The sequence below is a fragment of the Talpa occidentalis genome, unplaced genomic scaffold (genome assembly GCF_014898055.3).
Source record: "Talpa occidentalis isolate TD23 unplaced genomic scaffold, MPIMG_talOcc4v2.1 talOcc4.7, whole genome shotgun sequence".
NCBI lineage: Eukaryota > Metazoa > Chordata > Mammalia > Eulipotyphla > Talpidae > Talpa > Talpa occidentalis.
In genome coordinates, this window is record NW_023605083.1 from 118,769,940 (window position 1) to 119,048,452 (window position 278,513).

The 278,513-nt window shown below is 50.0% G+C and overlaps 10 protein-coding genes and 1 pseudogene across 25 annotated transcripts; 8 read left to right on the forward strand and 3 right to left on the reverse strand.

Annotated features, from left to right (window-relative positions):
- Positions 1-6,657: 6,657 nt before the first annotated feature.
- Positions 6,658-19,512, forward strand: MSL1 (MSL complex subunit 1). 2 transcript variants are annotated; one of them, XM_037492820.1, is made up of 9 exons: positions 6,658-8,059; positions 10,490-10,710; positions 11,741-12,123; positions 14,030-14,077; positions 14,506-14,570; positions 15,753-15,820; positions 16,235-16,359; positions 16,527-16,599; positions 17,001-19,512. In XM_037492820.1, exons 1-9 carry the CDS (start codon positions 7,292-7,294, stop codon positions 17,089-17,091), a joined length of 1,842 nt encoding a protein of 613 aa, XP_037348717.1. In that variant the 5' UTR covers positions 6,658-7,291; the 3' UTR covers positions 17,092-19,512. The 2 variants fall into 2 exon arrangements, with proteins under 2 accessions (XP_037348717.1, XP_037348719.1); XM_037492822.1 differs by lacking the exon at positions 14,030-14,077.
- A 2,432-nt stretch (positions 19,513-21,944) lies between these two features.
- CASC3 (CASC3 exon junction complex subunit) lies at positions 21,945-40,598 on the forward strand. Of its 3 annotated transcripts, none has more exons than XM_037492624.2 (14): positions 21,945-22,240; positions 22,607-22,634; positions 22,973-23,010; positions 32,109-32,267; positions 32,355-32,506; positions 33,345-33,521; positions 33,691-34,376; positions 36,226-36,290; positions 36,598-36,712; positions 36,947-37,045; positions 37,302-37,516; positions 38,114-38,236; positions 38,393-38,453; positions 38,919-40,598. In XM_037492624.2, exons 1-13 carry the CDS (start codon positions 22,010-22,012, stop codon positions 38,414-38,416), a joined length of 2,112 nt encoding a protein of 703 aa, XP_037348521.1. In that variant the 5' UTR covers positions 21,945-22,009; the 3' UTR covers positions 38,417-38,453; positions 38,919-40,598. The 3 variants fall into 3 exon arrangements, with proteins under 3 accessions (XP_037348521.1, XP_054544954.1, XP_037348522.1); XM_054688979.1 differs by having other exon boundaries at positions 38,924-40,598; XM_037492625.2 differs by lacking the exon at positions 36,947-37,045.
- A 2,617-nt stretch (positions 40,599-43,215) lies between these two features.
- RAPGEFL1 (Rap guanine nucleotide exchange factor like 1) lies at positions 43,216-56,696 on the forward strand. 2 transcript variants are annotated; one of them, XM_037494201.2, is made up of 15 exons: positions 43,216-43,294; positions 47,456-47,534; positions 48,359-48,494; positions 48,717-48,814; positions 50,418-50,530; positions 50,743-50,910; positions 51,636-51,733; positions 51,839-51,961; positions 52,432-52,610; positions 52,685-52,775; positions 53,319-53,369; positions 53,703-53,790; positions 53,958-54,022; positions 54,362-54,416; positions 54,639-56,696. In XM_037494201.2, exons 1-15 carry the CDS (start codon positions 43,231-43,233, stop codon positions 54,761-54,763), a joined length of 1,533 nt encoding a protein of 510 aa, XP_037350098.1. In that variant the 5' UTR covers positions 43,216-43,230; the 3' UTR covers positions 54,764-56,696. The 2 variants fall into 2 exon arrangements, with proteins under 2 accessions (XP_037350098.1, XP_037350097.1); XM_037494200.2 differs by lacking the exon at positions 43,216-43,294 and adding an exon at positions 44,052-44,571.
- Positions 56,697-65,291: 8,595 nt separating this feature from the next.
- On the forward strand, positions 65,292-107,485 carry WIPF2 (WAS/WASL interacting protein family member 2). Of its 7 annotated transcripts, none has more exons than XM_054688721.1 (9): positions 65,292-65,313; positions 76,337-76,437; positions 86,341-86,466; positions 91,362-91,494; positions 92,260-92,376; positions 92,683-93,339; positions 100,561-100,770; positions 102,361-102,462; positions 102,699-107,485. In XM_054688721.1, the coding sequence occupies exons 3-9, from the start codon at positions 86,410-86,412 to the stop codon at positions 102,737-102,739; spliced, it is 1,317 nt and encodes a 438-aa protein (XP_054544696.1). In that variant the 5' UTR covers positions 65,292-65,313; positions 76,337-76,437; positions 86,341-86,409; the 3' UTR covers positions 102,740-107,485. The 7 variants fall into 7 exon arrangements, with proteins under 7 accessions (XP_054544696.1, XP_054544699.1, XP_037347503.1 ...); XM_037491606.2 differs by lacking the exon at positions 65,292-65,313 and adding an exon at positions 65,737-65,918; XM_054688722.1 differs by lacking the exons at positions 65,292-65,313; positions 76,337-76,437 and adding exons at positions 65,737-65,918; positions 80,743-80,836.
- Positions 107,486-110,406: 2,921 nt separating this feature from the next.
- CDC6 (cell division cycle 6) lies at positions 110,407-122,738 on the forward strand. The gene is made up of 12 exons (XM_037494010.2): positions 110,407-110,558; positions 111,325-111,515; positions 112,753-113,034; positions 113,158-113,357; positions 113,649-113,824; positions 114,231-114,337; positions 115,001-115,140; positions 116,261-116,361; positions 117,534-117,598; positions 120,286-120,488; positions 120,927-121,067; positions 121,782-122,738. Exons 2-12 carry the CDS (start codon positions 111,338-111,340, stop codon positions 121,869-121,871), a joined length of 1,683 nt encoding a protein of 560 aa, XP_037349907.1. The 5' UTR covers positions 110,407-110,558; positions 111,325-111,337; the 3' UTR covers positions 121,872-122,738.
- Positions 122,739-127,987: 5,249 nt separating this feature from the next.
- On the forward strand, positions 127,988-171,132 carry RARA (retinoic acid receptor alpha). 5 transcript variants are annotated; one of them, XM_054688651.1, is made up of 9 exons: positions 127,988-128,085; positions 148,955-149,496; positions 163,198-163,346; positions 164,564-164,705; positions 166,702-166,862; positions 167,122-167,298; positions 168,536-168,740; positions 169,449-169,607; positions 170,371-171,132. In XM_054688651.1, the coding sequence occupies exons 2-9, from the start codon at positions 149,319-149,321 to the stop codon at positions 170,775-170,777; spliced, it is 1,578 nt and encodes a 525-aa protein (XP_054544626.1). In that variant the 5' UTR covers positions 127,988-128,085; positions 148,955-149,318; the 3' UTR covers positions 170,778-171,132. The 5 variants fall into 5 exon arrangements, with proteins under 5 accessions (XP_054544626.1, XP_037351275.2, XP_054544629.1 ...); XM_037495378.2 differs by lacking the exon at positions 127,988-128,085 and adding an exon at positions 137,635-137,657; XM_054688654.1 differs by lacking the exons at positions 127,988-128,085; positions 148,955-149,496 and adding an exon at positions 157,026-157,050.
- A 5,485-nt stretch (positions 171,133-176,617) lies between these two features.
- On the reverse strand, positions 176,618-178,271 carry GJD3 (gap junction protein delta 3). Its single transcript, XM_037494737.1, has 2 exons — positions 178,207-178,271; positions 176,618-177,488 (listed from the first exon to the last, which is right to left on the reverse strand). Exon 2 carries the CDS (start codon positions 177,482-177,484, stop codon positions 176,618-176,620), a length of 867 nt encoding a protein of 288 aa, XP_037350634.1. The 5' UTR covers positions 177,485-177,488; positions 178,207-178,271.
- A 7,390-nt stretch (positions 178,272-185,661) lies between these two features.
- On the reverse strand, positions 185,662-211,903 carry TOP2A (DNA topoisomerase II alpha). 2 transcript variants are annotated; one of them, XM_037491455.2, is made up of 35 exons: positions 211,735-211,903; positions 210,692-210,847; positions 210,373-210,463; positions 209,540-209,603; positions 208,622-208,767; positions 208,346-208,443; positions 207,959-208,171; positions 206,967-207,140; positions 206,716-206,817; positions 206,470-206,607; positions 205,089-205,227; positions 202,983-203,140; positions 202,551-202,676; positions 201,813-201,923; positions 201,578-201,683; positions 201,378-201,487; positions 200,776-200,868; positions 200,280-200,394; positions 200,055-200,176; positions 198,780-198,928; positions 195,947-196,178; positions 195,631-195,765; positions 195,305-195,505; positions 194,973-195,168; positions 193,390-193,481; positions 193,123-193,287; positions 192,903-192,986; positions 191,893-192,075; positions 191,451-191,541; positions 189,149-189,301; positions 188,771-188,894; positions 188,608-188,651; positions 188,080-188,220; positions 187,084-187,289; positions 185,662-186,780 (listed from the first exon to the last, which is right to left on the reverse strand). In XM_037491455.2, exons 1-35 carry the CDS (start codon positions 211,753-211,755, stop codon positions 186,652-186,654), a joined length of 4,608 nt encoding a protein of 1,535 aa, XP_037347352.1. In that variant the 5' UTR covers positions 211,756-211,903; the 3' UTR covers positions 185,662-186,651. The 2 variants fall into 2 exon arrangements, with proteins under 2 accessions (XP_037347352.1, XP_054544709.1); XM_054688734.1 differs by lacking the exon at positions 211,735-211,903 and adding an exon at positions 211,671-211,725.
- On the forward strand, positions 187,657-188,152 carry LOC119230392 (40S ribosomal protein S27-like; annotated as a pseudogene).
- An 18,262-nt stretch (positions 211,904-230,165) lies between the features above and the next one.
- Positions 230,166-241,663, forward strand: IGFBP4 (insulin like growth factor binding protein 4). The gene is made up of 4 exons (XM_037492493.2): positions 230,166-230,539; positions 236,895-237,052; positions 237,796-237,930; positions 240,438-241,663. The coding sequence occupies exons 1-4, from the start codon at positions 230,191-230,193 to the stop codon at positions 240,570-240,572; spliced, it is 777 nt and encodes a 258-aa protein (XP_037348390.1). The 5' UTR covers positions 230,166-230,190; the 3' UTR covers positions 240,573-241,663.
- Positions 241,664-253,631: 11,968 nt separating this feature from the next.
- Positions 253,632-269,211, reverse strand: TNS4 (tensin 4). Its single transcript, XM_037492605.2, has 12 exons — positions 268,773-269,211; positions 263,029-263,452; positions 261,654-262,075; positions 259,465-259,551; positions 259,025-259,144; positions 257,734-257,832; positions 257,553-257,630; positions 256,513-256,584; positions 255,586-255,754; positions 254,872-254,940; positions 254,655-254,681; positions 253,632-254,161 (listed from the first exon to the last, which is right to left on the reverse strand). The coding sequence occupies exons 1-12, from the start codon at positions 269,209-269,211 to the stop codon at positions 254,020-254,022; spliced, it is 2,148 nt and encodes a 715-aa protein (XP_037348502.1). The 3' UTR covers positions 253,632-254,019.
- Between the last annotated feature and the right edge of the window lie 9,302 nt (positions 269,212-278,513).

Here is a 278,513-nt window from a genome sequence, read left to right on the forward strand (position 1 = left end):
TGCTTCCAATGTTGTTGGGGAAGAGGAGGTGGAAGAGGAGGCAAGAAGCTGAATCTTGCCTAGGAGAGGCCCTGTTCCCATTATCCAGCCCATAATTAAAGGATTCTTGGCTCTTGTCTGGTATCGAAGGATCTCAGAAACCTCTGCCAACACCATGAAAAACTCTAGGGGAAATGAGGTTGAGGTAGCCAACTTCGCAGCCAGGGAATTAAAACTTTGCCCGACTCCACCCTCAAAGTAGTTCTCCTTGATGCCATCCTTTCTCTTGAATCTGCCTCATCTTCTGCATGACCCTTCGACTCACTCTCCGGGGAGTTCTAAGGAGCTGAAATCATTTTTCAGCAGAGGCAGCGACCTTCCCCGGGGCCCGCCAGACCTCAATCAACGTTTACCTCTCCCCAGGCTGCTGCCCCACATTCGCCCTGAAGGGGGCAGTTTCGCTCAGTCGTCAGTGGGTGCCAGCGAAAGGGGAGCCCCGGGAAGGAAACACAACAATTGGTCACGTGGAGCGGGTGGGGGCGCCGCGGGGGCTGCTGGGACGGAGAGGGGAGGTCCACGTGGAGGGGGCGGGGCTCGCTGAAAGTTTTGGCGGGGCTGGCAAAGGCTGCAAAATACCCAAATTTGAGTTGTGATTTTATTTAAAAAAAAAAAAAAAAAAAAGGGCAGCAGGGAGGGTGTGTCCTGCCCTGGGAGAGGCCCCCGCGGAGGAGAAAGGGGAGCGGCGCTGGCGCAGCCGGCTCGCCGGGGCCCGGGGCGCGGGGCATTATTTCTGCCAGAGTTTGCTGGGAACCTGGCCGGCCGCGGGGCCGGAAACCTCTGTGGCTCCATGCTGTTTCCCCATCCCCCCAGAAGGGAGAGGTGGCCTCTCCAGCCGTGGTCTCTTTTCAGTGCCATGTGGGGCCGGGCTCTCGCCAGCCAAGCAACCCCAGTCTTTATTTACCTTTCCAGGAGCTTCAGGAAGCCGCCCAGAGGAATCCTGTCTGTGGGGAGAAGCCCAAACTAGTCTTTTTACTACCTAGTTCGGCCCCACTCTTTGCAGGAAAACACAGCTTGTAACAGTTTTTCAAGCCGGAAGGGGCCTTAGAGATGATCTATTTCGATTTTCTTTTTGGCCTGGCGGAGCCCAGACCCAGACCGGTAAAAGGGCTTCCTACATGCCCTGTCTGTACAGCAGCATTCCTTTCAAAGGAGATTATGGAAGTGAACTCAGTCAGCTATTCTTAAAAAGCTTTGGAGGGACCGGTGAGTGAAAGTGTTGGCTTTAACTCCCCCGGTGCTCTTAGCCAGAGGGCAGAAGAGATGGTCATTATCCCATTAGGGGGTAAAATAGGCAAGGAATAAGGACTTGATTTATGTTATGGGTCCTAAGTTTTCCTCGTGGCTAGCAGCTCCACTTTCTCCCTCTTGACGCTTTACTTGATCGCTCCCTTCCTTATAAGTCTTAGTTTAGGGATTACTAGTTTAAAATCTAATGGTTTGGAAGCAAGAATTATCTTCCCTTCTTAGAAGGTCTTCTCTTCCTGGATTTCCCAGATGATTTATCCTCATCCTGTGAATTGAGAGCAAGACCATACCTCTAATCCAAAAATTCCAGCCCCTGGCTTTAGGGGAGAAAAGTATGTTTACTTGGTCTGGAGTAATGAAATGCTACACATTGGATTTCAGAGTTGTAAAGTTTCCAGAAAAAAAAAAATGTGGGGGACTGATATAGGATTGCCAGCTTTTTATTTTGCCAAGTAAGGACATGAAAAAATTGCCACCACCAATTGCTATATCATTTCACAAAAGCACATTTTAACACAAAATAGGAAGCATGTAATCTCAGAATAAATAACAGTTCTAAGCCACACTGCGTTGATTTACAAGGGTACTAAAGAGTGCTCCCCTTCGTGCCCCCCCCCCAGTCTTTTTTTGGGAAGATTAGCTCCAGATCACTGGTAGGCAAACCACAGCCATGGGCCACATAAGCCCAATGCCTATTTTTCTTAAAGAATTGTTAAATGGTTGAAAAACCTAAAATAGAATTTCATGACACATGAAATTCAAATTTGTGTCTCCCTAAATATTTATAAAATAGTGGAACTGTGATTGCTGCTTGCAGTCACAGAAACTTTGCCATCTATCCAGCATTCTATCTATGCGAGCCTCTGCTTTTAACCATTGGGTCTCTCACCTATCATTCCCTCTTTATGCCCATTCTCTTTTTGGATTCCCCAAGTGATTTATCCAGTGCCAGTACTTTAGATCAAGGCTCATCACCAGCCGCACTCATTCCTTTACCCACTACCTCCCTTTTGCACTACAATGGCAGAGTTGAATAGGGTAAGAAATACTATGGCTGTCAAAGCCTAACATATTTACTGTCTGGCCCTTTAAGAACAGCTAGGCCAACCCTAACATATAGTATGGACTGCAAACCAGTGATTTCCAAACTTGAGGTGCATCAGAATCACCTGCAGGGCTTGTTAGAACACAGACTGTTAAGTCCCTCCTCCCCAGGAGTTTGTGATCCATTAGGTCTGGAGTGGGGTCCCAAGAATACACACTTCTAACAAGTTCCCATGGGATGCCAGTGGTGCTGGTTGAAGACCACATGGTTTAGGGAAGAAAACATGCAATTTGTTAATGGAATTGTCATCTGTCCAGCCTTAAAAATCTTGACCATAAAGTTCTCCCTCACCTCCATCTACGCTTTCTGTGGAGCAACAAATTCTGCCATTCATAACCACACTCTCAAGCATTACAAGGTGCTATATGTATATGTGCTGCCGAAGCGAGCACTACAAGGTGCTATATGTGATGATAAACATTCACATGGATTATGTCATTTAACTTCACAATCACCCTGAGTTTAAGATACCATTATTCTCAATTGAGAGATGTGGAAACTGAGATATGTAGAGAGGTTAATCCCACAGCCAGTAAATGGAACTGTGATTGCTGCCTGCAGTCCTTTACCAGAGCCTGTGCTCTTTGAAGGAAAAAAAAAAAAAAAAGGGCCTCCCTGGTGGCACCAGGGGTTAAGCACCACACTATGAAGCACTACGAAGCAACCACAGCCTCTGCAGCACGAGTTTGATCCCCGGCCAGCCAGGGAGCAACCCACATGGCAAAGTAGACCTTCCCCGTCTCTTCCGCTGCTCCCCTCAGCAGTATACTTCGGTTGGTCTGCCTGTTCTGTTCCCTGCTCTGTCTCTGGTGAATCCTGTCACCCCGCCCCATCTCTGGCCTGTACCCCAGCACTTGTATACATGGATAAAAAAATCTTTAAAAAAAATTATGAATACAAGAGCTGGGGTACAGGCCAGAGGTGTGGGTGGGGTAAAAGGATTCACCAGAGACAGAGCAGGGAACAGAGGAGGCAGTGACTGAAATACACTGCTGAGGGGAGCAGCAAGCAAGACAGGAGAGGTCAGCTGCGCCAGTGGGTAGCTCCCTGTCCAGCAGATCAAGCTCTTGCTGCAGAGGAATGGATAGCTTCACAATCAATGTTGTGCTTAACCCCTTGTGCCACCAGGGAGGCCCCAGAGCCTGTGCTCTTAACCATCCAGTTTTCCAACCTGTTGTTCCCTCTACACCCCCATACCACTGGGACCTTAAAGTTACCACTCTTCATTTCACACTGAACCACCTTCAGGTTGATGTCCTGCCTTCAGTGCAAAGATACACATATTGAATTAGTGTTCAGAAACACAAATCTAGGGCCTCCCTGGTGGTGCAGGGGTTAAAGTCTCAGTGCTATCTAGCTATTACCAGCCACTGCAGCATGAGTTTGATCCCCAGTCAGGGAGCTACCCACATGGCCCAGCAAACCTCTCATGCCTCACCCATTGCTCCCCTCAGCAGTGTTATTTCACTCAGTTGGCCTGTTCTGCTTCCCACTGTCTCTGGTAAATCCTCTCACCCCCCACACCTCTGGCCTATATCCCAGTTCTTGTATGCATAAATTTTAAAAATGACGTTAACCACCCCCACCCCCCCACAAATCTAATCATTCCATACATTGCTGGAAATCTATGGTTCACTATACCTGACAAATTATACATTCCTTAATTGGGCCTTCAGCCCTTTATAATCTGGTCACAATCTAGTTTTCCTGCTTTATTCGCTATACTCCCCATTATTCAAGCCAACTTCTTCTATTCACTCTTTTTATCCCATACCCCTATAGTGCTCTCTCGCCTGAGTGAAATATCCTCTCCTGGTCTTAACCTTTAAGACCCACCTCAGTTGTCACTTTCTCCATTCTGTCTGGTCACTGTTTTATTTTCTCTTTGCTCCTACACTTTATTATTCCCTAGATTTCACTATTTTTCACATATTAATGTCATATGATTGTTACTCAACCAAGTTAAGGATTAAGGGTAGATGCTTTCTTTCAATATTTCTAAACAGATCATCTACACATTTGATGACTATTTACTAAGTTCCTACTTTGTGCCAGATATGGCTGTAGGTGTGAGGAGACGGCAATGAACATGAAGCTTACATTATATGGAGCAGGACAATAAACAAGGTAGATAAATGTCAGGTGGTCAGAAGTACTATGATTTAAAATAAGGTTTCTAATAGGGGGAAGAGCAAGTTTGGAAGGAATTGTGAGTTTACAATAAGGGAAGATCTTATGAAAAGATAATTAGTAAGCAGCTGAAGGAAGTGAGAGAGGAAACCACGTGCAGGGAACAGTAAGTGAAAAGATCTGAGCAGACAAATAGCAGGTGTGTTTGAAGGAGAGAGCACAAGGTAGGAAGGGAGTGAATAAGTAGATAGCAGTAGGAGCCCAAGTCAGAGTACTAGGAGTCAGATCCTACAAGCAATAATGATGAATTTGTTTTTACTCCAAGTAAGATGGAAAACCATCTTTGATCAAAACATAACCTCACTCATATCTTATCAGGGTCACTATGGCTGCTGTGTTGACACAGATTTAAGTGGGAAAAGGCAAAGGTTGAAACAGAGACATTAGTACAAGGTTACTGCAATTAAGTGATATGATTATAGGGCCTCCCTGGTGGTGCAAGGGGTTAAGTCTCAGCACTATGAAGCAAATCAGCAGCCATTGCTGCACAAGTTCTGTCCTGGCCAGGGAGCTACCCACATGGCGCAGTAGATCTCTCCTGTCTCCCCTGCTGCTCCCCTCAGCAGTGTATTTCAGTTAATCTGCTGTTCTGCTCCCCACTTTGTCTCTGGTGAATCCTCTCCCCCCCCCACCTCTAGCCTACAGCCCAGCTCTTGTATGCATAAATAAATATTTTTAAAAAGTGATCTATGACTTTAAAGAGTAAGTGGCGAGATGCTGCAAAGTTTTGTGGTATATTCAGAATTGTGATGTTAGACATGCAAGTAAATGTGTCTCCTAGGCAGTTGGATCTAGGATTTTTGGAGTTAGCCAAGAAGATGTAAATCTTGGAATTATCAGTGCAGCGATAATACGGAATGCCCTGATACCTGAAAGAGAGCAGCATATTTTATGTGCGTCCCACCACAATCCTCTACAGGGGGTTCCCTGACCCCAATCTTTCCCTTGCAGATCTGAGGCCAGAGACTCTGATGGAAGAGGGCTGGGGCTTTCTTGGCTTCTTAACACATTCACACCCACTTGTTTAAAATTTCCAGCGCTTCATGCTCTGGTTCCACAAGGCAAAGACAATTTTAATTAGAGGTTCTCACATTAGGCCAAAGAATGTTAGTCACTCATCTCCTTATGGATTGAAGAAAATACACCTCGACAGGAAAAAAAAATCAATTAAAACAAAGTTCGTCCACGAGGAATTGTGAGGACCTGGCTAAAGTTGCCTGGAAGGGAAGACACACACATGGAGAGATAGTTAGACGCGCTCAAGGCAGGATACCCTAAAATATTGCTATTCCTAGTAAAGGTGTAAATGCCTTTGCTTCAACCCTTCATGAAGCTCTAGGAGATGCTAGAAGACTGGGGAAACGGCCGTTGGGAAAGAGCTGTTGGTAGTTGGCAATACTTCCCAGTGAGGCTGTGGCAACAACTCCCTGGGCAGCAGACATCATGGATTTTCCTCCTCTGGGAACCAGAGGTCCCTCCGTTTCTGATCCGGAGCCCTTAGAAACAAAGAACTTCATTCTCTCCCGTAGCAGTGTGGAGCTGCCGGGGAGTGGCCCAGGGGTTACGCTTCTCCCCCCAGGAACCCCCCACAGGCCCTAACCCGAGCCCGCTCCAGCCTCGGGCCCAGGAGGCGCGCGGGGCCGCGGGGCCCAGGCCGGTTGCCAAGCTGCGGGGGAAGGGCCGCCCGGCGCAGGCAGGTCGTGGGGCGCTGGGGGCACCTCCACCCAGGGCGCCGCAGCCCGCGGAGCCCCTTCCTTCCCCTCAACCCCATTCTCTCGCGCTCCTTTCTCCCGCGGAGCCCCCGCCTTCCCGCACACCCGTCGCCGCCCTCGCCCTTTCTTCCCTCCTCCTGACCCTCCCCCGGCTCGCTCCTCCCCCGGCAGCCCACCTTCACCCCGCGCCTCCGCCGGCTCCCAGGTCTCGGCCCCTTCTCCCCGGCCTCTCCTCGCCGGCCCCCGCGCCCCGGGCCCCCGCAGCCCCCTCCGCGCCCCCTCCAGGCGGCGGCGGCCCCTTTCACAATAGCGCGGCCCTCCCTCCGCGGCGCTCGGCGCTCGCTCCCGCCCGCTCCCGCCCGGCGCATGCGCCCTGCGGGCGGCGGCGGCGGCGGCGGCTCCGTGCGGCTCCGTTTTTTTAAAGGGAAACGCCGAGGCGCCGGGGGTGACGGTGGGGGAGGGGGACCCCGAGCCGCGGAGACCCCCCGGGGGCGGCGACAGACCCCCCTCCCGGAGGAGGGCTTTGGGCGGACCCTTCCCTCCCACCCCCTCCTGAGGAGGAGGGGGGGGAAAATGGAGGCTCGGGGCGGCTGAGGCGAGCTCCGGGGCGGGGGGCCGGGGCGGGGAAGGGGGGTGTGGGGTGGGGAGACGAGGCGGGCCCGGCCGGGCCAGGGGGGGCCGAAGCGAGCTCCGGGGATGAGCTCGGGGGCGGCTGGGTGCGAGCTCCTGCCTCTGAGGCGAAGGCGGCGGCGGCGGCAGCAGAGGCGGCGGCGAGGCCCCCATGGGCCGGCGGCGGGCCTCAGCCGCGGCCTCCACTTCTCCGCACGCCGGCGGGATGGCGCCCGGGCCCCGGCGGAGCCGCGCTAGCCGAGGCCGGCGGCCGCGCTGCTGAGGCGAGCCCGCCAAACTCCCCTCCCCCTCCTCCGTCCTCGACCCCCCGCACCTCGCCCCTTCCCCACCCCCTCCTCCGTCTCGGTCCCCGGCGCCGCTCCGGACCACTATGACCATGAGATCCGCAGTGTTCAAGGCGGCCGCGGCCCCTGCCGGCGGCAACCCTGAGCAGCGACTGGACTACGAGCGGGCTGCGGCGCTGGGCGGGCCGGAGGACGAGCCCGGGGCGGCCGAAGCCCACTTCCTCCCCCGGCACCGTAAGCTCAAGGAGCCGGGGCCCCCGCTGGCCTCCTCCCAGGGCGGGAGCCCGGCGCCCTCCCCGGCCGGCTGCGGCGGCAAGGGCCGGGGCTTGTTGCTCCCGGCCGGGGCGGCCCCCGGGCAGCAGGAAGAGAGCTGGGGCGGCTCGGTGCCCTTGCCCTGCCCGCCCCCGGCCACCAAGCAAGCCGGCATCGGGGGGGAGCCAGCGGCCGCCGGCGCCGGCTGCAGCCCCCGGCCCAAGTATCAGGCGGTGCTGCCCATTCAGACGGGCTCTCTCGTGGCGGCGGCCAAAGAGCCGACGCCCTGGGTTGGGGACAAGGGTGGGGCGGCTCCCCCTGCTGCCACCGCCTCGGACCCGGCGGGACCCCCACCACTACCTCTGCCCGGGCCGCCACCCCTCGCGCCCACCGCCGCCGCCGGGACCCTGGCGGCCAGCGAGGGCAGATGGAAGAGCATGAGGAAGAGCCCTCTCGGGGGTGGCGGCGGCGCGGGAGCCTCCAGCCAGGCCGCCTGCCTCAAACAGATCCTTCTGCTGCAATTGGACCTCATCGAACAGCAGCAGCAGCAGCTGCAGGCCAAGGAAAAGGAGATCGAGGAGCTGAAGTCTGAGAGAGACACGGTACGCCAGGGGTTAATCCGCGTTCGGGCTGAGGAGCGACTTGTGCGCATGCTCGGGGGAAGGGGCTGGAGGAGGTTAAGGTGGCCCTCGCTGGGGGGTCAGGAGGTGGGCCCCCAGCAAGGCGGGGTGTTAGGCGCTGGGTCCAGGGAAGCCCGGCTCCCTGACACGCGGGGTGGGAAGGAGGGGTTAAAGGGCGACCTCCCGGGGGGCGGGGGGAGGGGAGGGCTCAGGTGCCAAAGGGTTAATTTAAAATGACAGCCCGGGAGTGTGGGAAAGACGGGCAGAGTGGGACAAGACTTGATTGTGAGGGCCTGAGAGAATGGAAAGGTGGATGCAGATGTCTGTGGTGGCTTTACGGAAGGGGTTAAAGAGTGTCGCGTTAGAAATGTCTTCTGGACTTAGCAGCTGTTGCTCTCCCCATCCGTGGTGGGAGCATCTTTAGACAGGAGGGTAATGGACCTTTTAATTGTCAGGTAGAGGTAGAGGCGAGTCACAGTGCAATCCTGTTTCAGTTTTCTTAACGGATGTTGAGAGAATCACTGCCTTTGATTTCAAGACAGTTGTAAATTGGAATCTGAGTTTTGAAACAAGACCCACTGACCAGCTCCCTTGTATAAGCATGGAAGATTTAAAGGCATCAAGGGAAAGTAAGCTTGTTAAATGTATAAGGGAGACACCCCCTCCCCCCAAAAAACAACGCTTTAGTTTAGGATTTTAAGGTAGTAGGGGAGTCATTTATTTTTTTCTTTGTACTTGGCTACACAGACTTATTTGTATTGCATCAGTAGTGATGGGCACCTTGTGTGTTAAACCGTAGTCTTTCAAATATCAGGAAAGCACTGTGTGTGTGTATGTGGGGGGGGGTATTACTGTGCTAGAATACCTTACAGCTGCCTAAAAATAAACATGGTTTCTACAATTGTGTTCAGGCTGCAGCAGGCTCTCCCCCTCTCTCTCTCCCCCTCTTCCTCTCTCTCTGGCGTTGTGTGCACCAAGGGCTGAGCAAGGGAGCAGAGGGCTATTCATTTTGTTTGCTTTCCAAATGAATCGCATCAGGCAATGACTGTTTTATTGGAGGAGGCATTCTATAAGGTAGAATGGGAGCTGGGGCAAGTCTCATTAAAATAGCTCATGGTGTTGATTTGTGGAAGTTACTCAACATGGAGGTGGCACTGCTCAGCTACTGTACTGCAGTCTAGGGTTGTGATGGTACTGTGATGATAACATCCTAACCTGGGAGGCAGGAAGAGAAGGACCAGTGAAGGAGAAGTAATCAAGGAAATGTCATCCACAAACCATGGTTAAGTAATGTTAAGGCGATGAACCAAAACAGAGGAGATGAAATAAGAGTATGGCTGACAGAGGGCTGGGGAGTGGGGGGCTCTCTGCTGATTGTGGAGGTTTCTGCTCAGTTCCTGTGGTAATGGCCCTTCTGCAGACTTTCCTAGGCAGGAAAAGTGGGGTGAGTTAAGGATAGAGTGTCAGTCTGAACCTGGCATCTACTGCTTCTGTTGTGTATTGCAGTCTTGCTGTTGCTTAAGCTTGTTTCTTAGTCCACTTGTTATTTGGCTTATACTGAAATCTGTGTAGCTAAGTGGATATGAAGAAGGCAACATTAATGATCACTGTATAACCCAAATAAAAGTCTTGTAGCACAGTTAGCACCTTTTCTCAGGACATTTTAATGTGATGCTTTCAGTGATAGAGACTTTGATTTTCTGTTTGATTATGTAGTCCTCTCTTTGATTAGAATTAAAAGACTTGGATTTTAATATTTAGATAATTAGATGTGATTTTTTTATTATCTCAATGCAAAGTAATATACCTATTTCGTGATCTTTGGGGTTTATGGGTACTGGTTCCTTTTGTAATTCTTCTAAATTAAGTATTCATTGTTTAGCTGGCAAATACACACACCCCTTTTCAATAACACTGCATTCCCTAGTGGGGAACCGTGTTTTCAGTTCCTTCTTGCACCGTTTGGACTTTGCTTTTGTGTGTAGAGTTTTGGTGTGTGGACGTGGAGAGGATAGAATTTGGAGAAACTTGGGGCCTCCTGTAAAAAACATAAGGTTAATTCTGGAAACTCCCAAACTGACTTGGAACCACATGGTTAGCAGTAGCAGAGACCATGCCATTTAAAAGGTATGATGTGGCCTTCCCAGTGAAGAGGATCTTCTTTCAGAAGTATCAGCTATAAATTCCCCCACACCCCTCCCCATCTAGGTTAGCCCCTAAAATTAAGCAGTGTATCTTCTTTATTCTATTTAAGGGAAACGATTTGGATTAAAGTCTGCCTTTTAAAAATAAGTTGAATTTTGATATTGTCCACGGAAAGAGGCAGAAGACAATAATGACTCCTCAGTGGGGCTAAGTACCTGAGCTAATTTTATGTGTTTTAAGCCTGCATTTTGCCACTCTTTCTTTTAGCTTCTTGCTCGGATTGAACGTATGGAAAGGCGGATGCAGCTGGTAAAGAAGGATAACGAGAAAGAAAGGCATAAGCTGTTTCAGGGCTATGAAACTGAAGAGAGAGAGGAAACGGAGCTATCTGAGAAAATTAAACTGGAGTGCCAGCCGGAGCTTGAAACATCCCAGACTCTGCCTACCAAGCCTTTCTCATGTGGGCGGAGTGGAAAGGGACACAAAAGGTGTGCTGATCACTTGGTTACACTGTCTGGACATGATGAGGACGCTTGTTTCTAGTGCCTGAGAGTAGGGGATTGGGACTTATGAATTAGTTTTAATGCAACCATATCCTGAATTATCAGGGCTTCTGTGCTGAGTAACTGTCTCAGAACATTCTTGTGTAAGCTATGAAAGTCTGCTAGGAACATTTTGAACACAGTAGTAATTACAGAATGTCGAGTACATCACTAAGTAAATGGGCAGCAATTGTGACAACTGAGTTTCTTAAAAAAAACTATAGCAGTTCACTTCAAATTAGGAAGTGTTAAATTCCTTTTATGTCCTGGTAGACATCAAAAAGTAAGCTCTAACTGTCCCTGGACTGAGAGAAATTATTCTAGGTGTAGGGATGGCATGCATTTTGAAACTCAGAATTCAGCTCTCTAAAATATGCAAATAGACAACAGTGATGCAAACTAAGTTTTGCAAGATTCAGTGCTATTAAAGATTATTCTGAGATAGAATAGTGCAACTTTAAGGAGGAGATGGATCTTGAAAAAGAAGTATAGAATTTAGGTTGGTAAAGAGGAAAGGACATGGCATTCTAGGAATGTTAGGAAGGGGAGGAGGGAGAGAAGAGAGAAGAGTCAGCAGTTAGCAAGAAAAAAGAAATAGAGATTCTAACTAACATGGAACGGCAGAGTGGAGAAAAATGAGACTGATCTCTGGCTGACAGGAATGAAATAGGTCACAGAGTAGTACACCTGATATTAGCTAAAGGATCTTGAATAAAATAGGAATTTTCTTTCATGGAAGTTCACTTTACATGGATGCTCACTTCTTCAACACACATTCACTGAGGGCCTCTTATGTATAACTTAAGTATGAGACTGTTCCTGCTCATGACTGCTGGGTGAGCTCAGATGTTGCAGTACCTGCATACTGGTCATTTTGGGGCATGGGAGTTAGCTTGTCCTCTTGCTTGCAAATGTAATCAAATTGTTTCATTCAAGAGTCAATAAATTGTGTCATGTTTTCTCCCCTGTCTAATAGGAAATCCCCATTTGGAAGTACAGAAAGAAAGATTCCTGTTAAAAAGCTGGCTCCTGAATTTTCAAAAGTCAAAACAAAAACTCCTAAGCACTCTCCCATTAAAGAGGAACCCTGTGGTTCCTTATCCGAAACTGTTTGTAAACGTGAATTGAGGAGCCAAGAAACTCCAGAAAAGCCCCGGTCTTCAGTGGACACCCCACCAAGACTCTCCACTCCCCAGAAGGGACCCAGCACCCATCCCAAGGAGAAAGTCTTCTCAAGTGAGATAGAAGATTTGCCGTACCTTTCCACCACAGAAATGTATTTGTGTCGTTGGCACCAGCCTCCCCCATCACCGTTACCATTACGGGAATCCTCTCCAAAGAAGGAGGAGACTGTAGCAAGTAAGGCATAGAGAACACTTGCTCTTATACCCTAGTGGTGGCGGTCAAGCTAACAAGTGTGAAAATGCCTTTGGCATTTTTAAAAAAGTGCAATCAATAAAGCAGAGTTCTGTCAAGATGAGTAAGTTAACAGCCAGAGACAGACACTGTGCAGGCATTGCAAATAGATGGAATTACAGCAAAATGTGCTCAATGTATTTGCCTGCTTACAACACTGGGAGATGTGTTTGCCAGTAAGTTGCTCATCACCAGAGCACCAGACTTGGGGGTGTAATCTCCGGCAACTTGCGTGCCCTCTGAAAGAAGGGTTTTCTGTGCTGTGAAATGCATAGAACTTATACTTTGCCATACACGACTGTTCCTGCAATTGAAATTGTGTGAAACCTGGGAGGGTGGTCTTTGGGTGTTCTCAGGGGCCAATGGTAATTTTTGGGTTGGGGAGCCAGCTTGGGGTGTGGAATTTCACCTGGGCCTCCGCTCTTTAACTATATAAACATTTATTTGTATCTCTATGTCCCGGTCTGGGGGGCAGGAGGAATCTGCCAAAGACCAACAGTCTTACTTTTATCTTACTATACTTCACAAAGGTTCTAAATGTGAAGAGTTCACTTGGATTGCAGTAGCCCATTGGTTGTTCATATATTTAAATAAAATGGTCTACAAACTATTTTTCAAACAATAAGGACTATCTTGGGATATCTGAGCTGCTTGGGGAGGGTGTGGTGTGTGGGACCTTGTTCTTCATTCCCTTTTTTTCTTTATGGCTTCCATACAGAGATGCTCCCCTATGTCCTACATCAACCAGTAACTGGCGTGCACCTTCAATCCTGTAATGTTAGTCCGTGACAGTCACTGCGGGTGCTCTGGGGTGATGGTGGGGGAAGCCTTCTTGGATAGAACTGCAGTCCTGAGTTTCTACCGCTGTCTTGCCCCAGCAGGGATGGGGATGGGAATCCATTCCAGTAAGACAAGAACATTCTCCAGGCTTTGTTTGGCTGTTCTGGTGACAAAATTAAGTGGGGGAAGATAGATTACTCTTCTTAATGATCTAAAACTCAGTAGGCCTCACACTTGACTACATGAGATAGAGCAGGATCCTGATCTAGGTTCAGGTTTTTTTGTTGGTTCAGTCAGTTGAACAGGTTCATCCTCAAAGGTTAACGTTCTTACTTCATGGCACTGCCATGTAACAACCTAAGAGAAACCGTGAAGCAACTTCCCATCCGGGGTTGGGAAATGGCTTGGTCCAGAGCTCTTCTGTGTGACTGGCTGTTTTTGAACACTGTCTGCCCTAGTACAGAAAATAACAAACACCTCTGAGGTTGTGGGCATAGCAATACAGAAAGAGTCGGATTGGGGGGACCCAGCCCTTTGAGGAGCCTGAGTTGTGAATAAATGTGTGAGTCCTTATTCTTGAAGCCCCTATCTCAAGCGGAAGTCTCGCTGGCTTGTTCTAAGGAAGCCAAAGTCTTTGTGCATGTTGTTCAGGCTGGACCAGCAAGTTAGTTTGTTTGGAGGGAGGAGGGAGCTGTTTAAGAAGACTACATATGTAAGTTTTGAGAACACTGATCTTTTATTTGAAAAATAGGGTCAACTTTTACTCACCTGCCATGTTCTGAGTTTAAGGTTTGATATCCTTGGCCATCAACTGTTGCAGGGAAACCACCCTAAATAATGAAGAAAAGAAGTCGTCTCAGTGTAAAAAAAAAAGTGGTGGGCTTATTTTCTTTTCTTTTGTCTGTTGTTCCCTCTTCCCCTCCCCCAGAGAGAAATTCTCAAAAGAACAACTCAAAAAAACCAAAATGGCTTCCTAGTGAGAACTTCAGTGATGATCCTTTCCTCCATTTTGGGTATGGGCTTTTTTTCTTTTTACACTGAGATGATTCTTCTTTCCTGCATTATTTAGGGTGTCTGATGCCATCAAGTGTTGCAGGAGAAACTTCAGTCTTGGCTGGTGAGTAGAATAGGAATTGTGCTGGCTGGGCCTGGGGTGGGGGTTGGTGGGATGGTGGATGGTTGGGAGCTACATTTCCCATCAGTTGGATGTGGGAGAGTGAGATTCCTTGGTGTATGATTACAAATTTCAGTTGTTTTTCAGGAACTGCAATAGCATCTGTTATATGAATTGTCAGGTATTGGCTTAGGGTTTCTTTGTGATCCTGTGTTTGGTAGACTGCAATGGCTTTTAGGATCTTTTATACCATAGGGAGGACAAAGAACATGGCTTCAGGCGAGGCCATAGAATGGATTCCTATCACTTGGTAATTTATCTTACGGGGGAGAGACTTCTTATCCTAGTGAATAGAAGAAGGGCTGTGATCTTGGATTTAAGGATGGTTCCACCCCTCCTCCCTTTCTTTTTCTTTCTTTTATTTTTTCCAGTTCCTTCTTGGAGGGACCACTCAGTAGAGCCTCTAAGGGACCCAAATCCTTCAGATCTTTTGGAGGTAGGTACTGAAGAGCTGTCAGTGGAAGGGAGTGAGAACAGAAATGCACCTCTAACTTGAAAATATCATAGTGACTGTATAGACTTTTTGTATAGATTTTTAAACTGTGTAGTAACTGTATAGAATTTTATTTTTTTTTTATTTGTTTATTTATTTTTTTTTATAGAGGCATGTTATTTATTTATTTGTTTGTTTGTTTGTTTTGTTTATACATGCACTGGGTACAGTCAGAAGCGCGGGAGGGTGAGAGAATTCACCAGAGCCAGAGCGGGGTGCAGAGCAGGCAGAAGGACCGAAGTACACTGCTGAGGGGAGCAGCGGGCGGCAGGAGAGGTCTGCGCGCCATGTGGGACCCTCCTCCGGTGGCCGGGGAGCAGCCGGGGATCGAACCGGCACCGCAGAGGCCGCGGGCAGCTTCGCAACCCAGCGCTCAACTGCTGCGCCACCGGGGAGGCCCACTGTATAGAATTTTAAAGCCAGAAGGGAACTTGGGGGAGATTATGTAGTCCAGTTACTTTGTTGTATAGATGGGAAAACTGGAGTTTGGGGCCTCCCCTGGTGGCGCAGCGGTTGATCGCTGGGCTGCGAGGCTGCCCGCAGTCTCTGCAGCGCTGGTTGGTTCCCAGGCCGCCGGTGAGGATCCCACAAAAAAAAATAAAATAAAATAAAAATAATGGTCCATTCTCTCTTTATTAAAAAAAAGAAAACGAGTTTGGGTTGGTTAAGTGATTTATGTAAAAGTAAACAGGTATGGGGTGTTCAAAACAAAGCTAAATTTCATGCTAAGTACAACAGCATACTAGCCAGCAATAAAACTGTATATTCTAAACCATTTGACTCTTAAAAAGTTTGATACTTTAGACTCTTACAAAGTATGAAGTATGAAGGTAGGAAGGATTTAGTTATATAGGTCTCAGCGGTTATTTAGTTTGATGTGACTTTTACCTTAGAAAGGTGTGGAAATGATTTTGAAATTTGGAGATGCTACAAGGGGTGGGGAGGGGAAAGGAATATGTGTTTTGTTGATTTTGTCATTAGGAGATTCCAATGATATGCATAGGCACTGACAGACTCAGGTGGGACCTGAAGGTGAAAGATTTTATATTCCTGGAAGCTGGAAATGAGGTATATAGGCATGTTACATGGTGTTAAATAGCTTATCAGCTGTTATTCTTTACACAGAATCTTGATGACAGTGTGTTTTCAAAGCGGCATGCAAAACTGGAGCTGGATGAGAAAAGAAGGAAAAGGTGAGCCTAGAAATATTGGTCCTGGGGACAGCTGTACCCTAGGACCTTGACTTCTCTCATCCATTATGTGGAGAGTCCTCCTGACTATCTTTGAAGTGGTAGTTATAGGTCAAATGTTTGGTCTCTTCCCTCCCCCGCCCCCAACACATGATCTTAACTGGTAGTCATAAACAGCTCTTCCTTAACCAAGCAGGCAGTTCTCTGTAATGCCCATTCCCCTACGCACACACCCCACCATGCCACATCACACACCCAGACCTCTACACACTCACACTCACATCCACCCACCCAACCCCCTTGATCAAGAAGAGTCAGCAGAGATCTCCCGAGCTTCTGGATTGTGTGATTTGCTTTTAGAGAGCAAGTTTTCAGTAATGTTGGGTTTATCTGTTTTGTTTGGCTTGTTTTTCCCAGATGGGATATTCAGAGGATCAGGGAACAAAGAATTTTACAGCGACTGCAGCTCAGAATGTATAAAAAGAAAGGAATTCAGGAATCTGAGCCTGAGGTTACCTCATTTTTCCCTGAGCCAGATGATGGTAAGTTTTGTTGTTTATTTAAAAGATGTTTTTCAAAGAAGATAAAGGGTGTAAGACTCCAGGATACAACTTACTCTGAATGAATGAACAGTATTTGGAGTTGGTATAAGTTGTTAGACATTTCCCACCTATGTCACTAACGAATCCCATTTTTTTTTTTTCCATAGTTGAAAGTTTGATGATTACCCCCTTCTTGCCTGTTGTAGCATTTGGACGACCATTACCAAAATTAACTCCACAGTAAGTATAAAAGTTTTTTCCTCTCCCCTCTCAGATAGCCTGTACTTCACACTCCCTTTTAAATTTAAGGTGCACTTGGGTAGAAAGAAGGTGCCACAGGTGACTTAGGGATAGCTAATTTTTGTTCTCTAACAAAAATTAGGCCACAGCTCTCACAGTCATAAGATTCACAAGCCAGTAATTAGGAGGATTTTTGAGTTAGAAAAAGAGTATTCAGTCAATCACTTTAAGCTATTAAAGTATTGCTCTGGCTTTAAGGCAGTAAAGACACTTCCAACTTGGAACTTGGGAGGCAGGGCTAAGTGTGGTGAGGGACATAGTGTCTTTTTTTAGAGTTACTGAGATAGCCACGCTGAATCCCTTCCAGTTGACAAGTTGATTTCCTTATCCTTTTTTTCCAGGAATTTTGAACTGCCCTGGTTGGATGAGCGTAGCCGATGCAGGTTGGAGATCCAAAAGAAACAAACACCTCACCGGACGTGTAGGAAATAAGCTGTGTTGGCAAGAACCTCCTGTCTTCAGATAGTTGTAGCATGCCATTCCCAGAGAGTGGCAGAGACCTGTATATGTGACCTATGTCCTCATGTATGTTATCATTTGTTGTTAATGCCCTTCCATACTCTCTTGATCTTGGTTTTGTTTTCATCACTCTGATTTCACAAAATTATTTCATTGGGCTAATTGTGAATTATGGAGGGTGATTGGGATTTCTTTTCCCTTTGGGGGAAATGAACTCTCAAACTAAATCTACAGAATGGCAGATTTGGAAGCTTTAGGGGTCTGCTTCTATACATTTGCCTATGTTAAAGGGGTAAAAGGGCTCTCTTCATTAGTCTTGTGGAAGATGAAGCAACCCCTGCCTTTAGAGCTGTGCCTGCATGGCACTCTTCTCTCCCTGATGTACCCTTCCTTATAGTTTGAGTATAGTGGTTTTTATCCTAAAGCAAAACAAAAACCTCACCAGGAGCTTAAGGACCAGATGAGGAATCAAAAGTGAAGTGATGAAGCAAGTCATCTTCACAGGGTAGAAAAGAGATTGGAAAGTTGGCAGTAAATGTCTGAAAAAAGTTAATCTCTTAAAACTATGCTGTGATATAGCCATGTGGGAAGGGATGTTTGGCTGTGCTTATTTTAGTTAATGAGTAACAATTCCCCCCTCCCCCCAAAAAAATCTTTAGGAGAAAAGCATTGGGGATGGTTAGTTTTGAACAAGTTTTGGCTCTAAACAAAAGCAGTTGGCATTTGGGAATAGCATGCCAGAACCTGTATAGATGTCCTTGTGTCACATCACTTCTCAAGAATTCCTTAGTTGGGCTTTATCCTTTTAGCTGAGCTCCTGGTAGTGGGATAGAGATTTAGGGAGGGTGGGGGGTGTATGTGGAAATATGTGCTTCCTTTGGCTGGCAAATGTCTACATCTTAAAACAAACAGATGTACCTAATGAGCTTCTCCATTCACTTTGTAAAAATAGATTTGTATGTGTACCATCATGCCCCACCCCTTCTCCCTCCCTCCCCATTTTGTTAAAAAAAAATTTCAGGACAGCACTTCAGGCCACTTTGGTCTCAGTGTAAGATCCCTGTAACTATCTGGAAGGAAAATAGAGCCAAGACCTCTGGTCTTAAATATATAGGAATTGCCTTTCTTTAGTCATTATGACTATTGTGTGAAAACAAGTAGGGGTCGAATCTCCTAGAAGGTAGGGGCTTTTATCCTTGAAGAGAATATGTCCCCAGATTATTAGCACTTTTAGAGGAGAAGCCAAGGTATTTAGGGTGTGTGGCCGGCCCATCCGTGGAGCACGAGAGACTGGGATACCATTGTGGGAAGAAAAGAAAAGTTCCTCAGGGGTCTCCCACTGCTGAAGCTTTTTGTGAGATGTTGATCTGTGCTCCCTGGGTTTGACTTTTAAAGGAATTATTCCGGCAGCACATGTAGTATTCTTGGATGATCTTGCTGCTCTTATTTCTCCTTTTGTGTGTGTGTGGCTGTGGGTTTTCATTTGTAACTCCATCTGCTTAGGAGAGTGGGCTCTCCACAAGGGAACCTGCTGTGAACTTCACTGCAGCAAGAATGTAGAGAGAAGTAGGACTTATTCCACTAGGGGCTCTCATCTCACACCTTAAGAAGAAGGAGATTTCTAGAAAAACTGTGCTAGATTTTCTTTGTTCTTCATCATTTTAATTTGGCAAGCTGTTTGGCTTTCCTACTCAGACCTGTTATATTCCTTTATAATGTACCCAAGAAAAAAAAAGACCAATCAGTGTCTCTTTACTTTGTTCCTTGATTCCTCTGTTTCTTGATTTTCAGCATTTGTTGGATTCCTAATTTGGATATGGGTTAGCAAATTTATCTTTATGTTTGTGCCCTACCCAGGGGACTCCTCAGATTCTGAACTTGAGCTAGACTAAGAGGAATCTATGAGGTGCTATCTGGCCAGACTTAAGTGGATTCTATTTCTTTGGTTCTCCCTCTATCTAGGACCTCTTTTATAGTCCTTCTAGATCAATTCTCCTTTGATTTGGATATGTTGAGGTTTGTTGAGAAGGAGGTTGGAGAGTAGATAAGCAAAGTTTCAAGAGTGAAATTACAGTGTGTTAGAGTGTGGGGGGAAAATTAGTCTTATTTTTTCCCTACATGGGATACAACACTGTGAAATTCAATCTTCAACTGAAGGCCCTGCAAGTCTCCTAAACCATAGTTCTTTGTTCGTTTCTTTAACAAAGTTTCAGCTAGTGTTAATAAATTAAAAAGAGAAATTGCTTGTCTGTCCACTCAGCTTTGTTTTATGCCCATTTCATATTGTCTGTGTTGTAATTCATACTTTTGATACCATTTCTGATGTGTAAAAATTGGTTGTCTGTAAATATCTTATAAAGAGTTCAATTGTAAATAAACTATTGTGGCTGTTAATTTTTGAACTTCTGCTTCAGTTTATTAGATTGGGAAGCATTAAAAAGCTCTGCCTACAGATTTTTAAAAGTGGGAAAAAGGAATTCATTTTCCCATTTATATAAGGTATTCTCTTCCATTTGTGTTTGAACACAATGTATGCTTCATCCCTTTGTCCTGTATTCTTCCTTAGACATAACTGGCAGATTTAAGAACAGAGATTATAGGATGGATACTTGGTCCCTGGTGTCTAAACTAATAAAACCTCATAGCTGGAAAGATCTTAGAGGTCATCATCTAGTCTGGTCCCTAATACGTGATTTCCCCCTGACCACATTCCAGACAAATGAAGTGCAGCTTCTGTTTCAACACTTTTGACTTTTTCTATGTATTTTTTCTAATGTTAGAAAATTCTTTGTTGACAAAATCTAACTTCTTGTAACTTCAACCCATTGGTTCTTGATTTGCAGTCCAGGGAAATAGAAAAAAGATTCAATTCCTCTTTTTAGTTATAGTCTCTTGAATATTTAAATATTGATGTGGCTACAAGTCTTCTCTTCATGGCAACCAGTCAGAGCGATTACAAGTGTTCCTCAAAAGAAAAGATTTTGAGTTTTTCATTTCCCTCTGGAGGAGTGAACAATTTGCCCATTTAAAAAGTTAAACCCGGGCCTCCCCGGTGGCACAGCGGTTGAGCGCTGGGCTGCGAAGCTGCCCGCAGCCTCTGTATCGCCAGTTCGATTCCCGGCTGCTCCCCGACCACCGGAGGAGGGTCCCACATGGCGCACAGACCTCTCCTGCCGCCCGCTGCTCCCCTCAGCAGTGTACTTCGTTCCTTCTGCCTGCTCCGCTCCCCGCTCTGGCTCTGGTGAATTCTCTCACCTTCCCGAGCTTCTGACTGTACCCAGTGCTTGTATAAATAAATAAATAAATAAATAAATCTTTAAAAAATAAATAAATAAAAATAAAAAGTTAAACCCGGATGAAATAACTGAAAGGCAATGTGGCAGACTCACTTTACTTAGACACTAAACTTGGCAGTTTTATTCTCATCAATTTACCTTGTGATCAGTAAGATTATCCAGGTTGTTTTCTTAACACTTATTAATTAAATAATACATCCTCCATTTTGAACTCAGGCAGGTGGTTTTGGAGCTGAACTTACAGGTTGTCAAAAATTAGACACTTAACCAGTTGAGAGATCTTTTTGAAACCTGATATCTGAAGGGATCCAGAAAGACTTCTAGTATTATTCTGTCTATACATGTGATAAGCATCTGAATCCTTGACTACAATTTGTAAAAAATGTTAACCCAGGACAGAATGCAAGGAAAGGAAATGACCTTTCCCTGTTGCGTATTATTAAGGTGCACTCCTGTAGGTGCGCTAATAATTTAGCTCCCATACCCTGCAGGTCTTTATTATGGACCAAAGATTTTTTACAGCTGAAAATCAAAGCATTCCCTCATCTACCTGCCTGGTAACCCTAAACCAAAAGGAAATCACCCCAGAATATTGAATCAAAGTGGTTCCAATGACTTAAAATCTTGATAAGACTTAACATTATTCCAGCCTGCACTTTGGAAGAGGTGATGACTGGGATGGGAAGTCACCTGAAGAGAGAAGAGGAAATTAGGACACAGGGAAAACGTTTTCAACGTTGAATCCTCGGACTTCTCAGAGGATAACTGGTTTCTCCTTCGCCCTTTAGCCTAAAATGGACCGGTGTGACAAATCTGATGCAGCACAGTCTTTATTTATTTATTTTTTAGGCATGTTTTATTTATTTGTTTGGGTTTTTTTTGTTTATACATGCACTGGGTACAGTCAGAAGCGCAGGAGGGTGAGAGAATTCACCAGAGCCAGAGAGGGGAGCAGAGCAGGCAGAAGGACCGAAGTACACTGCTGAGGGGAGCAGCGGGCGGCAGGAGAGGTCTGCGCGCCATGCGGGACCCTCCTCCGGTGGTCGGGGAGCAGCCAGGGATCGAACCAGCGCCACAGAGGCCGCGGGCAGCTTCGCAACCCAGCGCTCTACCGCTGCACCACCGGGGAGGCCCTGCAGCACAGTCTTTAGAGGTTAACCTTGACTCTTGAACTTGCCAAGCAAACCAATGCAGTAAAAATGATCTGCTCCAATCGTAGGCAGAAACTAGAAAGGGGGACAGAAAACCATTAAACAACTCCAGTGCCGCAGAGAAGCTGTGACAGGTCAACAACGCTTTCCCCTCGGAAAGCCCAAGATGGCCGGGCAAAGCCCGGGTGCTGGCTGCTTGGGCGCTGCTCCTCACGCCTGGGGCCTACCCAGGGGAAATCAGGGGCCGCGTCGCGCCCCTCCTGCACGTCACCGTTTTACGTAATTCCGCTCGCCCACAAACGTGCCGCAGGGCGGTGGCCCCGCCCCCGAAAAGCGGGGCGGCCAGCGCCAGGCGCAAAGCCTGCTGGGACAGGTTCGTCCCGGCAGCCCCTGCGGCGGGCGCGGTGTGTAAGGAGCTGGCCGGCGACGGCCGTTCTCCGTAAAATGGCGGACCGGCGGCGGCAGCGCGCTTCGCAGGACACGGAGGACGAAGAATCTGGTGCTTCAGGCTCAGACAGCGGCGGTTCCCCGGCACGGGGCGGCGGGAGCTGCAGCGGGAGCGCTGGAGGCGGTGGCAGCGGTTCTCTGCCTTCTCAGCGTGGAGGCCGGGCCGGGGCCCTTCATCTGCGACGGGTGGAGAGCGGGGGGGCCAAGAGCGCCGAGGAGTCCGAGTGTGTGAGTTCGCGCAGCGGGCTGGGCTGGGGCCGGGGGTCGGGTGTCGGTGAGGATGGGTGGTTGTTGAGTTGCTGGCTGGTGCTGGGCCGTATCGTGTGTGAGCGGAGAGGTGCGGCTTGCATCCGGAGCCCCAAGGGAAGAGAGGAGGCTGGGGTTTTCGGGGAGGGGGGAGGGCAGAGGCTACAGACGGAAAGAGGATGTTTGCTGGGAAATTAGGGCTGGGGGTGAAAAGACCGATCCTCCCACGGATGCCGCGGGTGAAGAATATACTTTTCCTCGTTTCCCTTTCAACTGTTTTCTGTTGAGTCTTCCGCTCTCCACCCTGTGGAATCACAGAACTAACCCATGTTTCCTCCTTTCCCTCAGGAGAGTGAAGATGGTATCGAGGGCGATGGTGAGTAGCATCATGACAAGAGGTTTTTGCCCATAAACAGGTCACCTATTTCTAGCAGTTGACATCCTTTCAGGCTGTGGTAGGGATTTGGGGGAGAGTGCCACGGAGAGGCTCTCTGTAGCACAGTGTTTAAGAACATCCGTTTTAGCTGAAGATTCTTGGGCGAGTGGTTTCCCATCTGTAAATGGGGAGTGTCAAAATTTTATGTACCTCCTAGGTTGATATTAGAATTAAAGGAGAATCTCAGCCTGGCGCAAAATAAGAGTCAGGTGATGTAACTATAATAATTCCTGTTGCATTTTTTTCTTTACTTAGTTCTGTTTTTTTTTTTCCCCCAGCTGTTCTCTCGGATTATGAAAGTGCAGAAGACTCCGAAGTGAGTGTGATAGGTTCTTTTCCCTGTGGTTTGGAAAGTATTTCAGATAGCTGTACATACTTGTGGTTCACAAGTAATGCGACCTACTTGTTACTTTGTTGTGTGTTCTTCATGCTTCTGAAAAACTGTTATGAATGGTCTTCTTTTGTTAGAGTGAGGGAAACCTGGGCTAGCCTCTTAAAGCCACATGTATTACACTGGTAGTTGTTGACTTTTCACCCTATCTGAGGAAAATAAAGTTCTAAGTAAGAGAATGAGACTGTTGGAAGCCCTCCACAGGATGTTTGACAGTTCATTTTATTCTTCCTAAGTAGTGAAGCCAGCCAGTTGGATATTTGATTCCGAATGTATCTGAAGACCTGGAAAGTGCAGGATTCTGAGTGATGTGTGAGAACCCTTCCTCACTTTATAGATGGGGTTTTCTCTCAGTTTAGCAGAAAGTTTCCATAACTCACGCTTTTGTGAGCTTGTTTGATTTGATTGGGTAAATTATTAGAGACGTTATCAGAATGACTACTTGCTGGGATTGTTAAATAAAATTTTGATTGGGTTATGTACAGAAAAATTGTATGTAGATCAAAGATTCTATGGATTTTATATGACTTGTTACATTTAAAATTTTTCATTAAGCTGTGGAGATGTGACAGTGAACAGTAACAAAATTCCCAAACTCTAGGGATCTTAAGACATAGGAAGTCAGACAGGCATTCACACAATCATCAGGTTTGGCAAAAACAGCTGTTTTAGGCAGAAGGAACGGGCACACAAAGCCCGGAGATAGGAGAGAAGATTGAATATTTGGAAACTTGAAAGTGGTTTGGTGTGGTTGGAATATTGTTCCAAATACCGAAAGTAAAGGCAAATTAGTGAACAGGAGCCAGATCATGAAGTACTTTGCTTGTTGCTTCTTTTTAAGTACCTGCTCTGTGCCAAGAGCTGTACTAGGTGGGCCTCCCCTGGTGGCGCAGCAGTTGAGCGCTGGGCTGCGAAGCTGCCGGCAGCCTCTGCAGCGCCTATTCGATCCTCAGCCGCTGGCGAGGGTCCCACATGGTGCGACAGACCTCTCCTGCCACACCCGCTGCTCCCCTCAGCAGTGTATTTCGTCAGTCTGCCTGTTCTGTTCCCCGTTCTGGCTCTGGTGAATTCTCTCACCCTCCCGAGCTTCTGACTGTACCCAGTGCTTGTATAAATAAATCTTTATTTAAAAAAAAAAAGAGAGAGAGCTGTACTAGGCACTGTCTCAAATCAGGCATGTTCTGCCATTGGGGAATTTACATACTGGGTCAGAGGGGGGAAACAGTTAATAAGGTATGCTAACTGCCATGATATTGGAAGCATCAGATGCTTTGGGAGCACAAGCAGGGGCAACAAACTAGGTTTAAGGTATATGGAAACTCCTAGAGGATGGGATATTAAACGAGGCCTGAAAAAGCTGAGTAGGTATTAACTAGGCAGAGTTTTCAAAGAAGAAAAATATGAAATATTAGCATCACTGACTGTAAAGAATCTGAGTGCATAACTTAAAATCCTTTGTATACCAGGTTAAAAAGCATTTGTATTTAACCAAAGGAAGTGAAAGGACCTCCCTGGTGGTACAGGGGTTAAGTCTCAGCACTATTAAGCTATTGATAGCCACTATAGCATGAGTTGCCTCCCTGGCCAGGGAGGCACAGCAGACCTCTCCTGTCTCGCCTGCTGCTCCCCACAGCAGTGTATTTCAGTCCATCTGCCTGTTCTGCTCCCCGCTCTGTCTCTGGTGAATCCTTTCACCCGGCACCTCTGGCGTACACCCCAGTTTTTGTATGCATAAATAAATCTTTTTTAAAAAGCCAACTAAACTTCAGTTTCTTTTTTTTTTTTTTTTTTAAATTTTATTTATTTATTATTCATGCAAGCACTGGGTACAGTCAGAAGCGCAGGAGGGTGAGAGAATTCACCAGAGCCAGAGCGGGGAGCAGAGCAGACAGAAGGACCGAAGTACACTGCTGAGGGGAGCAGTGGGTGGCAGGAGAGGTCTGCGCACCATGTGGGACCCTCCTCCTGTGGCCGGGGAGCAGCCGGGGATTGAACTGGCGCTGCAGAGACCGCGGGCAGCTTCGCAACCCAGCACTCAACCGCTGCGCCACCGGGGAGGCCCTAAACTTCAGTTTCTTAGTTGCAGTAGCCACATTTCATGTACTCGGTAGCTTCATGTGGCTAGTGGCTATTGTATTGGACAGCACAAATGAAAACATTGCTAACATCCCAGAAAGTCCTATCAGACAGCAGCAGTCTAGATAAGAGGAAAAGATTGGATATTCTGACCTTTGTCTAATCCTGTACTTTGCATTTCTTTTTGATTACCTGTATATATCTAGACAGTAAAGTTTAGTTTTACTTCTTTTTTTTAAAAAAATATTTATTTATGCATACAAGAGCTGGGGTACAGGCCAAAGATGTTGGGGGTGAGAGGACTCACCAGAGACAGAGTGGGGAACAGAACAGGAGGAATGACCGAAACACACTGCTGAGGGGAGCAGCGGGGGAGACAGGAGAGGTCTGCTACACCATGTGGGTTGCTCCCTGGCTGGCTGGGGATCGAAGTCGTGCTGCAGAGGCTTTGGATTTCTTCGTAGTGCGGTGCTTAACCCCTTGCACCACCAGGGAGGCCCCCAGTTTTACTTATTTCTTAAAATTTGATCTCTTAGTATACAGGTTAGTTTTTCATTCCCTTTTTCCCCTCACAGTTTATCTGTTGAAAAGAGTTTGAAGATTGCTCACTCATGGAACATGGCCCCTCTGTCCTTTGTATTTCCAGCAAGTCACTATTTCCAGATCCATGGAGAGACTGTGGGAGCAAAAAATTTTAATCTTTAATAAAACTGATTGATGATCACTTAAAAGTGATGATCACTTCCCCTTATAAGTCACTAGCTGTTTTTGTCTAGATATTTTCTTTATGGTCCAATACTTCTGTTAAAATCTACCTTGCTGTTGGTTGTTCTGGTCATTGTTCACAGGTGTGAGGTATGCTCTCTAATATGTCATAGAAGCCTTACTGTCCAAATATTCCTTGCTTCAGTGTTTTACTCACCTCTAAATCTTTGTCTTCATTCCTTTTTATTTTTTATTTTAAAAAAATAAAATTTTATTTTATTTTTTATTTTTCATTCCTTTTATTTTAAAGATTTATTTATTTATGCATACAAGAGCTGGGGTACAGGCCAGACATGCGGGGGGTGAGAGGATTCACCAGAGACAGAGTGGGGAACAGAACAGGCAGATTGACTGAAGTAGGCTGCTGAGGGGAGCAGCAGGCGAGATAGGAGAGGTCTGCTGCACCATGTGGGTTGCTCCCCATAGTGCGGTGCTTAACCCCTTGTGCCACCAGGGAGTCCCCTCTTTCTTCATTCCTTTTTGATACATTTTTTAAAGATTTATTTATACATACAAGAGTTGGGGTATAGGCTGGGGTGGGGGGTAGGCGGGAGTGACAGGATTTGCCAGAGGCAGAGTGGGCAGCAGAACAAGTGGACTGCCTGAAATACACTGCTGTGACAGGCAAGGCAGGAGAGGTCTGCTGCGCTATGTGGGTCAACTCCTGGCAGGGGATTGAACTCATGCTGTAGAGGCTGCAGATAGCTCATAGTGCTGCGACTTAACCAATGTGCCAGCAGGGAGGCCCAATACTTTAATTTTCTTTGTCTTTTTTCCTTGCCAGTATATATGCCTCACAAAGAAATGCTGAAATTTCTTTGCCTCTGTAATCTGCTTTTAAGACTATTAGCACCTGCCTCAGTTTCCCCTGTCTTCTTGGAAGTGTTCCCCAGAGATTCCAACTGTTTGGCCATTTCTCCTCACCTCCCTGGGAGCTACAGAATCGGGAGCTATAGAATCAGACTGTCCAGTTTTGCTTTTTGTTGTGTCTTGATGTCTTTTGTGCTTATTTTGAAATAGAAGTTTTAGTTTGATGTGATATATACATGTCTTCCTGACATGCTGTTTTGCTCTAAAGAAATGTCATACTTCATTCCCTACAAAATAAGTTTATGTGAGATTTTACCTATGTATTTTTGTGTTGATTTTTCTGTAAAATTAATTTTCCTGATCTTTTAGAAGATAGTAGGGCTCACTAGTATCTTTATCTAAATTCACAAGAGTACCTTTTCTTTGGCTTTCTTTTATGTTGGAAAAAATATGGTAATTTGCTTTCTGACTTGTCAAGAGAGGGTTGGTAGTGGGGTTTGTTTTTTTGTTTTTTGTTTGTTTGTTTGTTTTTTTTTTTTTGTGAATAGAATATGATCAAAATGGAAGGATTGTGTAGAAAAAGAAATAAAAGGGATTGATGGTTAATAAGTATGCTATTGGTATCCTTGACTGAGTATGTGAGAAGTAGGAACCAGACAAAGGAGTTATTTTCTGTTGTAATTAAAATTGGAAAGGAAAGATACGTTGGGAGGAAGCTGATATTTCCATCTTTGTGAAATACAAGGAAAGACCTTGGGTGTAGGGGAGTTTGCAGAGGGATGGGGTAGGAATTGTGAATCTAAAAGATATTTAGGGGCCTCCCCGGTGGCGCAGCGGTTGAGCGCTGGGTTGTGAAGCTGCCCGCAGCCTCTGCAGTGCTGGTTCCATCCCCAGCTGCTACCCGACCACCGGAGGAGGGTCCCACATGGCGCGCAGACCTTTCCTGCCGCCTGCTGCTCCCCTCAGCAGTGTGCTTCGGTCCTTCTGCCTGCTCTGCTCCCCACGCTGGCTGTAGTGAATTCTCTCACCCTCCTGAGCTTCTGACTGTACCCAGTGCTTGCATAAATAAATAAATAAATAAATATTTATTTATTTTTATGGAGGCATGTAATTTATTTATTTATTTGTTTGTTTTGTTTATACAAGCACTGGGTACAGTCAGAAGCGCGGGAGGGTGAGAGAATTCACCAGAGCCAGAGCGGGGAGCAGAGCAGGCAGAAGGACTGAAGTACACTGCTGAGGGGAGCAGCGGGTGGCAGGAGGGGTCTGCGCGCCATGTGGGACCCGCCTCCGGTGGCCGGGGAGCAGCCGGGGATCAAACCGGCGCTGCAGAGGCTGCGGGCAGCTTCACAACCCAGCGCTCAACTGCTGTGCCACCGGGGAGGCCCTGTATAAATAAATCTTTAAAAAAGAATGATAGAATTGCCTTTTCTTTTTAAATAAATAAATAAAGGATATTTAAATAGTTGAGGTTACAGGTGGCACTGATGTTGTGAGGTGGTATGGTTTTGTATGATTTTGTTTGTGTGTGTGTAGAAGAACTGGGGCATAGGCCAGAGGTACGGGGAATGAGAGGATTAACCAGAGACAGAGTGGGGAACTGAACAGGCGGATAGACTGAAATACACTGCTGAGGGGAGCAGCAGGAGAGACAGAAGAGATCTGTGTCATGTGGGTCAGCTCACTGGCCAGGGATTGAACTATCTAACTAGTTCTGCAGTGGCTGCGGAGAGTTCATAGTGCTGCGACTTAGCTCTTTGCACCACCACGGATGTCCCCCCAAGAGTTTTATCATTTTAGCCCTTATATTCAAGTCTTTGATCATTTTGAGTTAGTTTTTCTATATGGAGGGAGATAAAGGTGACTTCCTGGCAGTTTTGATCAGTCTCGAGTATTTATATTTAAGGTGGTTTTTTGTTTTGTTTTTTTTTTTTTAAAGATTTATTTTTATTTATTTATTTATACATGCACTGGGTACAGTCAGAAGCGCGGGAGGGCGAGAGAACTCACCAGAGCCACAGCGGGGAGCAGAGCAGGCAGAAGGACCGAAGCACACTGCTGAGGGGAGCAGCGGGCGGCAGGAGAGGTCTGTGCGCCATGTGGGACCCTCCTCCGGTGGCCAGGGAGCAGCCGGGGATCAAACCTGCGCAGCGGGGCAGCCTCGCAACCTGGTGCTCAACCGCTGCACCACCGGGGAGGCCCTATTTAAGGTGTTTTAAGTGGAGTAAGTTTACTTTAAAAAAAAAAAAAAAAGCATAGGGCCGCCCTGGTGGTGCAAGGGGTTAAATCTCAGCACTATGAAGCGATCTGCAGCCGCTGTAGCACGAGTTCGATCCCTGGCCAGGGTGTTAACCCACATGGTGCGGAGACCTCTTGTGTCTGGCCCACCGCTCCCCTCAGCAGTGTATTTCAGTTGATCCGCCTGTTCTGTTCCCCTCTGTCTCTGGTAAATCCTCCCACCCCCCACCTCTGGTCTCCACCCCAGGTCTTGTTATGCATAAATAAATAAAATAATTTTTTTTTTAAAGGACAGCTATTCCAGGTAAGACTGATGTGAAGTGTGGCCCTGGAAATAGTGTCTGGAGGTGGTGAACACTGAGCTCATTGCTAACAGTGATAGAGAGGGCCCAGGCAGAGGCATATAGCTGGGAGATAGGGACCTCAGAGAAGAAGTTTAAATGAGACTTGGAGGAATTAAATCTGGAAGAGACATAGAGTACAAGGAAAACACCAGCCCCACCTTGTACTCTGAAATATGTGGGGAGTTGAATGATGAGCTAAAAGTTCTGCATGAAAATTCTGCCAGAGAAGCAACTGCTTCAGGAGAGAACTAGGGTTTAGAGTTGGAAGAATGTTCGCTAAAGTAGTGGAATCAGTAGTAGGGGACTTTGTCTCAGATTTTTTTTTTTAAAGATTTATTTACTTATGCATACAAGAGCTGGGGTACAGGCCAGAGGTGTGGGGGGTGAGAGGATTCACCAGAGACAGAGTGGGGAACAGAATAGGCAGATTGACCAAAGTACACTGCTGAGGGGAGCAGCCGGGAAGACAGTAGAGGTCTGCTGTGCCATGTGAGTTGCTCCCTGGCTGGCCGGGAATCGAACTCCTGCTGCAGTGGCTGCAGATTGCTTCTTAGGTTGCCTCTTAACCCTTGCACCACCAGGGAGGCCCCCTTGGCTCCAATTTGGAATCTCCTCAGCTCTGTGCTGTTTGTCTCTCTCTGTCCTGCCCTGGAAACAAAATTAGTTTCTCCTTTGGAATAGAAGAATTGCCTCATTTCACATTCTACCACAGCCTAGAGGGAGTGGAGCATAAAAACAAAGTTCCCTGGTTAATCATGCCAGTACTATTTTAAGATGTTTGAATGCAGTGTTGTGTATGTGTGGGAAGGGGTGAGGGGAGGTGTCATGAATTAAGGTCACATGTACACACCAAGCAAGATTCTTGCAGTTTCTGCTTCAGAACCTGCTGGGTTCTGAAGAAAAGAACTAGGTGACTACCACCCACCCATCTCCATCTCACGAGGAGGGAAAACTTGTGATTGAGGGTAAATGGGAAAGAATCAAGCACAAAGCGTAGTTGTTTATTTAAAAGCTATTGGTTAAGGGGCCTCCCTGGTGGCACAAGGGGTTAAGCACCACACTGGGAAGCAATCCGCAGCCTCTGCAGCATGAGTTTGATCCCCTGCTGGCCAGGGAGCAACCCACATGGTGCAGCAGACCTCTCCTGTCTCGCCCACTGCTCCTCTCAGAAGTGTATTTCAGTCAGTCTGCCTGTTCCCCACTCTATCTTTGGTGAATCCTCTCACCCCCCTCATCTCTGGCCTGTACCCCAGCTCTTGTATGCATAAATAAATAAATCTTTTAAAAATAAATAAAATAAAAACTATTGGCTAAGACTTGATTCTCAGAGTATGGGTGTGGTCAGCCGTTGCCCTCAGTTCTGTGGGTTTTGCCCTAGCATCGCCTTTTGGGAGTTCTTTTTTTTTTTTTTTTTTAAGATTTATTTATTTATTTATACAAGCACTGGGTACAGTCAGAAGCGTGGGAGGGTGAGAGAATTCACCAGAGCCAGAGCGGGAAGAGAACAGGCAGACTGACAAAGTACACCGCTGAGGGGAGCAGCGGGCGCCAGGAGAGGTCTGCGCGCCATGTGGGACCCTCGCCAGTGGCCGGGGATCGAACCGGCGCTGCAGAGGCCGCGGGCAGCTTCGCAGCCCAGCGCTCAACCAGTGCGCCACCAGGGGAGGCCCACCTTTTGGGAGTTCTAACCCAAAATACTTCGAGGCCAGAATACCCAGATGCTGAGCAGGGAAGAGTGTGGAAGAGGTAAGAATTGGCTTGTCTGGACCAATGAAACCAACTCAGCTTTATTTGAAGAAAGAGCAGAAACTTAAAGCTTCAGAGTTTCCTAGACCCAGCACTTCTGTCACTGACAGGGTTATCCACATGTTGATGTGGCAGGGGAGGGAAGTGGGGAGCGAGGGGAGATAGCACTTGGGCTTTAAGGTTTTTTTTTTTTAATTTCTAGGTTGCAGTGATTGTACAAATTGTGAGGTTTTCCAGGTCAAAATTTTATGGTCATATAATTCTGCAGAGTTATCGGCTAAGGGAACCTCATGCTGCAGATAATTTAGTTTTTCTGTCATAGATATCAAAAATGACAAGCCACTGTTCCTCACTGAGGATAATAGTGACTTGGGAAATCATGGAGTTAGTACAGGGAGTTTGCAAATTTACTGGTTCAGTTCATTATCTGTAGGCTAATTATACATCTCCTGCTTTTATGTACATATTACTATTTTTAAAGTATACTTAATAAAATGTAAATAAAGTACTACTGAATGTATAGGAGTTGTTTGTCATTACGTTCTCTCAGTCAGCGGATACTATTCTGAGCTACTTCTTGGAGATCCATGAAAATTTAGATCCTTAAAAAGGGGAGTCTCTGTGTGGATCCATTTTCATGGGAGAACTCATAACTTGAGCTAGGGGTAGTAGTTGTTAGACATTGCCTCTTTCTCTCGCATAGCTAGCGAGAAAGTGTCAACAAAGATTAAACTCCTAATAAAGATGATGTCAGACACTTTAAAGTCTTCTCTCTCTATCCTGGGGCTCATTCCCCAGCGGCCACCACTGCTAACAGTTCTTGGTATTTTCCTAGAAAACTTAGTGGATCTATATAAGCATATGAATGCATTTTTTTTAACACACTTAGAAAATACTGCCATTATCCCCCAGAAATTTTAATCAGTGTTTGCTTTTAATTTTAAGTTATAATAAGCTTGTTAGAAAATGTCTTCCTGGAGAATGGAAAATAAAAATGTACCATTCAGATCTTGTCTCCACAGCTGACAGGGAAACCTTTTTCAGGGTGAAGAAGGGGAATACAGTGAAGAGGAAAACTCCAAAGTGGAGCTAAAATCAGAAGCCAATGATGCTGCTAATTCTTCAGCAAAAGAAGAGAAGGGAGAAGAAAAGCCTGACACCAAAGGCACTGTGACTGGAGAGAGACAGAGTGGGGATGGACAGGTCGGTACACTGAAGCCCTCCATTTTGGAACTGGAATGGGGACTTACAATTTTGGAGAGAGTAAGGATCCTTTTATCTGCCCTCCAGGAGAGCACTGAGCCTGTGGAGAACAAAGTGGGTAAAAAAGGCCCTAAGCATTTGGATGATGATGAAGATCGGAAGAACCCCGCATACATACCCCGGAAAGGGCTCTTTTTTGAACATGATCTTCGAGGTCAAACTCAGGAGGAGGAAGTCAGGTAACAGTCATTTGGGGCAACTGCTGCTAGTTAGTATGTATTTAGTGTCTGCTGTGTGTCAGGCACTTTGCTAAATGATTTTATTAATTATTTCATTTTACTACTCACAGACTTTAAGATAGATATTTTGATTATCTCTCTTGTACAAATGAGAAAAAGTAAAGCTGAGAATATTTGGTAATTCTTAGAGCTGGGATCCAGACCCATAGTTCCGCTGCTTTCCTTAATCTGAAACACAAGGCCTCTAGGTATGAAGTGCTTGCATAAGCTGTCTGTAGGAGAGGGATGCTTCAAAGGTGTGGAGTAGTTTGAAGTCTTTCCTTCTTTCTTTTTTTTTTTTTTTAATATCAGTAGTTACACCTTTAATCTTTTTTTTTTTTTTAAGATTTATTTATGCATACAAGAACTGGGGTATAGGCCAGAGGTGTGGGGGATGAGAGGATTCACCAGAGACAGAGTGGGAAACAGAACAGGCAGATTGACTGAAATACACTGCTGAGGGGAGCAATGGGTGAGTCAGGAGAGGTCTGCTGCGCCATGTGGGTAGTTCTTTGGCCAGGGATCAAACTCGTGCTGTAGTGGCGGCGGATAGCTTCACAGGTTGTCTTAAATCCTTAGGCCACCAGGGAGGCCTCTTTCCTTATTTCTATTGCTGTTGCATTTGAGCCCTGAGATACTTTGACTCATTGTTGCTTTGGGACACCCATTTTGTAATCTCTTGGGAGATGCAGACTACATGAGGTTCCTTCTGTTTCCCTGCCTGGCCCTGTTTGTTTCATGATCGTCTTTATTTGGCAGATTCTGCCAGTTGAAAACACTTTTGCTTGGTTTTATCCAGACCCAAGGGGCGTCAGCGAAAGCTATGGAAAGATGAAGGCCGCTGGGAGCATGACAAGTTCAGGGAAGATGAACAGGCTCCAAAGTCCCGACAGGAACTGATTGCTCTGTATGGCTACGACATCCGCTCAGCTCACAATCCTGATGACATCAAACCCCGAAGAATCCGGAAACCCAGGTGAGGAAATTTTGGAGCTTAGACTATTTATATGTTTAGAAAGAATTCTGCCTTTCTAAATGCCATTCCAGCTTGTAATGGATGGATGAGCAATATGAGAAGTTTCCCTGACCCTCTAGTAGTCTCTTTTGATTTTTTTTTTCCTTAAGACTTTCTCCAATCCATCCAGGTTTGGAAGTCCTCCACAGAGAGATCCGAACTGGACTGGTGAGCGGCCAAACAAGTCTCATCGCCATCAGGGCCCTGGGGGCACCCTATCACCTCGGACATTTATCAACAGGAATGCTGCAGGAACTGGCCGCATGTCTGCTCCCAGGAATTACTCTCGTTCTGGGGGCTTCAAGGAAGGTCGTGCTGGTTTTAGGCCTGTAGAGGCTGGTGGGCAGCATGGTGGCCGGTCTGGTGAGACTGTTAAACATGAGATTAATTACCGGTCACGGCGCCTGGAGCAGACTCCTGCGAGGGATCCATCTCCAGAAGCAGATGTTCAAGCGCTTGGCAGTCCTGAGAAGGAAGAAGCTGTCTCAGAGATACCAGCTCCTGCTCCTGACATTGTACCACCAGCCCCTGACCGGCCTATTGAGAAGAAATCCTATTCCCGGGCAAGGAGAACCAGAGTCAAAGCTGGAGATGCAGTCAAGGTTGCAGAGGAGGTGCCGCCTCCACCTGAAGGGCTAACTCCAGCACCTTCAGTGCCAGAAACTACTCCTGCTCCACCTGCTAAGACAGGAAACTGGGAGGCTCCGGTAGATTCTACTACAGGTGGACTTGAACAAGATGTGGCACAACTAAATATAACAGAACAGAATTGGAGTCCTGGGCAGCCTTCATATCTGCAGCCACGTGAACTGCGGGGTAGGTAACCTTTTTTTCCCTTGCTGTGTTGGGTTTAGGGGCATAGGACTTAACATCTCTTGGGGATATAGTATCTGACAAATATCTGTGTTCTCAGTAACTGTGAGAAAGAGATGAATTCATGGATTTATTCATCCAAAGACTTCAGAGCAGTTTTATCTGTCACCCACACTACCCCATTACATTGCCTATTATTAACTGACCAGTCTTCGCGTTAAGTTCACCTGAGTGGGATATCCTTTACCTGTCTCAGTAGAAAAAGTGGGAAAAGGCAATGTTCTTATATGAGCTAATGGTTAAATGTGGAAGCAGACATTTTATTCATTTGAATTTGAATCTGTTTGAAAGGAAGTCCTTCTAATTTCCTTAATCTGCTAGAACCAGATTGCCAGTAAAACTTTCTGTAGTGGTGGTATTTTGGGGTACCTGTCACAGGATGAGTGACTGAGGAATTGAACTTTTAATAAGTTGATATTTAAGTGGCTGTATGTGGCCAGTGAATATCCTACTAGACAGCATAGTTCTAGAAACTAGGACCTACCTACCAGCCCCTTTGCCCACTTTGTTTTCCTCTAACCAAACAGATCAGGGGTCTTTTCCTTAGATTTTGAAATCTTATTTGAATATAAAGATTGGAAATTCTCATTTGGACAGGGTGTGATTATTTGTTTTTTTCCCCCTAAACATCAAAAATCAGGGTGGCCTAAACTGGACCTGGATAGAGGAATGCACCCACTTACTGCTGTCTTATTGCCATTGGAAGATAGTCTCTAGTGCATTCTTTTTTTGTCCTCAGTCATTTTTAGCCAGAGGAGAATCTCTTCCCAAACTTTTGGCCTAGATCTCTGTGGCCAGGAATGAGCAGTACATTTACAGACTCTCTCCCCTTGGCCAGTTGTTGCTTAGAAAATTTTGGGCTGAGGTTTTTCAGTATTTTTGATAAGATGATGTGCTAATTATAACCACCCAGGGAGTCTTTACAACGAAATATTTGGTGGGAAAAATTTGAACTTGAATTTTCTCACTGAAATAATTTTTTTCATATCCAGAGGCATTACTGCTATATTAGGTGGTAGCAGTAGGGACAAATGTCAGAAAGAAGGCCAGTGTTGATAGTAAGCACAGATAGGTTGTTTGTTTGTTTGTTTGTTTTTAAGATTGATTTATTTATTTATACAAGCACTGGGTACAGTCAGAAGCGCGGGAGGGTGAGAGAATTCACCAGAGCCAGAGCGGGGAGCAAAGCAGGCGGAAGGACCGAAGTCCACTGCTGAGGGGAGCAGTGGGCAGCAGGAGAGGTCTGCGCACTATGTGGAACCCTCCTCTGGTGGCCAGGGAGCAGCTGGGGATCGAACCGGCGCTGCAGAGGCTGCAGGCAGCTTCGCAACCCAGCGATCAACCGCTGCGCCACCGGGGAGGCCCTAGGTTTTTTTTTTTTTTTTAATAATTTATTTTTATTTACTTCTGCATACAAGAATTGGGGTGTAGGTCAGTGGTGCAGGGGGTGAGAGGATTCACCAGAGACAGAGTGGGGAGCAGAACAGGCGGATTACACTGCTGAGGGGAGCAGTGGGTGAGACAGGAGAGGCCTGCTGCACCATGTGGGTTAGTTCCCTGGCTGGGATCGAACTCATGTTGCAGCGGCTGGTGATAGCTTGATAGCACTGAGACTTTAACCCCTGCGCCACCAGGGAGGTCCAAAAGCAGAGAAAGTTTGAAAGAAATTTTGTTAGGTTGAAACTACAAAGCCGTTGGCCATGCTGGAGTCTTCAGCCTGTCATTTTCTTAATGATGTCTGTGAGTCTCACATCAGTTTGCTCTGCAGCCTGGGTTTTTTGATGTGTTACAGGTATGCCCAACCACATACACATGGGAGCAGGCCCTCCACCGCAGTTTAACCGAATGGAAGAAATGGTAAAAAAGGCGGGGATGGGGGGTGGGAGAGGGCAACAATTTACTCACTTTTTAAGATAAGATTTGAAGTCAGTTTTCCCATTTATTCCCCATATTTCTTCTTACTTGCATCTCCAAAAACGTAGAGTAGAACTTTTAGCTTCACATCTTGATGTTTTTCATTGTTTTAGATTCATTTTGTAAATACTTATTAAATGTCCGCCCATGTACCAAGTAAGTGTTTTTGCAGCACCTAGAGGAGGGTGAGACCTGGTGTGAGAGTCACTCTCTGGAAGTGGTCTTGCTCAGGCCTCTTTCTTTATTTCAGGGTGTCCAGGGTGGTCGAGCCAAACGCTATTCATCCCAGCGGCAAAGACCTGTGCCAGAGCCCCCTGCCCCTCCCGTGCACATCAGTATCATGGAGGGACATTACTATGACCCATGTGAGTTTCTCTTATTGTTGGGATACCTTTTTTGGCAGGCTGAAGTGAACCTAGAGGCCAGCCTCCTGCTCAAATTTTCCTTTTGAGCCCTCACAGTATTATGTATTGTCTGGTTGCTGTTTTCTTCACATGAAAAATTGAGAACATCTCTGGAAGGGTCTGGGGGACAAGGAGACTTAGCCACATGCTATGAGAAGTGAGAGTTTATGAGAGTCCCAATGTGATATCTTACAGTGCAGTTCCAGGGACCAATCTATACCCATGGTGACAGCCCTGCCCCACTGCCTCCTCAGGGCATGATTGTGCAGCCTGAAATGCACCTTCCCCACCCAGGTAAGCGTTGCACCACTGCTTGTATGCTTCCAGTACGTGAGGATGTGTGTCTGGGGCTTCACAAACCCCGTCCTCCTGAGCTCTGTGCTGCATGCCTATGAGCTGGCCACTCTGGCTGCTTGGACAACAAACTCCTCTTGGGTCCATCCTGCGGACTTCCATCCTGAGCCTGTTTGTGCTGAGCAGTCCAGCCAGGCCATCCCATGGAAATAATAGTGTTTTCTATTCCAATTTTTCTTTTCCTCTCCTTGTCCAGGTTTACATCCTCACCAGACACCGGCACCTCTGCCCAATCCAGGCCTTTATCCCCCGCCAGTGTCCATGTCTCCGGGACAGCCACCACCTCAGCAGTTGCTCGCCCCTACTTACTTTTCTGCTCCAGGCGTCATGAACTTTGGTAATCCTAGTTACCCTTATGCTCCAGGGGCACTGCCTCCCCCACCACCACCTCATCTATATCCTAATACACAGGTGAGTTGGCCACTGAACATACTTTCTTAGGTGTACGTGCTTTAAAACAGATAGGAATGTGGTGTTGAAAATTGCTCAAGGAATTGAACAGACTATTTCACTGCAACTCATGTTGCATATAGCACCAGGATGCCTCTTGGTGGTCAAGAGCTGTAAGTGCAGCTTATGTAATGCCCATCATTTGTTTATTCTCTTCACTTTAAATTAATGTTTTGTTTGAGTGTTTTGATACTACTTTGGTGGCTATGTTGCTATTTATTCACCTGCCTGAGTCTGTATTCTATCTGTCAGCCCTGTCCTCCCCACCCCCTTGTACTGCTGACTGCCGACAGGCTGATACCACCTGATAGCTGGAGTGTCACCACTAAGCTCAGCCTCTTCATTTGTGAGCTCATAGTGGGAATTAGAGGATGCTTTGGAAAGTAGAAATTAGAACATAAGTAGGCTATCTTATGACAGACATGAATAATTACCTAAGCGCTTTAGAGATTTAAAACATTATAAATTCCCCAGTACTCTTTATTTTTGTAACCGAATAATGTTTCAGGTTTTTCATTGTTTGGATGAATTGATTCCTAATGTTTTTCTTTTCCTCAGGCCCCATCACAGGTGTATGGAGGCGTGACCTACTATAACCCCGCCCAGCAGCAGGTGCAGCCAAAGCCCTCCCCACCACGGAGGACTCCCCAGCCGGTCAGCATCAAGCCCCCGCCACCTGAGGTATGAGGACTTGCCCCGCTGAGGGCACATCCTATGGTAGTAGACTTTGCTCTTCCCCAAAGAATATCCCTCCTTTCCTGGGCAGGTTTCTGTGTAAAACAGTCCTTTTTAATTTTTTTTAATGACCTGGTTACTAATTCAACCTTACTATTTCAGGTTGTAAGCAGGGGTTCCAGTTAATATGAGCTTCTGAATATTTTAAACCTAACATAAGAAAGTAAGTGCACAATTCCTGTGACTCTTCATAACATTCTTGAAACTTGTAAACAAAATTGTCTAATAAGCGCTTTAAGTTGTCATTATGGGATATCTTGGAGGGGAGCGTCAAGGTATCCTGAAATTTGCCAGTTTCTTTGTTTTGCAAATATATTGAGCATAATTGGAAGTAGAAACCGTTGTTAACTTGGCAGAATTTCATTTGGAAAAAATTAATTTCATTTGGGGAATGTCAAGGAAAAAATACAGAAGTACGTTCTTTATCAAGGAAAGGGAAAATCTTGAGTTTGAAGTGTTAAGCAGAGCCAATTCTGAATGGCATGGCGAAAGACCCATGGGTGTTTCGTTTTTTAGGTATTTCCTATGAAACATGTTAATAAGAAATGTGACTTTGGAAACAGCTTATAAATGCTCAGGCGGACTACTAACGTTTGGGTGGCTCTTCCCTTTGCCCCACCACTGGCAGAACAGCAGATGTGAGAACCCAGGAGAGAAGAGACGTACAACTGGCTGTCTACTCCTAGGAGGCCTTCCAAGAGACAGGGTGACTCCTGCTGAATAAGGACACCTCTGCTTCCTCTGAGGACAGGCTTTTTTGGAGAAAGGGAGAACAAGTGGACTTTCTCCCGTCTCCACTCTTCACTTGAGTTGGCTATGCTCAGAGAAGCGGAGATCCAGACAGCCCAGGCTTCTGAGTCCACCTCTGGAAGGCCATGATTTGCTCTTCTTCACTTTTTCCTGGGAAATTTAAATATCTACTGCTCCCAGGAAACTCCTTCCTGTATGTTTTGTTTTCTAAAATGTTCATTTTTAAAGCCTGGCTTGCTATTCTTAAATTAATAGTCTTTCAGTTTCTATTTCTCTGTCTCATTAAATGAGATATGTTCATTTTTCTGGTTTACTCACTCCTCTGGGTTCCCTGTTGGCTCTTCCCTGCATCCCAGATGATTGGCAGTGTACCAGCCAGTGTTCCCCTTCGTGCCGACAAAGAGCCAACCTTTTGTGTTTGGTTGGCCTTTGTTACTGTATATTTGGATTCTCTTAATTCCTCTAACCCTATGGAAACATAGCTGTGTGCAGAGTCCTGTTGTGGAGAAAAGCCTAAAGTGTGTGGTAAAAGCCCTTCTTGACTTGAGTTTTTAGGAGTCTGAGCCACCATCAGTCCCTGTACCTTGGCATACTTCAGCCCTCTGCTGAGGGAAAACAGTGGAGAAAGATGGCAGACCAGATACTTCTGTGAGAAAGGGAGGGTGGAATCAGAACTTTTGCACCTTAGGGGTATTTATTCACACAGTCCTTGGGGCTTGGTCTTTGAGGTAAGTGGGATTAGAGGGCCCTGCTGCTCTTTCCACCCCTCCTGCCACACCCTCTTTCCAGTTGCTGTGGACCAATGCATCTCTGTAGAGACACATATCACCCAGCAAGCAGTTTGCTTTGTCCTTGGCAATTATTCTTCTCCATGTCTTTCCTGCAACAGTGTTTTAGATGTAACTACCTTCTTCCCCCCAAATTCCTGTCCTTGCAAAGAGAAGGTACCACACCTGGGCTTGAGGCCTAAGGAAGTCAGCCACTTTCAGGTCAAGGACTTCTCCTTCTCTTCCCCATCCATGGCACCGAACCACTCCCCTGCTGCCTCTATAGAAGAGATTTCTATTACTGCAGTACTTGTATCTGCCAGGGGTAACTGGCCACCATCCCTGTCCCTCTAGAGAACCTGAGGGAGAAGGTGGTGGCTGTATCTCTCCCCACGGTAATGTCACTTTTTCTGTTTTCTCTGGCAGCTGGCCTACGCACTCAGTCACAGGTGGGGTGGGGAGGGGGGAAGGCACTCACACTATAACCCCCAAGGAGGAAATAAGAGATTCTTCCAGGGGTAGTGGTGGTTGTGCCTTTTGTAGGCTGCTCCCTTTGCCTTAAACCTGAAGATGTCTCCTCAAGCCTGTGGGCAGCATGCCCAGATTCCCAGACCTTAAGACACTGTGACCGTAGTCTGTGTTGGTCCGCTGCGTTCGTTGCAAGAACTTTTCCATGTGTGTTGTCTTTGTTACTGTTTTTAAGAGGTGCACATTTGTGATCAGCATTGTGACTTGGAGATAATAAAATTTAGACTGTAAACTTGACTCTTTTGCCAGTGTTTTGTGTGAGTCTTGACTTGGGAGGGAGGGGAGAGGATGCCTTGGTTTTTCCAGTTATACAGTCACGACTCAGGCAGCTAAGATTTGTGAAGTGGAAGCGCAGAGAGGTGAGAAGCCCCGTGAGGCTGTAAATGTGTCTGCACTCACCATCAGTTGTCTTTCCTGTCTACATTGCCAAAGACACTGGACTCTTAGATGGCAAGTCTCAGGGACAGAAAAACTAGTGAGATGCTGCACGCGTGGACATTTTGTACCCCTTGTGCAGGGGTACCCCTTATGTGTTTGACAGGTAAGTGTCCAGGGTAATGCAGCAGACATCAATACAACTATAACACGTCCTGGATGAGGATGTGGCCCAGGTAGCTAAGCTTGAAAAGTAGACACTTACTGAAGTGTCAAGGATCACAGAGAGGCTCCTAGCGATCTTGGCACAAGTAAGTGGGAGAAGCAATTAAAAGACGACAGGTTATGCTGCTAGTTACCTGGGCCACTTGGCCTCCAATGAGCATAGGGCAGTCCTAGCTTTGAGCTGACTTGCCTCCTCCAGGTTCTGGGTGGGATGGGCGTTCGCTTCTGAGCCTATAGTGAGTGTGGGGAAACAGTTGGGTTTAGTAGTGTGAGCTGGGAGCATCTGCCCTTGGGTCACATAAATCCTTGACCAGTGGGGGCATGAGCAGTAAGGTGCATCTTAAAATGACACTTGGGGCTTTACCCCCCAACCCCACCCCTGCCACAACATTTTGGTGCAGCTGCTACAGCTAGAGGACCATGGCTCCATGTGCATCACTAATTCCTCTTCGTATCCTGCCTGTTGGCTTCCCTTCTCCCTCACAGGGTGATGGGTAACTATGGACCTGATCTAAGGTCATGCAAAGAATGTCAGCCAACCTTGGGGGTGGGTTATTGACTGGAGGAATGAGCAGGTTAAGATGATTGCTCCTCACCCCTGCTTCTTGCTTCCCAAGGCCTGCAGTTGGATCTCATTGCTCTCTCTGTTGCCCTGGTAACCGGCTCAGGGAGGAGAGACTCAAGCTCAGCAAAGCCCCTAGGTTCTCTTTGCCCTCCCAGCCTGCTTCTCAGTGGGCAGAAAGGAGGGAAACAGAGACAGGCAGTTTAGCTTTAGGTAACCCTGCCTAATCCCCTTCTAGAAGTTCTTGAGGTGGATGCTCAGTTAAAGCTTTCTGCCTGCATCTCAGTCATTCATACTACCCTCTTTCCATTTCTTCCATGATACATTGAGATGCCCTGCAAATCCTTCCTCTAAGGATTGGCATACACCTGCTACCTTTGTGTGGGCGAGTGAAAAGGACTTAGAATCCCAAAATCATGTCTCAGTATCTGCAACCCACTTGGTTTGGGTTGTCATTCTGAGGTAGTGATTCTCAACCCTGGCTATTTGAATCACACATGGGTCTTTTAAAAAGTCAAACTTTGATCCCAATCTCAGATCTGATTTCATTGATATGGGGTATGGCTGGACATCAGTATTTTTCAAAAGTTCCCCTGGTGTTACAAAGTGTAGTAGGATTGGGAACCACTGCTAGTCTAGGAGGACCATGATTCCATATTGTCCTTCCTCTGATTTTGAACATCTTGAAATAAGTCTCTGTCCGCTATCTTTAAGAAGTTGGAGGGATGCTGGGGTTCTGCTCCTCGAGCTTCCAGTTTCCAGAAGTCTCTGCCCTTTTTATTTCCAGCCCCCACACCCTTCACACTCCCCAATTCTTTCCCCTTCCTAACCGACAATCCCAAATCCTGCCCAGAAAGGAGGTTACCAAGGCAACCAGCTTAATCTGGTAACGGTGGCATGTGCTGGGAGTGGAGCCCTCCCTTCCCATTTGGTTCAGAAACTGCCTGGGAAGCTCCAAGTCACTCCAACCGGTTTCCCTTCTTAACCCCTGGGGTATTGGGGTATCCAGAAAAGGGAGCCCTGGAACCTGATATTTGAATCTTTAGACAAGCTTCTTAGCCGAAATTGTCATCTCTCCTTTTTAATGTTCGGTCTCCACATTCACAGATGGATGTGCAAAGCTTTATTTCTCAGAACACATGCTTTAGCACACTTAGAACTAGATACACAGCAACACATGTGTAGTACAAGTCCTGTTCTGTTCTACCACCACTTCCAGCCTGCTGCTTTCCTGTCCCTGGTACATACACAGTAAACGGGTGGGACATAGTCCAAGGAGCCTCGACCCATCTAGAATCTAGTGACACTCCTTAACCTTGAGTGTGCTTATACTGAGCGTGTCTGTACCCTCCTCCTCCAAGGGCGGTGTACTCTTAGGGACAGAATACTCCTGGCATAGGAATCAACAATAAGGCTTATTTTATTGGCTGTGTAAACTTTGGGGTGGGGGTGGGCATGCTCTGTGCCTGATTATTTGGGCTGGCAATTCTGGAGCTTGTCACCCATCTCCACCGAGCCATGCTTCCTCCTGCTTCCAGCTGGGCTCAGGTGCCCTTGTATTTTGGCCTCCCCACTGCCTACTGTCTCTTCTCTCTCCCCAAGTAGACCTGCTACAACCTGCTGCTCCCTGCCTGGCTTCTACCTGCCTGCCAGTACCTGCCTCTCACAGGCCAGGCCCTCACCACCGATTGTGCTCTACCAGAGAGGGCAGATCGGTACCGCCCCCAGCACCGATGCCAATCCACCCAAGAGGCCTTCCCAGTCGTCACAGAAAGAAGCTAAAGGCCACATGTTCTTGCGAACATGGCAACAGAGCACACTCTCGGGGTTAAGAGTGATGGACACCCAGCCAGCAACCTCTGCAGGTCTCACCTGGATACAGGTAGGTGGGTCAAGGCAGGCCACGGACCAGCGCAGGTTCTTAGAAATGATACCAAGAGTCCCCGTAAACGCCGGCTTTACCCACGGGTAAATTACACCCCACCCCTGCCCTGAGCCCCCGCGTCTCCTCCGAACCCAATCCCGCTCAGCCCGTCTTCCTCGCGGTCGGTCGGGCGCCGGGTTCAAGCCTCGCGCGGTCCAGGGGGCGGGCCCCGAAAGGGCAGGGGCGGGGACTGGGCGGGGACCAGAGAGGGGGCGCGGTCTCGCTCTGCCACCTTCCCCCCCACCCCCTGCCAGGAGCGCAGCCGCCGCTGCTGCCGCCGCGTCTCCCCGCCGCGCGCTCCGCCCGCCGCCTGTGCCGCCGCAGCCCGGCCCGGAGCGCAGAGCCGGGGCGCCGGCCCGCAGCCGACCCACCCTCGGGCCGCGTGCGGCTGCGGCCGGCATGGGGGGCTGCTGAGAGCGGGCGCTCCCTCCCGCTGGCACCGCCCCCGGCCACCGGCCCCTGGACTCCCGCCAGCGAGCCCCGGGCACCTCTGGCCCCCAGTCCGGCGCCGGGCACGGCCCTCCGCTCTGCCCCCCGGCTCTGAGCATCGTGTCTCCGCCCCCCCCGCCCGCGCCCGGGACACCTGGGTTCCCCGGCGTCCCCGAGGAGAGGGGCGGGGGGGAGGGGGGCATGAAGCCGCTGGAGAAATTTTTGAAGAAGCAGACGTCGCAGCTGGCGGGGCGAGCGGTGGCGGCGGGTCCCGGCGGGGGTCCGGGCGGCTGCGGCGGCCCTGGCGGGGGCGGGGGGCCCGGCGGGGGCGGCGGTCCGGCGGGGGGACCGCGGCCGCTGCAGCGGCGTCAGAGCGTGTCTCGCTTGCTGCTCCCAGCTTTCCTCCGGGAGCCCCCCGCCGAGCCGGGGCTGGAGCCACCCCCAGAAGAGGAAGGGGGAGAGTCGGCGGGGGTCGCCGAGGAGCTCGGCAGCGGGGGCCCCTGCTGGCTGCAGCTAGAGGAGGTGTCGGGGCCCGGGCCGCTCGGGGGAGGGGGGCCCCTGCGCTCTCCCTCCTCGTACTCCTCTGACGAGCTGTCCCCGGGCGAGCCCCTGACTTCGCCGCCCTGGGCCCCCCTGGGCGTCCCCGAGCGGCCGGAGCATCTTCTGAACCGGGTTCTGGAGCGGCTGGCCGGAGGGGCCACCAGGGACAGCGCCGACTCAGGTAAGGAGTGGGCTGGCTCGTCCTTTCGGGAGCGGTGAGGTGTGTGTGTGTGTGTGGGGGGGGTCGCCACCTGGTTCCTCTTCCTCGCCCTTGGAAAGTGGGGGCGGCGCAATCGGGGCCTCAATCGGGGCCTCGGGTTGGGGTCGGCTGGTCAACTGAAGCCCGGCAGGGGTCTAGCCAAGGAACTGACCCTCTGCAGGAGAGAAGCGACAGGCTCGCCTGCCTTCCTCCCCGTGGCAACCTCACCCACAGGGCTGGACCAGAAGAGGAACCTCTTTCTCTCCTCAAGCCACCTGGCCTGTCCCCTGGCCCTGTTATCCACAGACTCCCCTGGTTCCTGATGTTGCTACCTTCTTCAGTGGCCTACAATTAGGGTCTGACACACTAAGATGGAAGCTGCCCAGAGCAGCCTGTGCCATCCCCCAGAGGTGTCCAAGCCCTGAAAGAGCTACCAGTCCCCGATTCCATTTAGAAGCTGCGGAGCACAGGGCTGGCCCACTCAGCAGGGCAGTGCCAGGCAGGCACAAGGCCCTAGCTGCCTTTTGGGCCTGGGCAAAGGGTTGCATTGTCCTTAGCAGCTGGGGTGGAGGGAGGCGTTCTAGTTAGGGGCTGACTCCAAAGGTGTTTGCTGGGGGAGAGGTGGCTGGGCAGACAGTGTGTGTGTGGTGGGGGGGACTGCAGCATCCAGGGGTCTGAGTCTCTTCAACTCCCGCCCTTCCGGTTGGCGGGCCTCAGTGCACAGCCTCCTTACAAAATAATAACCACACCCTGAGAGGCTTACTCCCTAAACGATGATGCTATTTCACCACTCCCACCAGCACCCCTACTAAGGGGATTTTGAGGAAACTGAGGCCCCAAATTGCCGGTTAGTGGCTGAGGTAGAGGACCTTCAGGCCTTTTGGGGTAGTAGCCCTTGGCATTTCACTAAGCGCAGCAGGCTTTGCGGATTGGGAGCTCTGACTGAGGGCCCAAAATGGGGGTTTCACAGTTGTTTTTCAGACCTCTGCAGGAAGCCCTAACTTAGGTGTAACGAAAGGGTCTCTACTCCCCTAGATTTTTCTCAAGACCTGGGTCTTCTCCTTGGCTCAGGCTGTAGTTGCCCTGGGGAGCTGACACCTTTTGGATTTAATTAGAAAAATATCAGACACACACAGCTCTCCTAACCATAATTTCCCGCCCACACCACACACCCTGTGTGTCTATGACACATTCCCTGGGGAGGCTGTGCGTTGGACTAGTGCCCACCTTGGAAGATTCAGACACCAAACTGTAGCCCCCATGGCAGCGTCTCCCCCACTCAGCCCCGTGTGCTTCCTTTGCTCCAACTTAGCTCTTCTGTGAGGGGAAGAGTGTAACAAACCTGTTGGGCTTCCCCATTCCTAATTCCCATCCCTGAAGCTGGAGGTATGGGGGGAAGAGGGGAGCCTCAGACTCACTGTAAGAATATGGCAGGGTGAGAGCAGAGAGGGAGAGGGAGAAGAAGCTGTCTGTTCCCTCCCACAAAGAGACCTGGTGCCACAGACTCTGCTCAGTCCCTTCTGGGGAAGGACTTGGAATTGATTGTCACTCCTATTCCCTGTCTAGCAGGCTGGGTCCCCAGACTAACTGGTTTGGGGAACCCTGCCTCAAACCAGTCCCAGAGTGAATGGGAATCAGCTTAACGTGCCACTCTGACATTCTCCAATATAACCAGTGTTGTCAAACCATCTTGGTTTCCTCCCATGGTGTGTGGCAGGAGGGAACTTACACAAGTTACTCCAAGTCTCTCAAATCTCTGAACAGCCCGGTCTGACCACTGGGCTCTACCCTGACACTCTGTTTGCCTTGGCACGTTTGGAAAAGAACAAAGACTCAGGAGGCTGGGTTCCTTTTCTAACTTCAGGGAAGTCCCTCTCAGCTCTGGGCCTCAGTTTCTCTTTTTGTGAAGTGAAATAGTTGAGGCAAGTCGAGGATCTAGGGTTGGTTCTCCCCCTCCTCCTCCTTGGTGGAGGGGGGGGGGGGGGGGGGGGGGCGGGGGATGGTGCGCCAAGGACTGTCAGAAGCCGTGGTTTTGTCCTGGGGCAGTGCCGGGGGACCTGGCCCTAACCTGTCCTGGTGAGGACACCTGGCTCCCTCCTTGCGCCCTGCCTGTCTGTGTGTGCCAGGCTGCCCTGCCCCACCCCAGGGCTGGCTGCAAGTCAGGGCGACCTTGTACCTGGCTGACTGGCTGAGCCAGGCCCAGATGGGGGTGTGGAGGGGCAGGGGTGATGAGAGGAGCCACTCCCCTCCATCCTTCCATCATTAACCCTTCCTTCTCTGGGCATCCAGAGGACACAGCGCTTCTATTTAAAGGCTTTGGGATCAAAGAGACTGTGGTTGCTCCCTCTCCCTTTTAATGAGGCTGGTTCTCACCTGCCTAGTCAGAACTCAAAGCTGTTAGGGAAGGAGGGGGAGGGTTGGACACACACTCTTACATACACACATACACACACACACACACACACACACACACGCACACCCCACTGACCCCAACTTCTGGGTTTGGAAGTTCACTTGATCTGGAGACACTTCTGGGGTCTACCTCCTTTTTTCGGGTAGATTTCAAACTTGATGTATTATCTGACCAGCTTCCCACACACATTGAAGAGAAAGTGGGCGTGGCGATGGAAGGGTGCCCCCTCCTTCCCTCCAGCTGCCTTGGCAGCTGCCAACCCCACCCCCGCAGCGGCTGCCCAGAACCTTCACACACATATGTGTGTGAGCGTGCAGAGCATGATGGGGCAGGTGGCTGGGGCTCCCGCCTGGCTAATGAGACCTCACCCTCAGAGGCAAGAGAGGGGTGGTGAGTGTCCAGTTGGGTCTGGAAGAGCCGCCCATCATCAGTGGCACCAATTGATCTCTACAGATATCCTGCTGGATGACATCGTCCTCACCCATTCTCTCTTCCTCCCCACGGAGAAATTCCTGCAGGAGCTACACCAGTAATATCCTTTTGAGGAACTTGCAAAAGGGGAGGCCGGGAGGGAGCCACTTCCCCACCCACCATGATATCAGGGCCTCAGCTCTCCCCTCAAAAACACACTCACCAGCTGGGTAACCATGGGCAGATCACCTAGCCTCCTGGGACCTCAGTTTCCTCTTCTCTAAAACGGGGGTGTAGAGCACCTGCCCTGGCTATCTACAGGGCTGTGGAGTGCAATCTGATAGCAGATGTGGGAGTGCCTTGGAGATTACAGAGCCCTGTACAAATGCAAGGCGTTATTATTCTATTAAGATTGCCTCTGCCCGCTGAGTTATTGCTCTAAACATCTGGTTGCCCAGTGAGTTATTACAGGGTTTGATGTAAACATCAGGTCGTGTCTGTGGGTTGGCCTTGGCTAGAGATAAGCCACTGGCTGGACTCTTCACTGGTTCGCCTGTAAGCATAGAGCCTCTCACTGAGTTATTTTAGGATTTAGTTGTAAACGTGAGGTCACTGTGTGGACCATCACAGGCTCTCTTAGAAACACCAGGTCTTACACTGAAGTAGGGTCAGATTTGTGATAATGCCACTGGCCTTTGTCAGCTCCCCACGAGCTCCAGGTTGGGTTAGTCTACAGGCAGGAGCTGGAAAGTGGTTCAGTGGGTGCCATCCCTACCTGCTCTGAGCAAAAACTGGACAGAAGCATGAGGAGATCTTGGCTCCCTTAGCTCTTTTCTCCCTGGCTCCAAACCTACAGAATATTTGAGGGTGGTTTAGTCTCCCCCATTTCCCTTCCCAGTCTCCCCAGGTCTGCCTGCCCAGGGCTTTTTCTTAACTTGGGGTCAGCTTTGTTTGGGCAGGAGGCATGGAGGGCCCCGAGGGGCTGGGCCGGAAGCAGGCCTGTCTAGCCATGTTGCTTCATTTCTTGGATACCTACCAGGGGCTGCTGCAGGAGGAAGAGGGGGCTGGCCGCATCATCAAGGTGGGCCTGGAAGAGGAGGTGGATGAGCTGTTCTGGAAGGGGGCATCTTTGAAGGAGCCATTCTTCTCACGCTGGCTACCTGGAAGAAGCTGTGCTGGGGCTTTAGCTTGAATGGCTCTTCTGTGCTCAGTGGCAAGGAGACCTTGCCCTAGACCTGTGAGAGTGATGGAATGAGCTGGAATGAGACTCCTGCCCTCACCTCCTTTCTCCTCTGCTCCCCAGGATCTGTACCTGCTGATTATGAAGGATGAGTCCCTTTACCAGGACCTCCGAGAGGAAACCCTGAGGCTGCACCAGCTTGTGGAAACTGTGGAGCTAAAGTGAGGGGACTGGGTTGGGGGACAGGACAGGAAAGACGTCCCCTCTCCTACGTTTCTCCATTACAGGGGCTGCTCCTGGTCTTTTGGCTCCAGTAGGGTTTCATGTCAGTCCCTTCCTGCACTAGAGAGTAGCACAAAGCACAGTTTCCAGTCATTTGGGGTCCATTCTCCCATCCATTTATTCCTCCACCCAACCATCACTTCAGGAAAAAGAGCCCTGATTTGTCACTTTTGCTGACTCCCATGCTATAAATTCTCTCACCATGGCTGATTTCAAGTTACCAACGTGACATCTCTGAATGTGGAGTTGGGAAGAGATGTGTCGTAGTAGCAGGCATAGTGTTTTCCCCAGACAAATACAGTAGACGCAAATGACCTGAGGAGCAGGGATAATAGTAAAAACAATTAGAAAATGATTGTTTTGATAATAATTTGGCTGTAAGTCTATTTTACATATTATATGTTTATTTTACATATATGTATATGCATGTACATACATACATACATATATTTAATGGCTGTGTTTAAAAATCAGTTGGCAGAATTCCCCCAAATTTAACAATCTCATGAGTAATGTGAGCTGGTTTCAGAACATCACTAGCTCCCTCCCTCCACCTCTTTGGTCCTTCAGTTTCTTTCTCCGTCCCCACCATGAGTCTGCTCCATCCCACCATGAGTCTCCTTCAGTTCTCATTATCTCTAGCTTGGATTAATGCCACAGCCCCTGTGCAGGGCTTCAGCTTAAGGTCTCGTGTTTTCTCGCCCTTCTTATGCAGACAACAGAGGGAGCTCTCAAACTCGACAACATCAGGCTTCTTTTCCCAAACATCCACAGCTCCCATTGCCTACCATCTTTGCACAAGATGTAACACCCTTCCCTTCCTGCCTGCTCTGATCCTTCCCACCTCATCACCCACATCCCTCTCCACCCACAACACTCCCCGTACACCCTCCCATTCCCTGCACTCGGTTTCTGCAGCCACCTTTCTGCAGCGGATTATGTGGTCCACAATGCCCTCCACCCGCCCCTTCTCCTCCTGTTGACCCTCAAGGCCCAGGTCAAAGGCCATCTTCCCAATCGTCCTTTCAGGAGTTGCTGTCTCTCCCCCACACCAACAACATCCCTCTACTTCTACTGCTTTACCACCTGACACCTCCTGCTTGGTGTTAGCAGCAGCTGCATGCACGTCTCTCTCCCTCCTGGCTGTGAAGTCTTTGTCAGCACATTTTAGCAAACAGCTGATGACCTACACCTACCATGTGCCAAGCAGCGTGCTAGGCCTAGAAAAGAATTCAGCAAAAACTAACCCCAGTCTTCAAAAGCTCTCGATCTTGTGCCATCCCACAGCAGTTGAGGCAGGAAAAAAAAAAAGTGACCTTTTCTGGTGGGGGGTGCGGTGGTCAGAGAAGAATTCCTAGAAGAGGGGACATTTGGTTTGGACATTTGTCCCAGGCTTGTCCTTGTCCTCTCTCCTCACCCCCTTCGCCACTCTCTAAACCTGGTGCCAGAGCATCCTGACCCAGTTCTGATATCCCCACTTGACACTGCCTGGCGCTCCAGTGCCTGGCAGAGCTTCCTGATGCCCGGCTGTGTCCCTGCCAGGATCCCAGAGGAGAGCCAGCCTCCCAGCAAGCAGGTGAAACCGCTTTTCCGCCACTTCCGCCGGATAGACTCCTGCTTGCAGACCCGAGTGGCCTTCCGGGGCTCCGATGAGAGTGAGTGTGGGCATTAAGAGGAGGGGCTCAGGGATCCTGTGGGGTCTCTGGCCTTGTGTGGTAGAACTGGTCCTTTTCACAGTATCTTTTTCAGAAACCAACCAATTTAGGGTTGGGCTGGGTGAGGTGGGAAAGTGAGGTACCCTGGTGGGGACTGTGCCAGAGTTGCCATCTGCCCTTTGATGAGACACCACTTCCCTGTCTCTGTCTAGTCTTCTGCCGGGTCTACATGCCTGACCACTCTTACGTGACCATACGCAGCCGCCTCTCAGCATCTGTCCAGGATATTCTGGGCTCTGTGACAGAGAAACTGCAGTACTCCGAGGAGCCTGCGGGGCGTGAGGATTCCCTCATCCTGGTAGCTGTGGCCTCCTCAGGAGGTGAGGGTCAGAAAGAGCTGGGGGCCAGGACAGCTGAAACTCACAAGCTTAGGGTCCTAGGGCAGCAGGGATCGAGACAGGGTGCTAGGTCCTGTCTGCACTGGGGCCCTGGTTGCTTGAAGTGCGGTTCTGGGACCAGCTGCTTGAGCATCACCTGGGGCTTGTTAAAATTGCAGCCTCTCTCCCCCCACCCCAGACCTACTGAATCGGAGTGTGCATTTGAACAAGACTCCCAGGGGATTCCTTTGCACATAAAGTTTGGGAAGCACTGGTCCTCGGCACCTGGCCATGGATGTGGGTGCTAGATTCTTACTCACCTTGGGATCTCGTGCTGGTTCTTTAACCCCTTCGAAGACCTAAGGATGTTGTGTTTTTGAGGCTAAAGACACAGTCTTGACCTCCAGTCCTGTGAACAGGCAGCCTGCAAAGTAGCCATTTAGTTTCTTCTAAGATGGGGAGAACATTCCTGCTTTTCCAGTGTTGCAGGGATGATAGAATGAGAGAGGAGAGTTGCGAAAGAATGTTGGGGGTAAAAAGGAATAAAATGTGGGGCCCAAAAGAAATCACTATTTGAAAAATTTCAGAGACATGTGGCATAAATGTGTTCATCTGAGTCCCATCGGTCTAAACTGTGTGTGCAGGGGGAGGGCTCCTGAGTGGGTGGGGTCGCGGCTGGGTGGGTGCAGGTATCTGGGGCTGGAGCAGAGCACCTCCTTCTTCTGCAGAGAAGGTCCTTCTCCAGCCCACTGAAGACTGTGTCTTCACCACGCTGGGCATCAACAGCCACCTGTTTGCCTGCACCCGGGACAGCTATGAGGCCCTGGTAAGAACCCCTTCGTGAGACCTTGGCAGGGGGTGGAGAAGATCTGGGAGCAGTAGCTTACAGGCCCAGAGTGGAGCCTAGCCCCGTGTCCCTGTCTGCCACCAGGTGCCTCTCCCTGAGGAGATTCAGGTCTCCCCCGGAGACACAGAGATCCACCGTGTGGAGCCTGAGGACGTGGCCAACCACCTCACTGCCTTCCACTGGGAGCTGTTCCGATGTGTGCACGAGGTGGGGACTGAGGGGGGCAGACTGGGTGGGTGGGTCGGGTTTCTGGAGCCAGAAATGTGCCATTGGGGGTACCTGGAGGGAGGTAGTGTCTGCAGCTGCACTGCCTGGTTAGTGCTGGCTGCTAGGGAGTCCTTAGGTAATGCCGGCCTCCCTGAGCAAAGAGAGCACCCCCTTGCAGAGTGGGTCAGGGCCCAAGTGCTGCTGACGCAGAACCTGGCCAAAACCATGGCCAGAGTCACTCTTAAAACGACCATGTCTATCAGATGGCTGTCTTGAGGATTAGTCAGCCTTTAGCAAGTGCCTGGCACCTAGTAAGTTCTCACTAGATGGTAGAATATTATTCATGTTGTTCCCCTATCTCTGCTGCATCCTGTCCCGTTTTTTCCTACTTTCCATCGCTCCCGCCCCCACCCTCCTGCCTTCCCTCCGTGCGCCCACGCCCCGCGGGCCCTCCGCCACCCTGGGCGCAGCTGGAGTTCGTGGACTACGTGTTCCACGGGGAGCGCGGCCGCCGGGAGACCGCCAACCTGGAGCTGCTGCTGCAGCGCTGCAGCGAGGTCACGCACTGGGTGGCCACCGAGGTGCTGCTGTGCGAGGCCCCGGGCAAGCGCGCGCAGCTGCTCAAGAAATTCATCAAGATCGCGGCCATGTGAGTGCGGCCCGCGGGGTGGGGGCTCCGGCCCGCGGCCCCGAGCCCGGCTGACCCCGCTCCCACCCCCGCAGCTGCAAGCAGAACCAGGACCTGCTGTCCTTCTACGCGGTGGTCATGGGGCTGGACAACGCCGCGGTCAGCCGCCTGCGGCTCACCTGGGAGGTGATGAGACCCGGTTCCTCCCCTCCCCTCCCGTCTGCGCCGGCCCGGCCCGCCTGCGGGATCCCGGCCTCGGGCCTCAGTCCCGGCATCCTGGGCTCACCCCAGTGCCCTGCGACTGCCTCTGGGGAGCCTTTGTGGCCACTGAGAGGCGCCCTCTTCCGGCAGATGCTGGCTCGGGGCACCCCGCTGGGCTGACGGACCCTGTCCTGGGGCAGGAGTGCACCCCGCGGGAGTGGGGGCCGGCAGCCCAGCCCAGGCTGCAGACTGGCGCTTGGACTTGAGCCCGCACTCTGGGAGGCTCCTTGGCGCACCCACCGCGTGTATAAGCAGATGCCTGGACTGCCCCGGAATAATTCCTTCCCCGGGGCTGCTTCAGGTTCCCCAGACCTCGCCAAGGGCTCACTCTACTGCCCCACCCAGCAGCTTCCCAACTCCCTGCAAAACACAGGCCCTCTCCCCACTAACACCTGGGGATTAGTCAGAGGCTCTCCTGAAACCCTGAGAATTCCACTCTCACCTGCCTGCTTTCTTCAAACTCTACAGAAGCTGCCAGGGAAATTCAAGAACTTGTTCCGCAAATTTGAGAACCTGACGGTAAGTAGGTTTGGCTTCTTTTTTTTACCTGCCCCTGGACTTACTCTCCAGAGCTCGCTCTTCCTATAAACCTTCTTTCTCAAGCTTCAGGGTTTTTAGTGTCTGACATCCCCCTCCCCTCCCCACTGTGCTGGCAGGGAAGGGCGAAGGCTTGCTTCCCTGTGTTCCCTGGAGCAGAGGGCGGAGCTGTCTCTCCCCCACCCTAGCTAAACACCCATCACACTCCACCTGATCAGAGATGTATCTGCGGGAGAGGAGGGGAAAAAGGATGTGGGCATTTGGGGGCACAATGGGCCTGTCCTTATCCCTTTATCCCTCTTCTGTTGAATGCAGGACCCCTGCAGAAACCACAAAAGCTACCGAGAAGTGATCTCCAAGATGAAACCCCCTGTGATTCCTTTCGTGCCTCTGATCCTCAAAGGTGAGATGTGCTCTTCCCCCAGTCTCCATGCCCACTTCCGACTCAGCTCTGGATGCCCACCTAGAGAGGAGCCCCCCAGACTGGGTTCTGCGGGAGGGAAGGGTCTGGGGTGCAGTGGCCTTCTGGACGTACCCCGTCCTAACAATTGATTCTCTCCCCACCCATAGACCTGACTTTCCTGCATGAGGGGAGTAAGACCCTGGTAGACGGTTTGGTGAACATCGAGAAGCTGGTGAGTGGCACTGCCAACCCCCAGTCCTGTGAGTGCCAACCCCCACTCCTGGCACCTCCATATAGAGAACAGCCCTCCTCCACGGTGCCCAGCTTGTCTAACAGACTCCTGACTGTCTCCTTGGCGGCATCACTGTGGCAACCCACCCACGGTGGCAAAGCTGACAGGCAGCTCTGGGGCAACTCCCCCTCCCACCATGGGGCACCCTGCTATACCCCCTCCTTCGGTCCTTCAGAGACCCTCCAGCACTGGGGACTGGGGGAGTGAAACCAGCGGAGATGGAGGCGGGCGAGCAACTTCCTCTGCCCTTTCCAAGGCTCATTCCTTCTTCTCTCCCAGCATTCAGTGGCTGAGAAAGTGAGGACAATCCGCAAGTACCGGAGCCGGCCCCTATGTGAGTACCTGGGGTGCTGAGAGCATTGCAGGTAGGGCTTGACCGGGCGGAGGATCTGGGGAGAAGGCCCTGCCCTCAAAGTTGTCGGTTCTCCATTCTCTCCTCGACCCTCTGTCCGACACCTGTCCCAGTCCGCGCCCTTCTTCTCCGGCTTGTATGTGTGTGGAGGAGAGGGGAGACTGGGAGCCTGACAGCCACTCCGCTCCGTCCTTAACCCCCCAGGCCTGGAGATGGAGGCGTCCCCCCACCACCTGCAGACCAAGGCCTATGTGCGCCAGTTCCAGGTCATCGACAACCAGAACCTCCTGTTCGAGCTCTCCTACAAACTGGAGGCTAACAGTCAGTGAGAGCAGGGGGCCCCCACAGGGTCCTTGGGCACCTGGCACTCAAGCACTTTGCACTATGTCCCAATTCACAGCTGGCCTCTGGCCCTGGAGCAGTTTCCCGCCCCACGGGGAAGAGTTGGGAGGACTTACCCTGAACTCTGTCCATTCTGCTGAAGTCTTCTCCCCTTATTCCTTCAAGCCCAAACCACCGCTGCTTCCTGCCCTGGCGGGGAGCAGGAGGAGGGGGCAGAGACCTCCTTCCTTGGTCCTCTCCCTTGGAGGTCTGTTCCAGGGCTGGAGTTTCCAGCCGTCACTTCCCAAGCAGGAAGGGGAGCTGCCCCTCTCTCCTCTGGAGGATGGAAACTGTGGATGGGCTCAGCAGCCTTCCTCTCCACCATCTGTCTGGCTCCTGTCTGGTCAGGGCTGGGACCCCTGGCTGTGCCCCTGGGAATATTTTGTTGCCCTTGCATCTGTGTACACTGGCACGCCCCCTTGTAAGGAGCAAGTATTCTGGTCGTGGAGGGAGGGTGTTATGTGTGCTGTGTGTGTGGGGTCCCTCTGTTTGGTGCTACCCTTATCTTCTCTGCCCCCGGACAGTGTGGGGTGCTTTCCCCACCTCATCGCTCCCTGCTCAGCTCCTCTGGCTGCCCAGCATGCCCAGGCTTGTGGGCGAAACTGCAGTGGCAGGTGGGAGGGGTTACCCATCAGCCCTTGTGAACAGGCTCGAGAGGGCTCTGACGAGAGGGTGAAAGATGCTCAGGGAAACACAGGCCTAAGCTGCCCACAGAACCCTCCCTCTGGGGTGCAGTGGGATGGGGTATGGTGGTATCAGGAGTTAGGGCGGCCTGCTGCCTACACTTCTGCTTTTAGGGTGTCTCACTGCTAAGAAGGGAATTGTCATTCCCATCTGGCTCTGGTGTCTGACACCAAGCACATGGTCTCTGTCCTCCCTGTCTTGACTCCCCCTTTGTCCTCCTAATCAGAGCTGGGGTGAGGTGAATCCCTGGGCCTCGGGCATACAGCCCCCAAAAGTGTGGGGTGAGGGAACAGCAGAGACTGTAAAGGCAAAACTGGACTCTGGCGATGCCTTTGTTACCTCTCTGTCTCCCCTCCTCTCCCATCACAGGCCTCCAGGGCTGAGGGGTGCAGGGGGCTCCTGGCAGCTAGTGGGTGAGGTTTCCTGAAGCAGCCTCCCCTTCTTTTCTGGAACCACCTCTTTCCCTTCTGAAGAGGTAGCAGCAGCAGCAGCAGCAGAAGCAGCTGCTGCTCTTGCTCTAGGGTGTAAATATTTTTTACCAAAAGCTCTGGAATTGTAAATTTATTTTTTAAATCTCAAAGAGGGAAAGAACCTTGTATCATATGTAAAGATTGTATCATAGGTTATGTTGTACAGTCCCTTTTATACAGCGGTCTGTCTTGTTCCTGCCGCAAAAAAAATGGACTCCCCTTTACACACACAGGCACCATGTCCCACCCCTTCATCCCTACAGATGGTGACCATGCCCCCCACCGCTCCCTGCTTTCTCCTTGCAACTGTTAATGCACCCTCTTCTCCCCCAAATTTTCCTACCTTTCCTCATGACCCCTCACTCCAGCTCCCACAATCCTCCAACCCTGGTGCCCACTGTCCAGTGTGGGTTGCTGCCCATCCCTGGCCTCGACACCTGCTGCATCCTAGGGGCTGCCCAGACCCCTCCCTGCACCCTACAGCTTTAACAGAGTGAACCCTGTGTATTGTACAGGCTCGCTTGTCATTGCCGAAACCACTGGGTGGAGAAAAAGCTGATAAAGTCTATGAATCAACATACCTGCCGTCTCCACTCTGTTTCCTTGAGGCTGGGAAGGGCTGTATGCTGGGCCCTCAGTGGGGCTGACGAGTGACTTTGGAAATGTGGATGAGAGGAAAAAGTGTCAGCCTTGTGAGACATGCTCCAGGGGACCTAGAACTTGTAAGAGTCAATGATTTAGTTCTTGCATATTCCAGGTGCCATAGGATGTGGCCTGGGAGGTGGTAGATGGAGCCTGGGCAGTCTCAGCCTAAAGTCCAAGGTGCAGGGCGAGCCAGGGGAAGAACTGGCATCTTAATCCGCATCTGTCCGATGCAGACAGTACTACTAGTCAGACGACCAACATTCACCAGTTGTACCAAGGTGGGTGCATCTAGAGCCTAGTGTCAGCTCTAATGAGAGTCTAAGCTCCAGGAGACATCATCTGTTCAAACAGCTATAAGTGAGCCCTTGACCTTCCTTGTCCTACTTATGCCATTCCCTCAGTCTACAGCTCAGAAAGTGGTCCTCTTATCCACCCAGGCTGCAATTCCAGAACATGTCCTGGGTTGGTCTGCTTTTCTGTGACTTACCACCTAGTCCAAAGCTTTTTTTATGTTTTCCTGGAAGACCTAGCCTCCAGCTGGCTTTTCGACTTCCTCTCAACCCTTCCTTCTCCCCCACCCCCACCCCAGTCAGTACTCCACATTGCAGCCAGGGTGCTATTTGAGACCCGAAACCAGATCACAGGTGGCTAAAATTAAAGAATGGCAGGAGCAAGCATCAGTGAAGATGTGGAGCAACCAGAGCTTGTATATATTGCTGGAAAGAGTGCAAATTCATGCAATCACTTTGGAAAACTGGCCGTCTAAAAAGATCCAAGAGAAATTAATGCTCATGTTCACCAAAAGACAGGTAGGTACACCAGTGATCACAGCTGTTTTATTCATGATAAAGAAATTGGAAGAAATCCAAGTATCTGTCAACACGTGAATGGACAAATCAATAGTGGTATCTTTTTTTTTTTTTTTTAAGATTTATTTATTTATGCATACAAGAACTGGGGTATAGGCCAGAGGTGTGGGGGTGAGGTCAGCTACCTGGCCAGGGATCGAACTCATGCTGCAATGGCTGGCGATAGCTGGATAGCACTGTACCTTTAACCCCTGCACCACCAGGGAGGCCCAATAGTGGTATCTTCTTACAATGGAATAACCTGTAACAGTAAAGAATTAGCTCCTACTACCTGCCTGAGTGAATCTCATAGACATAATATTGAGTAAAAGAACCCAGACACTTCAGATCATATCATACGATTCCGTTTAAAAGAAGTTCAAGAACGGGCAAAATTAATCTAGTAAAGTAGTTGAAGTAAAAGAATGGTTACTTGGGGTGGGGTGGGAAAGAGTATTGACTGGGAAGGGGCACGAAGACCCTCGGTGGTGAGAGAAGTGGTCTATGTCTTGACCTAGGGGTGTGTTTGTGTGTGTGTTCATTGAGATTTGTATATTTTACTGTCCTTATGTTATACCTCAATGAAACAGTTCAGATCATAATACTCCCCTATTTTTTTTTAAAGATTTATTTATTTATTTATACAAGCACTAGGTACAGTCAGAAGTGTGGGAGGGTGAGAGGATTCACCAGAGCCAGAGCGGGGAACAGAACAGACAGACTGATGAAACACACTGCTGAAGGGAGCAGCAGGCGCAGCAGGAGAGGTCTGTCGCGCCATGTGGGACCCTCACCGGTGGCCGGCTGGGGATCGAACCAGCCCTGCAGAGGCCTCGGGCAACTTCGCAGCTCAGCACTCAACTGCACCACCAGGGGAGACCTAACACTCCCCTATTTTTGATGACAGTTTATTTTTTTTTTATTTTTATTTTTTTTATAGAGGCATGTTTTATTTATTTATTTGTTTGTTTGTTTTGTTTATACAAGCACTGGGTACAGTCAGAAGCGCGGGAGGGTGAGAGAATTCACCAGAGCCAGAGTGGAGAGCAGAGCAGGCAGAAGGACCGAAGTACACTGCTGAGGGGAGCAGCAGGCAGCAGGAGAGGTCTGCGCGCCACGTGGGACCCTCCTCCAGTGGCCGCGGAGCAGCTGGGGATCGAACTGGTGCCGCAGAGGTCGCGGGCAGCTTCGCAACCCAGCGCTCAACCACTGCGCCACAGGGGAGGCCTGATGACACTTAGTTTAAAAGTCAAAATCCTCCCTCTCCCACCCCATCTCCTACCCCCGTTCTTTCACTCCATTCTGCTGCTTTACCATTTCCAAAGCACAGATCCTCACTCTTGTCTCAGGGATTTGATCTTTGCGCTTTCCTTCATGTTCCTGATGACAAGACCCCACCCTCTCCTCACTTTTTTTTTTTTAAGTGTTATTTTTATCTCTTGATGCATACAAAAACTGGGGTGTAGGCCAGAGGTATGGGGTGGGGGGGGTTGAGAGGATTCACTGGACACAGAGTGGGGAGCAGAACAGGCAGATCTACTGAAATACACTGCTGAGGGGAGCAGCGGGCAAGTCAGGAGAGGTCTGCTGTGCCATGTGGGTCACCTCCCCCGGCTGGGGATCGAACTTAGGCCTCAGTAGTGATAGTGGTAATTAACCCCTAGGCCACAGGGAGGCCCTACCACCGCTCACTTTCTATCCCCCCATCCTTCTGTATTGCCTTCAAGGCATTCATCAGCACCTGACATCATATATACTTTATATATTTGCTTCTTCACCTTCCCCGTGGGAATTTTAGCTCCATGTGTCTGTCTTGTTCATTATCCAGTACCTAGAAGAGAACCCAACACAGAAAAGACATTTAATACTTATCTATTTAGTGAATAAATTAGGTTGGTTGAAATTAGAGCTGTAAGACCAGGTAAGGCACAAGATGATAAAAGCCCAAGGGATTAAGATTCACTACTGGTCTGGAGAAGGAGGGTGGGGGACAATTCAAGGAAAATGCTTGGAAGAGATGGCCCAGGTCTTGAATTAGGCTTAGGGGTTGATGATCAGAGTTTGAATATGGGGAGTTGGGGATGAGACACAGCGAGGTGTGCCGAGCACTGGGAACTGCCCTGCCCTGTTGAACTGGTCTCGAGGGGAGCTGGAATTACAGAAGCTGGACAGGGGTTCTGACCTCCTCAAGGAGTACTGGTCACACTCAAGGACTGCATGTCCTGGAGCAGGATCAAGGGGGCCCAGTCCTTGTTGTTCCCACTCCCTCCCCCAGGAGAGCAGAGGAGGTAGTGTGGGCTGTTCTTCCTGTTCTTCCTTTCTGAAGGCCATCACAGCGGCCTTCAGACCATCTCCACTCTGTCAGGTGTGGTAGTAACAGCTGACATTCGGGAGAGTGTCCTTTGCACTCACTATCCTCGACTTTAATCTTCCCAGCAAACCAGGAGGTTGGTTCATTGAACTCTCTTTTCTAGATAAGACTTGAGGTCATGAGAGAGCTCTCAACAGGCACAGAGAAGCCAAGTGTCTAGTCCTAGGTGTCCAGCAAGAATCTGAGCCATTATTTTTACTCCAGAGTCCACATTTAAGCTCTGCATAATCCTGGGGACTTGGATAGCTGAGGAGCCTCCACCTTGTGCTCACTGGGCTGCAGTTGTCAACTGGCTGTAGTTGGGGGGACTGTCTTTTCCCGTTCTTGACCTCTCCTGTATTCTGCCTCCAGTGGAAAGAGCTGCCAATGGGCACGAGAAGTTGTCAAAGGCCTCTGTGTGCTCTTTGGGAAGAAGATGAACTTCCTTAGTGTTTCCGTGCTTTGTAGGCTGGCCTAGCAATTAACAAAAGGGTGAAAATAATTTGGAGGGGTCAGAGGACCAGCATAAGACACCCTTTTAATTGGATATATGAGTGAAGAATGGAAGCAATGCCCTTTTAATCCACTAGGTGTCGCCCCTAAGATGATTCTCTCAGCATCTTGGGGCTAGGAGGAGGGTTTGGACTGGGAGAGTGTGAGGTGGGGAGGAAGGAGCATCTCTTGGGGGTGACCTGAATCTCTCCCAGAGAATCCATCCCAGGCATGAATCAGACACTTGACCAGAAGAACTTATATCTTTCATTCTCTCTCTACTGGCTCTTTCCCAGTTAGCATTTAAATCTTCTCAAAACTATTTTAAAAACCCATTTCTTAGACTCTACAAATCTGCTTACCTACAGTCCCTTTTTGTGCCACTTCATAGCTAAACTTTTTGAAAGGTTGTTTCCAAAACAACCTTGTCTCCACTTCCTTAGCTCACATTCATTTCTGTTTTATTTTGTATTGTTTACTCACCTTTTTTTTTTTTTAAGATTTATTTATTTATGCATACAAGAACTGGAGTACAGGCCAGAGGTGCAGGAGGTAAGAGGATTCACCAGAGACAGAGTGGGGAACAGAACAGCAGAACAGGCAGACTGACTGAAATACACTGCTGAGGGGAGCAGTGGGCAAGACAGGAGAGGTCTTCTGGGCCATGTAGGTTATCTCCCTGGCGGGGGATCGAACTTGTGCTGCAGTAGTTGCCGAGAGCTTCATTGTGCTGTGTCTTAACCCTTTGCACCACCAGGGAGGCACCATAATTTTATTTTCTTGATTTGGGGACACATCACTACAATCTGCCTTGTTCTTTACATGGTGATCTCCTCTGTTTGTGTCTTGAAGTCCATTCTTGTTTTCATAAGGACAAAAATCATTGGATTTAGGGCCCAGTACAATCTTCTCTTGATCTAGTGTGACTTCAACTTAACTAATTAAATTCCATGAAGGTCAGATTCTGAGTTTCCAGGTGAATGTAGACTTGGAGGAGATAATAATCAACCCCATACAAGATCCTTTGCCCATTTTTATTTTTATTTTGTTTATTTATTTAAAAGATATATTTATTTATACAAGACCCTGGGTACAGGCCAGATGTGCGGGAGGGTGAGAGGATTCACCAAAGACAGAGTGGGGAACAGAACAGGCAGACTGATGAAATGCACTGCCGAGGGGAGCAGCGGGCCTAATAGGAGAGGTCTGCTGCACCATGTGGGCTGCTCCGGGGCCAGTGGGGATCGAACGGGCACTGTAGTGACTGCAGACAGCCTCACAGCACTGGACTCAACCACCTGCGCCACCAGGGAGGTGCCCATTTTTAAATTGAATTCCTTGCCTTTTTATCATTGAGTTTTAAGTGTTATGTTTAATATTTGCATGGTTTTTAAACTTTATATCCTATCCTACTGGATGTAGTGTTCAGCAACTTTCCCCCTTCAATATCATGCTTGTGAGTTTTATCCAGGCTAATATGTGTAACTCTAAAAATAAATGTGTAATACTAGTTTGTTTGGTTTGTTGCTCTCTGTTTCCCTTTCATTTTATAACCCAGTGCAACTGGCTTCCATCCTCATTGCTCACTGAAACTGTTCTTGTCAAGGTCATTGACACCCATGTTGCCAAATCCCAGGGACAATTATCTTATTGCTCCTCTCTCTGGTATCTCTTTGCTATTTTGACTATTCTTCCTTCTGGACTTCTCATCGCTGCTCCCAGGACACTGCTTTCAGTCTTCCTTGCTGGCCTCACTCAGCTTGGTCCTTTCATGTGGAGCGCCTTGGCTCTGTCATGAGCTCTTCTTTTCCCTCTATACACCTGGCCTTAGATTTCATCAATATATTTCTTTTTGGGGATCTATTGCTGCATACCAAGCTATTCTAAACTTAATGACTTAAAGCAACCATCATTTTATAACTCTTCCTGATCCTCTGGATGGATGGGGGCTCAGCTGGACAGTTGTGCTGTCTCACTAGGGTTGTTTCATGTGGCTGCATTCAGGAGGTGACAGGAGCTGGAATGTCCAAAACAGTTGAGTCACTCATCTTACACTTGGAAGAAACAGCTGGAATGTTGAGATGGCTGGACCTCTCTTCCTCCATGTATGTTGTCTCTATAACAGAGTAGCTGATTTCTCACATGGGAACTTAATGGTCTCAAAAGCACAAAAGTGGAGGTTGGGGCCTCTCCGGTGGTGCAAGGGGTTAAGCACAGCACTGTACAGCACGAATTTGATCCCTGGCCGGCCAGGGAGCTACCCACATGGTTCAGCAGACCTCTCCTGTCTCACCCGCGGCTCCCCTCAGCAGTGTATTTCAGTCAGTCTGCCTCTTCTGTTCCCCACTCTGTCTCTGGTGAATCCTCTCACCTCCTGCATCTCTGGCCTGTACCTCAGTTCTTGTATGCATAAATAAATAAATCTTTAAAAAACAGCAACAAATGAGGAGACTGATGCTGTAGAGGTTGAATAATTTGCCCAGAGCCTCACTTTATTCAGTAAGTGGGAGAACTAAGACTTGAGGCCTGGGGCTGTGCAGCCAGGCAGCCCTGATGCCCAAATCTTTGTGTCCAGCTGGTGCCCAGATGCCATCAGTGCACGCAACTATAATCTCTCACTGAGACCTCCCAGCAACTGCCCAACTGGCATCCCTGCCTCTGTCCAGGCCCCATCTAATCCATCCCTTGCTGTAGTCAGGAGAATCTTTCTGGAAGGAAAGTGGGTCATGGATCTTCTCTGCTTAAAGATTTCAGTGCTCATGAGATAAAATCTAATCTTTCACAACAGATGATAAAGTGCTTTACAAATTGGCCTGATGGTGGTTCCATAGGGGCATACTGGAAATTTCAAGGGGCCCTTTTGTTTATCACAATGATAAAGATGTGTCAGGCAACTGGTGGACAGGGGTCAGGTTTGCTAGAGAGCCATAATGGGAGGGAGGGATTCACCCAACCAAAAATTATCCTGGGTCCCACATGACTTCCGAGGTCCTACTGGCCATTCCATGTGAAAAATCTACTTAGTATCATTTGAGCCTAGAATCCATCTCTATTTTCCCTATACCCAAGGAAGAAAGGGACAGGTTTATTTCTGGTTTACCCCTACCATGAGGATGGAATCCTTTGGGGTCCCATCTTTACGAAGGGAAAATCTCCTATTAAACTCCGCTATGCAGGAGGCTCTGGGCTGTTTCCTTTTGCTATGAAACACTGACGAGCTCATGTCACTTGTCAGGCAGAGCCCACAGAGCCTGAGCCTCACCTGAGCAGCCCTCTGCCTTTATCTTGTTTCGCCCTGAAAATTTCTTATTTTTTTAAAAGATTTATTCATGCATGCAAGAGCTAGGTGTAGGCCAGAGGTGTGAGAGGATTCACCAGAGACAGAGCGGGGAGCAGAACAGGCAGATTGATTGAAATACACTGCTGAGGGGCGCAGCGGGCAAGACAGGAGGGGTCTGCTGTGCCATGTGGGTTGCTCCCTGGCTGGGGATCTAACTCATGCTGCAGTGGCTTGGCTAGCTTCATAGTGCCTCCACTTAACCCCTTGCGCCACCAGGGAGGCCCAAATTCCTTATTTTTATATCAATACATTTAAGACCTTAAAAGATTTCATCTAGGATTTTGGCTGTTTTTAGGGAGGAGGTCTCCCAGGTACTTAGTACTAGTCTCACCATGCTTACATGTGACAGTCTTCATAAAGCCCATGTCTATCTCCCCAAGTATGGATGAGATGTTCCTGTATTCCGTCCCAGTAGTTCTGCTCATCATACAGTGATGTTATAGAGAATGGTGGACTTGCATTAGCTACAGTGAGCAGGGAGTGCCCTCTGAGGAGGGGACATTTGCGCTAAAGCCTGTGAAATGAGGACAAGGCAGAGTGCAGACATTGCAAAGACCTTGAGGAACCACTTGATGTATTTCAACAACAGAAAGCAGGTCTCCAAAGGGTGTACTGAGCAAAGAGGGAACAGAATGGAGATGAGGTTGAGAAACTGAGAGTTTAGATCCATCATCTCCTTCTACTAGTCTCTCCCCCACCCTTCAGGTATCCAGGACTACATACCTGAAAATTTTTACCTTTACACCCACTGATCCCAATGCCTGGAATGTGTTCCCTGCCTTTTCTGATTAGTAAACAAATTGTACTCATCCTTCAAGGCCAGTTTACGAAACCTTCTTCCAGTCTTTAGACAGAATTAATCATTCCCTCGTCTGTCATCCCACAGCACATAAGTCCCCATGGTGCTAATCACCTGCTGATTTATATCTCAGCTACTAATTTACATGCCAGTCTGCCCACCACACCAGGAGCTCCCTAAGGGCACAGCCTCTGTGTTAGTCACCTCTGTAGCCATCTCTGTGCCTCGTGCTGTGTCTGGCCCATAGCAAGTACTCAGACACCTTGTGATATTCATTCTACTAGTGAGTGGCTGTGGAGCACTATTCAAGGCCAAACAGAAAGAAAACAAAAATAACTGTGGTTTATCACTTGCTCAACTCACTCCCTCAGTTGAGGCTTCCAATAACTCACTGTCGGGACAGGCACTATTAGCCAGGCCTTACACACAGGGTAGCTGAGGCCCCAGGGTAAACACAGCTAGGAAGGTGTGGGAACTAAGCAATTTTGTCCCCTTCGGATTCAGTGTAGGGATGGAGAGACTGAAAGAGCATTTTGATGATAGAAGGCAGTGGGGTTGGTTGCAGTGGAAAAATACTTCTGTGGGTGGACGAGAGCGATTTTTAGATAGCTGGGATGGAGTTAACAGCAGCTCCACCAGGGAGGGTACAGGATTTCTCTCCCTGCCCCCAAGCAGCTAGGCGTCCACAGCATCATTCTCCAGCCCTGGAAGCTGGTGAACCACCGGCCCGCAAAAGCTGGAAACGGGTATTCACAGGTGTTCAGGGCAAGTGGGTATGATGACGTTAATGATGACTTCGTAGGCAGGGGGCTGCCGCTCAGTTGCTATGACAACCGAGCTCGACTCTTGGGCCCTAGCAAGGCCGATGAGGTGGGTTCTTAGAGGAGGACCGGGTGGGAGGGGAGAATAGGCGCGCATGCGCGCGCACGAAGGGCTAAAAACCCGAAAAAAGTATATTCACAACCCTATCAAGCTCGGTGATTCTCCACCTCTGCAAATTGTTAGAACTACTTGCGCAACTTTAAGAGTCCCGATGCCTAGGCCGTAACCCAGACCAATCAGATAAGAATCTCTGGGAGTGGAATTCAGGCGTCGCAAATGATTTAACTCTTCCCAGATGACCCTAATTGCAGCCAAAGTTGCAAACTCTGCTTTCAGCGGGCAAACGAATTCTCGCGACCTTCCCAAGATGGCTGCCACGCGCCCTCTTCCTCGTTACGTACGTCGACTGGGGGGGCGGGCTTTCCAGAGGCGCATGCGTGTGGCGTCTCGTCGCTCCCCTGCTCCCGCCTCCTTTTTCCCCCGCCTCCATTTTGTTCGCGGACGCTGGGGACGGTGGGAGCAGATCCATTTCCGGGTTGGCAAAAGGGGCGGCGGTGGCGAAAAAGGGAGCTAGCCGCGGGGGGGGCGAGCAGACCGGGACGAAGCCGGATCGGAGGTGGCGGAAGATTTGCTCCCGGGGCAGCTGTGGCCAGGTCGGAAGGAGGCGGGAGAGGCCGGGCTCATCGCTGAGCTGACCTGCGGACCTGAGTGGGAGGGAGGGACGGGACAGGGGGACTGGGGCGGGGCTTGAGAGAGGGGGGCATTGGAGGTGGGGCCTGAGGGGGAGAGGGCTCTGGGGGCGGGGTCTGCGGGACGAGGGCCTAGGGGCTGGGGCTGGAGATCCTGGACGAGAAGGGGGCGTGGAGAGTCTTAAGTGGGGAGGAGTGGTCGGGAATTGTGGTGCGAGCTCGGACTGTGAAAATGGGAAGGGAGGCTATTGAGAGACAGGAAATAAAGGATCCTGAAGGGTTGGGTAAGGTGAGTAAGAAGACTGATCAGGGTGAGGAACGAGGTAACCGTGTGCAAAAAGGGAGATGGGGAGGGAGGACCTGTTGGAAACAAGTAATTAACAGGATGCCCTGGGTAAGGAGACCTCTGTGACATTTTGGGGATGGAGTTGGGTGCAGGCAATGGTTAAGATGAGTCGGGAAACTGCATGCACTAGAGGGAATCGTGAGAGCTTTAGTTGAGAATGAATCAGGATGGAATTAAAGGTTGGACTGAGTTCAGGGGTTGGAGTGAAGTGAGGAAGATGGAAATCTTGAAGTGTTAAACGTGAGCATTGTATCTAGTTGGGTTACTAACCAGAAAGGATGATTGTTGAAAGTGATGAGCTGGAAGAAGCTGGTGTGTATTGGAATTCATATTTTTAAAGGGGTTTAAATAATCCTTTTGGGTTCCCCCAGCATCCACCTCCTTGTTCATGCTGTTGTTTTGACTTTAAAGTTTCTGTTTCTGAATGACTTATTTAATGTTTTGGTGTGTTTTTTCTCCTTTTCCAAACCAAAAGGGAAATCAGAATTGTTCTCACACACTTAGGGATATACTAAGTAACTTTGAAGTAATTCGTTAAACTCTTTTTTTTTTTTTCTCGTTTGAAATACAGGTTTGGTTCCTTTCTGCCTCTAAAAGATTGTGTTAACCAAATGGGAGCTTTAAAGTGGTTGCAAAGAAATGGTCTCCGAAAACAGTATTGAAATAATCATGTTTAGAAGACATGGTTTTGTCAGTTTCTTCCTCTTGGCTTTAGTGTGTGTGCGTGCCCTGTGCTGAGGAAGAGTGATTCTGATTTAGTACATGCCTAATTTTTAAGCTTTTCTCAGTCAACTTTTATTTTTTAGTAGCCAAAAATTTCATATTGTGTTACATTGTATTGGCTGCCATCAAGACGGGCATGAATGAGGTCAATTGAGGAAGAAATAAAAAAAATGCAATGTTTTCTGTTCTAGCCGCCAAGGTATTCTGTTCTTGACAAACACTGACTTTCTTCATTAACTCTTTGAGAAGTCACTGTAAAATAGCAGTTTAGATAGGTGGGACTTTAACTCTTGTCCCAATGCCGGTTGGTGGGGAGCAGTGTGCTCATGGATAGTTTTAACTTCTTTATTATTAATTCTTTGAAATCTTGACAGTTTTGGCTTTTTCTTTGGGTGTAATACTCTAGACACTTTACACATAGGTGAACTTGTTTATCTTAGAAGAAATGATCCTGAAACTCTTGGCATTTCTGAGATGTGATGTGGATTTGCTTAAGAGGGGGCAGTTTCTAATCCTACCTCATACTTGATATCAGAATAGTGTTTACCTTAGTTGGTACTGATTAGTTGTGTGATGTTAGCTCAAAGGTGAAATGCAGGTGGAGGTGAAAGGTGTTGAGAACAGTGGAGTTTTCAGGTTTTACTGTTGGCTTTTAAGAAGGGAAGAGAGGAATTGAGTTCCTGTTGAAGATTGTGAGATGTTCTTTCTGGACTTTGTGAGTTCTTTGATTGGGAGAGTTACCTGGTATACTGGAGGCTATTTTCACATTGCTCTGAAGTAATTCTGAAATTTATAGGTTGCTGGTTCATGCTGTTTCATGAAAACCATAGTGTTCATACTAACCCCGGGAAGAGCAGTTTATGAAGTATAAAATGCTTGATTGGGGGTAAAAACTGCTTAATATTTTGTTATCGTTTCAGCCTACAGTGTGCTTTATGGTGTATTTTATTTTATTTTAAGATTTATTTATACAAGCACTGGGTACAATCAGAAGTGCGGGAGGGTGAGGGAATTCACCAGAGCCAGACTGGGGAGCAGAGCAGGCAGAAGGACCGAAGCACACTGCTGAGGGGAGCAGCGGGCGGCAGGAGAGGTCTGCGCACCATGTGGGACCCTCCTCCGGTGGCCGGAGAGCAGCCGGGGATCGAACCGGCGCCGCAGAGGCTGCTTCACAACCCAGCGCTCAACCGCTGCGCCACCGGGGAGGCCCTTTATGGTGTATTTTAAAGAGTACTTTAAAATAAGTTATGGAGGTTCTCAACTCTGGGCAGGCATTTGGTATAGCCTGCTTCTTTAACAGAATGTTTTTCTGTTGCTCTGCTAGCACCAGTGGTAAGTGGAAAACAGAAAATTACACATTTCTCCCCTCTTTTTAGTTTCTGGTGGACATCTTGTCTGTGTCACAGTTTGATACCACCAAATTGAAAGGATTCTTGACTGTTGCAAATGGGGAGGGTGACAGAAACTGAGCTGGGTTTCCTGGCTCAGAGAATGAGCTCTGTCAAAAGAAAGAATAGTTGCAGAGACACAAACTGGGACCTTGAAGCTGTGACTAACATTTTGGCACCATGCATCCCTTTGCCAAATAACTTCTTTTCTTCTTGAGTGTGATTGTTGATCTCCTCCTCAAAGTAGGCTCTTGTTGCTTCTGTTCTTCACACAGCTCCCAAACAGAAGCTGGCAGAGTTCTGGTTGACTGACTGTCTCTTGAGGGATATGCCCCGGATTAGACTACATGGGGTGTTCCATGTCAAAATGAGGTTCATTGGCAGATCCTGAGACCAGCTCTGCAAGGAAATAGAGGCAGCCCTCTGCTGCACTCCTTTATACTTCTTCTCAATTCAGATCTGTTTCTTATTCACCCGGGCGTTAAATGCAGAATCATTGCCTTTGCCTAGCTTTGAAAGTCCAGGGCATTTGAGGAAGAGAGAATATTTCTGGCTTTTTTCACTCTCCCTTAAGCCTTTGAGCTTAGGGAGCCACAAGCTAAATTTATGAACCTCTTGGTTTTACTACAGAGGGACATTTAAAACAGCAAACTAAAACTTTATGGAGAAAAATAATGTCGGTAAGGGGGAAAGGCGTTACTTTTACTAATAATCTGTGTCACTCTTAGTACCCTTAAGGCTTTGGCTCAACATGAGGGATAAGCCTATAGAGGCAAATAAATTATTGAAAAGGGGACCCGGAAATTGGCTTCTAAGGTGCCATTTAGGCTTGGCAGTTATAACAGTTTTGAGTGGCTGTACACTATTTAGTTCTATTTAATAAATTCGCTTTTCAGTGGTTCTACCTAGTAAATAATAAACCTTTTGTTTCTCAGGGGATAATTGATTGAAGATAACTGTGTTCCCTTAGTTCCATGGGGTGGATTATGAAGATCATTTCTTGCAATGTTTGACACTGGTCTTTGCAACATCAGCGATAACCCCCAAACAATTCCTCTTGTTGGCGACTTGGATTCAGCTTTCTCTTGGCACCATTAGTACAGTTTTCAGTTCCTAATATTCAGGTTTGGGAAACTAGCAGATCCATAGGTTTTTACCCAGTCTATGCCTTTGATTGCGGCCACAAATAAGATTATTGGAGTTGTGTTTAGTCTCAGATCTTTCTGTTCTGAAGAGTGTCTTGAAATTTGGCAAATCTATATATCTAAGGAATGTGTGTCGATTTCCTTCCCGTTCTTAAAATTGGTTTTCAAAAAACGGTTCCTTAGACTTTATGGATTTAGATTAAGCTCCATTTAGATTTTGAGGCTGCTCAATGAAAATAACTTGCTCTAAGTCAATATTTATGATATTTCTTCGCTCGTCAACTGTCTATGCTTACAGAAATGCTGAGTCCAGTAATACCCACTTTTTGTTTCTCCAGTAACCCCCTGTGACTGTGAAAACATTCTCCATATGTCCAGAATGGGACAAATGGTTGTTTAAAAAAAAAAATTTTCTTCTAAAGTGGTACAGTCTAGTATAGGGGTAGGATGTCCAAGATTTATGGATAAGTGAATTTTCCTTCTTTTACTTCCACTCTCCCAGTGCTCAGCTAGTAGGTAGGATGTTTCTCATTGTAATCCAGGTATGAGATACTTAATGAGCTCTTTTTTTTTTTTTTTTTAAAGATTTTTTTTTTTTTAGAGGCATGTTTTATTTATTTATTTTATTTGTTTGTTTGTTTTGTTTATACATGCACTGGGTACAGTCAGAAGCGCGGGAGGATGAGAGAATTCACCAGAGCCAGAGCGGGGAGCAGAGCAGGCAGAAGGACCGAAGCACACCGCTGAGGGGAGCAGCGGGCGGTAGGAGACGTCTGCGCGCCATGTGGGACCCTCCTCCGGTGGCCGGGGAGCAGCCGGGGATCGAGCCGGCACTGCAGAGGCCGCGGGCAGCTTTGCAACCCAGCGCTCAACCGCTGCGCCACCGGGGAAGCCCCTTAATGAGCTCTTTCTGTCACTGCTTCAGAAATAAAGACGGGATCAGGCCTCCCTGTTGGCGCAAGGGGTTAAGATGCAACCTATGAAGATGTCCACAGCCTCTGCAGCACGAGTTTGATCCCTTGGCTGGCCAGGGAGCAACCCACATGGCACAGCAGACCTCTCCTGACTGGCCTGCTGCTCCCCTCAGCAGTGTACTTCCATCAATCTGCCTGTTCTGTTCCCCACTCTGTCTCTGGTGAATCCTCTCACCTCCCCCCACCCCACACACCTCTGGCCTGTACCCTAGCTCTTGTATGCATAAATAAATAAATCTTAAAAAAAAAAAAAGAAATAAAGCCAGGACTACCTTTAGCATGAAGGACAGTTCTAGGTGGAGGGAATAGCATAGGTGAAGGAAAAGAACATGAGGTCCTGAGGAGGGAAAGAACATGCTGTTTTGAGAAATTGAAGGAAGTTCCAGTGTGGCTGGACTTGCTGAGTGAGAAGCCAAGAGTTGGTGCTCCAAAAATGTCTGCATAAATAGGGCCTCCCTGGTGGCACAGGGGTTAATGTCTCAGCACTATCAATCTATCGCCAGCCACTGTGACATGACTTCGATCCCCGGGCAGGGAGCTACCCACATGGTGCAGCAGACCTCTCCTGTCTCACCTGCTGTTCCCCTCAGCAGTGTATTTCAGTCAGTCTGCCTGTTCTGTTCCCCACTCTGTCTCTGGTGAATCCTCTCACCCCCAGCACCTCTGGCCTATACTCCAGTTCTTGTATGCATAAATAAATAAATCTTTAAAAAAAAATCTGGATAAATAGTATAGTGAATTTTGAGCTCAGCCTTTACAGTGGAGATTTTATTCTGTCAGTTCTTTATGTAGATATTAGTGTATGGTAAAACCATCAATATCAAAGTTTTTTTTTAATATTTATGCATACAAGAATTGGGGTATATAGACCAGTGGTTTGAGGTAAGGGGCGGTGAGAGGGGTGAGAGGATTCACCAGCAACAGAGTGGGGAGCAGAACAGGCAGACCTACTGAAATACACTGCTGAGGGGAGCAGTGAGTGAGACAGGAGAGGTCTGCTTTACCATGTGGGTAGCTCCCTGGCTGGCGATCAAACTTATGCTGCAGCAGCGTTGGCTGGCGATAGCTTGATGGTGTTGAAAATTTAACTCCTGCACTACCAGGGAGACCCCCAATATCAACGATACTGATGCCTATACAGCGGGACATGTTTACTGTAAGAACTGTCCTAGATAAAGCATATTCTTTCAGTCTTGATTTCTTTTAAGTCCTGCACATTAAAATCACATGGCTAGATTAGGTCTTAAAATTTTAGGATTTTGGAGGTTAGTGCTTATTGGGGAGCAATTCTGAAATTTTGGGGGTCGATGGATTGTTAGTTTGCTAGACCTGCTCTTTAGGAAACAGAATATTGACTTTTTGGTAAGCCTTTCGGGGGGCTAACAGATGTTCTCGTTATGAACTGGTGAAAATAATACTCTCTCATGCACATCTTCTAGGCCATATGTCCTAACATCATGCATAAGTCTTGTTGGACATGCAAATGAATCCATAGCCCAAGGGCCATTATAACATTATATGAGAGCATTTTATTTGCAAGCATATTGATTTTTGTCCAGAAGTCATAGTACTCTTCCTCAAAGCCCAGATTGTCCTCTTTGATTTAGTACCTTTCTTGTGTAACCAGATCAACTTGCCCTGTTTTCGTAACTTAAAGTAGACTCTTGGTTAGCAGCCCATCACTAGTGATCAAGGAACAAAAATGTGTGAATTTTTCTAGCATTTCAGGAAGACGCATCTGTGTGTCTGATGGCTTAAGGGTATTAGAGTGAGAGAGATGAGACTGCTCAACAGTGAAAGTCACAGCTTTGTTATTAGATTATCTGTGCTGAGTTGGGACTTAATATATTATCTTTGAAATGAGGCATGACACTTCTCTCCATGTGAAGTCTGAATCAACATTTTATGGAGCATCTGCTTAAGTTTTCTTTCAGGCCTTTTCATAATGGAGACTGTCATCACTGGATTTTCCTTACTTTCTGAACACATGTGCTTTTCTACTTTTGTATTAGGGGTGTGAATGAAGGAGGGCGCATGGCAGTTGAGAGCTAGTAATATGAGAGCCATTTTTTGTCATCACTGACTTGGTATCAGCCTACCTCATAGTCAGCTTTGTAATTTGGTTGTTTCTTAGCTCTTCTAAAGATGTTTAGAGCAGGTGGTAGTGATGGTGGTTTTGCAGTTAGTTGCATTAAATTGAAAACAAGACCTAAAGGTGGGGCTTATGTAATTGATTTTAAAATTTATTCTTCTTTTTATGCTTACCTTTGCAGTTCATGTTGATCATGATTTTTTTTTAATGGCCTGGAAATTCCTTACATAGTTGACCTGTGGTATTTGACCTATGGTAGAGTAAGCTCTGGGGTGGTGAACATTGTTTGGTCACACCCAGGCTGTAGCAGTGATTCAGGTCACATTAGGCAGCCGGCTTCTATTAGAGTTGAATCTGAGACACAGGTTCTAGAAACCGGCATAATGGCCTTTTAATTATTTTTGATTTGTTTATGATTTTGTACTTTCCTTAACAGCATTGGTAACTGACCCAATATTGACCTTATTTTTTTTAAATATTGGTCAATCTGAAGCTTGATTTTGCTAATACAATATGAGGACTTTTTGTTTTTAGTAACGAAATTGAATGTTTGTTTTATCAAAGTAGTAAGAATCCAGTTTAAAGAGCCAAACAGTATTGAAATGTTTGTAATTTCAAAAGCAGCTCTCCATTTTTCCTTGTTTGTCCTCAATTGTGATACTTTTAATGTTATTTTCCTGAAGTATGTTATCTCTTTATTTCTATATCATATGTATTATTTTTTCTTTCTTAGATATCTAATATCATATGTATTATTTTTTCTTTCTTAGATATCTATTGAATTTCTATTGTGGAAGATGATTCTTCATTCTTATACTGCTACCCCCCTCAATCCTTCCTGCTGTCCTAATACAGGTTAAATCCATACTTGTGTATGTTTTACTATTATCAGAGCTCAATCAAACCATTCTTGATTTCAAAGGAGATATAGATGCTTACCAGACCATTGGAAGGCTGGGGATCATATGTCAGGGAAAGCCACGTTGCAGGGATTGCAAGGAACTGCTGCCACTAATAATTCTGACTACCTTAAACGCCAAAGCCGGCAATTTGCAGAATAGTGGAAGCTGCTGCAAACCACATGTCTGCCATCTGTCTGAGGCCACACACCTGTTCATTGCTGCTGGAGGAGCAATAATAGCATCTACTTTTCTTCCATCCATCCAGATCTTGAATGAGCGGTTTGTATCAGTAGAATTTAAGTCACAACCTCCTTGACGGGATTCTGGGAAATGTAGTTTCTAAACCTCCAACCTCCCCACTACCATGAGTCCAGAAAAGAGTAGAGGTACATGTTACCAAAAAGGGGAAACTATTAACATCTAGTATAATGATTGTGTGAACTATGATTGTATTTCCTTCCTTGTACATTTTTTCCCTAAATACAATAATCGCCTGTTTGGTTTTTGTTTGTTTGTGTGTTTATTTTTTGCTTGATTTACTCTATCCATAAACTCTGAACTATAAATCTCAAATAAATCTCTTTTTTAGTACAGAGCACGTTAGTGGGACATTATCCAGAGGTCTTATGGAAAAGCGTCAGCTGGAGGAGGTGCATTTTTTGAGGCCTTGAACGTCTGAATTTTTTCCTTTTTACCCTTATGCTGGTTGGTAGTTCGGCTAGACATAAAATGCTTTTGTATTCAGAGTATTAATCTGGCTAGTTGTGGTCTGGATTTCTAAATTAGAATGTGTTTCCTTCATCAGATTAACTCTTCTCTTTAGGAAAGTTCTGGCTGATGGCCTTGTGTGACTCCATTTTTTTAGCCAACATTTCTAAACCCACTGGTTCCTGAGATGTGTGGGTGGGGAGGACATATTAGTTATGAACATTGAGCTATTCTGCATCATCACTGTTCAAATCCAGAAATCTGTTCTTTTTTTGATGAAATGGAAAATTGACTTAGGCTTGAAAACAGATGCACTAATTATTTGTCTTGGATTTATGCAGCATCATTTTTGGAGATGTTAGAACACTGTGATTTGGAGTTTGTTTTGAACTTTCATGACATGAAAGGGTTCATTCTCTTCTCCTTTTGTATTCTAGATTCCTAGGCCTAGAAAGGAAAAACAACTGTATCTTTTATTACCAGTGTGTAAAACATCTGGAAGTGAGATGTTTACAGCTGCTTCTTGGTTGCTATGAAGGTCAGGAGCCAATGTGGAAAGGTCAAATGTAATGTGGAAAGGTCAAATGTAGCAACCTAGTTTGCAGTTCTTGGACACCTGTGACTGACTGAAATACAGCCAGCAGCTGCAGTTGGCTCTGATACAGAGCTGATCTGTAGTCTGAGATGAGCGCCTCTATCACAACATCTCTAATACATCTTTACAAGTACCGTGAAACTATGAATGAAGTGAATGAAGTCCCGAAAACAAATGCTAAGTCTGGTGGTGTCTCATTAGTTGGTGATCACTGGCGATGTTACAAGGCACTACTTTGAACTCTCACTGATTTGCTGCTATTGACTTTTTCCCCTACTTCCTCTTTAGGATAACAGGATTTTCTATTTTCTTTTCCCTGGGACATGTGGGTAGACTAGGGGTGTTTGGTGAGGTCATTCCCCTACCTCTCTTGATGATAATTTTGAGACATTTGATTTGCAGTTGCTTTTGTGTTAGTTATGTCTTGTCATCTTTTTTTTATTAAGCCATTATTTGCAGCTGTGGGTAGTTAATAATTGAATGCAAGAGTAGACATCTCATTGATTTTTTTTTTTTTTTTAAGATTTATTTATTTATACAAGCACTGGGGTACAGGCCAGAGGCGCGGGAGGGTGAGAGAATTCACCAGAGACAGAGCAGGGAGCAGAACAGGCAGAAGGACCAAAGTACACTGCTGAGGTGAGCAGTGGGCACTACAGTGGAGATCTGCCACGCCATCTGGGAATCTCCCTGGCCGGCTGGGAATTGAACCCGTGCTGCAGAGGCTGCGGACAGCTTCACAGCGCAGCACTCAACCTGCTGCACCACTGGGGAGGCCCCGATTTGTTATCATTTTAGATGGAGGGATTTGGCTTGGTTGCCCAGTTTTTGGGAATTACCTGTGGTAGCTAATGTTTACCACACCAAATAGTATGGGAACAAATAGACTTCTGAGTTTTTCAGTTTTAGGACTTTAAAAAAATCTGGGACAAGAGGAAAAGAGTCATGTGATGCAGAAAAGCTGCATTATTTGGATGTATACTTACATTTTCATTAAAGAAATTATGTTGGAAAAGATTTTGTTATATAGTTAAATGTATATCTTCTGCCTTCTTTTCTCTTCCAGAGTTGTGTGCTGCTTGTAACAGAAAATCATGTGTAGAGTAGAACATTCAAGTTTAATTGTAAAATCTTAGAAATAATCTTTGTGGATACGTGATTTTTTTTTTTTAATTGCTTGTTGAATCAATTAGGTTTGCTGCATCGTTGAATTTCTATGATGGAAAATGCCTGGAAAAATTATTATTTTTTCCCTTCATGGAATAACCATGGAATTATAATTAATTCCATCTCTACATGTGATAGAAGTCTGTTTTACCACAGGTTTGACAGAATTGAATTTCAGCAGTGAGGGAGGGCTAGCACCTTCTCCATTGAGAGAAGAGGATTTTGGATTATTTTCAAACTTGGGGGGGGGATAATAAAATATGTATAACATGAAAGTTGTTCTAGTCTGTTTCCTTGTATTTAAGATGGTTTAGTAATTACCTCTACTATATTCTGTTCTAGAACACATGGAAGCACGTCGTAGTTCTGTGTTGACATCAGTTCTCAAGTAATTATAGGAACCTGTTTGGCTTCTGCTGTTTGTAATTCTCGTAAAATGGCATGTGAGTACTCTCAGGTAGCTCCTGCTTCTTTTCTCACGTTGGGATTCTTTGACTTAAGAACTGAATGCCATTATGCGACTGTGGCAGTGAGCTCCCCTCCCCATACTGTACTGCTTTTCAGGAGCAAAGGTGAAGGGCAGGTGGACAGGCAGGCAGATAACTGCCAGGTGACTTTTAACCCTGGAAGTCTTCTAGTTAGTACCTAGATCCCTAGCTATGCTTACACCAAGAAATCACATATAGTTTGTGGGATTAATGGGATAAACGATTAAGTTTATGGTTTGCTTTAGGTGTGAAACTGTGGGTTCATTTAGACTTTGTTTGTATTACAGGTGTGTTGGATAGAAAGGATACTGCTTTGGAATATGGCCTATGAGGCGTCAGATTTCATTTACTGCTCTTCTCACTGTTCTAGCTCCTGTTACTTCTTACTAGTTCTCTAGCACACCTAGCTCATTCCCATCGTAGGGTTTTCACTTGCTGTTTGTGAGTTCTTTTTGGAATGCTTTCCCCCAGATGTTCATAGGGCTTGCTCTGCTCTTGGAGAGTCATCTTTGGGAGAGCCACCCCTTCCCCCAGGTCCCTTTCCCTGTAACCTTAGCTGAAAAAAAATCACTCTACCTGACTCCTACACTTTTCTCTATAGTTCTCTTTTTTTGTTCCTTTTATCAGTAACTAAGGTGCTGAGATTACATTTGTTTTCATGTTTATATTTCCAGTAGAATGTAAGCCCTAAAATTGTAGGAACTTGTTCAACTTCTAGAGCAGGGTTTATCAGTCTCAGTGTTATTAACATTGTAGATCAAGTAATTCTTTGCCGTGGGGCTGTGCTGTGTGTTATAGGATGTTTAACAGCACCTTTGTTTTCTATCCACTAGGTGCCAGTAGCATCCCCTAGTCGTGACAGTCATAAGTGTCTGTAGAAATTGGCAAATGTCTCCTGGGGACAGAATCACCCAGCTGAGAACCATTGTTGTAAAGCCATGCTTTGGCACCTAGTGGGTGCTTAACAGATACTAATTGAATGGAGTAAATGGTAGATACTCAATACATATTTATTTGGATGATGATAAATTCATGAATGAATTAATTCAGCAAGTTAATTTTGCAGCACTGAACTATGTGCATAGAGGTTAATGTTTCTTCCTTTTTTCCTTTTCATATAATTCTCCATTCTTTTGTCTTACCTATTTTATTTCTTTTTACCTCTACTCAGACTTAATCCCTTTCAGACAATGCCTCTCTTAAAGATACTATATTCAGTTGACCAAGTGACTTTTGAGCTCCTCCTGTAGGCTATAAAATAATAGGCAGGAACTAAGGAAACACGTGCTGCTGTCTGTGCTTAAGAGCACATTGTGTAAAATGGACATAGATACGTGAAATGTTCTTTCAGAGTTTCTTATTTCAGGGTAATATCTAAACTGGTACCACTGGGCCATCACTGGATTGAATCAGTATTTGCCAAGTGTTTATCAGGATGGGGTGAAATTGCTGTTGAATTTAGAATCCAACTTTAATAAAAAAACAATTACCCATTTACTTTTATTTACTTTCATTTGCTATAATTACCTTGATTTCTTGTTATTAATTCTATTTGTCTAAAGCCTGGTTGGGAAATACATAGAGTGGACTTGCTCATTTTGAACTTCTCGTTTGCTGTTTTATTGAGTGGTTGTGAACAGCTCACTCATCAGTGGGTTTTTAATGTCTGTGCTTGGAAAGTCTTGCCTATCCCACCTATCTGGGTTATTGAAGCTGCAATAAGCCAGGCTGTTGTTCCTTCTGGCTAGGATTAAGACACTGGCAAGACCCCATTCTCTATTATGTGCGTTTCTTTGTCCTAAAGCAACTGACTCTCTCTCTCTCTCTCTTTATTTTTTTTATTTTATTTATTTTTTTTAAAGATTTATTTATTTATTTATACAAGCACTGGGTACAGTCAGAAGCGCAGGAGGGTGAGAGAATTCACCAGAGCCAGAGCGGGGAGCAGAGCAGGCAGAAGGACTGAAGTACACTGCTGAGGGGAGCAGTGGGCGGCAGGAGGGGTCTGCGCTCCATGCGGGACCCTCCTCTGGTGGCTGGGGAGCAGCCGGGGATCGAACCGGTGCTGCAGAGGTTGCAGGCAGCTTCGCAGCCCAGCACTCAACCGCAGCGCCACCAGGGGAGGCCCTCTCTCTTTTTTTTAAAGATTGATTTATTTATACAAGAGCTGTGGTATAGGCCAGAGGTGCGGGGGCGGAGGGGGGGAGAGAGGATTCAGCAGAGATAGAGCAGGGAGCAGAACAGGCAGACGGACCGAAAGCACTGCTGAAGGGAACAGCGGACGAGACAGGAGAGGTCTGCCGCACTATGTGGGTATCTTCCTGGCTGGCCGGGAATCAAACCATTGTTGCAGGGCTGCAGACAGCTTCACAGTGCTGCGCTCAACCTGCTGCACCACCGGGGAGGCCCGCAACTGATACTCTCTTACTGCAAAACTTAGTTTGTCTCTGATAAAATTTTAATTACGGGATCAGAAGAGTTCCATTGAGGGGAATGTCTGGAACCTTTTCCTCTTGAAGATACAGCTGCCTTCTCTTTAGATTGTCTGGAGACAGAGTAGGCAAAGTTATTGGTCTTTCAGAGACCATCTTGAAATGTCTGTTTCTCCCCCATCTGTCTCTTATATTGGGAAGAGTTTTAGTAGGATATTCAAGAATTGAAGGTGTATTTAAGAAAGGAGAGATGATTTTCTTGACACCCCAAATTCCTACTTGTCTAACTGACTCTTATAAGGCTGAACTAAGGCCTTGAGACTTTGCTGAAGGAGACGGCCTCCTTTGTAAGACCAGGTTTTTTTTCCCTGTGGGATTTCGTGGGTATTTTGATATAAAAACTGTAATTAACTCCATAATCAAAACTGAGATCAAAGGAAAGTGCTGTTACCTGAGCTCTCTTTAGCATGAAAGTAGGTGGTGGTAAGATTTAGAATTTGGGGCCTCCCTCGTGGTGCAAGGGGTTAAGATGCAACCTATGAAGCTGTCCGTGGCCATGCGGCATGAGTTTGATCCCCAGCCAGGGAACTAACCTACATGGCACAGCAGACCTCTCCTGTCTCGCCCGCTGCTCTCCTCAGCAGTGTATCTCAGTCGATCTGCCTGTGCTGTTCCCCACTCTGTCTCTGGTGAATCTTCTCACTCCCCACACCTATGGCCTGTACCCCAGTTCTTTTTTTTTTAAAGATTTATTTATTTATTTATACAAGCACTGGGTACAGTCAGAAATGTGGTAGGGTGAGAGAATTCACCAGAGCCGGAGCGGAGAACAGAACAGGCAGACAGACGAAGTATACTGCTGAGAGGAGCAGTGGGCGGCAGGAGAGGTCTGCTCGCCATGTGGGGCCCTCGCCCGGTGGCCGGGAATCAAACCAGTGCTGCAGAGGCTGCAGGCAGCTTCGCAACCGAGCGCTCAACTGCTGCGCCACCGGGGAGGCCTGTGTACCCCAGTTCTTTTATGCATAAATAAATAAATCTTAAAAACAAACAAACAAAAAAGATTTAGAATTGGGGGGGACTTGTTTTTTTTAAATAACTTGTAATTGAAATTTGAGTTTTGTAACAGCAGAATACTGTTTGAATGAAGGCCCTCAATTGCAGTGGTGGCTAAGAGCCCTCTTAGATAATTTCAAATATGTGAAAAAAGCAACAACTAAATTGGAGTCTTCATTTATTAAATGTATACGGCTGTAGTAGGTGGTGCTTTTGTATTCAGGACATCTCCTGCTCTTACAGTGTAGAAATACTTGGGATGAAATGTTAGGAATATTAGACAGAAAATAGTTTGTCTTTCAAGGGGTAGAAGCAGCTTTTTTAAAAAGTGTATTGCTTGAGGGCCTCCCCTATGGCGCAGCAGTTGAGCGCTAGGTTGCGAAGCTGCCCGCAGCCTCTGCAGCGCCAGTTCGTTCGATCCCCGGCCACCTGCGAGGGTCCCACATGGCGCGCAGACCTCTCCTGCTGCCCGCTGCTCCCCTCAGCAGTGTACTTCGGTCCTTCTGCCTGTTCTGCTCCCTGCTCTGGCTCTGGTGAATTCTCTCACCTTCCTGTGCTTCTGACTGTACGCAGTGCTTGTATAAATAAATAAAAATCTTAAAAAAAAAAAAGCAAAGTCCTTAAAAAAAAGTGTATTGCTTGAATTTTATGAAAACTTGTATCTGAACTCTGGTAAACTTAACATAAGGAAGATTTGAAATAATGCTCTCTAGTCTTTAATTCAAAGATACTGACTCCTGGAATGTGAAAAGCTTATTGTATCATGGTTTTTCAGATGGGAAGTCTTAAGAAGGGGATGAAAATTACTGGTTGCTGAACTAGAGGCCACCTCAAAATATTTCTGATCGTCACTCTAAAGAGCACAAATGGTGAGGGTTGTAGTTCTAATTTAATAGATTAGAAAGGAGAGGCTTAAAATTCTGTAGAGAACCCTCTTTTTAGGTTTAATCTTTATTTTAACCTCAGGAATGTTAGATTCTTAAAATTGCATTAGTGCTTCCTGAAGGCCTGAATTTGCCCTTTGATTGAAAGTAACTGGTCATTAAAATTTGTTTGACTGTCACAGAACTTTCTGAACTATTTTATATTTTAGATCATTTGTTTTTAGCTAGAAGTTCTTGAAGCAGACTCTTCTGCATTGGACTAGTGATTCTGTTATTTTATTTTTATTTATTTTTACAGAGAAGAACTGGGATATAGGCCAGAGGTGCAGGGGTTGAGAGCATTCATCAGAGACAGAGTGGGGAGCAGAACAGATGGATCTACTGAAATACACTGCTGAGGGGAGCAGCGGGCGAAACAAGAGAGGTCTGCTGCTCCATATGTGGGTTAGAGCCCTGGTCAGGGACTGAACTGACCACCAGGAAAACCACCAGGATGATGGGGTGATAGCACTGAGACTTAATTCCTACACCACCAGGAGGCCACGGGTTAGTGATTCTATGTATCAATCCTAAATTGGTTTGCCTAAAGTTTCTTTTGGGGATATTCATTTAGTTTTACATACAGGGGCCTCCCTGGTAACGCAAGGGGTTAAGACACAACCTGTGAAGCTCACCGCAGCCACTGCAGCACGAGTTTGATCCCTGGCCGGCCAAGGAGAAACCCATATGGTGAGGCAGACCTCTCCTATCTCGCCTGCTGCTCCCCTCAGCAGTGTTTCAGTCAGTCTGCCTATTCTGTTCCCCACTCTGTCTCTGGTAGATCCTCTCACCCGCACTCCCGTGCATCTCTGGCCTGTACCCCAGCTCTTGTATGCGTAAATAAATAAATCTCAATAAATAAATAAACAAACAAATAAATAAATAAATCTTTAGGGGAAAAAAAAATTAGTAAGCCAAACCAATTTCCAGCAGGGATTTTTGTCACAGAGATTAGTGAAATAGAAAGAACTCAGAAGACTTGAGTTTTAGTTCTGACTTTTTACTTTCTCCTGAGTGATCTTTGGTTGGTCAGTCTTTTTCTCTCTCCTGCAGCTGCAGTGTCCTCACTTGTATAACAGGAAGCCATGATACTCTGCTGTATGCCCAACGTCACTGATAGGAGCATGTTGTACGTGCAGAACAAAGGTTGAGAGCCACTGCCTGTAGTGTAGTCAACACTGAATTGTTGATACTTGACAAAAGTGATTTTTTTTTTTATTGTATCTATTTTGAAATCAGAGTTTAAATTGAGCCTATTTTAAGGAGGCTTTACCTTTATAATTGCACATACTGGTCTTTATCAGTAGGTTGCTTTAAAAAAAAAAGATTTTCTTGGGGCCTCCCTGGTGGCGCAGCGGTTGAGCACTGGGTTGCGAAGCTGCCAGCAGCCTCTGCAGCGCCGGTTCGATCCCCGGCTGCTCACCGGCCACCGGAGGAGGATCCCACATGGTGCGCGGACCTCTCCTGCCACCCGCTGCTCCCCTCAGCAGTGTACTTTGGTCCTTCTGCCTGCTCTGCTCCCCGCTCTGGCTCTGGTGAGTTCTCTCACCCTCCCGCGCTTCTGACTGTACCCAGTGCATGTATAAACAAAAAAAACAAACAAACAAAATAAATAAAAATAAATGAAACATGCCTCTATTAAAAAAAAAAAAAAAAGATTTTCTTGACTGGAGAATTACTGTTTCCCTAATAAGTGGAGTGCTCTGCAAGGCATCAGCTTGTTCCTTTTGATCTCTTCTTACTTTGTGGCATGTAGGTTGGATCACCTGTGGATATAGTTAGAATTGAGACTTTCCTGAATCTCCTTTCCATATCATTCTAGGAGACTGTTTCATCCGTGTCAGCCAGAGGTAGGCAGAATGGGATACCCAGAAAAGGCAACTGGAATTACTTGAAAATGTTTGTTTAAATAAACTGTTATTTCCTGCTAGCTTTCTTTAAGGATGAAGTGGGGGCTTTGGAATGGAAAGGTCAGAGTGAACCCAAAGAATTCAAATAGAAGAACTTTTTGGGCTTCCCTGGTGGCATAGGGGTTAGTCTCAGAGCTATCACCACTGTGGCCTTGAGTTTGATACCCTGCCAGGGAGCTAATCTACATTTGGTGCAGCAGACCTCTCCACTTTTTTCCGCCCCTTCTTCTCCTTATGTTTCTGTTATTTAAAATTTGTCCCCCTGGTGAAAGATGTTCTGCTTATGAGGATTTTGATCCTTATAATTTGATAATATTTTGATCAGTTTGTAAAGCCTAATGTCTTAGCTCCCAGGCAAAGATAGATAAGGTCTAACTTAAAAACAGAAACAAGAAGGTATTTCCCTTGGAGGGGAGCCAGCTGTTCATTTCTTGAAGTGAATTCAGATACCATTCCCTAAGGAACTACCTAGCCAAAGTACTGTCCAATTCTTTGTGGTTAGAACAGAAAGCACTGCTAGGTAGCCAGCCAGGCTGCAGTAGCATTAGACTGAAAGAAGTTTAGATTATTGAGCACCTTCACAGTCATATTTCTGCTTAAATTCTTAAGGTTCTTGGTTTGCTAGAACCTTTGGAATATTTGCCTGTTCCTTACATCATTCCCAGGTGTTCCGAAAAGTGGTTTCTCCTTTATCCACGCAGAGATTTTTCATCATCCTTGTAAGGAATTCAGAAGCATACTTCCTCCGTGGGTTGTCACACTGGCTTGATCTTTCAGGCTTGGTTTGTTGTGCCTGCTCTCCTGTCTGTACTAGAGGCTACCTGTGCGTTTTCCTGTGTCCTAATCTCATTAATCACCTTTCTTGTAAGCAGTTCTTCCATGTATTGATTGGTTGGGTTGATTACCCTGTCTTGACTCTTTCTTATTGTCTGTAAGTTGAACTCACAATTACCGTGTTATTTTGGCTTTGATTTTTGGGGGACCAAGAATGGAATTTCCAGGTCCCCCCTGGTGGCTCAGGGTTATAGTCTCAGCAGTATCAAGCTATTGCCAGCCACTGTGGCATGAGTTCAGTCCCTGGTCAGGGATCTGACCCACGTGGCGCAGTAGACCTCTCCTGTCTCGCCCCCTGCCTCCCCTCAGCAGTGTATTTTGGTAGATCCGCCTGTTCTGCTCCCCACATTGTCTCTGATGAATCTTCTCAATTCCCTCTCCTCCCACCCCTGCACCTCTGGCCTATACCCCAGTTCTTGTATGCATGAATAAATAAAAATAAATCTTTAAAAAAAAAAGAGTGGTATTTCCTTGAGATAGCTTTTTGAGGGTAGTTATTGTTAATGAATTTGGGTTTTGTCTTTGTCCCTTACTTTAATGTGTTAGGGTAAAACAGTTTTCTGTTTTTAGTCTCATTTGTAAAATGAGCATCACTTGGAATGTAATAGAGGCACAGCTATATAGTTTTGGTTTTTTTAATTTTTTTTTTAAGATTTATTTATTTATACAAGCAATGGGTATAGTCAGAAGCGCGGGAGGGTGAGAGAATTCACCAGAGCCAGAGCTGGGAGCAGAGCAGGCAGAAGAACCGAAGTACACTGCTGAGGGGAGCAGCGGGCGGCTGGAGAGGTCTGCGCACCATGTGGGACCCTCCTCTGGTGGCCGGGGAGCAGCTGGGGATCGAACCGGCGCTGCAGAGGCTGCGGGCAGCTTCGCAACCCAGCGCTCAACCGCTGCGCCACCGGGGAGGCCCCAGCTATATAGTTTTTGAGTGTTGTTTTGTGACCTGATAAGAAGCTAAATTCTCACATTTATGTTCTGTTTAGAGTGCAGAGTTATAACTACACCAGGGGTCAGAAACTGTGACTCATTAGTCAGAGTTAATCTACAGTCCATTTTGTACGGCCCATGAACTAAGGCTGGTTTTTACATTTTTAAAATATTGTACAAATCAAGAGAATGAGAAGACAAGCTACAGACTAGGAAAAAATATTTGCTAAAAATACATCTGATAAAGGACTTTCCAAAACACACAAAAAACTCTTGAAGCTCAATAGTAAGAAAACAAACAACCTGATTAAACACTGAGCAGAGATTTCAGGAGACATCTCACCCATGAAGACACACAAATGGCAAGTAAGCATGTGAAAAGATGTTCAAAATCTTATGTCACTAGGGAATTGAAAAATAAAACAAGATACCACAACACACCTATTAGAATGGCCAAAATATAAAACACTGACAGCACCAAGTGTTGGCAAGGATATGGAGCAATAGGAACTCTTATTCATAGCTGGTGGGAATGCAAAACAAAAATGAAAAATGGAAGACATTTTGGCAGTCATTACAAAACATACTCTTACCATATGATCCAGCAGATGCTCCTTAGTATTCAAGTGAGTTGAAACTTATGACCAGGGCCTCCCTGGTGGTGCAGCAGTTGAGCGCTGGGTTGCGAAGCTGCCCACAGCCTCTGCAGTGCCGGTTCAATCCCCGGCTGCTCCCCGGCCACCAAAGGAGGGTCCCACATGGTGTGCAGATCTCTCCTGCCACCCGCTGCTCCCCTCAGCAGTGTACTTCGGTCCTTCTGCCTGCTCTGCTCCCCGCTCTGGCTCTGGTGAATTCTCTCACCCTCCTGCGCTTTTGACTGTACCCAGTGCTTGTATAAATAAATAAATAAATCTTAAAAAAAAAAGATTAAAAAAAAATCGTTAAAAAAAAAAAAGAAACTTATGTCCATACAAAAATCTGGATGAAAATGCTTATAATCGCATTATTCATAATTGCTAAAATTTGGAAGAAACCAAGTAGTTCCTTAGTAGGTGACTAGATAAATAGACTGTGGTACATCCAGACACGGACTATTATTCAGCACTAAAAATTTCGAAAAGAGCCCAAAATGACATGGTGGAAACTTAAGTGTATGTTTCTGAGCAAAAGATGCCAGTCTGAAAGGGGTGCATATTGTATGATTCCTACTGTAAGTTATTCTGAGAAAGACAAAACTTTAGTAACATTGAAAAGATTAGTGGTTACCAAGGGTCACCCAAGAGAAAGAGATGAATCAAAAGTATTCTATATGGTACTTTAAATACATCAATCCAAACCCATAGAATCTAGGGCACCAAGAGTGAACCCTCATGTAAACTCCGGACTTCTGGTGATAACAAGGTGTTAAATGTAGGTTCATCGCTTACAACAGGATGTAAACAGTGAGGGAGGGTGTGCCTATGTGTGGGGACAGTGGCTGTATGGGAACTCTTATTTTCTGCTTTTTGCTGTGAATGTAAAATTGATCTTCAACAAAATTTATTTTTAAGAAGTCTGTCAAAACAAATAGTAATATGCCACAGATATCACATGTAGTCTCAAAGCCTCAAAGATACTTACTATTTGTCCTTTTACAGAAACAGTTCAGCCTCAACTGTATCAGAGTGGAACCTAGAGATGGTAGTTTCTCTCTGGTACCATGCCAGTTTCTCTAGTTCTCTTGCATACACAGTGAATGATGGCAGAATTGTTCTCATGAAGTTCTCTTATTTGCAGGTATATGAGTGACCTAAAGCTGCAAACTAAAACGGAGAGAGAGCAGTGCCAACTGCAAGCCAGGAAAGGATGCCAATTCCACCTCCACCCCCTCCTGGTCCGCCTCCACCTCCCACTTTTAACCAGGTAGGCAGTCTTTTCACCAGGCTGTCTTAGAATCTTTGAGTTCTAAGGGCCCTCACATATTTGTTTCCACCCCTTTGGTTTAAAATTCTAGATTTCCCTACCCCTAGCATTCTTGTTCTGAGCCTGCTCTTTAATTCTGTTTTTAATATCCCATGGTGATAGTATTAATGGATACCTCCAGCTCCCTGGGATAGGACAGAGCATAAAGACACGTGGTATGGGAAGGTAAACAGTGAACAAGTAGGACTTGTCTAGTGGCACAAAGGGTTAAGTAGCAGCACTGTGAAGCTATCCACAGCCACTGCAGCACGAGTTCGAGACCTAGCCAGGGTGCTAACCCACATGACACAGCAGACCTCTCCTGGCTCCCCTGCTGCTCTCCTCAGCAGTGTATTTCAGTCAATCTCCCTGTTCTGTTCCCCACTCGGTCTCTGGTGAATCCTCTCACCCCCCACACCTCTGGCCTTTTCCCCAGTTCTTGTATGCATAAATAAATAAATCTTTAAAAAAAAAAATGAGCAAGTAAAGTCTGTCCTAGTTCTAACTCTGAGGCGATCTTTTCCTGGTTCAGTCTAATTGGAGATTTGGATAGGTAACATCAGAGAAGGAACTCACGATTCTCCCAGAACTATCTGTTCTATGGAGATCAATGTGTTATTTCTCTGGCATCCTTGAGAAAAGTGATTTCTGTTCGTTGTGTTTTACTACCATTTTATCTTCTTTACTCCAAATCAGTTATTTTTAAGTCCTTCAAGTCTCATGTCCTGTCAGAAAGAAAGGCGTTTATGGAATATATTAGTAAGAAGACTTAAAGGTTTGATAATAGAGAAAGAAAGCAGTGTGGCTTCTGAACACAAGAGGGAGCCACTTTGACTGTATGTGGGTTGCATAATATCTGGTGTCACAGGAGAAAGAAGGTACTTTGTCTCTGTTTTTGTAAAAGTAACTAGAGAATGACTGTACGTGTGTGTTGTGTGTGTGTGTTTTAAAGAGGAAATTTTGCTCTAAAGAAGACAAGTTGCCTAGCTGACTTATTTCAGGACTGGCACTCAGGTCTGTCAGCTTCTGTTTTGGGTTTTTTCCCCTCAGAACTTAGGGTTTTCAGACATTTTGTTTAAGGATAGATGTGAGCCCTCTTTAGATGAAATGTTATGTGAACTAGGGGAAAGCAGAATTCTCTGGTTATAGTGTGGCTTAGCAACCCAAAGTGCATGCTTGGATCTCTGTAACTTGGATTGTTGCCCTGCATCATTCTGTCTTAGTCGTTCACTCTTTTTTTTTTTTTTAAGACTTATTTTATTTTTTAAGACTTTATTTATTTATTTTTATGACTTATTTTATTTATTTATACATGCAAGAGCTGGGGTGTAGGCTAGAGGTGGGTGGGGGGGGGGTTAGAGGATTCACAAGAGACAAATGAGGAGCACAATAGGCAGATCCACTGCTGAGGGGAGCAGCGGGTGAGACAGGAGATGTCTGCTGCACCATGTGGGTTAGCTCCCTGGCCAGGGATCTAACTCATGCCATAGTAGCTGCCAATAGCTTGATAGCATTGAGACTTTGACCCCTGCACTACTAGGGGGGCTCCTGAGATGAGTCTTAATGGACAAATCAAGTTTAGACAGAAGGAGAAGAGGAATAGGAAAGATACTTGAAATTGAGGAAGAAATGTTATTGCTTATTTGTGAGAAAGCACATTAGGGTTTAGATTATTGTTTGAAGCAGGTATGGCAGAAATGAGAATATAGACTGGGGATATAGACTTGAGAGTTTGGATTTTTCTCCTGGCAATGACAGGGAGATATTGAAATATTTTAGCAGCAGGAATAACCTGATTGGGTTTGTATTAGAAAGGTCACTCTTGGGCCTCCCCGGTGGTGCAGCGGTAGAGCGCTGGGTTGCAAAGCTGCCCGCGGTCTCTGCGGCGCCGGTTCAATCCCCGGCCACTGGAGGAGGGTCCCACATGGCGTGCAGACCTCTCCTGCCGCCCGCTGCTCCCCTCAGCAGTGTGCTTTGGTCCTTCTGCCTGCTCTGCTCCCCGCTCTGGCTCTGGTGAGTTCTCTCACCCTCCCGCGCTTCTGACTGTACCCAGTGCATGTATAAACAAAACAAACAAATAAATAAATAAATAAAACATGCCTCTATTTAAAAAAAAAAAAAAAAAAGAAAGGTCACTCTTTTTTTTTTTTAAAGATTTTATTTATACAAGCACTGGGGTACAGGCCAGAGGTGTGGGAGGTGAGAGAATTCACCAGAGACAGAGCAGGGAGCAGAACACGTAGAAGGACCGAAGTACACTGCTGAGGGGAGCAGCGGATGAGGCAGGAGAGGTCTACCCCACCATGTGGGAATCTCCCTGGCTGGCCGGGAATCGAACCAGGCTGCAGAGGCTGTGTGCAGCCTCACAGTGCTGTGCTCAACCCGCTGTGCCACCGGGGAGGCCCTGGAAAGGTCACTCTTTTTTTTTTTTTAAAGATTTATTTATTCATGCATATAAGAACCAGGGTACAGGTCAGATATGTGGGAGGGTGAGAGGATTCACCAGAGACAGAGTGGGGAACAGAACAGGCAGACTGACTGAAATATGCTGCTGAGGGGAGCAGCAGGCGAGATGGGAGAGATCTGTCCCGCCATGTGGATATCTCGCTGGCCAGCCAGGGATCAAACTTGTGCTGCAGTGGCTGCGACTAGCTTTATAGGTTGTGTCTTAACCCCTTGCTCCACCAGGAGGCCCCTCTATTGCCTTTTTTTTTTTTCAAAAGAGATGGATTTCTAATCTGCTTTTCTTAGTTGTTAATACATTGTAGTCATTAGTATATCATTAATGCATCTTATTAATACATCAGTACATCATGTGTGACTTGTCATTAAATGGTCAAGTGATATCACTAAAAAATCTTTTTTACTATTGGAAAAATGTGGGAAAAGGTGCAGCAGACCTCTCCTGACTTGCCCGCTGCTCCCCTCAGCAATGTGCTTTGGTCAGTCTGTCTGTTCTGTTCCCCACTCTGTCTCTGGTGAATCCTCTCACCCCCGTGACTCTGGCCTGTACCCCTGCTCTTCCATGCATAAATAAATAAATCTTTTAAAAAAAAAGTGGAAAAAATTAACAATAGATATAGAAAATGTTAAACTATCTTTAATAACCTCTGCTAACATTGTATCTGTTTATTGTGGGAAAACTAGAAAAATACAGATAACAAGGAATTATTACCTGAAATTAGCTTTTGCTAGTATCAGTGTTTGTCTTTCCAGAAATTTCCTATATGTGTGCACCTTTGTTCTTCCAGATATAATCCAGCTACGGTTTACTAAGCTCTTACTATACACCAGTCACTTGCTAAGTTTTTGAAAAGGGTTATTTAATTCTCAGAACTACCTTATGAGATAGGTTCTATTTTTACCCCATTCTATAAAGGAGAAAACTGGACTTATTCTGTATATATTGTTTTATAATTTTTTTTGCTTGATGCTATCAAACATTTACTGCCTTAAAAAGATGTTCACTTCTTGGGCCTCCCCGGTGGCGCAGCGGTTGAGCGCTGGGTTGCGAAGCTACTCGCGGTGACGGTTCGATCCCCGGCTGCTCCCCGGCCACCAGAGGAGGGTCCCACATGGCGCGCAGACCTCTCCTGCCGCCCGCTGCTCCCCTCAGCAGTGTACTTCAGTCCTTCTGCCTGCTCTGCTCCCCGCTCTGGCTCTGGTGAATTCTCTCACCCTCCTGCGCTTCTGACTGTACCCAGTGCATGTATGAACAAAAACAAACAAACAAATAAATTAAATAAAACATGCCTCTATAAAAAAAAAAGATGTTCACTTCTTTAAAACTCAGCTGGCATCCCACTGTATGGTTTATACCATCATTGTTACTTTGAGTAGAATTTTTAGATTATTCAGTTATATGCTATTATAAACTGGCATTTGTTATTGTTAATATCTTTGTGCACTTTTCTTAATTATTTTCCTAAAGTTAATTTCTAGAATTCTTGTCTAGATTGTAAAGTATTTAATACAGGGGCCTCCCTGGTGGTGTATGGATTAAATCTTAGTGCTATCATTGCCATGGCCTGAGTTTGATCCCTGGCCAGGGAACTACAGGGCCATGTTCATACAGGGAACATGGTGCAGCAGACCTCTTCTGTCTCTCCCACTGCTCCCCTCAGCAGTGTATTTCAGTAGATCCGCCTGCTCTGGGTTAGCTTCTGGCTGGCTGGGGATCGAACTCATGCTGCAGAGGCTGCAGATAGCTTCATAGTGCTGAGACATAACCAGGGAGGCCCTGGAGTCTCTTTTATAACATTGTTTAGAAGTTAGATTGAAGTAGTAGGGAAGCAATAGGATAATATATTAATTGAGATGAAATATGAATTTTAGCATCACACTCTGGGTTTGTATATCTTGCTTACCCATTTATTGGGTGCTTGGCACCCAGTAGAACACTAGTCAACTTCTGCCCCACACTTTCCAAATAGGTAATGATAATAATACTTATCTCATAGGAAAAGTTCAAGATTTAAATGAGATAATGTAAGTAATGTGCTTATCCTTAGCACAGTGCCTGCGGCATAGTAGGAACTCAGTAAACGTCTGCCTGGATGATGACAACATGCCAAGTATCTAACATACAACCCTGGCTTGTAGAGGTGCTCTGTAGGTATTCGTGCAGGCCTCCTAGCAGAAGCTTCTGAGTAGAAGGGAGATCTACACCCTTCATAGAAGCCACAACAGAAGAGAAAGGACTAGGAGATGAGCATGCACACCGTTACTGCCATTTGGCGCACACACCCGAGTAAGTTAAGGCAGCTCATGGAGTAAAGGTTGGCTTAAGATGTTTATCCCAAGTTGGTCATGAAAGGAACTATTCAGGATGAATTTATATTTCTCTCTTCCTCCAGGCAAACACAGAGCCGCCCAAGCTGAGTAGAGATGAGCAGCGGGGCCGAGGTGCCCTCCTACAGGACATCTGCAGAGGGACCAAGCTGAAGAAGGTGACCAACGTTAACGACCGGAGTGCTCCGATCCTTGAGAGTGAGTCTGAGCTTCCCTTCCTAGGGGACAGCGTGATCCCAGGACTGACTTGGAGACTTGGCTAGCTTGTCATTTTTATTGTGCCCCTTGATGAGGGGCGCTTTGTCCTTTGGGAGAATTTTCTTTGCATGTTTTTTTACTATCTTCCCCTCTGTTCATTTAAACACCTTAGAAGTTTCTTTTTGAAAAAAAAAGAAGAAGAAGAAGTTTCTTTTTGATCTTTGGGAAGCATACTCAAGGTTGGGACTCCCTTCTCTCCCTTTAACTAGTACTAGTTAGGGGGCATCCTTAGCTATTCTCTGAGGAATGCACCATAGCCCTACAAACTGCTGAGCCCTACAAACTGCTGAGCTATGGTGAAGGATGAGTTTATAATTGCTTCAGATGTCCATTCATCAAGCTCTGGAGAGCTTGGGAATATCTGGGTTTCTGAGTCACTGGCCCCCTTATCCTCTGGGGCTTGCTGCCCAGAGAACTCCGCTGAACATTTCTTTATCCTGGTTGTCCCTCTGCCCTAAATGAGGGAAGATTGGCACCTTCTTTTTGTTCTTTCTCTTTCATAATGGTTTCATCCCCGTAACAAGCTATGGAACAGAGACCTAGCTTTTTTTTTCCTTTTTTTGGGAGAGGCAAGGACAAGTTTTGTGTTTGTTTGTTTGTTTGTTTACAAATTAAAGCCCAGATCAAGGAAGGGTTTCTTCTCAGATTGACTCAGTCACCAGCTCAGAGCATATGAAGTGAAAACTTTAATGGCGTGCTTTCCAGAGCCCAAAGGAAGCAGTGGTGGTTACGGCTCTGGAGCAGCGGCCCTGCAACCAAAGGGAGGTCTTTTCCAAGGAGGGGTGCCGAAGCTCCGGCCTGTGGTCGCCAAGGATGGATCAGGTACCGGATGGTGCTCTCATAGGAGGTTTCTCAAAAGTTAGCTGCTGGCTGGACCCAAGGGAGACATCTGGGATTGGGGTGTGGGGTAGAAATGGGAGGATGAAGTGGGAGCCAGGGAAGAGTTATAAAGTAGAATAAAGCAAAAGCTGAGGGATTAAAGAAGTTATATTAGCAGTATTTGTCAGCGTGCCCCGAGCCTGCCCCCAGCCTGTGAGCTATGTCCCCTGCTGCATGTAGGTTGTACCTGGGAGGCTGGCGGGGCACTCAGCTAGCTCTGTTGGCTCAGTGCCTTGTGATGTCTTGTAGAGAACCTCACTGGTAAGCAAGCCCTCCAAGTTCCCAGTGCTCGAGCTGCTGCCCCAAGGCCTCCAGTGTCGACAGCCGGCGGGCGTCCTCAAGATGATGCAGACAGCAGCCGGGCCTCGCTCCCAGAACTGCCCCGGATGCAGAGACCCTCATTACCGGACCTCTCTCGGCCTAACACCACCAGCAGTACGGGCATGAAGCACAGCTCCTCTGCCCCTCCTCCACCACCCCCGGGGCGCCGTGCCAACCCCCCCCCTGCACCTCTGCCTATGCACAGCAACAAAGCCCCAGCCTACAACAGAGAGAAACCCTTGCCGCCCACACCTGGACAGAGGCTTCACCCTGGTCGAGAGGGACCTCCCGCTCCACCCCCAGTCAAGCCACCTCCTTCTCCTGTGAATATCAGAACGGGACCAAGTGGCCAGTCTCTGGCTCCTCCTCCTCCGCCTTACCGCCAGCCTCCGGGGGTCCCCAATGGACCCTCCAGTCCCACTAATGAGTCAGCCCCTGAGCTGCCACAGAGACACAACTCTTTGCATAGGAAGACCCCAGGGCCTGTCAGAGGCCTAGCGCCTCCTCCACCCACTTCAGCCACCCCCTCTTTACAGAGTAACCGGCCGCCTCCCCCAGCCCGAGACCCTCCCAGTCGGGGAGCAGGTAAGTGCCTGCAAGCACCTTTTTTCTTCTGGGAGTAAGGGATGAGTTTATCTCTCTACTCTTTCTCCAGAGCTCCCTTTTGGTGATTGAAACATTCACTAAACTCAGTAGGTTTATTAAGTAAGCGCCTTTTTATGTGTCAGACTCTGCTGTTAGGGAAACAGCAATAAATAGAGAAAACCAAAAAATTCCTGTTCTCCTGGAGAGTCGAAGAAATCAGTAAAAAAAACAAATAGATAGCATGTAGATTCTTTAAGAAAATACACAGCAGAGAAGGGGAATTGGATGTTCTGGGGTGGGGGGGGTAGTGCTATTCCACTGCAGTGGTGGGGGTGTGGGTGGGGTCGGGGAGGCCTTATGATAAAGTGACAGAGCAAGCTAGGCAGCTGTTTGGGAGAACGGCTACTGCAGGCATTGGGGCAGTGAGGACGCCATGTGTGAATGAGTAAGGGAAAGAATGGAAGGACCTGAAGGTCAAGAAGCTTCGTTTCGTTGGGGAAACATCATGTGAGGTGGAGAGCCAGTGGAGGAGTTTAAACAGAGTAGTGTTGATTTACAAAGTTCACCACTCCTATGTCAAACACAGCCTACAGGACAAGAGTGGCCAAAGGAGACCACTCAGGAGGCTGTTGCAATAACCTGGCAGATGGGCAGGACTACAGCAGGTATGGGGGAAGACAGGTGTTCAGTTTTGGACAAATTGAGTTTGCAGTGTGTGTTAAACATCAGGGAGGAAAGAGTGAACAGTGATTGGCTGTCAGTCTGCAGTTCACAGGAGAGATCGAGGCTCAAGAGACAAATTTGAATGACATGAAAACCACATGCCAGGTGAGATTGCCTAGGGTGTGAGCATAGATAGAGCAGAGGTCTGAAGTCTGAGACCCGTGGCCTTCCCACATTGGAGGTCAGAGATTAAGAGAACCAAGCAGAGTGAGCCTCTTCTGGTGGTGCAGGTGGTTGAGCGCTGCACTGTGAAGCTGTCCGCAGCCTCTGCAGCGCCGGTTCAATCCCGGCCTGCTGGAGAGGGTCCCACATGGCGTGCCAGACCTCTCTGCCATGCCTGCTGCTCCCCTCAGCAGTGTATTTCATCAGTCTGCCTGTTCTGTTTCCCGCCCTGGTGAATCCTCTCACCCTCCTGCGCATCCGGCCTGTACCCCGGTTCTTGTATAAATGAATAAATCTTTGGAAAAAAAAAAGAGAACCAAGCAGAGGAAACTGAGGAGAGCCCCAAGTGAGGAAGGAAGGAGGGAAAACAAGAGAGGGTTGGAAAAACTTAGGACGGAATAAGTGATCCCCATGTCCAGTGCTACAGAGACTGACATTGATCTTAGCAGTGTGGGAGTCATTTTGGGAGACCCTCAAACCACATAGAATCCTTTTAAATAGTTTAATGGGTGGTGGAGGCTGAAGGTAGACGTTTAATAGGGATGGATTCAAGAACAGAGAAACTGGGGCCTCCCCGGTGGCGCAGCAGTTGAGCGCTGGGTTGCGAAGCTGCCCGCAGCCTCTGCAGCGCCAGTTCGATCCCCGGCTGCTCCCCGGCCACCAGAGGAGGGTCCCACATGGCGCGCAGACCTCTCCTGCCGCCCGCTGCTCCCCTCAGCAGTGTACTTCGGTCCTTCTGCCTGCTCTGCTCCCCGCTCTGGCTCTGGTGAATTCTCTCACCCTCCGGTGCTTCTGACTGTACCCAGTGCTTGTATAAATAAATAAATAAATAAATAAAAAAAAAAAAAGAAGTATTTCTAAAAAAAAAAAAAAAGAACAGAGAAACTGGCGGAGGAGTTGGAGCGAGCAATATAGAAATCTCTGAAGGAGTTTGCTGTAATGGGGTGTGGAGAGCAGATAAATGGATTGTTTGCTGGAGGAGGATATGGGATTGAATTGAGGGTTGGGTTATTTCCTGCCATGATGGAAACTATTTCACTGTCTCCCTGTGTGCTGCTGGGCTGATACTGCACACAGATGCAATGATACTCAGGGGAAATTGCCTGACCAATGTCCTAGGGGAAGTGACAAGGAATGGAATCTGATTTATAGGCAAGGTGTGGGCCTAGGATGAGAACCCAGATAGTTCTTCCATATAACAGAGGCAGGCAGAGCGGTAGCCATGGAGACAAGTGCTACGGTAGTTGGGTGCAGTGGTAGGAGCATGTGGAGAGTTTCTGCTGATTTGTTTGTGTTTTTTAAGTGAAACAGGAGCAAGGGACCTACTGTAAGTGGGGAGGGAAGGACAGGGAGATCTGAGAGAGAAAAGGGCATGAGATGGTCATCAGAAAGCATGGCAGAGAGGGTGGAGCAGGGGAGCTTGCTAGGATGAGCCCCAAACCGAAAGACCCATTCAAGATTTGGGGCTTTTCATTTCGAGTCAGACTGTTTAGCTTGGTGGGTGCTCAGCTGTGCTTGTGCTGGCACTACATGGGGCACAGGGTTGTGTTTAACTGAATTAACATTTTTCAGGCACTTGTGACTCTACAGGAGAGCAGGGAAGGGAGTTGAGGGTGTGTGATAAGGAGTGATTATAACAACTTCGGAAGGACAGTGGTCCTGAGCTGGGTCATGGGAGAATGGAGGAACTCTAGAAATGGTAGGCTAGGTTTTATAATCTTTTTGCAAAATAGCGTGACTGAAATTAGAGTGTGGGGGAGACCATAGCAACTCTCTGGGCTTTCTTTAGACGCAGGAGTTCGGCTCCAGTATCCTTGCATCATTTGACTTGATGCAAAAATGGCATTTGAGCTTCTCTTGTAAATCAGTTCCTGCAGGTATAGATAATTGATTAAAAGGCTATGTCATGAAGATGCGTGTATTAACAGCCCATTAGCCTGTGCTGTTGCCTGGTTAGGTGGTGGAGATTCCTGCTCCCAGGAGCTGCAGGCTAAGTCAGCACACAGCAGCCTTGTACATTCTTCTCCACACATCTCCCTGTCCTTAGCCAGGAGGATATAGTTGTAAGGCAACCTTTGATTCTACAGTTTTGGTTCAGAAGTTCTTTGTAACTTAGAGATTTTTCTTTTAAGACCCTTTATATGAGCAGAGCCCTTATCTTTCTAACTCCATCCAGGAATAGAAGTAGAGAAAAATGTGATGTCTGTGGGTTGAGCCTAGTAGTTTTAAATGTCCACAGACTCCCTGCTACCCATTTGTCAGTTCTTTGTGGTTTCTTTAGAAAAATATGAAGTTAAGAGCCTTGGTCTTCTGTCTCCAAGCCATCACCGACTTTGAGGCATGCCTGAGGCCTCAGGTGGCTTTCCTTATCAGTAAACAGAGCAGCGATTCTGAGTGATACACTGGGAAAAATTTTGAGATGTTTTAATCAGAGATCTTTTGAGTATTGACTCCATATGTTATGTGACATTAGGCATATCAGAGTCTCTGTGTGTGTTTGTTTTGCCTCTGTAGATGGGGACCAACAGCACTTTCAGAGGTGCTTGTAAAACAGGTGTGGAAGTGCTTTTAGACCCCAGTATGCTGACGGGTATTAGTGGCTTTATGCCAAGGGCTTCCAAGTAGCTTGTGGACTACCTGGAAATCATTATGACGGTACTACATGGTGCTGTGCTTTTGCTTCTTATAGGGATTATTTACATTTGAAAAAGTATTGAATCCTTTGCCTTCCCAGAGTGGTCAGGGACCAAAAAATTCTCACAGTATTGGTTCATAGCATTTGCTTCCTGATTCTTTTCCTTTGTAGAGCAAAATACTATCTGTAGGGATATAGGCTATATAGTGAATACATGTATATATATGTGTATATATATATATGCACACAGTGGCAGGAACATGTAGAAAGTGTCTTCGGACTTACTCCTGTTTTCTTAGTGAAATAGAAAGCAAGGACATCCACTGTGAATGAGGGGAGGGCAGAGGAGGGAGATTTATATAGACTATATAATATATAGGGAGTATATGGAGTATCGGTAGGAAATTGTTTTCTTTTTAAAAGAATTGGTGGAGGGCCTCCCCGGTGGCGCAGAGGTTGAGCGCTGGGTTGCGAAGCGGCGCTGGTTCGATCGCCGGATGCTCCCTGGCCACAGGAGGAGGGTCCCACATGGCGCGCAGACTTCTCCTGCCGCCCGCTGCTCCCCTCAGCAGTGTACTTCGGTCCTTCTGCCTGCTCTGCTCCCTGCTCTGGCTCTGGTGAATTCTCTCACCCTCCTGCACTCCTGACTGTACCCAGTGCATGTATAAACAAACAAACAAACAAACAAATAAATAAATAAATAAAACATGCCTCCTATAAAAAAATTAAAAAAATAAAAAATAATAATAAAATAAAAGAATTGGTGGATTGTAAAAGGCAGTCTCCCGCCCCGAGGCTTGTTTTTTTTTTTTTTTTTTTTTTAACAAGTTTAGGGTCCATGGGTTCCAGCTCCTTTACTTGAAACTGTCTTAAAACCAGATCTCACAGAGAGCTTAGCCACATTTTGGAGCTGGCAGAACCTGGCTAGAATGACTGTTTCTGAGGAAGGAGCCAGGCAGGTCACTCTTGGTTCTCCTCTGCTTTGCCAGTCCAGGCTGGGTCTCATCACTGCTGCCTGCCCCAAATCAAGCTGGTGTCCTTATGAGCCTAGCCCTGGCTGTCTTACTCTCCCTGGCCCTGACCTAGGAGAGATGCAAATTCTCAGGGCCCTGAGAAATCTGAGTTTTAGGGAAATATTGTGAAGATGTCCTGATAGTTTTGGTTTGGGCAGATTTGGAATGAAAACAAGCCTCAGAGATTTGCTGGGAGGTGTTGCGATTTCTCTCAAATACTGCCACTGTCCAGACTTAAACGGATTTTGAAGAGCATGAGGGAGAGTTGACATTCTGGGGGTGTCTTAGTGGAAGTGAAAATTAACACTGGCTGTACAGTGCTGGACCCCATTGCTGTTACATATTAAACTAAGGTCACTTATGAATTCTGACAGTAATTCAGGAGGAATAATAATATATACTTTGTTATTACAAGAGTATTGTCTTTTCGGCCAAGTAGACTCTCCATGTATTGTTTGGGTAAAAACTGTTAATTGGACCCGGTCTAGAAAAGACACACTTCCATTCCATCTCACTAGCTTGTATTGGGGCGTCAGAAAAGTCATGACATTTTTTCATCGAAAAACATAGAAAACATGAAAAACAAAAAAATGTGTCATGACTTTCCCGACAACCCAATAAGTTGGCTGGGGAGATAAGGTACATACTACCAAAGGTAATTCTGAAAAGCATTGTGGGGGCAGTGGAAAAAACAGACACTAGATCTAATTTTATTAGATCTGTGATCTTAGATAAAAAACATGAGTCTCAGTTCCCTCATTTGCGAAATGGAAATAATGCCACGTACTCTGCAGGGGTGGCTGTAAGAATTTTCACAAAAGATTTTAAAGGTGCATATAGAGCCCCAAGGACGTTGCCTGAAACATAAGGAATATACAAGCTATAGTAGCTACTGGTAGTGCAGGTAATGCAAAGCACAGCAGTCATACAGCATGAATATGTTAGAACCTAGTCCAGTGATGTTGCCATTTCTTTAGACATGTTTTTGATGTTCCTTTCTACTTGGTGGCAGATTTTTGCCTTTTAAGGCTGGATTTGATTTTTGAAAATGGCCAAAAAACAGAGTCAGATGTAGGGATAGATATTTTTGTTGGTGGTGGTGTTGGGGCGGCCTCAGAAATGAGCTGTGACCATCATAATAATATTTGTGGATCTGTATGCAAAATTGGATTTAGAGGCAGTTCCAAAAGCGTTGTCCCCACTTTCTGAGCAGTGAGATTATCACTGGGCATATGTAATTTCTGCAGGTGAACCTAGTCTGTACTGCTGTGTGCTGAAAGGAGGAGGTGGGGACTTTAGTCTGTACTGCTGCGTGCTGGAGTGACACAGCCTGTTGATGCCGTGGAAGATCAGAGGAGGGGGTCGGAATAGAATGGATTGCTTTGGGAACACCTTGAGAATATGGGGCTTGAATTGAACCTTAAGGGTAGGTATGATTTGTAGAAGGGAGGAGTAATGCGAAGGAGTCATGAGAGCAGAGCATGAGTGAATACTGTTTATTCAGCAAATGTTGATTAGTACTCACTGTGTGCTGGGCTTTTGACTGAGCTTGGAAACACAGATGAGTGGACACTGCTCTGACTTGAGGGATTATATAGTATCCTTGGGGGAGGCACAGATAATGAGTACATCCACTGCAGTATGGAGGAGTGCTGGTGAGATTCCGAGTGACTGTGGAAGTACAGAAGAGGAGTACCTAACCTAGCCTGGCAATTACTAGAAGGAGGAGAGATGTGGTAGGTTACTGTGTAAGAAAGGATAATTGGGGAACACCTGATCAGGATGGAAGCTTGGATTTAAAACTTTATGATGTAGAAAATGCAAAACTCTTGGGGGAAAATTTGAGCAAAATTTTGGAGCAGGGCCTCCCTGGTGGCGCAGGGGGTTGAGCACCACACTATGAAACAGTCCACAGCCTCTGCAGCACGAGTTTGATCCCCGGCCAGGGAGAAACCCACATGGTGCAGCAGACTCTCCTGACTCGCCCGCTGCTCCCCTCAATAGTGTATTTCAGTCAGTCTGCCTGTTCTGTTCCCCACTCTGTCTCTGGTGGACCTCTTATCCCCCGCATCTCTGGCCTGTACCCCAGTTCTTGTATGCATAAATAAATAAATCTTTAAAAAAAAATTTTTTTTGGAGCAATTAGTAGGTTGGTGGTATGCAGAATTATTTGGAGGGCTGGGCCTCCCCTGGGGGCGCAGCGGTTGAGGCCTGGGCTGCGAGGCTGCCCGCAGCATCTGCAGCGCCAGTTCATTCCCCAGCCGCTGGTGAGGGTCCCACAAAGAAAAAGAAAAAAAAATTATTATTTGGAGGGCTAAGAGACTAGAAACAAGGAAAAATTTGAGAGGCAGTTTGCAGTAGAATGGGCTAAATATGAGAAAGTCCTGAATTAGAATTGTGGAGGAAGGCTTGGAAAAGCAGGAAAAAAGTCATGGAGACTAGATAAGGTTTTTAACTGACTTGCCATAGGAAATGAAAAAGGGTCATACATTTATTCCAGACCTTGGTATGTGGAAGAATGATGATGAGATAGGCGGAGAGGGTGCATGGGATATTTGACAGACCACCAGTGGCTCATAGAGCCTGGTCCTTGAGGAAAGCACCAGGGCACTCTTAGCACATGTCTCTCAAATCCCTCTCCCCAGGCCACCTCTGCAGAAAGCTAACTGCTTTGGATTTTAATTGCAGCTCCTCCTCCCCCACCACCTATGATCCGAAATGGTGCCAGGGATGCGCCCCCTCCCCCCCCACCATACCGAATGCATGGGTCGGAACCCCTGAGCCGAGGAAAGCCCCCACCTCCTCCTTCCAGGACGCCAGCTGGGCCACCCCCTCCTCCCCCACCTCCCTTGAGGAATGGTCACAGAGATTCCATCACCACTGTCCGATCCTTCTTGGGTGAGTAGCTGCTTGGGTGAGTAGCTGTTTTAGTCTCAGTCCCTGTGCTATTGGTAGGTGGCTGCTGTAGAGTGGAATAGTTACTCAGTGCCCATTGTTCACAGCAGCTTGTCTCTTGACTGTACCTCAGACATCTAGGCCCTGTCCATTGGCACACCTTTATGAGAATTCTAGGCAGGTTTGCTTTGAAAGAGATTGAAGTCAAATCAGCAGGTATCATGCCAATTCTGAAGCAGCTTTCAGCTTTCCAAGGGTCATTATTGTGGTGAATTTTTCGATGAGAGACTCTTCTCCTCAGGATTATTCACACAGGGATTACGTGTCTTCCTTGGAGCTTCCAGAAAACTCCTTTCTGGCCTTTTAAAAACAAAACAAAACAGGGCCTCCCTGGTGGTGCAAGGGGTTAAGGTGCAACCTATGATGCTATCCGCAGCCATTGCAGCATGAGTTTGATCCCCAGCCAGGGAGATACCCACATGGCACAACAGACCTCTCCTGCCTTGCCCACTGCTCCCCTCAGCAGTGTATTTCAGTCAGTCTGCCTGTTCTGTTCCCCACTCTGTCTCTGGTGAATCCTCTCACCCTCCCCCCCCACACCTCTGGCCTGTACCCCAGTTCTTGTATGCATAAATAAATAAATCTTTAAACAAAACAAGACTTTGTGTTCACAACATTTATCTACTAATCCAAAGCCACTAACTAGCTGTTACTTTGAAGAAGCCATGTCACTCCTCTGGGCCTCACTTCCCTTTTCTGTGAAACCAGGCAGTTGACTACATAAGGATAGTGTCATATTAAGTTTGACAGACTTAGAAATAAATTGTAGGCCCCACTTAAGAGATTCTGTTTTATCAGGTTTAGGATAGAGCCCCAAGCAAAGGTTGTCCAGAGGGTATTATGATACCCTCTGTTGAGGATCTCTGGAAAGATATGTACAGTCCCTTTCAGCCCCAATGCTCCAGATTCTTTATAAGTTGACTCTTCTCTACCCTTGTTCCAGTCTGTTCCTGTTAGGTGGACCAAAGTTTTTGCTTTGAAGATACATGCTTTGAAATGCAATCAAGCCATAGCCATAGAAAATTTGAGTCTTCTCACAGAGGGGCCTGCAAAGTGGGAGCAGGAGCCCTAAAAGGGCTGTCCCGACGGCTGCAGAGCTAAGTAAGGGCAGCCTGGCCGGCAGCTGTTCCCGTTCTAGGTTAGAGGTTAGTTTCTGCCAATTTGTGGATTCAATTCAGTTGGTTCCCCTGGTGACAGTCTCCAAGATGGCTGTGTGATTTAAAAACACAGAACTGTGTTTCTTCGGCTCTCATGCTAACTGCTGGGCTCCTTTTTTGTTATGTGGCTGATTTTTGGTAGAAAGATATAAACAATCAGTTCAGAGACTAGTTTCTTAATGTACAGCGTCTTGGAGCCCAAGGCACAGGGTGCCCTTGCTGTCCTCCCGACCCTGGGCTTGCTGGGCAGGGCATGTGGGCCCTTACAGGGCATCAGAATGCGCAGAAAACTGCCAGGGGGCAGATCAGAAGGGCTGCAGGGATGTGTGGGTGCAGAAGGAAGTGTGATATGAATAATACTCTGTTCCTTTCACAGATGATTTTGAGTCAAAGTATTCTTTCCATCCAGTAGAAGACTTTCCTGCTCCCGAAGAATATAAACACTTTCAGAGAATATACCCCAGCAAAACAAACCGAGGTGAGAGGAGTAATGAAAGTTTTCACCATTGCACAGGCTGTAGAATGGGTGTGCTTTTCTTAGGTTAAAATTTGCTTCTCATCTTCATTTCTTGAACATCAGTAATAAAACCTAGTCCCCAGATTTTAATGGTTAGTTTAAAGAGCCCGTTTCTCATTTCAGCAATATTTGGGTTATTCAGGGTCTGGTAGGTGAGCTTGCATCTATGGTTTTTATTTTATTTTTATTTGTTTCAGCTGCTCGTGGTGTCCCACCTCTGCCACCCATTCTCAGGTGAAGCCTGGCGTGGTCCTGTTCCTCAGGAAAAAGACGGACCCTCTCCTCCTCTCAGACGGCCCTTCCCATTCCCTTGAAACCTGCATGAGAGCTCCTAACGTGTTTCTCCAGCGCAGTCAACCTCTAGACTCCAAGCGTCCTCCCAGCTCACCTCCATCTATGCATATCATCTGTGGACTTGGTGATCGGACTCTTTCTATTGACAGTAGGGTGTCAAACCCTGCACCATCCCTTCTTAGCCATCCCTGCTAGCCAGATGAGGAAAAAGCTTCCATGTCTCCTGCTTTCCTCTTGGGGAAAGGTGCCTTGTTGAGATGGATTAACTCGTCGCTGGGGCAGGGTGGGGAATGGTACTCCCCCCTCCTCCCACACGCTGTGGGGGCAAGCTTGGTGGAGATGCTATAGTTCATCATTCAGAAGGCTGGCTTGGCCAGGACTTCTGGGGGATGGGCATTTTAGTGAAACAGGAAAAGAATTTGCAGAGAAGTGATCTGTTTTAAAGGTCAGGTTTGGGAAAAGGGCAAGGAAATGGGTCTGCTTTATCATTAGGGATATTCTGGTTTTATTTTCATCCCATTCCACATTCCCACCCCAGGGATAAGTTGGATTTAAACACTAAATACTAATCAGTTGAACTAAACTTTAATAAAAGGGGGAGTAACATAATCTCTTTAATTAAAAGAGGAGATAAAATAATGTGGGGGTCTTTTTAGAGCTAGTTCGTTCCTCTGCAGCAAAGGGACCATGAGCCATTTGAGTCCTCTGGGACTCCCTGTTCCATTTCCCCAGGTGCTGAGGTGGAGGGATGCTTCCCCTCACCACCCAGCCCCTCAAGAGAAAAGTCACTTTCATTCATTCCAGATTCACACATCCCAGTCACCTCCAGTGCAGGATAGGGTCTGGGTCTGACCTTAACCTTGACCTTGAGTCTGCCTCAGTCTTTTCTGACTGTCCTGAAAGGCTACTGACCCCTTCAGTCCTGTGTGGAAACTTTAGCCCCTGCTGGGAGCTCCAGGATAACAAGTAAGGGAAGGGTGAAGCCCCTTGTGGAAGTGACCAGCTCTGTGGGCCACAAAAGACTCAGACCTGCTCGTTCTGAGGTTCACAGCCCATCTGACTGAGCAGGCTCTTTCTCTTCCTTTCGCCACCATCCTTGCCTTCCCAAGATTGTAGGGTTAACATGGCCGAGTAGAGAAGGGCGAGGAGGCTTATGTGGGTAGTGAAAGATTCCTCTGTGCACAGACTTCAGTGAGGTGTGCCTCAGGCCACTCGCTCTTCCCTGGCAGCCAGCAATATGCTGTTTCTTCGTCTTTCAGGTCCCAGTTAAAGAGCACAGAGAAAGTAGAGGTTCCCAGTCTAGATAGGAGCTAGGGACTTCCCCTTCTCCGACAGCAGGATGGGTCACCCAGACTCCACACCCAAGTGGTCTGATTTTCTACTGCTCCTGCCAAGTTGCAGAGCCTGCTCAAAACTTGGAGTGAGATCAGGGAGGCTGCGGCTGTTCCTTGAAATGGATGGGGGAAGACAGTTGAAACTTTTCATCAGATCCGTGACAAGCTGAAATCACCCATGTGGGGACTTCACAGTCTATTGGATCTCAGACTAAGGATCTGAGTGTATAGCCAGATGAAGCCCGTCTTCCCAGTGCTAGATGAGAGAGGACTTTTTGTGGGTTCCTTATGTGGAGGCTGCTACCCTTTGCCACTCCCTGGACCATTGACAAGCTTGATTGGGTCAGTCACCAAACTTACTCTAATCATTCTTACTTTCTGATCTGTTAGAAGTGACCAGAGCTGAGGCAGGGGATGCTAGTGAAGGGAAAAGGAGAGAGGACAAGAGTTGATACTACAGCAGCATTCCAGGGTAGATGCTGACCGGTTACTGAACTTGGACTGTGAAGTCTTCCCATTTGTTTTTGAAATGGGAGTTGATGCCTTTTGTACAATGTTATCAGTGTATTTTTTTTCCCTTTTACTCAAACTTGAGCATCAAAATTAGTATTACAAGTAACAGCCAAATCCCAACTTTTCATTGGGGCTGAGAACCTCCTCTCCTGACCTGCTGCCCCCCATATCCCCCAGCATTTGGATTATGTCACATGGATGTTGATTGTGTTTTCATTTTCTTGGCCCCATGAAAGCAGGCCGAGGCCTAGATCTAATCAGCTGTGTTTTCTTCAGAGCATGTTGATGGCACAGCACCTTTTTAAATGTCTCTGCCTTATACATCACTTAGTCCCTCTGTTAATAACAAATTTATTATCATGTATATTTACTGTTGAAAAAATGGGAATGTGATCCTTATAGTAATTGATCTATTTTGTATGTTGTAAAAAGCTTGTAATATAGATTTAAGGTGGGCTGGCTGCAGGAGCACTAAAACTTCTCACCTTTTAAACTGCTCTCTTTATCTGCTGTGGGAATGTCGTCTCTTCAGTGGGAGACTGGGTGGCCTCATGTTGAGGCTATTGCCCAGTCCCCTGAACCCTCTTACCTTCTCCCAAAAGGAAGAGACACTGCCCAGCAAGCACCAGGAAGCTGTGTGAAAAGCCCTTGTGTGGGGTTGGTTTTATGATGTTCTTCCCTAGTGGGAAAAACTTATTAGATGTTTCTTAGCACCCTTTCTGGGAAGCAGGGCAGTGGCCTCCAAACTTTTAAACAATCTAGATGTCCCACTTCCCCCTGCTCTGTGGTCAACCAGCCTGTATCAAAGCACTTTGCTATTCCAGGTGTGGTTCTCTCTGTTGTGGGAGTTTCCTCCAGCTGCAGAGCCCCATTTTCACAACCAGGGCCTGCAGAGCACGAGCGCCTTGGGCTGGCCCCTGGATGGAGGTGAGGCTGCTGTTTGTAGGAGTTCATCGCAGTCCCCCAGGCTGGCAAAGGCAAGGAGACTAGCTACTGGCTCCTGCACTGGGGCATCCTCCCTCCCCAGGGCTTCCCAACTTGAAACTTAGATTTACCTCCAGGGAGAGGTGAGAAAAAATTGTAAATAGACTTGCTACAGAGCAACTCAGGGTTGGGGTGTGTTTTAATTCTCCTGATCACTTGAAATAATCTGTAGGTGAGTGCTCATGGGAGTTGGGGAGAAGTATGACTCCAGGGTCCTTCCCTTCTGCAAAGTTCTGGGGGCGGAGTACAGGGCATGTGAGGCCCTTTGACGGCACTACACTGAGCTGTCTGTCCTGGAAACCCAACGGCTGATCAACTGCAAATCAGATTCTTCACATTCCAAGTCATCATCTGTCTCTTTTGAATCTCAGTCCTTGGCTGTGAGGTCAAGGTGGCTGTCTGTAAGCCACCCTAATTGAGGGAATGGGAGGCATCGCAACTCTACCTTCAAGATTCATCTCTTAACAGTAAAATGAAAAAAATCACAGCCACCTTCAAAATACATACAACAAAAAAGGATCACTGTTTAACTGAAGGAAGGGTTTGGTTCCATTCAACTCCACGGTCATTGTGCCTTTACTTGTGTTAGATTTCTGTGCTTTCTCCCTCTCTCCCTCTTTGAAGCAATTAAAATCTTCCTTGATAACTGCTGTTTCCTTCTTTTCTCCTCTCGTTTCTAATAACTTAGTGTGTTCCCGCTCTAGTTGTCTTAAATCTCATTCCACTGGCAGTCAAGGGGCCTAGCCTTCTTTTCTCTGACCTTTGTCCTTTCCTGTGACGACCAGCATGGAAGTCATAATTAACACTGAATAAAAGACTAGAATGACAGGTGTGCAGAGAGAGAAAATGTGTGTGTATGTGTGTGTGAGTGTGTGAATATGCGTGTGAGTGCATGCATCTTTGCATGTGGATTAGTTTCTTTAAAAAATAATTTATTGTATGATTTATTTTGAAGTTATATTCTGAATACAGTGCCCCCTCTCCCAATTAGCATTGATTCTCCTCCCACCCACACGCCCACTGTATGATTTGGTCTCAGGTTGGATTCTTTGGTACAGTTCTTCTGGATGCCATGCAGTTTAATTAAACCTTGCTTAAAAACAAAAACAAAAAACTGAAAATTGTGTGCTCTTGTCTGGAATTCCGCTTCAAGTGGTGGTGTAGAGAGGGGAGAACATGTGTTGCCCCAGGTTGGTTTAGTGGTTTGACTCCAGGCCTCTGAGCAAGTGGAGGCCCTGGCGTGGGTGAAGCATCTGCCGCTTCCCAGGGATTTTATCTTCTCTCCTCTTGCTTTGGTTTGAAAATCACAGTGGTGTTTAGCCACGCCAACGGACTGGTTCTGATGGAGTTGATCATTTGTTTTATATCTGCCTCCTAACCCATGATTACCCATGATTTTGGGAACCCAGGAGACCCTCTGGCCTTGTGTCCCTTCCTTATCTCCCCTGTGAGTCTGTGGGCCTGTGTTGCGTGGCAGATTCTCAGTTGCAGAGTGGAAGAAAAGGTGGGGGCGGAGCGAGCACACTGTAGCTATTTTTAGGTGAGTATTGCCTGTTTCCCTGCTTTTTAGGTTGAAATCTTAACTGGTTTTCTTGAACTTTGACTTTAGGTGTAGAAATTGAACCACACATCCCTCTGTTCGCCGTGGTCAGCTGACATAATCACCACTGAGACTTAATGAGCTTAACTTGCACTTTCATCACTAGCAAAGGTCTTGAAATTATTTCCATACTGATTCATAATCGGTGTGTGTGAATCACTCTCACATAATTTAGATATAAAAACCTATGGGAGGAAGGAGGGGGAAGGCCTCCTTTCATTTTCATCCATATTTGCCAGATTGGCTGAATTCCTAATGATTTGACCCATTGTTGTTATTAATATGATTAATAAACTATTTATTGATTTCATTGTTCCTCCTGTGATTTTAAATAGCCCTCAAATGGAACTTGCCTAAATGGCCTTCAACTTCTTAACCTGTCTGCTCTCTGTTCTGCCCAGGAGGAGTTGCTAGTCTGTCTGTTTCCCACATGATGCTGTGCGTGAGCTGACAGGTGATAAGAACTCTAGGTTACCCATTCTAATGACTACCTGACTACCTTGCCCCATGCAGCCACAACTGTGCAGCTCACTGTAAGAAAGCTGCACATCTCTGACTTCCAAAGGCTGCAGACAGAAGTAAGAGAACTAAAATGTCCACTCAGGGGCCTCCCTGGGGGCGCAAGAGGTTAAGACACAACCTATGAAGCTCTCCGCAGCCACTGCAGCAGGAGTTTGATCCTAGCCAGGAGCTGACACACATGGCACTGCAGACCTCTCCTGTCTTGCCCGCTGCTCCCCTCAGCAGTGTATTCCAGTCAATCTGCCTGTTCTGTTCCCTACTCTGTCTCTGGTGAATTCTCTCACCCCCCACACCTCAGGCCAGTACCCCAGTTATTGTATGCACAAATAAATAAATCTTTAAAAAAAAATAAATGTCCACTCAGGATTAACCACCCCATTGGATAATGGGATGAATGCTTAGCCTTTGACATCACTGGAGCCCAGTCTGGATCATTTTTGCACATAATTGAGTTCATACTCCAAGCCTAGGTTTAGGGTGGGAGAGCTAAAGGACCATACTTTATCAGAACACAAAAACCGTTCCTGCAAAAGGCAGATATCCACTTGACAGAAATGTCCTTCCCATTTATTCAGCAAGCATTTATTGCATACTTTGTGCCAAACACCTACAGTATGAAGGTGAGTAGGACATGGTCTTTGCCTCAAGGGGAGCTCAGAGTCTAGTAGAAGACTTCAGGAAAGCTACAAGGAGAAATTGTACAGGGCATTAAAAGGTTTTATGCTAATAGCCAGGGAAGGAGAAGGGTGAGCTAGCTGCATTGCAGACAGGGACAGCAAAGCTACAGGCACAGAAGAGGAAGATGGTGTGGTGGTTACTTGAGTATTGAAAAGGGAGAGCTTTAGAGGGTGCCCTTTTAGAGACTTTTCAATCTAGCAATTCTCTGCTGCACAGTGACCTTTTAACATTTTCTGGGACCAGTGCTGTATTTCCTGGTGTCCTCAAAAATTCTAGTGTACATAGCTTCCTCTTTCCCCTAAAAGTGGGGTAGGTGATTCATTATCCCTGAAAGTGGCTGGACATGCTACCATTTGGGGTTGTTAAGGACAATTTTCAGGTGCCTAGGTTACAAAAAAAATATATGAACAGCTAAGACTGCTTCCTAGGTTCTGCCCTCTTAAGAGATCAGAAATAGCAAGCAGTCAAAAAGCCTCCATTCTGTAAGCCCTTTCCCATTCATGGTAGCCTACTCTCTTCACTCTTGCAGTTTTCAGCACCCTAGAAAGCCTTCTAAAATATTCTTCATCACTCCCTCTCTAGAAGGCACTTCAGAACTTACAGGTGTCTAATCTTCCCCCTTGTTTAAGTGCTTGCATTTATCAGATTTCCTGAGTTTAAATTCTAGTTTGTACACTCTTTTTTTTTAACATTTTATATAATTTTTACATCATTTTTCATTTTTGCACAATGTATGCATTTTCATTTTGGTTATATTCCCCAGAGTTTGTACACTCTTACAGTTGTGTGACTTGAGCAAATTTACTGAACCTCTTCTATTTCAATTTCCTTACTTGTAAAATGGAACTTCATAGGGTGAAGTTTCCCTTATGAGAATAAGGTGCTACAGGTTAAATACTTGAGCTCAGTCACTGGCATACAAGCTCTCAGTAATTACTCATCTCCTATATGAACTTACTATAATGAACTGATGGCTATAATATTGTTTTCCTATTTCTTGACTTTATTGCTCTATTTCATTTTATGTTGAAGGATAAACATTGTCACCTAGGATTGGTTGTTGGCTTTCAAAAGGACATGAGGTTTAGCTATCTTATTAGTTTTGGAAACTGGCTTGTAAATTACTGCTCTAATTTATATTTTTCATTAAATGCTCAGCTTGCCTCTTCTACAGTTGTCTGCTGGCCCTGAAACCCTAGTGTTCAGTCATAAAAAAAAAAATTAAGGGACCATAATTTTCTCCACTGTCCATATTAATGGGATGATAAAAAGGTGCACAGAATGTAATGTTTACCTTTAACAAAATAAAAGCAAACACCTGTCCCCTTTTCTCACCTTTGAAAAAAATCAGGGAGACACTGTAGTAATGCGGTGCATTTGTTTATTTATGTGTTGAGTTTTACCAAAACATTTTTTTTTTTTTGGAGGGAGGGGAAAATTGGGTATCAGGAAATTTGGGTCCTGGCTCATTCACTGCCACCAACATGCTGTGACTTCTAATTAAATCTCTGCACACTTGCTTTGTGCCTTGCAGGGTTTAGAATGGGAGAGGTAAACAAAGCTGCATCATGCCTGGCGCTCAGAACCGCTCGACGCCTACCAATAAACGGCAGGAATTATGTCAGAGCTCTCTGGGTTTGAGTGGCAGCGAGGAAGAACTAGTACAACTGAACACCTCCCATTGAAAGACTAACGCGGAAATACCGAAGGGTGTTTAGCAAAGACTACATCTCCCGCGGGGCTTTGCGGTGTGACCGTCTCGCCTTACCCAGTCTCCCCTGCCGCAACCACCCGGGTCTTTCCGGGGCCCCGGATGTAGACGCCTGCACGGCTTAGTGGGCGTGGCCTCACAGAGGCGCCGAGACCTAGGATTCTTATTGGTTGTGGGTCTCCCAGCCTGATTGGACACGAACAAAGGGGCGGTGGTCACGGAGCGCGGCGCTCTGGTGACAGCCAATCAGAAATCTGGCTGCGCTTTGGCGGGAGGCGGGAAAGCTCCGACTGTGCAGATTTGGCGCGAGCGCTCCTGGGCTTTCCTGCTGCGCCGTGTAGTTGGGAAGCTTGTGGTGGAGAATCCCTGGAGCCGTGTGCGAGATACGCGAAGAAGAGACGGTGCTGAGGTGACGCGGCCTGTGAGTTGGGAAGGAGAGTTAGCCCTGGGAGGCGGAGGAGTCGAGGGCGGCTGTGCGAGGACCGCGGGTTTCCGTGAGGCCCGAGCTGGAGGGAGGGGAGCACAGATCAGATCGCGGGGGGGCTGAGGTCCGGGTAAGGGGGGGCATGTGCACCCTCGGAGTAATCTGCCAGTTGTGCGTGAGGTGAAGATGCCGAACGCTATAGGAGGGAGATGTTCGGGTGTGAGGTGAGGGCTCTGTGGAGTGGGGAGTCCGTGCAGGGCGGAGGGGAGACCGAGCGGCCGAGGGAGGGCTTGGGGAGGACTGAATGTAGGAGGTTGCTGGGCTCTGCCCAGACCCTGTGCCTGGAGTGAAAGTGTCAGACGTGCTAAAGAATCAGTTAAGCTAAATCTACTTAGTGGTTCAGAGCTTGGACTCTGAAGCCACAATCCCTGGGGTTATAGCCCCGCTTTGCTGTGGCTTTGGACCTCCCTGCTCCTCAGTTTTCTCATCTCTTAGTTTAGGATAAAGATAGACCTGACCTCTCTGGTAGTACTTAAATGAGCCGGTACTTGAAGGGCTTGTAACAGTGTCTTACACATAGTAGGTAAACAAGTGTTGGCTGTTACTACCCAGTTTTGGATGTGAAGCAGAACTAAAGGCTAACATTTTATTATAACATTGTTTACATATGAAATGAGTGTTTGTCCTCAGTATAAATTCCTTGTTCATTATTTTGCCCTCACTTTTACATATCGACTGACTGTCCTTTTTTTTTTGTATTCAGTTGTGTCTTCATCATGCCTCAAACACGATCCCAATCACAGGCCACAATATGCTTTCCAAAAAGGAAGCTGTCTCGGACGTTGGACAAAGCTAAACACTCCAGTGACACCAAGCTAGAGCTGACAAATGTCCAGGCCATACCCCATACTCCTCGTGTGAAAATTCTGCCTCTCAGCCCCAGAAAACGTTTGGGTAAGCTATCAACTTACCTAAAGTACAACTTTTTGATGAATATCTCGCCCCCTCTCTTTCCTGGGTGATAAGGTACCTAGTCCTTTGAAGCAGCTCTTTAGTTAAAATCACTACCTGCTTTGGTTATTTTCAAAATGATTGCTAAGTGCTTACTGAACTTCAAAGTTAAGCCACTCAGTGAGCTCACTTCCTGAACTACATAGTGGGGCTGATTCTTCAATTCCTTAATACTGAACTTGGTGCTGTCAGTGTCTTGAGTGACCTTGCAGTTAGCCATTAGCAATAGTATTTTGAAATTTGCCTCAATATTTGTGAAACTAAGAGAAACAGGTGACATGCTTGTTTTAGAACAGTGGTTGCTATTTTTTTCTTGTTTTAGAACATCTGTTTTTTTTTTTTTAAGATTTATTTATTCATGCATACAAGAACCGGGGTACAGGCCAGATGTGCAGGAGGGTGAGAGGATTCACCAGAGATAGAGCCGGGAACAGAACAGGCAGACTGACTGAAATACACTGCTAAGGAGAGCAGTGGGCGAGGCAGGAGAGGTCTGCCGTGCCATGTGTGTATCTCTGCGGCAGGCCGGGATCAAACCCGCGCTGCAGAGGCTGTGGACAGCTTCACAGCGCTGCGCTCAACCGCCTGTGCCACCAGGGAGGCCCAAACATCTGTTTTTAATGAGGGGTGATTTGGCAATATCTGGAGACATTTTTAGTTGTCACAACTGAGGGGATCCTGCTGGCATTGTGGGTAAAGGCCCAGGGTGCTGCTAAACTTAATTCTACAATGTACAGGATAGCCCCCACCACGAAGAATTTTTGGTTCAAGATAGCAACAAAGCAAGATTGAGAAACCTTGTTTTAGCACAATCTTAGAAGTTCATCCCACTAAAACACATTTGATTTCTACTAAATATAGTAAGATTCAGTGGTGCCATCTGGTGGCCATTATGTGCTTCTAGATGAGAGGCATTTTAATTTTCGGCGATTCTTACCATAGAAGGTCCCTTTCTTTTTCTTTTTCTTTTTTTTTTTTTTTTTTTTTTTTTGTGGGACTCTCTCCGGTGGCTAGGGAACGAACCCACGCTGCAGAGGCTGTGGGCAGCCTCGCAGCCCAGCACTCAACTGCTGCACAAGGGGAGGCCCAGAAGGTCCCTTCTTTCTAGGGGGAGGCCCAGCTCTTTGCAAATCTTTTTATTATCCACTGCTATTGACGACCATGTTTTAACATGTTTCAGGTGATGACAACCTGTGCAACACTCCCCACTTACCTTCCTGCTCTCCACCAAAGCAAGGAAAGAAAGAGAATGGTCCCCCTCGCTCACATACATCTAAGGGGCGCAGATTGATATTTGACAATCAACTGGCAACTAAATCTCCTAGCAAAAGAGAACAAACCAGAGTTCGCCAAAACAAAATACATACCTCAGCCCAAAAAGGTCAAGAGATTACAACAAATACTGAGCAGAGATGTCCACCAGAGAAGGAATCTACATATGTGAGACTGTTCAAGCAAGAAGGTTTGTTCTTACGTGGCAGCTGTTAGTGCAGCCTTGTAAACAAGACTGGAGGCTCCAAATGTGACCCCATGGGTCTTTCAGTCACCTCTGTTGTGTCTAATTGTCCTTTCATGTCTGGCACAGGCACTTGCTACCAACAAGCAAAGCTGGTCCTGAATACAGCTGTCCCGGATCGGCTGCCTGCCAGGGAAAAGGAGATGAATGTCATCAGGGATTTCCTGAGGGAGCACATCTGTGGGAAGAAAGCTGGAAGTCTTTATCTTTCTGGTGCTCCTGGAACTGGAAAAACTGCCTGCTTAAGCCGAATTCTACAAGACTTCAAGGTAGATTGAGAGTCTGAATTATCATGCTTTTGCTAAAATGATCATTGGTTATTGAGGGTTAAGAAAGAGTAGAAGTATTTGGGAGATTAAAGGTTCCCCCCAAATAAGACATTTTTAGCTTCATTGTCTGAATCTTTCCAGTGAAAATAGAGCTTATTCTCTTATATGTTGTTAACTCCTTACACTTCAGAACCCATCAAATCTTTTTTTTTTTTTTTTCCATAGAAGATCTGGGGAGTGGGCCAATCTTTATCCAAAGCCAAAATAACACCCATGTTTGCATTTTTCTAGAAAGAGCTGAAAGACTTTAAAACTATCATGCTGAATTGCATGTCCTTGAGGAGTGCCCAGGCTGTCTTCCCAGCTATTGCTCAGGAGATTTGTCAGGAAGGAGTATCCAAGCCAGCTGGGAAGGACATGATGAGGAAACTAGAAAACCATATGACTGTGGAGAAGGGCCCCATGATGTGAGTAGCTCTGCTGTGTGTTCTGAAAATCTGCAAGGTCTGTTTCCCACAAAAGACACGTTCTAGTCTCTTGTATTGATCACTTTCTCATCAAAAGCGTATTTCCTGTGTTTGTTCCATGAATGGTAGAAGTATTTATATAAGCCTAAAAGGAAAGAGGAAAGAAAAAATGTATACCTTCTCATTTTATATTGGAAAAAAATGTTTCTAAAGTAACTGCTTGAAAACATTTTTTTTTCTTTTTCCATGATGGTGAGAGTGTTGTTGTAACAGTGACTGGAGATAGGTGAGATCTTCACTCTGTTCTCAGCTATAAGAATGGAATGTGACCTAGAGTCAGCCCAGCTGAAATAAATTGGAGAGTTAAGATGAGCATGGACGGTTAATTATTTCTCTTTATGTGCAGTGTGTTGGTGTTGGATGAGATGGATCAGCTGGACAGCAAAGGGCAGGATGTATTGTACACACTGTTTGAATGGCCATGGCTGAGCAACTCGCGACTGGTGCTCATTGGTTAGTGCTCTGTTGTTAATGCTCCATAGTGGCTCCAAAGAATTTTCTCAATTTCACCTATTGTTTTATCTTAAGCTAGTTTTCTGCTTTCTTAACAAAAGAAAATTTCTATGAACTAGTAATTTTTTTTGGGGGGGTAGAACTGGGGTTTAAGCCAGAGGTGCAGGGTGAGTGAGAAGATTCACCAGAGATAGACAAGCAAATTTACTGAAATATACTGCTAAGGGGAGCAGCCGGTGAGGTCTGCTGCTCTATATGTGGGTTAGCTCCCTGGTGGGGGATCGAACTCAGGCCATAGCTCTGATAACGCTGAGACTTAAGTCCCAGGCCACCAGGGAGGCCAAATAGTAGTAATTTTTAATGTAAGTCATGCCAGTTTTGTTAAATCTGGATAAAAATGACATAATACTGCATTTCAAAGGTAATTGGTGTTTGAAGTTCTGCTTATTAGTGAACAATTCTAAACCTAACTTGAAAAGAGCAGTTATGATGACTGTACATCTTAAATGGTGAGCATTGGGGTGGGGGTGGGGCTGGAGTGCAGCAAATAGAAAGCAGACAGTTAGAATGCTGGATTATAACTGGGAATTTTATTTCACTTTCCAAGGAGTTGGCTTTCCTTTTAGGATGATCAGTGATGATGAGTGTTACTTCTCTCCTCAGGTATTGCTAATACCCTGGATCTCACGGACAGAATTTTGCCAAGGCTTCAAGCTAGAGAAAAATGTAAGCCACAACTATTGAACTTTCCACCATACACCAAAAATCAGATCGCCACTATCTTGCAGGATCGACTAAGTAAGGTGAGTGCCAACCTTTGTGCCACATCATGTGTTCTTAGATCACCTGTCTTGAGGAAACCCAACTATGGTCGTGAAATATTTTGCTTTGATAGCTTTACTAATAGAGTCGGGAGTTCTTATGGGCCATAGTGAGAGCATTTTTTTTTTTTTTCAAGACTTATTTATGCATACAAGAACTGGGGTATAGGCCAGAGGTGTGTGTGGGGGGGGCGGTGGTGAGAGGATTCACTAGAGTCAAGAGTGGGGAGCAGAATAGGCAGATTGACTGAAATACACCCCTGAGGGGAGCAGCAGGTGAGACAGGAGAGGTCTGCTGTACCATGTTGGTAACACCCTGGCCGAGGATCGAACTCGTGCTATAGTGGCTGTGGACAGCTTCATAGGTTGCGTCCTAACTCCCTGCACCACCAGGGAGGCTCCAGTGAGAACATTTTTATATGAATTTCCACCCATGAGTCCATTTATTTGGATGCCTCAGCATTGAAATAAAAATAAGTGTTTGAGGAATCACTCAAATGCTTCTTTAATGGCCTTTAAAAACAGGGCAGGACCTCCCTGGTGGCGCAGGGGTTAAAGACACAGCGCTATCCGCAGCCACTGCAAAACGAGTTTGTTCCCTGGCCAGTGAGGTGACCCACATGGCACAGCAAGACCTCTCCTGTCTCACCCACTTCTCCCTCAGCAGTGTATTTCAGTAGTTCCGCCTGTTCTGCTCCCCACTCTGTCTCTGGTGAATCCTCTCACCCCCACACCTCTGGCCTGCACCCCAGTTCTTGCATGCATAAATAAATCTTCAAAAAAAAAAAATTGGGCACATGAAAAATTTTTCTTTTTCGAAAATGACCAAGTAGATTTAGTTTAGATTATTTTTGCTCATTGAGTTCCAATTGTTTTTTTTCCATTCATGGACCTCTCCCACCTTCTACACTACAAATTGCTTAAATGTGTGACGTTTTCATTTTACTTATGAACAGAAAGAGCATCTCCTAGACCTAACGGGTGACCAATCATGTTTAGGCTTAAGTATGCAAATATTTCTGTCTGAGACTTAAGTGACAGTCCAAACTCATCTTTTTTTTTTTTTACAGTCAAAACTCATCTTTTATTGTCTTCTCTGAAGGTCTCTAGAGATCAGATTCTGGACGATGCTGCGATTCAGTTTTGTGCCCGAAAAGTCTCTGCTGTTTCCGGGGATGTTCGAAAAGCACTAGATATTTGCAGGTGAGTTATGGTACTGTTGCCTGCTTTTATTAAAAAAAAAGAAATGTCATTAATTGTCTCATGTAACTCAAGTGAATGTGGCTTAAGAGGTTCTATCCTGCCACTTTTTATGCTCAGAAAGGAGGACTTGTTTCTCAGTGGGGAGCTCTGCATTTCCACCGTGTTAATGTCTGAAACATTATCAGTCCATTACCTACAGAGGGAGAAACAAATGAGATGTTGCTGGCACTCCCTGTGGTGATTATAGATTGGTTAATTACATTTGTATTAAAAAAGACTCCAGTTTACTTTTCCATTAGCTGGTCTCAAGCAGGTTTATTTATGGACCTGAACCATCTTTGCCTTTAGACTTTTTTTCCCCTTCCTTTGCTTTTGTGAGCACCCCTTCCACCAGTTGGTGGTCCCCCACAGTTGTACTCCAGACCTCTCTTTCTCCCTTCCCATCCCCCTGCCCCTCCTGCTGGGGAAAGCCTCTGTGCTGACTGATGAAATTTCTTCCTTCCCAGTAGGGACACTGGGGCCATTAAAATCGTACTTGCTGTGCTGGCCCGCTGGTCCAGCCTCCCCCTACTGCCATGCAGAAGATCCAGGTCTGGCTTATGGCTTCCTGTGGGCAAAGTACTTTGGAGAGAGCAGTAGGAGAGTAAGCTAGACTATTGCTAGTTGGCATGAGCCTGGATTTAAAAGTTTCCCTAGTCAGCAAACAACTTGGGTGAAGACTGCAGCTATGAGCAATAGTCGAGTAGGCTTCTGTACTCTAGCCTACACAGAGCCTATGTATATATACCCGAGGACTCCTGTTAGGTCTGGTGTGTGCGGGTGGTACTGGCTCTCTTTCGTCAGTCACCCACACTGCATGTCCTCTCTCCTATCCATGACATTTTCTCCTCATCCAAAATGTTATCATTGGCTCAATGTTTAGTGACCTACTTGGCATCTCTAAGAGAAAACCATGTAGCATTGAAATTTCTCAGATTCCTTGGTCCGTGAATTGTTTCAAGGCAATTAAGTCCCCTTTAGCTGAGACATAACCCCATTTTGTTTGGGGGCTTTAAAATTATAAAAACATGTTGTTTTTTGTTAACATGACTGTTTTTGAGCTTGGTGGTTTGGTGTGGAGTTTGGCTTGGCTTGTCTTAGCCTAAATTAATTTTAGAAATATTTTTTTATAGGAGAGCTATTGAAATTGTAGAGTCGGATGTCAAAAGCCAGACTATCCTCAAACCACTGTCTGAATGTAAGTAGTTTATCTCCTTCCTGTCTTCTTTTATAATTGGAAGCTTGGCTTTTCTGAGGGAAAAGGTAGAAGATGAAATGGACATGGTTAAATCCACATTCACCCATTTGTTGTGTGTGTGTGTGTTTTAGGTCACTTTCATTTATTTAATCTTGCCTGCCAGTACAATGGTCCACGTACTGCTAGAAATGAGTTTCCAAGAATATTGTATAAGTGACTGGGACAGAGTGAGTTTTTTCCCAAGCTCTAGGAATGAAAGTGAGAGACAGTAGGTCAGATGAACTTCTCTGGGTGCTTGTGTTGAGTACAGTGTAGGTCTCGATATAGGTGAAAGCAAAGCCTGGTAAATATGAGGGAATCAGGCAGTGGAAGGGTTGAGTTCAGTTTGGGATATCTCATACCTTCAAACAGGTCTCGGAGGGTAGAGGTACCAAGATGATACTGTTACAGCAAACTGCAGAATATCAACAAAAATGACGAAATTAGCTTTCCTTTTGCTTGGTCTTGTTCTCTTATCTCCTGCAGATGTAAAATGACCATGAACTATATACTATAGTATATAGGTAACTATATACCTTGTCAGTGTTTACTGTTCAGTGTTAATCTTAAGAACAAATCAGGACAGTCTGATTTGTTTCCAGCACTATAGTTCCACAGAAAACTTTTTTCATCAACTTGCTGAAAGAAAATAAAAAAAATTTCAGAAGTAGCCAAACTTACTGCTTAGGCTGATGGCAGCTAATATATGCCAATGCATAGATGAGGGGCTGGATTCTCTTCTGTTTTCTAGATTATTCGCTTTTCTCCCCTACATATAACATCTACGCTTGTCAGTGGTCCCTATGAACACCACCAGCACACAAACATAGCTAAAAGACATTGTAAGTTCCTGGCAGAAATGATTTGACTAACCTAATTCCTGTCGGTTGACTTCTGGTATATGTGGGAGTAGCTTTTAATGACTAGAAAGCTATCTGAAGACTGACTTCTACTAAGTACTAGGAGCACAAATTTTTTTTTAAATAGAGGCATGTTTATTTATTTGTTTGTTTGTTTGTTTGCTTTGTTTATACATGCACTGGGTACAGTCAGAAGCGTGGGAGGGTGAGAGAATTCACCAGAGCCAGAGCAGGGAGCAGAGCAGGCAGAAGGACCGAAGTACACTGCTGAGGGGAGCAGCGGGCGGCAGGAGAGATCTGCGCGCCATGTGGGACCCTCCTCCGGTGGCCGGGGAGCAGCCGGGGATCGAACCGGCGCCGCAGAGGCCGCGGGCAGCTTCGCAACCCAGCGCTCAACCGCTGCGCCACCGGGGAGGCCCCATAGGAGCACAATTTTTAATAACTGGCACGAACTGGGTTTTTTGACATGTAGGGATTCCCCAGCATTGAAGCTACTCAAGCAAAAGATGGAAAGATGAGCACTTGCTGGGATTGTTTTAGAGGGGACTGAGCCAGTGGCTAGGGGCCAAACACAGAGCTCGAAATTCCTTTCAGCCTTAATATCCTGTTACTTGACCAGGGATCTCCAGTTCCTCTTTACTGCTGTTGGTCCTTTGCAGCATCCCTTATCTGGTGGTAAAACAGAAGCATGTTGTGGGGCAACTGCACATGGTCTCAGGAAGTAACTTCCAGCAAAGTTTTTTTTTTTTTTTTTAATTCTTCAGGAAGCTGTGGAAGCATTTTATTTATTTATTTTTTAAGATTTATTTTTATTTATTTATACAAGCACTGGGCACAGTCAGAAGCGCAGGAGGGTGAGAGAACTCACCAGAGCCAGAGCGGGGAGCAGAACAGGCAGAAGGACCGAAGTACACTGCTGAGGGGAGCAGCAGGTGGCAGGAGAGGTCTGCGCGCCATGCGGGACCCTCCTCTGGTGGCCGGGGAGTAGTCGGGGATTGAACCGGTGCTGCAGAGGCTGTGGGCAGCTTTGCAACCCAGCGCTCAACTGCTGCGCCACCGGGGAGGCCCTAGCAAAGGTTCTTACAGAGCAAATCCCTCCTCTATCTTGCAATTCATGCATCTGCAAACAATGAGGCTATAGTCCTATGTGGCTTGTTGGCAGTTTCCCAACCTCTGGCCTTTGAGGTGGTGCTGTCTGCTAAGATAGCCCATCATATTTTCTCAGGTGTGGCTCTACTGCAGATCAGCTTGGGCAAGTGGATCAAACCTCAAAGGTCATTTGGGGAGGCTCTTGGGAGGACTGATGTAAGAGTGACTTGACTGTCCACATTAAGCCACTCATTTGATTCAGACTATTAGGTAATTTTGCCAACTTTTTTTCCCCTTTCTTAATTGCCAGACACAGTCATTATCTTGGCTTCCTGGTTCTGTTCTCCTTTACTTTTGAGCTATTAGGAACTTCCAAGAGAATACAGTAGTCTGTCGTGCTTATTTTTTCATGAGCTGCATTTTGTCTTTCTGACACTAAATCACATTCTGTAGGACAGGACAGTTTACCATTCTGCCCAGAAAAAGGGTAACTCTGCTTTCCAAGTAATCTCCCGTTATTTAGGCATCCTTCTGAGGACAGTGTTCTCTCATCTTTTGGTCTCTAGTGACAGACTTAGAAGCTTTGCTTTGCTCACCACACGACTGTGCTTGAATTTCCTGTAGCTAAAACTTGGTATTATCTGTCCTGATATACACTACTTCTAAATTCTAATTAAGCTCAATTTATTTACTTTATAGGTAAATCACCCTCTGAGTCACTGGTTCCCAAGCGGGTTAATCTTGTTCACATATCCCAAGTCATATCAGAAGTTGATGGCAGCAGAATGACTTTGAACCAACAAGGAGCACAAGATTCCTTCCCTCTTCAGCAGAAGATCTTGGTCTGCTCTTTGCTGCTCTTGACCAGGCAGTTGAAAATCAAAGAGGTCCCTCTGGGGAAGGTTAGTTGGGAATCTCAGCAGCTGGCGCCAGGGTGGAGATGAGAATCTGTTTTGCAGAGCAGATATTTTCCAAAAGACCTATTCAGACTCCAGCTGATATGAATTAAAAATGGATTTTAACAGTAAGAATAAATACTGGTACCATATAACAGGCAGCTGACTTTATTTCCCATGGGTTGTGGTTGAGAATTTACCGTTAATCTTTTCCCCTTCATTTCTGCCTCTCTCTATGAAATATATAAAACCCTTTCCTGCATTACAGTGTAGATTTTTGACAGTGTCTACAAAATGTCTGTTCAAGAATTTTATTGACAAGAGAAAGAATTGAGCTATTCAGATAACAGTTTTGCAAAATCAGACTTCACATTTTTTAGACGATTTTAAGGTTAAAAGAGATGGGACTTTTAAGTGACTTTTGTTCTTCCTTGTTTCCTCCAGTTATATGATGCCTATAGTAACGTCTGTCGCAAACAGCAGGTGGCAGCTGTGGACCAGTCGGAGTGTTTGTCACTTTCAGGGCTCTTGGAGGCCAGGGGCATTTTAGGATTAAAGAAAAACAAGGAGACACGCTTCTCAAAGGTACAAATAACTGCTTCTTAGTGACATTGCTTTTGATTGCTCTGTTTTGGAGAACTTATCTTTTACTAAAAATAAAGAATAAAAAAATTAGGTAGGGTTATCTGTGAGAGTGGGACTCGGGTATGAATGAGATATTTGGTCAGGCCGTTAAAAGTGCAGTGTTTAGGGCCTCCCTGGTGGCACAAGGGGTTAAGCACCGCACTATGAAGCAATCCGCAGCCTCTGTAGCACGAGTTCGATCCCTGGCCAGCCAGAGCGCAGCAGACCTCTCCTGTCTTGCCCACTGCTCCCCTCAGCAGTGTATTTCGGTCCATCTACCTGTTCTGCCCCCCGCTCTGTCTGGTGAATCCTCTCACCCCCGACATCTCTGCCCTGTACTCCAGCTCTTGTAGGCATAAATAAATAAATCTTTTTTAAAGATTCTTTTTTAAAAATATTTATTTGCTTTGCCATGTGGGTTTCTCTCTAGCCTGCTGGGGATTGAACTTGTGCTGCAGAGGCTGCGGATTGCTTCATTGTGCGATGCTTAACCCCTCGTGCCACCTGGGAGGCCCAAATAAATAAATCTTAAAAAAAAAAAAAGAAAAGAAAAAGAAAGTGCAGTGTTCAGCTTGCCTCTTGTGAGAAAGGTGTGACATGGTAGAAGTTTGTGTAATAAAAACTTTGCTTTTCTGAGTTGTCCACCATGAAATGTTCTTTTCTCTTTTTTTCCAGGTGTCCTTGAAGATTGAAGAGGAGGAAATAGAGCATGCTCTGAAAGACAGAGCTTTAATTGGAAATATCTTAGCCTCTGGATTACCTTAAATTCTTTTATTTTATACTAATCCATCTGAAAGTATCCAGCTGACATTTAGAGAGCTGTGGAGTCTCCATTTTAGTGTGTTATTATACACTGAGGTCTGAAAACAAGTAAGACCTTTTTTACTTGAAACTGATCAGTCTTAATCTATCAATTTATGAATATTAGCACAAAATAATATCTTTGGGTCTTAATTGTTTTTACACATTAAAAATGACCAAGTAGACCCTTTTTAATTATGTTCACTACCTCTACCACTTGTGTGTCTGTAAGCAATATGCTTCTAAGTGTATGTGCATATATTCACTTCTTTGTTTCCTCAAACCATTGGTATTTTTTTAAGAACTTTGGGACTAGAGGAAGAAGAATGAAAAAGGATAATCCAGGAAAATAAACAAGTCCACATGGAGACTTGGAGGACACTTTAATCAGAAAAATTTCTTTTTGGAGTATACCGTGTTCATATTGCAGATACTTCCACATTGTGACATTTTAAAGACTCATTGAGTTTCTTGGGCATTCCCAAGGCCATGGGGGTGGTAAGGAGAATGTAACTACAGATTGTGAACATATTTATTTTCATGTGGCATTCTTTGTTTTTTTAAGCGTTTCAAGAGCGCAAAAGTTTTCAGAAGGCAATGTGAAAATCCCTCCCCGAACTGTCCCCATAGTCTCAGCTGTCTTCAGATAAAGCCGCTTGTTTCAAGGTGCCTTAGTCCGGGGTTGTGTTTTCATCTGAACCTCATGTTTTTCTACTCTTGTTAGATAAATTAATCCATATGGTTTACTCAAGTCCCTGTGTCTGTGTTTTGTTGCCAGTAGCATTAAATGGCAATTTGTGATGGGGACACCAGAGGGCACCATTATAACACTCACTACCCTGAAAGGGCAGGGGTGGGGCTGGGGTAGTTTTGAGCGAAGGTGGGAAAAAAAAAAACCAAGTTTTGGAGACTGCTATACTTTCATAATTTGAGTAAATGTTTGGAATGCCAACCATGTGTGATACCATTGGCTGGTGCCAAGTCTGCACTTTTCCTGAGCTCTTTTGCCACCTCCTCCTGCCTCGAACATGGACTTGAGTTTGGGAACTTGATATGTGTACAAAAGATCTGCTGGCCACCGGTTCATTCATGCTGCCCCCTGTCTCCTTGCAATGTGATCTGGCGTTCAGCAGGTGATACGGGATAGAAAGGCGCACCTAGAGCCCTCTGAAATGAACACGATCCGCCAGTGTGTACAGCAGAGCAGAGCCCATGGACGGAGTCTGAACGTCTCACCCTTACATTCCTTTATTAGAGCATCCATTCCCTCCGAGGGTCTGCGAGTGAACATGGTCCTATACCCACTAGGAGCTTGGGAAGGGGGGCTTTAAGGGGTTAATAAGTATAATTGCAAAGATTGTCCGAAGGCTGATGGAAAGCAGAGACTGAATGGGATTGAGAACAGATGCGAGGCTTGATTTAAATTACATTTTATTGGATGCTGCAGCCTTAAGAGACGTGACTGCTTTACAGTTTGTTTCCACACTGTGGGCAGCTGCTGTCTGTTCTGTGTCCACAGTAGGATCCTGCCCAAAAAAGAACGGCCTCCCCACCTCATTGTGTTTGAGGCTTGGCGCCTTCCTCGTAGCTGTGGGGCTTGAGTCAAGAACACGGCTTGACTCGCAGTGGGGCTGCCATGTAGCCTCCGTGGCCCTGAGCCAAGATCACGTTTGCAGATTCAAAGGGGCCAAGTTTCTTTCCCCTCTACCTCCTTTTCTCTCCTCTTCCCTTGGTATTTGGAAATGGGGTTTTCTGTGCACTGGTTTGTTAAGACTCTTTCCTTCAGTTCTCCCCCCACTGTCGATTTCTAGGTCATTGCTGCTCTTAAGACTTCAGCAATTGGAACGGGGTTGGTTCTGTCAATGATGCATGAAGCCGACTTAGAGTCCCTGCTTGGCTTCCGCTGCCCTTGTGGGAGCAGAAGCTGATGTGTGTTTGTCAGTGAAGTCTTCAGTGTAATTCAGACAGCCAGGAAGCAGACTGAGGGAAAGAAGTTCCTTGCTGGCTTTTCTCACCGAAGCTGAGACCTTCGGGAAGGTGGTGACAGATGTAGTGGGACAGGATGGGCTCGTGGTTACTGGTTTTTGCTGGGATCATAGACTACCTCACACACAAATGGCAGACATGATGACCTACATTCTTCTTGAAGGTGGTGGGGTATGCGTCTATATTCTGCTTTATTTACATCCTTCAAAGAAGCAGATTAAGCTTCCATACAGCGTTGGTGGGTATTGCCATGGAAAGAACAGAGACAATAAAGTTGGTGTGAGTTTCAACCCCAGAACTGCCGCTGACATTTCTGGCTCAATGAAGACTTGCCTTGTGGCTAGATAACTGGCAAGAGTGTGTGAGGTCCAAGCTACCCAGAGATCAAAAAAAAGTTGGCAGAGCCCTATTCTCTACCCCCACCCCACCCCTTGCTCCCTGCTTTTAGTCAATGCTCTTTTTAAATAGTTTTTTTTTTTTTTTTTTTTATAGAGGCATGCTTTATTTATTTGTTTGCTGGTTTCTTTGTTTGTTTTGTTTATACATGCACTGGGTACAGTCAGAGGCGCGGGAGGGCGAGAGAATTCACCAGAGCCAGAGCGGGGAGCAGAGCAGGCAGAAGGACCGAAGTACACTGCTGAGGGGAGCAGCGGGCGGCAGGAGAGGTCTGCGCGCCATGTGGGACCCTCCTCCGGTGGCCGGGGAGCAGCCGGGGATCGAACCGGCGCCGCAGAGGCCGCGCGCAGCTTCGCAACCCAGCGCTCAACCGCTGCGCCACCGGGGAGGCCCCAGTCAATGCTCTTTTAAGATACACCAATAAAAACTGGAAAGTGGGAATCAGATAGGGCTTGGGGTTTAAAAAAGTATGGAGGGGAGTTACCTTGACTCCTGAAGGAGGCCCAGTGAGAGAGCCAAGGTTGAGATTTTATTTAACTTGTATGCCTCCCTCCCCAGCACTTTGCCCAGTGCCACTATCTGGGAGGGATTCAATAAACAATTGTTGAATGAACAGAAAAGTGAACAAGTAAAATGCCACCCTTCTTCCCTCCAAGCCCGGGACTGCTCTAATCTGAGGTAAGCATGCGTGCCTCGCACTGAGGTGGAGCAGGCCCTGTCAGCAAGGTGCCCCATCTCACAGCGTCTGACTTGCCAATTGTGGATCATTCATTGGCCTCACCTCTTCTGTTCCAGTCGCTCCCTCTGATGTATTTTGCCTGGGGCAACTTCCAGGCTGCTTCCAGGATGCCTGGGCTTTGGGGAAAGTCCTGCCCACTGGCTGGGAAGAGGGATGCCTGTCTAGATGTTCCCTAGGACCCCTGGAGACTGGCCGGAAGCTGTACCTCTAGTTGGCAAGGGATGAGGTAGGAACCCACCTTTGATGTCCCACTTCAACTTCTGGGGAAAGTTGTTAGCTCAGGTTCCTCCTGAAAAGGTGAGGTGCCCTCTAAGACAGTCTCTTTCAAGCTACAAACAGCGGCAGGTTTCCCTCTTCTCAGAAGGGAGAGAAGGCGTGCCCTCTGGCCTCCCCTTGATTTTCAACCCCAGCCCCAAGGCACTGGCAGGAGAAGCTAATTGGGTGCAAGGGGCCTGGGTAAAGGCTGTCTGAAGACTGGCGAAAGGAGAGAGCCAGCTCCTTTTTTAAAAAGCTCTAATTGAGTTCTGAATCAGCCTCGCTCCCTTTGATCCCTCCTCTGTTTCCCACACTGCCTGAAAGAGCTAGATCAGCACTTTATAACAAGGGTGCGCCTGCTCCCCACACCCGCCCCCCTCTCCTGACGCTCTCTGCTGCCGCCATCCACTGCTTGTCTCCTTCAGTTAAGATAATGAAGATGCTGAGAGATAAAATGTGTATTTAATAAGGGTGGGGGTAGGGAGGCGGAAAAGGGCAGCCAGGGCCTTCCCTAGTTTGGGGCCTAGCCAAGACTCAAGCTGAAAGCAAAGCTAGAGTAAAACTTGGCCCCAGGGTGTGGGGGTTTCTGGGCCTCCATCCAGCTGACTTCACTGCCTGCTGTTTGCCCTAAATTCCCCCACCTCCACCCTCTCACCCCCACACTCCTTTCTTTCCTCTCTCCTTGCTCCCAGTGGGAGAAGGGAGTCTTGCAAGCTTCAACTTTATTTTCAGCTGGTAACTTGTTCTTTGGTGCGGTGCCCCCTAGCCTAGAGTCAGCTGCAAGGTCGGGCTAGGGCAGCCCCCTCTAGCCTAGGCCTGTAGAAGCTGTGGGTTCACAGTGGGGGGTGAAAAGAGCTGGAGTTAATGAAGACCAGCTGCTAGTCTGGGTTCTGCCTACGGCGAGCTAGAGGCCAGCCTTCACAGTGGTTAGAGGTACCGGGGTGCGTGACCTCCATCCCCGGGCACAAGGATATCCTGTGGCAGCTGAGGCTTGTGCTTCTCTCTGAGCTGGGGTTTATCCTCACGTTGTAAGAGAGGAGTCTGTTCCTCCCTTCCCTTACTCCTCCCCTCCCCAAATAACACTCAGCCCTTATTGAGCTTTATAACTGTAGTGGTGGCCCAGCTGAGATCTGAGGATCTCCAAGCTCTTTTGTAAACACTCATTAACTGCCTGGGAAGAACCGAGAGCCCTGTTTAACAGCTGGGAGAGAACTGAGGCACTTTAGGGTGAAAGGTTTGACCTGAGCTCACCCCACGGACTCCACCCTGGGGCCCTCCAGCCTTGGTATTTAGTTCCTTTTCCCAGTTCTTCCTGCAGGACAGAGAAGGAGATGGAGGCAGGACTGCTGCCCTCTCCCCTTCTAGGAGGAGGCCATACTCTCTCTCTCCTTTCTCTCAAGCCTGGCCCTGACTTCCCCTGGCCCTTCACCCCATGACACTTTGCCTGCTCTGGGCCGCTGCTGGAGATGGTATGCAACTCCTTGCAAAATGTCCTCAGTCCAGTGCCCTGCAGACTTCCATGCACCTCACCCTGTCCACCGACCCTGGGTTCTCCTTTTGAGCTGTCTACAAGGTTGCCAACCCTAAACTGGGTCTGAACCTTGAAATTGATATAATTGGGGGCTTCCCTGGTAGTGCAGGGGTTTAAGACTGTGCAATGAAGCTACTGCCAGCCACTACAGAATGTGTTCAATGCCTGGCTGGCCAGGGAGCTAACCCACATGAAACCACATGGAGCAGCAGGTCTCTCCTGCCTTGCGCGCTGCTCCCCTCAGCAGTGTATTTCAGTACATCTGCCTGTTTTGCTCCCCACTCTGTCTCTGGTGAATCCTCTCACCCACCGCATCTCTGGCCTGCACCCCAGCTCTTGTATGCATAAATAAATAAATCTTTAATAAAAAAAAGAAATTGATCTAATTGTAGTCAGAGGGCCTTCTGCCCTCCAATCCCCCCCGCCCATGTCACCCCTCCATGGTACCAGACAAATCCTCTCTTTCTTTAACTTATTCTGTCTGGTAAAATTTCAGGATCCTACCAAGGGCTGGGTGACCCCTATCTTCTGCCTCCTGTTCTTCCACTGACCACTGCCATTCCCACCCATGGGTGCAGCCCGAAGTCTCCCAGCCCTACACCCTCAACTGAATGTGTATCTGCACACGTTCACCCTCCCAGACACACACCTCAGTCTCAGTATATAAAACTACCAGTTCCCAACAGTTACCTAAGTCCTTCTGCCCTTTTTACTGCTGGAAGTCAGGATTCCCACCCACTCTGGTGTTCTCGGCATTTAGGGACACCGGGGAGAATAGCAGAGAGCACCAGCCCACAATGAATGCCCCCGTGCCCACACCCTCCATAGCTGAGAATGCTGCATAGCAGGAGTGGTAAGGAAAGAGCTGGCAACCCCACCTTCAGTACCAATACCCCCATCCATCTGCTGGGCAGGAAGAAGAAATCTGTTTCTTCCTGTCCCATATTATCCCAGTCTCAGCTAAAGTCTTCCATGTGCTGTGTATCCCTGACGGCGGCTGTTCCTGTCCCAGCCCATGACTCAGACCCCATCTTTCTCCCAGGGAGCTCCTCCCCCTTGGGTCGCGGCTCTGCACCCGCTGACCCAGTCTGGCTGGTGGAAGAGGGCGGGGAGCGCCTGCTGTCTGGAGAGTGGGCTTTAGGACCCAACGGGAACCCGTGCTCTTGCAGCAGCCTAACCTAGAAGCTGGGGGGAATCCTGAATCGAGCTGAGAGGGCTTCCCCAGTTCTCCTGGGAACCCCATCGCCCCCTGCCAGCCCGTGCCTGAGCAGGTAGGACCACGCACGCCCCTTCCCAATCTCCCCTCCGCAGCTTCCCGACCGGCCTTTCCGCTTCTGATCTGGCCATTTCTCCCTCGCCAGTTCAGGCTTTCCCCATCCCTCCACCCTCACTGCTCGCGGGGGGCCGGGAGGTGGGAGCCTGGGAACAGCGGGGTGTCTGAAAGCTCAGTGCCCTTGCACCCTCCAGCGCCCTTCCTGCACTTCCCTGAGGCATTCCCTGTTCTCTAGCTAAGAATGAAAAGTGGGGGGGAAGGTCTGCCCAGGCCCCACGCCCTTGCACCCTCCTTTGCAGTGTTGCCTAATACCCCTTCCCCCACCTCACCTCCACAGGAGAATTGGCCGAGCCGGGTAATAGGGCGCTAGCAGCAGGGCCACCAAGGGACCAGAGCCTCCCTGGGGGATTTCTCTCTTGGTCCTGTCTGCCTCTGGGCCCAAAAACCTCAGGATTTTGCACACACACACACACACACACACACTCACCTTGCAGGGGAACTAATGCCTGGTTCCAGGCTCAGCTCTCACTTGGGTGGCCAAAGGCTTGGCTGGAGGGACAGTGGAGGTGGTGAGGTTTTTGGTCACCTTTTCCTCTAGGGAAAGTTCTTTTAGCTTAAGGCCCCTGTCCCTGCCAACACCTATTGCAAAGAGCTTCCCCATCCCCCCGTGTGTGTGTGTGTGTGTGTGTGTGTGTGTGTGTGTGTGTAGACCACGTGGTTGTAAGATCTATACGCCTTGCAGAGAGGTGGCTGCGTGCTTGGAGGGGAGAGATCCCAGAGTGTGGCCCAAGCCAGAGCAGGCTCAGCCCAGATGGCTGGGGAAGGGGGTGTGGACCAGATCAGGGAGGCTGCCCAGCCGTGCCAGCTCCCTGGGCTCCTTGGCTTTCAGAGCATCAAGCTCCTGGTGTTACCCAAAGCTTCTGCCTTCCTGCAGGCTCTCTGGGAGAGGACTGGATGCTACCTACTGTTTACAGTGGCTTATTACCCCCTCCCCCCCAGTGGGGGGCTGACAGCCTTGCTTTCTAGAGATGGAGGGCATTTAACTCTGGTTTGGGGGGTTTGTAAGAGGGGTGTATGACTTGGCTGAGTTACCTTGGGTGAGTGTGGATACTACCTCTGGGTGTAACAGCCTGGGGAGGGGAGGAGTAGAAGAGATTGGTCACACTTAGGGGAGCTCTCCACCTCTCTATGGAGCTGGGTAGGAGACTGGTCCCCCCTCTGGTAACTGTCTAGGTGCCGGGTGTGCTCTGCATTCCCGGGTCGCTCCCAGATCTACTATGGTTGGTTTTGGAGGAAAGGCTAGATAATGCAGTGACTGCAGACTTAGTTCTGCCCTTGACCTGAGATGGAGAATAGACACTCTGGCTGAGATCAAAGGCCTGAATCTGAAACTCAGCCCCGTCATTTAACTGCCTTTATACCGGTCTCTAAGCCTCCGTCAGCCCAAGCCTTGCTGTCTGATGGGGCACTGCTGTAAAGACCTCTAAGACTAAGTATTTTTAAGTCCTATGCCAATGATAGCAGTTGTGGTGGGGGGATGTCTAGGATGGGATTCTCTTTCCAAATCTAGGTCAGTCTCTTTGCCTTCAGCTTTCTTCCTCCATCCTTGCCCATCTGGGGGGAATGGAGAAACCAGGCAGGGCTATGGCCCAGGGGCTGCTGAATCCCCCTAACACAGGTGGTAGCTGTCCCCAGACAGTCTATGGTCAGAGAGGACAGATCTCTCCACCCGCCTTTCCTTGCTCTGGGGCTCCGCGCCTTCTCCCCTGAGCCCTGTCTCCACCTTCCTTCTGTTGTCCCTGCTCAGCGTCCTTGTCCCTGTCTCTCCCCTGCCCAGTGGCCTCCTTGTCCGGCTCACTGGGCAGGAGTCCTAATCGGATGCGACAGCTGAGATATGTGTGGCGGCTGGGAGCAGGCGTGCGGGAGGGAAGCCAGTGGGAGGATGGTATGAGGGCTGCCCCTGGCACTGCCCAGGCCTCCCAGCCACCACCTTGGGCCTGCTGACTCCTGGCTTGGCTTGGCCCTGGGGAAGGGATGCCAGAGGAAGCTCAGGAATGAAAGGGCTGGGGTCTGGTGATTGGGGACTGGGATAGGGGAAACAGCCAGTACCCCAGGACTGCTTTGCTATTTGGTGGCCTGACTGTCAGTCCTGAATGGCAGGGAGGGGAGGGCAGCCAGTGAGAGCCAGGCTGGCGCAAACCCCCTCCCTTGTTCAGAACCCCCTTGTTCAGAACTGCTTTCACTCCCCCTGCAGCCCCCTTGGCCAGTTGCTCTGTGTGGGTCACATCTGGGAGCTGCCGGGGCACCATGTGTCTGTCTGCCTCCCTCTGGGCTGTTTCCTCCCCTCCAAGGTATTTCACTCACTCTCCGGGCTGAGCGCCAGGACTCCTGGGTTTCCCGCCTGCCTCATGGTGCAGAGCCGCCCTGCAGGGCCCTGGAGAGTCACTAAGCTGGTTTCCTTCCTCCTGCGTGGGGAGGGCCTTCTCCCAGGGCTGGGAGGTGTTAGGAATCCCAGGAGGGACAGGGGTGGGGGCACTGGAGCCCCTGGCACCATAGCACCCTGACTTTTCCCTCCTAGCCTCTGACTCAGCTTGGGGGTACTCAGGCCTCCTTGACACAGCAGGGTCTGGCCTCCAGGCTTCCATCTTGACATGAGGACAGCCAAGCTCCTCAGCCATGCTGCTTAGCTTTTTCCCCCACAGTATCTGGGGTATCTGGGGGTAGTTATTGAAATCCTCATGTTTGCACCCACACATTTGAGGGGAGCAGTGGATTAGCATAATTGAGGCTGGGGCACTATTTTGTCTTCCCTCCAGCTGAGCCAGGATGAAGGAAACTGGCACAAACTTCCCCACGCCAATTCCCTCTGCCCTTAAAAGACCAGCCACTAGAGCCAGGCCCTGCCCTCTTGGTGCCCACATTGTGGTTGGCACCGATTTGTCAGAAATTGGGAAGGTTTCCCTTTAGACCGCTCGCCTCCTCTCTCCTCTCACGGAGTAGGGACAGTTCTGTGATTGTAGGTACTTATGGACAGGCCTCCCCTAGGGAAGGGGTGTGGGATGCCCCCGAGATGGCCAAGTTGGCACTAGCCCCAGGCTGGAATGCTGGACATGGTTCTGAGCTGGGAGTTTGTGGGGGAGAGCAGGACACGGGTCTCCCTACCCCCCTCATTTCCTGCTCTTTTGGGCAGCTGTGGGCGAGAAAGGCTGCAGGGACTATTTTTAGTTGGTCTGTCCCCTGGCAGGAGGGACGTGCAGAAAAGCACGGGGCAGGCAGAGGGGCTGGCCAAGGTGAAGGTAAGCAGACAGGCAGAGGAGTGAAGCAGAGCAGTCAGAGCAAGGAGGCTGGTAGGTAGGGCCAGGGCCTTGCAGAGTGAGTCCAGCCCCAGGGAGATGGGGTGGGCTGCAAGGAGGAGTCCTGGGGAGCCTTCTGGGTTCCCTCTGTCCATCTAGACTTAGAACTGGTAGAACTGGAAGCCCGGTTCTCTTACACAATCCCTTCCTCTTACAGAGGGGGAAACTGAGGCCTACAGAGGGGACATGCATGGCCCTCTGACATTTGATCAGTCACCGGCTGCAGTGGGACCGGAACCCAGGTCCTTTGCATCATTTTTCTCTCTTTGTCACTGCCCCCACCACACCTGGTTGTGCCTCTGTCCTCTGCTGCAGCACGGAGGACCCAGGCCAGGTGCGCCTGCTCTGTTTCCCTTCCTGCTTGTTTGTGCAGGGTCCCGGGTAAACCCCAGCCTGGTTTGTTTATAAGTCTCCACCATGTGGCGAGAATCTGTGTCCAAGCTGGAAGGAGGTCAGGGTTGGCGTTTGTTTAGGCGGCCTGTGGCCACTGGTGTGAACTGAGGTGCTGGGCAGCTTCCAACAGACTCAGAGGCTGGTGAGCCCTGGGTTTGGAGACACCTTCGAGAAGGGGCATCCGGTCCAAATCCCATTTTAGAGTCCCAGAGAGAGCCAGGGTTTAGCCCACAGTCCCAGGATGAGTTAGGGACAGACCAAGGACTGGGAGGCAGGTTTCCAGACTCTCAGTACCTTTGTGGCCATACCTCGGTCACAGTGGTCCTTGCTAATCCCCCCCACAAAGGAAGGCACAGGGCTGACGAGTGGAGAGATTACCACAGGCTTCTCACATCATGCCAGAGGTGAGCCCTCTTCTAAGGCCTGAAGTCAGGGACAGCTGGTAGATGCTGGTGGGGCAGAGAAATTTCAGTGGAGAATTTCGGACCCTCAGAATTCAGTCCTCTGCTGCCTCAGCCCCATCCCCAGGGCACAGCCGCAGGAGGTGCCCTTCCATAGACTGTGGTGTGCATGGTGCCCCCTGGAGGTAGTCAGGGCTCTGACTCTGTAGCCAAACATGGATGGTCCCCACCTTCTTTCTTCCAATCAGCCTCAGATCTAGCTGGGAGGAGGTGTCCAAATTGGCCTTCATCCAACACCACCCCCATTATCTCCTGCCACTCAACATCGCCTGCCCCTCCCCATCAAGCAGGTCTCAGTGGGCCACAAATTGTGGTGCCCGGAGCCCCTCCCCCTCACTCCACTCAGTTTCTCTGTCTCTGGGGGGCTGATTCATCATGCCACCCCCAATCGGGCCTGCTGTAGCATGTGAGAAATCAATAGTGCAAATGGATTGAGGTTGTTCAGCCTGTCAACTCCCCCTGGGCCCCATCAACTCTCCTGGGTCTTGGGGAGTCACTCAGGCCCCTTCTGGCTCAGCGTTCACTTGGATATACACACCTAGTGTTGTCGCCAGAGTGACGGCACAGGAATTACTCTTTCTGTCCATTTCTGCTTCTGTCTCTCTCATTCACTCTTTCTTTCAAATACTGGCCTGGGCTGAGCATGACAAATACTCTTGAACATTTATGTTCTAGCTTGGGTGGAGTGGGGGTGGAGGGGCTTACGGGGCAGTAGGCTGCCAGCCAGAGGTGGGAGGGAAGCAGGTGGGTGAGGGAAACTGTGCCCAGAGAGATCAAGCTGGGGAGGGGATTGGGTGACAGCCCACCCCATCAGCCTCTGGTAACTCAATCTCTGTACCCCACCCTCCCGATTCCACTCCTGCTCAACAACTTCAGCAGCTGCTGGCAGAAGCAGGCCTGGCAAAAGTGTGTATGAGTGCATGTGTGTTTGGGGGGGCTGAGAGGGGCTGTGGGGGCAGGATGTGCTGCCAGGACATGTTAAAGGAGACTCACACAGCCTGGGTACAACTTGGGTGGCAGGAGGAGGTGGGGCTAGTGGGAGAGTGGGTGGTGAGTGATGGGCAGGGGGCAGGCTGTAGGGGGGCAGGGCAGCTCAGAGGTCTCACAAAACTTGTCTGCACTGGAGCAGGGCCTGGCGTGGTTGGGGGTGGGCAGTGGTGGGGGCAGGAGGCGGGCACAGCCCTGGCTTGCCCCAGGATGCCTGTCCTTTGCCAGGGGGCGCATGTAACTATGGAGGGCACCCACCGTCTGCCCCTGTCCCCTATCTTTGGGCTGTGCCTGTTGGGCATCCCAGTCTGGGTGACTAAGTCACTTCTGTCCTGGGGCTGGCAAGGAGCCAGGCTCAGCTCTTCTCGGCAGGTGAGTCACTGCCCTGGCATCTCCCCCCGGATGCAGCTGAGTCACCCGGCTGTGCCTGCCAGGCAGGTGGGCACCACACTTGGGGTAGGGTTGGGGGGCTATGTGTGGAGCCCCCAGTGTTTCTCTGTTCTCTTTTTGGCATGTCCTGGCTCCACCCATAAATCTGCATAGCCAGGCAAGGGGGGTATTTCTCCAGTGTGCTCTGTTGGGGGTTAAAGGAAGAGGCTGCAGGGAACTGAGCAGAAATACATTTGACTCAGAGTAAATGGGGGAGGGGCGTTGCAGGGGGGACTGGGTTTGCATTGACAGGCTGTATGACCTTGGGTGAGGCAGTTTTCTTTGGTGCCTCAGTTTCCTCATCTGTACAATGGAGACAGGAATTCAGTCCCAGATCATCCTTCTGGTCTGTGAGAATCAGATGGACATGGGGTCTGGAGGTGCTTGTGGGTGTAGCTCCTTTGGGGATGAGCAGGGAGGCTGGGCAGAGGAAGAGAAGCCCACTGGGGCCCCTCCAGCACCTATCACCCATACCACCTGCGTCCAGGTGGGCTTGGAGACACAATTGCTCCCCATCCTGGGTTCAGACAGAGTTCCCCACAGGCTGTGAGAGGCCTTGTTTTGCCAGAGTGTGGATCCTCCTGGGGTGTCTCAAAGCTATTTTGTTTCTTCTGTGGCTGCTGGGGGTGTCCTGACCCCATACTGTTTGGAGTAGGATGGCTGTCTTGGGAAACCACTTAGGACATAGACTCCCCCCAAGCTCTTTCTGTGTGCAGGAGGGGGAGGGGATTCCCGGTGGAGGAGTTTCTTCCCTGAAGAGTGGAAAGCTGTGTCAGTACAATTTTTGCACTGGCCAGAGGCAGCTCTCCTGGCTGCGTGTGATCATGCAGGTGCCTCTCTTTTTCCTAGCAAAATTGTCCTTTTAAAATGTGTAAAAATAGGGGCCTCCCTGGTGGCGCAAGAGGTTAAGTCTCAGCACTTTGAAGCTAGCTGCAGCCACTGCAGGGAGCTACCCACATGGTGTGGCAGACCTCGCCTGTCTCACCTGCTGCTCCCCTCAGCAATGTATTTCTTTTTTTATAGAGGCATGTTTTTTTTTTTTTTTCTTTCTTTATTTGTTTGCTTGTTTGTTTTGTTTTTGTTTATACATGCACTGGGTACAGTCAGAAGCACGGGAGGGTGAGAGAATTCACCAGAGCCAGAGCGGGGAGCAGAGCAGGCAGAAGGACCGAAGTACACTGCTGAGGGGAGCAGCGGGCGGCAGGAGAGGTCTGCGCGCCATGTGGGTCCCTCCTCCGGTGGCCGGGGAGCAGCCGGGGATTGAACCGGCGCCGCAGAGGCCGCGGGCAGCTTCGCAACCCAGCGCTCTACCGCTGCGCCACCGGGGAGGCCCCAGCAATGTATTTCAGTCAATCCGCCTGGTCTGCTCCCCACTCTGTCTCCGGTGAATTGTCACCCAGGCATCTCTGGCCTGCACCCCAGCTCTTGTATGCATAAATAAATAAATCTTTAAAAAATGTGTAAAAAATATTAACAATAAAAGAGCAAAGAGCCCTTGGACTTGTGGCTTCCCCCCCTGCAGTCTCCTGCTGCTTCCTCCACTCTTCTCCCCCCACCTGCATAAAGGTCCTGGGGGAGGCAGTTCAGCTGTGCACCCACCTGGAGACTCTCCTGCCTCCTGGAGTCAAGCTTGAGTTAGACACTGGAAGGGCAGTGCTGGGTGCCTGGGTAGGGAGGAAGTCACCCCAGGTATTCATTCAGGGTGTGTGCTGTACATGTGGGTGCAGTCTTGTGTGTATGATGTCTGACCCCCATGAGGAGTGGGCTGGTGGGTGTGTGCATTGCTTCCCCAATGGGCACACAGACCTATTGCTCTCTGTTTAGGAGTGTGCCGCACCCTCTGCTTCATGCCCCTGTGGGCACAGATGCCTGTCTTGGAGGTGTGTTTCGTGTGCATGTGCATGCACGTGTGCCGGGGAGTGCACATGGGGGACTACACAAGGGCTCTATGCATCTGCGGGTGCGAGTGTAACTCGTGGCGTGCACGGCGTGCGGGAGCCTTCCTGCCCCGTGTGCTGGCGGGACTGTATGAAGGCCGCCCTTGCTGCTGGTGGGTACCTGTGTTTATGAACACTTGCATTTTTCTAACCAGAGCTTCCCCCTTAGCCTCCACCGGAAGACAGGTAGAATCTGGGCCAGGAGGAGCCTGTGGGGCTGGCACTGGGCCGGTGCCGACTCCCCTGGTAGGCTGGTCTCTCTCCAGGGCGGCTCCCCCTGCTACTGGCTGGGCTCAGGCTGCAAGACCTGGGGGTGAGGGGCCGGAGGAGAAGGGGTTAAGCGTCGGCGTCCACATCTGGGAGCCATTGGCGCATTCCTGCCCGCTGAGCGCATGTTTGCGGATGGATCTGGACGGGACAGGGCGGGAGGGCTGGGCAGGCGGTTCGCACCGGCAGACGGAAATCTAGACCGGAGCGGGGAGACAGCCCGGCCCAGCGGGCGGGAAAGAGCCTGGGGACGCGCTGCCTGGCGCTTCCCCGGGCGCCCATCCCCAGCTCGGGACCGGGGGGCGCAGCGTCCCGCCGACCCGCCTGTACTACCTTATCGAGGCTGGGGGGCTAGAGCCGGAGGGAGACCCAGGTGCCTCAGGTCTAGACCGAGCCGCACAACCAGTGCGACCGTGGACAAAACCCCGTGTCCGCCCCCGGCCTCTGGGTCCCGTCTGTAGAGCCGGGGCCGTCGGGCCGGTGGGTTCGAAGGCTCCGCCAGTAGGTCATGCCCAGCGGCTTCTCGGGGTGAAGGCCTGGGACGATGGCACTTCCCCTTCCAATGGGAAGTCCTGCGGGGGCACTTGTGGCCACTTCTTTGACCGGGAATGTGTGTGTGTGTGTGTGTGTGTGTGTGTGTTTCCCTAGAGATTCCGCTCCTCTCCCCCTTCCCCCACTGAGCTAGAGTGAGGACCGCGGTCCTGGCAAGCAGAGCAGCCGGCTTGTGGCTGGGATGGGGCCTGGGTCTCTGCAGAGTGTTTCAGCCCCTGCACCGCCGGCCTCTGAGTCAGGAGGGAGAAACTAGGGCTCGAGCACCCTCTAGCATGGAGGGGTGCTCCTGGGCGCCCCCTGCTTGGCTGTGGGTAGATCCCAGAGTCGCTGCCCTTTTTGGACGAAGGGCGGGAGGGGAGGCCCCGGGGGCTGGGCTGGCACTAAAACTGCCCGCGTGCGGGGCGCGAGGGGGAGTTCTGCTCCTGCCTTCGTTTTTGCACGATTGAGAAAAATTGAGATTCAGAGAAAGGAAGTAACTTGCTCAAGGTCGCAGCTCTCGGTTGCAACGGCTCCCTCGGGGATTGTGAAGAGGGAGCCGGGGCTTGACAGCGCGGCCGCGTCTGCGCGCTCTTCCCCGCGGGCGCGGCCGGGCCCTCCCGGCGGAGGTGGGGTGTGCGCGGCGCCCTGCGCTGGGGGTGTGGAGGTGTGCGGCTGGGGGGCAGGGGGTGTAATACCACACACCGTAGTCTTCCTCCACCGGGTCCTCTTTCCATTCTCGCCGCAGAGCTGCGCCCCCTCCTCCCTCCGAATCTCTGCTGCGGGGCCTGCGGGAGGGGTTCGCCCAGATTCCCACGGTCCAACCTTCGGCGAGGCGCGGCTCCTTTAAGACTCGCCCTTCCTTGGGTCTGTTAAGGAGAGGATGGGCGTGGCCCCGAGGCCCCGCCCCCGCCCGTGCTGATTGGTCTGGGGGCGGGCGGGGGCGGGCGGGGGCGGGCCTGAGGGAGCGGGCCGCCCCCCACACCCCGGCTCCGTACCCTCCGCCCCCCCAGTCTGGGGCTCTGGGTAAAGTTTCAGCCTCCGCACGTGACTCGCCATGGCCGCTGCTTTCGCCCCGCGCCCCTGAGCCGCGGCCCCCCGGACGGCTCCTCTCCCGGGACCCGGCACCTCCGACGCGGAGCAGCCCCGAGGCGCAGGGTCCGAGCCAGCGCGCGCCCCGGGCGCCCCCGCGGACGGCGCTCCCCGCGCCCAGAGGTAACCTCTGCCCGGGGGTTCTGGAGCGCCCGCGGCTCCCGCGGGCATCGCGGCCGGGGGCCTGCGCTGGGCGGGAGCCGCGGGTGAGGACCTGGTTCCGAGCGGGCTCCGACGCGCACGCGGGGTTTCCTGGGCTTCCCAGCCCGCGGCCGCCGTGCCCAGGGTGGGGGAGCCCCGTGCGCGCCGGTGTCTTCGCGCGCCCGGCGGGGCGTCCCGGGCTGTCTGCCGCGCGCGCCCCGCCGCCGGGCTGTGCAGAAAGGCGGCTGGGAAGCCCGGCTCGCTCTCTGCGCTTCACGGCAGGCAAAACAAAAAGACTTTCAAACCTGTTTGGGGAGAGATCGGATGCCCAACGGACTAGCCCCCTCCTTCTTTCCCTCCTGTTATCTGAGCCGCCCTGTGGTTTGGGGAGAATCAACCAGGGGGCCCACCCCCTCCAGAGGCAGCCGGCCGCGGGGCGGGGCCCGCTCAGCTGGTGTCCCCCTTGGAGTGAGGGGAGCCGTCAGAATTGGGTGCGAAGCCAGCGCTGCCTGGGTCTGGTGCTATCACGGGGTTGTGAAGCTTTTTGGGGTGAGGGGAAGACGGAATAGACTGGTCGTCTTTGCTCTGCTGACGGTGTCTGGAACCTGGTGCCACACACGAGGTGGGGAAGCTGCTAGCCAGATGTGTATGTGGGAGGGGAGATGCTAGAAAATCGACTGGGTTGTGGCCCCTCTCTTCTTTGGGCACTGCCCTATTGTCAGGCTGCGGCAAAGGGGTAGGGGAGCAGGTCCCCGTGTGCTAGGCTGGGGATGGGGATTCACTATGATGGGAATCAAACCAAAAAAGTCCTGCAGCTTTGGAGACAATTCTCCACAGTCCATCCTATCTGGCATAGGATACCCAGTGTGCCCGCAGGGAGGGGTACTCACCCTCACCTGGTGCTGGTTCCTTCTTCTATAACCAAATTGCCTCCTACCTGCGGCTGGTGTGCATGTGTGTATCTGTTCTCAGAGGGGTCCCAGAGAAAACGCCTGCACTCTCTCACCCCTCGCTGCTTACCCCAGCCCTCAGCTTTACCCCTGACCACTGTCCCTTCCTCCAGTTCCTGGCTAAGAGATTCAGAGATGTCTTTTACTCCCTTCCCTGACGGTAGTCATCATAGGGCAGGGTTGTTCTGGGGAGGTGGCTCTGTAAGGATTCCAGGTCTTGCTAGGAAACTGGGGCTGATGCCCCAAACTCTTCTCCAGGGCCTTGTGCTCGATGGGGAGGCTGGGCCGGGGAAGCCCCAGGTTGAAGTGGGGGTGGCTTGGAGTCTTGGGGCTTCCCCTGTAGAGGGTGGGGATGAGTCTGGGGGAGGGAACAAGAGAAAGAGTATTTGGAACTGGAAGAAGAAGGGGGGTTGTGGAGTCAGGGAGTTTGCGGCTGTGAAGGATGTGGGTGCGCTGGGAGGAGCTGGGATATCAGTTCTGCCTGGGAGTCTGGGCTTGTCAGTCCTGAAGCACAGCGGTCACTAGGGTCAGACTCCAGCAGACACTTAGGAGCTGGGATCTTGGATTTAGAGGGACTTTGAGGGGGTGATGGGAGTGTGCATGAGGTGGTTGCACACAGGACTCCACGAGTTGGGTGAGGCCAGTGCAGAGGCAGTAGCAGTTCTGAGAAGGCCCTAGCTTGGGTTGCCTTAATTCTGGCCCCTGCCTCCTGTAGTCCTTAAATTTCTGTCCTTCAGGCTGACCCTGAATACCTGTGTCACCGCTCTGGGCCACCTCTCTGGTCTCCAACCATGTGGCAGCCTGGCAGGAAGCTAGCCGTAGGCAGTCTCGTCCTGATCAACCCTATGCCCCCCCACTGGGCACAGTCATCCACATGTGCATGATGTCGCTTTTGCCACTTCATCTAGTGTGGGGGAGAGAACATATTCTGAGTCACCTTGTCACTTTTCAGGTCTGTTTTGGGGGCAGTGACCCAGACCCCAGTTAATTAGCTCTCCTCCTCCCAAATCATTTGATCCTAGAAGCTGCCTCTGCCCTCTGGGACCTTCCCCCTCACCCTCCAAGGCTACTGCTTGCTCCGACTCTGGGATCTTAGGTGGGGTGCTCTTCAGAACTGTGTGGCATGAGGGTGGGGCCTACCCCCAAAGGCGAACATCAGTGCCCAGTTCCCTGTCCTCTGGGGGGTGTGGGCAGGGCAGCACCTACTTTGGGCTGGATATGTTTGGGGTCTGTTTGGGAGCTCTGTCCAGGAGTTGGGGTGATGGGCCTCTGGGGAAGGTAATCCTATCCCTGTGACAAATGAATAGGGTAATCTCCACTCCCCCAGCACCCCACACCCCTTTATGGTGGTGGTGGTTTGGGGAGTGTGGGAAACTGGCAGAGCCCCTGGCAAGATGACCAGGGCGGTCTTGACTTACTGGGTTTTGGGAAAGGAGTGTGGCAACTGATACCCCAGCTCCCAGAGCTTTGGCTGCACATCCCCTCTGACTCCTGCTGTCTTTCCTCCCTCTGCTCCCCTCTCCACCCTCTGGCTGCAGTCTGGAGCCCACACAGTTTGCTGGGGGGGGGGAGGTTGGGGGTGTGGGGGGGCAGGGCCTGGATCTCCATATGTGTCCAGGGAGTGTTCTGGGAATTGGCAGGACTGGCTGAGGGTGTCTGGGTGTCCCTGCAGGGTGGGTGGTGTACAGGGACCAGACCCAGAGTGTGAGAATGTGTCAGTGTCGGTGTGTCTGTCCCCAGTCTGGCTCGGGTGTGGGTGTCTCTTGCTTGTCTGGATCTTGCCTCCCGCTCCAGTCCCCGCCCCCCCCTCCCCAGCTGGGACTGCCTGCTTGCTCTCTCCCTCCGCAACTGGAGCCTCCCTTGCCTGTTCCTGGAATTTGGAGAGGAGGAGGAAGAGGCAGGCAGACAGACCTCCCACACTCTAGCCCGCCCGCCTGGCATCATGGGGAAACGAAATAGGTGTTATGGAAGTAAGGTTTCCCAGGCTTCCCCAGCCCTTCCAACACACATCACGGTCCAGGAGGCCAGGTCTTAGTCAAGGACCGTGCCGCCCCCACCCGCTGGGCAGCAACAACAGCATCCTGCCCTCCAGGGCCCCTGCCGGGACCTCCAGGCACCAGTGTCAGGCTGAGGAGCTGGTGGAGGATTAGACTGCTGCCAGCCTGGCCAGCACCTGTTGCCGACCCCCAGCCCTGTAACTGGAGCTGGTCTGGGAGGGGTTGCAAAATGACAGGTGGAATTTCTGCAACCGGGCAATACCCCCTCCCCACTGGACATGCATTTCCCTTCCAGGGAGAGCAAGAAAGCCTGCCCCCCAAGTGTCAACCTGATCTTAAGGATGATGCTCCCGTCCTGCCCATGGGGGCAGAGCCAGGGAGATGGGCGAGGGAATGATTGCTGTTAGCCCAGTGACCCCCACCCAGTCACTGAGTGCAGAGCCCAGCTGCCCTTGCTCAAGTTTTCTGAGCTCTGTTGCTCTGGCAGGGCTGGGGGGCATGGATGGGGGTGGTTCTCTGTTAATGTTTTAATTGCATAAAAACTGGGAGCTCAGCTCTGGGCCAGTGGGGAGTCTGGGTCTGGCTGGCCGCCCGGTTTGGGCTAAATATAGTCTGGGACATCTGCAGAGAAGGGGAGGGGGGTGGAGGGAGGTTCCATTCCCCCCACCTCCGGCCAAGGTGCCCTCGTCTGGGCGGGCACCTTGGAGCAGGGAGGGAGATTCCTCAGTGCTAAGGGCTGGGGAGGGACGGCGGCGGTCGCTGGGCATTTTCGACCTGGCCTGCCTGGAGGCCAGTCTGAGGATCCAGCCTGAAATGAACCTGGAGCCTCTGGACCGGGCGGGCGGAGCAGGGCGCACAGGGGCTGGATCCAATGGCTCTGCTCCCCTCCCCCCAGAGCTGCCGTAGTTCAGCCTCAGTGTGTCACTGCACCCGCCTGTCCGCCCGCCCGTGGTGTGTCACCGTGACCCGCTGGCTGTGTGTACACACCTACCTTGGAGTGTCTCCCTCCCCGCCCCTCCCCCCGCGGAGCCTCTGTCCCCTGGGTCCTACTGCAGCCCTGGCCCTCCACTCCTCTGCCCCGCGCCCCAGAGTGAAACCTTTAGCCCAGGAATCGAGACTAGAGAAGGGGAAGCTGCGGTGGGGAGTTCTCTGATCTCCAGTCACGGCAGGAAGTGGAGGGGAGGGGGCCGAGGGGGGAACCATGAGTGGCAGGCTGGGAGGGAGGGCCCATCGCCCTGGGACCAAATGTGTACACTGCGGTGGGCGGGAGGTGGCCAGCCTTCCCCTTCCCTCCGCTCCAAGTGGGAGAAACTCAGGGGAGCGCGGACTCCCCAGGGGCTGCTAACAATCTTTATCACCCCCCCAACACTGAGAAAAAATGTCTTCCTGTCACGTGGCTGTCACTTCCTGTCCCACTGTGGTTCCCGGGATGTTTGTTGTTGGTTACCATGGAGATGGCCGCCTTGGGCACTACCCGGGTTCTTGTGGGGAGGGAGCTGCCCCTCCCCCCTGGCCCACAGTTGGGGGGGACTTGGGGGGCCCGTCTGGGGGGCCGTTTCAGGCTGAGTGTGTGTGGTCTCTGATGCCCCAGATCCCCTAGGGCCCCCCAGACTTCTGTCTGTAGGAAGGAGTCACTGCCACCTACTCAGACTGAGTGTTGGGGAGACTGTGACCACATCTGGCTGACTGTGGCCAACTGTGTCAGTCTGACTGACTGTGCAGACCCTGGCCCCGCCAGCATTGGTCCTGCTGCCCCATAAAGATGCCAGTTCCTGGAGTCCCTGCTTTCCCTATCATCTTTTCCTTTTGGAGCCTTCTTCCATCCAGTGTTCTCAGGGGTTTCTCTGGTTGGTTGGGGTGCAGGCTGGGGTGAGGAGGGCCTCTGGGCAGGCTCCTCAGAAGTCGGTGTTCTGGGGGGGTGGGCAGTGGTGGTCTGCAGACATACACAGCTTGCTGCAGCAGCTTCCCCTGACCCTGTTCTTTAAGGGGAGGACTGTGGGACTTTGTGACCCACCCACCCTACCCGCTATGGGCTTCCCTGATGGGCTGGGAATGGAGAGGGGAAGAGATTTCCCCTAGTTCTAGCCCCAGCTGAGAAGGTGGGTGTGGAGTAGGAAGTTCCTGGGGGGTTTGATGGATGGGGGTGTGTGGGTGGGGCATAGTCTGACTCAGGCTTGGTCTGGGGTCAGAGCCAAAAGGATATCCTGAGACAGTGGGGGGGGTGTTGTTCCTGGCTTCCCTGCAGCCTGGGTCCCCAGGGAGGGATTCTAGGAGGGGGCTGGTAGCATGTCCTGCTGACTGACTGCCCTGGACCGCAGAATCTGGTGGTCTCAGGATGAGGCAGAGCTGAGAGGGTGGGTGAAGGGACGGCTGTAGCCTTATACATACTCTACACACACACACACACACACACACACACACACACACACACACACACATGCTGCACTGTCCCCCCCATTGTGAGAGTTGTGCTTCCTGCCTGGTGAAGCGAGGGAGACAATGGTGAGGGGGCAGCTGCCAAGGTGGGGGTGGGGAAACCCCATGCCAGCCTGGGTATGAGGACGGTGGTTTCCAAGCTGGGGGGGTCCCCTTTGTCTGTGCCCCTTTGGTCCCCCACCCCATACAAAAGAACTGCTTTTGTAAGGTCCACACACTCCTGTGGTCTGGCTGTGGCCTAGGCAAGCTCATCTCTTCCTCTTCCTGTTTTCTTCCTTCCCGTGGGCTGGTCTCTGTCCCTGAGGCCTGGGCTGCCCCCTGCCCTTTCACCTACTCTCTGCTTCGAAAGAAGACCTTGTGGAGACTTTAGCTCTGGTTGAAGGGGGGTCCCTCAGCCACCCTGGGCTTTGGAGGCCCTGAGCATGACTCTTAGGGGCTCTGGAGTTTGGTCCCCAGGACTGGGGGACTGGCTGGCAGAGACCCTCGTGTCCTCCCAGAACCTCGTCTGTCCTGGGCCTGTGCTCAGTCACTGCTGAGATAGTGCACGTGGCGGTCCGGCTGCTCTGTGGGCAGAGCCTTGGCTGGGTGGGGTAAAGTTGGGGAGACATTGGACTCGGTCTTCTGGAACCAGGAGCTGCATCTTGAGGCGGTTGGGCAGCGGCAGCGTCCAGAGGGAAGACGTTGAGCTTCAGCCCTCCCCAGGCCCCTGTGAGGATGTGCTAGGCTCACACTTGCTGGGGCGGGTTTCAGACAAATCTTAGCTGCAAAGAGGCAGGCTGGTTTTCTGTGCGGCTGGTGGGGAAGAGGTGCCCCCACTGTCCTGGCCTTGCCCAGGTGACTCTTCTCACGTTCCTCTGGGTGGTCTCTTTCAAACAAAGCAGCCTTGCCTGGCTTCCTGCAGCCTAGACCTGCTGAGCATAAGGTAAACAGAGGACAGTGATTAGACTGTGGGCTTGCTGGGGAGAGGGCTGAGAAGCTTGGCTAGGGGACCCCTGGACAAAATGGGAGTAGTGGTCATCACTGCTCCCCAACCCCCGCCCGCAGATCTGAGGAGCATGGGGGAGGGGAGAGGTTGTGTGTGTGTGTGTGTGTGTGTGAGAGAGAGAGCGAGAGAGAGAGAGAGAGAGAGAGAGAGAGAGAGAGAGAGAGAGAGAGAGAGAGAGAGAGAGAGAGAGAGAGAGAGTATTTTTTTCCTGGAAAGTTTATAAATAGTTCCAGCCCACTGTTCTGGTTTGAAATCTGCCCTGTCCCGCCCTGCCCAGCTCTGCCAGCTCCTGGCAGGGTAGGGGGTCTAACGGGGCCAGGTCTCTCTTTCTGCCAGGGCTGAAGTCTCCATCCTCTCCCCAAGTTGAGCTTAGTTTTTGGGTGTTATTTGCATATGATTCATTGTTTAGAATGCTTAGGAAACCCCCTGTCTCCCCTTCTTTCGAGCTCCCTAGTCTCTGTCCCCCTCTCTCAGCACTCTGTACCCCAGGATTGCTTGACTTCTCTTTCTTGGGAGCCATTGTTGCTGAGAAGCCTGGGGAGCAGAGCCAGGAGAGAAAAAGAGGAGCTGAGTCCAATTGGGTTTGGGGGACCCCTAATTTCTTTCCCCCGAGAGTAGGGGAGGAAATGGTCAATTTCTCTTCCCCTTCTCCCCCCACCCCAATCCAAAGGTTTCCCCTTTTTGGTTTGCAAAATGAAAGAAGGGAATTTGGGAAAGGGTTGTGGTTGGGCCTCCACCCACACCCCGAATATCCCTCTCCCCACAGTCCTGTCCTCAGTCTGGGAGGAAGCAGGCACTGGAAAATGGGTAATTCTCCCTCCTACCATCTGTCAACAGTTGCTGGCTGTGCTGGGGAGAGCAGACTGCCACCCGGAGAAGCCGGAGAAGCCGAGGTGCCGCCAGGGTGTGGGGCCGGGTGGGGCCGGCTGCCCGTACCTCCTGTGTGCCAGGCGTCGCGCTAGGTGCTTTCCAGGACTTTTATCTCTGAAATCACACAGCCAGTTGTTGAAGCAGGCAGTTCATAGGCAAGTGCACAGATGCTTAGAGAGGTTCAGTGACTTGCCCAAGGTCACCCAGAGTGGCAGAGCTGAGATTTGACCCTTCAAACCTCTAGTTCTTTCACTCGTCTTCATGGCTCTGCCAGCTCTTGCGTTTTTCTGTAGGTGTGTGGCTCTGGGGGATATAGCCTTTGGGCAGCAGGCCTGAGAAAGGATGCTGGCACCTTTTCCCAGTGAGGGAGGCCCCCTCAGACCAGCTTGGGCTGGTGGCAGCCCCCACTTCTGCTGTGCTCGGGTGAGGCTTGGTAGATTGGAGGTGCAGGCCTGTGGTTTTCTCTTTCTCCAGGGAGGATGCTGGTGGCAGTGGTGAGCCGAGGGTGGAGGTTGGATGTGGGTAGTTTGTTTTCCCTTTCCTTAGTGCAGGTTTCGATTCTCTGCAGGCACCCAGGTGTCTCCCTGAGGGTCGAGGCTCCAGAGAAACCTTCTGCAGCAGGGCCTGTGTCTGGCTGTGGCTCTCAGCCCCACCCCCAGCATCCCTGCCCTTGCCCATCCCTGTTCTCTGGCCAGTCTGGCCCTTGGCCCATTTCTGTGATCTTTACCCCCTCCTAGGGTTCAAGGCCCTCCCCTGGGAGCTGAGTAACTTTGTACTGAAGTTTTCAGGCTGAGCTGGGTTAGGCCTACTGAGACTGATGGGGGTGGGGAGGCCTTCCAGCCTCTCCCTGAAGTGTGTATCTGATCTTTTAGGGGGGTTTTTGAAGTTGGGTCCAATTTCAAACTCCTCAGGGCAGAACTGAGGCATTAAGGGGACTGCAGTTCTCTCTCCTTTGGGTGCAGGGATGGGCTCCAGAAGTTCCAGGCTGGGCTGACTGATTCCTCTCCCACCCCCCAAAAGTAGGGTCAGGATGCCTGGGGTCTGGAGTAAATGAGAATCTGGGCCTCAGCCCCCTGGACCAGGAGCTGTGGATGGAATCCCCTGGTGAGCCCTGGTGTAGAGGGACTGGGCCCCAGGGAGGCAGACACAGAGGCCAGCCTGGCTGTGTGAGAGCCAGAGAATGTGCAGTTAGGAAAACTGTGGGGCGGTGGTTGTGTGTCTGCAGGAGCAGTGTCTGCGGCTGGGCACGCAACCTTGAACCACGCTCATTGTGTGGTGGAGCCAGGTGTGGAGAGATGGTATCTCCACGTTCCCTCTCCTCACGTGCGTGCCTGCACACACAGGCTGGGCTGCGCAAGCACACTCTTGCTCATGCGGCCACTTTCTGTAGACCCTCATGCATGAGCTTCTGCCAATGTGTGTGCGTGTGTCTCCCTGCGGTGTTGGTGAGGCTCAGCCAACCCCTCCTTCCTTTGCCTGCCCCCCTCAAGTTCCCCTTGTGTAGGGCCCCAAAGGGGTGTGGGGCCCCCCTGGGCAGCAGCTGGCCTAAAGGGTGGGGCCCCTGTTCCTCTGACGTCAGCCCTCTCAGCCTGGGAGGGAATTGCAGGGGCCTGGGGAGGGAAGGGGACACCTCCTTCAGGAGTAAGGAGAGAGGCCCTGTAACTCTGCTTGTCGTAATTAGTAACAGTAAAGGCCATGATCATTAATAAGGTCCAGATTTCACTCCTTGGGGAGCTGCCCCCTCCCTAGTAAGTACCTGTACCCCTCCTCCCATCAGTCAGGCACCCGCTGGCCTGCTGGGCACAGCAGTGCTGGCTCTGTCCAGTGGCCTTGGCAGGAACTCCCCTATGTCAGGCATGGTCCTTGACCAATTGCTGGCCAGTCCGTGTCCCCTGGACTCCAGGTCTGAGCCCAGAGCCTGGGGCCTGGTATGGCCTGAACTTGGGGGGAAGGGATTCGAAGGGGAGGCAGGTCTTATTTGGGGTCTCTGTGGCTCTCTCTTTTTTTTTTTCTTCTTCTCTTGTTCTTAGCAGCTTTATTGACATGTAATCCATATACCATCAAATCTATCATTAAAGTGTAAATGTGATGGTTTTAGTATAGTCACAGAGCTGTGTAGCCATTGCCACAATCAAGTTTAGAAAATTTTTATCACTCCAAAAAGAGCCCCGATATCCATCAGCAGTCATTTCACATCTCCCTCACAGCCACTCCCAGCCCCTGGTAATGCCACTATCGACTTTCCATCTTTCTAGGTTTGCCTGCTCTGGACATTTCATCTAAATTGAATGTGGTCTTTTAGAACTAGCATAAATGCTTTCAAGGTTTATCCATGTTGTGGTGATTATAAATACCCCACTACTTTTTACGACTGAATAATATTCCATTGCATGAGTACACAATCTTTTATTTATTCATTTATCCATTGGTGGACATTATGAATAATCCTGCTACGCACTTGCACATACAAGTGTTTGTGTGAACATATGGTTTCATATCTCCTGGGTAGATACCTCGGAATAGAATTGCTGGGTCATTAGATAATTCTGTGCTTAACCTTTTGAGGAACTGGTCTTCTGTTTTCTAAGGCAGCTGTACTATTTTATATTCCCACCAGCAACCTGTGGGGCTCCCAACTTCTCTTCATCCTCACCAACACTTACCAGTCTGTTTTTTTTTTAAAGATTTATTTATGCATATAAGAACTGGGGTACAGGACAGAGGCATGGTGGGTGGGGGTGAGAGAATTCACCAGAGACAGAGTGGGGGAACAGAACAGGTGGATTGACCAAAATACACTGCTGAGGGGAGCAGCGGGTGAGTCAGGAGAGGTCTGCTGCGCCATGTGGGTCACCTTCCTGGCCGGGAATCGAAGTCATTCTGCAGAGGCTGCCAAAAGCTTCATGGTGCTGTGTCTTAACCCCTTGTGCCACCAGAGAGGCCCCTTACCAGTCTGTTTGATGGTAGCCATCCTGGTGGGTGTGAAGTGATGTCTCATTGTGGCTTTGATTGGCTCTTTCTGCCCATGTTTTATTTTTCATCTATACGTGTTGCTATAGAAATACATGCATATGTATTTATGTGTATCCTCTTATAACCTAAATGGGTTGAAAGTGTCCTCGTGTTTCTCCATCACGCTCTCGCTTCTCGTTGCTGCCTGTCTCACTGTACCTCGGAATCTGGGTTCATCTCTGTCTGTCTCTACCCAGTGCTGTTATCTGCATGCACCCTTTGGTCCCAGCTGCTCAAACAGGGTGTGGCTCTGTGTACACACAGGTGGGGGGCATCTGGCCTTTCATCTGTGCCCACCTCCCACCCAATTCTAGGGATGCTGCTTCTGCAGACAGTGTGGGGGAACGCTGAATCACTCCTCATCACCCCTTCATTGTCTGGGCAGGGGGCTTCCATCTGGGCAGGCCCTGTCCTCCTGACACACTGTCAGCCCCGGGCCCATCATACTGATGAGCACTGGAGGTGATACCCAGGATGGTTTCCATTTCCCTATTTGTGTGCATGTAAATGGGCCTCCTCCCTGGCCTGTGGAACAAACCCATCTGGGGCGCTGGGGCTTGGATTTGGGGGGGAAGTGGTGTAAGAGAGGCCCCCTGGTTTAGGAGTCATTTTTCTGAGAAGTGCCAATGCTTTAGGGAAGCGGCTTTTCCTCCCCCACCCGCCTCCCTTGAAACACATATTTTTTTCTGCATCTTGACCTCAGGTAACCCACAGTGGGGGAAAACGGGCCAGCTGCCTGCCTCAGCAGTACGGATCCTATGGGGTGGCACCTGGGCCCCTTTCCTCTTAGGATCGTAGCTCTGGGCTTTGTCCCTGTCTCCCCAGCCTGGCTGTGCTCTTCTGCCACCCCCAGCAGTGTCTAGGCCCTGCTCCCAGGCTGTGTCTGCCAGCCAGGCACAGTGCCAGCTGTCTGCTCAACCGGGTGCCACAAGAGAATCTCCGGCCGCCCAGGTTGGGGAGCTCCACGGGGAATGCCCGTGCGCCGCCTGCTCCTCAGTGCCCACTCACCTGTCTTTCCTGTTTCTGCAGCATCACGGGACATGGCCCCCCCAGCTGCCTAGCCGGAACCCACCTGCGAGAGGCATCCTTTTCGGCGTCCTGAAGGCCAGCTCTGGACCTTCCCAGGAAAAGTGCCAGCTCACACAACTGCTTGACCAAACACCGGCTCTCAGGACGTCCCCATACCACCTGGCCCCCCAGCTAGCGTGGGGCCTCTGGAGACTGAGATTAGCTATTGGCCTTGGAGAGCCGCTCCAGAACAGAAGGGGGGGTGGGGCTAACCACCCAAACCCCCTCTGGGCCCAGGCCCCATGCCCCGAGGAGGGGTGGCCTGAAGCCCGCCAGAGTCCCGCACGAGATTGCCTGCCTGCCCTTCTGACTGTGACTGCTTGGCATGGCCAGCAACAGCAGCTCCTGCCCGACACCTGGGGGAGGGCACCTCAGTGGGTACCCGGTGCCCCCCTACGCCTTCTTCTTCCCCCCTATGCTGGGTGGACTGTCTCCGCCGGGCACCCTGACCTCTCTCCAGCACCAGCTTCCAGTTAGCGGCTATAGTACACCATCCCCAGCCAGTAAGTGGGGTTTGGGGGAGGTTGGTGGGGAGGAGCTGTGGTGGGCAGCAGGCCTCAAGGCTTGGCCTCTGGGTCCGTCTGTTCTGCTGTGGCAATGAGGTCTCTCCAGACAAGGGGCCCCCCTCATGTGGGGGCCTCATGGATGAAAGACCACAGCTTATAGGCTGATCATGGTGGCTGTTGGATGTTGGGGGTGGTGGAGGGAGAGATGAATGCACTGTTACGTGGCTCCCCTCTCTTGTGCTTCAACATGAGGACCTTATAAATAGCTCCAAGGACTGGACACAGAGGCCGGAGGTCAGTAAACAAACCTCTTGACATTTGGTGGAAATGGCAGCTCAACTGAGAGTGGCACCCCACCTGCGCCCCACCCCATTCAGGGAACAGGCTCGAAGGAGTAGACACAGGCTGGCCTGCTGGAATCCTCTTCTTCCCGCCAGTGTCAGGATGTGCTTTCCTCTGTGGGGAGGATGAGAGGGAAGGACCCACAGCAGCGTGGTGGATAAGGCGAAAGTCCCGCGAAGGAGCGCTCTGTCTGGACTCTGCTATGGATGCACGCATGCTCTTGGCAGGGCCTGTGTTTTCTCTCTGCCTCCGCCCTCTGCCACAGGGGTCTCCTGTTGGCTGGGCGGGGGTCTCAGTACCCTTCCCTGGCTGGCTGAGCCAGGTAGTGGGAGGTGGCGGTGGCTATGGCCAGCTGGCAGAGTCCAGGCCTTAGGCCTGCCAGGCCGCTTACAGTAACTCTGGCCCCCAGGGCCCAGCTGGGCTGCAGGCCAGGGCTGGGGGGAGGAGGGAGCCGGGGCCTGGCCTGGGGCGGGAGGGAGAGGGTGGAAGCAGTAGAACAGGCCCTGGACAGCCGGCTGGCCGGTCAGCTGTTGACCTGGGAAACGGGTCCCACCTCTCCTGGCGGGCAGAGACTGAACACCCTGCCTTGGGCACCCACCGCCCCCCCCCATAGCCACTGGCAAGCTGCCTGGCACCACTGCCCTGTGTGCCCGGCTGGGCTGGGTCAGTGCCCCCTTCTCGGTGTGGGGGCAGCACACTCCCCGGAGCCAGGGAGTCTCTTTGTCCCTGGGGCAGGCCCTGGCTGGGCGCCTCACTGCCCGCACTGGCTGTCTGCCCACCGCCACCACTGCTTCCTGGATCGCCTCCTCTGGCTCCGCCGTAGCCCCCCCTCCCAGGCCCCACCAGCGCTGCGAGCAGGGGTTCTAAGTCAGGGTTCCTTCAGCCTGCCCTTGTGCACTGGGAATGGGGGACAGGCAGATCCCACTTCAGTTTCCACTGTTACCCCACTTCGCAGCTCCCTCTTTTGTTTCCTCCTCCCTCTGTCCTCACCTAGGAGTAAGATGGGCAGCATAGTGACCCGGGACTCTGGGGTCCCTGACTCTGCCTGGCCTTCTGGTGTGCTGGGTGATGGGGAAGGCCAGCCTCTGGGGTTCAGGGTGGCTGGGGAATGGAGCTACACGTCTGTGGTGCTTAGTGCCTGCCTGGGATGGCGGCCGCCTCTGCAGGGGCTGGGGCTCATATTTTGGGTTCCAGTAACTGGAGCGGCTGCTTCCTGCAGGCCTAGGGTTTTTAGGGAGGGAGAAGTCAGGGCTGGCAAGCTGGTCCCTGTGGACAGCTGTCCTTCCCCAGGTGAGGGGAGCAGAGCCGCAGATACCATGCTTATGGGGGTTGGAGGAGGGCTGAGACCTGGCCCATTCTGGCCCACCCTGTGCCAGGGCAGCCAATACTTTGTGCTCTTCTGACTGTTGCAAGCTTCTTCCTCTTTCTGAGAGGTGGGTGGGGAGGACTTCCGGGTCCCTCACTTCCCACCCTGGTAACCTTTTCCCCTCAGGGTGGGGTGCCCACATTTCAGGCAAGTGGAGTCTTCTCTGGTGTTCCCCGCCCAGGTTGGGCAATGCCCCCTTCCTGCCCACTCCCTGTGTGAGCCTGTGGGTTTCCCTGCCCTTCCCCCATCTGGTAAACAACAGGCTTTTCTCACCCAGACCCCCAGCTTCTGAGCTACCTCCCAGCTTTCCTTTTCGCGGACCAGTGGTGTGGCCACGGGCCTGAGGGAACCAAGCATTGCCCTCCTGCTTGTGCTGGGCTGGGGGTCCAGGTGACCCAAAGGCCCCCACTCTGGGTGGTCAGGCACAACAGATCGCCCTTCACACACGCCAGGGCGGAGGCAGCTCGCCTGCCCTGCTGACCTGGCCTTGAGGCTGGTGCTGGGGGTCAGGCGTCCTGGGAGGGGGGACAGTGGGCCCCTGCAGGGAGTGCTGGTGTGCTCTGCCCTGTTGCCTGGTGTGGGAAACCTGGCTGATGAGGCTCCTTCCTCCCTCTTCCCACGACAAAGGTGTTTGGCTAGCGCACCGCCCCTTCCTACCTCTCCCCAGTGGGAGGAGGCTGGACCTTGGGTGTCTAGGGTGGACCCCTCTGAGACCAGGTGGAATGACAGAAGCGTCCTCCAGGTCACTGTGGGGGTGGGGAGGATATTTCCCTGCAATAGCCTCTCAGGGAGCCAGATGGGAGGCTCCAGAGATAGTGTAGGAAGCCCCCCAAGCTACCCCCCCGGGGCATGGTCTCTGAGGATGGTGTTTACTGTGGAGGACTGAGATTCTGTGTGCATTGTGGGGCGGGTCAGCGTTGTGTGTGTTTTAGGGGCATAGCTGGGCCTGGGTCAGGTGAGTGTTGAGAAGGGGGTTACTTGTGTGTATTGGGGGAAGGTCAGAGAGCTGAGTGTGTTTGGGGAGAACCAAATCTGAAGCTGTGGTGGGGGTGTGCAGGAGCTGCGGCAACTTAGCAGCGAGAGAGTTTAAGGGAGGGGCGTCCAGGGTTATGTTGTGTTTGGGGAGGGCAGGGTCTCTTTCTTATCTCTGGTCTGCGCTGGAGGGGACACCAACCTGCCTTTTTTGTTGTTTACCCTGGTAATTCCTTGGTCAGCATCTGGCTGGGGCTGGGCAGTGGGCAGCCGAGCTTGAGTTCTGGCTTTGCCACCTCCTTTGTGGAGCTGTGGGCAGAACCTTGGGCTGGGGGGGCAGAGGGCTGTGCTTTGGGGAAAGCATGAGATCTTGATCTTGCACAGGAGTTGGAGAGAAATGGGATGCTAACATGTGTGGAACACCTACTGTGTGCCGGGAATTTGATCTCTGTTTTACAAATCTTAATCCTCACAATCCTGGGGGAGGGACACTGTCCCCACTTACCCCGAGGGAACAGCTGGCAAAGGTTAAGTGACTGGCTTAAGTGACTGTAAAGCTAGGTTGTTTCCCACAGCCCTGGGAAGGTATTGGTGGGGACCCTCCTGAAAGTGGGGAGGCTTGGGGGGCGAGTACCAACGTTGAACCCCCCTATCTCCTGGTTGAGGCCTTGTTTCTGCCTGGGGAACCTCCCGCCTCCCTCCAGTAGGGGGCGTAGGGAAAGGCCCCCCCACCCCCAAGCCACACCCCCCCTTTTCTGTGAATGGGCTCCTGGAGGCTAGAGGCAGAGAGTGTTAGGGGAGGCGGGGGCCTGAGCTCCATCCTGTCCTGGAAGCTGCGGATGCAGTCTGTCCACACCCATCCCCATCCCCAAAACTGCCCACTGCAGCCTCCCCGGTTTGCAGAGCTCAGCGGACACCCTTCCCCCACCACCAGACAGCACTGTAGGAAGAGTATAAAAGCCACAGTTATTCTGATTTTGTTGCCATTTGTGGGGTGGAGGCAGGGGAGTTGGAATCAATCTTTAGAGAGGCTAGGGATGGAAGCTCCAGAAGGGCGACTCCAGAGTTTTCCTTTCTGTCCACATCCGCATGTCTGAGGTGTGGGCCCAGAGACTGGGGAATTGTCCTAGCGTCTGGGGGAGATGCAGTAGGGGCTACCTTTCTAACTCTCTCTGCATCTTCTCCCATTTGCCGGCTGTGTGTCCTCCCTCCCTCCTCTCTGCCCTCTTGTTCCCCAACAATAGTAGGGATAGCCCAGGGGGAGAGGGAACTGCTAGCAATGCCGTCCTGGGGCCCAGAATGCAGAGTCAGACAAGAGACTGTTAGATGAGGTTTTGAATAAAAGTGGGGCCCCTTACCTTTTATCTCCCAACACTGATAATGCACAGGCCCCCTTGGGCAGCATCCCAGCCTGGGCCCTCGCCGGGGAGGGGACTCAGGAAAGGAAGCCCATTGTCCCTGTTGGGCTGGCCCGGACCTGAGACACTGTGCCCTATGCCAAGGGATGTGTGCCCGTGGGGATGTGCCAGCACAGGCCCTGACTACCCTTTGGGGCTTAGCGTCTGTGGAAAGAGGAAGTGTTTCCTTCTCTAGATCACTTTGGGTCAGTGCCCACATCGCCTGTGCCTCCAGCCCTGGTGGAGTAGGGGCACAGAGAGTGCAGCTGGGTCTCCCAGGGTAGGCTGGAGGTCCTCAGTTCGGGCTACATCAGGAAAGGCCTTCCCCCTCCCCATTTTGACTCCTAAGTTGCCAGCAACCTCAGGCAGCCCACAGGCCAAGTCCCCCCACCCTCCACGGGCAGCTGTCTCAGAGGACAGCTCTTCATGTGCGGCCTTGGGCAGGTCACTCAACTTTTCTCTGAGTCTATCTCCTCCTGCTTAAAGCAAGACTCCTAATCCGTCCCTGGCTTGGCAGTAGCTGAGGCCACGGTGACCTGCTTGCTGGTGAGGGCCTGGGTGCACTTTAAGTACCCAGGAGTGTGGGTGGGGCCAGGCATTGTCTTGGGGGGTGGCCACCCTGTGCTGGGACCTGATGTCTGCCTGGCTCTGGGCCTCATGGTTTCCTGTTTGTTATCCCCTCCAGATGGGATTGGGGACAGGAGGGAGCCCTGTCTGGCACAAGGGGGGCAGTTCAGCCCACACCTACTGAAGGCCTGCTAAGCATAGGAGCCTGGAGGAGCTGCAGGGGATGCTGCAGAGAGGGTGTAGGCCTGCAGGCAGCTGCCACCTGAGGCTCATTGCCCCCCAGTGGCTGGCCAGAGCCTTTCTTTTTCCCCTGGACACCGTGTTCTGCAGTGACCTGTCCCTGACCTTGCTCTTGGCCTGAATGGGCTTCTCCCCTTCTCCGCTCTGTCCATCCTACACATCCTTCAAGGAACATCTCGAATGCTGCTTCTTCCCCGATGTTTCCCCTCTGCCACGCTCTCCCTAGGGGTCCTTGTTTTTCCTCTCACAGCACTCTACTAGTTGGTGACCTCTCCCCACCTGTTCCTGCCCTGGGCGGCAACATTTGGGAACTCTTCTCTCATCAGCGGGTGCTTTGATGGCAGGGACATCTCAGATCCTTTAGTACCTTGAGCTGTGAACACAGAGTCTAGCACATAACTGGGGATCAGGAGCTATGTCACTTGGGAGGAAAGACACCAAGGACCATAGAAGCAGCCTCAGCTCTTCCCCACACTCTACCCCACTGCCAAGCTGGAGCACCTGCCTCAGAGCCCAGCAGCCCATCTGCCGCTCAGTCTTCACTCAGGTGACCCCACCCTTCAGAGTCCCACACCAGCCTGTCCACCAGCCCAGTTGACTTCTCCCCTTTGCATTCTGGGGAACTTGGCTGTTGCATAACCAGAGTGGCCTTGGCTACCTCTTTCCCACCCCCCTCCCCCATTGATTTTACCTTCACAACGTCTCATGAATCCACCATCCACCACTATGGCTAGGTTCCGAGGCTCAGCTAACATTGTGTGCTGCCTGGACTTCACAGTAGCTTACCCTCTTACAGTCTGTTCTTCATAGGACTGCTAGAAAGGTATTTTTTGTTTAAAGCGTTATTTGTTTATGCATACAAGAACTGGGGTACAGGGCCTCCCCGGTGGCACAGTGGTTGAGTGCTGGGTTGCGAAGCTGCCTGCAGCCTCTGCAACGCCTGTTCAATCCTGGCTGCCGGGCAAGGGGCCCACATGGCGCGCAGACCTCTCCTGCCGCCCGCTGCTCCCCTCAGCAGTGTACTTCGTCACTCTGCCTGTTCTGCTCCCCACTCTGGCTCTGGTGAATTCTCTCACCCTCCCCTGCTTCTGACTGTACCCAGTGCTTGTATAAATAAATAAATAAATCTTTAAAAAAAAAAAGAACTGGGGTACAGTCCAGAGGTGTGTGTGGGGGGAGTGAGAGGATTCACCAGCAACAGAGTGGGAAGCAGACCAGGCAGAGCTACTTAAATACACTGCTGAGGGCAGCAGTGGGTGAGACAGGAAAGGTCTGCTGCGCCATGTGGTAGCTCCCTGACCGGGGATTGAACTTGTGCTGCGGCGGCTGCGGACAGCTTCATAGGTTGCGTCTTAACCCCTTGCATCACCAGGGAGGCCCTAGAAAGGTATTTTAATACTGTAAATCAGGTTTTGTCTTTGCTTGGAACCTTTCTGTGTCATGACTTTGCATTTGGGATAAAATCCAAAAAATCTAATTGAGGCCAACAAGCCCACCAGGTCTGACCTCAGCCCGCCTCTGCATGCTGGTCTTGTGCTCCCTTTTCTCCTGAATTTGATGCCCCATCCACCCTAGTCCTGTGTCAGGCCCTTGAATAACACACAAGCTTCTATAGCCCCAGGACGTTTGCACAGGCTGCTTCTTTTACAGGGACTCCACTCCTTACTCTTGGCCTGACTTACACACTCTTTAAACCTTTGCTTTTGAGGTCTTCCCTGACCCTAAATTAGGTGCCTACATTAACTCTCCTTCAAAGCATACCATACTGTGTCATAACACCACTTATCTCAGTTTGCAATTAAATATCTATGTGTGATTATTTGCTTAATAATAATAATAATCCTCCATAAGGGTCTGCAAGGACAGGCTCGCCAAGGATGCTCAGAAAATACAGTTTTTTCTAGAATTGCCCTGACACGATTGCTTCACCCTTCAGGTATATATACATAGCCAGATCTTGAACAACTCATCCAGCCTTGCTGAGATCTCGGTGTATTTGTAAAATGAGAACGGTGCCCACGTACCCCAGGAATGGCTGTGATAACATATATAGAGAACTAGGAGCATGTCCATGCTCATCCCTTTCCAGCATGTGGGAGCTCCGCAGCGGGGAGGAGTAGGCTACCCACTCCTTCTGGGGCATCTCCCTCCCTCTCCGGACCTCGTCAACCCCAGTCTCCCAGCGAAACAGGCTTCCCGAGGACTTCCGGGAGGAAGTGGCCCGCTGGAAGGCAGCCGCCCCTCATCTCTCCAGGCTGCGCCCTGCGGTGGGGGCCCGTCCCGGCGGCGCGGCGGGGAGACACCCTGGGCGGGGCCGGGGCGCCGGAAGCGCGCGCGGGGAGGGGAGCCCTCTGCGCGCGCGGGGCTCCGGCGGCCGCGTCGGGTTCCGGCGGGCGGGCGGCGGCGGGAGTCACTCGTGATGTCACAGACAATGACACGAGCCGAGGGCTTCATTCCGACACTGCGCGGGGCCTGCACCATGTCACACCCGGGACACCCGGCGCGCCGCGCTCTGGGCGCCCGCCCCGGGCCACACGCGCGCGGCCCCCGCGGCCCCTCTCCGCGGCCCCGGGGGGGCCCGGCCGGCCGGGGGGCGGGCGGGCGAGCCCCGCGGGCGGGCTGGCGAGCGGGTGAAGTCACGGGCCGCGGTGGGTGGGTCACCCGGAGGTGAGGCGCCGCCGGGCGAGTTCAGCGAGAGTTCAGCCGCATGGCATTAGGCAAATGAGGCCGGGCTGGGTGGGGGGTGTGTGCGGGGAGGACCCCGGGACCACCCCGCCTCCCCTCCCCCCGCCCCCCGCCGGGGCGCGGCCCGGCCGGGCAGGGACCGACGCGGGGGGGCGGGAGCCGGAACTGGGGTGGGGGTGGCGCCCGCCCCTCTTCCGTCCTCGTCCGCGCGCGGCCCCCTCCTCACCTGGCGCGCGGCCCCAGCTGCGCGGGCGTCTCCTCGGGAGCCCCGTCCCCCCCCCCTCTCCCCGCCCCTGCCCCGGCCCCCCCGTGCGGCCGCCCCCCGCCTCCCGCCCGCCGCGCTCGGGTCCCGGGAGGCGCCCGCGCGGCCCGGCCGGCCGGGAAGGGGTTAAGCGGGGGCGGCGCCTGGCCGGGCCGGGGCGGGGGATCGGGGCGGGCCGGCCGGGGAGGGGGCGCCGCGCCGCGCGCCGCCCGAGCCCCAGCGAGCGGCCGGCCGCCCCGGGCCTGGCGGAGGCGGAGCCGCGCGGGGTCCCCACCCCCACCCGGAATCCTCGCCGGAGCCGCCGGGAGCCCCGCGGGAGGAGGAGGAAGTGCTCGCCGGCCGCCCCTGCCCCGCGCCGGGCGCCTCCGGCCGGCGGACCCGGGCGCCGCGGACCCCGCGCGGACACCATGAGACCCGGGACGGGAGCCCCCGCGAGGTGAAGCCGCCGCGCTCCCGGCCGCCGCCGCGCTCCCGGGGGCCGCCGAGGGACCCCCCGGCGCGCGCAACTTCCCCGCTTCCCGCCCGGGACTGCGGGGCGGCCCCGACTCGGACGCGGGACCTCGGGGCAGCGGGCGGCCCCCGGCCGGGTCGCCGGTCGGGGCGGGGGTCGTGCCCCGCGCCCCCACCCGCAGCCGCGCTCCCCGATGGCGCCGCCGGCCGAGTGAGGGACGCGCCGCCGGACTTCCCCGCCCGGACCGCCCGTCTTCGCGGGGAAGATGTACGAGAGCGTGGAAGTGGGGGGGCTCACCCCCACCCCCAACCCCTTCCTGGTGGTGGATTTCTATAACCAGAACCGAGCCTGTTTGCTCCCGGAGAAGGGGCTCCCCGCCCCGGGCCCCTACTCCACCCCGCTCCGGACTCCGCTTTGGAATGGCTCGAACCACTGTAGGTACCAGCCCCCCCATTGTGGGAGCCGGGGTGGGAGTGGGCGGGGGGGCTGCCCGTCCCCCAGGGCCTGGGGGTGTGGCGGAGGTGTTGTGTCCACCCTTTCCTTTCCTGTCCCCTGCTGGACAATTGAGCCCCCTCTGAGTAACCCTGGGCGTTATTTCTATTATGTTAGGACCGAGGGACGGGGTGGGGGGCGTCCTGCCTTCAGGAAACATGTGTTCATCGCTTCTTCCAGGGGAAATGAAGCCCCGGCCCCCAGTGTATGTCCCCCTGCGTGGAGGCCAGTGGCTGCACCGCGAGTGGACCTTTCTCCCATCCTCCAGGGCGGGTTAAAGGTCCTGTCTGTGGGCTTGTCTGCTCCCAGGAGGAGGGGCCTCCTTGGCAGACCCCACCCCTACCAAAGCCTGGGGGAGCGTCCCCTCCGGTGTGACAGCTGTCGGCCCCTGCCTGCACCTCCCTTAGAGTGCGCGTCAGGGGAGCCCTGGGGGTCTCGTGTTGGCAGTGGAGCCAGGCTGCAAGGGGCAGCTTCCTCAGACACGGCCTGCTGTCCTCACTGCCCCTCACGTCTCGGGGAGGGGCACCTGTCCGCCGAGGGGTGTCTGGCCCTAGACACTTTGCTTGTATGTTTGAAGCTTCTGTCCCAGGCATGAAGGGGAGACCCTGCGCTGCCCTGCTGGGAAGACTCTCCCTCCTCCTAATCTGGTTTGTTTTCTGGGGGTTGAATTTGTTTTATGTCGGTCTCAGGCTACTCTGGAAAAGAACCTGTCCTGTCCAACCCAGCTGTGTCCTTTTGTTACCCTGTTTTCACTTGGGGATAAGGGCAGACACTGCCCTTCCTAAGAGGGGCGCTGATGAGAACCCCACGGTCCTGCCAGCCTGCTCACCTCTTCTTGCTGCGGCCTGTCTGGGGTCAGATTCCTCCTGGCTGGAGGGTCTCTGCAGACCGCATTGTGAGCGCCTGGGGTGCACACCTGGGCGTGTTCATGCTCAGCGGTGGGTGTACCTGGGTGGGAGCGAGCTGGCCCTCCGGGGTTATTGTTCTGGGACTCGGGTTTCTTGCTCTGCACCGCTCTGGGCTCATCTCTCCCCTGGAGCCTCTCCCACCCTCCCAGACTGGCTGCTCCCTCCTGCCAGCTGAGGGGGAGGGCTGGGGTGGGTCTCTGGGGGCCGGCAGATTGGAGGTGGTTGAGAGGCCCTGTCCCCGCCATGCTCCTGCGAGAGACTGAGGTAGAGAGACACCTACCTCTGCCCTTCTCGGAGCCACCATCGCCCCAGCCTTCTCTATTGTCCTGCCCCCTGACCTTTGCCTCTGGGGCAGAGCTGGAGGGAGGCCGCCCGGGAGGGAGGGGGCTTGACCTTGGTTGACTGGGGCTAAAAGGGAAAGGTGAGAGGTGTGAGGTTCAGACCCTCCTCCCCGTTCTCCCCGACAAGAGGCAGGTGTCCCACCCCCATAATGCTAATTGGGGCAGGGCCTCCAGGGGTCACCCCTCCCACCACCTTGGCTGTCTTTGGGGATTGGGGAGAAGCTGGCTTTGGAGACCTTGAGCCTCAGCCCCTTGTTTCTTCATTACCCCCTGGACAGCTCAGCTCTTCTGGGTCTGAGCTGACCATGGAGGAGGCAGGTACTGGGGAAGTGGAGGTCTGTCCCCCACTGGGGCTCGTGTTGGGTTCACCCTGTGTATGTCAGTGGGGTGCCAGTGGGCCGCGAGGGCTGGCTGGAGGGTTGTTCTCAGCCCCGGAAGGACCTAGAGGCGTGACCTGTGCCTAGGCCAGGTCTGGAGTCCACTGGGTGACCACCACTGCCTCGAAGGAACCCTTGCTGTGTGTGGAGATGCCCTCCAGCCCTTCCCCCAGTTCCACACTCTGTTGCCACTTCCACCGAAGGTGGGGAGGCTGCAGGCTAACTGGGAGGAGACCTCCTGGGTCCTGCAGCGCCCCGGGGACCTAGCTTCCCTCCCCAGGATCCACGTGGTGTGGGTGCACTGCAGGACAAGGGGTGCACAGGATGTGGCTCCCCAGCTGTCCCCCACCAATCTCTGCCGCTCACGCCTCCGCCCGCTCCCAGACGTCCAAGAATGTGAAGCACGTGGATGCCCGTAGTGGGGGGAGGGGGAGCGATGCTTATCGGCGCGGGGCACCGGGCTGGGGGCCTGCTTCCGCTGCGCGCACCCGAGCACCCCACCCTCTGGGGAGAGAGGGCAATGCCGCGGGACCTGCTCCCCTTCCCCGCCAGGGGCTTCGAGGGGAGCTGCGGAGGAGGAGCGGGCGCCAGCTGGATTGGGAGGGGAGCCTGGCCGGGGGCCCGACTGATTTCCTGCTGATCTCCTCCAGGAAACCGGCCCCTGGTGCAGCCCGCGAGCCGCTCGGGGCGTGGGGTAGCCGAGTGCTCGCGCCTCCTGCCCGGCCTGCGGGCGCGGGGGAGGGCGGCCGGCGGCAGCCCTCCGCGGGGCCCTGGAACTTTGAGCCGAGAGGTGTGGCGCTTCTGCAGCCCGGTCCTGCGGGAGGAGGCGGCAGTTCTGGGTTGGGGCCTCTGGGGAGGGAGGGGCCCGGCCTCCGCAGCCCGGTCCTTTGGCCGCGTGGGCAGGAGTGAAAGTGGTTCTAACCCTTGCCCAGGCTGTGAGGGTCCCAGCAGCGCCCTCCCAGGCCTTTGGCTGGCGGCCTGGGGAGGTGGGAACTGGACTGCGCTCGGGTTCGAAGGGCGCGTGGGAAACCTCAGCGTTACCTGGGCGGCAGGTGGGACACTGCTGGGCTGGGGGTGTGTTCTGACCTCAGAGACAGCGCTGCTGCGAGGTGCGCCCTCACCCCGCCCCAACTAGCCCTTGTCTTGGGTTAGCCCCCCTCATCCTGCCAAACACCATTCTAAAAAGCACATTCTTTTCAGTGCCATCAGCCCCCTCTGGACTTCACCTGAGCTCCAGATTTCTGTGGGCCTTTGCTGGGCTAGTCCCTCCCAGGCCTTAGAGCTGTGTGTTCCTCATCCCGCCGTCCTCTGTCGCATGCCCGACCTCCCTTCTGCACCCCAGTCTGCATCCCCAAGCTCCTCTGTTCTTTCTCTCCTTCAGTCTGGTCTAATTCAAGGTGGGGCCTTGGGGGGAGCAGGGCTGGGCCAAGGGCTGATGTTGAGGGTAGGGTTGGGAAGGGGGTCTGTGCCTTAACCCTCTGCTTATTGGAACTTAGACTGCAATTCTAGGCCATGGTCCCCCCCTTGTCCTTGACTCCCTCCCCCCAGTCCGGATTGTCTATTGTTACTCCTTTTACGTCTTGGAAAAAGTTAGCACAACAAAGGGTTCCTTTGTCATTCACCCCTCTGCCTCCTGGCCTCACCCAGGCCCCCCAAACCCTCCCCGCCCCAAGCAGCTGTTCCCAGGCCTCTCTCCTGCCTGTGTGATTTGCTTGTCTGGCCCTGGGGAGAGTGAGGTGGGGGACCCAGAGCAGGGCAGCCCAGTGGTGGGGAGAGGCCAGTGAAAAGTCTGGGCCGGTGGGGGTGTGGACAGCCACTGCTCTGTTGCTGCAGGCTGGTCTCTGAGCAGGGACGTGGGCCACAGCAGTGCTGGGCAGCCGGGCTGGCCAGGGAAGTGGTGCCCAGGCCCTCCTAAGAGCCAGGAAGGCCCTGCCAAGGCTTTTGGCCTGGCTTCCTGTAACTCACTGCCTGACATCGGTAGGTAAGGGGGACGGTAGTAAGGGGGAGGGGGGATTGTGCAGCCGGCCTCCAGTATCCAGGTGCTTCTTTGGTTGGTGCCTGGACTTTGAGGTCACGTGACTCACGTCAATAAGGTGCTTGGGCTAGGAGATCTGGGTCCCAGTGACTGCCAGAACCTGGCGTGCTGGGGTTTGAGGGTGAGATGTAGGATCTGGGGTGTGGGAGGGGGCTGATCCATCTACTCAGGGAGGCATCCTGGACAGGTGCACTTGGTCAAAGCCCCGGGATGATGCCTGGTGGCCCCTGGGAAATCTAGGGTGGCCGGGGTCACAATTATCCTCCAGCACAGTTCAGCCTCAGCTGCCCAGGCTTTGGGCACAGACAGCCCCCACCCAGCGCAGCCCCCTTCTGCCTGGGGTGGTGGGCATTGGGCCAGGCACTGGGGAGGATAGTGGGGGCTGCCCCTGCTGGCTGGGTCACCCTGCCTGGCTGCCCTCTTGGAGATGAATACCAGGAGGGGAGGAGGGTAGTAACCCGGACATAGTATTGAGGCCAGACAGACAGACAGAGCATTGATGGAAACAGACCCCCTTTGTCATGTTGCTTCCCCCCAGACAGGGGCACCCAAGCAATTGGTTTCCGGGGCCCATGGGGACTCCTCTTCCTGTCTTCCGGGGGTCTCCTGCTTATTTCAGGGAGTCCCCACCCGCTCTGTCCCAACATATGCTATTTTTTTATGCACCCTGCCTTGGGTCCCTGGCCTGGGGATTGTTTTGGTGGAGGAGGGGCAGTGGCTGTTGGCAGAGGGGGGTGGAGGGGAGCTGAGAAGCGGAAGGGGGTGGGGGTGGGGGAGTGGCCGGCTTTGAATATCCTGTTGACCCCAGTTTCCTCTGCCCCCAGCTTGTGTCCTCCTTTCCTCCCTCCTCAACAGGCCTTAACTCCTTCGTAACTTGGGGAGATAGGATAGTGCCAGGCTACCCCCCCCCCCCCCCCCCCCCCCCGGGCCTGGGCTTTAAAGCAGTGTGGCAGCCTCTCGCCCTGGCCCTCAGTTACAGCCGGGGCCACAGAAGAATCTGATAGTTTATAATCTGGTCTTTCTGATTTCGGAGCTGGGTCCTGAGGAAGCAGACCAGAGTGATGGGGTGCTAGAGGCTTTGCCTGCACCCTTACTCTCCTAGTCTGGCTGGCAAGTCCCAGCTTCCCTGAGACTGTGTCCCTGCCCCAGAGTCTGAATCCTGCGGCAGCGGTGGGGCTGGAGGGGCTTGTGGGAGAGACCTTGAGACAGGTGGGCAACAGGGTGACCAGGTCTCTAACCACCGCTCCCCTCTTTTCTCTCTAGCCATCGAGACCCAGAGCAGCAGTTCAGAGGAGATCGTGCCCAGCCCCCCCTCGCCGCCCCCCCTCCCCCGAATCTACAAGCCTTGCTTTGTCTGTCAGGACAAATCCTCAGGCTACCACTATGGGGTCAGCGCCTGTGAGGGCTGCAAGGTGAGTTGAGGGGAGTCACTGGGAAGGACAGTCCTGATTAGATAAATGGGATGTCGCCCGCTGTGTCCTGTGAGTATATCCTGGAGGGGAGCTTGTTCCTGAAACTGCTGCTCTTGCTTCTCTGCAGAGGGTAGCAGCAGCTTGGGAGAAGAGGAAGCCTGTAATAGACCCCCCCAATAGATGAGCAGGGGTCCCCCAAGCCAGAGGTCCCCTCCTGCCTGAGCTCCTTTCCATCTCCATCCTCCAGCTGGCAGGGCGGACGCCAGCTCTGCCACCGCTGCCCAGGTTGCCATGGTGAGCTGGCTGCCGACTGGCTCTTGGCTGGGGACTCAGGAGGCCTGCCCCCAGTGGCCTGCCTGAACCTCGCCATGGCAGCCTGGCAGGAGGCACTTAGGAGCCGGCGCCCTGCCTCGGCCTCTCCTTCAGGTGCTGGGCTGTGGGCTCCCTGGGGCTTGGCTGCATTCCCCGGGCCCATGTTGAACTCCGGGGTGCAGTGTGGCTGCCTCCTTCCCAGCAGCTCTGGACCCTACTTCTCCTCCCCTTCTCCCCAGGGCCTGAGCCTCTGTTCCCTAGAGGAGGGGGCTCAGAAGTTGCACGGCTTGGGGCTCTGGGCCGCCCCTTAGCTAGGAGTCACTGTCCCCAGTGTGGGGCCAAGATCAAGGGCCAAGTACTAGGGCTCAGAGTGTGTATGTCTCCCTGTCCTGCCTGGATGTCCTGTTTGTTCCCAGTCTGTCTGTCTGGCTGGGTGGCCTGTGTGTGCAGCCCCCGCCCAGCCTGCTCTGTCTGTGATCAGTGCGCACCCCCATGCCCGCTGACGAGCGTGTGTTGCTCTTGACAGGAGCGTGTGTGCGGTCTCTCCTGTCTCTGGCCTGCTTGCGTGCGGCCTGGGTCGCCTCCAGCTCCCCTTCTCTTCCTGTGCCTTGAGCCAGCCAGGGGTTCCAGAGAGCTGCCTCTCTCCTGGCTGGCCCCCTCCTCCTTTCTCTGACTCATAGCAGCCCCAGGTCCTTGTCCCCAGGATCAGGGGAGGGAGTTGGGTCTGGGCTGGGGGAGGGGCGGATCCCTGTCCTACTAGCTGTGTGAAAAGTCCTGGAATTCCTCGTAGGGACCTGTTCACTCGCCTTACCTGCCCTGCTCAGGTAGCCAATGGTCACAGGCTTGGGGACAGCTGTTCCCCTGACAGAGTGTGGCTGACCTGACTCCCTCCCCTCCACACCCAGGGCTTCTTCCGCCGCAGTATCCAGAAGAACATGGTGTACACATGTCACCGAGACAAGAACTGTATCATCAACAAGGTGACCCGGAACCGCTGCCAGTACTGCCGGCTGCAGAAGTGCTTCGAAGTGGGCATGTCCAAGGAGTGTGAGTGCAGGAGCAGGCAGGGAGAGCTACACCCTGCCCCTGTGGATGGGGGGGGCAGGGAGAGGGGCGCAGGGCTTGTGGATCCCTGGCTGCACAGGACCTTGCATGCCCTGGTGTGGTGTGCAGGCCTGAGGTTAAGGAGGGTGTGTGTATGGCTGCTGGACTGGTCTGTGAGTCCTGCGCTGTGTCCATGTGTAGCTGGCATGCCTGCGTGGTCCTGGCCAGCCGTGATGCACGTGCACAAGCGGAACGTGTGTATCTGCGCCCGACCTGCTTGCCTCCGGGCCTTGCTCGACTTTGGGGTGGGGCTCACAGGCATACCTGAATCCCTCTGATGATGCATTTTTGAGGGGCCCACAGTGAGGGGTGCCTGTGGTGTGTGTGTATGTGGGGGGTGCCTGGCATAGATCTAAAAGCCATTGTCTGTTGGAGCCTGGGACCTGGAGTTGGAAGCGAGAACTGGGACTTCTCAGATCCCAGAGGGCTGGGGGTTTCCAGTTTGGGCTCAGCTGAGGCCTGATGGAAGAGGGAGGAGGACTGGACAGGGAGATCCTCTTGTGTTGAATCATGGGTGTTGCCGTGGTGACCGGTGATTGATGATGTCAGAGATAAATGACGCTGACAGACGCCTCCTTGTCTGCGTGGCCGTTGCCATGGAGCCTGAGCCTTGGGGGATGGGGTGGAGGAGGGGGCTGCAGGACCCCCTAGCTCTTCGTGGGGGAGGTCAGTAGAACAGGGAAGTGGGGAGGGAACATGGGGTGACTTGAGGAGCCCCAGATGGGGGTGGTGGAGGGGTCTCATACACCCCGCCACAGGAGGTGGGGGCTGGCTTGTCCAGAGGAGCCCAGGAGGCGGCAGCCCTGGGCTGCCGAGTGGGTGACGGGTGACGACTTGGGACCCTTCCCTCGGCTGGCTCTGCCTCCTCCCTCTACTCTGCCACCTTGGACTCCCAGAGCTTTTCAGTACAGAAGACCAGGGTGGGGACCCCTCTCCCTCCCACCGCCAGCTCCCCCTTTTCCCTCCCTCCTTCTCCTCTCCTGCGGCTGCTCTGTGCCCCGGAGCTGAGCAGCTGCCATTTCAATAGAATTAAAGCTTCCGAATGATAAACGTCTTGTCACAGCTGCAATTTTCTCTTCCCAAATTATCCCCCCACTCTCCCTCTCCCTCTCCCTTCTCTCCCTTGCACTTTATTGAATTTGCAGAATCGACATGAGTGATCTCCAAATTATGCCAGCTCACCCCCCCACCCGCTACCCCCTCCCCCCTCCCCGGCCCCTCCCCCCACCCTCGCTTCCTCTCGCGTCAGCAGCCACCACCACTGCCCTGTGAGTGATTGTGTGTCTGGGATAATCGGCTGGTAACGACCCCATCGCTTCTTTAAAGCCGAGTGGTGTGTGCGGCTCAGCGCCCCCGGTGATTTGTCAGCTCCTCGCCTAATGGGCCGAGAGATTCTCCTGCCTGGCCCCCCACTCTCTGGCTGGGGAGCTGCTCAAAACCAGTTCCGGGAACCCCCAGGGAGACAGCTGCCAGGAGGGCCAGCGAGTGGAGGCCTGGAGGCCGTGCCTGTCCTTCCTGGAAACTGAGGGGATGTGGGGGTGCAGAACTTGGAGTTGGGGACACCACACATATGGAGTGTGGGCTGCAGTAGCTGTGTGGGGCCCAGCACCTGGCCCAGGTGTGTGTGGGGGTGTCCTGAGGTCCTGGGGCAAGACTTGGCATATGGGTCAGGTGGGCCTGGAGGGGTGGGCTGTGCGGTGGCCGCCTGCCTCTGCACGCTTGTGAGCCAGTGTGCTCAGTGCACCTTTGTGTGTGCACATGCGCATTGTACCTGTGTGCGTGCATTTGTTTGTGCCACCACGTGTGTGCTGCCTGTGAGTGCCCGAGGGTGACCTCTGCAGCCAGTGGCTCTGGAGCGGCCGGACTGCGGCTGGTCAGGGCCTGGGGCTGGGCCTGGCCACACCTACCCTCTGACTGAGGCCTCCCTCTGCCTCCACAGCTGTGAGGAACGACCGGAACAAGAAGAAGAAGGAAGCCCCCAAGCCTGAGTGCTCAGAGAGCTACACCCTGACGCCAGAGGTGGGGGAGCTCATCGAGAAAGTGCGCAAGGCGCATCAGGAGACCTTCCCCGCCCTCTGCCAGCTGGGCAAATACACTACGGTATGGCTGCCCCCAGCCTGGGGTGCCGGGGTCACGGTGCTGCAGGCTACAGGCCAGGGCCGGGCTCCTGGGGCACCCCTCCTTCTGCCAGGCTTTCCTCTCCTCACCCTCTTGGGCCTCCACGTCCTTCCCTCCTGTCCCCTCCTCCTCCCCCTGCTTCCTCTCAGGAGCTCTCTGGACGCGAAGGCTGGGCAGAGGGAGGTGGGAGAGGCTGAGCAGGCCCTCACTGCCCCTGTCCTCACTGCCCCTGTCCTCCCAGAACAACAGCTCAGAACAACGTGTCTCTCTGGACATTGACCTCTGGGACAAGTTCAGTGAACTCTCCACCAAGTGCATCATTAAGACCGTGGAGTTCGCCAAGCAACTGCCCGGCTTCACCACCCTCACCATTGCCGACCAGATCACCCTCCTCAAGGCTGCCTGCCTGGACATCCTGGTGAGGGTCTCCCTGCTCCCCCCGCCTCCCTCTCCCCTCCCCGTGTCCTTGGAGGATGTCCTGCCTCTTAAAGACCCTTGTGGAACCGACCTGTCCAAGCGCTCACCCACCCACACAGCCACCTTCCTCCCCTCGTGTCCAGTGGTGCACTCGTCCGCTCAGTATCCAGATGTTCACTGCTTCACCCATTCACTGGCACACACAGCCTCCCACCGCCACCCCACCTTTCCCTCTAGACTGTCTGTAATAGCCACCTGGGACCTATGTGGCCAGGCTTGGAGCCGGATGTTGGGGAAGAGGTGGACGTGCCGCCCCGTTTCTTGAAGACCTGTCGGTGGTGGCAAGAGATGTGTAAACAGAGGTTGCAGAACTGGGAGAAGTGCTAGCTTATCACAGCACTGTCCCTGTCCCCTCCCTGCACGAGAGGCCACATGCTGGGCCCCCGGGACCTCCAGGCGGAGGCAGCATAGTAGGAGCCTGGTCGGGGCGGGGGTCCCTGACTAGGAACAGGGTTGGAAGACCTGCTGGTGTGAGTTCAGGTGGTCAGGGGGCTGCAGGGCATGTGGTGGGGGCAGAGGGTGGACCAGCTGGGGGCAGGATGGAGGACGGTGGGGACTGCCAAGGCCAGGGCTGGAAGGAGGCCTCTGCTGCCCTGGTCCCTGACCACTTGGCCCACCTGTTCCCTCTGGATGGGGATATCTCCAGGGTCAGGAGCCTGTGATGGGCTGAGGCTCCCACTTCCTGGTAGGGGTGGTGGGGGAGGTGCAGCTTTCCATCTCCAAGCCCCAGATGCAAGAGACAGGCTGGGTTTGACACGGTTGAAGCCCGTACATGTTGATGGCGCTGCTGTCAGGCCCCCAGCAGCGCTGTAGATGGGAATCTGCTGTGGTCTTCGCCTCCGGAAATTCTAGTTTCTCTCTAATCCTCTGTGAGGAGGCAAGATGACTTAGAACTGCGCCGTCCTGTACAATAGTCACTCGCCATGCGTGGCTATTTAAAATTAAATTAATTAGAACACAATTCGGTTCCTTGGTGGCACGGACCATGCTTCAGATGCCTGGCAGCCGCACTGTGGCCAGTGGCTGGGGCATCAGAGGGCACAGAGGAGGCCGCTTCATCAGGCTGCCACTGGACGGCACTGGCCTGGCTGCCTGCCAGCTGGTCCCCTGGGGCTGCTGGTGCTGGAAGTGCTGGGGGATGGGCTGAGTCCCTGAACTTGCGTGTCCTCTGCACCCAGATCCTGCGGATCTGCACGAGGTACACACCTGAGCAGGACACGATGACCTTCTCGGATGGGTTGACCCTGAACCGGACCCAGATGCACAACGCCGGCTTTGGCCCCCTCACGGACCTGGTCTTCGCCTTCGCCAACCAGCTGCTGCCTCTGGAGATGGATGATGCTGAGACTGGCCTGCTCAGTGCCATCTGCCTCATCTGTGGAGGTGGGCGGGGGCCAGGCCCAGGGTGGGGGGTGGACCCAGGAGTCCTCCAGGGAGAAGCTCAGCTCTGGAGACCTTGGCCCCATCAGGCCCGTCCTCAGCAGGGCGGGGTCTGGCTTGGGGCCTCGCAGCAAGGGATGGAGGTGGAGACCTAAACTCTGGTTCCCCGTTCCTGGACAGGGCCTGAGAGAGGGAGGGTTTGAGGGTCAGACCACCCAGGTTCAGATCCTGACCAGTTTGTGACCTTGAGCAGGTTGGCAAACTTTGCAGAGCCTCTGTTTCTGTAAAATGGGCAGTAATTATCTCCACCTTGTAAAGTTGATGGGAGGATTAAGGTGGTATAATAAGTAAGGCGTGGTGTACCCAGAGTGAGCCCAGTGAGTGTTGGCCGCTGCTGTTACCGTGTTGTGAGTTCTGCTGCTTTCCATGATGGTGGGTGCGAGTGGGAGATCTGCCTGGGATTTCTCCCAGTGCTTGAGGGTCACACTGTTCAGAGGTCAGGGCGAGCTCTGGGGAACCAGCCCCCTACTCCTCTTGACTCACATTTAAGAGCCTATCTGGCCGCACTCCTATTCCCCCCCACCCATTGTCCTGGGGGAGCGTGAACCCAGGGAGAGGCTTAGCTGGTTCCCTGGGCAGGTGTGCCCCCTGCTGGCCACGGCTGGGAGCGCAGCCGTGCTGGGCCTGGGCTCAGGGATGGCATCACTTCAGACCGGCAGGACCTGGAGCAGCCAGACAGGGTGGACATGCTGCAGGAGCCGCTGCTCGAGGCACTGAAGGTCTACGTGCGGAAACGGAGGCCCAGCCGCCCCCACATGTTCCCCAAGATGCTGATGAAGATCACCGACTTACGAAGCATCAGCGCTAAGGGTGAGGCTGCCACACCTTGGAGGGATGCTCCTCCCTGCCTGGGGCAGTCCCCCCAATCCGAGCCAACACCCCATGTCTCTGTAGTCAGGCTAATGCCCGACTCATCTGGACCCAACCTATCCCCATCTGTTTCTAGGCCATGGTCTCCCAAAGACCCTGCCATGCCCAACTTGTGTTGGCATGGCAGCAGCATTTTCCATGGTGGTTAAGGGTGCACTTCTGGAACCAGACCACGTGGGGGTGTGTCCTCAAGCTGGTCACTTCACAGCCCCAAGCCTCCAGTTTCCTATCTAAGGATGGCGTTTACCGAGCTGTTTTGAGATGTTAGTAGGAGAGTCCGTAGCACACGGCCTGCGGGCTGACTGCAGTGCCAGGAAGGCACAGAGCAGGTTCTCTGCTCTCGTTCTCGTTCTCTGCTACTCTCTTGGCATCCAGGTGTGCCCACCTATGCCTACCCACACTCTACTCCAGGTGCCCGCCATCAGGCACATGCGTAGGACCGCAGGGGTCTATCATTAACACTAATGGCAGGAGGGTGGAAAATCTGGATCATTTTCACTTAGCCCACGCTGACCCCAGACCTCGAGTGCAGAACTCCCCCTGCCCCTCCAACCGGGGGCTTGCGAGATGGCCTGGGTCAAAGAAGCAAGCCCTGAGTTCTTGTCAGGGAGGATGCTGAAGCTGTCGGAGCCACCCTCCCACCCCCTCACCCTCCTGGAGCCACGCTCTCGGTCCGCTGACCTCTGCCCCTCCACTCCCACAGGGGCCGAGCGGGTGATCACGCTGAAGATGGAGATCCCGGGCTCCATGCCACCTCTCATCCAGGAAATGCTGGAGAACTCGGAGGGCCTGGACACTCTGAGCGGACAGCCGGGGGTGGGGGGCGGGACGGGGGCGGGCTGGCTCCCCCGCCCGGCAGCTGTAGCCCCAGCCTCAGCCCCAGCTCGAACAGAAGCAGCCCGGCCACCCACTCTCCGTGACCACTGCGCCCGTGGACCTGGCCCTCGCCCCACGCCCTGGCTTCTCTCTGCCTTTATACCAACCATGCGGCCCCTGCCAGCCCCGCCCCGCACTGTCCTCCCTTTCCTGGGGGACGGGAGGGAGGAGGCAGCGACTCTTCAGACAGAGGCTGCGCCAGGATGGACTGCCCGCTCCCGAAGCCCGGGCTGACGTCAGGAACAAGGCCCTGAACTGGGGGAGGACCCCTGGTCCTGGGCCTCGTGATGGGGGCCTGGGGACCTCCTGTTCATCAAGACGCCCCTCTGCCCACCTCGCCACATCTTCATCACCAGCAAATGCCAGGACCTGGCTCCCCCCATCCTCAGAACTCGCAAGCCATTGCCCCCCGGTTGGGGAACCCCCCCCTGCCTCGGTTGGTGACAGAGGGGGTGGGCTGGGGTGGGGGGGCTCCCCCTGTACATACCCTGCCATACCAACCCCCAGGTATTAATTCTCGCTGGTTTTGTTTTTAATTTTTTTTTTTGGTTTTGATTTTTTTTTAATAAGAATTTTCATTTTAAGCACATTTATACTGAAGGAATCTGTGCTGTGTATTGGGGGGAGCTGGATCCAGGGCTGGAGGGGGGTGGGTCAGAAGGAGCTCCCACTTTCTCCATACCCCATGCCCTCTAGCCCTCCTCCCCGGCCTTTTTCTCCTCAGTTTTCTCTTTAAAACTGTGAAGTACTAACTTTCTGAGGCTTGGCTTCCCCTCCTTCATGCCGAGGAAGCATAAGCCCCCTTCTCCCTTCGCCTAACCACTGGGTGTGGACAGTTTGGGGAGCCTTTAGAAGGAGTGAGCCCCCCATGAGCGACAGGGCAGGGCCAAGACACCGGGGCCCTCAGAACATAGGCGTATAGCTCAGTCCTGTCTCCCTGCAGAACTGCCCCCCACCCTGGCCCATGTCATCCAAGCCCGCCAGCCCCACTGTGAAGGGGCTGGCCAAGGGGTCCGAGCTGCCCCAGCCCCCAGCCTCACAGCCACCAGCACCGCCCACAGGGCCCCCCAACACACACAGCGGACAGTTGGCCGGCAGACACAGCCTGAGTTCCTCCATTTCCCTGGCCTGCCCCCCAGTCCCACCAGCACCCCCTCCTTGCCCCGCAGGACGGGCCTACGGGGGGTCCCCTGCCCTCACCCCCTGATCCCCGGGCTGGGGGAGCTGGCTCTGCCCTGCCCTCTCTGCCCCGGGGTTGGGCTCTCATCCCCCCAGAGCCGCTGGTGCACCTGTTACTGTTGGACTTTCCACTGAGATCTACTGGATAAAGAATAAAGTTCTATTTATTCTACATGTGCCTCAGAGCCTCGCTGCCTCGCCGCCCTCTCCTGTGCCGGGCAGGGCCTGGGTGCTTCCCGATGGGCTCTGGGTGCCTGGTGGTCAGGTCTGATCTCTCCAGCCCAGTTTGGCCAGAGGCCGCCGAGCTCCTTACTGTGTTAGGGTCTTCAGGGACTTTTCCTCAGGGGTCAGGCCCGCCCTTGCTCTAGGGACCACGCAGGCTGTGAGGGAGCCCCAGCTGGGGGGTGGGGAGAGGCGAGGGGGAGACTAACCCCTTCAGGAAATCCCAGGGGGGAGGAAGCCAGCGGCGCCCCAGAGCTTTTGGCCCCTGGGAAGTCAGAGGTCGGGCGGGGGATGGATCCCTTGGTGGCAGAGTTCTGCTCTGGGGGTGAGCACAGATTTGGTAAGTTCGCGGCAGGAGCGGGGCAGGCCAGCGTCCTCGGAGGCCGGTGTGGCCATTCTCACGCGGTCCGCAAGGCCCAGAGAGACCAGGGCCCTCGCCCAGGGTCACAGAGCCAGTGAGTGGCGCATCAGGGACCAGTGCCCGGGGCTCCCACCTTCCAGCCAGGGCTCGCTGCTGGATCCCTGAAGCCCCCAGGAGCGTCAAGCACAGGTGTGAGGGGGGCGGTGGAGGCTGTGTCCGGACAGGTGAACAGGGCTCGACCCCAGAGACGAGCGCCCCTTGCGCGGCGGCGGCTGCGGCCATTTCTGCTTTGGCCACCAGGTGGCGGCAGCGCCCCGCCTGCCAGGCCCGCCGCGCCGCGCTGGGGCCCGCGCGCTCTACCAGCTTTTCAAGAATCTGAAAGTTAAGACACCTGCACACCTGCTTAAAAAACAGCACTGTGCTGCCCCAGCTTTATTGTAAAGGAGAAGTGAAGGTAAGAAATACGTTGAGTGTTGGCACAACCACACAAAGTCCTCTGTTTGCTTCTATTTTTAACAAATACATGTGGGTTTAAAGAGTAGTAAGACTGGGGGCCTTCCTGGTGGCGTGGGGGTTCAGTCTCGGCGCTGTCACCGCCATGGCCCGAGTTCAATCCCCTGCCAGGGAGCTACCCCATGGCGCAGCAGACCTCTCCTGTCTTCCCTGCTGCTCCCCTCAGCAGTGTACTTCAGTAGATCTGCCAGTTCTGCTCCCCACTCTGTCTCTGGTGAACCCTGTCACCCCCAGCCCCCTGCACCTCTGGCCTGCACCCCCAGGTCTTCCACTAAAAATATTTTAAAAGACTATTAAAAATAAATAAATGAAAGTAAGAGGGCTGGAGGCCAGCCTGCACAGAAGTCCAGGACAATTGAAGAGTATGGATGGGTAGATGGTGAAATAAAAACTAACAACGTATAATAAAACGTGCCGGAAAAAGAAAATCTCACAAGAAAACCCTCGATTGTCTTACAAGTAAAACAGAGTCAGGTGGCACTTCAGTCATTGTGAAGAGGTTTATCGCTGTGTGAATTTGCCCAGCGGGACATTCTAAAGTAGTGTGTGAGCATTCTTTTATTTCGAGAGGACATCTGGGTGATCCTGAATTCCACTGAATGCCCACAGGAGCCCCCTCCTTTGCCAGCAAAAGCAGAGGCTTTAGTGGGCAGTACCTTGGCTGTTGGGACCCTCTGGCTTGAGCTTGCCCTTAGTGGCTAAAGGTCATTGCCTCGGCTGCTTTCTCAGGCACCACACACTTGTGTTTGGTGCTGGGTCAGGAGAGAGGGGCTGCTGTGGGCTGCAAGAGGCTGAGCAGTGTCCTGGCTTCTTCCTGAGCTGCTGCAAACACCTTCCCACCACCCTGCAACCCAATGTCTGCAGACCTTGCCAGATGTTCCAGGGGAACAGGGGCGCACACTTGCCCCCAGTGGAGAGACGTTGTGCTGGAACCCTCACAGGGTGGGGGTGGGGGTGGGGGTGGGGGGCTGACTTGTACTCTGGTGCTCTGCAAGGAGCCCGCCCCCCTTGGGGGTCACACCAAGACTGTTGGTGACATATATACCACCTGGGGTGGGCAGTGATGGGTCCCATTTAACCAGGTGTGGGGCAGGGCTCTGAGGGCTTCCTGGAAGAGATGGCCCCTCCCAGCTAAACCTCCAAGGGGAAGAGTTAGCCAGGTGGGATGCTGAGGGGGACCATGGCTTTGCGCGGCCAGAAACTTTCAATGGCTCTGCGTTTTAGCCATTTTGCTGTTTGTGGAAGAGACGAGGGTGTGGGATTGGGACAGGCTCAGGGCAGAGCCAGCTCAGAAACTGGGCTTGATCCTGAGGGCAGGGAGTGAAGCCTCCAGAGGCAGTGAGGGAGGCTTTTGGGCTGGAATGGCAAGGGCGGCAGGAGCTGCTGTGCGAGCGAGAACCCACCCCAGCAAAGCTCTGCTGACCTGGACAGCCACTGGAGGGGGAGAGATGGAGGGATGCTTGGGTGGTAAAATGGGAAGATCGGGCTGCGTGGGGCCGGCAGAGGCCCGGCGATGGCAGCAGCTGGTGGAGGTGGCCTGGGTGGCTGAAGATGAAGTCACGAGAGAACTAAGGAAACTGGTGTTGTATTTGAGGTGCTGGTTACCCTCCCAGTCCCTCCCTCCTCTCTAGTCCTGCTGGCCCCCATCACCCTCTGTCTTCCAGCCTCAGGGCCTTTGCACTTGCCCCTCCTCCCTGGAATGCTTTTCCTGGAGACAGTATCATGGCTGGTCCCTCGCTCCATTTGTTCCAGTGTCACTCCTGGGGATGCCACTCTCTCCCTTGACTCATTACCTCACTACAATATTCAATAGTTACTGTCAGGCTCCTCCAGGATGTGAGTTCTGCATGGGCAGGTTTGGTGCACTGTAGCCTCACGTCTGGATCTGCTGTTCAAACAGGAGCAACTAGTCACCTGTGGGACTGAGACTTAGAAACAAACAGGGCTGGTCCAAACTGAGATGTGCGTTCCAAGTGCAAAATGTACACCAGCTTTCAGAGACTTAGTCCAGAAAAAGGCATGTGAAATATCGCCATAGTCTTTTACATCCATGAGGTATTGAATTATTTTGGATATATTGGGGTAAAGAAAATGTATTACTAAAATTTATTTCACCTGTTTCCTTTTACTATTTAATGTGGCTAATGGAAAACTTGAAACGACATAGGTGGCTCACATCCTACTTCATTGAAAAGTGCTCATCTTGAACATTACCTGGCACATAGCGTGTGCTCAACAGATACTTGTTGGATGACTATTTCTGGAAAACAGCTGGATTCAGGTGTAAGTTGGCGGGGAGGGTCCAGACTGCAGACACATAAGATTATGGTGCCTCACCACATTCCTACCTCAGGGCCTTGGCACTGAGCGTGGATTAGTGCTCGGGTCTCTGTGATCAGGGAGCGACATGACCCAGCAGCACAGGACTCTGCCTGGGAAGCAGGGGTGTCAGGAGGCAACTAGTCTGATTTGGGGGTGGAGGCTAGCAAGGAAGGCATCCATTTTCTTCCCAAGTGAGACCAAAGGCAGAGAGTGTTAGTTATGGGCTGAGGGGTGGGTTGGGGGCCCTGCAGAGGGGGCTGCTCCAGATAAAGAATCTGGGAGCAGAGTGGAGCACCGGTATGGTCTGGAGCACAGAAACCCTGAGGCCTGAGATGCAGGCCAGGCCAGGGCTGGAGGAGCCTCCTTCAGGTGCTAGACTTACCCTGAGGACAGGGGAGCCCCAAAGGCACAAAGAGTGGGGCTCCTTCTGCTGAGTGCAGCACAGGCAGGAGCGCTGAGGAGGACAGACAGGAGGCTGCCAGGATGCAGGGAGATGAGGGCAGTGTCCATGGCAGTCAGCAGTGGAGCCGGGTCAGCAGAGAGGGATGAAGCCCCAAGGGTGCCGCCAGAGGTGGCCCCTGGATTCATTTCTTATCAAGAGTGACCCCACTGCAGTGGTGGGTGAAGGTAGAGGACAGTGGGGGGCAGAAGAGACAGCGGGGGACAGGAGGCAGCTGTGCAAATGGCTCTTTGTGTTCCTGGGAGGGCAGGGGTGCCGGCCTAGGGCCAGGAGCGCGGACTTGGGGAGTTTCCTTCTGCAGGGACTAGACCAGCAGCCAGGAGAGAGGGGCAAAGAGGAAAAGCCCTGCCGCTGGCCCCTCCCCACACTACCTCTGTGAAAGGGAGGTTCTCCCGCTCCTGCCCGCCCACAAAGGGGAGCCGGTGGATGAGGTCTCCTGGGCAGGTCTACTAGATGAGGCCTGTGGGAAAGGTGGGGGAAGGGGAGCCACCTTTGCCTGCTGCTGGCACAGGATGGGGGCCGCCCGTGCAGTGCAAATCAGAGCCCACCACACACACACACACACACACACACACACACACACACACACACACACACAGAGAGAGAGCCAGAACTCACAGGGAAACACAGGTGCACAACGCGCCCGCACAGGAGGCACACGTGCACGGGCACACGCGCGCACAGCGCTCACCCGGCCCCGCACGCGCCCCAGCCAGGCGCTCGCAGGTCCCGGGCGCCCGCGGTGTCCAGCGCGCACCCGCCGCGAGCCCCCCCGGGGAACCCCCGGGCGCCGCAGTGGGTTTTGCCCCAGTAAAAGCACCCGGACGGCCCGGCGCCCCCGCCTTCCGCCCCGCTCTGCCCTCTGCGGTCCACTCCCCGCCCCGCCGGCCTCGCTCTCCGGGGCTCAGGCGCGAGCGCGCGACTCCCGCCGGGCGGGTCCGCCGACGGCTCCCGCGGAGCCGGGGCGCGGGGGTGGGGGGGCGAAGGGACCGGCCCCCGCCCCGGGCCGCGCCGCGGCTAGATGGCCAGGTCCCGGCGGCCCGCGCCCGGCGTCGCCTTGCCGCTGCCCTCGCCGGGGCCGGCCGGGGCCCGGTGCGCGTAGGCGGGCGGGGCGTCGGGGCCGGGGCCGGGGCGCCGCGGGGGCAGCGCGGGGGGCGGCGGGGGGGGCGGCGGGAGCAGCTTCTGCGCCTCCTCGCGCGCGCGGGGGCCGCGGTTGTCGCGCTCGGCCGCGGGGCGGCAGCGGCCCTTCCAGAGCAGGTGGCCCAGCTCGGCCACGCTGAGCAGCGCGGACAGCAGCCCCACGGCGAAGTAGAAGAGCACGAAGACCGTCTTCTCGGTGGGCCGGCTCACGAAGCAGTCGACCGTGTGCGGGCAGGGCGCGCCGGCGCACGCGACGCGCGGGGCCACGCGGAAGCCGTAGAGCAGCGCCTGGCCCGCCAGGAAGGCCAGCTCGGCCAGCAGGCGCAGCGCCACGCTCAGCAGGTAGCAGCGGCGCGCGCCCCCGCCCGCCGGCCCCCCGCGCCCCGCCGCGCCCCCCGCGGCCCCCGCCTCGGGCTCGGCGTCCGCGCCGCGCGGCCCCTTGCTGGCGCGGTGCATGGAGTAGACGACGAACAGCACCGGCGGCGCCGACAGCAGCAGGATGTGGAAGAGCCAGAAGCGGTAGTGCGAGACCGGGAAGGCGCGGTCGTAGCAGGTCTGGCGGCAGCCGGGCTGCAGCGTGTTGCACACGAACTCCTCCTGCTCGTCCTCGAACACGGCGCCGCCCACCGTGGCCAGCACCAGGATGCGGAAGATCAGCATGACCACGAGCCACAGGCGGCCCACGAGCGGCGACTGCAGCTGCACGGCGTCCAGCAGCGAGCCCAGGAACGCCCACTCGCCCATGGCGCTGCGGACGGACCCGCGCGTCAGAGGCCGGCGGCGCGGGACCCCACCGCGGGGCCCGCGGGGCCCGGCGCCGCCCCCCGGCGGCGGGGTGAGTGGGGCGCGCCAGGCCGGGGTTGGGCGCGCGAGCCCGGGCGCGGGAGCCCGGCCGAGGGGGTGATTGTCAAGCGCCTTCACCGGGGGCCGTGGGTGCCGGGGAGGGGGGAGGGGCCCGCCCGCTGGTGGGACACCCCTGGGTCGGCCTCGTGGGGCCTGCGCTCCCCCCGAGTCCGGATTCCTGGAACCGGAGCCCGAGGGACGCGGCGCGTTGGTGGAAGGAACACAGCCGGCCGGGGGCGCCCGGGGTGCGCGGGTGCTGGCGCCGCCGGGGCGGCTTCTGAAGCCAGGACGCCAGACCCAGCTTGGTACCCGGGACAGGTGGGGCCCCACCTGGCTACCCACCATCTCTCTTACTCTTCTCAGTGCAGTCGGTTCCTTCCAAATGCGGGGGCCCGGGGGCGGGGGTGTCAGACACAAAGTTGTGGAACTCTCTGCTTCCACATCTCTGTGCTCTCTCCGGATCCTCTCTCCCTGGGGTCCCCTGCCACTCCGACCCCAACATAGGCCGGCAGCCCCCCATCTGCCCCGGCACCCCCAGCTTCCAGCTCCCGCATGTCCTCAAAACCTTCCCCCTCACTCTCCCAGGCCCCTGGTGCCCCAGACCCTCACCCCACCTGACTCACCTGTGGCTGGAGTTGGGGTGCTGGAGCGTGCGTGGGGCCTTGGGAGATGGCTGGGACCTAGTCCTCCTGGGCCCTCTTTCATTTTCCCTTTCAGATTTGGCCGGGATGGATGACAGGACAGGATGGCCCAGAGGGGCTAGCGCTCCCCCTTCTCTTAAAGGGACAGGGTGACCCTGCTGGCTGGTTCCACCCTAGGGGACAGACACAAGGCACACCCCTTGCTGGGCTCTGCCCCCTCCCTTCCCCCCCTCAACCCCCCTCCCGGTTCCACCCCTCACCCCGGAGCCTGTGTCCCTCTCCCATGTGGAAAGGGAAGGGGGTTAACCAGAGCTGCTCCCCCTATGAGGGAACCAGGGGCCTATGGAAGCGGGTTCTCCACAAACTCCCTCCAAGGCCTCAGGTGGTCTTCATGGCTGCCAGAGGGAGGTCTGGTGCTAGTGTTGGGGGGCGGGGGGCATGTTTTAAGAGGCAGCAAACATGGACTAGGTCTGGTTGCAGATCTGCCACTTGGACCTGCCACTGAGCTCTTCTGGGCCAGGGCCTCTGGCCTGTCAGCTCAGGAGATGGGGCCAGTGGGACCCACAGGCCTCCTTGCTGCTCTGCATCTTAATGCTAAGGCCCTAGTCACGTCACAGGGAACAGAAAATCCCCAGCCCAGAAAACACGGCACTTGGAAAAACACGAAGGTGTCCACTGACTTAGCAGCTGAGTAAGAGCTTTTGCTTCCTTCTGGCTTTTCTGTAATTTCTGGATTTACTGTCATGAACACGTTATTTTATCGTGTAAAAAATCCATAGAGAAAGGTTCTTTTCTTCGAGTGGCCTCCTCCTGCTCTCAGTGGCAGGAGAAGCTGCCCGTGGGGTGGCGGTTAGGATGAGCTGAGTGACTAGGGGAGGGACACTGCAGGTTGAGGGGTTTTGTTTGTCCCCTGCCTTTCTAGGACCCACCTGGACGTGGTTCCCATCCCAGACCCGAGCCCCTGCTCTGGGCCAGGCCCCCTGCTCCTTTGTGGAGTGGTTACATGAATTGGCTCATTTAATCCTCTTGATAGCGCTGCCCGAGGGAAGCTGGGGGCTCAGAGGGTCCAGGCCACTCGTGCTCCAGTCACACAAAGAGTAATGGCAGGCCAGGCGCGCCAGGCGGGCTGGCTCCGGGGCCTGTGCTCCTAGGCCGTCAGGGAGCTGCCCCCTTCAGTCCGGCTGAGCTGCCCAGGCGTTGTCCCAGGGCCCACAGGCCTTGTGCGGGGCTGGTGGCTCCAGTCCTGGAGCTGGGTCAGGCCTGCCCTTCCCTGAGGGGAGAGGGCACCAGGACTGGCCCCTGTGACATTTCTTCCCCGCTTCAGCCAGGAGGGCCGGTCAGGTTTTTCCATGTGCTGATGGAGGCCCCCTGCCTGATTTCAGGAAGGGGTGGGAATGGGGCCCTCAGCCACACCGGCTCAGGGGCCCAGCCCAGTCTGGAAAATCCCTAGGTTAATGCCGGGGAACCCTCCCCACCCTCAGGCAGGGTCCCCTTGGGAGTGGGCCTGGGTGGGGAGACACGGCTGTGGAGGAAGTCCAAAGGAAAGCACGTGTGGGCTCCACATTCCCAAAACAGGATGTGGGATGGGGGCGCTGCTGACCTCCGCACCTGACTCACCTGCTTCTGCCAAAGCTGCTCCCTGACCTCCGACCCCCACCCCCAGCCACGGGGGCACAGGGACACACCTCTTCTCCCCCAGTTATCCAGGAACTGTCCCTGCCCTGTCCCCAGGGCCCCCGCAGGGTCAAGCCGGCAGCCCAGCCTGGAAAAACTCCATGGGACTGTGGGAATGGAAAGGTGGTGGGCCAGGGTGGGGTGGGAGGTGGAGACCCCGGTTCGCTCAGCGCTCTCCCCGGTCCCTGATGCCACAGGGCCAGACACAGGAGACTCTACAATCTCTGGGGCCCAGCCTCCTCCCCAGATAGCGCCATCCTGTGCGGAGGTGTCGCTGATGCTGCCCAGAGCTGGAGGCACTTGGCCCTGTTCTTGGCCATACTTGAGGTGGGGCTGGGCCGAGAGGCCCGTCCGCCCTGGTCCAAGTTCAGTCTCTGTCCCAGACACCTCGCCTGGCCCCTGGGGCTGAGAGTCGCACACGGTATTGTGGGCAGGCGCATGCGTGTTTGTGCCGTAGTTAATACCAGTGATGGCATCAAGAAAAGGACACATTTCCTCTCCCCGTGCCCCTAACAGTTTTCAAAGTCTTCACACAAGTATTGCCTCTTCGTGAGGCCTTCCCAGCTGCCCTAACTAAAATTCAGCCCTGCTCCCTCTCTGCTCTCTTGGCTTTCTCTCCTTTGCACTGATCACCACGTCACACCCAGTGGATTTTTCTCGTTTGTCCCGTGTAGCGTCCATCTCCTCTGTTAGCATGTCCGCAGGGCTTTTTGGCGCTTTGGCCACTGTTTTAGCTCCAGCAGCTACAAAACAGTTCCTGCAAGTAGCAGATGCTCAGTGAACATTCGTTGGGTGGATGGATGAACAGGTAGGGTAGGAGGACGGCAGGGCAAACGGGTCTGTTCTGTCTGAGATGCCGAAAACCTGGTAGGTCCCAGGCCTCAGCTGCTCACTCTGCTGTCCTCTGGGGCCTGTGATGTGTAAGTGACCAACTCAGTCTGCGACTGGTCATCAGAATGTCTCGTTCTGGATAGAAATAAAATGTCCCAAATGATGACTGGCACAAATCTTCAGTCCTCAGGTCAGCCTGGGTGGGGGTGGGGTATGTGAGAGGCCTGAGAATGCAGCTCTTATGGGTTAGCCTCCTAGGCAGGCCCCCCGGGGCCTCCTACGCAGTCTCGGACCCTTCCAACTCTTCCCCAGGCCTGAAAACCCTCAAGATTGAATGACCTGCTGTTTGCTGGTCACCCCCGCCTCTCTCTCTCCTCCTCTGGTCTGCAGCCTTTGGCTCCAGTTACACCCTTTGGCTCTGCGGCTGTATCACCAGCTGGGCCCTGCTTCCCAGTCCAAGCTTAGCTCCTCCATTGGCTCTATAATTATTTAAGAGTCAGTTTGTTGCACCCAAACGGAACAGTAGCTCAAAAACACTTAGAGGAGGAGGGCGGTGGGCTGCTCAGCACTGGAGGGGTGATTCAGGGCCCCAAAGCATTTTGGGGCTGTAGGATCCTTTCAAGCCATTCTCTGGGCATGGTGGCTCCTCTTGATCCAGAGTCTTTTGTGTTGCAGGCTGTAGATGGAGAAAGGGAGGAAGATGGGAGAAAAAGGCCAAGACCATCTCTGTTAAGGTAAGTCCCAGACGGCTGTCACGCGACCTATCTGCTCACATGTCACTGGCCAGGGTGCGCTCCCATGGCCACGCCTATGCGCGGGTAAGTCTGGGAAATGCAGTCTTTATTCTAGGGGCCATAAAACCAACATGCCACATCTGCTTCTGGTATTGACTATGCATTATGAGATGGGGAGTCAGACATACTCAGTTTCCCCCAGTCTTCCCCCAAGTTGCGTTTCTGTGGAGCTTCTCCCCGGGGGAGAGGCAACGTCTTTAGGCTTTCTTGTCACCGCGACCGCAGGCCCCATCATATCACTGCACACCTGGACTTTTCTTCATGCGCCTCCACCAAGCGCCATCCCTGCTTTCTTATCCTTGGGCAGAGGGGTTATTACCACAACTGTGTGCTCCCACCTGGTCTGTTCCCCACCTCACCCATTTCTAGATTGTACATGTAGCAACTTTGCTTAGTAAGGACAACAGCTGCGCCCCAGTTGGCTGGGCTCTGCAGTCAGCCTCGTCTGCATTTCCTTTCCGTTAAAGACTAGAGTGAACTCACAGATGAGAGAAACTGCTTAAGGATTCGGGTGGGGAAAGGGGAGGTTTTGCATTGTCAGGGGACTTTCAGAGTCCCTTTCCTGTCCATGCAGCCCTCAATGGCCAGTGCTTGTAAATGCCAGGGTGTGCAAGCACCCACAATTCCTGCCTGGAGGAGCCTGCCACTTCCTCTCCATCACCCGGGAAACCGTGGGATCAGATCAATTCAAGACCAACATGCCAGCAGACCAAAGCAAATCTCCCTGAAGCAGCATCTTGTGACCAAAGGACTGCCCTTGGCACGGGCCCTGGAAAGTCATGGAAAGATACTGGGGCAGAAGACAAGGTCACCTACTGGCTGGGCTTCCTTTCCTCCAGCTACGATAACATTTACTGGTCTGGCTTTTGGTTCTTAGCAGGGTGTCTTGGGGCCAGCTTGAGGCCAGGAAGATACTGCCTTACTCAAAAGAAATGAATCAGAAAGTACTGCGGGAAAATGTAAGGCGTATAAAACAAAACAACTGCTTTGAAACACAGTCGAGCATTTTCTTATGAAGTTAAACATACTTCACAAATGAGTCGACATTAACAATTCCACTTCTAGGTAGTTAGCCAAGAGAAATGAAAAAAAAAAGTCTATAAAAAAGATTTGCAGTCTCATGTTCATAACAGCTTTATTTATAATAGACCCAAAGTGGAAACACCCAAACATCATCTATCAACAGGTGAGTGGATCAACAAACCCACACAATGGAATAATACTCAGTGAAAAAACAAACAACCCCTTCCCTCCCCCCCCCCCCGCAAAAACCCAGGGAAACTATTGATATATGCAGCAACATGCATCAAGCTCAAGAACTTTATGCTGAATGAAAGAACCAGACACGAGTGTATATATTGTAGGGTGCCATGCATCTGAGTCCAGAAGAGGCAAGGCTAAGGGACAGTCAGATCTCTGCTTGGGGTCAGGAGTTGGAGACATAGAAGTCGTGGTGAAGGAAACGTTTCGTGCTGTGACGGTGGCTACGCAGGAGCGTACATTCGTCAAAGGTCATCAGTCTGTACTCTCAGAACGGGTGCAATTTATGTATGTAAATTATGTCTCAATAAAATTGATTTAAAGGGCCTCCCCTGGTGGCGCAGCAGTTGAGCGCTGGGCTGCGAAGCTGCCTGCAGCCTCTGCAGTGCCGGTTCAATCCCCAGCCGCCGGTGAGGGTCCCACATGGCACGACAGACCTCTCCTGCTACGCCCGCTGCTCCCCTCAGCAGTGTATTTCGTCAGTCTGCCTGTTCTGTTCCCTGCTCTGGCTCTGGTGAATTCTCTCACCCTCCCGTGCTTCTGACTGTACCCAGTGCTTGTATAAATAAATAAATAAATCTTTAAAAAAAAAGACATCTAAAAATAAATTACACATTAAATAGAAATTACAAGGCCAACCTTGTCAGAATCCCTAGTGTCAGATTCTCTTAAACATTCAAAATATGTAATATAGACACATTTTCTGGAATGATTTTGAAACCTATCCTATACTTAACATAGAGGTATAAATACTATGGGTTTATTTCATCATTCCTGTGTTTCTTTGTCTTCAAGCGAAGAATCTTATATCCAACTCGTAAGTTTAATCATGTCATGTCAGGTGGACTAAATATTTCTAAATCAAAAACATCAAGACCGAGATTCAGGGTTGGAGATTCAAGGCTGACATTTGGGAGGGACCCAGTTAACTCTCTCTGTGGTTGAGCCCCATCTGCTTTGTCTGTAGAGTGACCAAGCTTACCCTTTCAGTGGAAATTGGTTTTAGAATTGCGCTTGTCTGATTGCTCATTAGGTTCAGGTTGCATTTTGTTGACAAGAATACTGCAGGGTGATGATGGTAGGTGATGACTTAGAATTCCACCACATCACATTCAGAGCACATTACACTGTTTAGTCTCCCTGTGGGGTGCTGTTTGATCATTTGTTTGGTGGGGTGTCTGCCAGAGCCCTCCGTCAGGCAGCTAGCTTTTTGCTTTTGTCACAGTGGTTTTCATGCAACTTGCCATAGGCCTTTCAGCGCCTGAGGCAGTGCTTCTCAAACTTGAGTGTGCCTCAGGATTAACTGGGTGCTTGTCAAAACAAGTGCTTTGGAGTCCTGGGGTGGGCTTGATAACCATTTGAATTTCTAATTAGCTCTCAGGCCATGTTGATACTGACCGTCCAGGGACCACACATTGAGAAGCACTTGTACATAGTTGACACCTTTGCTTTTCTAAGTGGATCTCCAAAAGGAAGGTATACTAAGCTTGGGACCTTGTTAGTAATGCAAAATTACAGGCCTTACCCCAAATCTGAGTCAGAAGCTGTGTTTCACAAGATCCCTGGTGATTTTTGTCGGCAAAAATTGAGCCTCATACTAGCTAAGAGCTCCCCCCACCCCAACTTTACTGCAGTATAATTTACACAGTAAAATGCACCATTTTATAATAACATCCAGTCAGTTTTGACAAATCATATGGGATAGTTCATTATCTTTTTTGTACCTTTACTCAACACGAGAACTTTACTGTGCTATTAAAACATGACTTTTAAAGGCTGTACAATAAATTGTTTCAAGTAAGGATAGATCCCATCACCAGTTCTCACCATTCTTCAGAGTTGAATGTCTATGCGATTTCATTTTTCATCACTATGTATAATGCTTCAATGCTTTTGGACACAAACCTTTTTTTGAAGCCTTCAGTATACATTTCCATAAGTGGAATTACTAAGGAGAGGGATACTGGGCAGGCAGGAACAGATGTTCAGTACTGAGGAAGAAAGTCCATTACTCCAGAAGAACAAGTTGATGAATTACAAAATTTTCTGTCTGGGTTTCAGGAAAAATGGCCAGAAATCACTAAAAAAATTTTGTTGTGGTGGGTAGAGTGGGATGCCAGTACAGTGTATCTTAAATCAGAATGGTTTCGTAAGCTAAATGTATCATTTATCAACTAACACAACTTTTAAATTCTTTACTTTCTCAATAACCATTTTGTGACTTATAAACTGATATATATATTTATCGAAGCAATGTTTCATCTGCACTGGAAATAACTACCTCTGTAAATTGTCTCCCTTGTGTAGGTAGCTTTTTGCTTTGTCACATTAGTGGTTTCCATGCAGCTTTCAATGCCTGAGGCAGTGCCTTTCAAACTTTAGTGTGCCTCAGGATTAACTGGGATGCTTGTCAGAACAAGTGCTTTTGAGCTCCTTGGGTTGGGCTTGATAACCTTTTGAATTTTTTTTAAAGATTTATTTATCTATGCATACAAGAGCTGGGGCACAGGCCAGAGATGTGGGGGGTGAGAGGATTCACCAGAGACAGAGTGGGGAACAGAACAGGCAGACTGACTGAAATATGCTGCTGAGGGGAGCAGCGGGTGAGACAGGAGTGGTCTGCTGCACCATGTGGGTTGCTCCTTGGCCGGCCAGGCATCGAACTCGTGCTGCAGAGGCTGTGGATAGCTTCTCAGTGCAGTGCTTAACCCCTTGTGCCACCAGGGAGGCCCACCATTTGCATTTCTAATTAGCTCTGGGGAAATGTTTCTGATTTTTTTCTAAGAGGCAGGGGCTATCAGGCACATTGAATGTGATCAAAACAATTCTGTAGAGGAGTGAGGAGGGATACATTTTAGAGCAAGGTAAAGGGTATATAGGGCATGGGGAGAAAAAGTGCAATCAATGGGTTGCATTGTTTAGAACATTTTATTAAAGTACAAAATTATTTGAATTATCTAAATAGGAAAACATAGTAAGTATTTACAAAAACATTGATAACACCACTCAAGTCACACACATGTAAAAATGTAGTTTTACGAAGCTTACAAGTTGAAAATATGGACATGTCCTAAAACAGATCTAACCGCTCACCACTGAGTGTGGCTCCAGGTAACAATGTAAGACCTTTAAGCGGATGCTGCCCCCTACCCCGCCATTCAGTGCTCCCTAGAAATTTGTTCTCTGGGAGGCAGCCAGAGTGGACAAGTCAAGAACTGAGACAGTCACATAATTTAGGGTATAATTTGCTTCATCCTATTGACTGCGGTGCGGTGATACACAGCCAGGATGTTTTTCTCCAGTCTCTATCTAGTGATACTCAAAAGGACATGAAGAATATGAGCAATTTCTCATTGCTTAAACAAAATTCAGCACATAAAATGCTGAGCGGGATTATCTAGACTAGAACAATTAAGTTCTATTTGATGGAAAATCACCTATAAAACTAAGATAAAACAGAATTAATCATGCTCTGTCTCATACCTACTGAAAGTAGGAAAAGAGACAGAAGAGACACTTTTATATGAAAGTGCTCCAGTTTTAGTTTAATGGCTAGTGAGCAACCACATTACGCTGAAGTGACCACACAACTATCTCTAGAGTCCAGGAGAATTTAAAATCAGATTTTTAAAGACAAAGAAAAACACAAAAGAGACAAAGCAGAGAGGACATGCCCATGAGCTGGTCACTATGTAGACAGTATTATGAAAGAGGAGGCATTTGGGCTCCACATACCTCACTTGGATGGTTCTAGATTACCTTCCCCAAACTAAATTCAGCAGGGAGGAAATTAAGAGCTTTAGGGTAACTTTAAAACCAGTCCTGGGCTTATTAATAAGATCATTATTTAAAATAGCCATCTCACATTTTAAAACAGATCATCTTCATCTGATTCTTCAAGGTACTGTATAGGTTTCTTTGTCCGTCCAGATTTTGCCCGAGGAGCCACAGCTGAGTCTATGTCCAGATGGAAGTCATCACTCTCCCCCTTGGATTTCTGCAGAAGAGCCACATCATTCACACACTACCAAACTAACAGCATAACCCCAGTGTAAAAAATATTAACAAATTACAATTTAAGAAGTTGTCTACCTTTAGTAAATGGTAAGAAACAGATTTAAGGCAACTCTCACTAAGCGGCATATTCAACTCGTTACAACTGACTTACACTTAGTAAAAGCTAATGGACTATGAAATTTAAATTTATTTTTTAAAAAATGTGCCAACTTGTGAAGAGCAAAACTTGGTTGTGTATTGTTAAACACCTACACAAAAAGGACTGAGGAGGAGAAATACTCACCTTGCTTGTGACTGCTTTAGAAATAACTTTCTCAAAATTAGAGTCAGAATCGTCAGAGGTAGTGGACGGCTTCCTCTTACGGCGAATCTTGGTTTTGGGGGCATCAGTCTTTTGAGAAACGTCAGAATCCAGCCCTGGATCTTTTTTGGTGGTCTTTTTTGGTGCAGCCCTTTTTTTGGCTCCTGTAGTGGAGGTGGGAGGCTGACCTGCAAATCAACACAGGCATTCATGACGGCTGCTCTGAGATAAGTCGTTCTCACTGTGAACGTTTGCTAGCAACTTGCTGACTGCTTATATCTAACAGGGAAAAGACAATCTGATAGCGCTGAAAATACATTAGAGAGGAAAGTGTTTTAAAGCATATGTTTTTACATTAAACATTTGCCACTACTTACGTATAAATCCTATCTTTGTCATAAAAATGAACTAGATGATGCCCAGCATTTTGAGCAACATGGCGATTTTAAATCTTTTGACCACCAATTTTGATTATGAAGATCTAAAGATTTGTTTTCATTTGGGAAAGGTTTAATTTCATTATCCACAGTGAATTTTGGGAATAACAATTGAAGCTGACATGTGGCAGCCAGTTAATTAGTCCCAACATTGCTTTCTGGCAGTGACAACCACCCCACGAGAACCCCATGAGAACATGCCTCTTGCAGAGGATCTCCTTTGTGCCTCTCCAGAAGAGGAGAAGAAGAAACACTAAAAGAAGTGCCTGGTCCAGAGCCCCAATTCCTATTTCATGAATGTGAAATGCCCAGGATGCTATGAAATCACCACCATCTTTAGCCATGCACAAGCAGTGCTACTGTGTGGTGGTTGTGCCCTGGTCCTTTGCCAGCCTGCAGGAGGAAAAGCAAGGCTTCCAGAAGGATGCTTCTTCAGAGGGAAGCAGCACTAACAGTGTCCTGAGTCAAGATGAATGAGAAACCAACCCAGTAAACATGTTTTGGAAACAAAACAAAACAAAAACCCAACATTTAGGCTCACTTTTTGCTGTCGTCTTTTTCACTGTTGCACTCTTTTTAGAAACAGGGTTTATAATTCCTGTCTCAGCTGGGAAGTCAGCAGCAGAGGAGCTTGAGGAAACTGGCACACTGTTCTTGGGGTCATCAGCATTGAGGTCTGTTACTTCAAACGAGAAGGGTGGCAGCACATGTAACTACACGTGAAAATCCATTTTCTTTGTCCCTGCTACAAATTCCTATTTAAAAACCAAGTCTGTGGCTTTCCGGGAATATTTAAAATACTCATAAAAACTTTGTTCTAATTTCTGGATTCTTCATGAGCCCAGAACAGTTTTTATTTTCCATATTTCTAGCAACTAGCACAGTACTTGGCAAGCACAGATTACTTTTAGTACATTAAGTGTAGAACTCATTTATGTGCAAAACTAAACCTAATGAATAACATCAGTGTTATGCCAATAAGAACCCACATTTATTTGTAAATTTAAGACACGGATAATTGAGTGCCCCAGGAAAGGAGATGTCTCACTACTTTTACTTAAACACATACCTGACATGGCACTTTTCTGTGGCTTCAGGTCTTTGTTAGTATGTCTAGAAAAACAAAACAAAAACATCCTGACAACCGATTCATAATGTGTCAAAGAGCAAGGAATGTATTATCAACTACTAAAAACAATCATGAGAAAATCCTCAATAGAGAAGATACTCACTTTGGGGAAGTTCTGGGCTTCGGTGGACTAGCATCTAATGGGACAAAATCTTCATTTTGATTTTCTTCATGAAAATCTGAGAAATCGTCATCTGAATCCAAATCCACTGTGAATTTGGTTTTTGCTGTTAAAAGACACATGGACAAAGAAGTCAAAGAGGATAACAGGAAAAATATCCACAAATTGATAAAGCATTCATGAAGATTTAAAGTTCAGTTTAATCTCCTAAAAGTTACTTAGTTTTTTTTTTTTTTTTTTTTTAAAAAGTAGTATAATTACTGCTCTAGGAAACTAACAACTTCTGGGGTTAAATGCCCTAAAATATATTGGCCACTGAAATCTTTCAGTGCAAGTAGCTGGCTTCTCAGTTCTCCTTACGTGCTGCTCTCCGTGGCTCTACTTCTCGTGGAGGGACATCAAAATTGCTTTCATCACTGCTCATATCTGATTCCGAATCAGACCAGGGATTTCTCTTCTTTACTTTCTTGATTGGCTTAAATGGCAATGTAGTCTGTTTCTTTGTCTTAGTACCTAGAAAAGAGATAGGAATCACCTTTTATAAACTCTTAGATTCACTTTCTCCATATATCATCCATCCACACTTCAAATATTGAGCTGTGTTAGTATTGGGAATACAATGGTGAACACACTGGACACAGTCCCTCTTGTGTGGCTCTTACCCCTGGCTATCTAACCCCATAAATGAATGCAATGTATTTAAGTAAGTTATGTGGTATGTGTGTGTGCAAATACAAGGCTTCTCCACGAAAGATATACTTGAGCTGGGTTCTAAAAGTTAAGTAAGGGCCTGGTGGCGCAAGGAGTTGAGATGCAGCATTATGAAGCTATCCGCAGCCTCTGCAGCATGAGTTTGATCCCCAGCCAGGGAGCTACCCAGATGGCGCAGCAGACCTCTCCTGCCTCGCCCACTGCTTCCCTCAGCAGTGTATTTCAGTCATTCCTCCTATTCTGTTCCCCGCTCTGTCTCCGGTGAATCCTCTCACCCCCTGCGCGTCTGACCTGTACCCCAGTTCTTGTGTGCATAAATAAACCTTTAAAAAATAAAAGAAAGAGCTAACTTGTTGAAGGGAGGTAGGTGATGAAACAGTATAATTCAGGAAATAGCATGTACGAAGGCCCTGTGAGAAAATGGTACACTTAGGAGACTGTAAGAGGTCCAGTACGGTTGGTTTTGTTAAGGATTTAGTTTTATTTTTTAATTTTTTTAAGATTTATTTATACAAGAACCGGAGTACAGGCCAGATGCGTGGGAGGGTGAGAGGATTCACCAGAGACAGAGTGGGGAACAGAACAGGCAGACTGACGAAATACACTGCTGAGGGGAGCAGCGGGGGAGACAGGAGAGGTCTGCTCGCCATGTGGGTTGCTCCGAGGCCGGCGGGGATTAAACCGGCACTGCAGAGGCTGCGGACAGCTTCACAGTGCTGCGCTCCACCACCTGTGCCACCAGGGAGGCCCCGAGGATTTAGTTTTAAACAGAGAACCATTATGACCAGATTTGCATATATAAATTCTCTCAGGTTGCATTGTGGATATCAGCAAGGGGCAAGAATTATTACAAGGAGATGAAGAGGTTATTGCTGAAGTCAAGGTAAAGGAGATAATTCAAAGGGAAAATAATGGCTAGGACCAAACCATGAGATATTCAATGGGTGAGGTTTAAAGAAGTCACTATTTTTGTTATCCTTTTCCCCAAATGTCTCTAATTAACCCATTCTTTGTTCTTTTCTTTTATCTTGGCCCAAAGATTACAAGTTCAGTTTTCTCAGTGGTCTGAAAAAGTGCTTACTTTATATTCTTGTCAGATGAATTTTCCTTAGGCACAACTATTTCATATTTTCTAGGTGAATCTTATCCATCCTCTTCAAATGACCTGGTTTTCTAGTTCTCCGTAATCTGGTTTTTAACTATTTTTCTACTATTTGCCAACATAAAACCTCTTACTCTGTTAAGGGGGAACTTCTCTCTCTCTCTTTTATAAAAAAAGAAATGTTTATCGACGTAACATTGGATTACAATAATGTATTTGTTTTAGGGGTATAGGCTCATTCATCCCCCTACAAATGTATGGTATCGCACCATGCCCACCACCACAGCCCCAACAATCCTCCACTATAAGTCTCATTGGGCCCTATGGGGGCCTTTCTCATTGTTCCATGAGTATAATAAACTCTAGAATACCTAAATTTTACCTCATTCTCAAGACTCTAGTCCAAGTTTTACTTCTTTCATTACAAAATGGTCTTTTCTAAAATAAATCAAATTCTAGTTTTAGGAAGACTCCAGTATATTTCAACATAGTCCTTCTTCATGCTACTCAATAACTTCTTGAACGTCTACATGGAATGTACGAGGTAACAAATACAATTTAATCTCAACTCAGGCCTCCCCGTTGGTGCAGCGGTTGAGCGCTAGGCTGCCCGCAGCCTCTGCAGCGCTGGTTTGATCCCTGGCCGCCGGCGAGGGTCCCGCATGGCGCGCAGACATCTCCTGCCAGTCCGCTGCTCCCCTCAGCAGTGTACTTCGGGCCTTCTGCCTGTTCTGCTCCCTGCTCTGGCTCTGGTGAATTCTCTCAGCCTCCCGTGCTTCTGACTATACCCAGTGCTCATATAAATAAATAAATAAATCTTCATCTCAACTCGTAAAATGTTTTTAATACCTGGTTCTCTTTTTTGTTTCTTTTCTAATCTTTGTTTTAGGCCTTCTAGTTCCATACCATCCTCTTGAGGACTTCCTTCAGCATTTTCATTCTAAAAGACAGCAAGATAAAACCACAAAGTCCTGTCAACTTATTATTTGTAATAATATGTAGTCAGATATATATATAGTGGAGGATAGTGGAGATCAGTGATTTTTTCCCCCCCTTTGGGTTTTTATTTAGACCTTTGAATAGGGAGAGAGTGGGGGAGGGTAGATAGCTCTGAATAAAGGTATAGGTATGACTTTTTCAAGATACTTAAACAAAAAAAAAGTCAGGTTCATGAAAATATGATTAGATACAAGATAAGTTCAAACTGTAGGATTGAAAATTTTATAACTTGTTCAATTTTAAATGGAAATATGCTTAAAGTATTTTGCATGTAACATTTTCAAGGTTTTACCTTAATTTTCTTTTTAATTTTCTTTTCTGCTTCTGCTTTCATCTCTACGGTCACTCGGGGGATGACTCTTTTTCCACTTGGAGAGGGTAAAACTTCAACCATTTGTCCTTTTTTCCCCTTTGCTTTCCCCCCTTTCCCAGAAAGTCCTACTTGTTCATCTTGTTTTTCCTTGGCTTCAACAACCTACAAAAGGGGTATAAGAAGGCACAATTATTAGCAAAGAGATCACAGCATCTGTATTACTTTAGAGGAACAGAAAACAAAGACAACAGTTTAGCTGAATTCAACTGGTTACATTTAAAGAAAAATTTGTGATAAGCCACTCCATTACTAATAATAGTGACAAAATAATTAAGGCACATTTTGAAAAGGTTAAGTATGGAGACAGAAGATTAGCTTCTAGCCTTGATTCCACCACTTAACCTTGATGGACACAGGAGGAAGAAACTGGGGCAAGGAAAAAATATGTACATACATTTTAGTAAACTTAAATAAAAAATAAGGATGTGACTATAATAATATATATTCATATAATCAACTGATAACAAGTTGGACATCCACACTGTAATATAAATGTGCATGTTAAGTCTTTTAGCTTAATTTATGAAATTGCTTTTTCATATGTCAAAATAATGGAAAGGAAATTGAACGTGACTGAGATTTAAATAAAAGGATTATCTGAAACTACTGATTAGCCAACCCTGATGGTAAATTTTCTTTGTCCTTTTATGTTGAATTGAGAGATTGGAATGGTCTTCCAGCACTTAAATTTTCTTTAACTTGTCAATCTCAGTAGCTCCTTCCCTTTATCAAAAATCAACTCCTGCCCTTTCTGTTCCTTGTCCAAGAACTGCTAGGTAGTATGTTTCCTGACATCATGTATTTTATCCTAATTACTATTTAATAATCCATTCCTATATTCTTTCTATTGAACTGTGAAATTTCTTGGCAAAGAAGTATATTGTTAGAAAATATTACTGATTTTAATAATAAAAATTCTAACCACACACCTCCAGTTCTTCAACAAAAGCAGCCAAGTCTTCTTTCCACAAATCTGATGGACTCTTTCTCTTTAATATTTCTAGCTCTTGCTCCTTCATAAGAAAATTAAGAAATTTAAGTCAATTTATGTGCAGAAATAGCATTTTCATGAAGCATACAATCAAGTTTTAACTTTCACCATTAGAACACAGCTAAGCAGCATGGGCCAGCCATCAACAACTCACTCACTTTTTCATTTCTCAGTTTGCACAGTTCATCTTTCTTCTCCTTGGTTAGATACCAGAGGGGCATATCAAGAAGGTAGTTGAAGGTGGGTCCAGAATCGGCGGCAGAGGCGCTCTTCTCAGTTTCCTTCTCAGTGTCACTCTCTTCATTTTCTTCTTCATCTGGAACCTAAAAGAGGCATTAAATGTAGCTTTAATGGGAAATGAAAACATGGACATTAGATTATATACAGTCCTAAAATATATAGAAAGATGCTAATCTAGAAATTACCTTTTGCTGGGCTTCTTTCCAAGCCTTTACAGGATCTGAATCATATCCCCTCTGAATCAGAACTTTAATTAATTCTTTCTTTGGTTTATTTTCTATTAAAAAAAAAAAAAGTAAAGCGTGATAATGGTTTTGAGCAATATTTTAGGGAACGGGTAACTTGCATAAATTATTTGTACATTCTGGTAGATAGGCAAATCTCCCATAACCACTGACAAATATAAATTATCACAAGGGGGGCCTCCCTGGTGGCACAGGGGTTAAAGTCTCAGTGCTTTCAAGAGATTACAGCCACTCCCTGGCCAGGGAGCTAACCCACATGGCTCAGCAGACCTTTCCTGTCTCACATGGTCCTCCCCGCAGCAGTGTATTTCAGTCAGTCTGCCTGTTCTGCCCCCAACTGTCTTTGGTAAATCCTCTCAAACCACCCTCCCTCCACCTCTGGCCTACACCACACTTCTTGTATGCATACATAAATAAATTTTTAAAGATTAAAAAAATTACCACAAGGGGGCAGTCAAATTATATATGAAGTTGTGCACTAAGCATACCTCAAAACAGAAAACAACTATAATCTTTATTTCTGGCAAGTCTCTACCTCAGTTGTACTCTGTCCCTCTTCAGGTCCTTTTTATTTCAACACTTGATTTGCCAAGCTTTTAGTGCCATCCAAACCGATTTCTCTATTTGTTTCCTTTTTCTTTTCAAATGTCTACTGCATTTAATTTATTAGACTTAGGGGGATATTAAGAGTTACTAGCTCTTCATGGAGTTTCAGAGTTCCATCTTTTATCAATTAACTTGATATAGATTACATTTAGGTCCTCCATACAATTTTCACTTTTCTTTTAGTAATTTCCAGTATTACTTGTTTTAGCTTTGCTTTAAGCAATTATATCTATGAAATTAGGGTACTGATAATGCTAGTGTTTATAATTTTAAAATATCCATTAAAATGAACATGTAACTACTAGTTAAACATTTTTTATATGCTACCAGAAAATTATTCTGTGATCACCAAAAGTCATGTTCTCATGTTTTGAGCCTTGCTACTACTGTAACTCATTAGTTAGCTGGCTTTCCCAGTTAATGGTGGCCAGAGTTGAGCTACTTCTTTTAACCTTCCTTACACCCAGGCTCTAGTCAAAATTGTCGTCTTCTTGGTCACTTATACCCTGACTTAGAGGGGGTGTCTTCTCAGTGCCAGAATGTCTTAAAAAACAAAAACAAAAACAAAAAAAAAACCTTATGATATTCCAGTCTTGAGCATACAAATTACTTATAAAGACATTTATAATCTTCCTTTTTTTACTCTCCTACAAGACTTATTATCTCTTCTTTTCAGTTTACACAGGGACTTCTTTCTATTCTCTTCTTGTTTAAACATCAAATCTTCATTTCTCAAGATGCTCAATCTGGAAAAGCTGTCTCTTTCAAACTTACAAATATATAAGACATGCCCTCTCTTATAATCAGCTGAAGTAAACGAATTTTCCCTTTATCCCCAACATTACTCTCAACAAAAGTGTTTAAAGAAAGTTGGCATGATGTTTCAAATACACACAGTTATTAAAAAACAAACATACCAATGATTATTTTGCCATCTATTTTCTCTAAGATAAAGCGAGCCTGATTGTTCAGTTTAGCAGATTCAGCACCAAGCATTCCTAGAAGCCATTCTTTTCTTAATCCATAATATTTAAGCCTGAGTTCAAAGAAGTCTCTTAGAATATCTAACACTGTGTCGTATTTCTTTAAACAGCCTACATGGTCAAAAAGCACCTGGAAAAGAAAAACAAAATTAGAGCCAAGAATAGATTAACTTGGCAATTAATGTAGCCTTAACTATACTTTAGAAGTTGGTGTTAATCCTTAATACAAACTGAATCATAGATTTTTCTCATAAAACAAGACATACCATAGAGTTGCATGTGAGACTCGTTTGGAGTTTGAAGACTTTGTGTAGTCCAACTTTCTCTGCTTCTGCAAGTTTTTCTTCGGTCATCTTCACAACAAACTTCACAGTTGTATCTGTATGATATTCCCGATAGTCTGTTATGAGAGGGGGTGTCTTCTCAGTGCCATTCAACATAGGTTCTAGAACTTGTTCTTTATAAGTCTAAAGAAAAAAAATAATCCTTCGTAAATTTCCTGAAATAAAGGCTCCTGAATATTCAACAAGCAAGAGTATAAAAAATGTTTTCCCTAGTCACAAAAATCAAAAAGAAATCCACAATCACTTACCTGTGTCCATGTTCTGATAGGAAGTTCTGAGATTTCGATGGTTGTGGAATTAAGGATAGCCACTTCACCACTAATCACATATTGATTTGAAGCCAGCTCTTCAATTGTTCCCTTGAAGTTCTTGTAACTTGGAAGCTAAATTGATATTTAAAAAGAGTATTTTCTAAATTTCATACCAAACACAGTAATCACAATGGCATTAAACAATACATCTAACATTAAAGTCTATAAAGTAAATTTATAGACTTTGATCATATAGTGTACTGAATTGAAACCAGAGAAAAACTAAGATTCCTAATACACATAGAATAGTTACCATTGGCAAAGGTTCTTCTCCATCCATCAAACGCCTGATATTATTTACAACTTCACGAACATCAAAATTAGGGATTTTACAGGACCATCCAGTACCAATTCCTTCAGCACCATTTATCAGCACCATGGGTATAATAGGAATGTACCATTCAGGCTCAACACGTTGGTTGTCATCATATAAGAACTTTAAAGTGTGATCATCTTTTGCCGGAAATAACAACCGAGCCAAGGGACTAAAGAAAACAAAGAAAGTTATTTTACAAAAATATTGGCATTTTTACTTAACTCTCAAGAACAGGACATGTGCCATCTCATATCTGTACATGAAAATAACCTTGGTATTACATGCTGACTAATATTCATTTAACAGTTACTTACTGACCACTTTCAATGTGCCAGGCACTGTGGACAGTATCAGTCATCAAGGAACTCACATTTTGGTAGAGAAAAATAAAGGAGGTGAGAATGATCAAGGAATAGCATAAATAAGATGTTAGGACAGAGGAGAAATCGAAAGAATGTGCCATGTGGAAATCTGGAGAAAGTGTATTGTAGGCAGAGACCAGCAGGTAAAAGGCTCTGAAGAGGAAGTGTGTGTGGTATATTTGAGTACAGGAGAAGAGCAGAGATAGTAGTTTAGCTTAGTAATTTTCCAATGCAGAGCCTATTGGATTTGATGAATTGGATGCATGTGTGGAGAAAGAGTGAAGGGCAACCCCAAGAATTAGATTTTTAAGAACTCTCAGAATTAGAAGGATGGTCTTTGATTTTTTTTTTTTTTAAAAAGATTTATTTGTTTATACAACTACGGGGGTACAGGCTAGAGGCTTGGGAGGGTGAGAGGATTCACCAGAGACAGAGCAGGGAGCAGAACAGGAGATGGACCAAAGACACTGCTGAGGGGAGCAGCAGGGAGACAGGAGAGGTGTGATGTGCCAAGTGGGGATCTCCCTTGCTGGCCGGGAATTGAACCTGCGCTGCAGAGGCTGCGGACAGCTTCACAGCACTGAGCTCTACCTGCTGTGCCACGGGGGAGGCCCCAGCCTTTGATTTACTGAGATAGGAATACTAAGGATTTGGTTTTGGACTTTTACTTGAGATACTTTTTAGACATCCAGGTAAATGCTGAGAGGGTAGTTGGACATAAAAGTTTAAAGATCAGGGAAGGGACTAAGATCCATGGACAGGAAACTATTCCCAGAAAGCTCTGATGATGGAGTCACGGAGCAGGTTAGTATTTACAGGTTGGGAAGATTAGTAAATGACAGTAATAAGGAGGAGAACCAATAGTCTGGTATCTTGGGAGCCAAAGAGTTTCAAGGAGGATGGTGCACTGTGTCCAGTGCTGCTAAAAGGCTGAATAAAATGACAACTGAAAACCGACCATTCATAATGTACTTTCCATGGAATTGTAAAGGAAGTAAATTTTCAACTGTGGTATTTAGGAAGAAACAAACTCTTTTTTACTTTGACCTAAACTCTCTAACTGAAGGTTTTTCAACCTTGGCACTAGGGACATTTTAGGTCAGGTAATTCTTCACTGGGGTCCTACACACTGCAGGGGGTATAGAAGCATCTCTGGCCTCTGCCTGCTAGATGCCAGTAGCATAGTTATGCTGTCATAAAAAATGTCTCCAGGGCCTCCCTGGTGGTGCAGCGGTTGATCGCTGGGTTGCGAAGATGCCCATAGCCTCTGCAGCGCCGGTTCGATTCCTGGCTGCTCCCCAGCCACTGGAGGAAGGTCCCACATGGCACGCAGACCTCTCCTGCTGCTCCCCTAAGCAGTGTACTTCAGTCCTTCTGCCTGCTCTGCTCCCCGCTCTGGCTCTGGTGAATTCTTTCACCCTCCCGTGCTTCTGACTGTACCCAGCGCTTGCATAAATAAATAAATAAATCTTTAAAATCTCCAGACATCATTACATGTCCTCTGGGGAGCAAAATTTATTCTAGTTGAGAATCTACTGCCTTACGTGAACAAAGAGAAGAAAATGTAAGAAATGGAAGTATGAACATTTATAGACTGGCAAGGAAACAATATTTTTTTTTTTTTTAAAGATTTATTTATTTATTTATACAAGCACTGGGTACAGTCAGAAGCGCAGGAGGGTGAGCGAATTCACCAGAGACAGAGTGGGGAGCAGAGCAGGCAGAAGGACCGAAGTACACTGCTGAGGGGAGCAGCGGGTGGCAGGAGAGGTCTGCACGCCATGTGGGACCCTCCTCCGCTGGCCGGGGAGCAGCCAGGGATTGAACCGGCGCTGCAGAGGCTGCGGGCAGCTTCGCAACCCAGCGCTCAACCACTGTGCCACCGGGGAGGCCCAAGGAAACAATACTTTTAAGGGATACAAGACTATGGTTATCAAACTGAAATAGGATTTCGATGTTTCACTCATTACAAAGAATAGTATAATTAAACTTTAAAAAGTTTTAAAAATATCCAAATGCCTACATAAAAAGTATTATTTCTCATTAATTATATTTTGAGTCACTTAAATATCATGTTACTATTTTTTTTTAAAGATTTATTTATTTACGCATACAAGAACTGGGGTACAGGCCAGAGGGGTGGGTGAGGGGCTTCACCAGAGACAGACAGAGTGGGGGAACAGAACAGGTAGATTGACTGAAATACACTGCTGAGGGGAGCAGTGGGCGAGTCAGGAGAGGTCTTCTGCGCCATGTGTGTATCTCCCTGGCTGGGGATCAAACTCAAGCTGCAATGGCTACGGGTAGCTTCACAGTGCTGCGACTTAACCCCTTGTGCCACCAGGGAGGCCCTCATGTTACTTTAAAGATGGAAATGGCTATTTACTAGAATTTGAAAGCATACCCACCTGAGCATTGTGAAGATATATCGAGGACTAGCAGAATCTTTGCCACCATGCAGTCTGGTGCCAAACTGACCAATGGGCTGCAAGAGGTTCAGATTATTGCTACCCACAAAATTCTGAGCCAAATTGATAATGGTCATCATTAGTGACATCTGGAGGGGGGGGGACAAAAGATTCATTAATTAAACAGCAGGTTTTAATAATACATAGCCATTATTAAGACAAACCATCACTATTAATTCTCTAATTTTATGAGGCATTTTGACTTTTACTATTATATCATTACTATTATTATTGACTTTTCCTAGATAAACATATGGCAGAAGTGGTATCTATAAAGCTATGATTACTGGCTTCAAGTTCATGACTCTGGGCCTACCAGTTAATTTGTCACTTTTACTCAACCTTGAGGGCAAAGCTCCTCTCTTTACCCTCAGAAGAATAAATTATTTTCTCCTTTGTGTTACAATACTTTGATCATTTCTCATCTAGCATATATTGCTTTATTTTATAGTTGTGTATGTATGTTTGGCCTCTGGTTAAACTGTGATTATACTTAACATGGTAAGATTTAAAAATCATTTGTTGTGTAAAAATTTACTGAGTACTACTATATTTTGATTTAAAATATAATCATTATATTTAAAGTTCTTTTAATGGCAATCTAGTGCTTTAGAACTATCTTATATTTACATAGTGAATATAAATAAGCAATTCAAACCACAAAGTAAAAAAAAAAAAGGAAAAATTTGTTTAAAGTCAAACAATTCAGACATATATAAAAAACCGGATGGTTGCTCTTTCCAGTTTTCCCAGGGAAAAGTAAGTTTGAAGCAAATCCTTTCAGATCTTTTGCTTTAAATAATGTTCTGTCTTTCCCTCCTATCTGACAATGGACCATGGACATTTGTCAGTGTTAGTACATACAGATTTATTTTAAGTAAATTCCATGCATAGATGTATCACCATTTATAATAACTTTCCAATCACTGGATATTTTCAATGTCTAAATTTTGGCATCACAAAATTACAATAAACATCAGTAAGTATCTTTGGACATAGATCCTTGCAGACTAGAGTGTCCAGACAGGAATATTATTTCTAGAAATAGATCTGTGAGGTCAAAAGGTAAACATACTTTGTAGTTTGATAGATTCCACCAAATTGTTCTCAGTATACTATGGACGTACCAACTTAAAATATCACCGAATGTTTGGAGAATGACTTTAATGGTATTTCTGCTATAAAGCTTTTGAAAACATTATGGATTATGTTTACCTCACCATGATGGTAAGATGACATCTCAGCCACTGACCCAGCTAACTGGGCAACCTTTACCTCTCGCTTGTCATTCCGTTTGAAACAAGTAAACAAAACTTTTCTCTGACCTGGTTTCAAACCTTCAAAATGAAAGAAGTTCAAGCATTAGTATCCTCAATTTAACTACTTCTGGGCACCGATTTCTATATTATGAGGAAAACAGACTAACAAATTGGAACTCACCATCTACCATAGATGGGATAGATCTCTCATTATCAGAATTAGAGAACAGGATAAGTTCCTTATTTATGAAGTCATTGTATGTGAGATATGTGGTAGTTTGTCCATACAAGTAATCCTGAGGAGTGAAAGAGACATTATATAATCTAAAGTAAAAAAAAGATCACTGGTCTCAGCAATGTTTAACATGAAAATAAAACAAAGTCTCTTGGAACTATTATTTCAGTAATTCTTAAGTCCCTTCAAACAGATAGAATTATGCAGAAGTAGTCTGTATGTTTTAAAGATAATGCAAATTGAACTGTGTTAGAAAAAGTGCATTGCCTTTATAATTTCTTTTAGGCCCAACACATTTACATAGCAGTCTAAATAATATTTATATAATTATCTATTACATTAATTTTTTAAACTGAACTAACTATTCAGTAATGTTAATTTGCTATATCAATCATTAAAGATCAGTTAATAGCAGTTGGTGGGATGTATTTAAAATTTTTACCTCAGGAAGGCCAAGTAACTTTCGTTGCCTTCTATCCTCCATGAAATGAGTTAACCATTCCTTTCGGTCATCTATCTGTTTTTTGCTAAAAGCCTACAGAAATTAGAAGATGAAAAAGATGTCACTGATATCAATAGGTTCCAAGAAAATTTCTTCTATAAAAAACTAATAGTAAAAATTCAGTTTTTGGGCCTCCCAGGTAGCGCACTGGGTTGAGCGCATCGCTGTGAAGCTGTTCGCAGCCTCCATAGCACCGGTTCTATTTCTGGCCAGCCAGGGAGAATCCCACATGGCAAGGCAGACCTCTCCAGTCTCGCCCGCTGCTCCCCTCAGTAGTGCTTTCGGTTCGCCTGCCTATTCTGCTCCCCGCTCTGTCTGGTGAATCCGCTCACCCTCCCGCAACTCTGGCCTGTACCCCAGCTCTGTATGAATAAAAATAAATCTTTAAAAAAAAAAAATTCAGTTTTCTACAATATCTGGTCCCTTTCGCTGGGATATGCTGACTGAAAACATTCCATTCTGTAAAAATTTAAATGTTTCCATTGACTAAAGCAGTGATTTCTAAAATTAGAATGTATACATGCAATATAACTCAAACTCACCAGGCTAATTGCAGCATCATCTTCAGGACCAGAATATTTGAATTGGATACGATGCCTTTTCATATCTGCAAAATACTCTTTAGCTTCTTTTGATGTGCTAGTGCCCAAACCTACAAAACAAAGAATACCAAGTGACTACATAAAATCTCTAACAAGAGATATGACAAAATGAGAAGTTCTGTATGGGTTTCATTACAGACCTTTGTAATACTTGACTTTCCATTTTTTGTGATTTGGAGTGGAACTCTTCCATTCTTCAAATTCAGGAAGGCTATAAAATGCTATTTCTTGCTTATTTTTAGACACCTGTGGTAAAGAAAGCACTGCTGTGGCTTCATACACCCCTGAATACCACACCACACATTACTGGGGTTATGTTTCCAGGGTTGAGGAGTAGGGTCTAAAAATATTATGTCATTTTAGGAATTAGTATACCTTTACAATGGGAGTAATAAATTCCTCCAGAAAACGATGTCTCAAAAGAGAGGGCCAGTTGTGATGGATAAAATTAATCAGCAAGCCTTTAATATGGGATCCATCTTGGTCCTGGAAATATTTGGAAAGCCAAAACACAAATAATGGTTTATAAACAACAACAACAAAAAAGATTGATTTACTAATAATTTCTCAAAACTTTCTACGAGGAGAAAAAGACTGTTTAAGTCCAGACCCACTTAACTTATATATGTAACATACATATAAACATAATATCTAATTAGAGGTTGATCAGAGATACTGAATCAAGTTCCAAGTTTAAGGAATTTCCTATCATGGCAAAAAAGCAATGCACTCTCAACTCAGTCTTGGCTTCCCAGATAATCATGAAAAGAAGGAATAATGGTCCTGCTAAAAAAAGGCCGTGGGGGCCTCTCTGGTGGCACAAGGGGTTATGTCTCAGCATAATGAAGCTAGTGCTATCTTCAGCCACTGCAGCATGAGTTTGATCCTCAGCCAGAGAGATAACCCATGTGGCACAGCAGACCTCTCCAGTCTTGCCCACAGCTCCCTTCAGCAGTGTATTTCAGTAGATCTGCCTGTTCTGTTCCTCATTGTTTCTGGTGAATCCTCTTAGTCTGGCCTACACCCCAGATCCACGCCAAAATAAAAAAAGGGGGCAAGCAAGACATATTTAATTTAATTTACCAATCTAGATTATCTGATAATAAATCTGACCTGATCTGTCATAATCATTATCTTCCCATAACGAAGAGTCTTCAGTGAATCTTCATCTTCATAGTTTTTCTTGTACTGAAGACCTACAATCTTGATGATATTGTTAATTTCTGCATTTTCCATTATCTGAAATGAACATATACCAAAATGAGGTAAATTTAAAAACAACAACAAAAAACCAAATTTACCAAAAATAAAGGAATACAATAGCATGTTACTTGGATATTCTCATGTTCTAGTATTTTGAGTTATAAGCTTATTATTTTAGTAGGTCAAAAAAAATCTCAAGATATAACATAAATATATCTAATTTCTTAAAATAACAGGCTAAAATATATTTCAAAGTGTCCAGTGAATGAATGAAATAAGAGCACAAAGTTGTGCATTCTGAAACTAGATTTAGATTCTAAAGATTTAGCTTGTATATTTTACCTGTTTATGAGACGCTTCTCGAACATTGAGTATTTTTCCTCTAAGAGGAAAAACCCCGTATTTGTCTCTCCCAACCACACCAAGGCCTGAAACAGCCAAAGTTTTAGCTGAGTCTCCCTCAGTCAGGATAAGTGTACACTCAGTGGAGTTTCGACCTCCTAAAATAAAAGTATACAAATTAATATTAGCACATTTAGTTCAGTCTCCATTATACTAATTCAGTCATATGATAAAAGACAGATAATTCACAATTTATGACAAGTTGACTTAGGAGTAAGATGGACCTAATAGATGTATTTTTTAGCTTAAGTTTTAATTTAAAAAAACCTTAATTTCAGATATTTGATTATATTATATTAAAAATATCTGTTGGTGATGGGGTTTTGGAAACGCTACCCTAAGATATGGCACTTTGGCATATTAAATATTTTAAGCTGAAGCAGTTTGAGAGAATTACACGCAAAAGATCTCTCTGACATTCCCACCAAAATAACTTCTTCCCTGAAGGTCATAAGATGCCCTTATGTGAGAAGAGCCCTCCCTACACCTAGATGAAAGGAACATTTTCACCCCACAAAGAGGGACATTTAGAATCTCTATGAAGAAGGGGCCTCCTTGGTGGCTTAGGGGTTAAAGACTCAGTGCTATTAAGCTATCAGCAGCTTTTTATTTATGTCTCTGCATAAATAAAAATAAATCTTTAAAAAAAAAATTTATGCATACAAGAGCTGGGAAATAGGCCAGAGGTGGGGAGGTAGGAGAAGTCATCAGAGACAGAGTGGGGAGCAGAACAGGAGGATCTATTGAAATACACTGCTGAGGGGAGCAGCGGGCAAGACAGGAGAGGTTTGCTGCACCATGTGGGTCAGCTCCCTGGCTGGGGATCAAACTCATGTTGCAGTGGCTGCAGGCTGCAGATAGCTTGATAGCACTGAGACTTTAACTCTGCACCACCAGGGAGGCCCATAAATAATTCTTAAAAAAAAAAAAAAAAAAAAAAATCTCTGAATAGGACTTGCTCAATTGCTCCTAATTTTTACGCAATCTTTGTCCTATCATATCTTTTTATGACTTTCCACTCTTCATTAAATGTAATTTAAAATCATAAAGCTTAGGCCTGTGGCGCAGCGGTTGAGCGCTGGGTTGCGAAGCTGCCCGCGGCCTCTGCGGCGCCGGTTCGATCCCCGGCTGCTCCCCGGCCACCAGAGGAGGGTCCCACATGGCGCGCAGACCTCTCCTGCCGCCCGCTGCTCCCCTCAGCAGTGTACTTCATCTGCTCCCCGCTCTGGCTCTGGTGAATTCTCTCACCCTCCCGCGCTTCTGACTTACCCAGTGCATGTATAAACAAGACAAACAAATATAATAAATAAATAAATAAAAACATGCCTCTATAAAAAAAAAAAACTATTAAAAAAAATAAAATCATAAAGCTTAACCATTATGTATGTCTTCTTTTTGCTTCTGAAGTTTCCAGTGTTACATAAAATTTATGCTAACAAATTCATATGCTTTTCTCCTGTTAATCTGTCTTATCAGTTTAATTTTCACACCCAGTCAGGGATCAAAAAGGGTCAAGGGTCTTTCCCTACATTAGCTAGTAGATTAAGTGTATATTTTTGTTTTATATTCCAAAATAATCATCTCAACCTTGTTTATATCACTCAAATATTGTAAATGATCTGAATGGTTAATAACAGGGAAGTAGTTGATTTTTTTTTTTAAGATTTATTTATTTATGCATACAAGAGCTGGGGTACAGGCCAGAGATGCGGGGGTGAAAGGATTCACCAGAGACAGATTGGGGAACAGAACAGGCAACTGACTGAAATACACCGCTGAGGGGAGTCATGGACGAGATAGGAGAGGTCTGCCTCGCCATGTTGGTTGTTCCCTGGCCTGCCGGGGATCTAACTCTTGCTGCAGAGGCTGGGGATTGCTTCATAGTGGGAGGCTTAACCCCTTGCGCCACCAGGGAGGCCCAGTTGATTTTTGAAAAGTTAAAATATTCCATTGAATGTTAAGGTGTCATGGGAAAAAATATCCGTGGTATGACATTAATAAAATAACTGAAGTATAAGACAAAGTTTGAAAATATTAAATGTGTACCTGCATCATTGGCATCATCAAGTTTTGGAATTCCTTTGATTCTGTTGTGCTTTACAGCTGAACACTTCTTATTTAACTGGACTTGGGCCTTAAACTTCACCCAGTTTAATATGCTTTCTACAATACCACAGCCAGTTGCCTGAAAATGAGATTATGTTAGATGAAGAGTTCTGTTAGAAATCTAGAACACAAATGTGCTCCCATGAAAATGGGAAATGACTGAAAAAGAGGAAAAACAATAATATCTGGATAGAAAGTGGCACATCTGGACTGGGGGGTTATCACTGCTGAGGCATCTAGTTCCTTTGGGTTCTTTTATTCAATAAAAATTTACTGATTTGTAATTATACTGTATCAGGTACAAAGTTGGAGATCTTGTGGTTAAAACAAATTCGACAGTCCTTTGTCATTACAGAGTTTGAGATAAAATAAGTCAAAACTAAAGAAATTCTAAGCGTGATGAATCTTGTGAATAAGCGAAAAGGGTGCTACACAAAATAATGTTTAGTGTTAAAAGTGTAAACCAGCTGGGGGGAAAGGGAATAAAGGCTTTCCAAAAGAAAAGTACCTCAAGCAAAGGGATTAACATGTGAAAAGAAGAAGAGTACCATGCTTTTGAGTAATTTAAAGTCAACAAGGAAGTAAGTTAAGACAAAAAAGGAAAAAAGAGGCACTGAGATGACAGGGTTTTATAGAATTTGGACTAAGTAAGTTTTAAGGAACTTGGGTTTTTTTTAAGTGTAGAAGTCACTGAAAGATTTCAAAAGAATGCAGACAACATGTCTGCTTTAATACAAAAAAAATTATTCAAGAGCACTGCAAAGAAAGGATTGAAACATTGTGAACATCAGGAACCTATTCTAGTAATCCAGAGGAGATCATGGTGGGAGGCTACAGAGGCGTCCAGATGATTCTTAGGGCTGGATTGAAAAAGAGGCAGAATAAAGAGGTTTCCAGTTTTTTTGTTATGCAACCAGGAGGGTGGGTAGATCCTTATACTATGATAGGAAATAGTTTTGTTTGTTGGGGGGTAGTGGGGAGTTCTTTGCATGGAAGTTAGAGTGTATGGAGATAACCAATTCAGTTTTGAATATATTGACAGAGAACCTAAGGCATTCAAGTGAAGATGTTTGGTAAGCAGTTAGGTAGGGTGAATTCGCCAAGTGATTTAAACCAAATGGTGATAATATAATTGGGAAATATAGCAAATAGATGGTTATTAAGATCCTGGTAAGTAAGATCAGTGAGGTAAAAGCCGTTTTTTATTTTTGGAGTGAGAAGACTTAGCAAAGTAAATGTGGAAGGAATATTTCTTTCTGCAGGGCTGGAAGGGCAATGGCAAGTAAAGTAAGTGCTTCTATTTTCATTTCTAAATACTCACAGCTTTGATGAATTTTTCACTTAATTGGCATGTTGATCCAAAGCTCTTGACTTGTAAAGTCATGTTTTCTTTAGTCTGAGAGTCAAAGGTTGGATTTTCAATTAAGGCATTCACAAAAATCCACATGTGATTTTTCACCTGCAGTAAAAGTTGACATTAAATCACTAAAACTTACCCATGCTTTATTTATAGCCTTGCTCTTCTTTCTCGACTTTAGAAAAAGAAAATTGTGCTAAAATATAATACCTGATGTGATTTTACTGCAACACCACCCTTATTCTTCTTCTTCACAACATCAACAAGTTTTGTCACAATCTGATCAGCTATATAATCAACATGTCTGCCACCCTAATGAGAAAAAAAACCAAGCTGTTAAACTCAGTATCTTTAAAACTGTAACAAGCAAACATTAAAAAAATTTACTTTCTTAATTTCAGTCCATTTAACATATTAAAAACATGTAAAGATTAATAACAATAATTCAAGAGTAAAATTACCTTGGAAGTAGCAATGCTGTTTACGAAGCTAATTTGCTGAAAGCCCTTTTCACTCATCGTTAAACACACTTCCCACCTGTGGTTTACTTGCTCATGGATAATTTTCAGTGGATTACCAGTTTCATCTACCTTATCCTTCAAATACATATCCACGTAGCTACGAAATCCTTTTATCTGTACAGAAATTTAAAATGAAGGTATTTAGGGCCTCCCCGGTGGCGCAGCGGTTGAGCGCTGGGTTGCGAAGCTGCCCGTGACCTCTGCGGCGCCGGTTCGATCCCCGGCTGCTCCGGCCACCACAGGAGGGTCCCACATGGCGCGCAGACCTCTCCTGCCGCCCGCTGCCCCTCAGCAGTGTACTTCGGTCCTTCTGCCTGCTCTGCTCCCCGCTCTGGCTCTGGTGAATTCTCTCGCCCTCTCGCGCTTCTGACTGTACCCAGTGCATGTATAAAACAAACAAACAAACAAGTAAAATAAAATAAAAATAAAACATGCCTCTATAAAAAAAAAAAAAAAAAAAAAAAAAAAATAAAATGAAGGTATTTTAAACAGTCATAAAAAATAGATTCAATAATAGAATATGAGGATTTTTCAAAACCAATGAAATGATGTTCACTGATGGGCATAAAAAAAGGGTCATTAAAGAGCCCAAAAGGAGTTCTTTAGGTGACACTTTAAGAAAGCTATTTCCTTTAGTAAGGTTAAAATGAGCTGACTAAAAAAAAAAAAATTGTGGTAGATTCCCCCCCAAACATATCTGAGAAGTGATAAGAAAAACATGGTAGAAAAAAATATCAATTTTGCTTTTTTTTTTTTTTTTTTTTTTGGTGGGACCCTCGCCGGTGGCCAGGGATCGAACTGGCGCTTCAGAGGCTACAGGCAGCCTCACAACACAGCGCTCAACTGTTGCACCACCAGGGGAGGCCCCAATTTTGCTTTTGATAAGGATCACAAAGTTACTCATTGCCCTTAACATCCAGGAAAATACTTACTGGCAGCTTATTTCCATTCAGAAAGACTTTGACATCTTTAGTGGATCCAGCAATATCATATGCTCTTCTAACCATAAGAGCAACAATATCTTTGTCCAGGCTTTGCATTTTAAACTTAGACAAGTCAGGTTTAAAGGTAATACATGTATAATCTTCTCCATGAAAGGGTTTGAGTTCCATCTCACCAGCTCTCCCCATGTTATCCATCCATGTCTGTGGAAATAAAGAATAGGAAAGATGAAACCCTCAAGTTATCTCACAAACTAGAACTAAATGACACAAATTTGTAAATGCTGACAACCTAACAGAGTTAAGTGTCCATAATTTATTAGCTTATAAATTGCTATAGTACAGTTTAATCAAGGAACAAGATATCTATTTACTTGCCTGTTTAAACATTTTCTTGTATTCTCTACTGGCTGTTTCAACAGTAAATTTGGTACTGAATATGTTACACAATTTGGCTCCATAGCCATTTCGACCACCTGGGCAAATAAATATAAAATACTATTTTATTGTTATCATGTCATTAATGCTTTATTTCTTAATCACAAGTTTTTAATTATAAAGATTTATTCCCATACTTTTAACTTTTATTCCAGTTATTATAACATGCGTTTTTTTCAGCAACAAATATGCTCTTTATTTTCCTCCATACTCTACCTGTTACTTTCTTTTCATCATCATCATAGTTGCTAGAAGTTAGGAGCTGTCCAAAGATGAGAGCTGGGACATACATCTTCTCAACTTTGTGTTCAACAACAGGAATACCTTTCCCATTATTCCATATACTAATTAAATTATTTTCCCTAAGGAAGATTGAAATTTTTATTGTAAAACAAATGTTAACCTAACACCTAATATTACATTTAAAGATTTATTTATGCATAGAAGAACTGGGGTGTAGGCCCTGGTGGCCTTGGGGTTGTCTCAGCGCTACCTCTGCTAAGGCCAGGGAGTTAACTCACACATGGCACAGCAGACCTTTCCTGTTTTGCCCTGCTGCTCCCCTCAGCAATGCATTTCAGTGAATATCCCTACTCTGCTCCTGACTGTGTCTCTGGTGAATCCTTTAACTGCTCCCACCCCCCTTAGGAATACTCAGGCATATTATTAACACTTAGATTTCCCCAAAAGAGCCTAAAAGTACAGTTTATGTCATAAATGGAAAATAAAAGGTGATACAAGCATTCTGATCACAGCAGAAAGGGACACCCAGAATTTATAACCAAAAATGTTAGATCAAATTGTTCTTTATCACCACCTGCTGGTTTACTATTTGAATAGCATCAAGAAAAAAACATTAAAGCTCTTTACCATTTACTGGAGATGCTTACTTAAGTATTTAGGGATGAATTGTCATAATGTCTGTGACTGATTTTGAAATCATTCATAAAAAATATAGATGGAGCCAATATGGCAAAGTGTTTATAACTGTTGGATCTAGGTGATAGGTATAAGTTGGCCATTGTAGCATTCTGCTTTTGAAAACTCATTAAAAACAAAAAATCAACTTTATTATAAATCATAGTAAATGCAATTATCTGAAAATTATACCAAAAGACTAAGCAAGGGACTTACGGGTCAATTGTGACTCTAATACAAGACATTTTTGGGTCCCTTTGTTTGTTGTCTGCTGCATTGACTGAAAGAAAAGAAAATACACATTTCTAAGAAATTAAAGTATTTTAAAAATATTCTTTAAGGGCCTCCCTGGTGGCGCAGCGGGTTGAGCGCAGCACTGTGAAGCTGTCCGCAGCCTCTGCAGTGCCGGCTGGATTTCCAGCCTGCCAGGGTGATACCCACATGGCGGGGCAGACCTCTCGTCTCGCCCAGTGCTCCCCTCGGCAGTGTATTTCGTCAGTCTGTCTGTTCTGTTCCCAGCTCTGTATCTGGTGAATCCTCTCACATACACTCCGCCCTCCCACCCCCGCGCCTCTGGCCTGTACCCCAGTTCTTGTATAAAAATGGATAAATCTTTAAAAAAAAAAAAAATTCTTTAAAATACAGAAAGAAAAAATCCCCCATAGCACAGAAATAGCATTGCTAATTAACACCTATAAATAGCTGATGTCAATTTAGCAGTCCTGTTTATGACTATTTACACTGCACTATACTTTATGCGCTATTTCTAGGAAAGAATTCAACCGCTTATACTTCAGTAGACTAGACTTGCCTCAGCTTTGCTACTGTTTGAAATGAAAGGAGCTCTGGCTAGAGGGTTTCCTAGGGATGATATTTCTTAGGAAGAATTTGACAAGTAGATCTTTTATTTATTTATTTATTTATTTGTGGGACCCTCGCCGGCGGCGGGGGAACGAACCAGCGCTGCAGAGGCTGCGGGCAGCCCAGCGTTCAACCGCTGCGCCACCAGGGTAGGCCCAGTAGATCTTTTAAAGAAAACATTTACTCACCTAGAATCTCATCAAAGATTTTGTACAAACCAGGAACAAAAGTGACTTCCCTATAGTTCATGCCAACATCTTCATCATAAACCCACATTTGCTAGAAATAAGGCAAAGAAATACAGTTACTTTCAGCCTACCTTGTTTTATCATCACGATCACTAAAAAGCATTCTGGATTAAATACTTCTCTATTTGATAGCTTTGGCCAGTTCCACTGGCACTCAAAGTATACCAAGTCATTGGAACTGGTCAAAGCAGAGAAAATTAACATGGAAAATTATATATTTTAACTACTTAGAAATTGCATTTTATTACTGTCCCTTTACCTGGGTCACTAATTCCACAGAGCCAATGTAGGTGTCTGGGCGGAGCAAAATATGTTCCAATTGGGTTTTCTTTTGATAGATCCTTTCAATAGACAGTCTTTTCTTAGCATCTTCATTTTTCTTTGTCTTGTTGGCTTGCATATTTTCATTTACAGGCTAGTCATTTTTAAAAAAGCATCGAAGAAAAAGGAGTTTTAATCATAGGTTTAGCAGAAACTATGAACAAAACGTCTACCACGAGGATATGCTTAAACAAAAACACCAGAACAAACCTCCATCTTTAAGTAGTTATTGGTGGAGTCTACATTGTTTTGCACAAGCCTGGTAATTTAAATACACTGCAGCCCGGATCCCAGATGTCAGTTGAAATATATATTAATATATAAACATATATAAATACATTCATATATTAATATATAAGTAGATATTATGTATATAAATACATGTATTATCTCGCCCAGTGATTGACAGGCAAATTTCTCCCTCAGGTTTTAGACGTCATCCATCAAACACACCCACTTGCTTCATCTACCTCACAGATATTAACTGAGTGCTCCTGTGTCCCGAGCCCACAAGAGATTCGAGCTGAGCATCCGTCTGGGAGGCTCTAGAGTCAGGCTGTGGCCACGTCCACGTTTTGGACGCGGGAGGACAGATCTGAGCGGCGCGGGCGGGGGCTCCTCAGTGGGCGCCCCGGCCACGCTCTGCAGCTTCCAGGCCGGCGACCTTCAACCCCATTTTCTACCCGAGGGAAGGAGAGCGGCGCATCGCCACACGCGGGGCTACGGATCCTGTTATACCGATCTCCTGACGTGACCCTTAAACGAAGCACAACGCCCTAAAAAGCCAGTGCAGCCGTTAATACTTGGCCATCGGCCCCGCAGGGGCTTTTGCCTCTTCACGATCTCTTCGAGACGCGCAACACCCGGGCTTCCGGCCCGCCGCGGCCGCACCTCAGCTCGGGCCCCTCGCCCCTCACCCGCGGCCAGGGGGTCGTCCCGCAGCGCTGGGGCTCCACGACCCGGCCCCTCCGCGAGCTGTACCTGCAGAGGTGACACCTCCATGGTGACGATCGTGAAGGGGCTCGAGAACCCGGCAAGAGACTAAACCGGCGACCCCCACGAGATACGAGGATGAGCAAGCGGCTTCCCACAGACGCTCGTCGGTTAGGAAAGCGCCTCCAGTTGCATTTGAACCTTCGCCTAGCCCGCCCAAACGGATAAGCCAATCTCTGACTTGCTCTCAGCGGCTCCGTTCATAAGAACCAATCGTAGCCAGTCTTTTATATTTACCAATGAGTGGCCAATTTCGCCGGGGGCCTGTTCGAATGAACCAATTATACCAGGGAGGCGGGACTAGAAGGTTTTCAAAAGGCACCAATTGGCGCCGTAGCGGGGAGACGGACAAGGGAGTCTGGCCAATGTGGAGAGCGCGCTTGTGCTGGCCGCGCAGAACGCTGAAGAAACGCCCTGTGGAGGCTGGAAGGGGTTTTCTGAGGTGAAGATTAGTGTGAAAAGAGGAAAAGGAAGGATATGTGTATTCCAGGAGCTGCCAACTTATTTCAGATCCTTTAAATCTAAAAACCGTCTTCGGTCCCGTGCTTTTGTAGCCAGAGGAACGGAAGCCCTGGCTGCATTTTCCTGAGGAAAGGGCGTGGCTCTCTGCACCCGCAGCCTGGCGATTTGGTCAAACCAACAGGGTCGGCGTCTGCCTCAGCGCCCAGTCCCCGCCGGGAATTTATTTTCCAAGAACTAAAATGCCACCGTGGTGGGTTTTGGTGTAAAGGGAGGGTAGAGAGAGGTCACGCAAAAGGAGCAGCGTCCAGGTCCTCCGAAGAGCAGCTGGAAAGGGAACTGATCAATGAAAGGGACTAATTTATAGTCACAGCCTGAGGAGCTGAGGGACGCTTGGGGCCGAAACTTTCCCCTCAGCAGCCAGTAGAATGACCCATTACTCAATACTTTTCCTCTCAGACCAGCTGTTCAGATTTGACAGGAAAATACCCCCGAGCATACGTTATTATTACCACTACTACACGCATCTATAAATGTTTGAATGGGGTTCTTCTTTCCTTCTAAATCCACAATGTTAAAATGACTTAAAAAGAAAAAGAGGGCCTCCCTTGTGGCCCAAGGGGTTAAGACGCAGCCTATGAGGCTATCAGCAGCCACTGCAGCACAACTTCGATCCCCGGCAAGGGAGCTACCCACATGGCACAGCAGATCTCTCCTGTCTCGCCTGCTGCTCCCCTCGGTGGTGTATTTCAGTCAGTCTGCCTGTTCTGCTCCCCACTCTGTCTCTGGTGAATCCTCTCACCCTCCACGCCTCTGGCCTGTACCCCAGCTCTTGAATGTATGAATAAATAAATCTTTATAAAAAAAAAAAGAGAAAAGAAGATCTGTCCCTTCGAAGATGCTAGAAAAAAATAACTGCACAATTTGAGTGGCTACTCATTCCATCTGAACCACCTTCTTCCAGTCATTACTCCCAAGTTTCAATCCCAGCTCAGCAATTTACCAGTCGTGTGATGTTGAGGGAGGAAGCATCTCAGTGCTTTCGTTTCCTCTGCTAAAAAAAGGCAGAATGAGAAGAATAGTATTACCTCAGAGTTGTGTGAGGATTACGCCAGCTAAGTGTGAGGCATTTAGAACAGGAGGCTAAGGGTATCAGACTCAGGAAGCAGCAGTGATAGTTGGTGGATTTAATTCTTCCTTTCTAAAAGAAGTCAGAGGCCAGCTGTTTGTGAAATCAAGGGTCCACTCTGCTGACAAAGCACTGGGAGGGCCATTGAGGAGGGGATGTGACTTGACTAGGGGCATCAGGAAAGGCAGGAAAGGGCAGAGCTCCGGCACCGCTCTGGTCCCCATCTTCCTGTCTCCTGGCGTCCAGTAGTTCCTGAGTGTTTTGGGGTCCCCTCTGCTTATGACATATGTGTTGAGCCGGGAAGTCACCTCAATGCTAGGACTGACCACCAGGGCCCACCTAGTAGTTCCTGCCCATCCTGACCAGACCCTGGGTTCCAGGGCTCCTGTCATTCTGCAGCCTCCCCAGGACAGAGGATGACCCTACCACAGACCAGCCACCCTACCTTCAGTCTCCTGGCATGCCAAGGTGAGGTGGGCATGCCTCCTCCAGGACGGCCTCTGCCTTTACCTCTTGGCTTACGCCCTGTGGCGGCTGTCCAATTTGGGATGAGACAACTGAAATTTAATAAGCAATTCCAATCCATTTTCTGGAACCTAGTTTTGAATCTCTCCCACCTTGTGGGTCTTAGTTCCAAAACCTAGAAGCAGAACTGTGGAGTCACATGGACTCTGGAGTCACACATGGCTAAAACAGAAATTTCTCTGAGCCTCAGTTTCCTCATGTCATTATCTTTTATTAAATGTACAGAAAGCTAAGTGAAATACAGAAGCTCTTAGAAAAGCCTCCCAGCCTTCTAGCACAAGGATCAATGAGGGCTTGGGGGTGAGGGCTTCTCTTCTGAACAAGATCTGCTTCTCTGTCAGCCCCTCCCCCTTTGCAAACCTATCACAAGATGGTGCATCTAGGGGAGTCTAGAATGGGCGAGACTGGCAGGCATTGTCCACAAAGAGGGAATTCCAGGTGCCTGCCAGTTGCTAGTCTTGGGAGGTAAGAAGGGGTTGGGAGTCAGTTCCAGGAGGCTGGGGTAGGGAGAGGGGCTAACAATCCTTCTAAGGGGTCTCCCTGGTGGCCTAGGGGTTAAGTTTCAGCGCTATCAACTGCTAGGTCCAGAGTTTAATCACAGCCAGGGAGCTGACCCACATGGCCAGGAAGGTGACCCACATATGGCACAGCAGACCTCTCCTGTCTCTCCCGCTGCTTCCATCAGCACTGTATTTCAGCATCCACCTGTTCTGTGCCCCACTTTGTCTCTCATTCCCCCCCCCCCACATCTGGCCTACACTGCCGATATTCTACGCAAAAAAAAAAAAAAAAAACAACCAAAAAAAAAAACCCCACCAAAAACAGTCCTCCTAAGTATCTCCCCATCTCCCACCTTCCCCCCAACTTGGCAGGGACCTAAACCAGCAACTCTCGACTTTGTCCTCTCTTCCCTACTCCCACCCATAGTGTCCATGTACTCGAGTCAAACTCTGGACCCCACTACTCACTGGTTGTATGACCTTGGGCAAGTCAGTCAGTCTCACTGTGCTTCCGTTTCTTCATCTAAAATGGGGATAGAGAGAGATGACCCTTGCAAAGTGCTTAGTGCAATGCCTGGCAAAAGTAACGACACAAACCTTGTTGGCAGGACTTTCCTGCTTTCTTTCTGGGTCAGTTCTATAAGCCCTTTCCTCTAAAACCAATTCAAAATTCTCCTCATCCCAGGAACCTCCAGGGACTCTTCTCAGACTGTCTATTTGATTGAGGCTCCCTGAAAACTTTTGGAGAATATTTGCATATGCAGATAAGTTCCTTTGATAGCTATTCTTGTTATAGGACAGGGAGAGGGGCAGCCCAAGCCCCGCAAACCTGCCTATTCTAAATGGGTTCTGCCATCCGCCGCATCAACACAAAACATAGGAGACTTTAATGGGAAGGATCTTTAATAAAACTAGGAAATAATACAGGAAAGGCAAAGAGTCTAGTTTCTAAATGAAGCACCCAAAGTTACCCGTCCCCTCGTGGGTAAAAGTCCATCCATATGGGATCGGCCCAGAACAAGGCCCCAAAGCCTGCCACAAGTCTAAAGCATCTTCCAGTGGGGACCCACAGAAAAGGGTCACAAACAACCGGACAAGCCCGGAAGGAAAAGAGCAAAATCAACATCAAGATAAAAGCTGCCGTTGTCACCTCCCCACGGGTCTCACCCACATCTGTGTCACCCAGTCCACGACCAAAAGACAAGCACAGTTTCTTCACGTGTCTCTAGGATCCATGCGCCTCCTCCAGGTCTCCTGGCTCCATCCTGCTTCCTTCCTCAGTCTCTTCTGCAGCTTCTCCTCTTCCTGCTCACCTCCACCCTCCCTTGGGTGGGGCAGGGAACCTCCCCCTTTCCTGGGGACCACCCTGTTGCATTCTGAGGTCGTTTTCTTCTGGTATTCTGCGTTTCCTGTCTTTTCATTCAGCAGCTGTGGGGGGTGGGGTTACGGAGTAGTCCCAAAAGGAACTTTCCTTCCGCACAATTTGGGAGCTCCCCTTACAAGGGCAGTTTTTCTTCTCTCCTGTCAGCAGGCTGACTGAAGAAAGAGGGCTGGATTGGAAGTATGGCTCTGGATTTAGGGGAGGGAGGAGGCCAGGCTGGAGCCCACTGGGAATTGCTGAAGAAGTCTGGACCAGCACCACAGTACTTCTGTGGTTAGGATGGGTAAACAGCCCCTGTTTACCTTGAGGTTAACTAAGCAGGCTTTTTTATTTTTTTTTTTTTTTTTTTTTTTGATGTTCTTGGCCACTGTGTGCCTTTCTTTATTTTTTTTTTTTTTTTTTAAATATTAAATTTTTTTTTATATTCCCCCATACAATTGCAAATGCCCCATTCTGACCCCAATCCTTCCCCTCCCGCCCCCCACCCCCAAAAAGTGTCTCTGGTTCATAGTTTTTGTTGATTTTGATTTTCACTTTCTTATATTCATTTTCCTGGTCCCTTATTTAAGTTTTCTAGATTCCTGCTATGAGTGAGACCATCCGGTATTTTTCTTTTTCTTTTGGCTTATTTCGCTGAGCATGATCCCTTCCAGTGCCATCCATGTTGCTGCAAATTGCATGTGTTTATCTTTTTTGAATGCTGAGTAATATTCCATGGTATATATGTACCACATCTTCTTGATCCAGTCATCTATTTTTGGGCATTTGGGTTGTTTCCAAAGCTTAGCTATTGTAAACAGTGCTGCTATAAACATAGGAGTGCAGGTGCTCTTTGGAATTGATGTTTCTGTGTCCTTTGGGTAAATACCTAGGAGTGGAATTGCTGGATCATATGGAAGCTCTATGTTTAGTAGGTCCAGAAATCTCCACACAGCTCTCCATAGTGGTTGGACCACTTTGCACTCCCACCAACAGTGCACAAGAGTTCCTTTTTCTCCACATCCTCGCCAACATTTGTTGTTGCTAGTTTTTTAATATGTGCCATTCTCACTGGTGTGAGATGGTATCTCATGGTAGTTTTGATTTGCATTTCCCTGATTACAAGTGATGTTGAACATTTTTTCATATGTCTGTTGGCCATTTGCATTTCCTCTTCAGAGAAGTTTCTTTTTAGCTCTTCTGCCCATTTTTTGACTGGATTATTTTCTTTGTTGTTGCTGAGTCTCATCAGCTCTTTGCAGATTTTTGTGATCAGTCCTTTATCATTAGTGTTGGGTGCAAAAATGTTCTCCCAGTTGGTGGGGTTTCTCTTTGTTTTTGTTATTGTCTCTTTTGCTGTGCAGAAGCTCTTTAATTTGATGTAGTCCCAGCTGTTTATCTTTGTCTTCACTATCACTGCTTTGGGTGATGTGTCTGTAAAGATGTCTTTGATGTGCAAATCACGTAGTGTTTCGCCTATATTTCCTTCTATGTATTTTATGGTTTCAGGTCTTATGTCTAGTTCTTTAATCCATTTTGAGTTGATTTTTGTGTATGGTGTGAGGTAGTGGTCAAGCTTCATTCTTTTGCATGTAGCGACCCAGTTTTCCCAGCACCATTTATTGAACAAACTTTCTTTGCTCCAATGCATAGTCTTTGCTCCTTTGTCAAAGATTAGTTGACCATAAATCTGTGGTTTATTTCTGGATTTTCTATTCGATTCCATTGGTCTGTATGTCTGTTCTTGTTCCAATACCATGCAGTTTTGATGATTATGGCTTTGTAGTATAGTTTGAAGTCTGGGAGTGTGATGCCTCCATTTCCTTCTTTTTTTTTCAGGAGAGCTTTGGCTATTAGGGGTTTTTGGTGATTCCATATGAATTTCATCAATAATTGTTCTATTTCTTTGAAGAATGCCATTGAGATTTTGATTGGAATAGCATTGAATCTGTATATTGCTTTTGGTAGGATGGCCATTTTAATAATGTTTATTCTTCCAATCCATGAGCAGGGGATGTCTTTCCATTTCTTTGTGTCTTCTTCTATTTCTTTTAACAGTGTTTTATAGTTTTCTTTGTATAGGTCCTTTACCTCTTTTGTTAGATTTATTCCCAAATATTTGATTTTTTTGTTTCGATAATAAAAGGGGTGGTTTTTTGATTTCTTCTTCTTCAGATTTATTGTTTGTGTATAGGAAGGCTACTGACTTTTGCGTGTTGATTTTGTATCCTGCCACTTTACTGAATTGATTGATGAGTTGAATTAGTTTTTCTGTGGAGATTTTGGGGTTCTCTATGTATATTATCATATCATCTGCAAATAGTGATAGTTTGACTTCTTCTTTTCCTATTTGGATTCCTTGGATGTCTTTCTCTTGTCTTATTGCCCTGGCTAGGACTTCCAGTATTATATTGAAAAGCAGTGGTGAGAGTGGACATCCTTGTCTTGTTCCAGATCTTAATGGAATTGCTTTCAGCTTTTCACCATTGAGAATGATACTGGCTGTTGGCTTGTCATAGATGGCCTTTATGATGTTGAGGTATGTTCCTTGTATCCCAAGAATTTCAAGGGCTTTTATCATGAATGGGTGTTGCACTTTGTCGAAAGCTTTCTCAGCATCTATTGATATTATCATATGGTTTTTATATTTCTTTTTGTTGATGTGTTGGATAACGTTGATTGATTTTCGGATGTTAAACCATCCTTGTGCCCCTGGAATGAATCCAACTTGGTCGTGGTGAATTATCTTATGAATACATTGTTGGATTCTGATAGCTAAAATTTTATTGAGGATTTTTGCATCAGTGTTCATTAGGGAGATTGGCCTATAGTTTTCCTTTTTTGTGTTGTCCTTATTCGGTTTTGGTATTAGTGTAATATTGGCTTCATAGAACGTGTTTGGTATTGCCCCTTCCTTCTCAATTTTTTGGAAGAGTTTGTGAAGGATAGGCACTAATTCGTCTCTGAATGTTTGGTAGAATTCATTTGTAAATCCATCAGGTCCTGGGCTTTTGTTTTTGGGGAGGTTTTTGATTACCATTTCAATTTCACTAATTGTAATTGGTCTGTTTAGGTGTTCTATTTCTTCTTTATCTAGCTTTGGGTGATTGTAGAGTTGTAGGAATTTGTCCATCTCCTCTAGATTGTTGAACTTGTTTCCATATAACTGTTCATAGTAGTTACTGATTATTCTTTTGATTTCTGCTGTGTCCGTTGTGATTTCTCCTCTTTCATTTATGATTCTGTGTATTTGTGCTTTCTCCCTTTTTTCCTTTGTGAGCCTGGCTAGGGGTTTGTCTATTTTATTTATTTTTTCAAAGAACCAGCTCTTGGTTTCATTGATCTTTTGGATTGTTTTTTTAGTTTCAATTTCATTTATTTCTGCTTTGGTTTTTATTATTTCTTTTCTTCTACTGGTTCTGGGGTTTTTTTGTTGTTCTTTTTCTAGATCTTTGAGCTTCGAGATTAGGTTGTTTCTTTGAGTTCTTTCTTGTTTTTTGATGTGAGCTTCTATTGCTATATATTTTCCTCTTATTACTGCTTTTGCTGCATCCCATACATTTAGGATATTGGTGTCCTCCTTGTCATTCAATTCAAAGAATTTTTTAATTTCTTCTTTGATCTCCTCGTTAGTCCAGTGGTCTTCCAGTAGTGTGGCTTTTAATCTCCATGAGGTAGGATAGTTCCTTGCCTTCTTTTTATGATTTATTTCTAGTTTGATGAAGCAGGCTTTTTTAAAAAAAAGATTTATTTATTTATGCATACAAGAGCTGGGTGTAGGCCAGAGGTATGGGGGGGCAACAGAGTGGGGAGCAGAACAGGCAGATCTACTGGAATATACTGCTGAGAGGAGCAGTGGGTGAGACAGGAGAGTTCTGCTGCACCATGTGGGTCAGCTTCCTGGCTGGGGATCGAACTCTTGCTGCAGTGGCTGCCTGCAGATAGCTTTATAGTGCTGAGACTTAACCAACCCCCTGTGCCACCAGGGAGGGCCCCAGCTTTTTTTTTTTTTTTTTTTTTTAAACTAGGAATACCAGCCTCCAGTTGAAGGAGGCCAGGTTCAAAATGAGCTTAAGGGCCTCCCCTGGTGGCGCAGTGGTTGAGCGCTGGGCTGCGAAGCTGCCCGCAGCCTCTGCAGCGCTGATTCCATCCTCTGCAGCGCTGATTCCATCCTCTGCAGTGCTGGTTCGATCCCCAGCCGCCAGCGAGGGTCCCACATGGTGCGACAGACCTCTCCTGCCACACCCGCTGCTCCCCTCAGCAGTGTATTTTGTCAGTCTGCCTGTTCTGTTCCCGGCTCTGTCTCTGGTGAATCCTCTCACCCTCCCACCCCTCTGACTGTACCCAGTGCTTTTAAAAATAAATAAATAAATAAATAAATAAATAAATAAATAAATCTTAAAAAAAAAAAAGAACTTAATAGCCTCTCCCTGGTAGTCTGGCCATCCAATTGTTAGTGGCCCCAGGACACTGGGGAAGTTGAAGGCAACCAGAGAGAGAAGGGAGGACTGTGAGGAAGGTTCCAGAGGGGAACTTCTACTCTGGATCAGAAATTAATTCCACATATCTACTCAAGTGTTACTCTCAGAGTTTAGCTGTCCAGTACTTATTAAAATTTACAGTGTAGGGCTTCCCCGGTGGCGCAGTGGTTGAGCACTGGGTTGCGAAGCTGCCCGCAGCCTCTGCGGCGCTGGTTCAATCCCCGGCCACTGGGCGAGGGTCCCACATGGTGCGCAGACCTCTCCTGCTGCCCGCTGCTCCCCTCAGCAGTGTACTTGTCAGTCTGCCTGCTCTGCTCTCCCCTCTGGCTCTGGTGAATTCTCTCACCCTCTCGTGCTTCTGGCTGTACCCAGTGCTTGTATAACTAATTAATTAATTAATAATAATAATAAAAATTTAAAGTGTATATACCTTTTGACTCAGTAATTTAAAATCTAGGAATACCAGATACACTTTCACAACTGTGCAAAGACACTATGTACAAGATTATTTATTGCATATTGCTTTTATTAGAAAAGAATTGTCAGCAATCTAATGGAATGGAGTGGCATATGCAGCTCTTAAAGAAAATTAAGGTGCTCTAGATAGTTGTACCCATACGAATATATCACTTTAATTATTGTTAGGTTTTTAAAAAGTGAAAAGGGCCTCCCTAGTGGTGCAGGGGTTTACGTCTCAGCACTGTCAAGCCACTGTGGCATGAGTTCTATCCCTGGCCAGGGAGCTGGCCCACATGGCAGCATACCTCTCCTGTCTTGCCCCCTGTCCCCCTCAGCAGTGTATTTCAGTAGACCCGCTTGTTCTGCTCCCCCCTCTATCTCTAGTGAATCCTCTCACCCCCACCCCCACCTCTGGCCTACACTGCAGTTCTTATATGCATAAATAAATCTTTTTTAAAAAAAAGAAAAAGAAAAAAAGGGTGCAGCAGACCTCCTCTGTCTCACCCACTGCTCCCCTCAGCAGTGTATTTCAGTAGCTCTTCCTGTTCTGCTCCCCACTCTGTCTCTGGTGAATCCTCTCACTCCCCACACCTCTGGCCTGTATCCCAGTTCTTGGATGCATAAATGAAGAAATCTTTATTATTTATTTATTTATTTTAAAGATTTTATTTATAAAAGAACTGGGGCACAGGCCAGGTGGGAGGGTGAGAGGATTCACCAGAGACAGAGCGGGGAACAGAACAGGCAGACTGACGAAATACACTGCTGAGGGGAGCAGCGGGCACAACAGGAGATCCGCCTCACCATGAGGGACCCTTGCAAGCCAGCTGGGATCGAACCCACGCTGCAGAGGCTGCGGACAGCTCCACAGTGCTGCTCCCAACTGCCTGCACCACCAGGGGAGGCCCCGAATAAATCTTTAAAAAAAAGTTCAAATAAACAAAATTTAGATTCCCCTCAGTAATTGTGGCATTTGATAATTCTCTGTGTTCATTACCTTTTGTCAACATTGACTTTCTAAGTGTTTGTTTTCAGTCATGCCCTACATCCTTCTCCTCCCTGTCCCTTTTCCCCACCTCACTGAAGGCAGGCATATCCATCTGTACAGGTTTGGGTGAGATTGTAAATTTTGTAGATAAAGATTTAATCTCAAAATACAGGAGAACTTGCAGCAAATCTAGTGGTGAGGACTGTGTAGAAAAGCTCCATCTTTGGGTCAAATGGAGGGACAGTATGTTGCAGAGGGAAGTCCTAGCCTAGCTCTGCTGTCGTTAGTTGCAGGACCTTGAGTAAATTCCCTCCTCTCTCTTAGTCTCAGTTTCCCCACCTGTTAACAGAAGTCCAGTTAGCCCGGCTAGGTGAGTGGGCTGCAAAATGCCTTTCAGGGAGTCTTAGAGAGTTGATGGGATGGGGAGGGCAATCAGAGGAGGCAAGCTGCAGGTTCCCCAACCCAGCACAGCTCCACCTTTATTTTTTTGGGTCCTGTGTAAGATTTCATTTAAAAATGGGGACCTTGGGCATCCCCGGTGGTGCAGCTGTTGAGCGCTGGGTTGCGAAGCTGCCCTCAGCCTCTGCAGCACCGGTTCGATTCCCGGCTGCTCCCCGGCCACCAGAGGAGGGTCCCACATGGCGCGCAGACCTCTCCTGCCGCCCGCTGCTCCCCTCAGCAGTGTACTTCGGTCCTTCTGCCTGCTCTGCTCCCTGCTCTGGCTCTGGTGAATTCTCTCACCCTCCCGCGCTTCTGACTGTATCCAGTGCTTGTATAAATAAATAAAAAAATAAATCTTAAAAAAATAAATTAAAAAAAATAAAAATGGGGACCCACTGGGTATATATAAAATAGCAGTCCTGTGCACTGAGTTGGTTTAAATCAGGGAATGCCTGCACATCTTTGTCTTCCCTTTCTCCATCGGTGCCTAGAGCTGGACAGGAGCTCAAGTTTATTGAGACTATGTCATGGTGCTACGGGAAGCAGGTCTCTGACTCTTTGCTCTCCTCTGGGACATCCCCCCCCCCAACCCCCAACCTCTTGGCCTAGTGGTATAGCTGATCCTAGATCCCTGATCAGTGGCCCAAGACATCCTGGCTGCCTCTCTCTAGCACTGGTGGCTGCTGATGGCGGCTGCTGGAGCTGTAGCTTAGACTTGTCTTCTGTGCTGCTGGAGGCTTGGTCAGCAAAACCTAGGCAAACACAGCTACAAAACCCTCCCTGCTCCCTCAAACCCAGACTCTCCCGCTCCCCACATCCTTCCTCTATACCCCACAGAGTGGAAGTGGTAAAGGGAGTAGGACAGAGAGTAGGACACATCTGACAAGAGGCCAGGGCAGGGCCTTTCTGCTCCCTCAACTTCTTTCACCAGGAAGGGGAGGAAGAGCTGGGTTGAGTATCTCCACAGCCAGCCTCCTTGAATGCTCACCCCGGTACTTCTACCTCACAGAAGGTCATCACTGAGGAACCCTGTGTCAGAATCCACATAGGAAGTGGAATAAAAATGTACCTCTCTGGCCATTTATAAAGCCTGCTGATAACCCCACGGCCACCAGACCAGGTTTAGGTCTCCAGGCCCCCTTCATAGATGATCCGAGAGACCAGGCAGATTGGAAAGGGGGGGAGTCGAGCAAATTACTCACCTGAACTAAATACAAGCTGTATCCTTCTAGTTGAGAATGAAGAAAATCATGATGTTTCCCAAAGGCCTGCAGCTACACGCTGCTTATGTTTTTGTCTCCTCCTTCTTTATCATGAAAAGAAAGAAGCTACATGAGGTGGAAGGCAGGGATTTTGCAGAGTACAAAGAGGACTCAGTTGGTGCAGACAGTCCTTTTCTCACTTGTGGGGTTAGAATAGTACTAGAACAAAGCCAGCGTGAGCTTTTGAAATTAAGTTCTTTGAAGCTAGCTGAATATCCAAGAAAGGAGTTTTGACCTAGATAAATATTTAAGACAAGTGTAAGGAAGTATTCTATTTGAGCTTGGGGAAAAAAACAGGATGAAATTAGTCTTTGATAGATAAGAAGAGGAAAATTAATAGGAGAGGTACCGGTACAAGAAAGTACAATATAGAGAAAAAGTTTCCAATTACAGTTTGTCCAAGCATGGACATTCTTAGGAGATTAGGAATTCTCTCACCACTGGAATGATCTAGCAGCCTCTAGGTGAGAATTGTCCAGGAATGTTGCAAGAGGAATCTCTCCAGAGTGAGGGTTGGAATCAACTAGATACAAGATTCCTTTTAATTTTAAGACATAACGATTTTACCTAGAAGTTTATATTTCTATAAATCATGCTATAAATTGTTTATCATATTAAACATAGTCCTGTTTAACATTTAATGTTTTACTAGTTTCACACAGAGTGATTTTTTTAAATTAATTTTTGCATAGAAGAATGGGGTGTTGACCAGAAATGTGGGGTGGGGGTGTGTGTGTGAGAGTATTCACCAGAGATAAAGTGGGGAGCAGAACAGGCAGATTGACTGAAATATGTTGCTGGGGGAGCAGTGGGCAAGATAGGAGAGGTCTGCTGCGCCATCAGAGTGAATTTAAAAAAAAGCATAATCAGGGCCTCCCTGGTGGTGCAAGGGCTTAAGCACTGTACTATGAAGCAATCTGCAGCCTCTGTAGCACAAGTTCGATCCCTGGCCAGCCAGGAGCAACCCACATAGTGAAACAGACCTCTCCTGTCTCGCCTGCTGCTCCCCTCAGCAGTGTGTTTCAGTCAGTCTGCATGTTCTGTTCCCCACGCTGTCTCTGGTGAATCTTCTCACCCCCACCCCCGCCACCGCTGGCCTATACCCCAGCTCATGTATGCATAAATAAATCTTAAAAAAAATAAAAATTAAAAAAGCATAATCAAGTTGAAAAATTTATTACAGTCCCTATCTGGAGTAACCTCTAATTGGAATGATCTCTGCTATGGTTAATTTTTAAATTTTTTTGTTGTTGCTCTTGCTGTGGTTAATTTTCTGTGTTGACTTGGTTGCGATGTAGTGTCCAATTGGTGAAATCACCAAGATATTTTGTAGATGTTAAAGTCAGTTGACTTTAAGTTAAAGGATTACCCTCTATAATGCAGGTAGGTCTCATGCAATCAGTTGAAGCCATTGAAAGCAAAAAATTAAGGTTTTCCAGAAAAGAAAGAATTCTGCCTTGAAACAGTAACAGAAATCCTGCAAGAGACTCCAGTCTGCTGATCAGTCCTACAGATTGCAAATTTGCCAGCCTGCATACTCAGAGTCAATTTCTTAAAATAAATCACACACACACACATTTATTGCATTTTAATTACGTATTAGTAAGCTCTTTACATAATTTTCTCTCCTAATCTTTGCAAAGACCCTTTATTTTTTTTTAAGATTTATTTTTATTTATGCATACAAGAACTGGGGTACAGGCTAGAGGTGAGGGGGGTGAGAAGATTCACCAGAGACAGAGTGGGGAGCAGAACAGGCAGACTGACAAAATACACTGCTGAGGGGAGCAGCGGGTGAGTCAGGAGAGGTCTGCTGTGCCATGTGGGTAGCTCCCTGTCCAGGGATCGAACTCGTGCTGCAGTTGCTGCAGATAGCTTCATAGTGCTGTGTCTTAACACCTTGTGCCACCAGGGAGGCCGGCAAAGACCCTTTTAATGATGGAAGTTGAGGCTTGAAGAGATTGTGAATTTCTACTAATTCTTTAAGACTCAGGTCCATTATCACTTCTCTTTGAAACTCCCTAACCACTCAGGCTCCTCTGTTTTCCTGGCATCCTGTGCATTTCTCCCTATGACATAGCACTGATCACGACGTGTCTGCCAGTCCGTCTTCCTCTTCAGACCACAATCTTATTTGAAGGCAGAGGTTTACCTGCTCCTTTGGAACTGTCAGACCTTGTACAATGCCCTGCAGTCAGGAGGCCCTCTGTGAACGGTCCTATCAGTATTATTATTGCCCACCTGGGGGCAGCATACCAATCGCAGAAGCCAAGAGCATCCTATTCACTCCATCCCAGCCTGGATTCCTGAAGGATGTTGTAGGTTCAAGAGACAAGGGACCCATCTCACTCCCAGACCCCATGCTGGAGCTACCTACTCTGGAGGGGGAGTCTGGCAAAGTTAGAGAAAGGAAAGGCCTACATGTGCCTCTGTCTGTACCTCCCACCTGCCTAGCGCTGGGCCCAAGGTACCACATTTTGCTCCATTCACTGGAGAGTCAGTGGAAGGCTCAGGGAGGAGGCAAGGCTACTAGGTGACCTCCTGAAGGGGCAGGTTGCTAGGAGAATCATCCCAGTGGGGTGGGATGTCACCGGGAATCTTGGGAGGAGGGATGATGAGGCAGAAGTCCTGGGACAAAGCAGAGGGCATGTGGGGGCTATCTGTGAACCCCAGTGCTGGTGGGGAAGTGAGACAAGCAGCTGGAGAGAATATGAATACTGGGGATGTCTCTGTACCCCAGGCCTTCTCTCTGGGCTTTATGAGTTGGAGAATCCCTCTGTGGGTTTTCTCTAAATCTTGAGGCCCCTTTGGGGGAGTCGCTTTGGGTTCAGAGGTCCTTTGGTTGTATCTTCGGGGTTTTCTAAGGACTGGGGGAGTTGGAGACAGTACCTGGAGGCCCTCCAGGGAGTGTGGGGGGAAGGGTATGGGATATGCTCTGATTCTGGGCTTCCAATTTGTCAGGCTAAGAGGTGTCCTGGCTAAAAGACACCCGTTCTTTGACTCAACAGGTGTTAGGGAAGACAGAGCAAAGTATTTCCCCACCGTAATGTCTCTGTCTCTCTGCTCAAGGCCCCCTCTGTGTCTCTCCTTTGGCAACATTCAGCCTGATCCCTTGTACCCCTTGAGTCTTGAGCCCATGACTGTGGGCAATACTCTGGCAGTGGAGCAGCATGGCCCCTGGTGGGCTGAGTCTATAGCAGGTAGTGAATGTATTTGGCTTAAGTCTTGGCTCAATTACAAACAAGCTGTGTTGCCGTGGGTGACCCTCATCCCCTCTGGGGACAGTGACAGAGCGCTCACTGGGCACCACACCATTCACCTGGCGTCTGTCTCCTTTGCAGGTTTTAGCCAATGAGAAAGAGATTCCATTGGTGCCTGTCAGCAGTGAAAACCCCAAGGGTTGAAGCCATGCCAGGGTCCTAGATTCCTAGATGGCCTGCCTGGGACTTCACAGATCAGTGAGTTCCCTCCCTCACTTTACAGATGGTAAAACCAAAGCTGAGGAAGGGGAAGTGTCCACAAAGCTGGAAGTAGCAGGGTCGACTAGACCCGAGATATGAAACCGGATTCTGGCCAGCCCAACTGCAGATGGGCTTTGTTCTCCTCACTGTTCCCCTGCCTGGTGTTCACTTCTGAAGCTGCATGTCCTAAGGGAAGGAGCCAGGTTCCATCCTTTGGACATGCCCTCTGCTCTGCTGATCTGATCTCTCTAAGTGTGGGGACCCTGCTGGGGTTCCCAGTAGCCATACTGATGTGCTATTGCTTGAGGGGGCTGCAGAGGATGCCCTACCTGGGGCCTAGGCATAGTTGACACGGAGGGAAGCCGAGACCCTTACTAACTATGGGCACAGGGGGCAGTTGGGGCAGCCAGTGAGGGGCTGGGAAGCCAAAGTTATGGGGAGGCATAGGGTCAGCTCCATGCCAGTGCACTCTGCTCTGATTCTTGACACCCAGCTTGCATTCTACCTGTTTTGCCCTTGGCAATTGTTCAGAGCACGTCTGACATCTGTTCTGGAAGACAGTAAAACAGGGGGTTAATAATATAGACTTTGGAGCCAGACTGTCTGGGTCCATATCTCTGATCTTCCACTTATCTGCTGAGTGACATTAAGTTATATCTCTCTGTGCCTCAGTTTCTCTATCTTAAGGGGATAATGACAGCACTTCTCTTGTGAGGCTATTGGGAAGTGCACACACGTGTACTTGCATTCTGGGCAGTGTTTGTTAAGTGCCAGTTTTCATTACTGTGTGCACTTTGCCTTCTCATCAGACAAGATGCTCCCTAGGGCAAGTCCACCAGGTTGGGGAACACTTGGGGACATGACTGTCTCCCCCCACCCAGGATTCCAGGGGAAGCCATACCCAGTTAGCTTTCTTTCTTCCTTCTGATTCCTTAAGAAGCCCATACTCAGCACCCTGCATGTAGAACTGATGACACGTGCCTCCCCACTGTGCCCCAGCTAAGCCTCCCCCGGGCCACTTGCACACATCTTAGATGTATTTCATTTAAAGGCCTGTCTTCCTGCACTAGCAGCAAGTTCCTTGGGCAGAGTGGTCTCGGCCTCCTCTGTAAGCCCTGTGTGTGGCACAAAGCCTGAGACTATGGAGCGCCAGTAAATGTGTGTTGCATGAATGGTGGGGAGATGCTCGCAAGATTTCCTCATGTCTGTTTTCCCTTCTCCTTGGAATTATCCTAGACAGTGATATGGGGTGCGGGGCACCAGAGGATAGACTGGGGATGGTGGTGCTGGGGTAGAGGTGTGGGCATCTGTCTCACCTGAAAACCTTTGGGGATTTTCCACACTTACCTGCACTCAGTCACCATCCCCACATACTTCTTTTGATTTCAACCTAGCCTCTTGTCTCTTTCCTCTGTATCCTGGCACCTTTACCCCTCCCTGTGTGGCACTGAGATCAAACCATCCTTCCTGGTACCATTTTATTCTCGCAAGAGCTTCAAGTGATGACCTACCTCCATTTCACAGTGAGGGACAGCCAAGCTCCAGGGGGTGGTGGCCATGTTCACACAGCTGGCGGCAGAACTGGGTCCAGTGATGAAGAGAGGGCATAGACTGGAGGCGGGTTGGTTTATAAACCAAGGACAGGTTGGGCTTCCTCCAGGGACTTGTTTTGCCCTTTTCCAGGGCCAATAGGATGGCTGGAGAGAACCCCAGAAGCTGGTCCCTGGTCATCACTCCCTAGCCCTTCTGCAGTCCTGATGGCTGCCAGTAGGTACCATTAGTTTATAACTTTGGTTCTGTCCCTCCAGGTCCAGCTTCTAGCCCTTCTCTTCCTCCAACCACCTGGACAGTCTGCACTTGCAGAAAGTAGGAGGCCAGGTCACTGAGAGAAAGACCCCTGCCCTGGGAGGGGAAGCAGGAGGACCACCTCTGATCTACACCTCAGCTTGGCTGCCAGGTAGTTGTCTAGGCCAAGCTCCCCCCTCTCCCAACCCACAGTGGGTCACCAGCTATGCCTGCACAGGCGACCTTACCCTGAAACCAGTTCCAAGATAGCAGAAGCCTTTGTGGGAGAAGAATGGGTAAGCATTAGGGGAACCTGAGAGGAAACCTAGGAAATGCTCTAAACACTACTGCAGGGTTGAAGGTGGGGGGTGCAGGTGACAACAGCATCTCACAGAGGGCTTAGCCGGCTGTGACAGCAGCCCAAAGAGCAACCCAGGCGAATTAGGAAAAGGCACCCCTTTCTCTAGCCCCTCGACTGCCACCTGCTGGAAGACTGTGACAACAGCTGTACGAATCTACAGCGACTGCAAGTAAAATGGTGCCCCCTGGAGTTGTGCACTGCACAACTTGCACAGAGGGTGGGTGGCATTCTCCCCGGCCAGTCTCCCTCCAGGAGTGGGTCTGGGCAGTAGCGCAAACGCCCAGGAAGGAGGGAGAGGCTTGGCACCTTCCTCTCCGGGGTTCGCTGACTCCATCCTGGGGAAGGCAGAGTGGACCCAGCGCCAGATGTGCACCCTGGGGAGAGGGGGTGGGGGGGGACCCTGGAAGGGGCAAGTGGAAGTGGAGTGCGGTAATGTCTGCGGGCCACGAGGCCCTCCGGGGTCCCTCCTCGGGCGCCTGTGCCGCTTTCCCCACCTCACCAGCTTGTTTCCCGCGGTGGAGACTGGAAGCCCTGGGTGGGGTGGAAGGACTCTGGCCAGGGATCCAAGTCGCGGAGCGGGGAGTCGGCGCTAGGAGGTCTCATCGTGTGCGTGTGCTTGTGTGTGTGCGCTTGTGTGTGTGTGCGCGCGCGCGCGAGCGCGTGTGTGGGCTGCGGCGGGCGCCTGGTGGGGTCAGGGAAGAATCCTCCAAGGTCGCGGGCAAGGAGGCCAAAAAGCAGCCCCCGCGTCCCTCTCCCTTCTCTGCCCTCCCGGGCTCGGCTCAGCGCGCCCTGGGCGCGCGCCACGGCCGCTTCCTCCCCGGGCAGAAAGGACTTTCAGATGTTGTAGCGCGGCGGCTCAGGACAGCGCCCCCTCCCCCTAACGGCCGCCTCTCCCCCTCCCCCGCGCCCCCACCCCGCCCCCCACCTCTGGGTAGGCGCTGGGGGTGTGGCCAGGGGCCGCTATAAAGTCCGGGGGAGCGGAGCCCGGCAGCCGCTCAGCCCCCTGCCCCCCGCGCGCCCGCCCTCCGCCCGGGCCGGGCCGAAGATGCGGCACAGCGCCTCGGCGGCCAGGCTCGCTCCGCTCCCGCGCGCCTGCTAACTTCCCCGCCGGGTCCCCGCGCGCCGCGGCCGCCCCGTCTCCGCGCGCTCCGCTCCGGTCCTCCAGGCGCGCCGGGCGCCGCGGCCGTGTGTCCCTTCTGCCTGCCCGCGCCCGCGCCCCGTCCCCGCGCGGTCATGCTGCCCCTGTGCCTCGTGGCCGCGCTGCTGCTGGCCGCCGGGCCCGGGCCGAGCCTGGGCGACGAGGCCATCCACTGCCCGCCCTGCTCCGAGGAGAAGCTGGCGCGCTGCCGCCCCCCCGTGGGCTGCGAGGAGCTGGTGCGGGAGCCCGGCTGCGGCTGTTGCGCCACTTGCGCCCTGGCCAAAGGGATGCCCTGCGGGGTGTACACTCCCCGCTGCGGCTCGGGCCTGCGCTGCTACCCGCCCCGGGGGGTGGAGAAGCCCCTGCACACGCTGATGCACGGGCAAGGCGTGTGCATGGAGCTGGCGGAGATCGAGGCCATCCAGGAAAGCCTGCAGCCCTCTGGTAAGGTGCCCCGCCTGGCACGTCCTTCCCCTTGCACTGCCCTCCCAGAAGCCCCGTTCGCGTTCCCGCTGGCCTCAAAGGCCCTTGAAAATCCCCCGTGAGCAGAGAAGGCAGGTACGTGGCAGGGCCCGGCTGCCGTGGGACAGGCTCAGCCGAGAAAACTGCTCTCCAGTCCCTGGCAGCCTGTTGCCACCATCAAGGAGGACTCTGTCCCGTCCTTCCTTGTCAAACCTCCCAGGAGTGCCATTTGGGAGGAGCGGCCTCCATGGTAGTCCTGGCTGCTGGTGCCAGAGTGGAAAATTAAGTGACCTGGTCCAGCCTGGCCCCCCCTCCCCTGAATGAGACATCTAGGGTCTGATAACGGGAGGATGGGGAGGTGGTGGTGGTGGGGGGGGGGCTTATGTGCTTGATCCAGGGACCTTCCCTCCCCCTGGCCACAGGTGAACCTGCAGCGGTCTGAGAAGCCAGGGCTTGCAAGGCCTTTTGACATTGAGGCAGGGTGGAGTGGGGCACGCACAGGAGAGGGGCTTTGGAGGTGAGGGACATCGGAGATCAGAGGTGCCTTTCTGCAGAGCCCCAGCCAGCTCACCTAGCTGGATTTTTTTTTTTTTTTTGGTGGGGGGCGCGGGGCGGAGGTGGACTGGGGATGCAGAGGGCTTGCTGCCAAGCCTGGACGCTACCTTCTGCCCTGGCACTCAGGCACCCCCACTCCTTTCTCCTGACAGGTGTTATTTGAGGTGGTAGAAGAAGCAAGTCTTGTCTTCCAGCCCAGAGCTGTGAAGCCTGGCGGGGGTGAGATGGGGGTAGTGGATTGCAGCGGGAGGGAGAGAGGCTCAGAAGGCCCTTTGCCCTAAAGTCATTCTTACACATTCTCTCTTTCCACTTCTCAGTGAGCCTCTCAGCCTTCTTAGAAGCTTTCCTGTTCTCTCCCTTCTTTCTCTTATTCTTTTGTTCTTCCTGCTGTTTCTCTACCTCTGGTTTCACTAACAGCATTTCCCTTTCCTCTCGGGCTTCTGCCCACTGTCAGTTTCTCTCTCTCTCTCTCTCACTCCCCTTTTTTCTGTTTCTGTTTCTTCTCTCACTTTCATCTCAGCCTCTTTCTGGATCTCTGTCCCTGGTTTTTTTTTTTTTTTTTCTTCTGCCTTTGTTTCTGTCTCTTTCTCTGTTTACTTTTGGAATCTCTCTGCTTTCCTGCATCTCTGCCTCTGGTTTCTGGTTCCCTCTCGGGCTCTGTTTTGCTTTCCCTGTGCCCCTGTCTGCGTCGGTCTCTTTTCCTGGTGCTTGAAACTTCCATTGTCGCAGTCCGGATGCTGGGACTCGGCCCCAAGCTTCCTGCCCTGGGTCCCAGACCGCTTCACTTCCTCAATCCTCCCCAGCTTGTTAGCGGGAGGAGAGCAGGATGCAGGGAAAACAGGAAGGAGGTGGACCCCAGGGGTCTGGGCCTTGGGCCTCTCTGCCCTTCCTGCCCCTGGGCAGTGAGAGATGGGTCAGCAGAAAACATTGTAGGAGAAATGCCAGTGTGGCGTCCAGCACATCTGAGGAGGGGGGTTCTGGGGGAGTAAGTCGCTGATCCAGGGGCAGAGATACCAGTGCCAGTGGGAGAGGAGGGGCCCTGGCACCAAAGGGGTCAGGGAGTGAGGGCTGATCCCTGGACATAAGGGGCCTCTTTCTCATAATAGCCCCGTCGTCCCCTGGCAGGCGGGGATCTGGCCCCAGAGCAGGTAGTGCTCCTTCTAGTGGTAGTTGCTCGTTGCCTCCTCCTCTCTCACCAACTTGAACACAGGGCAGAAGAGCCCTTAGAGGATCTTGGTGCCCTTCCCTCCCTGACTGGGTGGGAACATTGCATCCTGGAGTGGAGAGAGATCTGTTCCCCTAGGGCCTTTGTGGGGGGGGGGGGGTGAGGCGTAACATGAACACTCTGTGATGCCCTGTAGGCCTCACGCAAACCAACCTCCAAAGGTGCTTTAGCTCCCCTCTGGGTTATAGGGCCATGTCCAAGGCTCCTTCCCTCCTGGAGGGGTCCTTTGCCCACGCAGCGCATGCAGGTCTCCAGGACCAAGATTGGGGACTGGTTTGGCAGAGGGGTCAAGCTCTTTCTTCTACCTTTCCCTCCTGGCCTGAGCTTCAGCGGCTAAGGCGGGGGGCAGTTCTCCCACTGGCTACTCTTTGCCCCACAGCAGATCTTTCCCTTCTCTCTCCCCCTCCCTCCCAGCCCGCCTGTCTCAGTTTTCACTGCCAGAACAGGCTGTGGGTTAACAGCGCTGCTCTGGCCACCAGAGGTGGGGGGGGGGGCGGGGGCACGTGTGTGCGTCACAAGTCCACACGACTCTGCATCAGTGAGCTGACCCTCGACTCCTGGACTCTGGAGGAGTGGGCAGTGGAAGGTCAGAGTTTGGCCGGGGGAGTGCCTAGACTGTCCCGTGGGCCCCGCTGGGACAGGGCTAGGGAATATGCAGGCTGGGTTAATTTTTAGTCGGTGCAGCAAATATTGTTCCCCCTACTTCAGTACTGGGAATCTAGTCATGTCATGGGAACTGGCCTTTCCAGAAATTCTCTGCCTTGGGGGAGGGGGAGACGCATGGCTGCTTAACACTTTTTCTTTTGTATTGGCAGAGCCGGGATTATTGGTGACTTGGGCATCAGCGTCTTTCCATTTAAAGACATAGGAGTCACGCGGGACTTCTCCCCTTCCCGCCGCCCCGTCTTTCCCCTCTCCTTTCCTCATCTGTAAGAGGGGGAGTGGGCAATAGGACGTGCCCCACAGCTTGGGGTGTCAGGTATAGAGTAAGCTCAATACATGGGAGCGCTGCTGAGGATGGTGGTGGAGAAGAAGCTAAGAGGATTTAAGTTGAAGCTTGGGACTTTAGGGGACAGTAGGGCAAGTGAGAAAACTGGGGGACAGTTAGGGGAATTGAGAGGATAGTGTAGATTTGGGTGCCTTTTGCTGCTGTTTGCGTGGGGAGGACGAGCCAGCTGTCCTTCTCGGCCTTTCACCGGAGGCCGCCAGCGTTGCCTGATGGCGAGGGGCTACCCCCGGGCTCATCCTTAAGGACTGGACCTGGTTCCCGGCATGGGTGGTCTTGGCTTCTCCTGTCTGAGCCAGAGGCAGAGAAAAAAGTCTTGCTTGCAGGGCAGGTGGGATGCTCCAGATCAAAGCTGAAGCTTCTGTGACTTGGTGGCTGGGCCCACCCACCACTCAGGCTTTCTGTGGGTGTCTCAATGTGGACAGGGCTTGGGGTTAAGGAGAAATTAGGGCATGAAATCAGGGAGCAAGAAAGAGGAAATTCTCTGCCTTTGACCATGAACTGTGCAGCCAGAGGTGCCAGGGTTGTGGGGCCTCTTCCCTCTTGGGCACTGTCTCTTCCTCTGTTGCTGGAGCACCCACCAAGGTTTCCCTTGGGGCTGGACGGTGCTAGCCTAGCTCCAAGCAGGGCCTGGAGGGGGTGCCCTGGCATCCCTGGGAAGCCCCACCTCCCAAACAAGCCATTCCCAGGCCAGTAGGTCTGATCTTTCAGAGGGCTGGGTCTGACTCTGACTCTTGAGGGGACCCCTCTGGGATGGGTGTTTTTCCAGAGGGTACCCCCTGGGAGAACAGCACAGGTGGCTGGAACTGTGTGATCAGGGTAGTAACAAGGATTTAGCCAGTTTTGGAGCTGGAAAGGTTAAGACTGAGACCGTTACTCTCCCAAACCCAGTGCCTAGGGGTGGATCCTAGGTGGGTCCCGCATCTGCCAGTGAAGCAAGGCTGGGTGAGGAAAAGTTACAGATTAAACAGAAAGTCAACAAGCCAGGGTGCATTTGGTGTGCCCTCCCGGGTCTGTTTCTGCCCCGGTCAGGGTGCCTGAGGGTGTGTGGGTGTGCACGGGCGGCCGAGCGCGTGTCTGCACACGTGATGGTTTGTATATGTTTGTGATTTCTGAGTCTCAGCCTGTGTGTGTCCGAGCGGGAGGATGTGGGTCTGCTCTGTGTGTGTGTGACCCCGAGAGAGTAAGTGAGCACTCTCCCTGCCTGGTGTGTCTCGCTTTGAGCTGCACACGAACCGGGCAGTAGTGCGCTGGGCAGCGGGGAAAGAAGGAAGGGGCGGCCAGGCAGCTTGTGAACTCAGCCTTCCCCAGGGAGCCCCCGTCTGTGGGGTGGAGACCCAGCCACACCCGCTCAGAAGCCGCACCTTCAGGCTCATCTGCGCCCCAGGCGGCCCCAGGTTTCCCCCTTGTTCTCTCCACTGACACCTCCTAAGAAGGGATACACATTCCAGATACCCACTAGCAATCCCCCGAGTGTTAGTCATTTGCGAACTTGCACTCCTGAAACTCAGCGTTGCAGGGCATGGTCCCCCCATCGAGCATCCCAGCGCGGAGATCTCTGCATTGACCGAGAGAACCAAAGTCCCTGGGGAAAGTCGTGCTCCCCTTGTGGTGGTGAAAGGAAGGCAAATTCCCAGGAAAGACAGCGAGACCTTTCCAGGAGGGGAGGTGCCCCTGGGGTTAGTGTGGGGCTGGGGCAGGCAAGTCCTTGCTAGCCCTCCTGGCCTGTCCTTGGTAAAGTGGGCATGCTCTTGCTCACACTCAGCTGTGGCTCCAAGATTTGCCTCTTGCAGGTCCTCCATTTCCTCTTTCCATTCCCCGGCTCCAGCTCCAGCCCATCCACAAGTCTCTTGGCTTTGTGCAGCGCAGGCTTGGTCTCCCCCCCACCCCCCCTTCTCTCTTTCTCCACCTTGGATCTTATTGGCCAGAAATTTCCCTGGGAGGGTCTTCAGGGAAGAGCCTAGATTCCATATTTTTCCTCTAGTTCCAAACTGTGGGCTCAGGGTCCCTCTTCTTTTGGCCCCTTGGCACGATCCTGGTCTTCCGAAGTTTATCATCCCCTTGTTTTGCCACCCACGCTGCTGGGAGATCTTGCTCGAGTGTCTACTCCTTGCTTGGCCTTCAGGAATTGGACCTCATTTCTGAGACAGAAGTCTCCCTGTATCCTTTCTGGGATGTGACGCGCAGGAGGACGGGGTCTATCTATTGCTCTGTTTATTCCTCCCCTTTGATCTTTTCTTCTGAGCCAGTCCTCCACCCATGACTAAACCTTCTCCCCATCCCCGATGACTTGATTTTATAAATAACCTTTGGTGTGGAATTTTGACATTTCTTCCCGAGGGTCTAGATTCCTCCTTGCCTGGTTTCCCTTTATCTACAGACTCTCCCCCATCCCCCACTCACCTTCCAGAGCTGGAAGAATAAAAAGAGAGCCCACCCCCCAACTAACTTTGGCGAGGTGGAAAAATACCATTTGACCCAGAGACAGCTCTGGGACCACTGCCATGCATGGAGGAACCTGCTAACTCCTCAGGAAAAAAATCTTGACGCAAACCAGATGTAACCTTCTGTCCTGCTGCCAACATCTGGAATGCTGGCAGCGGCTTTGCACTCAGGCCGGCAGCGAGCTGTCAAGCCGGAGCAGTTCAGAGGTGGTTCTGACTTGGGGTCCTCCAACCCCTTTCTCCAGCTCAGCCCTGCAGTCCGGCTTTAGCTGCCTCGGGGAGAGAGGAGCAGCGGTCGCCCTTCAGCACTTCAGGAGTTTTTCTTGAGTTCAGACTGAGTCTTCAGGCGATCCCAGGTTGAGGGTGCTGGTTCAACCTTGGCACCCCCATCTCCGGATGCCCAGTGCTCTGGCTCTGGAATGGGGTCTGAAGTCTCAGGATGGGGGGCTTTGGGGAATACTGAAGAGTGCTTGAGGGTGCTCTTTGGTCCTGGTGCCACACGGATGTTACGCACATGTGCACACACACACATGCACATGCTTTCACATGCAGGCATATGCAGCCACGCCCACTTCTCCCCCGTTTAGCCAATGGGAAGAGAACTTCTGGGCCAGATTTCTCATCACTCATGGAAACTCTGGTTCTGGCCACTTGGAAGAGGGTCAGCAGAGCCATCAGCCCTGGAGATCCCTGATTGGCTGAGTCAGAGGCCGAAAAGAGCAAGAAAGGAGACAGGAAGAGCGCGCAGACGGAGAGGGGGGTGGTTGGAGGAGCTGAATGGAGGGGAGAACAAGATCTTGTCCCCCCCAGCCTTAGACCTCCCTGCAGTGCCCAGGGGACTCTTCTGCTGTCTGGAGCTCCAGCTGGTGACTCATCTGAGGGCTGGACTGGGTGGAGTGAGGGACAAGTCAAGGACTTCAAGAATATTCTCCTGAGGAGCTCTAGGGGAGTGGAGGGGAGACGGGGGCTGGGAGGGGGGAGCTTTCATTTCTCTCTGCCTTCAGGCCCCTGTGCCAAGATGGAGAAGAAAGGGGGCGGGAGGCTGGCTCTGTGTGCTGCCCCGTCCTTTTCCTGTGCTGACCTCTCCCCGTCTTGACCCTACTGCAGACAAGGATGAGGGCGACCACCCCAACAACAGCTTCAGCCCCTGCAGCGCCCATGACCGCAGGTGTTTGCAGAAGCACTTTGCCAAAATTCGAGACCGCAGCACCAATGGGGGCAAGATGAAGGTCATCGGGGTGCCCCGGGAGGACATGCGGCCCGTGGTGAGGACCTCTGAGCTACAGCTACCTCTGAGTACAGATAGGCACACACGCGCACACCGCCGCTGCCACTGGCAGGTCTGGACTGTGGCCGTCTGGCAGACGTCCGTTGAATGCCTACTGTGTACAAGATGCACCTAATATGTGTCATCAGGACCCACGGAGTCTTCATTCCTTTCTTTGAGGCTCCTTTCCTGCTTGTCACTTGTACGCATCAGTACTGGTCAAGCGGTGGTTAAACACTGAAACCCTTCCGTGCTGTTGGTAAACAGGGGTGACCCCAAGCCTCCCCATGTTTCCTAGCCCCTCTCTTGGATCCCCCACCCTAGATCTTCCCAAGCACTACAGGATCAATGCTGGCCACGGCAGGGGAACTTGCGGCCCTGCTCCAATGTCTGACTAACGTCCTTTCTGATGTCTGGATCTGATAGATTGTGCCTGGGTCTTCCGAGTGGTTAATTTTATGATTTCATCTGTCCCCAAGCCCTTTCCCCACAGGGTCCCTTCACGTCACACCCCTCCTTTTTGGAAGCTCTTTGGCTCAAGATCCTCTCTTCGATGTCTTTCTAATGTCCTGACCAGTGTCCCCTGAACTAGAGCCTCCCCCTTCACTTCACTGGGTCTTACCCAGCCTCCAGGCCTTGCGCCTCCTTTCAGGACATGAGTCCTGGTCTGAGCCCCAGCCCTAGTCCTCCTGCCTCTCTCCTTCTGCTGAGCATTTCCTCTTCTTCTTCCTCCTCTTACAGCCTCAGGGCTCCTGCCAGAGTGAGCTGCACCGGGCCCTGGAGCGGCTGGCCGCCTCGCAGAGTCGCACCCACGAGGACCTCTACATCATCCCCATCCCCAACTGCGACCGCAACGGCAACTTCCACCCCAAGCAGGTGGGTCTCCCTCTCTGCTGGCTCGGCCTGGCCTCGGCTCCAGGGAATCCTGCTTCTCCACAGGGTGGTCCAAGAGGGAGCTCTCAGGAAAGGGAGGCTTCCCAGCTCCAGCCTCGCCCTCAGAATCGCCCCCTACCCAGCAAAAGTCCCCGCCAGCCTCAGCACCTTAGCTCATTTGCCCACCTCGTTCACTTTGGAGATGAGACTGAGGTCGAGGGAGGGCTAAAGTTCAGCCCAAAGGCAGAATGAGTTCATGGTAGGTCAGCAGCCCTGCCCACCGTCTCCAGCTGTTTCCAGCATTTCTGGAGTCAGCCTCTGTGCTGTAGACCCAGCATCCTGCCAGCGCTGCCTCCCAGCACACCCAGCTACCCTGCTCCCATCCCACGAGTAGTTCTTCCTCACCGAATGTCTGAGGCCTCATCTGGAGTGAGCTGTTGAGCAGGAAACTCAGCTTGCTTCTCCCCGCTCCCAACCTGAACAGCCAAAACACCTGATACCTCCAGGGTGGCCGTGGAGCCACGACTGACACCTGGAGATAGGAGCTCCGGGTGGAAATAGGGAGGTAGGCGGGAAGGCCTGAGTGCAGAAACCTCTCCTCCCTCACGTCCGTGGAACATGGATTCCTCTAGAAGCCCCCAGGAGGTTGTGATTCAGTAAATAAGCCTGTTCCAACTCCTCTCTGGTCTTCAGGGCTTGGCCCTGTTGAAAGGGTGGTGTATCTGGGCAGGGCCCTGGGGTGCCTCATGCTGGGTGTGGTCTGGGCGCTCTGGTCTGGATCCCCTTTTCCATTCTTTGTGGGTGTACACACACAAACACACACTCTCTCTCTCTCCACCCCCCCCCCTCCACACTCCAGACAAATCCAAGAAGTGGGTCACTGTTTGATCAACAGAGGCCTAGCAAGGAGGGAAAAGGCCTGCAGAGGATGCCCAGGGTGACTCGAGGAGGTGGTGGGGTGTGCAACGAGTGGAGGGCAGAGAGGGCCTCTCCTCAAGACCAGTGCCAAAGCTGTCTCCAACCTTGATCGCAACATCAATTTTGTCCTTGTCTCAATTTTAAAAACTTTTTCCCTAATTAAAAAAATAGACTTTAAAGAGCAGTTTTAGGGTTGCAGAAATACTAAGCAGGAAGCAGAGTCCCATGCACTCCCCCACTCCCGGTCCCACTTTGCACCTCTTGCACTGTGCATGTGCACTGGTGTACCTGTTATAGCCAGGAAGCAACAGCAATACAGTATTTTAAATCAAGTCCATCGTTTAGTTTAGGATTCAGCTTTGTGTTGTACAGTTTCATGTATTTTTTTTAAAAGATTTATTTATTTATGCATACAAGAGCTGGGGTACAGGCCAGAGGTGTGGGGTGAGGATTCACCAGAGACAGAGCAGGGAGCAGAACAGGCAGACGACTGAAAACACTGCTGAGGGGAGCAGCGGGTGCGACAGGGGAGGTCTGCCACTCCGTGTGGGATTCTTGCCAGCCGGTAGGAACCTGCACTGCAGAGGCCGTGGACAGCTTCACAGTGCGGCACTCAACCCGCTGCGCCTCCAGGGAGGCCTCCATGTATTTTTAAAAAAGATTTATTTTATTTATTTATGCATACAAGAGCTGGGGTGCAGGCCAGAGGTGCGGGGGTGAGAGGATTCACCAGAGAGAGTGGGGAACAGAACAGGCAGACTGACTGAAATACACTGCTGAGGGGAGCAGCAGGCGAGACAGGAGAGGTCTGCTGTGCCATGTAGGTCAGCTCCCTGGCCAGGGACCAAACTCATGTCATGCCACAGTGGCTGGTGATAGCTTGATAACGCTGAGACTTAACCCCAGTGCCACCAGGGAGGCCCCCTCCGTGAGTTTTCCTCCCCCGGTTTTATTCCACTGAAAGTTGTGACTTGACTGTTGACCCCTGGTGCAGTTCTGACTCTTGAGACAACTTCACTCCACCTTTAAACCTGGAGCTAAATCTGAGAAATGCCTTTCTCCTGTCTTCCTCCTCCAGCTGTCTAATCCCAACCCAAACGTTAACCCAGCAGTGTTCTGACCTTGACCTCTTTATCCCAATTCTGTTCCTGACCTGGGCTCTAACCCTCATTTCACCCAAGGTCTTTTTAGTCATAATTCTCAGTTCAACGACAGTTCTTACACTGATGCTCCCCTAACTTTAACTTGCGCCCTGCCCTCAACCATCATCCCATTCTTAAATCCCAGCCCTGTTACAACACACACTCATAGCATCTCCGGCCAGAAGGCTTGCCTTTTAAACCCAGATGTATCTTTGCATCCCATGGGTCCTGTCTCCCCTCCAGGTAGGCTGCAGAACCTTCTCAGGAGCCTGCCTTCCCAAACTCTCTGGACCTTTCCTTCCTGACCAGGTTCTCTACTCCAGTGAGCTGCCTGCTCAAAAAATAATCTCTAGCCCCAGAGACTGTCTTGGAGCAACCGCCTGAGGTGGGGCTGGGCTGGATTGGGCCAGGCTGCCTGGGGACTGACCTCTCACACCCTTGTCTTGGCAGTGCCACCCAGCTCTGGACGGGCAGCGTGGCAAGTGCTGGTGTGTGGACCGGAAGACAGGAGTGAAGCTTCCGGGGGGCCTGGAGCCGAAGGGGGAGCTGGACTGCCACCAGTTGGCTGACAGCTTCCGCAAGTGAGCCCTGCCAGCAGGCAGGGGACTCAGTGCCCCCCGCTACCCACATCCCCTCGAGGCTGCAGAGCCTGAGCCTGAGTCTTGGCTCTGCCTCTGGCCCAGAAGTTTCCCTTGGGTGTGTGTGTGAGTGTGTGTGCACATGGTGTGCTCTTAGGGTGAGCCAAAGCCTAGGGGTGTCCTCTTTGGCCTTAGATAGCCTGAGAGGTCTGAGAGTAGCAATGGGGAGCCTGTTGTGTTCCCAAATTGATCCTGGATTCATTCATTCATTCATTCATTCATTCATTCATTCATCTAAAAACATGTATTGACCACATACTACATGCCAGCCCTGGGGACTCTTATTCTGACTTCCTCTGATTTGGGCCTGTGGGGCCAGATCCTATGAGGTGAACATACGCCTGTGAGAGAGGTCCCACTTCAGAATCAGAGGAAGAAAGTAGACAAACACCTTGGCCGTTGACACCCCTCCCCCAATCTAGTCAGAGGGTAGAGGCTGTTGGGAAAGTGTGGGGTGGCAGGTGATGCAATGGTCAGGAGACCCGGACCCACTCCCCAAGCTCCGGCCTGCCAAGGGGAAGGACCTGCAGAGACAAGCCACCTTGGGGTTGGGCTTTGTGCCATCTGCTTGGTTGCCTGGCAGCGGAGACCCTGCTGCGGGGAAGGAAGAGGTTCCGAGGAAGACCTAGAGGACAGAGGGCTAGGAGGGAGAAGGGCCCATCTCTGAGGGTCAGGGAGGGAGGAGAGAATGCATGATGGTGGAACTGCTTGTGCCAAATGGAGAGGAGGGCCTGCTTGCCGGGGCCGGGGCCGGGGCCTTGTCTCGCATTCTGCTTCCTCCCTTGTCACCGCCACAAAGCCACCAAGTCACCGGGATCTCCGCCTTCAGGCCCATGGCTCTGTCTCTCTCCTTCCATCTTCTTCCATCTTCCCCTCTGCCTTCCTCCCCGCTGGGCATTTTCTGGCTAGACTGGATGGAAGGAGACTTAGGGACCTACCAGGTGGCCATGATGTCTTGTCTTATCTTTTTTGTTTTTTTTTTTGTTTTTTTAACAAAACAGAACAAAACAAAACAAAAATCTGAACAGTTGTGTTTGGTTGATTTATTTACAATCAGAGACAGGGATGCCCAGAGTTTGGGGGGGCATTGCGTGGTCCCCAGACCTGTCATACCAGGTCAAATGACTGCAAAGCATCAGTCTCTTCCACACATAGTCTCTTTCTAGGGGGCCATGCTGTCCCCAGAGACTGTGCTGTGTTCAGACCCCTGGTGAGCAAACAATGGCTTCTGAAAGGCGAGAGCAAGCAAGGACAGCCCTGGGGGCCAGAGCTATTCCCGGATCAGCTGGTGTGTGAAGCTGGGGCATTTCCTAGGGCATCAGACGGCCTGGGTTTGCATCTGGATTTCATTTATTAATTTCGTGTAGGGAGGAACTGCCCTGAAGTTGGGGAAAGGGGGTAAACTCTCCAGCACATTCCACAGCTCTGACTGCCTAGATTCCTGACTTGGGGGGAGGTGTGTGTTGAGATTTGATCCGAAGGCTTGGGAGTGGGGGCATCTTTGATCTGCTGTCCTGGCCTCACCAGGCTGTGAGTTCTCAGTGGCAGCCCCAGAATTTGTGCCTATGCAGAGTGACTGGATTCCTGGCCAGCTCCCAGTGTGCTTCCCCTCCCCCACCTCTGGTGTGTGTGTGTGTGTGTGTGTGTGTGTGTGTGTGTGAGATCTCTTGGATAGGGGTCCCTTCCAGGCAGGTCGAGGGCAGCCTGGAGTCCCTGTGCATTGAGTCTGCTGCACTCTGGGGAGCCTGCTTCCTGGATTCCTAGGCCCCTCTCCCGGGGGTGTCCCCCGTGCCCCCCCACCCCCCACCCCGCCGACAGTCCTCTCGATTTCACTGGCTCCTGTGCTGTCTACATCGGGTCTGGAGCTGCGCTCCTTGACTCTTTGGCTCTGTCTTGGTGGCGGCATCTGCAGCCATCTGGTCTCCCCGAGGCACACTGGGACCCCTGCCAGCTGCAGGAGATAAAGAGCAAAGTGACACTGGCTGTGCCTCCTCAGCCCCCAGGCTACCCTCCTTCGAGCTGCTACTTCTGGGGCTGGGGTCAAGGCATGTGGGGTAGTAGGCGAGTACAGGCTGTGATGAAGTTTTAGGTCCCTAGGCCAAGTGGAGGGGAGAGTATCTCTTAACGCACCTCTTCAGCCCCCTTCCCAGTGCTCTTACCTTGCCCCCTTGGTAGTGGGTAGCAGGGGGTCCTTTTCCTTTCCTGGTTTTCTAAATCAGCAGGGTCTGCTTTGGAAGCAGCTGGATGTATGACCTGGGCTGCGTTTTTTGGGGGGGTGTGTGTGAGTGTGAGTGTGAACATGGCGACATGATGGCTGAAATGTGAGTGAGAGTATGGGCTTTCACAGGGCGTGTCTGTCTGGTCTGGGTGTGTAAAGACAAGATGCAGACTCGTGTAGTGTGTCTGCAGGCTGAGCGTGAACAGGGTGAGGCGAGGCACGAACACGACAAAGTCCTGGTACATGCTCCCCTTCTGGCTGGGAGTGAGGGACCCTCACTCATCAGGGGTTCCTGTTGCAGGGTTTGTGGGGAGCTGTTTAGCAACCGAGAATAGAGCCTGCACTTTTGGGAGGGGACGTTCCCTCAGAAAACACCACCCCCTGCCCCTGGAGCTTGCCCCCATGACCTGGGGACCACATCCTAGGTGTCGTAGAAGAAGGAATAAAAGCTCTCTAGGCCAGGCCAGATGAAGTGACTGCCCTGAGCAGGGGCACCATGGAGAGAACCAGGCTCCAGAGGGGGCTTGCTGGCCTAGCTTGCACCCAGTTTGCCCTCTGGCCTCAAAATACCCTCGAGCGTCCCTCTCGTCGCCATCACAGGCTCTGGACATCTGCAACAGATGTGGGAGGTGGGAGGTGGCAAGGACCAAACTCTTAATTCCTTGCATGCTCTGCCCTGCCTCCCCAAGAACAGTATCCCCCCATTGTGACTTGGGGCTGGAGAGTGGGGGGACTCCGCCAGGATCCCCTAGCCCTCTGGTGCCCGCCCATCTACATCAGGCATTTGGTTTCCATTACCTAGCTCGTTAGTGGAGATCAAACCCTGATGTCGACTGAGGGTTGGGGGCTGGAGTTTCCACTGGAAGAAGGCGGGGTGGGAGCAGGAGAAGGAGATGGAGACTTGGACTGACTCCAGCTGGATTCAGGTGGGGAGTCTGTGGCCCCTCCTCCTGTCATGGCCTGGGCTCCAGCCACTGCCATCCCTTCAACTCCTTCCAGGAAAACGCCTGTTGTTCCAACCCTTTGTCCTTTGGGCCAGACTCTCCCACCAAGCTGCTCCAGGAATGTTACAAGCCATGCAGGACTTGGGGCGCCTGCTTGGCTCCCCTTCCTGGGGGAGATTAGGGCTGTGTGGTAAATGACCCTGAAACATTCCCAGCTGGAGAAACTCCCCTTGCATTCCAGACCCCTGTGGCAATGTCACCTCTGACCTAGAAAGAAAGTTAAGATGATGGGGTGGGATGGAGCGGGGAGGCAGGCTGGCTGCTGGGCTGTGGGGTCAGCGTAAGGAAGGGGAGCAAAGGGGCAGTTTTTGAATTAGGGGAGAGGGTCAATGAGGAAGAAGCTATTCAAGGGGGAGGTAGAGGTTAATGGGAACAATAAAGGTTGGAGACAATGGGGTAGATCCTCGGGCACACCCATGGGGAGCAAACACCCCTCCAGCCAGCCAAGGGTCTAATTCGAGCCTCTGTGTCAGGGTGACATGTCTTCTCTATGTCTGAGGCCCCAGGGGTTGGGAGGGTTGGGGTCAAGTATAGAAGGGGGGATGCTGTGGATAATTGGAAACATGCTCTACTGAGTAGGGGCCCCCAGGATGGCCTCTCCCTCCCCAGCCAATTTCCCCTGTCCCAACCCCTTCCTCCCTGACCTGGATGATTCCAGGCAGGCAAGGGGAGGGGCTGGTGGGGCCTGGGAGTAGAAACCCGGTGGGATTGGCTTCCCCGGCACTTACACAGTCTCTAAAGTGCAAACAACATATTTCCGCCATGCAGTGGTATTTAATTACACATAAAAACAGAGCCATTAAACTGAAATTAAACCCTTGTTGGAGTCACTTAATTCAGGGCATGACAAATTGCTTTCAGAGGAGGCGGCAGTCAAGTCCCCCAGGGAGAGATGAGATTAGCGGCTTCCGTGGCTGACCGGGTCCCCTCCTTCTCTTGGCCTCCTTGTCAACTCTAAATTTTGCAACTGGGGTCGGAACCTTTTTCCTAAAGACCACCCAAGCTAAGGGGAGCCTCTAGGTTTGTTCTGGATGATGGGAATGGAGGGTTGGAGAGACACGATCACCATTGAACCCAATTTTAGATAGCCTAGTCCATTTTCTCGATGGGGAAGTTGGGGTCCAGATGCTGGTCGTTCAGAGCCAATCAGAGCCCGGGCACCAAGCCATGAGCAGGGAGACTGTTTTTCTAGGCCTGTATCTTTCCTCCTGGGCCTGAAGACAGAGGCTGGGAACCAAAGCAGGCCCCAGCTAGGGAGGCTAGATGTCTCCAGAACCAGGCTCCCATCTGGTTAAGGCACGGAGGCAGCAGGGAAGGCAAAATTATGGTCCTGGGTCCTGTCTGCTGTCCCTCACCATTCCAGCTATCCATCCGTGTCCATCCAAGACAGTCGGGCCTTCATGCAGGGCATCCTGGAGCTCCGACTCTGAAATCAGGCAGACCTGGCCGCTGGCTATCTGGGTAAGGCTGGATAGGTAAGACTGTCACTGTGAGCCTCAGTTTCCCCATCTGTCGGATGGGGATGGCAGATCCTATCTAGGGAGTTCTTGTAAAGGTCCGCGGGCCAATGTGTGAACCGGGCTGGGGTGGTTCTCTTAGACTTCCTTCCTAGGACCTGTTTGCCTGTTAGAAGGAGCTCCAGCAGGGTTTGGTGACTTCTAGGACCTTCCACTTGCTCTTTGCAGGCTTTTCTGCCTCCACCAGGCCCCTCTTTCATTGTTTCTCCCTTCCTTCTTCTCTGTGGGCTAGATGCCGGCTATGGACGGAGGTTTGGGGTTCTGTGGTTAGACCATTGATAGGAAAAGGCAGGCCCAGGCTCCCTAAGGTTTCCCTGCCTCTCCTCACTTTTCAGTGGCTGCATGTGAGTGTGAGGCCCACCTGGGGGGTGAAAGAGAGCAGTTAGGACAGGGGCAGCCCTCCAGGGGAGGGGTGCTAGGGGTGCCCCCACCGTGTTCCCACTGATCTGGAAACCTGCTCTCCTGATTGGAACCAGATGGGTGTCTTGTGGCCTGTGGCCTGTCTCAGCAGTCCACCGAGAGCCATTCCCAGGAAAGGGAGAGGGGGTGTATTGAGGGGGAGTGGGGTGAGGGTGTTCCCCTTCACTGGGGCGGGAAGAGACAGCGTTTCTCTCCTCACTGGGCCAGTGGTCTGGGAACTTTCCTATTCACCCATGGAGGGAGGTGGGCAGCTGGGGACACATGTCTCCTGAGGCTCGGGTGGGCACTTATTGACAGACCCCTCTGGGAGCAGCACCCCCTTCCTACCTCAACAGTGAAGCAAAGCTGCAGGCTATCAAGTAAGGGTTGACCACACCTGTCCTGGGTTTCCTGGAGTGGCCCCAAGGTGATTCCCCCCACTCCTGGCCTCCTTGGCCTCATTAGACGAGAGGTTTCTACGTGGAGGGTGGGGTGGAAGGGCTGAGGCTGGGCTGGGGCCCAGGGTTCCCATCATTTCTGGCCTGGCAGCTACCCAGCTGCAGACTGTTCCCTCGCCAGCCTGGCGGCCAGCACAAATGCTACACAGCCATAGCCCTATCAGCTTGTTCCGGGCGTCCAGAGAGAGATGGGAGCCCCGGGGACACAGATGGACACGTATGGAGAGCTGGAATGGCGGGGGACAGCAGACAGCAGACTGGGGTCTGCTGGCAGACCTCAGTGTTGACAGTGAGAAGAACAAGGTAACTTAAAAGAGTTTCCCCAACATCCAGGGGTTGATGCCCAAGGAAGGATTGAGTTGGGGGTAGGCTGCCACCTGGCAGGGCCAGGCCTCAGGCCCCTGCCTCCCTCCCTGGACCCCATCTGGGAGCAGTGTCAGAAGCTTCTAAGTTGGAGCAGCAGGGAGGCGGGCCCAGCCTCATCCCCACCCAGGGGAAATTGAACCAGACTGTTCAGGAAATAAATTCAATTTTCCAGCATCATGGAAGGTTAGTCGGACAATAGAGGGTTTTTTTTTTCCCCCCCCAAAAAATAAGAGGAAAAAAAGTCCAATTGCCTTTGGCAGAGCAGTTTCCCAACTTCATTTCTCAGCCTCCGCTCAAGGCTTCTCATTCAAAGTGACATGTGACTGCTCCGTGACCCCGGCCTGATCACAGCGTGCGTGAGGGGTCAGGCCAGGCCAGCCCAACCTAGCTCCCAGGGTCTGTGACCGCCCCCACTCCCCAAAGCCCTGGGCAGGCCCAGCCCAATGACACAAGGGAGGGGCTGTGGTAAAAACAAAGCCCTCCCCCAAGGAGGTTCATGTTGAGGAATTTAGAGGCAAGCTGATTCCTAAATCCCAGGTCCAGAGGAATTTATATTAAAATGTCAACTGGGGCCCTTAATGGTTTTGAAAAGTTTTCTTTTTTTGAGGGGAGGTGGCCTTTCAAATGCAAATGGCCCTGTAAGTCCTCCTGGGAGCTATAATGAGAGTCTTGCAGGCTGGGGAAGGGCCAGCATGCGGTGGGGGTCCCTGCAGATGGTGACCTTGTGGGGGACTCTGGGCTGGGGCCGAGGCAGGGGTGGTCAGCACCCCAAAGTCAGGGCAGGTCCGGAGTGGGGGGAGAGCAGAGCTGCCAGGAGGCAGATCCCCAAGTTCGGGGGTGGGAAGAAGGAGAGTGGGAGACCACACAGAGACTCTGGGGAGACTGAGGCAGCTGTAGCTGCTGTAGCTGCTGTAACAAGGCCTGGGGTGAAGGTGGGGATAGGTGATGGCTTTAGTCTGGTCAATGAGAAAAGTCACTTATGTGAAGACCAGGACCGGGAATAGCCTTCAAGCTCTTGCTTAGCTCACCCCTGACAGACGGGAAACTGAGGCCTGGATGGGTTTTGGTCTTGCGTATCTGGAGGTATAAACAAGCTAATGGCAGAAGTGGATTAGAACTCAGGGCAATGTTCTTTATGCCGCATCTCTCCATGGGGTCAGGGGTGTCTCTGGGCTATGGAAGATTACAGGCGTGGATGATTACAAGGGGAACCTTCCAGACAGAAAGAGGGAGGCATGTCTCTGTCAGCATATGGAGCAGCTGAGGGCAAGGGATTAGGGTGCAGCCAGGAAGAAGCCCTTGTGGGAGAGGATGGGTTTACCTGCACCAGGAGGGGAAGACAATCCTCTCCTGGTGTACTCAGACAAGGGATAGGACTTGATGACCTCTGGTTCAATAAGCTCCAAATGTCATTGTTATTACATCACCTTCACCTTGGGTTTGGGTCCAGATAGTCGGGCTTCAAATCTCACTCTGCCACTTACTATGGCTGGAGCCTGGGAAGTCAACTTAATTTCCTAACCCACAGTTCCATATCCCACCAGTGAGTAATAGCACTCATGCACTATTGTACTCACGTACCGTTACGTAAGTGATAGCGCTCGTGTTACTGTTGTCAAGATTAAACACGCGAAGCTGCTAACACATACGAATTGCAGGCCTGGTGTGTACCAGGCACTGTTTTAGACGCTGGGGGCTCAGAGGTGATGAGATGGGCCTTTTCCTCACGCGCTCCCCTCCCAGCAGTGTGGTGCTTGGCAGCGCTGAGCACTCAGGGAAGGATCAACTTGAGTCCTGGCCTCCTCCTACAGACGCTGTGCTCCCTAGGCTACAAGGGCACCATGTCTGGTGCGTCTTCAGGCTTCCCACAGCTCACTATTGTGGGTTGGGTGTCACCACTGGAGAAATTGAGGTTCAGTGCCCAGAGAAGGACTTGCCCTAACTGATGCAGCTCGTTGATGGCAGAGGGGACCTGCCTCCCAGATCTTCCGGCCTGGCCTTCCAGGCTTTAGATTCTTAACACTGAAGAGGGAAGGGGTGAGTGTGTGTGTGTGTGTGTGTGTGTGTGTGTGTGAGAAAGAGAGAGAGAGAGAGACACACACACACACACACACACACACACACACGGGTGACCCAGGGAAGCCCATCTTGGTGTTCACGGAGTGTGGAGCCCAAACCCGGGTCCTGAGGAGGAGAGCACAGCAGACCTTGCGCCCTCCTGGCCAGCCCGTGTTCCTGGTTCTGCGCTGTCCACACAGGAGCTCAGCCAGACTTGGTGAGTGAGAGACTCACTCCCCCTCCTCATTCTCTCTCTCTGGATCCTTCTTCCTGACTTGTCTCCCTGCCCCCAGGCCTGCTCTAAGCCAAACTCCTCTTGCCCCTGTTGGCAAGATTTGGCTGGGGAGAGGTGAATGGCTGAGATGCCTTCCAGGAAACTGTTACAAAACAAGGCCCCGCTGCCTCTGAGAGCACAGCCAGGAAGAAGAGGATCCATTTTGGTGGGGCTAAGGGCCCCAATCTGGCCAGGGTTTGGGGGACTGAGGTGGGGTGGAGCATGTCTGGGGCAGGGTCCTACATAGAGGGGTGCTATGGATTGAATTATGTGCTCCCCTCCCCCATTCACACATTGAAGCCCTAATCCTTAATGTGACTGTATTTGGAGACAGGACTTTTTAAAAGAAATTTATTTATGCATACAAGAACTGGGGTACAGGCCAGAGATGTGGGGGGTAAGAGGATTCACCAGAGACAGAGAGGAGAGCAGAAAGGGCAGATTGAAATACAATGCTGGCTGGGGATCGAACTCGTGCTGCAGTGGCTGTGGATTGCTTCATAGCCTGTGTCTTAACCCCTTGCGCCACCAGGGAGGCCCCTGGAGATAGGACTTTTAGGAGGTAGTAAAGTTCACGAGCGGGGTCTTAATCCAGTAGGAATCATGATGACCTTTTAAGAAGAGCGGGAGAGCAGGCTCTCTCCATGCTCTGAGCACAGGCCTCGTGAGCACAGCGAGGAGGCAGCCGTCTGCAAGTCCGGAGAGAGCCCTCCCCAGAACCCACCATGCTGGCACCTTGATTTTGCATTCCCAGACTCCAGAACTGTGAGGAAATAAATGCCCGTTATATAAGCCACCCAATTTATGGTACTTCGTCATGCAGCTTGGGAGAACTAATACAAGCGGACAGGAGCTTCCTGGTCTTGCTTTTTGCCACATGGTCCTTCCAAGTTCAAATAGAACCGAGGACCCAGGCCCAGATCAAGGATCTCCCACCAAGTCTGTCTCTAGGTGAGAGCCGCTCTTCTTAAGTTCTTATCCCTTTCCTGGCCTGAGCTCCCAGGCCTCACAGCTTCCTCTTTTCATCATGTTTCCTCTCTCAATTCAGGCCTCAGATCCTGTCTCCTGCCCCTGCAGTTGTATTTCTAAAGCACAGAGCTGGCAGATCACCCCCTGACTGAAAAGCCTCTAGTGTTTCCCCATTACCTACAGGATGAAGTCCATGCTGGTTGCCATGTATGACTGTGCATTTTGCAACCTGCACGGCTGTAAACAGTGCTCCCGAGTCCAACCTTCTTAATTAACTCAACACGTATTTGTTCCCTAGATATTCTCAGCTTAGCACCCAAGGTTCTTGGTACTCTAACTCCTGCCTTTCCCTCTGATTCTTCGCTCACTAACTCCCTTGGCACGATATCATTTAGCCACACTGAATATAGTATATCATCATAGCCGAGTGCTTCACACACCACTTCATCCCTATGCTCATCTGAGAGTGCTGAGGCAGTGGGTGGGCACAGATTTAGAATCCTGTTCCTCTGCCCTTTTTAGCTAGGTGAGTGTGGGCAAGTAAACCCCTTAACTCTCATAATCCAATCTGCAAAACAGATTAATCATACATAATGGACTTTACATCCTGCTCAGCACAAGGAGCCCCCCAAGGAAAGTTGGTTTCTTCCCTTCTTTGCTTGGTGGACTCTTTAGACAGCCTTGAAGACCTAACTCAAATGTTCCCTTCTTGGTAACATTGTCTTCATTCATTTCAAATGGGAAAGTTCATCTTTTTCTTTTTCTCCCTTTCCTGCCAGGTAGGAACCCTATTAGGATACTGCTGAGTTTTTATTTCCCTGGCTCACATGGACTAAGTATGCAGCCAGAAAACATTTGTTTCCTGAACCAGGGTGCCAACCTCTGGGTCAGGAACACCCTTAGCCCTGCCCTGGTTTCAAGCCCTCTGTCTTTTACATGTTTTTTTTTTTTTTTTTTAGTTTTTGCATAGAAGTACTGGGGTGTGGTTAGAGATGCAGGGGGTGAGAGGATTCGCCAGACAGAGTGGGGAGCAGAACAGGCAGATCTATTGAAATACACTGCTGAGGGGAGCAGCGGGCGAGATAGGAGAGGTCTGCTGCGCCGTGTGGGTCAGCTCCCTGGCCAGGGGTCGAACTAAGGCCGTGATGGTGATAGTGCTGAGACTTAGCCCATAGGCCACCAGGGAGGCCCAGTCTCTTGGATATTATGAGAGAGGAGGTGGCTAAGAGCTCCTGCTGCCCTACTAGAGAGTCCAGTTATGAGAAATCTAAGAAGTTAAACAGAAGAGGTGGAGGGCCTCGCTGGTGGCGCAGGGGTTAGAGACACAGAGCTTTCAAGCTATCACCAGCCACTGCAGCATGAGTTCGATCCCCAGCCAGGGAGCTACCCACATGGTGCAGCAGACCTCTCCTCTCTCTCCCGCTACTCCCCTCAGCAATGTATTTCAGTCAATTTGCCTGTTCTGCTCCCCACTCTGTCTCTGGTGAATCCTCTCACGCCCCCCACCTCTGGTCCACACCCCAGTTCCTATATGCATACATAAGAATAAATCTTTTAAAAAATATAAAGGGGGCCTCCTTGGTGGTGCAGGCGGTTGAGCGCAGCGCTGTGAGGCTGTCCGCAGCCTCTGCAGTGCCAGTTCGATCCTGCTGGCCTCAGAGCAACCCACATGGCGAGCAGACCTCTCTTGACTCGCCCGCTGCTCTCCTCAGCAGTGTATTTTGTCAGTTTACCTGTTCTGTTCTCCGCTCTGTCTCTGGTGAATCCTTTTACCCTCCTGCACATCTGGCCTGCGACCTGGCTCTTGTATAAATTAAATAAATAAATAAATAAATAAAGACCTCTCTTCTCTTGGCTCCTGGTGAGGGTCCTTCCCTTCTGCCCTCTAAGCCCTCACACTTGTGGGACTGGCTGCTCTGCCCACCAGCAAAAGTCCAAGTGGTGGTCCCTGTTGGATCTTCCTTGCAGAGCCGTAGGCAAGGGCCAATGCAGCAGAGGTGACCAACTTCCACAGACTCTGTCCATGGCCAGACCACAAGGAGGAGGTTGAAACTGCAGCTGGGCAGAGGGAGAGGAGGCAGGGGATTCTTAGCGGTGACTCAAGGCCCTTGGGAAGGTCTCTTCATAGCCCTCCAGGGCAGGCCCTGCCTCTAATTCATACAGGTAAGCCTAAACATAAGCCACAGCTCACCCTTTCCCAAGGTCTGAAGGAAGGCCATGCCTTTGCAGGCCCTCCTGCCTCACCACCTTGTGAGATGTGGCATCCCAATCTTGAGTCCCCATCTGCAGCTGGGGTTGAAGAGGGTCTGAGAAGGTACTGCCCCAGGATTGGAGAAGTGGTGCAGAGCCCACAAGCCCAGGGTGAAGTCAAGGGGCCAGTGTCCAGGTCTGTGGGGCTGAGCTTGTAGCTCAGGGCACAGCTGGGCTAAGGGACTCTTCCAAATTCCATTTGAACAGCCTATATTTCTCCTCACCCCTCAGGGAGTCCCCAGTGAGATCTGGGTGTTAATCAGCAGGGCTACATACTGACCTTAGGCCGCAGGACTCAGGGGAAACCCCAACCCTTCTGTTTTCCTGGCAGAGTAGCAGGACAGGGGTCCTGGAGAAAAACAGTGTGTCTGATATGTGGGGGCTAGAGTGGCAGGCTTGACTGCTGCTTAGGGGTGTGTGGGGGAGCTGGCATTTCTGGTCTTTAAGACACAGATTCTCCCTGCTGGTAGGTCCTTCTCTGTTCAGGTTTCTGTGTCTGAGAGAACAGTCTTGAGGGAACAAGCCTTGGAATTCACTGTTGTGCAAAGACAGACACTTGATTTTCTGTGATGGGACCCGTGGGTATGGGGGGGCACTCTGCCATCCCCCAGACTGTGACCTTGAGACACTGTGACCTTGAGAATGCTGTCTAGCGTTCTGCAGCCTCAGGGGATGAGGCAGTGCCTGATCACTGGCTGGGTGAGCTGGTCTCAGCTGCTCCTGACGGCTAAGGGCCTCTGCAGTCTGGTTTGTTTTTCTGGGTTGAAATCATAAACTTAAGTTAATCAGGCTTAACTTTGGCCAAAGATGATGACGCTTTGGCAGGGCCTGCAGCTGGAAGGAGGTAGGCATTGCTCCTCGTTTAGCAAATGGGCTTCTTCTCTAAATGCCCCCTTGCATCCCCATATTGTGGCCTCCTTAGGACCCCAGGCCTACTAGACAAACTATTTCTGGGCAGGGGCCAGCGAGGATGGTGGGTGGCGGTGGCTGCCCATTCATATTCTTGACTCTCTGCTACCCCCATGTGGCCGTGAAGCTAACTGATGCCACACTGCTATAGGGGTGTGTGTGTGTATGTGTTTGGGGGGGGGCGGGGATTCAGCACGACTGCCTCTGAGGTAGAACCATTCTCCAGGTGTGGGTAAAAAAAACAACACCAGGCCAGTTGGGATGCAGCTAGAAGACACTTGGTTACCAAGAAGTTCAAAGAAAAAAAGAGGCTGATACGCATTGGCAATGGAGAGGGATAGATATCAAGAACAAGGGCACAGCTGCTTGTCTCGACCTTGGGGCAAGCATCCCTTTGTTAAGTTGCCCCAACAACCAGGGCTATGGTGACCTAAAGAATCCAGAACAGGCAGATCCACTTTGGTCCTGGGAGCAGCTGCCCAAGAAACCGTCAAGAAAGTAAGGAAAGGGAGAGAGAGCTCTGGAGGGAAAAGTCGGCCCTTGCAGACCATCTGTGCCAGGCTGCCGTGGCCAGGCCCGTGGGCCCCAACCCAACACCTGCTGCTGCCACAGAGCCGGGTCAGGCACCTCTAGCTCAGACCACTGGTAGTGTCCTGGCTGATGGCATCAGGGGTCCTCAGAGGTTGTTTTCATTGGAGGGGGGTCCCTCCCTTTCATGGCAGTGTCCATCTGGATCCTAGAGAGTTTATCAAGATGCTCAGCAAAGTCCAAGAACAATCCTGTCTATTGGCCTCTTTGTAGGGCTGAGAAAATGGAGGCCAGGAGGAGTCTGGATGAAGGTCATTGCTGAAGGTCACAGCAGGTTCCAGAGTTTCAGCTGGTACTGTTCTCCTCCAGCCCAGGGCCTGGCTCCTCCACTCAGGGGCTCTTCCCCTCTCAAGGGATGTCTGGGGAGCAAGGAGATGCCTCCTGCTACACCCTTTCTGTGTCTTGTAGCAGAGCGCTCACCAGGCCGATGACCTGCGCGGCCGGCTGGACCATGTCATACTCAGCAAAGAGGTGGCACACGTTCTCCTGTGACTCAGTCTGGCTCTTGGCCACAAACCCGAAGATCCTGGAGGGAGAGGGCAGCCTGAGTGAGGGGAGGGGCCCAGGGGAGGGGCCCAGGGTGTGGGAGGTGGGGGCTCAGTCCACACAGCATTCCTCAATCTTGCCCCTTCCCCTACTGGTGACTCCAGGGTCGGATGTCAACTTCCTGTCTGATGGGGAGATCTCCAAGTTCAAGATATGGGTTTCCCTCATTTTGAATGGGGGCTCCCCAAGACAGGGCTTGGGTTTTGCCTATCAGAGTGGAAGGTTCCTGAAGGCAAGGATATGTCTTGATACATCAGACGGGGGTACCCCACAGATCAAGACTCCCGCATAAGACTGAGGGTTCCTAGGCAATGTCTCCACCACCAGGTGGGGCCTCCCGAGGGCCAAGGCCATGTTGTCCTCATCAAAACCACGGGCTCCTCGGGTCAGGGCGGGGCCTCCCTCCTTCCCTAACTCCCTCCCCAGTGGGTGCAGGGCCTCTGGTGATTGGCTGGGTGGAGGGGCAGGCTTACCAGGAGGGCTTGCAGTACTTCTGCCACCTGCGGGGAAGGAAGGCAATGAGGTGAGTGCAAAGGACTCTGGGAGCAGCAGGGAGGAGTCCAGGCCACCCTGTCCTGCACAGCCCGCTCTTCATTCTGCTCTCCTGACCCCGTGAGGCTCCTAGGCTCTGATTCCTATTCCAGAGTCAGCAGGAGTGGGAGGTAACTCGACCCCCAGAAGACTACTTACTTCCGTTGCTCAGGGTCCATGCCACAGAAGCGGAGGGTGGTGAGGGGGTAATGGCGCCGGAAAAACACTCTGGGAAGGTGGGGAGAAGAGGGGAGGTGGTGAGAGTCCACGCTGGTGCTCTGCCCCAGCTTTACCATCTCCTGTTCCCCCAAGGCCAGGTACCCCCTCTTCCAAGAAGCCTCCCAGTTAGACCCCTAACGGTCTGCCCTGACCTGTCCCACCACTGAGCCCTGGGGCCCAGGTTTGCACTTCTCTCCTTTCATGGGGTGCATTTGCATTGCGTCCTTTATTGGAGTTTCCTGTCTGTGTCCCTGGCCTCCCCCCCCCCCCCCCCCGCCCCCACCATGCTACTTAACGACTTGTTCCTCCAGGACTGGGCTCCCTGAGCCCTGGAAGCAGTAACCTCACCCCACTGTCTCTGTGGTCAGCCATGGTCTGGCCTACAGATGTTGCAGCAGAGGATGCAGACTTAATCGGTGCCCACTGAACACTGGTTAATTCTCTCTCCATCAGCCACAAGGAAGGAGGGCTTTGGGAGGCCATTGGTGTGAGGCTCAGAGAAGGCAGAGAACTTGCTTGGGTCCCTCAGCGCATTACTCACCTCACCGGGTCCAGAACCTGAACTCTCCCTTCATCGCCTGCCCATGGCATCTCGGCCGCCCCCTCTAGCTCACCCTGCCAGCCCTCCAGCCCCAGCACAGGCAAGTCCCTTACTTCCTCTGGACATCCGTCAGGGTGATGCCCTGCTCGGTGACTTTGAAGTGGACCACAGTGGGCGTGGGGAGGACGTCCCTCTCCAGGACGGTCGAGATGGCCTTGCGCACGGCTAGGACTCCGGTCAGGGTCTCCACGCTCACGGAGCTCAAGTATAGGACGTGGCAGCCTGTGGGAGGCAGACTCTGTTTTGGGGTACTGCCAGGGTCCATGCAGTGGATTGAGGGGTCACCTAAGCCCTGGTCTTCTCGCCGCCCAGGGCCAGGGCAGAGGGGAGTCTTATTTTTTTCAGGAATCCAGTGGGGCTGCTCTTCGAGCCACCAGGCAGGCAGACAGGGCGGGCAGCTTCAATTTGGGGCCAACCCCAGCGTACTTTGGGATTGTCAGTTGCTTTGCTTTGTCCTGGCCCTCCAGGGTGGGACAGAGGAGGGGGTGCTGACCTGCTCGTAGGGCATTAACAAACCTTCCTTCCACCCAGACCCGTGGCGCCACCTCTACCCCACCTTCCCTGGGGCCCTGGCTCGTTGTTGAGAGAGAGGAGCGAGGCAGGAATGGGCAGGGTCCTTTGTGCCCTGTGACAGAACAGGAGCTGTCACTGAGACCAGTGCGGATCTGTGCCGGCCCCTGGACTCGGACTCGACGCCCCAGAGAGCTCAGACCCAGAGAGGCCCCGGCATGTCCATGTGTGCCCCAGGGGTTAAGCCTGGCAACCCCCCACTCTGCTGCCCCTCCTCCCCCTAGCACACTGCCTGCAGCTTCTCATCTCTGGGTTTACAGGGAGGGGGCGGAACGTGGCACCTTGTTAAAATGAAGAAATAAGGCGGTGATGGGAAACACGTGTGGGCCTGCGTGTGCCTGTGCGTGCGCAGGGCCAGGAGGTGCCCTCCGGGGAGCCGCGCCAGAGTCTCCCCCATCCCACTCACTCACCTGCAGATTTCTTCAGGCAGCCCGCCTGGCCGTCTGCAGAGGGATCTGAGGCCCCAACTCCACCTCCCAATTCTGAGCCAAAGCAAAGGAACAAGCCCCCCGAGGGGGTGGGGTGTGTCAGGAGAGCCTGCTCTTCCTCGCTCTTCAGAACAGGCCCCATTAAACCCTTTGAACTTCTCCCACCTCCACCCCACCTCAGGGAAGTGACTTGGCTGAGAAACCAGGTATGATTACTGCAATTGGGCAAGTGGGGCCACTTTGGACTCCCCAAACAACCAGCTTGCAAGGCTTTTGATCCCCCCTCCACTTCCCCCAGTCCCTGGATGGCTACAGTGACCCGGTCCTCACTTTGGCCTCCTCATTTCTTTTGAGGGGCCCCACCCCAAACCCAGGCCTTTGTTTGCCATCACTACTCTGGGGCTCCCCTGGTCCTTGTGCCTGGGACTCCCCTCCCGGAACCGCCTCCAGCTCCCCAGCATGTTGTGAGTGACCCCCTGGGCCGGGGTCCTGCTGGGTTGCTTCTGGGTCAGACTCTGAGCCTTTGGGCGAGTCACTTAGCTCCCTGAGTGTGCCTTTTTGTAATCAGTAAAGCAGGGGAAGTCACAGCAATATCTACTTCACAAGGGCATAGAGAGATGGAGATGAAGGAAGGAAGGCCCAACAAATGTTGGAGCTGGAAAAAACAAACTCCAAATTGGCACATTTATGCTCCTTTCAGACTCTCAAAAAGGACAATTATTTTTCAGGTGCCTACTCTGTGCCAAGCATGGTACTAAGCGGCTGGCCTGAGCTGTCTCCCTGAATTCCATCAGGTGTGGTGATGACGGTGCCCAGTTCACAGGTGAGGAGACTGAGGCTCTGAGAGGTTCACCTCAAATTCTCGGGTAGGAAGCGGAGACATTGACTGACCCTAGAGAATGCTCTTTTGACTGTGATCCTAAAATAATCCATAAATAAGGTGAGAAATGACTGCTAGGAGCCTTTCTAACAAGGACAGACAGGTCTGGTGCCCCGCCATTGCCCCCGGGGCCCAGGCCCACCTTTCTGTGGGATGGTGAGCTTGCAGGGCAGGGCGAGGGCCATGATGGAATGCTGGCACACAAAGGCCGAGAGGCTCCCTGCAAAGAAACGGGGAGCAGTGTGTGAGAAAGCCTTCCCCAGGCCGCCTTCCCAGTCCAGAAGCTGGGGCCCGCCCACGGGCCTGCAGGGGTAGGGCCTCACCAAAATAGGGCTCCTCGTCTGCTCCTTTGAGATGCACCCCTTTGGCGGAAGACTCGATGAGGAAGTGGCGGATAAGGTCATTGCTGTCCTCCCCTGGACAAAGGAACAAAGAGTGTGGGTGGGCGTTCCCTGGTTCCCTGGCCCAGTGTTAGATAAATGCTCACCCGCTCCTTGCCTGACCCACTTCACCTGTGTCCAGCCAGAGCTTAGCTTGTCCCTCCCTCTGCTCCTGTTGGGACCGTGGGTTAGAATCTTATCTTCAAGGCCTCCGTAAAGAAGTGCTGTCATCTTTGCTCAAAGGCTTTTATGTCCAATTCTGCCCCTTCTATGTCCAATTCTGTCCCTTGAGACCTTTCTCTTGGTCTCAAGAGCTTTCAGGGATGGTTCTCGATGACTGTTCAAGTCTCCTCTTCAGCCTGGTTTACTGCCCCCCAGCCTGCTCCATTGGGCCACTATTATTCTTCCCAGATGGCCTCTGCTGGCACCAGGCTGGCCCCACAGTGCACGAGGCCCTCTGCCCTTCTCCACCCACCCACCCACCCACAGAACCCGCCTCTCTTTGGGCTTGTTGCCTCTAGAAAGATTTCCTCCATCACCAGCACTGCCCAGAGGTCACGTCCCTATTTAGACAGAGAGGCGGGGTGTAGACAACATGAGGTCGGGATTATGTCCTCACCCTATCACTTACTGGCCAGGTGGAAGGGAGTCACTAGCTTGCTGGAAGCCTCATTATCTCATCTGTTTGTTCTATGAGGGCCAGTCCTGGGGCCTGAGAGGCAGCTGGTACCTTGTACTGTAACAATAGAATTTTATCTTTCTCTCCAATGAGGCACCTGGGGTGCCTAACATGACGCCTGGGGCAAGGGCAGGTGCCCAGAGGCATGTACTGCATGATAAGCCAGCACACGCATACACGGTGAGTCATCCCACGTGTGATGAGCAAGCCCACACACGTGACAAGTTATCACACACGTGCGATAAGCTACACGCACATGTAATGGCTACATTAGTCCTTACACCTCACGATAAACCTGGTCTGGACACAGGTGGGCACTGAGAGGGAGCAGCCTGGAGAGTGGCTGGGAATTTCCTCTTTCTCTTCCTGCCAGGAGAGCAGAGCAGGGACTCTGGGGACTTGGGAAGGCAGAGGCAGCTGGGCAAGGAGCATGTCCAGGGCCTGGATGCTGGAGGCAGCTGAGGGGGCCGTTATGGAACTGGCCCAAGGTCACTCTGCAAACTAGCAGCTTAGCCTGCCACCCCCCACGAGGCAGGAGCATACCTGATCGGTTCTGGTTCTGGGCAGATGTGGGGTTCTCAGGCACCTTCAAGGCAAGGCCAAAGGAGCCTCGGTATGAAGAACTGTCCCTTACGATGAAAGCCCCTGGCTCCTCTTTTCTCAGCAACTCGATCGCTGCAACAATCCTTGGTTCAGAGACAGTTACCACCCCACCTGGACAGCCTCTGTCCCTCAGCCCCAGAGCATCTTCACAAAGCAACATTGCAGAATCGTCTTTTGTTCTCAGGAAGTCCCTTCTGTTATCTAATCTCCAGCATTCCTGCTGTGGTCCCTATTTCCTTGGCCGTAAGGTCAGTGGGACACCCCCTTTTCCTGGAGCTGCCATTTGCCATTCCCTCCTCTGCCATGACACAGGGCCTCGTGTGTCTATGTGGAGAGCAGGGCCCAGCCCTGATTCCTGGCCCTCTTGTCCCTGAAACAGCGCTTCCTCTTACCTTGCTCTCGGGAGATGCTTGGCTTGAACCAGAATTTAGAGGTGTCCATGACGAACTTCATGGTGGGCTGCATGTCCCTGGTGGGACCTGGAGACAGAGAGAGAAGGGGCGCCCTGTTGGCTGGACAGAGGGGAGCATAGGTAGCCTCCTGCAGTCTCTGCTCAGCAGTCCCAGTCAGCCGCCCCTCCCCCCAACCCTATTGTATCTCCAGCTCCCTAAAGAGGCAAAAATCCCAAAATCCAGAAAAATTCCAGTGCTTGGCACATCTATGACTTAGGAGTCTCCTCTTGTATCCTTGGAAATGAATCCCAAACAAATAGATAAAATCTCAGTTTAATGAGAAACAGTTTCTCGAGTCTAATGTTGCCTGGTGGGGACTGAAATAAGGATTCTGAGATGCTTTTTTTTTGTTTTTTGTTTTTGGTCTCAGCCTGTTCTCCCTCTTAATAAACCTGTGATTTCCTGAGAGGTAGATGAAATTTGGAAAAAAAAAATGAAAGAACAGGTGAAAAAAAGGGAGACAGCAAATCTGTGTGCAACAGTCTGTGCTGGGAAGGTAGGAGGGGGTTTCTTGACTTGGATTTGGGACAGCTCTTTTCCTCCCGGACCCCGGAGGGGACAGAGGGAACTAAAAACTGCTGAAGGTCTTCAATGCTCTGATAGTCTAGGAAATGAAATGAATTTTGTTTGAGACTATTTTGCAGAATTTGTTAAGACCCCAGGGTATAAATTGTGATATCCTAAGGCACCCCCAAACCCAGGATGAGATCATCCCCATTAAATGTGCTTTGAGATGTCAAAAGGCCCATTTCCATGGGCCCCCAAGTCAGAGGAAGTGTTCTTAATTTCGGCTTCTTGAAAACGTGTGTTGAGAGTAAGTCATTATAAAAAATGTACTAAAATCTGCAGATGATTTGTCCTTGGAAAACAATCAGAGCAGATTCAAAGGCATAACTGTCTTGTCATTTTTCTCTTGCTGGTATTGACATGCAAGTGGCACTTTGAGTGGGAGTGAGCTGTGGGTTGGAGCAAGCATTCCACAGCCCTCTCCCCGGCCACCCAGTCACCTTGATGCCTGTGGGAGGGCTGTGGAGCCTGGGAAGGCGAGGACAGGAAGGCAGGGCGGCAGGGCAGGGTCCCTGGGGCTGTCAGCGGGGCGGGCCCTGGGAGAGGTGCACAGCCCGTGAGTGCCCCGCTCAGCCTGTGTTTACAGCGCTGGGTTCTGGGTGGCTTTGTTCTTTTTGGGCGCCTGTAGTCACAGACTATGGGAAGGAGGGTGTTTGCTGTCTTGTGGTTTTTAGCTGTCTGAATTGGAATGCATTGTCTCGGTTACCCGTCCCCCCTCTGCGTGCTCATCATCCACAAACGTCAGCTTTAGCACTGACTCTCCCTTCCCCCAGGGTTACTCATCAAGGCTGCTGCTTGCATGTCCTGAGGGTCTCTTGGCTCTGTCCTCTCTCCTCCACCTCCGGCCCCACCCTGGTTCAGGTCCCCATTACGACGTGTCTGGACCACTTCATGATGCACACCCAAAGGAAACAAAAACTGCTCCCTCACCGCCACCCCAGTCCAGGCCCTATAATTCATCTGCCACACGACTCCAGGAGGAGTCTGCTGAACATGTGCCTTGGACCTACCACTCTTCTGTTAGAGGTTCTGACGGTCCCGGTCCCTGTTGCCTAAACGATAAAACCCACTCTTTAGCTTGGTGTCCAGGGCCTTCTGCCACCTGGCCCCAAATTTCTCTCAATGACCTTATCCCATATCCAATGTTCTAGTCATTTCCTAAACATGCCTCGTGCCCCTTCACCTTCCTGACGGTGGGCATGCCGTTCCCTCGCTGGGGATGCCCTTCCTCTCCTTCTCTGGCCACAGGCTTTTGATCCACTTTCCAGATCATCTTTCCATATCCTCTGAGGAACTTTCTAGTTCTCTACACAGAAAGGATCAGCCCTTCCTCTGTAGCCCCATAAACCTAGAATATCTCTTGGCCTCTGTGTATATTCTCCTCTATAGTAACCCCTGGTTTTCATCTCTTTCTAGACTGTGTCCGTATCTGTGTCCTATTACCTGGCACAGTACTTGGCACACAGTAGGTACTCAGTCAGTGTGCTCACTGGCTGAGACTGATGTTTCCCTTAGCCAAACTGTACAGTGTAAAAGGTTTATAACCTTGGTTTATAACATACCATCTGGGGACGTGATGAGAGAGGCGTCTGGTAGGTTCTGGCTGTGACTCCTGGTGGCAGGACTGGAGTTGTTGGAAGAAGCACCTCCAGATCGGACAAAGTCCTGGTGTCCTGGGGTCCTCTGGGATGGGGGAGACCCTGGTTCTGGGCAGCCATTGATCAACACGATTGGAATGTCCACCATGGAGTTGGTGACGGATGGGGGGCAGCTGCTGGCATGTTCCTTGGCCACTGATGGGAAGTGAGCTGCTCTGGGGTGGCCCATGCTTGGGGTAGGGTTGCCGGGAACTTGGAGGTCACTGGTTCTCATACACAGGGACCCAGGGCCAAGGCTGTGGAGGCTGGAGCAAGAGCTGGCGGGGCTTTCCAAGGATCTAGATGACTGATGGCTGGAGATGCTGGAGTGGAGGAGGGACTGGCTGCTGCAGGGGAGAGAGCACCGGATAGGCAGGGTATTAGGGTGTTGAGGTGATAGGTAAGGATTTAGTGATCTGGGTGCCCATGGCTTTGGTCAAACAGAGGGCTGCATATGCCACCTACCACGGCTAAGAGCAAAGGGCATGCCACATGATCCCCGAGGGATGCTGAAGGGTGCAGAAACATCCCTGCACTGTGGAGTCTTTGGTCATTCAAAGCAGCCCATGGTCATGTGGGTTTAGCGCCTTCCCAGCCAGGCAAGTCTAATGGAACTATCACCCTCGCCTCCCATTCCTCTCAAGAGTCCTGCCTGCAGGCTAGACCTGGGCCGGACCGTGTCCATGGCTGATTGTCCAGCTGGAGGAGGAGGCTGGCTCTGTGTCCAACCAGAACTTCTCCCTGAGTTCAGAGGCCCATATGGAATCCCAGACTCTTTGCCAGGGGTGACCTTGGCACAGCGGCTTTGGAGTTGGTGTGGAGGTCAGAGTTCCTGTGGTTTGGTCTTCCTGTCAGGCCCGTTGCGAACTGGGCCGGGGAGACTATAAATAATGCCCAGCTTCCTTGCCTCCCTCCTGCTAGCCTTGCCAGCAGCAAAGAGGAAGGAGGTGTTTCTCTTTTTAAATGGTTCATCCCAGGGCCCCCTGATTCTATTTACATCCCTGTGTTTTGAGGTGAAACAAATAACCTTCCTTGAGATGAGGTGTGTGGGGGCTGGAGAGGACACAGAGAACCTCAGGAATACAGCGGTTCTTCCCTGGAGATAGGCAGAAGTCAGGAATTTTGCATATTGAATCGTATTCTAAATGCTTGAGGAGGCGTTGAGATCCAAATGGAGATGATGGTAGGAAACAAGATGTTTACTCTTATTTTTGGTGCATGCCCAGATTCCCTTATCATCTCGGATCTGCGTGTGCGTGTGCGTTACAGACGCAACACCAGAGGGAGTGGAGAGACCTACCTTCCGAACATGTAGCTGATGTCTGATGCTGGGCTGGCTGATAGCACCGAGATCCTGCTGCCTCGCTGTGGGGCCAGGGCCCCCGGCCCCTTCTCCTGGGTTGGAGAAACCGCCTGTGGGCCGCCCAAGCCCCAGGGGCTAGGGGTCTTACTCCCCATGCAAGGGATGGAGGTGCTGGGAGGGGATGGGGAATGAAAGGAGGGAGCTCCAGACTGGGGAGGGAGGCGCTGGTGCCGGCTGCCCTGGTTCCCTGAGAAGATGAGGCTTTCGCTGCTGCTTCTAGTCTCTCTGGGGATGTCCCTGGAAAGGAGGAGGCCACCATTGTGTGGGGAGCCGAAGGGCGGGGTGACGGACGGGCTGGAGCAGCGCTGGGGGCCGTCGTGGCACCTTGATCTGGTGGAGGTCACCTCGATGTACTTTATATCTTTGGGGAGAGAAGCAGAGCAGTGGTGAAACGGGGGAGCTCAGACTCACAGAGTGAGAATTCTGGAAGGGTCTTTAAGTTCACCTGGTCCCTTCTTTCTTATACAGAGGAGGAATCTGAAGTGTGGTGAGGAGAAGCTGGTTGGAATCAGGACTAGCACCCAGGTCTACTTGAGGGCCCAGTTCTAGAGTCAGTCACTCTCCCACCCTTGGGTGTGGAAGATGCAGTGGCTGGAACACAGATCTTGGAATTGGGCAGGCTGGTTCTGCCACTTACTGTGTGAGAACGCTTGGCCAAAGACCTCACCAACCTAGACCCTCTGTTTCCATAGCTATAAAATGGGGAGGGGGGTGGTGTCTCTACTCAGCCTGCAGGGTTTACAATAAGGATGAATGAATGACTTGTAGGAGGCACCGCATTGCCTGGCACATAATAAGCCCTGTGCAGTGGGGGACCCCCTCCTGGCGTCTGCTGGCTTCCTCTCCTGTTGAAATGATGTCTTGACAGTGGGCCAGTCACATCTTGAGGCCTCCGCTCCTAAGGGGCGTGTGAAAGCTAACTCTGTCTATGCCTGCAGTGATGGCAGGGCTTCTTAATCTGGATGCACTCTAGAATCACCCCCTGAGCGTTCAGAGTCCTAATGCCCAGGCTCCACCCTGAGCCAGTTAGATCAGCGTCTCCAGGGTGGGCCCAGGCCTCAGGATTGTTTGTTTAGTTCTCCAGGTGATTCGTGTGCATCCAGCAGCACCTCCTCAGGCCCCAGCCAGGCTTGCTGAATCAACCCCTGCATTTTAGCAAGACCCCTGGGGTCTGGGTGTACTTGGAAGTTTGAGAACTTTGCACCATGGATCATGTACTCTGAATGAGAACTTTGCTGCTCTTTCCAGTCCCCTGTGGGACCTCCGGGACTCATGCCCCTCAGCCTGATTTCTTGCTGGTGGGGGGGCGCCCTGAGCTTCTCCTAAGGGTGAGGATAGACACCCGTTTTTCTGGCCTGGGGAGGGAGAGCTGTCCTTGGTGCTGCTCCAGGCGAGAGGGTGGTCACCAAGTTGCTCCCTTCTGGAAGGTTCCCAGGGTGGAATCAGAGGAAAATGGCACCTCGGCTTCTGTGTGCCAGTCTCCCACCCCCTTGGGCTCTGGCACATGCACCCCCCGCCCAGCCTGCCGTGACGGTGGAGTCTCTGCCTGCCCCAACCTGCTCCTGGGTAGGGCCTGCTTGTCCTCCTCATGGTTGCTGCCTCTGTCTGAGCCTGCTTGGGCAGGGGTGGGGGTGGAGGGTTACATCAGATAAGGGGGGCTGGAGGGCTGACCTGGACTTGCTGCTCTAGAAGGTGGAACAGGCTTGGGTTTGTCATGACACAAACTTGTACGTGAGTCCTTGATTTGCCACTTTCCCGCCAAGAGGCATTGGGTAACCCTCCTAACTGCTCTGAGCCTCAGTTTCCTCATCTGCAACCAGCCTTCCGAGTAGGCTGTAGTGAGGATGAAATACACTGACAAATGAGCCTGAAGCCTGGTCCAGGGTGGGCTTTGAGGAACATCTCCCACCTGCCTGCTTTTTGGCTAATTTTCCCTTGGGGTCCCACTGCCAAGGGCAAGAGGAGAAAGTCTGGCACCATGGATCATGCACTCTGAATGAGAACAGGTCTTGGAATGGGGTGGATGCTTCTGGAAGGTTGGAATACAACTTTTGTTTTTATAGGACTTTATAGTGTTTATACTCACAATCCTCTTGAGGCTCACAACAACCTTTTGGCCCAATGCTGGCAGGCACTGCTTTTACAGAGGAGGAAACTGAGGCTCAGGGGAACATGGGAGCAGAGCTAACATTTATTTCCCAGTTTTTAATAAAGACCGGTATTTACCAAGTGAGGTGCCTCAGAGCGGTTACAAGCATGTTACCTCTATTAGCTCATTTAACCCTCATAAAAACTCCATTCCATGGGACAGAAGGAAAATCAAGGCTCAGAAAGGTTGAGTAAGTTATCCAAAGCCACACATCAGGGAGTGGAGAGCCCACTCCAGCTCAAGTGCTCTGTTTGGTCCTTTGGAGGAGCATGAGGGGCTCCTTGGGACCTTTTCCTAAGGCTTTGCCCAGTGAGAAAGTGCTCAGCTGCTTTGGGGAGGGCTTCTCAGCCTGGAAAAGCTCTGGGCCCTACTCACTGGTCAGCCAGCCCCCTATCAAAGGCCTTGCCTGGCTGCCAAGCAAGCAGGGCAGGGGAGAAGGGAGGAGGCTCAGAGCCGTGAGTCACTTGTCTTGCTGTCTGTCCTGAGATAGATGTGGTGGGGTGGGGTGGGGTGGGGGAAAAGTGGGTCCCCTACCTGCCCCCCCCATCACCTGGGTGCAGCCGCTGTTTACAGGCCCGTGGGGCAAGTCTGGGCAGTGCTGGGTGGATGCAGGCGCCAGCACCAGGCGGGTGGTGAGGGGGGAGGCACGTGGGTGTGGGGGTGGAGAGGCAGTTATTAAACACCCGTACCTTGGGATTGGCAAATAGCCTTGACTGGCATAAATGACTGGAAAATGAAATGTGGGGGCCTGCTCCAAAGATGGGAGCTGGGGTGGTGGAGGGGATAAAGAAAGGGATATGAAGTTTGCTTCTAGAAGCCAGGTTCCCTGTGGGGTGGGGGTTTTCCCCAGGGTAAGTCAGAAGGAAGAGGGGCAAGAGGTAGGAGCAGTGACGCTGGGGCTAAGTATGTGAGCACTGGGTGCCTCAGAAGAGGGGCCCGCAGGGTGCCCCCAAACAGATTTATTCTGTGAATCCCTGGGTGAGGAGGTAGAAGACTATTTCCAAGCCAGGGTTTGGCCAGAACATGGGCTTTAGAGTCCAGGAGCTGGAGTGTGAGGCCTGGCCTGCATGTAGCCGTGGTGTGACCCTGGGCCGTCACTTCCCCTCCCTTGGCTCAATTTTCTCATCTGTGAGGTAGTTGCCACTCTCCTTCATGGGGTGCAGGCTGGGGTCATGTATCCCAAGAGCCTGTCCATTTATATTTAGGGGAGGCATCAAATTAAAAGTTTAATTTTGCCAAGTTAAGGCAACCAACACCTGCGAGCATCATGATTGTGGGAGTCTCCCCTTCAACACCCCAAAGCAGGAGTGATAAAAGTGCAGAGAGAGGACACCCGGGGGACATTCAGCCAATGGAACTCACACGAGGGGGCCCAGAATGTTATCACTGGCAGGAGTGGGCTGGGGGGAGGTGTTGGGAGGTGACATGCATAAGATGGTTGTAGCCCCCCACAAAGACACGCAGGTGCCAGCTGTTCCTAGTAATCGCAGAGAAGGTTCTATTGGGGCGTTCACCCACTGTCCGTCTCAGGAGGCAGTGAGCTTCCAGGCATCACAGCATCCAAGCAGATGTTGGAGGAGAGGCCAAGGCAGAGCTAGGGGCTTCGTCAGGACCCTCTGGCCACTGCCAACCCTCACCCCTGGTGCCCCCTGCTTCCCAGTCAGGTGGACTCATCCTCAGGACCTAGGTTGTGCCCAGCTGAGAACAAGACTACTGCCCCTGGGAGGGAGGGCCTGGTTGGTAACCCCCAGCCCATACATTGGACACTCCACACACCCTGTCTTGCCTCAGCTGGCATCATCGTTGCGTGCATGGAACTCCTGCCTTGGGGCAGGAACATTAAAACCCTGGGCTTGCTCCTGCTAATAGTAATTAGGCCCACGCCACCTTCCTGCAGAGACTTGCCCATGATGACTGCCCTTCAGAGGCAGGAAGGCTCCCGAAGGATGGAGGCCGTTCTTTTAACAGGCTTGGCAGGCAGTGCTTGGGGGAGGAGCGGAGGGCCTCCTGGGGACCAGTCCTGGGGTGCCAAGGACCTGGATTCTGGGCTCGCCTCCACCCCAGAGCCTGAACCTACCCTGGGGCTGGTCCTAAATGCAATCCCAGAGTTTAATAAAAATAATGACTGCAGTGCGCCAGGACCTATGGTAAACATCCAACAACTGTTACTTCTTTTAACCCCCTCAGCCCTTTGAGGTAAGAGCTCGTCTCTGGTTGCAGATGAGGACTCCAGGACTGTGCAGAAGGGAAGTAAACAGCTTGGGTGAGCTTTGCCTTACTCCAGTGATGAGGCTGGGCTGGCTCCTTACTCAACTCTGCCAACCTCAGTTTTTTCATCTATAAAATGAGGATAAAAACACTCATTTCATGGGGGTGGATTGGGAGGATTAAAAGTTCTACCACAGCACAGTGCCTGGTACCTAGTAAGTACCAGTACTTGATAAGTAGAGGCCCTCGTGGTCCCTGTCTCTGCTCCTAACTGCACCCCGTCACCTGCCGATTGAGCCCTTGGAGGCTCAGTCTTCTGGGCCGGCTGCTTGACTGTCAGCCTCAAGCACACTTGAAATTCTTTGTTTGGGACATGGCAGCCAGGTGCAGGAACTTCTAGATTCCCTTGGGGGTAGGGTACATTGCACTTGGTTTGTACCTGGAACTGGAGTTAATTTTTTAGGATTTTGTGCAGCCAGTTGCTAAACTCAAGCCATTAAAATGTAAACTCTATTAACTTATAGTGACATAACTTAAGTTAAAAGCGAAAGTGATAGATACTCCTAATCATCACATCCCACTGTTGGACTGCATTTAACTGCTAGCTATCTATGCTCCTAAGGCTCTTGGCGTCTGCTGTGTGATAAGGGGGACATGCTCAATAATGGCCAACGATTTCCAGAGTCACATTCAGGGACATGTTGGCAGCAAGAATTTACACTGTGAGAACTGGCAGACACTTCAAATAGGGTCCTTCTCCTACCCCACCAAGGAGCCGGCTGTTCAATCTTTACCGGTGTTGCTTCAGCCCAATGGGGTCACCACCCTAAATAGACTGATTTCTGTCTCTCCAAACCTACCTCTTGCATCTTGCGCCTCCCCAGAGAGAGATTCCCCTACACAGGCACAGGGCCCAGATAACAATCCTACAGAAATAGCAAAGGGCCCACGTTAGGACCTAAAGAGAGATGCCATAGAACAGTGAGGTTCAGGGACCCCACATTTATCAAGCTCTTATAGGAATGGCATTGTACAAAGTTCTTATAAATTATATATTAGCTTGTTAAGTTCTCTTAAAATCACATATAAACTGTATCTATCACTTTCCGAACTCAGGAGCCAAATGGAATTGGATAGTGAGAGAAAAATGGATTTAGCCCCTTTTTATAGCAGAGAAAACAGAGAGGGTAAGTGATTTGTTTAGGCCACACAGCACCCCCCAGCAGGACATCAGCCCCTGCTCCCCTGATTTGATAGAAAAGTCCTTCTTCCTCATGAGCTGGTCCCCAAGACCCCCTCTTGGCACTGTGCCCCAGGTCCTTACCCAAGGCTTCAGGCTCCTCCTTCTTTGTCCTCGAGGTAGTGCTTGGGGTGGGCTCAGCACAGGGGCTACCGGTCCCTGTGGGAAGCAGCTGGAAGGTGGGGTCCAGTTCTAGGATCATTTGATTGAGGCTTTCCAGGGAGAAGCCAATGTAGGAGTCGAGCTCATCCAGGGCGCCTGAAGCCTGCTCGCCAGGGCAATGCGGGAGGCAGCTGGCTTTGGCTCCAAGCTGTGGGGCCTGCTGGAGACTGCTAGAGGGCCCCTTGCAGGGTGTGGGGGCCATCAGGGCCTGGGCTCCCCAGCCTTCTGTGGTGTAGTAAGGACACTGGGGCGGCAGGTTAGGGCTGGGTACAGGGTGCAGGGCCCTCCTGGATTCCTCACAAGGAGCCAAGTTGACTGCATGGCCTCTCGTCAGCAGGGGGCTGGACATCACCTGTGACATGGTGGGGGCAGCTACCCAGTGGTTTATTTCTGGCTTCCACGAGCTCACTTATATATCACTTGCCAACCATGAGTTCCAGGACCTGAAAGAGGACGAGGGTGGAAAGTTAATATTTGTAGGTGAAGTCCCTGCCTTACCTCCCCACAGTAAAAGGCATATTCATTCTTTCATTCAAAAACATGGATGCATCTTAAAAAAAAAAAAAAAAAAAGAGCATCCCTGGTGGAGCAAGGGGTTAAGACTAGCATTATGAAGCTATCACCAGCCACTGCAGCATGAGTTCAATCCCCAGTCAGGGAGGTGACCCACATGGCACAGCAGACCTCTCCTGACTCACCTGCTGCTCCCCTCAGCAGTGTATTTCAGTAGATCTGCCTGTTCAGTTCCCCACTCTGTCTCTGGTGGATCCTGTGGCAACCCCTGCCCCCTCGGCCCCGCACCTCTGGCCTGTACCCCAGCTCTTGTATGCATAAATAAGTAAATCTTACAAAAAATAAAAATAAAAACATGGATGCTGGGACCGGATGGCCTGGGTGTCATTCTGATACCACCACTGAGTAGCTGTCTAACTTTGGGCAAGTGACTTCTCTGGGCCTCAGTTTCTTTATCTTTAGAACAAGTTAATATTTGTAACGTGCTGAGAGCAGTGCCTAGCATATAATAAGCATCATGCAAGAGTACTTAACTAAGATCATTTCAATAGAAGTTTGTTGAATATCTATGATGTTTCAGGCATGTTTATTAAATAAATACTGGCTAATATTTATTGAGTAATTGTTATATACATAGCTATGCTCTGGTATTTACACATAAAGCCTCTTAAAACCCCTATAACAGGTAAATACTATTTTTACTGCATTTTACAATTCAAGTACCAAGACACAGAGAGGTAAGTAACTTGCCCATGAGTCATGTGGCCAACAAGTGTCAGAGCAGTACTGGACCCCAGTAGTCTGATGGCAGGGCCCCTGTACTTTGAAGCTCTTCCATGTAGGCAATGAAACAAAATAGGCAGGTAGCAATCATTTACAGTGTCACCAGGGAGGAGGGGAAGCAGAGGGGACTCTATACACATATTGGTGAGGAAGTCAGGGAGGACTTCCTGAAGGAAGGGACATAAAAAAGGGGACACGAAGGAAAAGCAGGAACTAGCTGGAAAGGCAGGTAGGCATGAGGAGGCAGGAGTGTTCGAAGGCCTGCAGGACAAGGCAGATCACCAGACATTACTGAGCATCTGGAAAACAAAGTGGTTGGAGGGCAAGAAAGGAGGGAGAGGCAAGTTGGCCACATTCTATAGGGCCTTGTAGGCCAGATGCAACCCTGAGGGCAGTGAGGAGCCAAGGAGCACTTTTGAGCTAGGGAGTGACATCATCAGATGATATTTTCTCCCTAGGGGCTTGTCTGGGAAAGACATGTCCCAACTTCCTCATTTCCTTATGGCGGAAAGTTCATCCTGTTGTGTATCCTTAAAGCTACATGCTAGTTTCTTTAAGGTGGGGCTAGATAGGTGGTAAGAGGTGCTGGGACTGAGGCTAAAAATTGGGGGGAACTGAGATGTGCTGGTTGAACTATGACTGCCTGTCCTGAGACTCACCAATTGCTCCCCAATAATCCCCAACACCATGTCTCCCTTTTTCTAAGGTGTCTTGGCCATATCCTGCTTTAGAGTCAGGTCTTCAGTCCTGGAAAAGGCATTGAGACCAGCCTGGGGCAGAAGAAATGAATGCAAACTCTGGAGCTCAAATCTCAGCTCAGACTGTTCTTTAAGGTGTCCCTCTGACCCTCAGCTTCTTCATCTGGGTGATGGGAGTAAGAATTCCCACTCCGCATCCTCCCCAAGAGTGGTGTGGAACCCCGGAGGTGCTGCTTGTGAAGCAGTTGGACAACGGTAAATACTGCTTAGAAATAGGACTTACATGATGCCTCCCATTAACATGATCTCCCCATTTATGGCGTGCTCACCGTGTGCCAGGCCTGGTTTAGGCCAGGGTCACCTATGGTGGTCCTTTTGGTTAATCTCCAACCCCAGGAGGCTGCTTCTCTATTCCCGCCCATTTTACAGATGAAGATACTCAGGCTCAGAGAGGTTCAGAAATCTGCACAGGCCACACATCCAGAAAAGTGGTGGAGTGCGGGGTCTCAGACCAGCCTCCTGATCCCATGTGGAGTTCAAATGCAGAACTCTGAGGTCCAGAGAGGGGGGTGATTTGCCCATGTAGCTTTAAGAAAAACCAGATCACCTCTGGCCCCTCAGCTCCTATAGGCCCTGCAGTCATACTTCTCGTTGGCTGGGTTCTGGAGGGGTGATGCGTCCCAGGCAGGGGAGCATGTCTATAAATGGCAGTGGAAGGGAACCGGCCTCCTGCCCCGGGGGCAGCCGAGGACATGGAGCTGTGGCTTTTTGCTCACAGTCTCCAAGTGGCCTGGGTTTGTTGGGACAGGATCTCGGTGCATCCTGCAGGGATTTTGGCTGGGCCCCTGTAGAGGAGGCTGAGGTTACTGACTTTGGGGAGCATATCGGGTCTCCCTGCAGGACCGGGACCCAGGATGCCTGCCTGCTGGCTTGGAAACGTTTGTTTCCAGCTCTTGGGCCACCAGAGGCCTTTGCTCTCTGGACGCCTATTGCCCCATCTGTATAATGGTGACACCATAATAACAGAAACATAAAAACATATTTCATTTTCTCAAGCATTCAGTGAGCCCCATGCTTTGGGTGGGGCTGGGAGCTTAAGGATTTGCCTAAGGTCATGCAACCCACAGAACCCAGTGGTGGGCCAGGATTTGAACCCGGGTGGTCTTGGCTCCATGGGTCTGTGCTGTTTCTTCATAGATTTAGGATCCTCTCCACTTCTGCCCCTCCTGGGATTCTAGAGCCCAGGGTAAAGGCCTCAGACCCAGCAAAGGGCAGTCAGCCCCTCAGGCTTCCCATCCCTGGATTTCTGGCAGCCACTGAAGGGCCGAGCATAGGGGCTCCAGACCAGGCTTGTTCTCTGTACTGGAAGGCAGGGGCCTAGGGTTCTGTGTCCACCCCCTTGCTGCCTCCATGACCTCAGGTAAGCCTCTTCCCCCCTACATTGCTGCTGATGGGTGCTTATTCAGTTCCCTCAAAGTGCTGAACTCCAGGTGTATGATCCTGAGACCTCTCCTCTAAAACCTCCTTTCATTTCTCTCCACTTTCACTCTGAGTCCCAGGAGAAGTGGAGGAGCTGAGGATAAAAGGTTAAATGCGTCTGGGTTGGAGGGGCTGCTGGATCGCCCTCTCTTCTCCTTAAAGGAGAAAGGCACCTACCTGGTGTCCAGGGCTGGCCGGTCTTTGCATTCACTCCCGGCTTCTGCCACCCAGCCGGCTCAGAGCCCAGGTGAGGAGTTCCAGGTGAGGTGTAAAGGGAGGCGGTGCAGTTCTCATCCAGCGGCCTTAAGAGCACCCGCCCTCCCTCCTCCCTATACACGCACGAGGCCAGGCTCCGCCCCTTATGGATGGGCAGGGACTCAGGTGGGCCTGGCAGGGGCGGGCAAGGAAAGCGTTGGGTGGTGGCCCGATGGGGCTGGGTGTGTGCGTGGGGTACTGCTAAGTTTCCTGCTTGGCCCCCCACCCCTGGTACACCATATTTCAGAGGAACCCTTGCTGGGCTTGGGGCCTGTTAGGAATGTGCTTCAGGTATTCCTCTTGCCAGCCAGGAATACCTGCCTTCTCTGTGTGCATTTCTCCTTTGGCTTGTCGCTTATAAGGGCACTTGTGATAGCATTTAGGGCCACCCAGATAATCCAGGGTGATTCATCTCTAAATTCTTAATTTAATTTCATCTGCAAGCTACTTTTTCCAAATAAGGTAACATTTAAAAGTTCCAAGTGTTAGGACTTGATATTTTTTGAGGGCCATTATTCAACCTACTACATGTGGCTACTAGAAAACTGAGAATTACGAGTCTGCACATATATTTCTGTTGGACGCCTTTGGGCCTGAGGGAGCTGGAGAAGGAATCTCTGTTTCCTGGAGGTGATTCCAAGTGGAGGGAGGCATGGCCAGCTGGGCTAAGGGTGGCAAGAAAGAGGACAGGGTGTTTCCAGGCCCTGGCGGTGGTCTCAGGGCAAGTGTGGGGACTGTGCTGGGGGAGAAATCCAGACTGACAATGTGTGCAAATGCCCCCACTCAGTTTTCTCCTAGTGAGCCCTCCTGGGCCGGGGAGGTTGGCACTGATGCTGTAGCCTGGTTAGGCAACAGTTCTGTACACTGACTGGGCTGGGCATGTGGCTTGTTGTTGATCAGCACAGTTGTGGGGACACTGGTTTGGGGAGGCAGCTTGGTGGGTTGTTCCTGACCCCTGACTCACTTAGGAGGTAGTTCTCGAAATCAACAGACTCTTTACTTTTCTGAGGTGGAGGAGGGGGATCAGTTCCGAAAGTAGGGTCCATGTTTTTTTTGGGAGCCATTTATGCAGGTACAGCCTATTCCTCTATCCCTTCCGGTAATTTTGTAAGCATGGAATTACCTGCATGAAATTCCTTTCTGCTTAAATTAGGTAGTGTGGTTTCTGTTTCCTGTCAGTGACTGATGCAGGTGGGCTGGGTCAGGGGGTTGGCCTAACAGCCTGGTTTCTCAGTGGTGGGCAGTGGAGACAGAGCAGGAGCAGGAATTACAGGGAGAGCAGGGATTGCAGGGAGAGCAGGGCATCCACATGTCTGTGTCAGAGAAAGACCATTTTGCTTCAGGTCTGCTGAGCCCCCTGAGCAGGTAGCAGAGCTATAAACTTAACTTTTCTCTGGGATGCTTCATTTTTGGGTGCTAAGACAGATGCAGAGATTGGGGAGGGATGTGCTTTGCTACAGTGGGACAAAGAACTAACCTGGGTGGTTAGCTTCTTAAATGTTGTAGGATTTGTTTGAAGCCTGCAAGACTGAAATGACTAGGAAGAGCTTTTCAACAGAGACCATAGTGAGAATATGGGGACCTAAAAACCAGGTTCTGCTCCAAAGGTCAGTCTTGGCTCTCTGGACACCTGACTTCATACTTGGTCTCCATTGCCAGTTTGCTGGCATTGCCAGATGCTCCAGAAAAGACAGCTACCCCCTCAGGGGCTCTGGCTACCTCTGAGCAGAAGGAAGTCTTGTTTTCCTTCTCCTGTTGCAGGGGGCAAAGTGAGGAGAGGAATGAGGTCTTCCTTGTCCTGGGGAGGGGATTCTGGTTTTTATGGTGTGGCTCCCCTCGGTGAGGGGGGGGGTTCTGGTCTTGCTCTTCTGTATCTCTGACTCTCAAGCCACAACACGTGCATGGCTGAAACTCCACCTGCCGGCCAGGTGAGTAGGGACATCTGTATTACAAATGTCTCCACCCAGGTCTTGGTGAGCCCCAGGTGTCTCTAAAGCCAGAGTTGGAGGGGCCTTTAGGCATTGTGGATATCCCTGAACCCAAACTTGATTGTTTATAAGTCCTATCGGTAAAAAATGTTGAGCAGTACCCTCTATATCTATTTATTTATAAATCACATATGTGAAACTTTATAAACCAGACATAGGAACTACTTACATCTACTAGTACACTAGCAGGTACATTACAACAATGTGTATACATTACAGTATATGTGGTATACATTATGCAGAGATGTATACATTGCATCATGCATATTTATATTATGTACATTATAAAACCATATAAATGAAAAATATAATAAATGTAATGCTTTAAGATAATTTGATGACATTCATTTAATAATGGTATAAAATCCCTGACAGTCAGGCAGTGTGATGGAATATGCTAATTTTTGAAAATCCTGGTTTAACATTTTGTGGAACAGGGACTAGAATGTGTGGTCCTGAATTTGGTTTATACAGTTTTAGAGGCTGAAAGTAGCTTCATGACCATGCCTAGACCTAGCACATCAGGGGCCTGGTGGCCTCAGCTCCTCCAATCGTGACATTCACTTACCAGTTTTCAATGCCGTCTCCCCATTATGCACGGGTTTTGTTCAAAATTGACTTTCAAATTTCTGTCTTCTCTCATGTCAATCAGTTGTTCTTGTAAAGAAATTGGAATATGTTGCATTTTAATACTTTCAGCAAATGGGTTTTAAACCCACTCAAATCTTTCATTTGGAAGATTTTTATGCAAGTTAAACAACTTCTTTCTTTTTTTGGAAGGGTGGATGGGAAAGATCATGAGAATACACAAGGTTTTCAGCATCACCATCATATAACCAGAGGAACACTTTCAAAATTTATTTCTAAATCACACTATTTTCCTTTCAAACAGTTACAGCCTCAACAACTGTTTAAACTTCACCTTCACCCCAATGGAAAAGCGATTTTACTTTTGGAACTCTCTAATGTGGCATTCGAATACCAGACAATGCTCATTACTCTTTATGAGGCCCCACGTGGGTAAGAGGAATGATACTCTGCGCTCTTACCCACCGCCATCCCTGCCCGCTCCCGGGCCTTCATTTCTTGAGCCCAGCTGTGGCAGCCTGGTGAACATGGTGTCTGGCCCCGGAGCAAACAGTGGGGGCCAGATTCTTTAAGATTTTGTGAGGCAGCTGAGTGCAGGAGTTATAAGGTTAGATTCTGGGGTTGGGCCCCCAGTTTTCCCCATAAATGTGGCACGAGTCTCTGGATCTGTTTCCTTGCCTGTAAATGCAGGAATGTCATGGGCTGTTGGAAATTACGAGCTATGGCCAGTACGCACCGAGCATTCTTTTTTTTTAAAGATTTATTTTTTTATTCATGCATCCAAGAACTGGAGTACAGGCCAGAGGTATGGGGGGGGGGGCGGTAAGGGGATTCACCAGAGAAAGAGTGGGGAGCAGAACAGGCAGATGTACTGAAATACACTGCTGAGGGGAGCAGCAGGTGAGGAAGGAGAGGTCTGCTGTGCCATGTGGGTAGCTCCCTGGCCAGGGATTGAACTCGTGCTGCAGTGGCTGCTGATAGCTTCATAGTATTGTGACTTAACCCCTTGTGCCACCAGGGAGGCCCTGCATAGAGCATGCCTAAGTGCTGAGAGCTTTTAGGCTCATTGGTCTGCTGACTATGTGGGGTCCTCCAAGGTGGGGACCATATCATTTCTCTCAGGATCCCTGCTGGCCCTGGCGGGTGTGCAGGATGGGTGGTTCCTGTCCCGGGTTGCTCTTGGTCTTGTGGTGGGAGAGGACTTAGAGCTCTCCATGACGCAAGGCAGGCTGAAACACACTGTAGAGGGATAAAAAGTGTTTCCTGGGGGAGATTAATTCTCTTGGGTCTTAGATGGAAGGCTTCATGAAGGAGGTAGCAGTATATCAGATCCTTGAAGGGGACAGGGCAGAATTTTGGCCACAGAAGGGGGCCATGGTTGCTCTAGGTTAGGTAAAGCTCCCAGGAGTAAAGTCCTGAGGTAAAGAGCACTGGACAAACCTGGCTGGAGCAGGTGCCCCCTGACATTGCCAAGGCCTAGGGAAATTACTAATGCAGGCAGTGGTAGGGAGAATTCTGAAGATGGCCTATCCCAAGATCCCTGGTTACAAAATCAGATACTAATCAATGACGGGATCTTGCAGATAAAGTTAAGTCCCGAGTCAGCTGGCTATAAAATATGGAGAGGGGCCTCCCTCGTGGCACAAGGCGTTAAGACGTAGCACTGTGAAGCTATCTGCAGCCACTTCAGTGTAAGTTGCATCTCCTGCCAGGGAGCTAACCCACATGGTGCAGCAGACCTCTCCTGTCTCGCCTGCTGCTCCCCTCAGCAGTATATTTCAGTAGATCCGCCTGTTCTGCTCTCCACTCTGTCTCTGATGAGTCCTCTCAGCCCCCATACCTCTGGCCTGTACCCAGTTCTTATGTGCATAAATAAATAAATCTTTAAAAAAATATGGAGATTAATTAGATGGGTCTGACCTAATCAGGTGAGCTCTTTATAAGAAGATTTTCTCTCCTTTGGTGGCAGAGTAGGATGTTAGAGAGACTAAAAGCATGAGAAGGATTTGACTTAAGAGCAACTCTTGGCTGACAGCCAGCTTGGAAATGGGAACCTCAATTCTGCAGCCACATGGAAGTGAATTCTGCCAACAATCTGAATGAGCTGAGAGTGGATTCTTTCCCAGACCCTCCGGACATGAGCCCAGCCTGGCCGACACCTTGATTTTGGCCTTGTGTAAGCGGAGCACTGAGTCCATCCGGACTTCTGAAGTTCTGACCTAGGAGCTGTGAGTTCATAAATGGCTACGAATTTACCCACTAAGTCTGTGGTCACTTGTTACACAACAATAGAAGACAAATACAGATGAAAACCACAATTTTAAGATTCAAAAACTGTAAGTCAAGCTTATAAACTGTTAATCAGATAAGTTCTGCTCATCTGTCTTGACATATTTACCTTTGCAATGAACTTGAAGGCCAGGGTTAAATTCATAATTCTCTGATGACTTAGAATTCTGTGCCAGCAGGCATCTGATCAGGGAGGGCTGGTGCCTGGAACCCAACCCCTAGCTTGTGGTCAGACTCCTTTCTCTTCTCACTCCTGGTTCCATCCTGCACCAGAAGGGGTGGTCAGCTCATGCTGCATAAGTGAAATCTTATTCTCTCTCCCCTGCAAACAGCTGTCCCTTGCCTGCCCCTTGACCCAGGGTGCAGTTTGCCTTTGGGAAAAGGAACTTGGAGAAGTCTCAGGGCGTTTAGGCAGGAATGTAATGGTCCTCGGTGTGCTCAGTGTGGCTGAAGAGCTGTGGCTCTTGGAGGTACACCCCTGTGAAATGTGGAGTCCACAGGTCAAGCTGGAGCAGGATTCCTCTGGAGCTGGGAACCTGGGGCAAGGAACTTACCCTTGATAGCATGAAACCATGAGTGACATTTAGTGGATTACAGTGCTGTGCAACCTCCTTGTCTATCTAGCTCCACAATACTTTCAACAGTCCAAAAGGAAACTCTACCCATGAAGCTGTCACCCCAACTCCCTCTTTCAGACCCTGGCATAACCACTAATCTGCGTTCTGTCCTAGCTCTGACTATTTCATAGGACTGGAATCACAATATGTGGTCTTTTGTAGCTGGCTTCTTTCACTTAGCATAATGATTTCAAGGTTCATCCAGGTTGTGACATGAATCAGCACTTCATGCCTTTTTATGGCTGAGTAATATTTCATTGCATGGACACACCACATGTGTAGGAGTCTTTCTTTCGAGGCTCTAAGATGAAATTGGGCTGGGGTTGGGTTGTTAGTTGGTGACTCTGCCTCTTTGTCCTTCTCTTTTCTGTGCTTCTCATTACTCTAGAATATGCTGCTGGGGCCTGGGGACCCAGGGAGACAGCCAGTCTCACCACGTCCCTTAGTCTTTGC

Coding starts and splice junctions, on each gene's coding strand:
- TOP2A (XM_037491455.2), bottom strand. CDS start 211,755: ATGGAGGTGTCACCTCTGCAG. Junction 200,395..200,775: donor AGTTACTTGGCCTTCCTGAG/GTAAAAATTTTA, acceptor TTCACTCCTCAG/GATTACTTGTATGGACAAAC. Junction 195,169..195,304: donor GTCTCACATGCAACTCTATG/GTATGTCTTGTT, acceptor TTTCTTTTCCAG/GTGCTTTTTGACCATGTAGG.
- CDC6 (XM_037494010.2), top strand. CDS start 111,338: ATGCCTCAAACACGATCCCAATCACAGGCCACAATATGCTTTCCAAAA. Junction 116,362..117,533: donor AAAGCACTAGATATTTGCAG/GTGAGTTATGGT, acceptor ATTTTTTTATAG/GAGAGCTATTGAAATTGTAG. Junction 120,489..120,926: donor AAGAGGTCCCTCTGGGGAAG/GTTAGTTGGGAA, acceptor TGTTTCCTCCAG/TTATATGATGCCTATAGTAA.
- RARA (XM_054688651.1), top strand. CDS start 149,319: ATGGCCAGCAACAGCAGCTCCTGCCCGACACCTGGGGGAGGGCACCTC. Junction 163,347..164,563: donor GCGCCTGTGAGGGCTGCAAG/GTGAGTTGAGGG, acceptor CTCCACACCCAG/GGCTTCTTCCGCCGCAGTAT. Junction 166,863..167,121: donor AGCTGGGCAAATACACTACG/GTATGGCTGCCC, acceptor CTGTCCTCCCAG/AACAACAGCTCAGAACAACG.
- TNS4 (XM_037492605.2), bottom strand. CDS start 269,211: ATGTCACAGGTGATGTCCAGCCCCCTGCTGACGAGAGGCCATGCAGTC. Junction 256,585..257,552: donor GCTCACCATCCCACAGAAAG/GTGGGCCTGGGC, acceptor GCTTTGGCTCAG/AATTGGGAGGTGGAGTTGGG. Junction 255,755..256,512: donor CTGCCTGAAGAAATCTGCAG/GTGAGTGAGTGG, acceptor TGCCTCCCACAG/GCTGCCACGTCCTATACTTG.
- WIPF2 (XM_054688721.1), top strand. CDS start 86,410: ATGCCAATTCCACCTCCACCCCCTCCTGGTCCGCCTCCACCTCCCACT. Junction 91,495..92,259: donor GAGTGCTCCGATCCTTGAGA/GTGAGTCTGAGC, acceptor CGTGCTTTCCAG/AGCCCAAAGGAAGCAGTGGT. Junction 92,377..92,682: donor GGTCGCCAAGGATGGATCAG/GTACCGGATGGT, acceptor GATGTCTTGTAG/AGAACCTCACTGGTAAGCAA.
- RAPGEFL1 (XM_037494200.2), top strand. CDS start 44,052: ATGAAGCCGCTGGAGAAATTTTTGAAGAAGCAGACGTCGCAGCTGGCG. Junction 52,611..52,684: donor TTCATCAAGATCGCGGCCAT/GTGAGTGCGGCC, acceptor CCACCCCCGCAG/CTGCAAGCAGAACCAGGACC. Junction 52,776..53,318: donor GCCTGCGGCTCACCTGGGAG/GTGATGAGACCC, acceptor CAAACTCTACAG/AAGCTGCCAGGGAAATTCAA.
- MSL1 (XM_037492820.1), top strand. CDS start 7,292: ATGACCATGAGATCCGCAGTGTTCAAGGCGGCCGCGGCCCCTGCCGGC. Junction 8,060..10,489: donor TGAAGTCTGAGAGAGACACG/GTACGCCAGGGG, acceptor TCTTTCTTTTAG/CTTCTTGCTCGGATTGAACG. Junction 14,571..15,752: donor ATCCTTCAGATCTTTTGGAG/GTAGGTACTGAA, acceptor TTCTTTACACAG/AATCTTGATGACAGTGTGTT.
- IGFBP4 (XM_037492493.2), top strand. CDS start 230,191: ATGCTGCCCCTGTGCCTCGTGGCCGCGCTGCTGCTGGCCGCCGGGCCC. Junction 237,053..237,795: donor GGGAGGACATGCGGCCCGTG/GTGAGGACCTCT, acceptor CTCCTCTTACAG/CCTCAGGGCTCCTGCCAGAG. Junction 237,931..240,437: donor GCAACTTCCACCCCAAGCAG/GTGGGTCTCCCT, acceptor TTGTCTTGGCAG/TGCCACCCAGCTCTGGACGG.
- GJD3 (XM_037494737.1), bottom strand. CDS start 177,484: ATGGGCGAGTGGGCGTTCCTGGGCTCGCTGCTGGACGCCGTGCAGCTG.
- CASC3 (XM_037492624.2), top strand. CDS start 22,010: ATGGCGGACCGGCGGCGGCAGCGCGCTTCGCAGGACACGGAGGACGAA. Junction 22,635..22,972: donor AGATGGTATCGAGGGCGATG/GTGAGTAGCATC, acceptor TTTTTCCCCCAG/CTGTTCTCTCGGATTATGAA. Junction 37,046..37,301: donor AATGCACCTTCCCCACCCAG/GTAAGCGTTGCA, acceptor CTCCTTGTCCAG/GTTTACATCCTCACCAGACA.